The sequence below is a fragment of the Scyliorhinus canicula genome, chromosome 2 (genome assembly GCF_902713615.1).
Source record: "Scyliorhinus canicula chromosome 2, sScyCan1.1, whole genome shotgun sequence".
Classification (NCBI taxonomy): Eukaryota; Metazoa; Chordata; class Chondrichthyes; order Carcharhiniformes; family Scyliorhinidae; genus Scyliorhinus; species Scyliorhinus canicula.
The window spans coordinates 121,431,999-121,720,356 of NC_052147.1; the positions used below are offsets into that span (position 1 = coordinate 121,431,999).

General features: G+C 43.9%; 2 protein-coding genes across 4 annotated transcripts in view; one reads left to right on the forward strand and one right to left on the reverse strand.

Moving 5' to 3' along the window:
* Positions 1 to 73,635: 73,635 nt before the first annotated feature.
* On the forward strand, positions 73,636 to 212,480 carry meis2a (Meis homeobox 2a). The gene is given in 13 exon segments (XM_038785863.1): positions 73,636 to 73,942; positions 74,249 to 74,459; positions 74,462 to 74,477; positions 75,163 to 75,304; positions 75,641 to 75,691; positions 76,390 to 76,440; positions 77,339 to 77,488; positions 87,964 to 88,081; positions 128,856 to 129,001; positions 163,702 to 163,778; positions 205,803 to 205,861; positions 208,302 to 208,391; positions 211,099 to 212,480. Coding segments are annotated over 13 exon segments (1,410 nt in total). The 5' UTR covers positions 73,636 to 73,930; the 3' UTR covers positions 211,386 to 212,480.
* A 41,198-nt stretch (positions 212,481 to 253,678) lies between these two features.
* The window catches only part of cdin1 (CDAN1 interacting nuclease 1), a 183,463-nt gene continuing 148,783 nt past the window's right edge, over positions 253,679 to 288,358 (reverse strand). For all 3 annotated transcript variants that reach the window (XM_038785920.1, XM_038785939.1, XM_038785948.1), the window contains one exon: positions 253,679 to 256,622. In XM_038785920.1, the coding sequence (XP_038641848.1) occupies positions 256,478 to 256,622 (145 nt within the window). In that variant the 3' untranslated portion in view covers positions 253,679 to 256,477. The remainder of the gene's footprint in view (positions 256,623 to 288,358) is intronic.

Consider the following 288,358-nt stretch of genomic DNA (forward strand, 5'->3'; position numbering starts at 1 on the left):
TAATCAGCCCGCTTTAATACTCGTCCGCCTGTGTGGCATCTCCAACCTGCTTCTGGGGACAGCGGGTCCAGATTTATCCCGCCCCCATCTCCCCAGAGTGAAAATTGGCTCTGGTGGGGCACTTTGAACCTAGACGATTCTGCTGGGTCAGAACATTACCTGACTTGAGTTACTTGCCTCCGTGGTGAAAATAAAAACTTGTGTGCCAGACATGGAAGGGGACCCTTCCCCAGAGGTTTGCTTTTCAGGTTCTGTATGTAGCGACTTCCTGCCTGCCGCTTTTTGGAGACCAGTGGAGGCAGGATGAGGCCCGTAAATAGGCATCTATTGCCCACTTAATGGGCTTAATAGGCATTGGGGCAGGAAGGCCATCCACAAACATGGCTGCCTTGGATTTAATTGGGCAGAAGGCAGGAAGGCAATGGAGTCCCTACCCCTCCAGTGTGCCCCCTGTGTGTCGTATGTCATCCGCAGTCATGATGAGCACTGGCAGTAATAGGGTTAATTACCCCGACAAACAAAAATTCCCCAGCGAACGTCGGAATATTTTTAATGACTTCAAAAGTGCCCATGAAAAGACTGATCATGTGTCAAAAATATGCACATAAATTAAAAAAGGTCAATGGCATTAATAGTGATATAGTGAGGATTACAAAAGCTTTCTTAGTGCCAGTTACTTTTGTTGAATTTTGTCATATACTTTTTAATGGATTTGGGTGCACCAGCAGCTTTTGATGACTTATTTTAGGGAGACATACAAAATTACATAATGTACATCGCCACCCCCGCCACCGCCACCACCCACGCAAATGTATAAACCAAAGAAAAAATCTACTCTTGAATTAAAAAGAGCTCGTGCTCAACATAACTGATCTTCCCAGCAACATTCAAAAAGACCGATACAATCTTGTTTCGGTGTGATTGCTGCTAGTTACCAACTGTTACATGTGTTAAAGAAGCATTAATGTTGAAGAATCTGCCTATATTTTTGTAATTCCTTACGAGCTTTTGGTCACAGTGATAGTGAGAAATGAATGAATTGAAAATGATGTTTAATGTCAGAATACGTTGCATTTTATTTAACCCTTCTCTTTAACAAAACACACACTTTATCTAGTGTGTCTTTAGAAAATATATTTTTTAATGCTATATGTTACAAAGTTAAATTAAATATAATATGATACTGTAATTACTTTACTAAATTATCAATCCTTTCTGTCAGTACGATCATTCTTGCGCCAGTATTATATCCTAAATGAAAAGAGCGCACATTATTCCATTTCTCCAGCATTTCAGTTTTGAGCTGTTATAAAAGAGGTGTGGTTGGATTGTGTTCTGACTGTTTTATAAGAACTCACCATGTGAAGAGTCATGGGAGCAAATCCATGGTTAAACATCACACATCATTTTTAAGTTATAATGGATCCAGCACTGATGAATGGATTTTCTAGCTGATATTAGCATACTCACTTGCTGATGATACATAGAATTTACAGTGCAGAAGGAGGCCATTCAGCCCATCGAGTCTGCACCGGCCCTTGGAAAAAGCACCCCACTCAACCCACACCTCCACCCTATCCCTGTAACCAAGTAACCCCACTTAACCTTTTCTCGGACACTAAGGGAAATTTATTATGGCCAATCCACCTAACCTGCACATCTTTGGACTGTGGGAGTAAACCGGAGCACCCGGAGGAAACCCACGCACACACGGAGAGAATGTGTAGACTCCGCACAGACGGTGAACCAAGCCGGGAATTGAACCTGGGACCCTGGAGCTGTGAGCAACTGTGCTAACCACTGTGCTACCGTGCTGTCCTTGGTGTAGACCATTCAAATCTCCTCTTATATTAAACACTCTCATGAACTTCAGAAGCAGTCTCTGCATTACTCGTGTGGCATGTTAGCATTTTCCTTTTAAGCAGTTCTGGTGGTCAATATATTCTTTCTGAGTCACAGGCAGTGTTGCGTGATGTGTGGACTAACGCCCAACGATAAAGTTTTGACAGTCTAATTGTACTTAAAATGCAACATTCAGCTGAAAGTGGAAACGTCTTCATTTCAATGTGGGCTGATTTCTAATTTAGATCTTATGAGAGGACAATTTTCCAACACATTGCACCATCCAATCCCAAGTCTTATATTGTCTGATTTCCATTTATGGATGCCAGTAAATGTAATTAAACAGTTAAAATCCACTAACAAAGCAATGACCTCCCTTTAAGTCTAATTGAGAGCACCAAGATCATAATTTCACTGGGAAATTGCATTTCAATCCATTTATCAAGTTTAACCAAACATATTTACATCATTTAATATAGCTGATGTCCTCTGAGGGACTGTATATTTTCTCTAGATTCACTGTATTAAGTATTTCCTCTGTACTCTTTTAGCTTTGGGATATGTTGACATATAATTTTTAGAAAATAAAATTGAGAATACGTATATCAATAAAAGAGGTAGGAATTGTGTGAGTCAAAGACGCTTAAATGTACGCCATGAGTTGTTGGCTGCTGTGTAGGTTGCTACACAGCCTGTGTCTTCTAAAAATGAATATTCAGCCTTTTGTCAGGTTTTAATAGCATCACGTAATTAAACTTTGATGAAAGAGTAATTATTTTTGTGTGTGCTCATGGACAGAAGAGTCCACAGAGAAGACAATTTCACGTTATAAAATAATCTTGTACAGTAGGGACCAGTCTATCCTCATCAGAAAAAGGGGAAACCTGGGGAGCTTTAGAAATGAGACAATGGCAAATGTGGCTTGTAAATTGAATAACAGTATTCCTTTCATCTGTTTACATCCAATTATGTCTCTTGATACCCTTCAGTGCTTTGGTTTGTTTTGATCTGCAGTAAAGCTCAAAAGATTTCTGAATTAGATTCTCATACCAATGTCACATGCATGTTGTGTGCCATGTCAAGTAGGTGCACGGGGCCCCTCAAGGAATTGCCTGGATCAACATCAGGTCTCTAGTGACATACCACTATACTCGGTGACGATCATACTCATTGCAATTTATATTGTATTTCAACCTTGCCAGGTATTTTTGTTAAGATTCCTTTTGAAAGCAAAGATTTTAGACATTACTTGTCAAGTGACAGTTTATCACTCCTAGGCATTGCATGTCTCTCTGGTATTTTTATGTACATTGCCATAAAATCATCAAGTACAACTATCGAGCTGGCACACGATAGTTAATAGAACTAATTAAACCAGCTTGAAATTAGATTTGTGTGTTTTACTGTCATTGCTGTCTTTAACAAAAAACAAACAGGAAAATATTTGAAACAGACATCGCGCAAAAGTGGCACAAGAAAATAAATGTTTTGTCTCAACCTAACAGGTACAACAACAAACTGGCCAATTCTGCAGGAATTAGCATTTATTAGGCAGCTTTTCTTTGCAAGGTTATAGGGAAGTGGAAGTGTCAAACTGGGCTAATAAGTGCTCCTATTCCAGAGTTGTCGTTTAGTCATATATTGGAGCAGAAGAAAGGGAGACTTCTTTTCCTGATTTGGTTGTCCTGTATCTTACTGGAATCCTCAATGGAAAGCAATACTCCAAATATAACACGGCATAATGTATGTTCAACAGAAAAGGAAGTTACAGTGGGCATCAGTGCCTGCAGTAGAAAAGTTGGCTGGAGCTGTATCCAGATCATTCATCCCTAAAAGTATGAATATGTATAAGAGAGGCAGAGTGAGAGAGTGAGGGAGGGGATTAGGGAAAAAGTAAGAAAGAACTGAAGACATGATCTGGATCAATTAAGATGCCTCTATCGGTTGATTGGATTGCTAATGCTGAAAACTTAACCTCATATGTAAATTCTGCTTGTTTGGGAAAGGTCTCAGAGTTGAATGATGCCACAGCATGCAATAAATGCTTCCAAGGAACGAGTGAAAGGAAAACTGGCAAAGGAGGAAAAGAGACCAATGGATGGTTTAATGGCACAGGTCGCTGTGTACCTGCCTCAAACAACAACACCTCCTCCCCATTAGTCCTCAATACCAGGGCCCCGCAAGGCTGCGTACTTAGCCCCCTACTACACTCCCTGTATGCACACGAATGCGTGGCAAAATTTGATTCCAACTCTATCTGCAAGTTTGCTGACGATACAACCACAGTGGGCCGGATGTCGAATAACGACGAGTCAGAATGCAGGAGGGAGATAGAGAACCTAGTGGAGTGCTGCAGCCACAACAATCTCTCCCTCAATGCCAGCAAAACTAAAGAGCTGGACATTGACCTCAGGAATCAAAGTACTGTACTCACCCCTGTCAGCATCAACGGGGCCGAGGTGGAGATGGTTAGCAGTTTCAAATTCCTAGGGGTACGCATCTTCAAAAATCTGTCCTGGTCCACCGTTGTCGAAGCTACCACCAAGAAAGCACAACAACGCCTTTACTTCCTCAGGAAACTAAGGAAATTTGGCATGTCCACATTAACTCTTCCCAACTTTTACAGATGCACCATAGAAAGCATCCTATCTGGCTGCATCACAGCCTGGTATGGCAACTGCTCGACCCAAGACCGCAAGAAACTTCAGAGAGTCGTGAACACAGCCCAGTCCATCACACAAACCTGCCTCCAATCCATTGATTCTGTCTACACCTCCCGCTGCCTGAGGAAAGCGGGCAGCATAATCAAAGACCCCTCCCAGCCAGTTTATTCACTCTTGCAACATCTTCCATCGGGCAGGAGATACAGAGGTCTGAGAACACGCATGAACAGACTCAAAAGCTTCTTCTCCGCTGTTACCAGACTCCTAAATGACCCTCTTATGGACTGACCTCATTAACACTACACCCATGTACGCTTCACCCGATGCCGGTGTTTATGTAATTACATTGTGTATCTTGTGTTGCCCTATTATGTATTTATTTTATTTCCTTTTCTTTTCATGTACTTAATGATCTGTTGAGTTGCTCGCAGAAAAATACATTTCACGGTACATATGACAATAAACAAATCCAAAACCAAATCAAACCAGTGCTCTGTTGTTTGCAAATCCTGTGATTGCCAAATGCATTGAGTTTGCTGATATATTTGCAGCTGCAAAATATTCAACCCGACTCCAAGATGGCTTTTTACTGGACAGAAAAGCTCTATATCACAGCAATAAAAACTGTCACAGATTCATTCAAAATAGACCATCCTTATGTTCTGCAAATGGTCAAATTACTTTTTTTTTTGCAGAACGTTTCTCCATAACAAATTCAACAAAAAAACCTCTCTCACAGCTTTGTGGCTACATTGCATTTTGATCACTTCAACTGCATCTCCTACCAGTCAATCATGGAAGTTTGAAAAAACTTTCACCAATTGTTATGGGAAAGTTACGCTACGTTGAAAACCGCAGTAAATTTGCAAAGGCAAATATTCACTGGGTACCTTGGTCCAAATTGGCCATCATCCTAGTGTTGTGGTTGACTGATTTCATAATTCATATGTTTTAGGAAATGATTGTTTAGGAATTCAGTTCAAACTTAGATAAATGGAAACATCTGATTGGGAAGCTGGGAAACAAAGTCAGTGCAATTAAAACAGACCTGAGGTAATTACAGTTCAAAGGGTTTATTTAAACCGATTAGAGTTAGAAATGAGAAAGCGTTAACAAAGGATGACCCATATTTGAGTTGGTAGGTACAGGAGGTTTACATCATTTCAATAAAGGATATAATTTTTTTCAAGTTGTTCCCAGATCAAAGAAGTTAAAAGCATCTTTGTATACAAAGTAGTTTCTTTGTGGAACTAGAAATACTGCAGAGGACCATAAACTCCATTAGAGATTTTTTAAAATTCACATGGGTCCCAGAATCAAAGAATTGTTTTCAAGATAAAAATAATGAATTTCCATTTCCATTTGGGAACATCCCACTTATGCAGCATTGCTATAGAGAGAGGCCATAAAGCAAGGAACCCTTTTGTATTGTTTTTCAATGTTTCCTCACCAAAACAAGCATTTCAGCTTGGAACAGGCAGAGAGAAGGAGAGAGAATCTGCCAGGACCTGCAAAGCAGTTGTAGAACCACAGCTTGACAGGAACTACAGGAATAAGCTGAGAGAAAATGGTTTATGTCTGTCCAATGCCAGGACAAAATGTAGAATCCAGAAGTGCCCTGATTTTAAATCACTAGGGCAGGAATGCATTGAGGCCCAAGCTTGAGCTGAGAAGTTGATAGTCATGAGGCTTTAGAAGGAAAGTAAGAGGGTCGCTCATCAAAAAATTATTGGAAGGAACGACATGAAATCTCATTCCTCAGAGAATAGCCGGAGAATTGAGGAGAAATCAAGGTGAATTCGGGAGAGCAGTGGCAAATTAGATTTGGATTCCAGAAAGAGAATCAAAAAAATATATATTTTTATTAAAGTTTGCATTTTTACGCTGCACATGAAAATGAATGAGACGGTTGTCAGGTGGATGTACCGTTAAGAAATAGGTGTTTATCAAATAGCTACGGTGATGTCAATGTGTGGGTGGAGCTGAAAGCTGGTTTTGGCTCTGTGTTTAGTTTCGCTTTCAGTTGGAGGGCTGCATGTGAACCAAGCAGATGTGTGTATTGATCGTTCTCTCTACAAGCTAAAGAGTGTCTTCAGCTCATTGATGATTTCAAAGTAATACATGTTTCTGTAGAGAATTTAAACCTGCTGTCTTTGTTTAAAATGTTGTTAGGAAAGTTACTACGGGTTGCCTATAGAATATTGTATTTGGGAAAGTATCAGTGTTTGTAGTTGATAAGATGTTTACTGTGTGTTTATAAAATGTTAACTGGATTCATAGAATAAACATTGTTTTGTTTTTAAAATACTTTAGATCACTGTTGCATCACACCTGTAAAGTGGGCCCTTGTGCTCCCCATAACCAAACTCAATTAACAGTTGTGGGTCAGGTGAACCCCATGATATACTTTGGTGTTCTCTAAACCCTGCCCCCACCCCTCTATATGCCCTTTAGCCCCTCCTCCCTAATTCCCCTCTTCTGATGTTTATGGGTCTCATCCTTGGCACTTTCTTTCAGCGTATGTGGTTTTTTGGGGATTTTTCTTGTGGTTCTGTGCTGGGCTCTGATCCCTGGGCTAGTCCCTTTCTGGACTCCCCCTTGGTGTTTCCTCCAGTCTCCCTCCCTGCTGCCTCCTTTGTTCCTGCCTGCTTTCTGAAGTTCTGGTGGCTTCCGTGCATCCCCCCCCCCCCCCCATTCTATCCATTGTTGGCTTAAAACAGGTCTTGGAACAGGCTGATGAATGGCTTTGTGGAAGACATCTTCCGACCCTCGGATGATGTACTTGATCTTCTCCAGGTGGAGAAATTCAGATAGGTCCGGCAGCCAGTCTGCAGCTGTGGGTGGTGCTGCTGATCGCAGCTGGGCAGGATTCTCCAGCGGGCGATTGGGGAAGCAAATCTGCCTTCTTCCCCATATGAAGTTCAGGCTGGTCCTATATCCCAAAGACTGCCACTCTTGGGCACGGCTCCACCCTCACACACGCAACCTTGGACATTGCCTCAAAGAAGGCTGTGCAAAGCCCTACAAATCTAGGGAAGGCCCAGAACGTGTGGGTGTGGTTGGTCGGGCCTCCCTGGCACCGTTCTCATTTGTCTTCCACCTGCGGGAAGAACCTGCACATTCAGGTTCTTTTTGATGTGCTCTGTGCACCACTTTGAGCTGCATGAGACTCAACATCGCACAGGAGGAGGTGGGGTTGGCCCTGTTCAGTGCTTTGCTGCAGAGTTTCCACCCTACCTCCATCCCTAACTCTTCCTCCATTTCTCCCTTGTTCCGTCCAGTGGGCAGCCTGTCCTTCTTAAAAGTAATCCGTATATGTCCCTGCCATTCCCCCTTTCCTGGACTATCTGTGTCCAGTAGCTCCTCCAACATTGAGGCCCTTGAGTATCTTGTCTCCTCTGCGGAGAACGTTTTTGATTTATAAATGGAGGAGTTCCTGTCAGTTCAGCAGTTCCAGACACTCTGTCAGCTCTTCTATGGTCGCAAGTCTGTCCCCTTTGTAAAAGTCTCTGACTGCCAGTGTACCACCATCCTGTCTCTACCTCTTAAATGTGGCATCTAGCATGGCCGGTGGAAACCTGTGGTTGCCGCAGATGGGGGCCATGGTGGACATCTTGGTTAGACCGAAGTGCTGCTTTATCTGGTTCCACGTTCTTCATGTTGCTGCTACCGCTGGGATGGTTGAGTGCTTTGCTGGCGGGCATGGGAATGCTGTCGTGGCGAGGGCCCAGAGGGTCATTCCTGTGCAGGAGGACTCCTCCATCCTCACCATTCCGTGTTTGGTTCGTGCACCCATCCCCTTACTCTCTCGGCCGTGGCTGCCCAGTGGTAGTATTGCAGGTTCGGGAGGGCCAGGCCTCCCCTGCTTCTTCTCATTTGCAGTGGTTTTTTGGAGATTCGAAGATTATCCTCGCCCCCGCCCCGACACACACACATACACACACAAAAGTCATAAACATTTTGTCTATTGTTTGGAAAAAGGCCTTGGGGCTGAAGGCCATGATGGATCAGAACAGGAAGAGGAACCTGGGCAGTACGTCCATCTGGATCATCTGCACCCTCCCCGTCAGGGAACGCGGGAGTATATCCCACCTCTGTAGGTCCTTTTTACCTTCCTCCGCCAGACTGGTCAGATTCCATTTGTGCATCCGTATCCAGTCGTGGCCTATCTGGACCACAGGTAGCAAAGTTTGTTTCGGGCTATTTTAAATGATAGACCCTCCAGTTCTGCCTCTCTCCCTCTCGAGTTCACCTGGAAAACTGCACTTTTGCCCAGGTTGAGTTTGTAGCCGGGGAAGGCTCCAAACTCTCCGAGAAGCTTTGTTATTTTGTTCATGTCGCTTTGCGGGTCCGAGATGTAGAGAAGCAGATCACCCGCTTCGAGTGAGACTCTGTACTCTCCGTCTCCTCTTCAGATTCCCTTGCAGCACCTCATGTCTGGCAGGGCAATTGCCAGCGGCTCAATTGCCAGGGTGAGCAGCAGTGGGCAAGCGAGCATCCCTGCCTGGTGCCTCTGTACAACTGGACCTCTTTAGGGCTTCAGAACTGGTGGTTTTGGTCTGAATGCTTGCCTTAGGGGTGTTGTACAGGAGTTTCACCCATGAGGTGAACCTTGTCGCTCACCTAAACTGATCCAGTACCTCAATGAAGTACTTCCACTCAACTTTGTCGAAGGTCTTTTCTGCGTCCAGGGAGACGATCACCTCTGGTGTTCACTTCCTGGATGGAGTCAGTACCACATTCAGCAGCTGTCTGATGTTCACAGTTTGCTGTCTACACTTAACAAAGCTTGCCTAGTCCTCTGTGACCACCTCTGGTACACAGTTCTCCAGTCTCATGGCCAAGACTTTAGCAAGTATTTACACGTCCACACTGAGCAGCGAAGTGGGTCTGTCAGATCCGCATTCCGTTGGGTCTTGTCTTTTTTGGGTAACAGTGATATGGTGACCTGCTGTGTTAGCATCAGAGGCAGGGTACCCCTCGCTAGTGAATCTGCGAACATCTCCCGCAGGTGCGGGACGCGAGCTGGTGCAAATTCTTTGTAGAAGTCCGCCGGGAAACCGTCGGGTCCTGGTGCCTTCCCCACCTGCATGGTGTTGATGATTTCCTAGTTCTATTGGTGCTTCTGGCTTCCCCTTTCTGTCAGCCCTCAAGACTGGCATATCCAGTCCATCGAGGAACTGTTTCATCCCGAGTCCCCGCTCAGAGGTGTACTGTCCCCGTTAGAAGGCCTCAAATGCTTTGTTAACCTATTTTGGTTCAGCTACCAGTCCACCTCTGCTGTCCTTTACCTGGGCTATTTTCCTCGTGACTGCTTGCTTTACCAGCTTGTGAGTCAGCAGGCTGCTAGCCTTCTCTCCATGTTCATAGAAGGTCCCCCGTGTCTGGTGGAGTTGATGCACTGCTTTCCTGGTGGACAGCAGGTTAAAGTTCATTTGTAGCTTTCTCCTCTCCACCTGAAGCTCTACAGTCGGAGCCTCGGAGCCCTGTCGATGTCCAGAATGGAGTCAATCAATTTCTGCTTGGCCGCCCTTTCTTCCCTGTCTCTGCGGGCCTTATAGACTATAATTTCTCCCCTAATCACAGTCTTCAGTGCCTCCCAGAACGTGGAAGGTGAGACTCCCCATTCTGTCTGTTAGTGATGTACTCGCCTATGGCCTGTGATGCTTTCTGGCAGAAGACCTTGTCGGCCAAGAGGTCCGTGTCCAACCTCCATGTGGGGCGTTGGGCGCGGCCTGTCTCCAACCTCACATCCATGTAGTGTGGAGCGTGGTGGGAGATAACTATCACGGAGTATCCCCCTATGTCTATTTCTGGAAGCACCAAATTCCCCACTACAAAGAAATTGATGCAGGTATATACCTTGTGTTCTGGAAAGAAGAACGAGAATTCCTTCTCACCTAGTTGCAGGATTCGCCATGGGTCCACTGTCCCCATCTGCTGCATGAACGTTCCCAGGTCCATGGCCGTGCCTGTCATTTTCTCTGATCTGGGGTTTGATCGGTCGCTCAGTGGGTCCAATTAAGAACCCCCCCCCCCCCCCCATAATCAGTCAGTGCGTATCTGTGTCAGGGATTTCCACCATGGTTTTTTTTATAAGCTCCGTGTCGTCCCAGTTGGGTGTGTACATGTTGACCATGACGTACCGCCCCCCCCCCAGGGTCCCACAACATCTTTGTCGCCGTGAACACCGTCCCCTTACTTCTCAGAATTGCTACCCACCTTGTCCTTGTCCCGTAACAAGAATGGTGGGTCTGTCCCATCCAGCCCTTCCTTACCCGCAGTCAGTCCTTCTCCCTCAGGTGTATCTCTTGGAGGAAGACTATGTCGGCTTTCATACTTTTCAGGTGGGCAAAGACTCTGGATCTTTTCACTCGGTCGTTAAGTCCCCTCACGTTCCAGGTGATAATCTTCGTGGAGGGTTTCTGTCCCCTCCATTTTATGAGATCAACCACACTTACCTTGTGAATGCGCCTCTGCACTCCGGGGTTTCCCATTGTCCAGGGACCACCCAAAGTGGCTGCTTATGGTGCCATTTTGTTCCATAAATCTGAACCTGACCTGCTGAAGCCAGTCTAGAGCCTTTCCCTTCCTGATCAATATGTTTCCCCAGTGGTCTCGATTCCTCCCTCTATCCCCCTTTCTATGCCCCCCCCCCCCCCCCCCCCCCCACGGCCCTGCCAGTCAGGCACTCTCTCCCCTGGGAGATGCACCGCGGCCCCCCTCTCTCACTCATGCTTCCTAGCGCTAGCTTTCCCGGCTGGTGTGGTGGCCGTCCTCCCGGGGTTACTCTGAACCCCTCCTATGCCTACTCCATTGCTGTCCTCTCTATCTCCTCCACACCCTCTCCTGCACTCTGCTGCCCTCACCACTTCCTTCCTGTGAACTGGTGCTCCTACTCATAGCGAGGCAGTGAGATCCCATGCAAAAATTGAGGGAAATTAGGAAGTAAAAGGGAAACTAGATTTACGCACAATAAGGGGTAGATTCTCCATTGCCAATGCCAGTATCAGGATTCTCGATCAGGAAAAGAATGGAGAGTCAAGAGGAAAATGGCGCCAAACCCGTTGCGATTCTCCAATCACCAATGGCGGCTTCGGCGCACTACCCATCCCGTGCCAGTGAATTTGCATCCATTGATTAACAGTCTGGAAGTCTGAGTCTCCGCAACCACGCACCAACCCCCACAGTGGGAATTCCTCCGGGCGGGATTTGGTGCATGTCTGCCCAAGCATCGTCCTGAAACGATAGACCCCTCAGTGGATCACGGTGGCCAGTGCATAACTGAGGTGCCCCAAAGTCCACCAGAAGGCCCCCTTCCGCCCACAATACAAATCCTGCCCCCCCGCCCACTCCATTGACAAATAGGGGCATCCTCCTACCCCCACCACGGGAACAATGGGGTACCCCCACCCCACCTCCACAGCACACACTCATGAGGGTGACCTGATCCACCCCATCAGGGTCCTCCCATCAGAGATTCCCTCAGAGACCCTATCAGGGACCTCCCATCAGAAACCCCGCAGGATTCCAACAAAATTCAGTGAGCACTCCCCATGAATACATTAGCATGGTAAAGCAGAGGGACATGCACCTGGGCACTGCCCGTAGCACCAGCGGAAACCAGTATCGACCCTCCACTGCTGGGAGCACTTAGGCCTGGATTCTTTCTTCTGGAGACTTGACAAACTATAGTGAAAAGGATTCTCCAGTCCCCCAGCCGTGTGTTTCTCAGTGGGGCACCATTCCCTGGCAGTGGGATACTCTCTTCCTGTCGCTAATCAATTGGATTTCCCATTGAAGCTACCCCATGCCACCCGGAAATCCGTGGGCGAGGGTGCACTGCTGGCGGGCAAAGAGAATCCCAACAGCCAGAGATTTCCGGCCAGTGTTAAGTTGCTTTGTTTATTTATATGCAGGAAAGTTTGTTTACAAATTGGTTTACAAACGTGAAAACTTGCAGGCTTAATTTCTTGCAGTTAATCACTGGGTATCCAAATTTCTCTTTAAACATTAACAATCTCGAAGGAGATTGTGTTAAAACCGGCTGGCAAAGAATACAATAACAACTTGCATATATGAAGGGAGCTAATGTAGTAAAACAGCCCAAGCACTTCAGAGGAAAGGTTATCAGACAAAAATTGACACTAAGACACATATCAAGACTAGTAACCAAAAACTTAGTCAAAGAAGTAAGTTTTGAGGAGAATTTAAAAAGGAGAGAAAGAGACCAAGAGGTTTCGGGAGGAAATTCCAAACCCTGGGACTGGTGGGATATGGGTGCACAATAGGGCAGCATTTGAGGAACACAGAGTTCTCAGGGGATTTAGGGCTGGAGGAGGTTACAGAGATAAAGGTACAGGCCATGGAGATCATTGAACACACAGATGGAAATTTTTAATTGGAAGCATGACTGGACCAGGAGTCAATGTCGATCAGGAAAGGATATGAAGCCCAAGTTTAAAAATGGGCCGGAATTCTCCGGCCGTTGGGATTCTCTTTTCCCGCTGGCAGCACACCCGCACCCATGTGTTTCCCAGCAGTGGGTGTGGCTTCAATGGTAAATCCCATTGACAAGCAGCGGGAAGAGAGAATCCCGCCGCCAGCGAACGATGCGCCACCGAGCAACACATGGCGGGGGGACCGGAGAATCCTACCCATGATCTTATGGTTTACCTGAATTAGTTTTAATCATGTAATGTTTCCCTTTTTATGTTACTCCAGCAGTAGTTGCCACCATACAAAGTCATGCAAAAGGTCAACCAGGACAATCTCTGCTGAAGAGTACTCTTCGAGTAACATCACTACTGCTCAGGACACCAGAAGGGCCACTTACAACAGTAAAGATGCCTACAGCTTCCAACTAGATGGACCATTCTGTTCTTCCACGCTCCACCTAGTATCTCAGCTGTGAACTGATGAAATCCAATAAGAGGCAGATGGACTGTTCTGTCAGACAACTCGAGAATTCGAACCACCGCCACCACGGCCATCTGGCTGGGAAACTGCCATTCACAAGTTCCTTCCAAAAGAAACAGAATCCAAATGAATGCGCAATTGTTTATCTTGGAAGGCTGACGACATTAAAGTGCACTTGAGTTGGAAAAGAAAATGCATTTTGATACTTGTAAGTGCTAAATTTACTTGATGTAAGATCATTAATTCATGGACTAGTTGTATGCTCACAAATACTGTGGTCAAATAAGAAGTTAAAGTTTCAATGATTACTAGCATACAATGATTACAATGATCTGTAACTTAACTCTGCAGTGTAACAGCACGGTAGGATTTCAAGTGTATATTTTGGATAAGTTCCCTTCGAACAAAACATTCTCAGCAATTTACTCTCCTTAATTATCGTTAGCTGGCAAAATTTTAATTGAACCTTACCGATCCACTAAATATGTTGAACAAAGTTCCAATTGTTTTTCCCTTTTTTTATTAACTTTTTCTGCTTCGAGGCTTTCCCTTTCCAGCCTTGCATTTTCAGATTCCCGAAACCAAATTTCAGACCCACCAATTATCCCTGTTGTCAATATTTGTAACTATTACAACTTACTTCCTTCCATCCACCTTTTGCTACTCTACTGCTGCATTTTGATCACGTATTTGCTTTGCAAACATTTATTTTTACTTTAATACAAAAGCAAAATACTGCAGCTGTTGAAAATCTGAAATAAAACAAAGTGCTGGAAACATTGAGAGGTGAGGGAGTAGTTGCGGACGGAGAAGGAAATTTCTGGCTGATGACCTTTTATCTGACCTTCACTTAGCACATTATACTTGCAACTTTTTAAAATGTATTTATGGGATGTGGGCATTGCTGGCCAGACCAGCATTTATTACCCATCCCTTTTAAAAAAAAATTTTTTTTATAGTTTGCACATTCTCCCCGTGTTTGCGTGGGTTTCGCCCGCACAACCCAAAAAAATGTGCAGAGTAGGTGAATTGGCTACGCTAAATTGCCCCTTAATTGGAAAAAATAATTGGGTAATCTAAATTTAAAAAAAATATATATTTTTATTCAAATGTTTACATTTAACACTCACATTACAAAACAAAATAAACCCAAAACCAATCCCCCCACCCCCCCCTTGCACCCTCACTCTTTTTTTATAAATGTTTTTATTGGGTTTTTGAACAAGGTATAATTACCGTTATGTATACAGAATAAGAAACATATATCTATATATATATATATATTTAGAAGAGAAGGGCACACCCCAACATAGAATACAATAAACTATGAAATAGACTACCTGCTGGGGTACTGTGCACCAGCTCGACAGCGGAAGCTCTGTGCATCTGGCAGAATTATTTACACCATGTAAGTTCGCGACTGTTTGCGTTGGGGTGGGGTGGGGGGGGGGGGGGGGGGGGGGGCAGGGGTGGCGGGGACTCGGGGAGGCAAATATACATTTGGGTGCCGGGGAGATAACCACACTGTGCGACACCTGGCCGGGTCGCGTGCCGCTGTCGCCCGCCTCTCCCGGACGGTTCTCGCCGCCGTCCCCCGCTCGCCTCCATTGCTCCTCCCGTCCTCCATCCCCAACCTCCTCGTTCCCCGCTCCTGGAGATGTCATGCACGTTTTGGCACCCCGTGCCCTCCTTCCGGCTCCCGTTTCCCTGCCCCCTGCCCCATCCCGCTGGTTCTCCTCTCCTGTCCCCCCTCCCTCCACGGTTCGCCCCTCCCTCCTCAGGTTCAGCTGTCTCTCCCCCCCCCCCCGTGGTTCGCCTTTCTTTCCTCAGGTTTAGCCCCCCCCCGCCCCCTCTCCCTCACTCCCTCCCAGTCCCTCTCTCCCTTTCATGCCTTGGCTACCCTCCCCTGATTCTTGACTAAGTTCTCCTGATTCTTGGCTACCTGGCTACTCTTCCTCTTGTTCGTTGGCCACAAACAGGTCCCGGAACAGCCGCGTGAATGGCTCCCACGTTCTGTGGAAGCCATCATCCGACCCTCGGATAGAGAATTTGATTTTCTCCATTTGGAGAGATTCCGAGAGGTCGGACAGCCAGTCTGCAACTCTGGGTGGTGCTGCTGACCGCCAGCCAAACAGGATTCTACGGCGGGCGATCAGGGAGGCAAAGGCAAGGGCGTCCGCCCTCCTCCCCAGGAATAGATCTGGCTGGTTCGAGACCCCCCGAAGACCGCCACTTTCGGGCATGGCTCCACCCTCACTCCCTATTACCCATCCCTAATTGCCCTTGAGAAGGTGCTGGTGAGCTGCCTTCTTGAACCCCCTGCAGTCTCGGAGGTGTAGGTATACCCCCTGTGCTGTTGGAGAAGAGTTCCAGGATGTTGACCCAGCGACAGTGAAGGAATAGCCAATACACTTCCAAGTCAGGATAGTGAATGGCTTGGTGGGGGGACCCCCCAGGTTGTCGTGTCCCATGTATCAGCTGCGCTTGTTATTCTAGATGGTAGAAGCCATGGGTTTGGAAGGTGTTGCCGAAGGAACCTTGGTGAGTCCCTGCAGTGCATCTTGTAGATGGTACATACAGATGCTATTGTGCATTGGTGGTGGAGGGAGTGAATGCTTGTGGATGGAGTGCCAATCAAGCGGACTGCTTTGTCTTGGATGGTGCCGAGCTTCTTGAGTGTTGTTAGAGCTGCACTCATCCAGGCAAGTGGAGAGTATTCCATTACACTCCTGACTTGTGTCTTGTAGATAGTGGACAGGCTTTGTAGAGTCAGGAAATGAGTTAGTCGCCACAGGATTCCAACCTTTGACCTTCACTTGAAGCCACGGTATTAATGTGGCTAGTCCAGTTCAGTTTCTGGTCAATGGTATCCCATCGATGGCGGAGAATCCTGTTGCCCAGACATCTTGTTGGCCTGGTCCATGTCAAAGTTTATATAGTTTTATGCCCGGGCAATCAGAGCGTCCATGACTTCATGTGGGCTGTAGCTTGTGAGATGATACACAAGTCCCCGCTCGAGCCTTGGAATGATCCTGAGGTGTAGACGTTCAGGGCTACAATGACCTTCACGGCCACCAGCAGTAAGCATCCTACTCCTTCACCTGGTACCAAGTCCGCGAGGACATGGCATAGGGGTCACACCATCCCCTTGTTGAGGCGGAGCCTCCTGCGGTACCGCTGTCCATCACCTGTTTGAAAGACCTGTACACCTTGGGCCATTGCAGGCCTCCTCCTCTGGGTGTCTCTCTGGCCAGATGGGCAGCCTGGTCTTCAGGGTATGGGGTGGGCACTGCACATGGGTCACCGCCTCGAGCCTCTGTCAACGCTACTGCCATTATCTTCTCCGCGTCTGGCCTGCTAGCAGCACCATGAGGGCAAGCTCCACAGGGTCCAAGATATCATCCTTCCCGTGCAATGTCTGTAAGGGATTAGAGAGGGTGAGAGACTGACAACTTGCGATGTTTTCCACCCAGGACCCTCCAGTCCCCCCATTGCTCCTCCCCCATCCAACACACCCAGCTCATGCATACCCGGTCGCAGTGGGAACCCCTGCTCACCTGACCCCACATCCTGTACCCCCGACACCTGCTGGTAATGCTACCTGGACCTGGTGCTGGTTCCCTCCCCGGTGCACTTGCCCACCCTCTGGTCACGGAAATGTTCCCGGTGCTGGGACCCAGCCCAATTTTTCGGATGTTGGTCGCTGTGTCCTAGGTGTTGCCTCCTGCAGTGTTCCGTCACAGTGTCCAGGCATCATGGTCTTATTGGAATACTGGGCAATAACTCGCACGTTCGACATGGCCTGCCCACCCACAGGGATCCACTTGGGATCTGTGAAGTGCTCACTTAACTACAATTGGCAGTTCCCTATTAGTAATGTTGCACGTTTTACTATGGGCGTAAAACGCGTTTATTGGAGTGTATTAACACGCCTCCGAGTTCGACGTGTGCTTAACACTGCTAGGCTCTGTTCTATGTAATTATTTAGCTCTGGAGTCGCCAGTTGCCGTATAGGCAACGTCACAAGTATTCCAAGGTCAAATTCAAAGTAATAAAGACGATACACCGATCAGTCAAGTTCAAACGATCAATATTTATTATACAGTTAATAATAAATACTCATGCACACACTAAGAGACTAAGCTACAACTAAACATAAGCAAACAGAATACTTATCTAACAGGAACAGGCAAGGTCAGAGAACGAGGCCTTCGTCCTGGTTTTGTCTGCAGCCTTCAGCAAGCGTTCTGGCACTTGGGAGTCTAGCGGGCTTGGATCGCGTAGCGAGCGTTGAACTTACGGTTTCGGCGGCTGGTGCTCAACGGCTGGAGTCAGGATACCAGGTGTCAGTCGGGGCCGGAGCACGGGTTTAACAGACCGGGCAACACGAGGTCCCTATCTTTTATAGGGGTTCCGTTGTCCTTCCCTCTTCTCGGGCGGGCTCTACCTATTGGATCAATTTCTTATCGATACTGGATTAATTCCCCAATGCGAGGGGGTCTCCGTGATGGAGGGGGCGTTTCTTATGTCCTTTTGTTCGGAGGTTTCTGGTGCCTCGATGTCTGGGTCTTGATTGGAATGTGTCCATTCAGAACCAAATGTATCTATTGTGTGGGTGTTCAAGTCTGATGGCCTCATTAGCATGCAAAGCGTTTTGCCATTTGCACCTAGCTAAGGTCTTTTCACCTGAGCCCAAACTGGTTTCTGCTGCTGCAGAATGCAAACTGCTCTTTGCAGACTGCTGTTCTGGCTGAACTGTCTGTTTCCCAGCAGCCTTCCATTTTAGTTTGGCTCAGTGTCCATTTTGCGTGGCCAGCATGGCTACATTCCCTCCTTGTGATCCTCACAATCATACTATTGTGAAGGATCACCTATGTACTTTGCCTCCTTGTGTTCTGACCTCTTGCCAGTTCCTGTTCTACTCTGTTCTAAACTATGGGAAGAAGAGAAAAAAAATTTAACTAACATTTCTACTTGGCCCTATGTCAAAGGGACATGCATTACTACAACTGGGAACCTCTACCTATCACTATTAACCTTAACCTTAACTTAAACATTTAATCACTCTAAAATCTTAACCATTCACACCACAACATCACACTTCCCAACTCGGCAGTCGAGTATGGAACAATATAATACATGGCTGAATTTTTATTTACAGAGTGTTGTAATCAGTGAGGGGTTGAGGGGTTTGGTGGAATCCGAAGATGGGGGATTGCACTCTATAGATGGGTGAGGTGCTGGAACGAGAGGCTCTCCTCTTCCATTTCCTCAACCTGAGGGTCTGCACTAGGATGGTGAGGATCGCGATCACCAACAGTGATTCGATTATGTAGGACATGGAGTACCACGTCATGAATTTAGTACACCAGGTCTGAACCTCGCTGATCAGAGCTGAGCACTGGGGGTTTGTTGTACTAACATTTACGGTGGGGGTTGTGGGGGAAACGTGTCTTGTTTCCACACATATACATATGACATTAAATAGTAATAAGTGGGCTTCCATCATTTTGCTGTTCTTCTTCTTTCTCTTCCTTCTTCCTCCGGTATTGACAATCCTGGCTTCGACCTCTGTCTCGTCCTTTGAAACCTTTGGGATCAAGCACAGTATCTGTCAATACACAGTTTAAGACCTTTACTTGTTAGTGCATCTGTCTTTCAAAACCCAATTGACCCTTTAAAATGACTGGCTAAGTCACACCCTGTGACTCCCCTCATTTTTTTTTTCAAAAAGCGAATTCAAAGACCAGCATACACCTAACAATCCTTCCTTCTGCGAGCCGTCTCGCAGGCTTTGCTGATTTACCATCCGAATGTTCCCGGATGTAAATAGCATGTGGGATGGTGGCCGAAGGGCTACCTAACCTAAAATGAAAACAAACTTGGAAATAAACATCCGAATGAGTTGCGTATGGGCCGCTACGGGTACGAGTTGGATGGAATCCCCGGGTAGGGCGTGCTGTGCCATACCCGAGCTTGGCTGACCAAGGGTTGGTTCTCAGACAGGGCGGGTCCTCAGTGCCGTTTGTCCACTGCCTGAGTAACCTGGAAAGAAACGGGTACGAATGTGTTGACCATGACTTGCAGCCTCTATCTCGCCGAATAGAGGGGCACCTAAAAAACCAAGGGAGCCAAGATGCTCCAACTGAGGACATGAGCTGGTCTTCAGATATTTTAGACGATACGGTGAGCTGCTCACCAGGCTGTCACAAGTGTTACAACTTTGGAAAAGATCTCCAATCAAACCGAAGTTCTCAAAGGTATCTGCGGACAAACTAACGTGCATGTGAGGTGGTCACAATCTTTTCAGCTGAAAAGAAGATGTCCATCCTCCAACTGAAACATGTACAATCCTGAGACAAACAAACATGAAACGAAGACAAACATACGTGCAGGTTCCATCAGAAAGGACATCGTTTCCCTCAAACGATTCCTATCTTACATCATCTGGACACCTCACTTTGATTCTGCCTCTGTGAACAGGGTCACAAAGGGGTTGCCGTGTCGGGAGTCAGACACCGTGTCGTCCTGCTCTCCCGGATCCCACACCCTCGTGTGGATCAGGCATGCTATTTTGGAGTTGTGTGACCGGGGGTCACTTTCGTCATTGCGGACAAGTCTGTAGGAATTGTCCCTGTGCCATTGTGTAGTGTCGAGTGTGTTGTCGGGGTAGTCGGGGTCGGGTGGTGGTTCGGGGTTTTTGAGGTAAGTGACTTCCATGGGGTCACTGGAGTCGGGGTCGTAGTTGGTGCAGTGTGGGCTGTATGGCTGTGTGGTGTCGCTGTCTTCAGAGGCAGTGTCTGTCCTACTGTCTCTGCTGTGGCAGCTTGTGGGCGTGTCGGGGCGTGGTCTGTAGTGGTCTGTGGGCGGAGTCGTGGGCGAGTCCGTGGATGAACTGGTCTGTGAGGGGGATGGTGGAAAAGTGTCTCTGGTGGGCGGGGTGAAGTGTTCTGCTGCATCCAGCAGGACATGGTGAGCATGGTTGGCCTGTGTTCCATATGCCTTTAACTGGTTTATATGGAACCACGCGGTCTTCCCATTAGGATATTTGATCCTGTAAACGGAGGGGCTAATTTTGTCCGAAATTGAGTAGGGACCGGAATATTTTGGAGCCAAAAAACTGCTGGGGTTATAAACAGATAACATTACCTGTTGCCCAACCTGGAATTCTGTGGTGTGGACGGTCTTATTGAAACAGGCAGTACGTTGCTGTCGGCGTTTCCCTAGCTGGACTGCGGCTGCGAGCTGTGCAGACCTCACAGTCTCAACTAGTTCTTTAACTGCCTTTTCATGTGTGAGGGCCGTCACTTCGGGGCTTGTCATGTCCAGTCCTAAAAGGAATTCTGTACCTTTCATAGGGCGTCCGGTCATGAGTGTGTGTGGTGTGTATCCTGTCGATGTGGAGACAGTGTTCCTTATGAACATAAGTGCAAAGGGGAGCACTGAATCCCATGTGGAATTGTTCTGTTGAACCATTTTCCTAAGGGTAGTTTTTAGGGTCCGATTCATGCGCTCCACAATCCCGCTGGACTGTGGATGATACGCAATGTGGAAGTTCTGTTTGATTCCGAATATTGTCAGGACGTTCCTCATGACCCGTCCTGTAAAGTGAGATCCCTGGTCCGAATCGATACTTCGGGGTAAACCCCATCTCGTGAAGATGTGGTGGGTCAGGATCTTTGCAGCTGTCTTTGCTGTATTTGTTCGTGAGGGAAATGCCTCTACCCACTTGGTAAAGGTATCTATCACCACCAGAACGTATTTATAGCCATTCCGACAAGGGGGCAATGGACCTATAAAGTCGATCTGGAGGTTTGTCCAAGGGCCGTTAACTGGGCGAGTATGCCGAAGTTGTGCTTTCTTAGAATACCGCTCCGGGTTATTCTGAGCACAAATCAGGCAATTCTCTATGTAGTGCGTTACATCATTCCTGAGATTAGGCCACCAACAGAGTTGCCTGAGGTGCCTCGTTGTTGCATCAATTCCCTGATGCCCGTGTCCGTCATGGAACAAGGCAATCATCTGATTCCTGTCCTGCTGTGGGACCACATAAAGTCGGTCCTTAATGATCACACCCTCATGTGTGGTCAGTGCGTGTTTAAAGTGCTCGTAAGCAGGCACAAAGTTTCCCTTGAAAACCTCCCTGAGGTCTCCGTCCTGTTTTTGTGCTGCCACGAGATCTTTAATATCAGTCTGTGAGACTTGGACTGCGCTCACAGGGGCGCTAGCTGGTGCGCTAGCTGGGGGGGTCCATAAGTGTCCTCTCCTGGAACCTGCCTTAGCCAACGCGTCGGCCTTTACATTCCCAGGGGGTGATGACCTATGGTGGCTTCTTACTTTTATTATGCCGAAGGTCCTGTCCTTCGCTTTCTCTAGGATATGTTGGAGTAAGGGGGCTGATGGAAGGGGTTTTCCGTCTGCGGAGACAAAACCTCGTGTCCTCCACAGGGGCAGAAAATCTGTCAGGCTATTGCAGACATATAAGCTGTCTGAATATATGTCTGCTGGGCTGGGGAAAGAATCGGGGTGGTCCACTATGTACGCTATGGCTGCTAGCTCTGCTGCCTGCGCGCCTAAGTGACCTGGTAACTTAAGAGCTATCTCTTCGAGAGCACGCCCCTGCGCGTCCTCTACATAGATGCCGCATCCTGTGATACGCTCACCATTTAAAACTGTGGAGGAACCGTCTACATAAATCCTCAAGGGTCCACACGTGTCTGTGGGCTGGGGGCTTTGTTTCGGGTTCCCTATCTTCCTGGGGGGTGTTTTTGCTAAAAAGGGTCCTGTGTTATGCAGGGGAGCTACAATTTCACAGTCATGGGGCTGTCCGGGGTATTGGAGGTTGTCGGCTAAGTATGTGTGTGTGCGTGTCCGTTTCACTGTAATGTCCCGTCCTTGTAAAAGTAGGGTCCACCTAGCTGCCCTAATCTGGCTAACTGAACCGTCCTTCAGTCGACCGTCTAGTAGTAGCTGTGTGGGTGTGTGTTCGGTCAGAATAGTAATGGGGTTGAGTCCGGTGATGTATGAGAAATACTGCACTGCCCAGAAGACGGCAAGGAGGTGCCTCTCACAGGCCGAAAATCCTTGTTCTACTGGGTCTAACAGTCGGGAGGCATAAGCCACTGGTCTTAGCTGCTCGTGCCGTTCCTGAAGCAACACGGCCGAGAGGGTCAGATCGGTGCTCGCTACCTCTATTGCGTACGGTGAAAGTTGGTCGGGGACTAGCAGCGCGGGTGCTGCACTAAGGGCTCGTTTCAACTCTTCCACAGCGCCTGTATGCTGCGGAAGCCATTCCCAGGGGGCTCCTTTCTTAAGGAGGTCTGAAAGTGGGGCGGCTTTTGTCGCGAATCCGTCGATGTGGTTCCGACAATAGCCAACCAGTCCTAAAAACGACCGGAGGGCTGAAACATTCTGGGGAAGGGGCAATTTGACGATCGAATCAATTCTTTTGAATTCGATCTCGCGTTTGCCGTGCGTGATGACTGATCCCAAATACATCACTTTACTTTCCAATATTTGGGCCTTTTTCGGGTTAACTTTACAGCCAATTTCAGTTAAGAGTTCCAGGAGTTCGGCCAGAAGCGAAATGTGCTCTGCCTTTGTGTCTGTCTGCAGTAGTAGGTCGTCTACATACTGTACCAGACATTCGGGTCGGGAAAATTTTTCTAATCCACTTGCCAGCTGTCGGTGGAAAATGGAGGGTGAATTGTGGAATCCTTGTGGGAGGCATGTCCACGTGTACTGCTGTGTTTTAAAAGTGAATGCGAATTTGTATTGGCACGCTTTTGCCAATGGTATTGACCAGAATCCATTACTGATGTCCAATACCGTGAAGTACTTGGCGTTGAGACCCTGCTTGAGCATGGTCTCGGGACTAGTAGCTACCGTTGGGGCTACTGCGGGGGTTACTTTGTTGAGTTCCCGATAATCGATGGTCAGACGCCATGATCCATCGGGCTTCCTCACTGGCCAAATAGGGGCATTGTTGGTGGAGGCTACCGTTCTCAGTACACCTTGGTCCAACAAGCTGCCTATAACCTTTTCTATTTCCACCTCTGCCTCGAGGGGAAATCTGTACTGCTTTTGCGGTCGGGGGTCCTGTCCGGTAACATGAACTTGTCCAGTCATTCTGCCACAGTCATGACGGTGACTTGCAAATGCTGTCCTGTGTTTGTTTAGTAGGGCCTTAATTTGTCTGTCGGTGTGGAGCGTAGTCAGGTCGAATGAGTACTCTCCCACTGCGCTAATCCGATTAGCGTAGTCTCCTACTGTGAGGGTGGCTGGTGCTCTGTCTGATCTAGCCATTCGCCAGACACACTGGTTCACTGGGTCGAACGACAAGCTGTGAGCGTTCATAAAATCTATCCCCAGGATGTGCTCTGCTGTCCGGGGAAGATTTACTAGAACTACGGGGTGCCTTGTGCTAATGGTCCCTAGCTGAATTGCTACGGGTGCTGTGATATGTCCCTGCTGCGAGTGTCCGGTGAACCCGCTAAGTGTGATGGTGGAGGTGGTCGGCCACGTGTCTGCGTGTGCCGTGGTTGTGGAGTTAATGGTGGTGCGGGATCCTCCTGTGTCCCACAGTAACTCTATGGGCTTCCCTTTGACTTTTGCCGTGACTACGGGCCTCCCTGATGAGTCCCATAGTGTGTCACAGACCCAAGTGGGGGAGCCCGAACACCGTCAGTTCGTCTCGTCCACATTGGTGGGTCCTGACTGTACTGCTACATTGTGGATGGGTTTTGCTTTGTTGCGGTTCAGAGTGCCTGTCTGCTGGCCTCTCTGAGATAGCTGGGGTGCATTACACTCTTTTGCCCAATGCCCTAACTGTCCACAGTTATAGCATTCCTGTCCTTTCTGTTGAGGGCTGCTCTTGCCTTCGTTTACCCATGCGGGCTTCTGGTGCTCTCTGACTGCTTGGATATCTGCAGCAGCCTGAGCCTCTTCTGGGGATCTAACCTTTCCTTTTGCCTGAAGCGATTGCTCCCAAGCGCGGGACAATCTTTTCAGGACCCATTTTTCGTTATGGGCCTCTTCTGAGGGGTCGTAATTATTGCAAGCGCTCTGTCCTGCTTCTGTTGCGTGTGAGATAATTGTGCGCGTCCACTTAACCATGTTTTCGCGGGTTAAATGCGCTCTATCTAGCTGTCCGAAAACTGCGCTGAAGTGAATCCACAGCCTTCCTGCGAATGCTGTGGGGTGTTCGGATCTCTTCTGCCTGCACTTATTCAAGCCTTCTACGGGGTCACCTCTATTGTACCCGATGGCATCTAAAATGGCAGTGTGCATCTCCTCTAGGCTGCCTCCTGCCACGTTCTGTGGGTCGGGGAGGGCTGCCACTACACTCTGGTCTAAGCTCAGCACGGTGAGCTTAACCTGCTCTCTCTCATCCAGGCCGTACATGGTAGCCTGCTGTTTTACTTTAGCGAAGAACTGGTGGGGGTCTGCGGTGGGGAGGAACGGAGTGATCTTTTCACACGCGTCCCTTAGCTGGGTTACTGTTAAAGGGGTGGTGTAAGTTATGTCTGGGGCGCCTTCTGATTCGGCTTTCCTCTGTGTGGTTACGGGATTCATGGGTGCGGTTATGATCTGAGCTGTGGGGGGTTGGGGTGCCTGTCGTTTCTGCTGAGCTGCGGGCGCACATGTTCCCTGAACATAACGCTGCGCTGTCTCGCTTAATTCCTGCCAATCTGGGGCGTTTTCCCCATCTAACTGAGCTCCAAAGGTGCTTTGGAAGCCATTCTGCACCGAAAGCAGAGATTGCAATTCCGCAATCTGTTTCCTGCATTTCGCGTGGTCAACTGTGCTTTGTCTTTGTTCGGTCGTTGCAGCGTGGAGTGCTCTCAAAGCTGCTTTGAGATCGGAACATTGCCTCTGCAATGCCTCCACCTGCTTTTCCGATTCCTGTCTTATCAGAACGGCACGTTGCACGTCCTGATAGGCTTTCTCATACTGGGTCTGGGAACTGTTCAGATGAGCTAGACAAGACTGGTGAGCCCTCTTGGCATCATCCACCTCTCTACCCTTCTCTGCCAACTTCCCTTTTAATTCCAGGTTTTCTTTCTCGATGTCCCTGACATCGACCTTACTCATTCGGTTCCTTTCCTCTAAATCTGTCCGGAGCGTCCTGATGACCTCCTCTGCGCCTCGCAACTGTGCCAAGCAGGACACAATCGCCATCGGCTTGCGTGCTTTTCCTAAACTCTTTTTGTGTATTTGAGAGAGGTTCTCCCACCAAGTATGACCTATACTTCCGGGACCTGTCTCCTCATTTGCACAAAACTCTTTCCAAAGGGGCCATCCCTTTCCCTGCAGATATTTGCGGAGTTCCAGCTCCCACGTGGGACACTGGCCTACTCTGCTACTGCTGCTGGTCGCTGCGACCACAAACTTTGCTGGATCCATCAGACGTTCCATTGCCTGCATGGCCATTTCCTCTGACTCTCTTTTTTATAATTTGGAACAGGGGGTTGCTGGGGTGGTGTTTCGTGAAAAGGGTACGGCTTACGCTATTTTCCGATTACAAAACTACCGAAAGTTTGTCGCAACAAAAAGCTTTCAGTTTTACCTTACAGCCCTGTTAGTACGCATGCACTAAAACACACTTCCGAATTTCGCTTATTATTTTGAACACCTTGAATACTTGTGATTTCTTTCTTTCTCTGCAATTTGGAGTTCCAATTCAAATTTCAGGGTCCTGGACACTGTGGTGTTTCCACTTAAAACAGGGTCCCGGCGGAGTCGCCACTAAATGTTGCACGTTTTACTATGGGCGTAAAACGCGTTTATTGGAGTGTATTAACACGCCTCCGAGTTCGACGTGTGCTTAACACTGCTAGGCTCTGTTCTATGTAATTATTTAGCTCTGGAGTCGCCAGTTGCCGTATAGGCAACGTCACAAGTATTCCAAGGTCAAATTCAAAGTAATAAAGACGATACACCGATTAGTCAAGTTCAAACGATCAATATTTATTATACAGTTAATAATAAATACTCATGCACACACTAAGAGACTAAGCTACAACTAAACATAAGCAAACAGAATACTTATCTAACAGGAACAGGCAAGGTCAGAGAACGAGGCCTTCGTCCTGGTTTTGTCTGCAGCCTTCAGCAAGCGTTCTGGCACTTGGGAGTCTAGCGGGCTTGGATCGCGTAGCGAGCGTTGAACTTACGGTTTCGGCGGCTGGTGCTCAACGGCTGGAGTCAGGATACCAGGTGTCAGTCGGGGCCGGAGCACGGGTTTAACAGACCGGGCAACACGAGGTCCCTATCTTTTATAGGGGTTCCGTTGTCCTTCCCTCTTCCCGGGCGGGCTCTACCTATTGGATCAATTTCTTATCGATACTGGATTAATTCCCCAATGCGAGGGGGTCTCCGTGATGGAGGGGGCGTTTCTTATGTCCTTTTGTTCGGAGGTTTCTGGTGCCTCGATGTCTGGGTCTTGATTGGAATGTGTCCATTCAGAACCAAATGTATCTATTGTGTGGGTGTTCAAGTCTGATGGCCTCATTAGCATGCAAAGCGTTTTGCCATTTGCACCTAGCTAAGGTCTTTTCACCTGAGCCCAAACTGGTTTCTGCTGCTGCAGAATGCAAACTGCTCTTTGCAGACTGCTGTTCTGGCTGAACTGTCTGTTTCCCAGCAGCCTTCCATTTTAGTTTGGCTCAGTGTCCATTTTGCGTGGCCAGCATGGCTACAGTAATGGGCTTCAGCCACGTGGCCAGATGTCTCCAGGGTCAGTGGGAGTTATGTGTGGTCGGTGGCGCAGGCGGGCTTTGGCTGGGGTGCCCCCAGAATGGGATCTCATGGTCCAGGGGTTAGCATGGCGGACCTACGGGTGCTAAGACACCCATTCCATCCCCCCCCCCCCCCACCCAGCCTAGCCCAGACCATGGGAGCCCATCCCCCCAGACCTGGAACTCCACCCACACCCCCACCAATGGAGGCCCACCCCTACCGACGCTGGCCCTCTGGTGTCTCACCCACCCCCTCCAAACATCGGGGCAGCAACTCCAGTGCCCCCGACCTCTTTGCCTGAGGGCGAAGATGACTGCTCACCTCTTCGGGTCCCCGCAGTATCCCATACACCAGCTTCACATTTTTAAAATGGAGTATTAATTAGCGCCCACGTGACCACTTGCTGGGAGGCCGTTAGTTTATGGCGCACCGTTAGAAAGCGGGTTGCATCTGTTAATTGTATGGGGATTGTGCTTAAGTAGTGATTATAATAATAATAAACTTTATTGTCACAAGTAGGCTTACAGTAACATTGCAATGAAGTTACTGTGAAAAGCCCCTAGTCACCACATTCCAGCGTCTGCTCGGGTCCACAGAGGGAGAATTCAGAATATTCAACTCACCTAACAACACGTCTTTCGGGACTTGTGGGAGGAAACCAGAGCACCCGGAGGAAACCCACGCAGACACGGGGAGAATGTGCAGACTCAGCACAGACAGTGACCCAAGCCGGGAATCGAACCTGGGACCCTGGAGCTGTGAAGCAACACTGCTACCCACTGTGCTACCATGCCGCCTACCCCATGCAATGGCAGGATCCTGATTTCACCAAGGGGAGCTGGCCGGTTAGATTGCAAACAGGTCGGCACCCACCGCAGTTCTCAATTTTGTCCCCTCCCATGATTGAACAGCCTCGTCGTCGCGCTCTTGCTAAGCGCAACACAGCCATTAAATCGGGCCCATTGTGTTCGTGTGCATTTTCATGAATTTGTCTTGTATTGCTAGACTTGTGCGGGAGAAATTGGGTTCTGCAGCATCCAATTTATTTTTGAAAAAACATTTATAGAGTACCCAATTATTTCTTTCCATTTAAGGGGTAATTTAGCATGGCCAATCCACCTATCATGCACATCTTTATGGTGTGGGGTGAGACACACGCAGACACGGGGAGAATGGGCAAACTCCACACAGACAGTGACCCAGGGTCGGGATCGAACTCGGGCCCTCAGCGCCATAGGCAGCAGTGCGAGCCACTGCATCACCATGGCGCCCTGCCTCCAATTTCTTTAGTGTTAGCCACCCTAACACTAAAAAAATAAGGCCCGAGGAGCCTGTGCATAATGTTGACAGGAGGTGTGTTGGACATCACCTTTATAAAGGAGTTTGTACACAAGCATGAGAACAGCCAGCAGCATGCACAGCATGCAGGTTATGTCAACCAATGCTGATTTGATGCCAGTTCTATTTTCAAATACCACTTTTGTGTCAGCTGATGTCCTAACCTTGCACAGTTCAGCACACCCAAGGGCACAAAGTTAAGTATAGCCCCCAGGGGAGAGGCACCTGCCGGGGCCTTGCACTGCCCCTGACACAAGTTGCCACTGTCAGGTTGGCACTTCTGGATTGACACAGTTCCAACCCAGCAGTGCCAACCTGGTGCTGCCAACCTGTGCCAGAGGGCAGTGCCAGGGGTGGACCCTCTGTGTAGCCCCAGAGAAGGGGTTTGATGCGACCATCAATTCACACGAGATGATTCGTAGAAGTGAACAGTGGTTTTAGTAAGCTGGATCTGTGCCTGCCTGCGACTGCTCTGTACTGAGTGCCGCCTACAGGCTGCAGGTTTATATACCACCACCGAGGGGGCGGAGCCACAGGCGGAGCCCACAGGGGCATCAACATAATACAGTACAATACAGTGGTGAATTGTAGTAGCAATACGTTCACCACAGGGTTCGCCTTGTGTGTGTTGGGGATGACTGATGTCTGTGAGGGGGGAAGAGTGTACTTGAGACTGTACTGGTAAGGGCTTGTTGGGCAGTTGCCCCAGTGCCAGAAAGGGGTTTGGTGGTGAGGGGATGACTGTGGCAGGAGAGGGGCGTTTCCCTATGTTGCCATTGTTGGGGGGGGGGGGGGGGGGGGGGGGGAGTTGAGAGCCCATTATTTCTGTTTTTTTGGGGGGGGGCCTTTGATGCTTGTATGAGAGGCCTTAACATAGACGTATGGGGTCGGGGGGCATTCAGTTTGTGTGCTGATCGTGTGCCCTTTGAAGATGGCACTCTGATCTCTGCAGCTCTATCATGCCCCACCCCACCAGACTGACAGCACACATGCCACCCATTCGCTGTTTTTACTCGGAGTGGCTCAGGGTCTGGAGTGAAAACTGATCTGTGCAGCTGGAGAGCTAGACACCGCTTTTCAGCCTGAGCATAATTTAGAATCATAGAATTTACAGTGCCAGAAGGAGGCCATTCAGCCCATCGTGTCTGCACCAGCCCTTGGAAAGAGCACCCTACATCTCCACCCTATCCCCATAACCCAGTAACCCCACCTAACCTTTTTTGGACACTAAGGGCCAATTTAGCATGGACAATCCACCTAACCTGCACATCTTTGGACTGTGGGAGGAAACCGAAGCAACCGGTGGAAATCCCACGCAGACACGGGGAGAACATGCCGACTCCACACAGACGGTGACCCAAGCCGGGAATCGAACCTGGGACCCTGGAGCTGTGAGGCAACAATGCTGCCGTGCTGCCCACTTCGAAAAAAGATGTTAAGATTCCGCCCATAGTTTCAACGGTGTTGAAGGAGTCGTCAGGTTGAGGTTGGAGAACGCTTTGTTGGTTTAAACAGCTTGTTCTGAAACACAAGCATTCCAGGCTTGGGTGGCCAGCTTGGTCTTCCTCTTCCTCTTCCTCATGACTGGGGAGATTGAAGATAGGCCACTGAACAGAACAGGAAAAGCTGCTGTTTCATAACCTGACTCAGATGGCTCGAGTGACGACATTTCCCCCATTAGGGTGTGGATGCAAGATGGAGAGAAAACAACCGTGGCTCTCTGAAACTTCACCCCAGTAGGCCCTCTGACCATCATCATCCCCCCCCCCCCCCCCCCCCCGCCCCCCCGGATCACCACCACGCCAGCGGGCAGCAGAGAGTGAGTTCATCACAAACTTTCCCATGCAAATTTTCTGGGGAGGGGGAGGCATGGCCAATTTACCTCCGCAGCCATTTCCCTCAGTTAAGTTACTGGTCACCTTTTCTCTTCCCGAGGCTAGTGGCACATGAGACAGAACAAAAAACATTGGGTGGGATTCTCCTTCCTGCCGCACCCATTTTCTGGTGTGGCGCGCCCCCGCCGGCAGTGGCATTCTCGGTCCCGGCAGCCGGCCAATGGGGCTTCCCACTGTGGGCACCCTCATGCCATCGGGAAATTCGCGAGCGTGAGTGCGCTGCTGGCAAAACGGAGGACCCTGCCAGCAGAGAATCTAGCTGTTTATGTTTACCTCCGTTTCTAGAGCTAGATTTTCCCTGGAACTGGTCGCTAGCCTGTCGCCAGAGGTGATAGCTTGAGGGGCACCACTCCACATCAAACATGGCTGATCAGGAAACTCACCCACCACTGCCACCTGACGTAGGTGAATTGGGAAAAATTATGAGCTACACTCAACCCACTGGACCAGGTTATGAACACACTTTCCTTGACCATCAATTCCTGGAATGGGACATGAACCTGCAGCTTCTGGTTCAGAGGGACCCTACCCATTGCAAGATCTCTCATGGTCTGGCATTTATTCTTAAAACGTGTATTTTCCAAAATAAACAGCACACAAATAAAAGCAATTAAATGAAGTCCCAGGTGTACTTGTACCAGGCTTCCTCTGGATTAATGCTCCATATAGATTCTACCTTGGGAAGAAAAAAATAATAAGATGGTTGGAACATTTGAATGATGCTTACTAGCCATACATTTTGCTACATCTTGTTTACATTAAAAAACTACAGTGCAGCATCAATAGAGAGGGAGAAAAGTACAAATGTAACAGATAGAAAAAGAGGCATCCCATTTTTAAAAATTGATAATGGTATTAAAACCAGGAAACCCAGTTCCCCACTTACGGGTTTAGCTTTACAATAATTGCAGTTCCTTCATACTTCTTCCAAGACTAATCATTGCTATCACATAGTGTGATTCAGCAATTCCACAAGTATTAACTACTCCAACTAAATCCCATCGCTAAGTCCAAATGTTTGTGTCATGCCAAACAAGACTTTGTCTAGTGTTATGACACCCTCCATGGACTCCTGACAATGAAGGTACAGCGAACACCATCAGTGAGAGAAATAAACACCCACTCACTTGTCCTGGACAGGCAAAAATATGCTGCAGCCGACAGAGATTTATTATTACCTGTCCCCCAGGCACATATGTCAGATCCTTATTATTCAATTTATGATCACAAGACAAAGAACACGATAAAGACTACTGTAACAAAGTTTGACTCAACTGTGATTTGAGAAGGCAACAATTTTATCTGTTGTGAAAGCATTCCATGTGCCATTGTGTGCGACGCCCTTTTGGTTACATTTAGGCAGATAGAATTTAATTGCATCAAGTGATTGCTTTCTTGCCTGTCCCAGGTGTACTCTTCCAAATTATTTTATATGACTTAGCCTGTCAAGCTAGGTAACTCCAAGTGCCAGAAAAGTGGAGCTTAGATTTTGTGCAAAATATCAGGTAATCCTCAGTTGAATTACAATATTCTTATCTCCATATCGCCTTGTTCATTCTCCATCGCAGTACAAGCTCATAGTTCCAAATTTTCACTTGTCAATTTTTTTTCTTGTTAGTCACCTAGTTAATTTAATTGGCCTTTACTAAAATTGACATTATTTAAGGTTTAACCATTTTGAAGGAACAAAGTGGTATATTTACAGGAATGAGGGGCTTTTTACCACAAGGGGGTAGGAATGGAGATAAGTCACAGGTAGGCTTGATTGATCATTTACTTTTAGACGAGTAACAGCCTCCAACTGTTGAAATTTAATCTTCCAATTTCCTCTGTTATTGCTGAACATTGATTGAAACGTCTTAAGCCACAGTTATATTGCACCATTGGAACATCAATGTGAGTATAAACCTGCCTCATTGCTATTAAATGGTGGAAGGCACAGATCAAGATGCACATTGACTACTGCTCACAAGTGTCCTACTTCTGGTTACATTTCAATGGGAGAAAAAACAGGCACTGAGAAGTTAGAATACCTAATACACAATACAGACCACTACTTTCAATTCCACTTGCTACTGATAAACTATTGATTGCAACTATTTGTCCAATGTTGGTCCAAATATTTTCGTCATGCCAACAACAAATCTGCAATATATTTAATGCATTAGTCTTACTATCACTTACGGTAAATATGCTACTTAATCATCAGCACAATGCGTTAGGTTTCAGGCTAGCTCCAATTAAACCAAGCACAAACAATCTCAATCACGCTGGAGTTCACACTTGCAAATTACGAGTCTATGTAGGATACCTTGTTTACATGTCAGGGTGGACGGATGGAATAATGAAAGGAAAGGCTAGCCCAATGAACGGACATTAAAAAAAAAATTTAGAGTACCCAATTCATTTTCGTCAATCCACCTATCCTGCACATCTTTGGGTTGTGAGGTGAAACCCATGTAAACATGGGGAGAATGTGCAAACTTCACAGGGACAGGAACCCAGGGCCGGGATCGAACCTGGGACCTCGGCGCCGTGAGGCAGCAGTGCTAACCACTGTGCGACTGTGCTGCACACAATGAACGGAAATGTAATTTTCAGCAAGCCTAGATAGTGTAGTTACTGGATAATGCAAGACTGCATCTCTTTTTAACCAATCCAAACCAATTCAACAACACATCAATGGTGTGAACTTTACATTGCCCAATATCATGTTCCAATAAAAATAAAAGTAGAATTGTTTTGTCTCATTATTATTTCTTTAATCTCTTCAAGTGATCAGTCTGTGTTATCCCTCATATTGTAGTTCAAAGGGGCTGGTTTAGCACACTGGGCTAAATTGCTGGCTTTTAAAGCGGACCAAGGCAGGCCAGCAGCACGGTTCAATTCTCATACCAGCTTCCCTGAACAGGCGCCGGAATGTGGCAATTAGGGGCTTTTCACAGTAACTTCATTGAAGCCTACTTGTGACAATAAGCGATTTTCATTTCATTTTTCTTAGCCCAGCTCTTCAGGTTGGGCAAAACTGCTCCTTAAAGATCTATGGAGTGATTTGATTCCCAAAGATGTTCTCTAGTAACCATGGCACTACAGGACTGGCTGCAACTCTGCAATTGAAAACAAAACTGTGATTTTGGACCCACATAAACATGAAATACTGAAGCTATATATTGCCTTTATACCCTGCAATCAATATTTTAGTACTAAAGCTCTGTCACCAACATTTTAGTTCCTGATTTTCAAACTCTTGTTACTTTCTCCATGCATGCATGTAGCACATACCAAAGAACTAGAATATAATGACCTGTTAACATTTCTAGCCTATTCATTAATCTTAATTGCTTCATAAGAAAAAAAATGCACGTACCAAATTAAGTCTATAAGAACAAGTTGCCTTATGAATCTAGTTTCTTGTATTGTGCTATAATTTTGTTAACAGAAATGATGGACATATTTGTTTTAGTATTTTGAATGCAATCTTTTTTTAAATTAGCATTTTTGCTTTTGTCAGTCAATTCACAATGTGAATGCAAATATTACCATTTTGAAATACAATAGGGGATGGAAGAAGCCAAATCTGCAGAAAATTCAGGTAATTTCATCATTTGTTTCTCTTAAATTCACTCTCATCTTTTAAAAAGCCACCAAGTGGAATCTCGGAGGGAATTAAGGCTCTCTATACAGCAAACATGCAGACTCAGATGAAATTTGTTATTTTATATATGCCAACATGGTGTCTTAATAGATGGTACCCAATGGTGAGTTAAAGGGAATGACAGCCTGTGACTTCCTGGCTCCCCAGCGTCACATTTAGGGGGTACCCCAGAGATGCGCTGGGGAATCCCTCTTAGACACTCCCAGGTAAGGGTTTACCCGGAAATTGTCCACAGGGCAAACTTCCACTGGTCTGGGCTGGGAACCATCTGACAAAGCGACTTAAATCGCTAACTTCAGATCGTTCAGCCAGTTCTAACTTCAGCGTAACTCTTTTAAACACCCAGAACATGCCCCGCACTCGACACTGACCATACTCTGGAACCCCCAATCCCCAACTAATCACCCCCCCCCCAGGATATTCCCAACCCCCCCCTTTCCCCCAGCTCAATCCCCACCAATACCATTGTGCCTGTCCTGCCATAGAAGATTGCGCTAAAGCTCCAAGTGCATAATTAATTAGGTTGGAGCTGAAAGATTTGATGTGGTTTCCACCAGCCTCTGCAGTAGGAAACATTCCACATTCCCGCTCCCGCCACGAGACTTAGTCTCAGAGAGGAAAATCCTGCCTTTGCCACTTTACTTGTCCCGTTACTGCTCCTTTTAACTCTGCCCCACCAATTCTTTTGACAGTTAACTTATCCCGTTTTCCAATCTCTCACAGACCTTCCCTTTTGTTCTTTTTCCACTTTCCGTCACTTGACCTTCTTAAAATCCCAGTTCTGATGAGACTTCATTGAACTGAAAGGTGAACTCTGTTTCTCTCCACTGATGCTGCCTGGCCAGCTGAGAAGCAATTTCTCACTTTTATTACAGTAGATTATCGAACTGTCCTATGCCTTCTAAATCCATGGGTCAAATGCAGATTAAAATAACGAGGCAAAAATCTTCTAATCTGTATATGTTGTATGGGCCAACATAAAGTGAGTTGAGGCAGTCTCAATCCACATTTTAGTGCAGCATTATATCAGTGCCAAAATTGATAAGTGTTGAAACTGGAATTATTTTAAGTAGGCAACAGCAAGTATCAGATGAGGGGGAAGACATTTCATTAGATGGTGTGGCATGAGCTGTACTCTGCATTTGATCTGTGCAATACATTTGTGTAGGATAATGTAAATAATGTATGGAATAGAGTCAGAGACTTGGAGAGAGATAGGGTGCAGAATTTACCGGCTGGATTTAATGCTGCCTTTCGTATGAGATGTCATGGGTGGCATGGTGGCACAATGGTTCCTCAGTACTGCATTCAGGTGGACATGTAGGTTCATGTTTGTGTTTTCCAGTGGGACATGAGCACACAACTTTCTGATTCAGAGGTGAGATTACTGATGCAAGGTGGTGAAAGGGCAAGGGGATTAAGAAATATGTGAATCGAGTGACTACTTTGAATTCGGGCTTCTGCTTATGAGGAAGATAGATAGGAACATGGACTGAATGGCCTGAATGGCCTGTTTCCAAATTTAACTCTTTTTTTGTGGTAGCAACAAGAAGACACTATATAATATAAGTTTTTCTTCAACCCTTAGGGATTTGCCTGATATCCCTTAGTATCTTCGGAAGAAAATTGGCAAAACCCCCATCTCTGGGGTCCCCAGCCACTTTCCACCAATGTTACAGTGGGAAATTTGAGAGCCAGTACAGACATTCTAGCCCATGATCTCCTTGGTGTATTCCACAGCTCCACAATCCTGTGTGTAAAAAAAACAGTTCTCTGTTCTCGATCTTCTCCATTTAATTTTACATCCATGTGCCACACATCCAGAGTTCACTGCCACTAAATTTAAATCCTTTTCCATTAACCATGTCCCACTGATCCATAATTTAAATCACTCTATTAATCATTCACTTTTCTTCTCTTTCTGTTGCCACAACCTTCACTTAGGCAAGCCTATAAGCTGTTAGTACCAATATCACATTTCATGTTGTATTGTAAGAAATACATAATATTCAATCCCCACATGTACTTAAATCGTTGACAAACATGTTGTCATGTCTCTGGAACAGAATGGTGAATTCTGAAATTTGGAAGAAAAGGATGGAATGGAATATTGCAAAATAAATATGTCCATAGAGCAGAGCATACTCAGGAAATGAAGCAGCAATAACCTGCATTGAAAATAGATTTTTTTGTCAATGAACTTATAGCCAAGACAATTCACAATAGACCAAAGCACACTCAGCAGCTATTGCGAAAGCACGCTGGAAGAGATAGTTTTGAAGGTGGGGTGAAAAGTCACCAAGTGTGTCAGCTGAAGCACGGCTCACAGTGGCAGACTGGAGGATGCGGACCTGTCGTGGGTCACAGATGGAAGGGTAGAAGTGCAGGACATAAAACTAGAGATAGGGATGCCTCCCTTCCCAGATTGGCCTGTCGTCTCCAGGAACTGAAGATCACTCTCCTGGACGCTGCTGTGTGCAACCCTGAAGAAATGTGAAAGGGGCGGTAAAAAAATGTTTTTTTGTCATTGTCTTTAAACACCTCATTACCAGTTATAAAAATATTGAAAATGAGGCAAAAAGATTGTATGGCTGATAAGCATCAGCCAATGCTGATAAGCATTATCCAATTGGGTAATGAGTCTTTTAGCTTTCCCAATTGGTATAGGAAGGGACTGCATGACAAGGATGGATGTATTGGTTGGAGTGTGGGGACAAGCCATGTGATCAAACCTCCAGGAATACATTTTTTCCTCCTTTTTAAAAAATAAATTTAGAGAACCCAATTATTTTTCTTTCCAATTAAGGGGCAATTTAGCGTGGTAAATCCACCTAACCTGCACATCTTTGGGTTGTGGGGTTGAAGCGCACACAGACACGAGGAGAATGTGCAAACTCCACACAGACAGTGACCCAGGGCTGGGATTCAAACGCGGGTCATCAGTGCCGTAGGCAGCAGTCCTAACCACTGTGCCACCGTTCCGTCCACTCCAGGAACACATTTAATTGTAAAAGCAAATTACTGTGGATGGTGGAATCTGAAACAAAAACTAAAAATACTGGACAATCTCAGCATCTGTGGAGAGAGAAAGGAGGTTGTAGCAATTGAGGGAGCTTGCAGCAATACAGTTAATTGTTGTTGGTAACCCCAATAGGAAAAATGCAGAGGTGCAGTAAAATATGTGGATGTAAGATGAAATTAGGTCTAAATCAAGTTGAAATCAGCAAGACAAAATGGCAGAGTTTTAAAATATATCCTGATATCATTTCAGAGAAACAAGATAAATGTGTTTTAAAAACGGGCTTCAGCCAGCAGTAACTCTAGGCAAGATAGCCTTTTGTAATCAGATCAATATGAAGATACGAAGAGTTGCCTAATTAAAGCACTAGCTGTTTTGTAGGCAAATTGCCAATATTTATATGCAGCAAGGTCCCATAAACAGCAAATTAGATTATTGAACTTTGTAGCAATTGTTTACAACTGGGTGGTTTGCCAGCCTACTTCAGAAGGCAGGCAATGAGAGTCACTTCCTAACGTGGGACTCAAATCATGTAGGCCAAACAATTTAGGGGCAACAGGACTGCTGCCCTGAAGGACATTAGTGAGCTATTTATGTTTCTGTAACAATCCACGGCTTTGGTGATTATTGTTATGATCCACCGATTACATAGGAACAAGAAAAGACCATTTGAGTCCTCGATGCCACTCTGCAATTTAATAAAATTATGGCTTCTCTACACTTTAATTCCAGTTATCCACATTTCTTTCATATCTCCTGATATTGTTGCCTATCAACACAAGTCTTAAAATTTCAATTGGCCAAGCGTTGATAAAATTTTTGGGAGTGAGTTCCAGATTTCCGCTAAATTTACATGCAAAAGCGTTTCTAATTTTATGATTATGCCATGTCTCTACCTTATTTAATCCCTTAATCGTTTTCAACATCTCATACCAGCCTTCAGCACTCAAGGGAATACAACCTCCCATCATAATTTAAGTCCTGGGACTGAATTGTCATCTGGGCGTGGAATGCATTTTGGTGCAGGAATGGCCACATTTTGATTTTTTGTCAATGATATCCAATATTCCTCTGAATTAGCGAGTCTGCGCCATTTTCCTCTGGTCTTTTAGTGGGTTGTCAATGCCTAGGAACAGAATTTTCTGTTCCCCTGCTGGGAAGGATGGGCAGGGTGAGCACAATTCTCCTTGGATGGGCTTCCTGCTACATACCCACCTGCCCTGGCCCCTCGGCAAATTTATGCTGGGGCAGGTGAGGCCTCGGACAGCACCCCCCCCCCCCCCCCCCCCCCAACTGAGGCCCTAAAAGTAGTGGCCAATTGTTGACCACTTAAGGGTCATTTCCCACCCAGCCCTAATTATTAAGTTGGCGGGAGGAATTCTGGGGTCTGGGGGAAGGCAAAAACATAATTGGTGGGTAGGGGTGGGAGAACCATTTACAACAGCACCCAGTTTAACTTTGGGTACCCCCTCCACCCCCAATCAAGATCTGGTAACAGCAGGACCTCCCTTCCACTACCCACCCCAGCCTCTCTGCTGAAACGCCAATCTCCCTGAGACCCACCAAAACTTGCCTCTTTCTGGAATCCTGACTCCAGAGACTGCATGCAGTCCCAGTCCTGTTCTGACACTGCAGGGACTAGAGAGCTATTGACCAATAAGATTGGCCAGCAGTTCCCTAAGGCGGTACTTCGGCCTGAGTGATGGACAGAAATTCTGCCACCAGCCAATTAACGCTTCAGGCCTCGAGATAATCGAGCTTTATATTTCAGCCCAGGAGTGAGAAACAGTAGGCATGCCAGATTTCAGTGAAATGTTGAACTGAGTTCACCCCTGTTGGTTCAAGTGAGTGTAAAAGGTCCTTTGGGCCTATTTGAAAATGAGTAGGGAGATTTCGTATTTTGAACGAATGTGATATTGGTCCCTTAACCAACATCACCAAATCAGATGGATCAGTTATTTATTATTGAACTTTATTCTTAGTGGTGGGGAGAATTGCAGTAACAGTGTTACTGGGCTGGATTCTCTGGTTCCCCAGCTGCATGTTTCTCGGCGGCGTGCCATTCAATGGATTCCACTTCCCACTGTTGTCACTGGAATTTTGCATTGTAAATACCCCATGCTGCCAGGAAACTCACGGGCGAGTGCGTGATGGCCGGCAGAAAACGTGAATCGCAGCAATCGGGAAATCCCAGCCATTATCTCTCTTACAAGCACGATAATATTCAATGGTGATGTTTAAGATGTTAGTGGGAAGATATTTCCCTTGTTCGGGTAGTAAAAGTAGTTTTAAGGTATGTATATTTGTATTAGTAAACATTAGAGGTTCTCCGTTCCTGAGACTAATTATTGACGCCGGGACAGGATTCATGGATTTCCACCACAGCAAAACTGGAGCCGCACCTGGACTGATTAAGTGGCCGTGGAGGGGCTAGCACCAGCACCACGTGAAACACAATAGCTTCCAATGAGAGATGGTGCTGGATTCGCCAGAGTCGTGATTGACACTCGGGAAGCTGACCAGCTGCAGCCGCATATACACACTTCACTCCCCACACACACCATCCCAGAAAACAAGGTGCCACTTGTTGCGCTGGAGTACGCCCATCTCGCTGAAGGGTCCGCGGAGGCCAGAGGGCACCTGTGAGGGGGGCACCCATATGACCTGTGGCTCAAAGTTCACAGTGGGCAGTCAGCGACGTGCAGAGCTGCATGGCACCCTTGCAGGCTGTGGAGATGGTGTTCTGTTTCCATCCACCCCAACCCCACAGCTCACCTCCTAGCCACTCCCCGTTATCCCCCCCAGCCCTCACAGAAGCCCCCTGACCAGCCACACAACTGTCAGCAAACTATGGTGATGTTGGACACTTTCTGTCCCCCTTTCTCTCCCTCAGCAGGCACGGCACCTGTTTCACGATTTTAAAAGCACAAGTGAACCTCGCCGTCAGGAATTCGGCCCATTGGAAGCGGAGAATCGGGGAGGCCCCGGAGAATACAGGGTCGGGCCCGCTAATGATATAGCAACGGTGTTTATTGGATGTGCGTTCTGGAACGCATTGACGCTGCTGTCGATGCAATGGAGAATTGCGATTTCGGCGTCGGAATCGATTCTCTGGCCAATCGCATTTCACAATTCTGGTATCAGCCAATGGAGAATCCACCCGAGAAATAATGAATGATTTTTAAATGGGTCTAATTTAACGTTTCTGTGCCTGGAAGGGTAAAACCTATAGTTAGATTATATGCTGGACAAAGATGTTTGTCTGTTTGAATTTAAAGTACCCAATTCCTTTTTCCCAATTAAGGGGCAATTTCATGTGACTAATTCACCTACTCTGCACGTCATTTTGGGTTGTGAAGGTGAATATTTGTCAAGATGCCCCTTAAATGTCACTATCGTCCCCGCTTCCACCACCTCCTCCGGCAGCGAGTTCCAGGCACCCACTACCGTCTGTGTAAAAAACTTACCTTGTACATCTCCTCTAAACCTTGCCCCTCGCACCTTAACCCTATGTCCCCTAGTAATTGACCCTTCTACCCTGGGAAAAAGTCTCTGACTATCCACTCTGTCTATGCCCCTCATAATTTTGTAGACCTCTATCTGGTCGCCCCTCAACCTCCGTCGTTTCAGTGAGAACAAACCAAGTTTCTTCAACCTCTCATCATAGCTAATGCCCTCCACACCAGGCAACATCCTGGTAAATCTCTTCTGCACCCTCTCTAAAGCCTCCACATCCTTCTGGTAGTGTGGCGATCAGAATTGAATACTAATCCCAAGTGTGGCCTAACTAAGGTTCAATACAGCTGCAACATGACTTGCCAATTCTTCTACTCAATGCCCCGGCCAATGAAGGCAAGCATTCCGTATGCCTTCTTGACTACCTTCTCCACCTGTGTTGCCCCTTTCAGTGACCTGTGGACCTGTACACCTAGATCTCTCTGACTGTCAATACTCTTGAGGGTTCTACCATTCACTGTATAATCCCTACCTGTATTAGAACTTCCAAAATGCATTACCTCACATTTGTCTGGATTAAACACCATCTGCCATCTCTCCGCCCAAGTCTCCAAACGATCTAAATCCTGCTGTATCCTCTGACAGTCCTCATCGCTATCTTCAATTCCACCAACCTTTGTGTCATCCGCAAACTTACTCATCAGACCAGTTATATTTTCCTCCAAATCATTTATATATACTACGAACAGCAAAGGTCCCAGCACTGATCCCTGTGACACACCACTAGTCACAGCCCTCCAATCAGAAAAGCACCCTTCCATTGCTACTCTTTGCCTTCTATGGCCTAGCCAGTTCTGTATCCATCTTGCCAGCTCACCTCTGATCCCGTGTGACTTCACCTTTTGTACCAGTCTGCCATGAGGGACCTTGTCAACGGCCTTACTGAAGTCCATACAGACAACATCCACTGCCCTACCTGCATCAATCATCTTTGTGACCTCCTTGAAAAACTATCAAGTTAGTGAGACACGACCCCCCTTCACAAAATCTTGCTGCCTCTCACTAATACGTCCACTTGCTTCCAAATAGGAATACATCCTGTCTCGAAGAATTCTCTCCAGTAATTTCCCTACCACTGACGTAAGGCTCACCGGCCTGGATTATCTTTGCTACCCTGCTTAAAAAAAGGAACAACATTGGCTATTCTCCAGTCCTCCGGGACATCACTTGAAGACAGTGAGGATCCAAAGATTTTTGTCAAGGCCTCAGCAATTTCCTCTCTTGCCTCCTTCAGTATTCTGGGGTAGATCCCATCAGGCCCTGGGGACTTATCCACCATAATATTTTTCAAGACGCCCAACATCTCGTCTTTTTGGATCTCAATGTGAGCCAGGCTATCTACACACCCTTCTCCAGACTCAACATCCAATTCCTTCTCTTTGGTGAATACTGATGCAAAGTATTCATTTTGTACCTCGCTCATTTCCTCTGGCTCCAGACATAGATTCCCTTGCCTATCCTTCAGTGGGCCAACCCTTTCCCTGGCTACCCTCTTGCTTTTTATGTATGTGTAAAATGCCTTGGGATTTTCCTTAACCATATTTGCCAATGACTTTTCGTGACCTCTTCTAGCCCTCCTGACTCCTTGCTTAAGTTCCTTCCTACTTTCCTTATATTCCACACAGGCTTCGTCTGTTCCCAGCCTTCTAGCCCTGACAAATGCCTCCTTTTTCTTTTTGACGAGAGCTACAATATCTCTCGTTATCCAAGGTTCGCAAAATTTGCCATATTTATCCATCTTCCTCACAGGAACATTCCGGTCCTGAATTCCTTTCAATTGATATTTGAAAGCTTCCCACATCTTAGATGTTGAATTACCCTCAAACAACCGCCCCCCCTTACCTGTAAATATGTATGTTAATTTTTGCGTGTTGGTTTTTTTTTTTGTCTCTCCTAACAATTTGTAATTTGTTCAATATAAAATATGAAAACTGAATAAAAACATTTATAAAAAAAAAACAACCGCCCCCAATCTAGGTTCTTCAGTTCCCGCCTAATATTGTTATAATTAGCCTTTCCCCTAATTTAGCACATTCACCCTAGGACCACTCTTATCCTTGACCACCAGAGGGCAGCACGGTGGCCTAGTGGTTAGCACAACCGCCTCACGGCGCTGAGGTCCCAGGTTCGATCCCGGCTCTGGGTCACTGTCCGTGTGGAGTTTGCACGTTCTCCCCGTGTCTGCGTGGGTTCCGCCCCCACAACCCAAAAATGTGCAGAGTAGGTGGATTGGCCACGCTAAATTGCCCCTTAATTGGAAAAAATAATTGGCTAATCTAAATTTAAAAAAAAAAAAAAAATCCTTGACCACCAGCACTTTAAAACTTACTGAATTGTGGTCACTGTTCCCGAAATGCTCCCCTACTGAAACTTCGACCACCTGGCCGGGCTCATCCACAATACCAGGTCCAGTACAGCCCCTTCCCTAGATGCACTATCCACATATTGTTTTAAGAAGCCCTCCTGGATGCTCCTTACAAACTCTGCCCTGTTCAAGCCCCTAGCACTAAGTGAGTCCCAGCCAATATTGGGGAAGTTAAAAGTCTCCCATCGCAACAACTCTGTTGCTTTTACTCCTTTCCAAAATCGGTCTACTTATCTGCTCCTCTATCTCCCGCTGGCTGTAGTAAACCCCCAACATTGTGACTGCACCGTTCTTATTCCTGAGCTCTACCCATATCTGAGGTAGAGGTGCCTCTGAGGTGTCCTCCGGCAATACAGCTGTGATATTCTCCCTAACCAGTAGCCCAAATCCTCCACCCCTTTTACATCCCCCTCTATCCCGCCTGCAACATCTAAATCCTGGAACATTTAGCTGCCAATCCTGTCCTTCCCTCAACCAGGTCTCTGTAATGGCAACAACCTCATAGTTCCAAGTACTAATCCAAGCTCTAAGTTCATCTGCCTTACCTGTTATACTTCTTGCATTAAAACATATGCACTTCAGGCCACCAGTCCTGCTGTTTTCAGCGACATCTCCCTGGCTGCTCTTCCTCATAGCCATACTGGTCCTATTCCCTAGTTCTCCCTCAATTTTTTCTTCTGACCTATTGCTCAGGTACCCACCCCCTGCCATACTAGTTTAAACTCTCCCGTGTTTAACACGTATAAACATGGGTTGCAAAGTACATTTTAAGCCACGATAGTCTCATTAACTTACAAAATCTGTTTTAAGCACACAAGACGACTGTGGTAAGACACACTCCTCTCTGAATCCATGTGAATGTCTGTGGATTTCTCCTCAATAACTCCCCAGATGATTCTTATACTGTGATCTGCCTGATTTCGCTGAACTCCGTCTTCCACACGAGTGATTTCAAATTCTGTTTTCAAAAATCACACTTTCATACCTTCTTTTGAATTATGTTTTCCCATGGTTTTCGAAGTGACACTTTTAAACAAAGCTTCCAGTGCACTTTTAACAGAGAATCCAGTCAAGGATTTACAGCAGTCTCTTTTGGATTTCCGGGGCAGGATTCCCCGTTTGGGAGACCCACCGGAGAAGAATTGCTACTGATTTTGGGAGCACAGATCAGGAAGCAATTCAACGTCCCTTGCCATGCTAATTTATGCATGCCGAGGAGTACAAGAGATTCCCAAGGGAATTCCGTCATTGGGCCATGATTTTGAGTGGGCGGGCGGCCCGTTAACGAAGTCAGTCGGCTGGCACCCCCCCCCCCCCCCCTCCAACACCGTAGATCAGCCCCCCACCGCCCACCGGCCCCCCCTACATTGCGATGCATGCCCCCACCCCTGGATTATCTGGGTTCCCCTCTTCCCCAGGTACAGGAGTAACCCACCCCACCCCCCACCTGGATCCCCTAAATAGAGAGACCCCCACAGGGTCTCTCAAACTAAAGGGATTCTTCAGAGACCCCCTAACTAAAGGGACACCCACAGGACCCCTACCTAAATGTCCCCCCCCCCCCCCCCAGGGATCTGTAATTAAAGGGACCAGCCCACAGACCTCCCCACACCAAGAAAAGTGTTACCTGTCTGGAATCAAGAGAGCAGTCCAGTCAGGGGCAGTGAAAAAAAAATACAGTTATAATATTAACCTGGACGCACCACATGTCTATTCCTGGAAAGATAACAGTTGTGACCTCTGTTTAAAACTCCCAGATCCCTTCGCTACAAGCCATTCATTCACTTCTGCTCTTGGGCTGTGATTGACAACTGAGAGAAAACAGCTGTGAACCTTGCTTCATTAATTTTCTTCATGAATGAGTAACTCTAAGTGATGTAACCACAATGTTCACAAACTTCAACCACATCAAAGAGAGTTAAGTGCATTCCAATCAGAACCCTTCACTCTTGAGTAATTTTGAAATGCTGAGCTGGAAATTGACAGCACTTAACTCTCTTTGATTTGGTTCATGTTTGTAAACATGGGGTTACAACACTTACAGAGTGGAGAAGATGAATAAAGCAAGGATCACATCTGTTTTGTGGAAGCTGTCAACCACAGCCCACAAGGAGAAATGAATGAATGACTTGGGGCTAAGGAGTCTGAGGGGTTTAAATACAGGTTACAGCTGTTATTATTTCAGGAATTGGCAGGTTGTGCTTCCAGGTGAGTGTTGCAACTGTATTTTTTTTACTATCCTTGGCTGGACTGCTGTCTAACTTCCAGAAAAGGGTCTCTTCTCTGGGGAGAGGGTGCTATAGGGGTCAGGGGAGCAGAAGGCTCTCTCTATTTGGGGTCTCTGTGTTCCGTGTAGGGTCTTGTGGGGAGTTCTTTTAGTTAGGGGGTCCCTGTGGGGGTCTCCCTATTTAGAGGTCTCTCTGGGCGGGCGGGGGGGGGGGGGCTTTAGTCAGGAGGAATCTGTGGGGGGGGGGCCTTCAGTGATGGGGTCTTTGTTGGGGTTCCTTCAGTTTAAGGGGTTCTGGGGGTTCTCCCTAGTAAGGGGGTCCCTGGCAGGGCACCCTATTAAAGGGGTCTTTGGGGGCAGTGGTGGGAAATCTGGGCTGGAATTCTCCAAGCCTGTGCCAGGTTGGAGAATCGCCAGGGTGGGGGGGGGTGCAGGAATCCTGCCATTCCACTCCGATGCCAGGCCACCAATTCTCTGCCAACCGGAGAATCAGTGGCAATTGCGCCAGCGCGGTCGCTGCGGTGTCGGTCGGGGCCGTTGAAAGCGGCCTCCAAGGCAATTCTGTGCACTCAACGGGCCGAATGCCTGCCAAGTCCTGCCGGCATCATTTGCCTACCCAGGTCCTACCCAGCGGAACCTCGGCACTCTGTCTGCGGGAGCCGTCGTGGCGGGGGGGCAGGGGGAGCAACTCCGGGGATTGCTTCCACGGTGGCCAGGGCCACGATCAGGGGCAACCGATCAGCGGGCGCGCTAATTCCGGGGGGTCCTATGTTCCTCCATGCTGCAGGGCTCTGCCATGTTGGCTGCGGGCCGGTGCGGAGACGGCCATGGCGCCAATGTACGGACCCGTGCTGGTCGTGGCGAGCGCATGCGCGGACCCGCGCTGGCGTGTAGGGCCGGCTTTGGGCACCGGAGCAGTGCACAGCAGTCCCGCGCTGTCCTCGCCCCGAGGAAGGGGTGAATGACTGGGCCAGGAGGCCCATTGACATTAGCGTCGCTCGCGCTGGTTTTAACGCTGGCGTCAAACCTTGCCTGGGATTTCAGAGAATCCCGGTCCTGATTGAGGTGAGGTGGGCCAGTAGCATTGTGGGATGGGGAGCGTGACCCTTGGAAGGACTTTGGGGGCAACCCCTCTAAGGAGATCCCATCTTGGCCCACCACAAGATCCACCATGTCAGGGCCACGCTGGTAAATGCCCAGAGGACCAGAGAAACACAGAGGGCTGGAGAATAGGGCGCCAGGCCCGCTAAATGGATCCATTTACATTCATTTACACACTCACCTTGGTGCACGGTCATAAACTTCGATCCCGCCACCAGTGGGGGAGTCTGAGCATCACGTTTGGTTCAGTGCCTGGCACTGATCCCAATTTTCCCCCGACGCCGCATTCTCCGTCCCATTGGGAAACATGCTTTGGGCATCACTGGATGGAGAATCCTACCCAAAGTCTCCCAAATTGTAATAATTTCTCATAAACCTTCGCAGTACTGCAGATATAATTCTGGCCTCTCACAATCCAATGCTGCTTCAACTCTGTGACTTTACTGAACAGTAATCTGTTCTGGTTCCAAGTTTCCTCTGTTCCGTTAACTCCAGAAATCTGGAAAACTTCTTTTCATTTCTCTAGATTCCTTAACTAGCTGGACTTCATGGACGGGATTCTCCGCCGGCAGGATGCTCCATTTTGTTGGCGCCTGGGGGTTTCCTGATGGCGTGGGGCTGCCCCCAGTGGGAAACCCCATTGATCGACCGGTGTAACAGAGAATCCCGCTGTTGGGTCGGGGCAGAAATGTGACACGGCGGGCGGAGAATCCAACCCCATGTTTCTGGAATCTGTTTACTTAACCATTACTCCATATTGTGGCTTTTCATCTAGCAAGGCTGAGAGCGATATTCCCGTTTTAGCCTTCTAAAACCAATTGCTTCCAGCAGAGCTGCGAGGGCTGCCTTCTCTCTCACTACCTATCTCCAATGCAATCAAATTCAGCTAAACTAAAACCTAAAAGCTTCTCTCCATTACAAGGCCCAAGTTGCTCAGCAACCACTGCTAATTTATTTACTCTTCACACTGCAGCCCTCTCTAAACACAATAGAATCACAGTTGGAATTCACACCAACACCCACTCATACAAACACCTTTGTCCAGCTTGAATCTAACTCTAGGTTTTACCTTTTCAGGTTCAGAAACATTAAATTAAACCCACATAAAACTATACCTTATTTATAATGTTCACTAATACCAATATAGATTACCATAGAATTTACTGTGCAGAAGGAGGCCATTTGGCCCATCGGGTCTGCACCGGCTCTTGGAAAGAGCACCCTACTCAAGGTCAACACATCCACCCTATCCCCGTAACCTAGTAACCCCACCCAACACTAAGGGCAATTTTGGTCACTAAGGGCAATTTATCATGGCCAATCCACCTAACCTGCACATCTTTGGACTGTGGGAGGAAACCGGAGCACCCGGAGGAAACCCACGCACACACGGGGAGGATGTGCAGACTCCGCACAGCCAGTGACCCAAGCCGGAATCGAACCTGGGACCCCAGAGCTGTGAAGCAATTCTGCTATCCACAATGCTACCGTGCTGCCCATACCTTTGATTTCTTAACAAGGGAAATAGCTTCCCACTGACATCTTAAGCATTACCACTGAATGTTAGCTTGATTGCAAGAGAGTAACACTGTTACTGCAATTCTCCACACCTCAAGAATAAAGTTAAAAAATAAATAACTGATCCATCTGATTTGGTGATGTTGGTTAAGGGACCAATATCACATTCGTTCAAAATAGGAAATCTCCCTACTCGTTTTCAAATAGGCCCAAAGGGCCTTTTACACTCACGTGAACCAACAGGTGTGAACTCAGTTCAACATTTCACTGAAAACTGGCATGTCTACTGTTTCTCACTCCTGCACTGAAATATAAACCTAGATTATCTCAAAGCCTGAGGTGGAATTTAGACCAGTATCACCACCCTTCCCCCACCCTCGTCAAACATTCTGATTCAGAAGTCAGAGCACCATTAAATAGACCAAGCCGATAAACTAATTTATGAATGCTGCGTAGAGTGCAACTTTATGTGCATCCAATCAAATGCAATACATAATAGGTTCAGAAAGAGCAGTTTAAAAATATCACATTGCTTACATTGATTAAAATGTGTTGCAATTCCATCATACTAAATGACAAATAATCTTTATAGCTGTGTGGTTTATAACAACTTGATATTTAGTAGAAAATATATGAGGCAACGTAACAAAATATCAGCAGAATCACAGCGAGGGATAAACCTTGCCTCGAATGATGTTTACAATTCACAGGTATATCACTGCAGCAAAAGACTGCCTTAATAATTTGGTCAGCTGGTTCTCAGTCAACATGCACTAACCAGTCATGGCTAGGTTATGCCACATGAAAATGTAATAATTACTTTCAGTGTAATATTCCCATTATATATTGTAATCATTAAAATATACACCATGAACTTCCGGTTGCGGCTATGACTAGCTAAGCCGCACATTTGGAAGCTCCTGCAACAAAGGTGTTTTTGGGCCAATTGGAGGGCCCCAACGGCGCTGAAAAAACGAATCCCGGTGGGGGAAGGTCCCCTGAGGAGAACTAGACCGAGTTTATGGTCGGTACCCGGAGCGGAGCGGCAAGAAAAACGGCAGCAGCTCCCCAAAAAAAGCGGGGGAAGAAAATCAAAATGGCGGCCGGCGGTGCACCGGAGGAGTGGAAGAAATGGGCGGAGGAGCAGCAGGCCGCTCTCCTCCGTTTTTTCACGGAGATGAAAGTGGAACTCTTAGAGTCCATGAACGCGACGGCCACCAGGTTGGTGGGAGCCCAGGCGATCCAAGAGGCGTCGATTAAAGATCTGCAGCAGGAGATGGCCGCGAGGGAGGAGGAGGCCACAGTCATCGGGGCAAAGGTGGAGGCGCACGAGGCACTCCACACGAAGTGGCAGAGCCGCTTCGAGGAGCTGGACACTCGGATGAGGAGGAAAAATTTGAGGATCCTGGGCCTGGAAGAAGGCCTGGAGGGGTCGGATCTCCCGGGATATGTGGCGGAGATGTTGAGCTCCCTGATGGGGGAAGGGGCCGGTCCGGCGCCCCTGGAATTGGAAGAGGCATACCGGGTCATGGCCAGGAGGCCTAGGGCAAACGAGCCCCCGAGGGCGGTGCTGGTGCGGTTCCAGCGGCTAAGTGATCGAGAGAAAGTCCTGAGGTGGGCTAAAAGGGAGAAAAGCAGCAAGTGGCAGAACTCGACGGTAAGGGTGTACCAGGACTGGAGTGCGGAGGTGGCAAAGCGGCGGGCCCGGTACAACCGGACAAAGGCGGTGCTACACGCGAAAAAGATCAAATTTGGAATGTTGCAACCGGCGCGCTTGTGGGTCACCTACAAGGACCAACATCATTATTTCGAGTCCCCAGAGGAGGCCTGGACCTTTGTACAAGAGGAAAAGTTGGACACGAACTAAAACCTGGGAGCACCGGCGGTCGTAGCCGCCGGGGGACTCTTGATTGTGCAAGTGGCCCTTTTCTTTTTCAGGCCAGGTCGGAACTGGGTAACAGTTTCGTGGAGTGTTTGGGGTGTTTTTTCTCGAACGGTTGACTTTTCTGAATATTTTGAAGGTTTCGAGTTGTTGGGTGTTTCTGTATATTTGTACTGTTGAAATCTCTATTGTGGGTCGTTGGCTTCTTATGGGGTGTTTTTTCCCGTTTCCAATTTCCCTTAGTTATTTACCCCTCCTACCCTTTTCTTTGGGTGCTTGGGGGGGTTTTTTGGTTCTTTTTTTTTCTTTTCGGGTTATGGTTATCTGCGGTTATTTATACTGTTTGATGGAGGGTGATGGTTGGGCACGCGGTTAGTTGATAGTTAGTTAATTATTTTGTTATTTAAGTATGTAGTTAAGTATTTATGTATTTAGTTGCCATTGGGTATTTGTATTTATAGCGTTAAGTTGGGGAGACGGGACGGGGGGGAGCGGGTTGATTATGCGGGTCTTTCTCGGGGGTTTTAAGGGGATCTTTCACGGGCGCAGATGGGGTGAACCGGGAGGAGTCGGAATGTGGCAGGAGCAGCCGGGTCAGCGGAGACCAGCTGACTCTCGGGAGTACGATGTGGGGTACATCGCGGCTAGGAGGGGTCCTAGCCAGGGGGGGGGGGGGGGGGGGGGGGGGGGGGGGGAAGGGGAGGGGACTGGGGGGGGGACACCGGGTTGCTGCTAGAGAGACCAGGGACGAGAAGGGGAGAGCCGGGGGGGGTGGGGGGGGGGGGGGGGGGCATCGCTATGGGAAGCGGGTCAGAAAAGAAGGGATGACCCGGGGCGAGCAAGGGACAAGACATGGCTAATCGACAGGGAGTAGGGACGGGTCGCTCTGCGACCCGATTGATCACGTGGAACGTAAGGGGGCTGAATGGGCCGGTCAAAAGATCAAGGGTCTTCTCACACCTGAAGGGACTGAAGGCTGATGTAGCAATGCTGCAGGAGACTCATTTGAGGGTAGCAGATCAGGTCCGCCTGAGAAGGGGGTGGGTGGGACAGGTGTTCCACTCAGGCTTGGATATCAAGAACCGGGGGGGTGGCGATTTTGGTGGGAAAGAGAGTGTCGTTTGTGGCGGCAGAGGTGGTGGCAGACAAGGAGGGCAGGTACGTGATGGTGAGGGGTAGGCTGCAGGGAGAGAGTGTGGTACTGGTAAATGTGTATGCCCCGAACTGGGACGACGCGGGTTTTATGAGGCGCCTGCTGGGCCTCATCCCGGGACTGGAGGCAGGGGGCCTGATCATGGGAGGGGACTTTAATACGGTGTTAGACCCTGGGCTGGATAGATCGAGTTCCAGGACGAATAGGAGGCCGGCAGCGGCAGAGGTGTTAAGGGGGTTCATGGAGCAGATGGGAGGGGTAGACCCATGGAGATTTGGTAGGCCTAGGGCGAGGGAGTATTCTTTTTTCTCCCACGTCCACAGAGTGTACTCTAGGATCGATTTTTTCGTATTGAACAGGGGGCTGATACCGAGAGTGCAGGACACGGAGTACTCGGCCATTGCGATATCGGACCATGCACCACATTGGGTGGACGTGGACATGGGGGAGGCGCGGGACCAACGCCCGTTGTGGCGCCTGGATGTAGGGCTGTTGGCGGACGAAGAGGTGTGCAGAAGGGTGAGAACGGGCATTGAGAACTATCTGGGTACGAATGACACAGGTGAGGTGCAGGTGGGGACGGTCTGGGAGGCCTTGAAAGCAGTGATTAGAGGAGAGCTGATCTCCATAAGGGCACACAGAGAGAGGAAGGAGAGGCAGGAAAGGGAGAGGCTGGTGGGGGAGCTCCTAGAAGTAGATAGGAAATATGCGGCGGCGCCAGAGGAGGGGCTATTAAGGGAGCGGCGTAGCTTGCAGGCCAGGTTCGACCTACTGACCACTAGGAAGGCGGAAATGCAGTGGAGAAGGGCGCAGGGTGCGGCGTATGAGTACGGGGAAAAGGCGAGCAGGATGCTGGCACACCAGCTTCGTAAGCGAGATGCAGCCAGAGAGATTGGGGGAGTGAGAGAGAGGGGTGGGGATGTAGTGCAGAAGGGGCAAGAGGTGAATAGGGTCTTTAGGGACTTCTATAGGGAATTGTATAGGTCTGAACCGCCGAAGAGGAGAGGGGGAATGAAGAACTTTCTCGACAAATTGGGGTTCCCAAAGGTACAGGAGGAGCTGGTGGAAGGGTTGGGGGCGCCGATAGAGCTGCAGGAGCTAATTAAAGGGATAGGCCAGATGCAGGCGGGGAAGGCGCCGGGGCCGGATGGGTTCCCGGTGGAGTTTTACAGGAAATTTGTGGACTTGGTGGGTCCAGTGCTGGTGCGAGCCTTCAATGAGGCGCGCGAGGGGGGGGGTTCTGCCTCCAACAATGTCGCAGGCCCTGATCTCCTTGATTTTGAAGCGGGACAAGGACCCGGTCCAGTGCGGGTCCTACAGGCCTATCTCCCTCTTAAATGTAGATGCCAAGCTGTTAGCAAAGGTCCTGGCAACCAGGATAGAGGACTGTGTGCCAGGGGTAGTCCATGAAGACCAGACGGGGTTCGTGAAGGGACGCCAACTTAACACAAATGTTCGGAGATTGTTAAATGTGATTATGATGCCAGCAGTGGAAGGGGAGGCGGAGATAGTGGTAGCGCTGGACGCGGAGAAGGCATTTGACAGGGTGGAGTGGGAATACTTGTGGGAGACGTTGGAAAGGTTTGGGTTTGGGGAGGGATTTATCAAGTGGGTAAAACTGCTCTATTCAGCTCCGATGGCAAGTGTGGTAACAAACGGGAGGAGGTCAGAATATTTTGGGCTCCATCGAGGTACCAGGCAGGGATGTCCCCTATCTCCCTTACTCTTTGCATTAGCGATTGAGCCGTTGGCGATGGCACTGAGGGGTTCAGGGGGGTGGAGAGGACTGACAAGGGGAGGGGAGGAACATCGGGTCTCGCTCTATGCGGATGATTTGTTGTTGTATGTGGCAGACCCGGAGGGGGGAATGCCGGAGGTAATGGGGATACTAGCGGAGTTCGGGGACTTTTCGGGATATAAATTAAATCTGGGGAAAAGTGAGGTCTTTGTAATACACCCGGGAGACCAAGGGGAGGGAATTGGGAGGCTCCCCTTCAAAAGAGCAGTTAAAAGTTTTAGGTATTTGGGGGTGCAGGTGGCAAAGAACTGGGGGACCCTACACAAGTTGAACTTTTCCAGACTGGTGGAGCAGATGGAGGAGGAGTTTAAGAGGTGGGACATGGTGCCGCTGTCGCTAGCAGGGAGGGTGCAGTCAGTTAAAATGACGGTCCTCCCGAGGTTCTTGTTTTTGTTCCAGTGTCTGCCCATCTTCCTCCCCAGGGCCTTTTTCAAGAAGGTAACGAGTAGTATCATGGGGTATGTGTGGGCACATGGCACCCCGAGAGTTAGAAGGGTCTTTTTGGAGCGGAGTAGGGATAGTGGAGGGCTGGCGTTACCCAACCTTTCAGGATATTACTGGGCGGCAAATACATCGATGGTACGAAAGTGGATGATGGAAGGGGAGGGGGCAGCCTGGAAGCGCATGGAGAGGGCGTCCTGCGGCAACATAAGCTTAGGGGCACTGGTAACGGCACCATGGCCGCTCCCTCCCACGAGGTATACCACGAGCCCGGTGGTGGCGGCCACCCTCAAGATCTGGGGGCAGTGGAGGCGACACAGGGGGGAAGTGGGAGGTCTGATAGGGGCACCACTAAGAGGGAACCACAGATTTGCGCCGGGAAACACAGGAGGGGGATTCCAGAGCTGGCAGAGGGCGGGTATTAGACAACTGAGGGACTTGTTTATAGAGGGGAGGTTTGCGAGCCTGGGAGAGCTGGAGGAGAAATTTGGGCTCCCCCCGGGGAACACGTTCAGGTACCTCCAAGTGAAGGCATTTGCCAGACGACAGGTAGCGGGGTTCCCCGCGCTCCCCGACAGGGGGGTGAGTGATAGGGTGCTATCAGGGGTCTGGGTCGGGGAGGGGAAGATCTCGGACATCTATAAGATTATGCAGGAGGTGGAGGAGGTACCAGTAGAGGAGCTGAAAGATAAGTGGGAGTTAGAGCTGGGGGAACAGATAGAGGACGGGACATGGGCAGACGCCCTGGAGAGGGTTAACTCGTCGTCGTCATGTGCGCGACTAAGTCTCATTCAATTTAAGGTACTGCATAGAGCCCACATGACGGGGACAAGGATGAGTCGGTTTTTCGGGGGTGAAGACAGGTGTATTAGATGTTCGGGAAGCCCTGCGAATCATGCACATATGTTTTGGGCATGTCCGGCACTGGAGGAGTTCTGGAAGGGGGTGGCAGGGACGGTGTCGAGAGTGGTGGGGTCCAGGGTCAAGCCAGGATGGGGACTTGCGATCTTCGGGGTTGGGGTGGAACCGGGGGTACAGGAGGCGAGGGAGGCTGGAATATTAGCCTTTGCGTCCTTGGTGGCTCGGAGGAGGATCCTGATTCAGTGGAGGGACGAAAGGCCTCCGAGTGTTAACACCTGGTTAAACGACATGGCAAACTTTATCCAATTGGAAAGGATCAAATTCGCCCTGAGAGGGTCGGTGCAGGGGTTTTCCAGGCGATGGCAACCCTTCCTAGACCTCTTGGATCAGAGATAGAAACTGAGGCCATGACAGCAGCAACCCGGGAGGGGAGGGGAGGGCGGGAGGGGGGGAGGGGGGGGGGGGGGAGGGGGGAAAACGACGAAGGAAGTACGGTAGCGGCGGTGGCACGGGCAAGGACTGCCCGAGGACGCTGCTAGAAAGGATAAGTTGGTCTGACTGTCGGTTCGCCGGCGGGGGGGGGGGGGGGGGGGGATGCGCGGGGAGGGGGGGGGGGGGGGGATTCTTTTTCTCTTTCTTGTTAAGTGGGGGGGTTTGACTTTGTGTTGTTATAATTTAAATGTAAATGTAGGGGGGGTTAAAATGTTTGTATTTTGAAAAATTCAATAAAAATTATTTAAAAAAAAAAAATATACACCATGAGATATAGCTCCCAAATGGACAACTTTTATTCCATGCTAGTTTTTATTACTAAATCCAATATTTTGAAAGAGTAATAGGGTAGAACAGTTGTCAATCCTTAGAGACCTCACATTGCAAAAGCTATGTTTTTTAAAAATAAACATTTTCTTAAGATATTTTTGGTAAAGTAACAACAAAATAAACAATATACATGAAACTATAAACATGGTGCAAAAGCCATTTACCTCTTGTACACGTCCCACCCTTATTGACCCCCTACTCTAATCTAAACTACTCCCCCCCCCCCCCCCCCCCCCGGGTCTGCTGATGATTAATTTCCCGCAAAGAAGTCGACGAACGGTTGCCACCTCCAGACGAACCCTAACAGTGACCCTCTCAAGGCAAACTTGATTTTCTCCAAACAGAGAAAGCTAGCCATGTCCGATTGACAGGTCTTCGGGGGCTTTGAGTCCCTCCAAGCTAATAGTATCCGTCTCCGGGCTACCAGGGAAGCAAAGGCCAGAACGTCTGCCTCTTTCTCCTCCTGGATTCCTGGGCCTTCCGACACCCCAAAAATCGCCACCTCTGGAATCAGTGCCACCCTTGTTTTTAACACCGTGGACATGGCATCCGCAAACCCCTGCCAAAGTCCCCTAAGCTTCGGACATGTCCAGAATATGTGGACATGGTTCGCTGGTCCTCCCGCACATTTTGCACACCTGTCCTCCACCCCAAAGAACCTGCTCATCCGGCCCACTGTCATGTGAGCCCGGTGAATGACCTTAAATTGAATCAGGCTGAGCCTGGCACATGTTGCGGATGTGTTGACCCTACTCAACGCATCCGCTCAGAGACCATCCTCTATCTTTCCTCCCAGCTCCTCCTCCTTCGCTTCAGCTCCTCGGTCTACGTCTCCTCCGACCCCATAAGCTCCTTATAAATGTCCGAGATGCTCCCTTCTCCTACCCACCCTCTGGAAACTACCCTGTCCTGAATCCCCCTTAGCGGTAGGAGTGGGAAGGTTGACACCTGTTTACGAAGGAAGTCCCGCACCTGCTGATACCTGAATTTGTTTCCCCTTGCTAGCCCAAACTTTTTCTCCAATGCCCTCATGCTCTGAAAGCTCCCCTCTATAAACATATCCCCCATCCTCTCAATCCCCGCTCTCTGCCATAACCAGAATCCCCCTCCATACTCCCCAGGGCAAACCGGTGATTAACACAGATTGGGGACCAGACCGATGCTCCCACTGCTCCCACATGCCACCTCCACTGGCCCCAAACTCTCAGGGCCGCCACCACCACTGGACTGGTGGAGTACCGTGCTGGCAGGAACGGCAGAGGCGCAGTTACCAATCCCCCCAAACTGGTACCCTTACATGAAGCCACCACCATACGCACCCCTGCCAACCCCTCCCCCACCACCCACTTCCTGATCATGGCTATATTAGCCGCCCAGTAATGGTTGCTAAAATTTTGCAGCGCCAGCCCGTCCTCTCCCCAACTCCACTCAACCATTACCTTCCTTACTCGCAGGGTATTGCCTGCCCAGACGAAGCCCATGATCACTCTGATGACCCGTTTAAAAAAGGACCATGGAATAAAGATGGTTAGACACTGAAATACAAATAGGAATCTCGGAAGGACTGTCATCTTCACTGTTTGCACCCTCCCAGCCAGAGACAACGGAAGCGCGTCCCATCTCCGAAAACCGTCCTTCATTTAGTCCACCAGCCGGGCCATATTCAATTTATGCTGCCGGTCCCATTCCCGTGCGACCTGGATGCCTAGGTACCTAAAGCTTCCCTCTACTAACCTAAATGGCAGCTCTCCCATCCCCTCGCCTGGACCACAAACATTTCACTCTTTCCCATATTAAGCTTATACCCCGAAAACCGGCCAAATTCCCCTGGAGTCCTCGCGATTTCTTCCATCCCCTCTATTGGGTCCAAAATGTACAGAAGCAGGTCATTCGCACAGAGCGAAATCCTGTGCCCCCCCACCACCGGACCAGTCCTCTCCAGCCCCTCGAGGCTCTCAGAGAAATTGCCAACGGCTCAATAGCCAGCACAAACAACAGTGGGGAGAGGGGGATCCCTGTCTCGTCCCCCGGTGCAGTCTAAAGTAGTCCGATGTTGTCCCATTCATCCGTACACTTGCCACAGGAGCCTGATACAGTAACCTGACCCAGTCAATACAGCCCCGCCTGAATCCGAACCGTCCCAGCACCTCCCACAGATAATCCCATTCTACCCGATCAAAAGCCTTTTCTGCATCCATTGCGATCACTACCTCCACTTCCCTTCCTTCCGGGGCATCATGATCACATTTAACAGCCTTCTTACATTGGCCACCAACCGCCTGCCTTGAACAAACCCCGGCTGGTCTTCCCCAATAACGTCTGGAACACAATCCTCAATCCTGGAGGACAAGATTTTGGCCAGCAACTTGGCATCTACATTCAACAGGGAGATCAGCCTGTAGGACCCACACAGCTCCGTGTTCTTGTCCTGCTTAAAAATCAGCGAAATTTTAGCCTGTGACATCGTTGGGGGCAACACCCCTCTTTCCCTTGCCTCATTGAACATCCTCAACAACACTGGCCCCAATATCCCCAAGAACGTTTATAAAACTCCACTGTGTATCCGTCCATCCCCGGGGCCTTACCCACCTGCATGGCCTTCAAGCCCTCCACTATCTCTTCCAGCCCGATTGGGGCCTCCAGCCATTCTACTCATTCCCCGTCCACCTTTGGGAAATTCAGCCCCTCCAAGAAGTGCCTCATCCGCTCCGGCCTCTTCGGGGTTCCGACCTGTACAGCTTGCTATAGAAATTCCTAAACGCCTTATTCACCCCGACTGAATCACCAACCAGGTTCCCATCTCCGTTCTTTACTTTCCCTATCACCCTAGCTGCCTCCGTCTTCCTAAGCTGCTGTGCAAGCATTCTGCTGGCCTTCTCTCCATGTTCATAGATCGCCCCCCTCACCTTTCTCAGCTGCTCCACCGCCCTCCCTGTGGTCAGCAAGCTAAACTCCACCTGTAACCTCCGCCATTCTCTTAAAAGCCCTGCCTCTGGGGTCTCCGCACACCTCCTATCAATCTGTAGTATCTCCTTTACTAGTCGGTCCGTCACTGCCCAGTCCACCTTCTCCCTATGTGCCCAGATCGAGATCAGCTCCCCCCTGACCACAGCCTTCATTGCTTCCCACACCACCACTGCTGAAATTTCCCCCATGTCATTGACCTGCAGGCAGCTCTGAATACATTTCCTCAGCCGCTCGCACACCCCTTCATCCGCCAAAAGTCCCACATCCAACCTCCAGTGCGGGTGCTGGTTACTGTCTTTACTAACCTGCAACCCAGTGCAGAGCATGGTCTGAGATTGTAATCGCCGAGTATCCCATGTCCACCACCCCGGCCAGTAAGGCCCTGCTCAAAATAAAGAAATCAATTCGGGAATACATTTTATGCACGTGTGAGTAGAAGGAGAAATCCTTCACCCACGGCTTCCCAAATCTCCATGAATCCACACCCCACCCCCCCCCCCCCCCCCCCCCCACCCCCCACTCCATGAACCCTTTTAGTTCCTTTGCCATTGCTGGCATCCTGCCCGTTTTCGAGCTTGACCGGTCCAAGCCAGGGTCCATAACTGTGTTGAAGTCCCCTCCGATGACCAACCTGTGTGAGTCCAGGTCCGGTATCTTCCCCAGCATCCTCTTTATAAACTCCACATCGTCCCAATTTTGCGCATACACATTTACTAATACCACCTGCACCCCCTCCAGTTTCGCACTGACCATAATGTACCAACCTCCCACATCCGAGACTATTCTACCCGCCTCAAACACCACCCACTTATTGATCAGGATTGCGAACCTTCTAGACTTTGAATCTAGTCCCAAGTGAAAGACCTGACTAACCCAGCCTTTCCTCAGTCTAACCTGGTCCATTACACTAAGATGCGTCTCCTGCAGCAGCAAAAGCTATGTTAACCAAACTTAATTCCAAATCCAGTACCAGTCTTTCCGGATACAGATCTTTCTCTTAACTCCTTATGTCAATGGCAAAAATGATGATCAAATGTTTATGAGCCTTTAAATATGTGTTCATTACCTTCAAGAATTGTTGCATTATGCTTATAACAGAAGCCATGCCATGGCTGAATAATTTACACAGAAAACCAGAGAGAATTGCAATTATATTAATAAGTTTGACTGCATAGATGGTTTTACAGTGAGACTTCTTAATGCATGATTTTGTGTGCAAGAGTGAATATGTGAATAGTGCTAACTCACTATCCAACTTACTTATCAAAATCTAGCTCAAAATTAATAAACATTACACACTTCAATAATCCAAGTTATGACAGAAATTAGTCTATTTTTGTGGTTCTGCAGTTAATGTATCCTGCCAACTTATTGCACATTTCCCATTGTTGATTGTGAGCAATAATCTAATTTGAATATTAATATATGTAAAGTTGTTACACTCTCCTGTTTACAATTATTCTCCAGCTACCAAACTGAGCCCTTATTGGTCTGTATAATACAAGAATAGAACTGGCTGCAATTTTATTTCCTTTATTGCATATCTGTTATTTATTGCACAAATTTTAGTGGATTGGACTGTTAAAATTAAAAAGGAACTAGTGTGGAAAATCAGGTGTGTCCTTTCACCACTGGGATTTAGCTCAAAAACCAGTCAAGACTGGTGGGATTAAAGATTCCTCCCCCTCTCTCCTGCTGTGCCAGATACAAGTCTTCTCTGTGAAATACACCTAGCTCGTAATGGGAATGTGTCAAAAAAATGACTCATAATTCATTACATAATTGAGAATCCCACTCTCGAGAAGCCAAATGGATAGCTAGTGCAAACATCAAAGAAAGCACACTGGTTCAGTTGTGAACATCGTTCTGAGGCAAATTTGCAGCAGATTACTGGAGATTACTACAGCTTCTGAGAAGCTTGAATTCAGAGTTCTGCATGCTGGCAAAAGGTACAAAAATTGAGAAACTACGGCGGCTCCCGGCCATGATATATTTTATTTGAAGAGGCCAAACAATTCTTTATCAATTGCACTTTAACAAAAAGAGGGCAACAGTTCAATCCATCCTATTCTGAATGCAATTTATTTCAACCATTGTTCTCCACCATGTTATGGAGGCATTTTAGCCATTTTAAAAAATTTTTTAGAGTACCCAATTCATTTTTTTTTCCAACTAAGGGGCAATTTAGTGTGGCCAATCATCCTATCCTGCACATCTTTGGGTTGTGGGGGCAAAACCTACGCAAACACGGGGAGAATGTGAAGACTCCACATGGACAGTGACCTAGAGCCGAGATCGAACCTGGGACCTTGGCGCCATGAGCCAGCAGGGCTAACCCACTGTGCAACCATGCTGCAATTTTAGCCATTAGTTTGTCCATCAATTCCAATATCTATTGTTACATGAATCTGCCAATAAATGAATGCAAGTTAGGCTTCTAATCTTTGCACTAGTCTCTCCTATTTCACTCCTGCAATTACTGGGTATTCCACCCACCCACTCCACTGCCAATTTATAAATATGAACCAATATTTGTACAGCAAACAGACCAGGGAATCAACACAGTTAGGCGTTATGCCATCATATTCAAGTAATTAAACAATGATATCATACAGTATCTGAGCTTGCTGTACAACAATAGAACCTCAAATTTGTCTGTAAGCAAAATATACATTAAGCTAAATTTCTGCAAGCTACTTTATCATATTTGTCAAATAACATGATGTTTCACATGTTTTATTGAATATCCCTGCAAATGATCTGGGTAAATCCAAGTCTTTTCACACTCTTATCAAACGTTGGTTTTGATCTGCATTTGCCTAATAATGCAATGCCTTAGTCTGAAACTTTCTGGGAACACTTTATTTTAATTTTAGAGTACCCAATTCTTTTTTTGTTCCAATTATGAGGCAATTTTGTGTGGCAAATTGACCTACCCTGCACATCTTTTTGGGTTGTGGGGGGTGAGACCCACGCAGACACGGGGAGAATGTGCAAACTCCACAGGAATAGCGGCCCCGAGCTGGGATCAAACCCGGGACCTCGGTGTCATGAGGCAGCAGTGCTAACCACTGTGCCACCATGCTACCCACTTCCTGGGAACACTGATTGGAACAGAACCACCTTTTTGCTAGTGGAATTTGCTTACAGAAATCATTAAAAAGATTTATTAAGTGGGAGATATGTCTTCCTCACATCTGAGAGTAAAAATGTTTTATGAAAAATAAAAGATACAAAATGAAATATTTAAAGCACAGAAAAGCAAGCTAATGGCATTCAGTATCTGAAAAATTCTCTCTTTGATGAAGCAGTAATTCTATCCCAATGCTCACCAACAATCTGGATTTTAAACAAACCAAAATTATACACATAATTACAGTGTGATTTTTTGTAGTATTTTGCAGTAAAAACACAATACGAAGATCCATGGAGTAAAATCATTTAGATTAGGAAGTAAACCTCTCCAAAATTTACTTTGAACTGTAACAGTTTATTTATATTACCTCCACCAAAACTCAATCTTAATTCCAGGGTATAAGAGCTGTACAGACTATCGATGTTATTATGATGTGTGGAATGACATTACAACTTATGTGTATATGACAGTCAGTTACAATTGTGAGTAATAAACATTTTTTTTCTATTTTCTGAGGAAATGACAATCAACTTCCCAAAGATATTTCATCAAGTTTCTTTTCTTTTTGGGTGTTGTATAAGTTGCATCTGTACCCTTGCTATGATCTGCATTTCCCTGAGTTGTGATCAGGGCTCTTTATTTCAAATATAAAACTCCACTGTTTCTGGATTTTACTGGGGCAGATCCAGTGTGATCAGCTCAGATTGATAGCAAAAATCTATACTTTTATGTCATTCCAGTAGAAAACATGTTGCTGTTGCACAAAAGCTGATGTGCAAAGGCATAATTACACTAAAGGTACAGTACAAATCTGAAATATAAACAGCAAATGCTGGATACACTCAGCAGGTCTGGCAGCATCTGTGGAGAGAGAAACAGAGTTAACGTTTCTAGTCTGTGTGACTCTTCTTTGAAGTAGAGCCATACAGAATTATTTCTGATTTCCAACATCCTTGGTATTTTGCTTTTGTTTTAATATGAGTCTGCAATTAGCTTAACCTGGGTGTGAAGTGAAGAAGGATGAGGCTGCCCAGAGGAAGCATTGTGTTGGGGTTTGACTCATTAGGTTTAACTGCAGTACAATGTCAAATCCCTGGATCCTATTGAGGATTTTATTAAATCGACCTGGAATTCAATTAAATGGTTTGGAAGGGTTTCTGTCCACACTTTCCACTAAAGAAGTAGCTTCATGTACGTAACAATGCACATGTAAAGCTCTGTCCTACACAGTGCGAGTCAGACATTGTAATCATGGTAATACAGGCAATCATCAACTTTGCAACCTGTGAGCTATGACAAATGGCTCTTATGACATTTATAAATTTACACCCTGTTTCAACTTTCCACTGGATTTGTCTTTGCAGTGACACGCCAGTGAATTGTTGGTCTTTACCAACTGTTATGTTCCTTTATGGTCCACCTTTCACTGCCTCAGGAAGGACGAATTGCTTCTCAGATACAGGATAGAATTGTCTCTGAAAGTATAGGCAATATTATATCATGGGAAATTCACTACTATAAGGCAATTGTACTGAAGCAAAATCCTACAAACTTTTTATTATTCCATGAAAACAGGGTTTTCTTGCCTTGATTAGGAACCAAGCACCCATTTATAATGTTGTTCCTATGGGAAAACCAGTTCCGACCTATGACGTTTTGACTTATGACGCAGTTTTCAGGAACCAACTGCGTCATATATCCAAGGACAAGAATTTTTCCAGGGCTGGAGAATTTTAGCTATGAGGAGAGATTTGGGTTGTTTTCCTTGGAGCACAGGAGTGACATGATTGAGGTATATAAAATTGAGAGGTAGACATAGAGTAGACTGGAGGAACCTCTTTCCTTTGGCAGAGAGTTCAAAAACCAGGGCTCATGATTCAAGCTAAGTGGCAGAAGGATTAAAGGGGACATGAGGAAGAACTTTTTTATGCAGAGAGTGATGGGTGTCTGGAATTCACTGCCTGAATTGGTGGTGGAGGCAGAGACCCTTAACTCTTTTAAAAAGTATGTGGACCTGCAGCTTAAGTGCTGTAAGCTACAGGGCTATGGGCCATGTGCCGGAAGATAAGATTGGAAAGGGGCACTTGGGTGAATTTGGGTCAGCATGGATGTTCCACCTTTCGTGCTGTTTAATTTCTATGATTTAATGACTGCCTACCTGGCTGCAACCCATAAATGCAGCAAAAGGCATGCCGTGACAAGGTCCGCTATGAATGCAGGTTGAAGGAAGGAACACACAAAGTACTTAACATAAATAAATTGGAGCCAACACCCAGCAGTAACACAATACCAGATCAGGGGAATTGTTAAACTCTCATTATCGTACAATTCCTACATCTAGTAATTTAAACATAAATCGCATGTATGGCAATGTCTGTATTCCTCATGCCAAATCTATTCGATCCCTTAAAGATCCAGCATTCTATTTACCTGTCCAAACTGCTGCAGGTACAGTTGTGGGTAATTACCATTAGCAACTCCTGTTGCACAAATACACACACAAATATATATACAGAAACACACACACACACAAATACACACATGTACCACACAAGTACACACACGACACACAAATATACATACATAGATATACATACATGCACACAAATACACACATACAAAAATATACACATACATGCACACAAATACACACATACAAAAATATACACACAAATAAACGCAAACACAAATGCACACACAAATACACACAATTACACGAATACAGTACACATAATTACACACACAAATACACTCACACATTTATACACACTTAAAAGCATACACACTTATACATGCACAAATTATGTTACATATGTGCACATACTTATACACTCACTTACACACACCCACAATTACACAGACTGACATTTACACACACATGCATACACACGTACACTTACACACAATCACAAACACACATTCGTGCCAACATGCACACGTACACAGACACACGTGCATTCACATGTACACGCATGCATACTCACACATTTAAATATACATACATGCATACACTCACACTAACACACAAATGTTTACACATGGCGGGACCCGCCCACGCCCGATTTTCGGGCGGCTCTGACCCCTGGGTGCCCCTTTGCGGTGTTGGGGGGAGGGGGGTTGGCTGCGCGCGCGAGAGAGGTGCGGCGGCGGCGCGCGTGCCCAGTGGCGTGCACGAGCCTGTGCTCAGTCGCAGCTTGGAGAATTCCAGTGGGCAGCCAGTGGCTGGGGTCCGGACAGTGGCTTCTGCCAAAGGCACCATGCAGCCTCCCCACAACTAGAAAACAATTGAGCAAAATGTGGTGTAAAGTAGGGTCAGAGATCGGAGCAACAGCAACACAACAATAAATAATACATGGCAGCAACAACTTTAGACAGAAGTGGCTGGAAATGTGTAACAGCAAGCTGCAGTCCCTGGTGTCCGGGCGCTGGGATCGGCTTTTCTTCAGATAGAAATATCTCTTGTGGGTCAGACAATTCCGCTATAGCTCACCTACTATCAATGTATCTTGCACGCACTGAACACATTCAAATCCTTCACTTAATCTCACCCCCGCCTTATTTCATTGTTTTAAAAAAATTGCCCTCCTGGATTCAGGGCGATATTTATGGGCTACATTAGAGGTACAAACAGGTGGTTCAGGGAGTTTCGATTCCCAGGATTAAGGCATTTGGAGATATCCAGGATAAGGAGCATGTAAATATGACATCGGGACAGGAGAAGCCAGTCACTCTGTAGTAACCTATTCTCTACTCATCCTGCAAGCTGGACCGTAAAGCTAACCTCACACTGGCCCCACAAGGTGCAGAATTGCTTTGATATGGGATTGAGAGGATGGCTGACTACTCACACGTCCAAAGAGAACACATTTGAGCCAAAGCTGCCGCCTTTCCCATTAACAAATAAAACCCCAAACGATCTCGGTCCCTTTTCAACACGCCTGTCCCCTCATTATTTTGATATTAGCTGCTATTGGAAAATAATATGACCAGCTTACCTTATAATTTAAAATTCCCGTTTCATTTGTTACACTGGGCAGTGTGTCCAACTTCTTAATTGTAGAATAAAATGGCACAACGGCGTGTTTAATAATGCGTTATGTTTTTTCAATTATGGGCAGTGAGCGCCAATCGATGAAAATAGTTCCCTTCAATCTTTAAAACCTAATGAAGCCTATTGAACTTTACTGTAAGATACTTTAACCCCTTTGGTACCGAAGGACAATGTTTGAAGCATTGAAATATCGTCGGGCTATCTTCTGATGTGCGCTGCGATATTGAAAGGGGACCTTTTATAAAAAATGAAAATTGCGAAGTGCGGATAATATCCTTTGCAACGAATTCACGTTAAAGGGGGGCTTGTTTTACGAAAATGTCAGCAAATTTACTGCCTTCCGTTTCCCGTACTTATTGCACCTTTTATTGTTCACTTAACGAGATGAAACTCACATAAGTTCAGGGATGTCCAGCTCAGGGAGCGATCGATTGGTTAAGTTATTTTTATTCATTTAGTAATTAAATCAATATTGAATGTCAATCTGCATTTTTTTTTAAATGACGTTCAATCTATATGGTTCAAAGGACGCACACAGAATTCGAATAGCAAACACTTTACTCAGCAATGTATTTATTTTAAACATTTTAACTTTCGAGTGTGTGCTGCAATGAAGTACAATACACTTTGAAAACATGCACAGCAATCCAATGAATCAATATGTTAACCGCTGAAGCCTAGGTTTAATCTGATTGATTCACGCCGAAGACACAGATGAAATGTTATCTGCTTTGCTTACATAATATTAAAGAACAAACAAAAATGTGATGAGACTTTCCGGGACATCATTATTGAGTTTGTATTCTGCAATATCTCCGGCAAACTGGAGTAGGAATCGGTTTCAACCCGGCCTGGCAAAAAAAAATGAATAATGTGAGACAGGACAGCGGCGAGAAGGTCATTGTTATCAATTTAAGTACAGGCATCTCAAGTCCACCTAAACGTGGCCAATTACACCTAATGATCTGCGGGAGAAAAAACTCGCCCGTGACCTTCACAAAACAACAGTCCATCCACTGGCGTGTAGCTTACTCAACAACCGGGCATTCCTTTAGACATTTATGTCTTTTAACGATGTTTGCGTTGTCTCTGTCGCAAAGCCATGGGCCGCGTTCCGCTTCAAAGTGAGGGCATTCCAGGCTCTGTACGTGCTGCCTTGCTGCCGAGCGCTTCCCTTCAAACATGGGCTTGTTTCGCCATCGCCCTTTTTCACATCGTCTGTAGAAAAGTTGAGAATCAGTTTTAAAGAGATCGTTTGGAAATCCGGCGCACACAGAAAGATTATTTTGCAAGTTCGGCGCAGTGAAAGAATTATAGACCCCCCCCCCCCCCCCCACCCCCCAGGGCCCCGCGCCGCCTCAGGTCAAATTTGTCTCCTTGTAAAAGTTGTGATTGATTTTATTTGTTTGGATACCGTGGCTAATTAAATTTATTTAAATCATGCCGCACTTTCTAAAAACGCTGAAAGAAACAAAATCATCAAAAGTGCGCAAAATAATGTTTCACATTCACTCCCGTTTAGGTCAACAACCTCCATTCGGCCTCTTAAAATAAGTCATTTCCCCCTAATGTTTTGTGCATAGCAATTTAGTCAAGTGATATTTCCATTGTTCAAAGTCACATTAACCGCTAAATGGAAGTTAACAAGTGAATAATTATCATTAATGCAAAATTAATTTCCCATCAATGCCTCAAAAGATCAAGCACTTCCAATTGGAATCATCCTTTTAAGTTTAAATAATGGAAAGGTTCGGATCGTCCAAATGTGCCAGAAATGTACTGCCCGTAATAATGATGCCAAGATCGTGGCGAGGGTGTGCAGAGAGGGATAGAAAATGGGGCGAATTTCCTTCTCCCAGGATACTCCGACAGTATTCTACCTGGACAATATTTTTTTCTGATAGGTAATATGGTTAATTATTTGCTGGTCTTCATATGTTAAAAAATCCTTTCAAAACGGTGTCAATAATTAAGGTCTTACCTCCTCGGTGGCTATGAGGAGGGAAGAAACCCGAGGTTGGGGGGGGGGGGGGGGCACCGATTTATTTCTAAGCCCCAATTTAGTGACCAAATTGTAGCGTGAATCCAAAAAATCTCGCATAAGAAGTTAAATTTCATGGCGCTAAACCGCCTAGAACAAAATGGCTCAACATTGCTTTGTTAAAGATCAGGATCTATATACAAAGCCAGCAGAAAGGAACATCACCAAACTGCTGTTGGGACTGTCTCGGCGTTAACGTTGTGTGAAAAACATTAGCTTCCTTTTGGCGTGCGGTTCATGGGGCGAGATATATAAAATATCGAAGGGGTGAAATTTACCGCGATGCTGTTACAATAAGTCCATAAAGATTTACCCTTCTTTGTTGCAGCGCACACTAATTGCTTTTTTTCAAATTAACCTGGTTTGGTGCTTCTAATCCAGGGATAATTGCAATGGAAAACACGCTTTAATGACACTCATTAAATGATTCCACTACTTATAAACATGGCCAGCTTGTGTTTAAGGAGCAGAGAAGCATAGTCTATTAACATCTAAAATAAACTACCTAAATCGGTCTGATTTGTTGGGTGTTTTTTTTGTACCATTGTTCGGTCAATGTAAATAACATTTGCTTTTAAAAATCCAGCTTTCTCCGAAGAGAATAAATCAAACTAACTTGTGTGCGGAAGTATTAATGATTTAAAAGCCAGCGACCGCCGTTTCAAGTTTTTTCAGAAAAAAAATCAAGCTAAACATGTGAGCGAAAGGCAGATTCCTAAATTAGCACACATCTCCGAAAAAGTAACAGTTCTTCCAAATGCTTTCATGTGGAATTGGCGTGCGGGGAGATGTCTTGTGTGGGCGAGGTGTGATTGTGGTATTATCGTTTCCACAACAGAGCTGGTCATTCAGAAGTCCTCGGTTGCTGACCTCCCGAGTTCCCGGCCCTGTAGATGGTTCGCCCTCCCCGGCGCGGTCAAAATAAATAGGCAATCCGCGTGATAATCTTTTCAAAGGGCCGCACATCAGGAAGAAGGGACATGTGGACGATCCGTTGTCATAATTTAGCGATAGCCGCCCTTAGCCCGCGGAACAAAAAATATGTATTAGTTTTGAAATCAATCACATTGGAAACAGAGATAAAAGGATTTGGAATAACGAATAGGTGGTATCTCCGCATTGTCGGCAGGGTAACGTTAACGGCGATTGAAAAGTTTACTCTCTCCAGAATGAAATGAGATCATTGGTGTGTTGGACGCGGGGTTATCACATTGAGCTTTTGTTTGAAATAGATTCCATTGGTACCATTTAATGTGTTCATTTAAAACCAGATCACTGACCCGCTGCTGCTGGTAAATGAACTTTACGCGGCTGCGAGGATCTATTTTAGGAGGGGAATAAATACACTGTGGAGTATTTCCTCAGCAATTGGATTTCTGCTGTCAGCCCCGCCAGATAGCGCTAAAGGGCTGTCGAACAGAATAAACTCTCTTCCCCGGTCACGGCACAACATCTGCCTAAAGTTCACCGTCCGTTTGGGAATTTTTTTTCCGCTCTCTCTCTGGGTTGCGGCGAGATTGAGGTGGACGTCGAAGAGAATCCGATGAGTTTAATGTGCCGTGGTTTACAGGTAACGGTTAAACACCTCAGCGCGGAGTATTTCCTTAAGGTCAGCTTTCTATTTGGGGTCAGGAAAAGTTCAACATAATCGTCCTAAGTCTTCCTCCCACTCCGTTCGGGGGGGGGGATTTGGTCGGGGTGGGTGGGGTGGGGGGGATTGGGAATCCACGATTTCTAAAACAAATAGAGCAACCTGTAAATCTAATACTGAGCCGGTTTAGGGAATAGATTCTTGGAAAGAATTAATCGACTGGTGAAATGCATTGCAAAGTGTCAGTTTCAAACGCGCGCCTTACCTCGCTTCCCGAATAAGTAGATATTCAAAAACTTTTTGCAGTGAAGAAATGAAATTATTTTACACAAATTTGCACAATCGGGGAGGGGGGGGGGGGCAGACGCAAGCTTCGAAAGAAGAATTAAAGCAAACAGACACACAGGCTTAGATTAAAGAGCAGCCACAATCAAACCAAAACAGCGTTAACTGTGGTCAGAAGCGAGAGACATTCAAACAAATGCACTCTCTTTGAGCAAGCAGATCACGAAAATAACTGGGTGTCTCCAATGTTGTAGCCTCCCTTTATTCTCCGTATCATACTTTCCATCGTTCCATACAGGAACTGACACCGCAATTAAAGTAAATAATAATGTTAATTGTTTATAAATGTAACAGCAAACGAGTTTAGCCTAGTTAGCTTTTATGAGTCGGGGTGCCATTATTCTGGGGATACATTTATGTTTTTTTTATATGTACCAATAGAATTTTAGGCAGACAACTAAACGCGTGAATGCAATGTTACCCTAGAAGGAGTCTGTTTCTCTGATATTCACCTTTTGGTAAATACATCGCCAATTGGCCTTTAATTTGCACAGTGATTACCGGGTTAGTGCTTCGCTCAAGAAACTCAGTTTGCGTCAGTAAATCAGGATGTAACCTCAATGTTTAAAATTGCACTGTTAGATAAGGGGGACAGTGAGCGGGGTGGGGGGGGGGGGTCTGCCGCTTCTCGGGGTGAATGGAAAGTTCGGCTCCGTTTACCATTTTAGTGGGTGCAGCCATCGCACCAACAACAAGGGGATCCTTCGTCCTCTGATTGTCTTAGTGCTGTTTTTCTTGAAACAGATACTGAACTCTTAATGAATCTCAACACAGCTGGACTGCTCAGTCTGAACAGTGATAGCTCTAACCCCAAGTTGACCCCAATTTGACACCAGAAGATGAAATTTTACCAGCTGTTGAAGCAATCTTCGGCTATCCCCGACTATCTGCTTGTTGATGGAGATGCACTCCATAACCGGACCCAGATTTGCCTTATTCGAACGGCAACTACTTGATTCCCCTATTGAAATCCTACAGAAAATGCTGCATTCAGCCAGGGATTCTTACGGAGATAGTTGGGACGGGGTATTTCGCCTATAGTTTTCTCGATCACGAAAAACCGTAAACTTTTAAAAAAGCATACTTAATGAATTACACAAGTCAAATCAATCGTCTGTTAACCCGAAGTTTTGGCCGGGGGGGTGCGGGGGGGGGGGGGGGGGGGGTGCGCGCACACACTGGATACTGATACGGTTGTTGTATGTATTTTTTAAAAAGGTGAGCCAGAAATAGAGTTGTATCTTAGTGAAAACTAGGGATAGGCACTTGACAGAATTGTTCTTCAGGGTCTGATAATCTGCCTTTAGAAGTTCGGTTATTTTGTAGTTTAGCCCTGGGAAGCTTTATTGAACAGAATAACGTGTTTTACAGTAAAGTACGCCCGTCCTGCTCCAAAGAAGGACTTTGGCTATTCTATTACATAGGTTTCTATCAATAAAATACAAGGTGGCTACCATTTGGAACAGAAGTACTCGGTTTTTGCAGCCTGCCGCCCGGTTTAAATGCCGCTTTGTTCTCTAATTATATTGGCGAGAAGTGTAAGAGATTATTTTAAAACTTTTTTTGATCACTGAAAATCCGAACGGGCACTTTTCTTTATATTATAAAATAAACTCTAATGAATTCGACACATGTAATACACGCGGCTTATTATTTGAGTGATTCTGAATAGAATATACGATATTCTGAGTGAAATGCCTGTTATATGGTTAGAATATTTAATCTGCGCGATATTGGAGGATGCAGCAATATTCTGACACACAAGCACACTTCACGGGGGTTCATGGTAACGGTACAAATACCGCAGTCAACCCCATTTACAAAAAATGAGTCGGAACAAATGCATTTTCAATAGTCACCGATGACTGTCATACAAGATTTACTTTTATTTATCACTTTAGAAAGTCACTGCTCGGTCGCTGCTGCCAACTCGCCGCTTTGGTGCTTCAGAGGGGGGTTGCCAATTTGCACCGCGCCTGGCTTCCAAATGTCGGCTTTCCCCGAACACAAGGGCTTATTGCGGCTATCGACGAGGTGAAAATTGGCGGGCGGGCTGTCGCTCGGGTTAAAAAGGGGCTGTTCGGCGCAGTGCAGCAAGGCTGCACCTTCAGCCTCGATCCATCGGAAACAAATTCAGAGGCAGCAATCCGAAATGGGGGGTTGCATGGGGAGGCAGAACCGAGGCAGAACCATGGCAACGTTGCCGTTTGTATACTGTTTGGGAATAAATGCCCATTAGTGAAAGACACACTTACTTGATAGGAAGGACACTCGGCTGCACTTATCATTCTGTGTAGAAGGGCAGAGTCGCCAGTGGGCTCTACCAGAAGAATACTTATTTTGTCAACCGGCTCGGGAAGGCGGCAGGATCTTCGGTAGCTGCACATCTCAGTGGGGGTGGGGGTGATAAAAAGAGGGGGAACAATGCGTAACAATATTTTGAGAGCGAATTTTCGATGCTGTCCTACATTGTCAGCAGTCCTTTGGTACACAGGCGGGAGCATGTTGGAGATGCCCACTGGCGTTTAGCAACCGCGGCGCTATCTTACTTCTTGTGTGAGGGGTGTTCCCCAAACATCATTGTTGTTATGATGCCTCATTTAATCAAACTGTTTAATTGCAGTGGTTATCACTATCATCATCATCCTCTTAATCATTCATTTTTTGTTTTGCTTTATTGACCTCTGAAGTTGCATTGTTATGTCCATGTGTCCGCGGGAGAGGTGGGGGGGGGGGGGGTTGGAGGGGTGGGGAGGCAAGTGTACACATTCTGTCTGGCCTGCCTTGACAAAGTCCCGATTCATGTTTAATTTTGGAAATCAAATATCCGTAGACAATGTGTTTTGCAGTTGGGTGGAAGCATCGATATGTGATGTCACATGTACAAAGGCTGGATGTCAATTGATGAGGCCAATATTAAAAGGATGGTCCGTCCGGCCTTTGTGCGCAGGGCACCGTGAAGATGAAGGTTGGGGGGGGGGGGCAAAACTACTGCAATCGATGGGTTGACCAGTGCTACGCCTCTTAACTTCTAGCACCCCCCACCCCCCCCCCTGTAATTGATGATCAGATGAAGCTATGATAATTGACTGCCATGATGTACGGCGGGTGTGTGTGTGGTGGATGTGGGTGAAGGGGGGGGGGGGGGGGGGCATGAATTGGCTCCAGTGAAGGGATTGGACGAATGCACAAATTACTTTCCCTGCAAAGGTCTTTTTTTTTTCGTTGGAAAAGTTCATTTGTGCTCAAGGGGGTGCAGGGACCGCACTTATTCTCCAAATAAACCATGCAATTAGGGACACATTATCAGGAATTACTGCGATAAATATCTCAGCGTTACCCTGCAGACCACAACAAGAAGAGGAAAAATAAACCGGGGAAACACGAGCGCACATGCTGATAGCTGGCAAGAAAAATCATTCGAAGCCTGTTGAACTTCGTAATCAAATTAAACCGATAGTGCCTTTCTGGGGAATTCTCTCCAACACACACACACATATATTAGACAGAGATCAGTTGTAATGTTGACTAGAAACGGCTCCCCACAATAGGAGAAATCTGACTATTTCCAGTTCTCTCCAGCTTTGAGCGAGTCATCCAGACCCGAAACGTTTAGCTCCCTTCTCTCTCCACAGATGCTGTCAGACCTGCTGAGATTGTCCAGCCATTTCCTGGCTTTGTTTTCTCCTTTATCTATTTGTTAAGTGTAGCAACTCAGAAAATTCTCCACCGCCTGAACCCCCTCTTACCCCCCCCCCCCCCCCCCCGCCCCCGCAGATCGTTTCTGAGAATTGCAAGTAGGTTGATGGGAGCAGCGCGTTCTATAACAGACCTAGTTTGGCAAGTTCTGAAATAACTTCAACCGTACCAACAACTTTCTTTTTCACTGTTGTGACAGGAAAGACAGGGCGAGCGAGAAAGATTCCCTCTGTATTTAAACAGACATAGGAATAGAGAGTGAATCTTTCTGGGGAAACATAATGGTGATTGATTTAGAGATCTTGTTTTATAAGTTTATTATTATTATGGAGGATGGGGAGGTGGGTGTGTTCAGGGGGCGGGGGTGGGGGAGGGGGGGGGGTGTTTGAGTGATTTCTTTTCTGGCTCCCCCCATGACTTGCAGCAGTCCAGATTGCATACTCTACATATCAGAGAGTGCTTGGCGTGCGAGTGGCTGTGGTCACCACTACTTCCGGGTTCCGTCATTCTCCCGCCGCCGCCGCTCAGCGCTGCCTGTGCATTATTACTGACAACACATTCACTGTGTAAGCAAGCAACCTGCCACCTCCTCAATACTTACTGACAGCCACTTATTCAAACAAACAACCAACAAAATAAGCTACGAAAAAGGAGCCGAAGCCCTTTCCTCCCTCGTTTTTATTTTATTTTGATTTTTTTTTTCTCTTTTTGGTGTGGTTTAAACTCCTCGTCGACCTTCTCGTCGTTTTTTTTTTTCCTCTTCCACCCCTCTCCTTCCACAGTAAAGATAGCGGGTCCAAAGGCGAGCCGGAGTTGTTGCAACGGCAGAACATCATTCATTCAATACCTTGACAACCCTGCTTTGATTGACAGCTGCAGTGGCAAAAAGCCATGAGAGACGACAGTTCTGTTCCAAGCGGGCTCTTGAAGGGCCGATAGTCACCTTCAGTACGACAACATTTTTTTGTTTTTTTTTGGCGTGGCAATTTTTTTCTCTTTTTTCCCCCCCCCCACCCCCCCCTCCTCTCCTCCTCCCACCCATCACCCACCACGGCTGAAAGAAACAAGAGGGAGAAACAGAGAGAGAGAGAGAGACAGACAGACAGAACAGCAACAAAAAAAAAGGCAAAGTTCCCCTCTTTTTTTTTCTCCTCCCTCCTTGGGCTGTTTTTTTCTCTCAAAAACTGCGATAGTGGAGGATAAAGCAGAAGTCGGAGACTGGATTGGGGACACACACACACACACATACACACACCAAAAAGAGGGATCTCGGTGTGAATCACAGCTAAAGCGGAACTGGGGGATTACCGAGACGGCTCATCCAGGAGTGTGGGAGCGCAGACTGATGGCGCAAAGGGTAGGTTTTTTTTTTCAATCTGCAAACACTCACCTATCGGATAATCCTGTGTCGATGGGGCCTGTCCGGCTCCCCTTCATCTGCTGGCGATGGCGGCCCGGTTTGCAGCAAGAGCATCAAAAGAAAAGCGGTTTGATAGCAAAACTATAATATGCACCAGCATGTGTTGTGCTTCTTGCAGGTCTGCTGTTTTTTTTTAACGCGATTCTGTTACAATTTCTCTCTCTCTCTCTTTCCCCATCCCCCCCCCCCCCCCCCCTCTCTCTCCCTCTCTCCCCATCTCCTCTATTGATTTCTTCGATGCAGTACGATGAACTTCCTCATTACGCCGGGATGGATGGAGTCGGGGTCCCGGCGTCCATGTACGGAGACCCTCACGCCCCCCGGCCGATCCCTCCTGTGCACCATCTCAACCACGGACCGCCGCTACACAGCCAGCATTACGGGCCACATACACCTCATCCTAATGTCATGCCCACGAGCATGGGTTCTGCTGTCAACGATGCCCTAAAGAGAGATAAGATGCAATTTATGGGTAGGTAATAAAATAGAAAAGAACAACTGGACACGCTTCGCGGAGAGAGTGAGTGAGGGAGAGAGAGAGAGTGGAAAAAACAGTTCATAAGTAACTCAATAGAAAGGCAAATAAGACTGGCGATTTCGGCAAGGGGGAAAGCAAGTATCTCTGGTGTATTTGCAAAGTTTAGTCTGCACAGCCACAGGGCTCTGAACTTTGTGTCACTTGTCTTTGTGCACACGCAGTGGCATCTCGCGTGTTGTTTCATTTTGTTAGAATGCAAAGTGAGATTTCTTTGTTGTTGTTGCCATCCACAAACGTTAATGATTACAGCTCTGTGAAGTGACCGGAAGCAGCAAGTTTTTTCCTTGCAGTGTTTCTGTTAAGTTATGTTTTACTTCAAAATGGCTGCTGCCTTGTTGCTCAACTTAGTGGGGGTGAATAACTGTGGAATTGTTAAAATATCAATCTCCATTTTAATCACTACCTGGGAATGAATGTGTTGGTAACAGTCCAGTTCTACAGCTGTAACTTGTCAATTGCTGGGACAACTATAAGAATTCAATAGTCATATACATATATAGAGAGAGTGAGGGGGGGGGGGCAGACTGTCTTCATTACTAGAAGAAATCAGGCATAGTTTCAAGGGTTTCGTCTACTTAAGGACTAAAAGTAATTGACCGAAATCCTCCTTGTCTTGCAGGCATCCTTTATTTCCTCTGTTAGCGCTGGTTTTTGAAAAATGTGAGTTAGCGACCTGCACTCCCCGAGAACCAGGCGTAGCAGGCGGCGATGTCTGTTCCTCTGACTCCTTTAACGAAGACATTGCAGTATTCGCCAAGCAGGTCTCCAGTTCATCTTCTTCTCTACAATATGCTGGGAGGAAATAAAACGACAGGCTAGCAGTTGTGACCATAGTGTTGCGAGCAGTCATGTTTTCTTAAATGCAATCAGTAAATAGTCTGTAAAGGCGTACATCCGTGAAACACACAAGCATTTTAATAAATGTGTCACATTACAAGTAATTACATATTATTTATGTACTAATTGTGTTCCACATGCTGTTTATTTAGTAAGCACACCTTCCCTTTGAGACAGTGAGACTTTTGCAAGTGTTTAAAGATAGTTTTCAAACTCTTACTTGCATTGCATTCAGCTTGTTTCTTTCACATGTTGTTTAGGTCCGTGCAGAAAAGCCACTATTCTCTTCAAATCCAGAATTGGATAACTTGGTAAGCCGTCCAACATTTTGTGATCTTTCTCCCCGCGTTTCAGATTTCTTGTGCCTTACACGTGGTTTTGCTGTTTGCACAGAAAACGTTGGCCATTGTAACTCTTCGGACTAAGATCACCTTTTCTGCGTTGCTTTTTAATCAGTGCTGCTCTTAAAATAACTGCCGTCCACTTCTGCGCCGTTTCACACGAGGTTTAGAAACGCTTCCCGGTGGGAAAAAAACTTGCATTTGCAAACCCGCTCCTTCCAGCCGCAGGAGGCTGGGGGAGTGGAGGGTCAGAAAATAACCCCTTAGCACGAAAGAGCCACTTCAGCACTTTCCGCACGACGTTTTTGCAAATGCCCAGTGATTTGGGTTTGAAAAGATCCGAAAATCGCTCTCAAACGCGGTTTGAGATTCGGTGCTCCCGGCTAACATCCCTCCCAAGTGTATTTTACAGAATCATTTTCTGGAACCTTTAACACCCCCACCCGCGTCAATATAACGTGAAGAGTAAAATACGTTCGAAGAGCACTAAATATTTACAACGCCGGTTTAAAGAACAGTGTAAATAAACAGTTGGCGTTTACTTGATTATAACGTGTGTAAAGTTTGTCATTTGCCATGTTCTCTGGTGTGAGCTTTCACTAAGAATTTGGGGGAAAGGTGATTGGAATTCTCTTTGGTCCGTCTAACATTGTGTAATACATTTGCAGATGATTCAAGCAATACAAGTATTAAGGTTCCACCTCTTGGAGTTAGAAAAGGTAAAAAAAACTTTTTTGCTGTCTATGTCAATCTCGCTGCGTTCCGAACCGAGTTCTGTACAACATATCCTTCACTGCAGATCAGATTTATGAACAGAAAAGTCTAATTTGTTGAATTATTGGAAGACACATTGCAACAATAGAAAGTGACAGTGTTGTTAAAGCAGAGCAGAGTCTGTATTTAGCTGGCCGCGGCTCCTACCGACAGGTTGGCAAGGTTGCTTCCTGCTTGCACCCACTTGCCTTCTTAATATTAAAAAAAAAGGCGTTTGGTTTTAAGTGTTTGGCTTCAGGTTGCAGATTGCAGTGTTTTCTTTGATGTGGCTTTGAGTTAGACTGTAACAATCATTTTGCAGCGTTGCAAAGTCATTTCACAGTCGGAACTGAAGTATTGAACTCACTGGATTAAATCGCACACCCAGACCTGAGCGCAAATACTGTGCAACTGTTACTGTTTATGGTTCAAGGATGCATATGCTATTAAGGAAGCGTAGATTATTTTGAAAACAATCAGATTAAACACTGTGAACAAATACGAGTGGTTTTAGGCCGTTACAGCAGCCGCGCTAATGTAGAGATAGGTGCCTCGTTTTAACACAACTCAGATATGTGGAAGATTTCATTTAGAATGAAGATATGGTGCAGTAGTAAAGTGATATGGGGCCTTTCACCCGGAGAGTTATTTGCTGATGTTAACTGCATATTTCTGTCCTCTTTCAAATATTTGTTGCTGCGGTCTCTGGAGAATAATAAGTGCAGGAACAATTTCACTATTGTTTCCTTGGCTTGATAATACCTACAAACCACAGCGTCCCCACACGCACACAGCCCCGTCTCTCTACTTTCTCAAATCTTGCAATCTGACGGGCTTTTTAATTGTTGCTATCTTTGTTCTCAGGTTCACGAACTGTGTGATAACTTCTGCCATCGGTACATTAGTTGTTTAAAAGGAAAAATGCCAATAGATTTAGTCATTGACGAGCGGGATGGAAGTTCAAAATCTGACCACGAAGAGTTATCCGGATCATCGACCAATCTGGCGGAACATGTGAGTGAAGTTTTTATGCCCCCATTTGTTCCCAGCAGAGCTGGGCTGTTGGAGTTTGATTTGGTTGTTGTAGCGGCAGCTTTACCTGTGTTGGACACTACCCGTGTTTTGCCCCGTCCCTTGTCGTGGTACATTTGGGCAAGTGTTTCTGTTTGAGGGTTTAAAAAAAAACTTAATGCAAAATGGCTTTAAGGCCTATTGAAGTGAGGGCTGTTGTTACCGTTTCCATTCCAAGATCTCTCTCCCAGATGCAGTGGGTTGCGTGTTGAGCACTGCCCAGGATTTCTGGTGGGTCAGAAACCTAAAACTGATGCCCCTGGCTGGAGGGACTCTCAATTTCGTACGCTGGGTTTGACAAGGGGCAGTTTGGCACAGGCGGTGTGGCACAATCTCTGTTATTATGGAGGCTTTGGCAGGCATTAAATCACTTGCAGTGTTTCTGGTGCAGATTCTGTTCGGCTGCGGTTTGAGCAAAGGAGTATTTTGAAGCATTTACACATGCATTGAAATACCTCCCGTGTCCATTTATTCAAACCGATCGATAGCTGGCCAATGTCTTTAGGATGTTGTGATTAAAGTGACACAGTCACCGCAGAAGGGGTTGTCAGCGATCCGCTTTAAGGGCGCTGTGAAGTTAACTGTAGCAGGATACTTTGGTTTGACATTTGTTTTGTTACATGGACAAGCTGGCTCTTTTGTGCCGGAGTTTAGTGATTGAGGAGTTTGCAAGGGACGGTTCTGGGCTTTGGGGGAGAAAAGGGGCGGCGGTTTATTTTTTGAAACAATCACATTCCAGTGCGTGTTTGGAGGCAAATACTACAGAGGTATAAGCAAATATTTATGTGGAATATCTCGCGTGAGATTGACAACTGGACACACACTGATAGGTCCATTCGACCTAGTCAAGCAGAGGCACACTCCCCAGAGAATGGGAACGTGCAGCAATTTTCGGAAATCTCGCTGTCTCCAAACTGCATTTGAAAGACTACCTGGGGAAAGCTATAGGTGTGGAAATCGCATTATTGTACTTAGCAAACCTCTTTGGTCACAGGGGAGACCGCAGTCTAGGATCCGCTTCTCAAACTCACCAGTATCTTGTAACCCAGCAAAGCATTGCGGTGATATGTTAAATAACCGCAGTAGGTATTTCTTATTGTGAGGCCTGAAATGGATTTTTGAAGCGGAGAAGATAGAAACTGATACGAAAGTCTGAGAAACAATTAGAGTAAATTTTTTAAAAAACAGTTTCTATTCTTTTATCATGATCTATTTTACCAAACTTGAGCAGACTATTGAACAGTTTTTCTTGCATCTCAATCGCAATTCTGATTTGATGTCAATGGGAAATGATTATCGTTTTCCCCCAATCCGGAATGATTGAGAAGGAAGTGATATTTGGCTTCCCAAAATGGAATTAGCTGTGTCTTCAATGGGGATGTACCTCATTTCATGTTGATGTGTAGAAATGAAGCACGCTAGTGTTTATATTGAGGAGATTAGATAAACTAGCCTGTTTAAGTTACTGGCAGATGGCAGATGCTATAGCCAATTTACTGTGTTCCATTAAAAAATTCTAATTTACACACTATAATGGGATGAGGTTGGGAGGTTAACATTTTGATAATATGATAACTGCAGTTTTAGTTACAGTAGTGCAACATTCTGAACACAAAACAGACCAAATATAACAACCCATTTATCTTGCACCCGTTAGGGTTTACCACTTCATTAAGTATTATAATTTAGAGCCTTTATTTCCTGGTGATTTCAACTATGAACATTTTTACATCAAACCCCCTGCCATTTGTTTTCAAAGGGGCACTAATTTGAGCAACCAGAACACCAGCAGAGAGATGAAAAGCTCTATGAAAAATTATTCACAACTAGCTTTGGCAAAATGCATTTCCTGTGCATTGCTCATTTGACTCCATTTCATTAGAGTTCTGCCTATCTGCTCTCATATATTTAAGTATTTGGATGCAGACCTTTTTTAATAACCTAGTGTCAAGGTGATGGTCATACCACTTCTCCATAAATTGTTTTTACATTTTTCCTAATAGCCTGCTTTACATTAATTCCTGGGACTTTCCTGAGAGATCAGGGGAAATGAGGAGGGGGGTGGGGGGCACAGCAGATAAACCAATAAAGAAGATAGAGATCAAGGCACATAAAGAATAGAAATCTCTCAACCCCTTTGTTACTAATTTTTGTGCCTTCTCAGTCACAGGAAGGGGCACTGCTCGTTCTAAGCGATAGTTGCAGATGCTAATTTATTTTGTTTGACTCCTCTTTTGCTTTGATATGGATTTTCACTACATAACCCTAGGCTAGATCTCAATTGGTGAAAGTTGGTGCATTGATGGTGATGAAGTATTTCAAAGGATTTGAGGCAGCCTGTTTACCTGGGGTGTAGCCATTCTCATCCATACATGTACTGTATTATTTTATTTGCACATGAAATGGTTAGAGTGTTTGAACTGATTTAGGTCTTGAATAGCACCGATTGAAAGAAAATGTGTTTTAATTTGTTGTGAGCCAGTATTGCCTTCATTATAGAAGTGACAGATCTGTGACAGCTGCTTGACACCCCGAAAGCACACACCTCTCCTTGCCTATTCAGTGGTGTCAATCTGCCACATGGGGAGAAAGATATAAACTGCTTGATGACTACTAAACCCTATGAAGATATTTTGTGATGGGATAGGGATAGCTACAAGCGAGCATATACATACAGTATTATTGCACAGTTGTGAAGCAATGGATTGTGCGTCTGTGCCCTTCGGAATCTGTAAAATTGTATTTAGCATTCATTCTCAGTTCAAGTGTCAAGATTTTGTTTTTTTGTTACTTTTTACTAGATCTGAAAGTGTAAACTTTTCAATTTGCTATTCACCAATTTCATCTTTAATATCTTTGTCTGCCTTTGCTGCATTTTAGGTGATAAAAAATATTTTCTGAAAGACTTGTAGCAACTCAGGCAGACTTTTAATGTGTTGGCCATAGTTTGCATTTTGTTCTATTTTATTTGATTTTATTTAAATTGAGCTTTGATTTTCACTTTTTAGGTAGAAGTATTGACCTATAACCACAAAGATGCAGTACGTTTACAGATTGATTTAAATCAGTTCATAATCAATCCATTCTTGAGAGGCAGTTCAAATATATTATTGACAAATTCCCATTATTGCAAACTCCTAAATGTCCGGGTTTTTGTCTTTTGCAATCAAGAATAAAGTGGACACACAAACTACAACTGCTGGGTGTTATTGACTGCATTACTCTCAGCACAGATGTGTTTAAGAATGATTCTGTGCACCGTGGTTAAGACATGATCCACCTAGTATTTTGCAAATGCATTCCTGAAGTAACTGCTTGTAATTCTAATTCCCTGCACATTGTGTGTACAGTCATCCATGAACTTCCTGATAAAAGGCAGAGAATTGGGCATTTCTGCATCTTTTTAAGCTAGAACAGTGAAGCAAAGCTTTTTTCCAAGTATCCTTTCCCCAACTTACCACTAAGTAATGTGTGTCAAAATCCAAAATACCTTTTAGGAGCACTTCCTTCATGCTGAAATTCACCTTTGCTTACTATTTCTTTAAACAAAGGCTTCCTTTGCATTTTGCAGTCACCATTTGGTATTTAACCAGCCTCCGAGTTACATGTGTGAAATACTGTGGAACTCAGTTGAATGGAGCATGATGAATAATATTGGTACTAGAATTGATCACACAAAATGTTCAATAACTGTGGACACTGATATTGTATACTGGTAAATTAACTTTACTTATCTTTAATATTTTAACAATTCATTTAGTAGATGTAGCATTTTAAAATCTGATGATTTCTAGTCTGCAGCTACAGTAGATTATGCATAAATGTAATTTCTTGATATTGCATTCACCTGTAATTTTAACTGCACACAAATATATTTTACAATTGCCTGAGTATAAATACGCAATATCTGTACAATTATTTCACTTTTTCTACCAAATATCTCTGCTCCCCACCTTAGTAGAAGTCATTGAATCGGTGCAGGATTATGATTCCATTGTCACTAGAAACCCTTTGGCACCTCTGATATGCATGCCTAGATATTGCATAATGGTAGGCTACCTGGCTATGGTAGGCATCAGAGCTGAGACCATTTCTGTCATCCTCAAAGTCCAGACATAGGCATTGCCAAATAAATCCGCTGGTTGGAGATCAAGCACTTGAACCCTAGGCAATTCTTCTTCACCTAACACACATTTTTGCAGTAAGCTAATTGTCACTGGCCAGAGGTAAAATTTGGGGTCTTCCAGGGTGGCATGGTGGCACAGTGGTTAGCACTGGGGGTCTCACAGCGCCAGTGATTCGGGTTTGATTCCAGCCTTGGGTGATTGTCTGTGTGGAGTTTGCACGTTCTCCCCGTGCCTGTGTGTGTTTCTTCCTCCGGGTGCTTCAGTTTCCTCCCACAGTCCAAAGATGTGCAGGTTGGGTCGATTGGCAATGCTACATTACCCCATAGAGTTCAAAGATGTGTAGGTTAGGTGGGGTTACAGGGATAGGCTGGGGGATTGGGCCTACGTAGGGTGCTCTTTCAGATGGTTGCTGCACACTCAATAGGCTAAATGGCCTGTAGGAATTCTATGGAACTGTATGGCTCAGCTTCTGACCATCTTAACTAGCTGAACTAATGCGGGAACAATATCTTCAATATTTAGCAAAGTGTTGTTTACCGGTCTGTTCAGCACTATGTGTCCTCAGTTGAGAAGGTGAGATGCTTTGTGGGGTACTGACTCAGCCATAACCATTCTCAGTGCTAAACCATTATTATGTGGCAGATTATGTGATTGAGGTGGACTGCACCAAGACTGAAGCAATGTTTTCCCTTTGATTAAATAAATTGTTGATTTATGTAGCGCCCAATCTCGTGGGTTGCCTAAAGAGTAACAAAAATCACCCAAAAGAGGTGGAGTTTAAATAATAATAATGATAATCGCTTATTGGCACAAGTAGGCTTCAATTAAGTTACTGTGATGAGCCCCTAGTCGCCACATTGCAGCGCCTGTTCGGGGAGGCCGGTACGGGAATTGAACCCGCGCTGCTGGCATTGATCTGCATTATAAGCCAGCTGTTTAGCCCACTGTGCTTCCCTGATACTTGAACTTGTAACCTTTTGATTGGACATCAAATACTGGGTAGTGCTGTTATTAAAATGCCAATTTATATTTTGTTGACAGTATAGTTTAAAACAAAAGAGTGGACCTAGGCATCACAACATATTTTAAATACTGGAGAACTGCACAATAAAATTGATCCTTAAATCTTTCCTAGAAATGCAACTTCTACCTGTGGGAAAAATGTAGGTCTTAATCTAATTTGGGCAATCTAGCAGGCATCTCACTTGTCACTTTACAATTATCAAAGCAAGGAAAAATGAGTAGTAAAATTCCAATTTGTTTAACACTTTTATGTGCATGTTCAAATAATATGAACATGTAATCGAATGAGAAATTTGTTTTTCACCGTAAGTAAAGAGCATCGAAAGACCCAGTTTCGCTAACTTTATCCTTCTAGCAAACTTGCTAATCATTAGTTCTAGAAACTGTTTTTAAAAAGTGAAAAACTGATGAAAATCTCTTGTGAGATAGATGATGATCATGCATATCTTGACGCACTTAATCTGTTTTGCATGAAATCATCTGTTGCATGGTAGCATTCCTTTGAACGTTTGCCAATGCATATTCTTCCCAAGTTGCTTACACTGTTGACAGAGATACCATTGGTATAGATAGAAATAGCAAACTTGCCCGGCTGTTTGTCGCTTGTGAAATGACAGAATGAAGAAAAATAGTTGCCGAGCCTTGTTCAAGGAAACCATGTTGCTTCGGCTATTAGTGTCCTATGGCAGCAGCTGCCTATATTGTGTCGGAATTGGAGCTAACTTTGGTTTTAAGCAGTGGGAGTTCAGTTTAGGCTATGCTTAAACCATTGCTGCTGCTCTCACTGTAGACAGAAGTGAAGCAAATGGTTTTTCCCTGAGCGCTTTAACTGTGAATGTAATAGTTTTCACTGCCGAGCATGATCATGAGTTCCACACTATTCAGCTCATGAATGCTTATTGTAGCGCTGATAAATAGGGAGACATATAATGAATCACCTGTAAAGGAAAGTTTGTTCCATGGTTACTTGTAAAAGAAAGATGTAGGTTTATAATTTTGTATCTGCATTTCAATTCCTGAGCTTTTTAGAGTATACTATTGCCAAAGGGTTCAGGCTGAATGCAATGGATAATGCAGAATTTGTAATAATGTAGTTTAACTTTCCCTGTGCAAAACTCCAAACCAATCAAGTTGCAGTTCAGTTTTGTTGCTATGGCTTTGAGTAAGGTAAAACAGGTTTGCATTCAAGGGCTGAAGCAGAAATATTTAACAGTCAGCAAATAGTGCTCTGTAGGAGGGGTAGCTGCAAGTTCAGGAGACCATTTTCAAGTCCAGCTAGGTTCAAAATGCCCAATATTATATAATTTATTGGGGGAGTGTGGCAGTGTAATATACTGTCAAAAAGAAAAATTATTTAATGTTTTTTTTCAGTTATAAAACTGCGAGCTAGATTTCATTCATAACTTTTTTAACTTTCTTTAAACCGTAGATACTAACAACTATAAAAGCTAAGTGCTTATTGGGCAAGGCGAATATTGCTATTTATTGTTGTATGTTGTTCAAATCGGAACTGATCTATACAGCAAAACTTTTACCTGCTTTGCTCTTGATAAGTTAGAAGTGTCAGTCGGTTAAATTAGGATAAAGTAGTTGAAGAGAATTTTGAAAGAATTTCAACTACCCTTGATTTTTGCCAATCTATTAATTTTGGTAACATTTTAAATAATGAATGAAGCTGAGAGGAAAGAATTGTTATTTGCGAATAACCATTCTCCCTCATCCCCAAAATAAAATACAGATGGTAATAAATGGCTGGCATAGTGATATATGGCAGTAATTCTATCACATAGTTATGATGACATCATAAACACCAGAGCAAAGCTTGAACAGTTCATGAGTATTGGGAGAATCCCGAGATTGAATTACTGTCTTAAAATCATTGCCAGCTAATCGTTCTTTGTAATATATTGTGCATACCAAAGATCACTTTTAACTTTCCTTACCATTATTAATGGGTTTCTGGGCACTGCACTGGCATTATGTTTCAAGTGAAAAGGCAACATAGATAACATTTGTAAGCTTGAATGTTTGTGCCGTAGATGATTGTACTATAGTACTGCACTACCAATATTTTATTGGCTGGAGATTATTGTTGTTAGATATAAACTACATATATAATTTAGGGACAAGTTGTTAATAGCACTATGTGTATTATGCTAATTTATTATCAAATAATTCACATGAGATTGAAAATGATTTACAGACTGATGTATTTTCCTTTTGTCAGTTTCTGTATATCAACTGTTGCCTCATAGTTAGATATTTGATGAAAATACAATGCACGGCATAGTCTTGCTTTATAGTTTAGGACCTCATTTCTTTTTATCTTGTGTTTTGAAGTTGATTTTTATTTTGGAAGGATTGCCAGCCGTTAATAAAAGAAATCACTGTATGCTTTCTGCAGTGTATATGTTATATTGTACAGTTAAACATGGGGTTAATATTTTTCCAATGCATCCTTTGAATTGTCCAGTAGTTTGATAAAAACAATATGCTTTCCAAAAACAGCGTTAAATAAGAATTTACCAAATATGGAGTTTAAATAGTCAGACAGAATTCCTGATTGTACTATATCAGTATTAGAAAGGAAATATATATTGGAAAGTGTAGGCTCCAATATCAGAGTAAAGGAAACACAGTCTGATAAAATGTGGATGAGTCTGGTTCTGTCCCATTAAGAAAATTGGCAAATGATGCAGACACATTGACAGAGATAGAAAGTGCAGCAGCTACAAGTCTTTATGATTTTCACTGAGATGCATACGCTGCACTGACAAAGGCCCAACAGGAATTTTTAAAAGAATTTGGCCTGAAACTTTGTCACTCCTCTCTCTCTCTCTCTATCACTCTCTCTCTCTTTCAATCTCTGCCTTGTTTCCTCTCTCTCATGTATCCTCCCCTTCCTTTCCCATTTTCCTTCAGAAAAATTCAATGACAGTACTGAACCAATATCTGGTTCTGAAGAAAACAAATAGTGGCAAAACTGTATTTGCCATGGAAGATAACGTGTGTAAATGAGAGAGACTGTATAGTGGCAAAGTGTTCTCCTGTGGCCCAGCTAGTACAAGCTTTGTCCATATTGTCTCCTGCTTTTATATTAATTACAACTTGCATTATCAGCTGTGAGTCTGTAGACCAGCAAATAGAAAATACTGCCCCTGGAGACCTAGCTTCTTGTATCTATTTTTGTGCTCCTATTATTGTGCTGCACTCACTCTTTGGCAAGGCTTTCTCTATTTAACTCTACTTTTTAACTCAATTAGGAATGAGTTGGGGGTGTCATTTTTGTCTGCTATTTGTTAATGCTGCATGTGAACTGTACACCTTTAGATTATATGTTGTATGTTGTATCACGGCAACTATTTCTCCCATGTATTGAAGCAAAAGGGAATGGGTGCTGATTGATAGTAAGGATGCAGCTCAGACTTATGTGTGGAGTTACCTATTCTGAAATGAGCATTTCTCATTATAAGAGGAAATTGAACTATTTTTCTTCCCTTGCATCCAGTAACCTAATCCAGGAAAATAACTATATTAATTTAAAAAAAACAGTATGATGGGCTTTTGCTGACATTTTGCCATGAAACATAGAAGAGGTGTTACTGGGTAATTAATATAAATTTTATATATGGAGAGGGGAACTCTCGTAATGGACAACTTAAAAGAGCTTGTAGTGCATAAAATTAACCAGACTTTGTGTGTCCTTTAAATCATCACCTAGGTAAACGTGTTGCATTTGTCTTGTTTCTGTAGGAAGGTTCTAGCTCTGCATTGTTAGTGGACAAATTTCACGTGGAGCTATTGTTTCTCCTCTTTTTCATTTAATTCTTTTAGCTCTTTATCTGGTTACCATCCGGCAAACAGCTGACGCTAAGAGGCTGCAGCGGGTTGAAGAGCCTTTGCCTACTGTTTACCTTCAGCTTGAAGCTATTTGAGTGGTTTCCCAGCTTAGAGATAAAAGGGACACTCGTAGGCACCAACTCAGAACCCAGGCAGAGGTTGCCGCATCTCTGTGTGGCGGTGGTTCTGCTTTTATTTTAGTCTCTACTAATTTGTTATTGCAGTAGAGGTGTTCTGTGTCTAGTCAACATTTATCCTTCGCAAATTCATCTGGTTTATATTGCTTCAATCAACTACACAATGGTAAAACTGTAAATTTGTCTTCTGTTTCTGTACTTGGTTTGGTGTTGTTAATATCTCTTACAGTGTCTTGATTTTGTTAAAGTTAAATGTTTATATTTTTATAATTTGAATTGGTTTGCTGATTTATTTTAATTTTCCAACCCAATATTGTTATGAGTTGACACACTGGGCGCCTCGCAAGCCAAACTGTCTGTTTGGCAGCAATGATAGCATGCAGGTGTCGAGTATTATAAATCTAGCCCAAAGGTTGATCTGTTTCACGTGTCCCTTTTCTTTTTTTTCCTCTGTGAGAGGAAATTCCATCTCTTCCCTGCCTTCATGTGGTGCTGATAAAGCCTTTCCTGTACAGTAGAAATCCTGTTTTCCCTTAAGTAGCGGCAGGGTATTGGGAACGATCAGGAAAGGGGAGGGGAACCAGGAGGAGAAAACATTCTGCATTGCAGCCACAATCTTATGCATTTATTGGTTTGACGACAAACTTTATAACTTCCTTTCTCAAAGGAGAAAAGAACTGCAGTAAAACAGGCAGTACGGTGGCACAGTGGTTAACATTGCTGCCTCACGGCGCCGAGGTCCCAGGTTCGATCCCGGCTCTGGGTCATTGTCTGTGTGGAGTTTGAACATTCTCCCTGTGTTTGCGTGGGTTTCGCCCCCATAACCCAAAGATGTGTAGGGTAGGTGGATTGGCCACGCTAAATTGCCCCTTAATTGGAAAAAATGATTGGGTATTCTAAAATTCTTTTTTAAAAGAACTGCAGTAAAACAAGCAAACATAAACATGTATGTGCCTTCACTGGAGACCCTAATATTATCCATGCCTTTTTATTGAGCAGTAAAGATTGGATAACTTATGGTGAATTTTTATAACCAAATATTGTTCCTTACAGAGTTTGGACCTTAAAGGCCGGGTCTAACTTTCAGCGCAGGACTCTTTTCAATATTCTTTGAGCACCTATTGCTAAGCGTCTCGGAAGATATTGAGAAAATAAATGCCACTTGGGAATTAATTGCTTCCCCATATAATTTTGTGTTAATTTATTTCCCTTTCTTGTTTTCTGTGTTCTTCATTCGGTTTGGAAATACTAACTGGAAAAAAATCCTTGGGGGCACGAATCTTCATATCAGAATCCATCATCTTGGAACAGAGACCATGATGATGCAACGTCAACGCACTCTGCCGGCACACCAGGACCCTCCAGTGGTGGCCATGCTTCCCAAAGTGGGGATAACAGCAGCGAGCAAGGTAAGAGGTTAATTCTTTCCTCACTCAAAGGCAGGCATGACTGAACAAACCCCACCTTTCCCTGATCTGACTGCAAATGCCATAAAGCAAATACATGTCAGCGGGTGGTTGCAGAATCACAGAAAAAGCTGTCAGTGAAAACAACTCTTTTAAACAAAAAGTCAGTGACATAGGTTGCATGAAGAAAATGTTATAGTAGTTAAATTGAATGCAGTGGTAACTGATTACGTAACAAGTGGTGCAGACTTTTGCCTTTTAATATGAATAATATTTTCCCAAACCATAAATCCAGTACATTTGGGTGATAGAAACCAGTGTATTATATGTTTTGCGACATTTATCGATTTTTCAGAGATGTCCAGATTGCTTTTGGCAGTGATTACAGTTTGTTACACAAATTATTGTAGTATTAGGTGATATAATTGTGATGTTGAAACTCATGAATACTGTACAACTATACCACCATCATAAAGTAAAACCATGCTTTTAATTGAATTAAGTTTGAAAGCTGGGATTTTAAAAAATCCAATCGTGTTGGTATTTATGGGTGCTATACATTTGTTTCCTCTGTCATTTTTGAAGATCCTGAAAACCTAATCTTTGAGAAGTATTGATTATTTTATATGCATAAGTTCAACTGACCTGCAATCTGCTGAGCACTTATTGACTGTCTTCTGGGCTGAGTGCAGTGCATTTCATAGATGCCACAGATCATATTTTAACATGGAAAGCTAGTGAATGTCACTTATCGAAGACAGAGTGTATTTTTAAAAAATTAAGTGCAGTTTTTTTAATACGTTAAAAAATTATAGAGACAACAGAGAATAGGGTTGATTAAATAGTGAAAGGAGGCCATCTTCTCCAGAGCTGTTTTGTGCGAGGCTCGGCTTTGACCTTCTGCTTTGCTCAGGAGCCTGATGCTTCATTTTTCACATTCTTGCAATTATGTTAACGCTTGAAGCATTTTGACTCCGAGTCTGCTTGCAACACCAGGCATAACTCAACACTGTGAGTTTTTACCCTTCTGCAGTTTCATTAACAGGTCGCTCGGGTCCTAACTGAAATTCAAAACTGTCTGGTTGCAGTGGGTTTGATGTGAGTTATGGTGGCAAAATGCAGGCTGGACCATAGAGGAGGTAGCCCATGACAGGGTGGGGGTGGGGGTGGAATGGTTCTATACTGTGTGCATGTGTCTAGGTCTGTGTGCGTGATCCGTTGCTCATGTTCAAAGGTGTTCAGCTTTAAAAATCACAATACTTTCTCACAACTTTCCTCTTAAATAAACAAAATATGCTTTACAAAGTTTATTTTGTGAGGCAAAGTGAACATCAGAGTTTTGTGCCTATTTGAAGAACACCTTAAACGTCGAACATTCCAATTGTCAATGGGTTTAAGAGATAAACAAATTCATGTCAGCTTAAAAGCAGGAATAGTTTTCAAAAGCATATTTCATGTCTACTTTGTTTGAGAGTCAAAGCAAAAACCAAAGTTTTGGACCACTATTGTTTCAATTGTTGCAAATTTATGGTGAATCACAAACCATGCTGGATTCGAATATAAACAAGTCTTATCGCTTGTCAAATTCTGTAGTAATCATTTGGATCCCCCAGACTTATTTCACAGAATGTAACTTGCATATTATGTGCTTGAAGGCAAAACGTTGCACACAGATTGAGTGATAAAGAGTTGTCAAGTTCAAGACAGACTTAAAAAAAGAAGTCAAAAGAAACCAATTTTAAATTTGAAAAAGTTATACATTTAGTGCTGGCTTTATACTCCTCTAGACGTCGGAGTTTCTGTACCGAGATGTGTGGAATAATATATGGGCCACTGTTTCATATTTTTTTCAAAACATTGTTTTAGTGCAAGCCATAAATCAAATAATTCCCACAAGGCATTTGCAGTATCTTGGGACTCCAGCATGGTGCACCTTCATTCAAAGTTAGATACAGTGTGAAATTCATGAAACACGCAAAAGTATTGAACATGCATTACGTTTTGGCATTATAGAACAATGACATGACATGATTCACATCTTTTTATTCTATAATTTCTCTTTTCTGAGACATGAAATGTTCTCTGTGTAAAGTTTAATGATAAACATAGTAATGAACAGTAGGGCAAGGATGATATCAAAGACATAGACAAATAAAATAGTATATGGTTCTTTCACATGGTATTCCCTACCTCTCCTGTACCCATCACGTAAATCTTAACCATTTCCTTCAAAAATTATATCTCCTTTTTAAGTTAGGGACACTTTTATTTCATGATTCATAAACTTTTAATGCAACAATATTGGGGAGAAAGGGATGATGTTTCATCTTAAACATTTTATTAGCATAATCCATTCATGGAGCTATTTCCTTCAGCTAATCTCCCTCCTGCCAAGTTCACAAATGCATTCTTCCACTCTCACCCTCAATTTAGAGACACACCTCCCCTTCCAAATGGGCATAGATAAAGGTAAAGTAAAGTTGTCATAGTCCCAGATGACCATAGGCTGCTTTTCCTTTGTGGGGAGAGCTGATTGGTGGTGATTTAAACTGAGGATCAGGTTGAGAAGGCAGGGCAAGAATTGCACCGGCACGATTGGCCTCACTCTGCATCACAGCCAACTGAGCTAAACGTAGATACTGTCGTAGGCACTCCATCTCTCTCGATAGCATTTAGACCAGATGTGAGAAATTAACAGAAGTGCATAGTTCAGGGAAGTGGAAAGTAACAAAAATAGATATGGATTTAATCCTCACTCCCACCCTGCTTTTAGGCATCAATTTGGTAGTGACATTTTTGAGTACAACATTGTCAACACCACGGAGATCGAGCTGTCCAATTTCTCAGTGGCCCTTTATCTAGTCAGTCGGTGTTCTTGCCCCGTATGAATGTCTGTTCTCTTACAGCAAGCTCATGTGTGGACTGCTAGGATGGTCTTTTCATTGAAGTGACTGCAAATTCCATGAATGACTACAGAGTCTCAATGCCATGTCAGAACCCCACACATGTTCTCCATGTTCTCCATTGTACTGCCAAAATGTCCTGGCAGGGGACCCAATGTATTGGGAAAGTGGTGGTTCACAGAAAGCATCCTGGGTGGGATTCTCCATCGGCCAACAATAGAATCATGAAACTGATTGGGGGAAGAATTGGTTTTGATGCCAAAATCGTGCGGGGCGCTGGGTTAACGCCAAATCGCAATTGTCCTGTTCCTCGACAGCAGCATCAATGCGTTCCACTCCGCAAGTACAGTAAATGCCGTTGGCATATCATTAGCGGGCCTGACTCGGTAGTCTCCAGAGTCAATGCGATCCTCGTTCTCCACTGGAGGGTGTTGTGTTCCCGATGGTGAGGTTCACTTGCGCTTTTAAAGATCATGAAACAGGCGCCATAGCTGTTGACGAAGAGAGAGGAGGTACTGAAAGTGTCCAGCATCGCCATTGTGTGCTGAGAGTTGTGCAGCTGGCCGGAGGGCTTCTGCCAGGGCCGAGGGGAGTAGCGGGGGGTGGCCAGGCATGGAACCCCTCTGCTGAAGCCTGCCAGGCAGACATGCACTGCACACACTGCTGACTGCCCACTGTGAACTCAGTGTCATGGGTTGTATGGGTGCCCCCCTGGGCCACCACCCTAGGTACCCTCTGGCCTCAGCTAACCCATCAATGGGATGGGCGTGCTCCAGAGCAACCAGTGCCACCTTGTTGGCTGGGATGAGTGTATGTGAGGATTGGAATGCTAATATACAGCTGCAACTTGTCAGCCTCTTGAGTGCCAATCCCCACCCTGACAAATTGAACAACCTTTTCCATTGGAATCGATTGTGTTCCACGTGGCGTCAGTGCGAGCCCCTCAACGGTCGGTGAATTAATCCAGGTGTGGCATCACTTTTGCTTTTGTAGAGTCTCCACTAATCCTGCTCCGGTGTCAACACTTATCTCAGGAATGGAGAATCTGGCCACCTGTCTTTTAAAGGTCTCACTCTCCAACTGTAGCATTAGTCAGGAAATCAGAGGTGCGTGTGATACAGGAACATCTGTGATTATGGGTGATATTAATCTGCATATAGTTTGGGTGAGTCAAATTAGTCCCAGTACATTAGAGGAGGAACTTCTGGAGTGTATACGGGATGGTTTTCAGGACCAATACATTCAGGAACCCACAAGGGAACAGGCTATCACAATTTTGTCTGCATGAGAAAGGAATAGTTGGCAATCTGGTTGTGAGAGAACCCTTGGGGATGAGTGACCATAATATGATAGAATTCTTTATCAAGGTGAATAGTTAGGTAGTTGATTCTAAGGTCTGAACCTCAATAAAGGTAACTATGATGGTATGAGGTATGAGCTGGCTTTGCCGGACTGGGAAATATTACTAAAAGGAAGGGCAGTGGACAGGCAATGGCAGGTATTCAAGGAACGAATAGGTGAACTCCAAGAGTTGTTTATTCCTATTTGGTGCAAGAACAGAAAGGAAACTCTGGCCAAACCATGGCATACAAGCAAAATTAGAGGTAATATTAGATTCAAAGAAGAGGCATACAAATTAGCAAGACAAAGCAATAGAGTTGAGGATTGGGAACAGTTTGAAACTCAGCAAAGGTGGTCCACGGTATTGATTAAGAAGGGGAAAATACAATATCAAAGTAAGCTAGCAGGGAACATAAAAACTGATTGTAAAAGTTTCTACAGGTATGTTAAGAGAAATAGATTGCCAAAAATGAATTTAGTCCCCTTACAGTCAGAATCAAGGGAATATATAATCGGGAACAAAGAAATGGCTGAGGAACTAAAATTGTACTTTGTTTCTGTCTTCACAAAGGAAGGCATCAGCAAAGTACCTGACGTTCTGAGAAACACAAGTTCCAATGAGGAGCTGAAGGAAATTAATAGTAGCAAAGAAATGGATTTGGGGAAATTACTGAGATTGAAGGTCTAATAATCTTCAACCCAGAGTTCTTAAGGACGTGGCCCGAGAAATAGTAGATCCATTGGAGGTGATTTTCCAAAATTCTTTAGACTCTGGAATAGTTCCCACAGATTGGAGGGTCACTAATATAAAATTGGGCGGGTATCTCTCACCCCGGGGCTGGGCCGGAGAATCGGCGGGACGGGCGCGAATCGTGGCATGCCGCCCCGACACCGGTCCGCTGATTCTCCGGAGAGTGGTCGACGTGGCGCCGGTCGGGGGTCGCTCGGCCCGGGATTGGCCGAGCGGCCACACAAAAAAAGCCAGGTCCCGCCGGCGCCTTTCACACCGGCTCTTACCTGGCGGGACGTCGGCATGGATGCATCCGGGGGCGGCCTGGTTCGGGGGGGGGGGGGGGGGGGGCTCCATTGTGACCTGGCCCCCGCGATTGGGGCCTACTGATCGGCGTGCCGGCCTCTTGGGCTGGGGGCCTCTTTTGTTCCGCGCCAGCCCCGACGCAACATGACGTAGGGCCACAGGAGCCAAAGAGAAGAAAGGAGCCACTGCACATGTGCTCGTTGCCGCCGATCCCACTGCGCATTCACGCATTGCGCCAGCCCCACTGCGCATGCGCAGACCCGCAGCGCCCGTTTGACGCCGGTGATCGGCAGCTGGAGCGGCTTGGGTCACTCCAGTTCCTTGCTGGGCCCCTGTAGGGGCCAGAATTGCTGCTCCTAAGGCCATGTTGACGCCGTCGAGCAACGTTGTTTATGTCACCGTCAACACTTAGCCTCAAGGGCAGCACGGTGGCCTAGTGGTTAGCACAACCGCCTCACGGCGCTGAGGTCCCAGGTTCGATCCCGGCTCTGGGTCACTGTCCTGTGTGGAGTTTGCACATTCTCCCCGTGTCTGCGTGGGTTTCGCCCCCACAACCCAAAAATGTGTAGAGTAGGTGGATTGGCCATGCTAAATTGCCCCTTAATTGGAAAAAATAATTGGGTAATCTAAATTTATAAAAAAAAAACACTTAGCCTCAGGATCAGAGAATCCCGCCCCTTGCTTTTCAAAGCGGAGGTAAAGAGAAAACAGGGAACTATAGACCAGTGAGCCGAACGTCGGTAGCAGGGAAGTTACAGGAGTCCATTATCAAGAATTGCATAGCACCGCATTTGCAAAGCAGTGGTGTAATCAGACAAAGTCAGCATGGATTTATAGAAAGGAAAATCATGCTTGACAGATCTACTAGAATACTTTGAAGATGTAACAAGTAGTGTTGACCAGGGAAAACCAGTGGATGTGGTTTATTTAGACTTTTAGAAGGCTTTTGAGAAGGTCTCACAAAGCTAATCACTATGTAAAGTTAAAGCCCATGGAATTGCAGGTAGTGTCTTGAGATGGATAGAAAGCTGGTCAGCAGATAGGAAGGAAAATTTGGAATAAATGGATCTTTTTCTGATTGGCGGGCAGTGACTAGTGTGATACCGCAGAGATCTGTGCTGGACCCCAACTGCTCACATATATTAATGATTTGGACGAGGGAACTAAATGTATGATTTCCAAATTTGCATATGATACAAAGTTGTGTAGAAGGGTGAGCTGTGAGGAGGATGCAGAGATGCTTCCGTATAATTTGGACAGGCTGAGTAAGTAGGCATTTGCATGGCAGATGCAGGATAATGTGGATAAATGTAAGATTATCCACTTTGGTAGTAAAAATAGGAAGGCAGATTATTATGAATGGGTATAATTTGAGAGAGGTGGATACTCAGTGAGACCTTGGTGTCCTTGTGCATTAGTCACTGAAAGTAAGCGCGCAGGTACAGCAGACAGTAATGAAGGCAAATGGAATGTTGGCCTTCATAGCGAGAGGATTTGAGTCTCGGAAGAGAGTTTTACTGCAATTGTACAGGGTATTGGTGAGGCCACACCTTGAGTATGGTGTGTAGTTTTGGTGTCCTTATCTAAGGAAGGATGTTTTTGCTATGGAGGGAGTGCAGCAATGGTTTACCAGGATGATTCCTGGGAAGATGGGACTGTCATATGAGGAAAGACTAAGTTGATTAGGATCATATTCATTGGAGTCAACTGAGTGAGAGGGGATCTCATAGAAACTTATGAAATTCTAACAGGATTAGACAGGGTAGATTTAGAAAGAATGTTCCTGATGGTGGGGGAGTCCAGAACCCGGTGATCATTTGACTTATTTTTAATTCCATATTGTTATTGAATTCAAATTCTGTCATGGAATTCGAACCTCAGAGCATTTGTGGATTACCATAAACATTCATCTGGTTCTGCTCCCCTTACCTGGTCTGGTCTACATGTGACCCACAGACCTACAGCAATGGGGTTGACTCTTAACTCTGAAATGGTCGCTAAGGCCATTCAGTTCAAGGGTGATTAGGGATGGGCAACAAAAGCTTGGCCATGCCCATATTCTATGAAATAATTTTAAAAAACATTAATAATGGTAATTCTCTAGGACAGCACGGTGGCGCGGTGGGTTAGCCCTGCTGCCTCACGGCGCTGAGATCCCAGGTTCGATCCCGGCTCTGGGTTACTGTCCATGTGGAATTTGCACATTCTCCCCATGTTTGCGTGGGTTTCGCCCCCACAACCCAAAGATGTGCCGGCTATGTGGATTGGCCACGCTAAATTGCCCCTTAGTTGGAAAAACTGAACTGGGTGCACTAAATTAAAAACAAAAAAATAATGGTAGTTCTCTTACAAATGAATATCAATAAATAGCTACGTAAAATAAACTAAATGGAACGCAGTTAATTTTAATGTAATTTCCCAACTTGCCAAATCGATAAAGATAATTCAAAAACAAAAATGAATTTCCTATGGAATTGCTTGCCACACCTGATAGCGAGACCTTCTCAGTACCATCTGTATAATACGTCCATTGTGTGAAAGGTTAATTGTCCTTTGCAATGTGGTGACCATTGTTCTGTGCCCTGTTGGCAGAGTTCATGAGTTCATGCCTTGTGCAGTTCAGTCACTTGCCTTCCATTTAAGGCTAAATTTATGTGTAACAGGATGACTGCACCTGGCTATGGACTAAAATCAAATTCTATGCAGGCAGAGAAACATCTACCAGAGATTGAAAAGTCATTCATGATCTCATTCTATTGATAATTTGTTTTTCTAAATATGAGCCGTTGAAGATGATTAGATATGAATGCATTCTGAATCTATTATTCATCAGTAAAAACATCTATGAGTACTTATTATAGCTAATTAAAAATTATATCCCAGGTGCTGACTTAATCCACTTAATCTTTTGATTATTGTGTGATATGCTAAGAGTAATAAGTTCTAAGACAGAAAGAAAATACATTGAAGGACATTAAAACTGGTACTTGAACACAAATAGTTATCGCATTGTCGCAGATGCAAACCAACCCTAAAATGCTGGATGTTTCTGAACCCCGAAAAGAAACCAGCAAGCACGACCTGCAAAATTTGCTGGCCAAATAACATTTGAACTGTGTTGATCCATAACAGACCAACATCAACACAGATCCACTTTGGTAAGCAGAATATTATGGGTGGGATTCTCCGACCCCCCGCCGGGTCGGAGAATCGCTGGGGGCCAGCATCAATCCCGCCCCGCCGTGTCCCGAATTCTCTGCCACCAGAGATTTGGCGGGGATGGGAATTGCTCCGCGCCGGTCGGCGGACCCCCCCTCCCCGGCGATTCTCCGGCCCGCAATGGGCCGAAGTCCCGCCGCTGTCAAGCCTCTCCCGCCGGCATGGATCAAGCCACCTACCTTACCGGCGGGAGCAGGCGGCGCGGGCCGGCTCCGGGATCCTGGGGGTGGGCGCAGGGCGATCTGGCCCCGGGATGCCCCCACGGTGGCCTGGCCCTCGATCGGGGCCCACCGATCGGTGAGCGGGCCTGCGCCGTGGGGGCACTCATGGCGGAGACGGAAGTGACCCCCTCCTCTGCGCATGCGTGGGGATGACGTCAGCAGCCGCATGTGTGGCGCCAAAGGCCTTCCACGCCAGCTGGCGGGATGGGAACCACTCCGGCGTGGGCCTAGCCCCTCAAGGTGAAGGCTTGTCCCCTAAAGGTGCGGAGACTTCCCCCGCCCCGCCGGGTAGGGGAGAATCCCGGCCTAAATTCTGAATTTCATGGTATAATACCCTTGAGCATTAAAACATTTTTAGTATTCAACTTAATTTGAACACTGCAATGGGTGATAAATTAGTCTTCAAAAAAATGTGCAAGAATATTTTTCCAACTTTAACATTATCCAGATAACTTTAAAAAAAATTTAGAGCTCCCAATTCATTTTTTCCAATTAAGGGCCAATTTAGCGAGGCCAATCCACCTACCCTGCACATCTTTGGGTTGTGGAGGTGAAACCCACGTGAACACGGGGAGAATGTGCAAACTCCACACGGACAGTGACCCAGAGCCAGAATCAAACCTGGGACCTCGGCGCTGTGAGGCAGCAATGCTAACCACTGCGCCACCGTGCTGCCCATTGTCCTGATAACTTATTAAATAACTACAACACTCAGTTGCATATTTTCAAATGTTAATTTTACATGCTATTATAACATAATGAGGACTTTTGCAATTCATCAGAACCCAATGATTCCTTATGCTCAGTACTAGTGAAATGGAGAATAGAGAAGCCGACTATAACTGTTGTGTTATGTGTACCATTTGTGGTTTGAGTGTTTATACTTGCTCAGTTATAAGTGAGTTGAAGGTGGTGCAAATAATAGTGTTTTTTATAAATATATAGAATGATAGTAAAATAATATTTGCAATAATTACAATGCCATAAGTGGTTCAAGATGTGGCTTGATCTGGTTTACTTAAATTGAAAAATTGAACGTCACCGTTCTATTTGTAATCTTACCCTTCTAATCGCTCTCCTGAGATTACCTTCTCCTTAAAAGCTTAAGGATCCCAACGCCATTGATCAGATAATAGTAAACTCATGACATTTGCAGCTGTACATTTGAAGTTATTAAACAACTATAATATGTGGAGTTTTCAGCGATTGACAAGTGCTGCCCAAGGAATAGCTTTTTAAACTCCGAGAGTCAGAAATGTAGCCCTGTAGACAAATCAGCATTTAAAAAAAAATTGCACATTGCACCATTGGACAAACAAAATATTTGTAATTTATACCAGTTAAAATTCCAGTAAGGATCTTTGAGAAATGTTAAACAGGATTATTATAAATGCTTGATTTCGTTTTTGTCCTGTAACGGATTCTTATTGCACTATATTTCTCATTATCTTACTGTGAAGCTGTTTAAATAAATTAATATTTAAGTCATGAAATGAGGAAAAATTGGTTTAAGTATGTTTCTTTTATTTAGACCTCCTCTGCGGAGCAGGGTGCTTTAAAAATTACTCCTTTCTGGAGTTGAGCATTTTTTTAAAATTTAGAGTACCCAATTATTTTTTTTCCAATTAAGGGGCAATTTAGCGTGGCCAATCCGCCTACCCTGCACATCTTTGGGTTGTGGGAGTGAGACGCACGCAGACACAGGGAGAATGTGCAAACTCCACACGGACAGTGACCAGGGGCCGGGATCGAACCTGGGAGTTGAGTATTTATGAATAGTAATATTTTACATCTACTCAGATCCCACAGTGTGTATACATTTATATGTAAACACCTCAGACTTAAATTCAATAGAGCCCTGGAGATGTGCAGTGTAGATATTTTAGATAGCCGTAGGCTGGTTTAGCGAAATCTTTTCATGTGTTATTTTAGTGGCCAAATGCACTACACTGTCAGTAAAAGGTTAAATTGTTATACTGGAGTCTGGCTAAAGGTTGTCCTTTTATACCAAGTTCAGTAGACAAATTTGGAATCAAGATGCTTAGCCAAAATGTAAAATAAAAAGAGCTAGTTAGTCATTAGCTATGCATGGGAGAACAATTGATGTTTCCAGGAATGGTGTATGATTGTTGTAAAGGGACATTTTTACAAATCGTTTTTGTTAGGTCATTTTGTACTCTGCAGCAATTGAGTAACCCTCATACTAAGAATTGGCAGAAATTAGTGTAATAATCTTTGTTAGTGTCATTCCGGCGCCTGACCGGGTACACAGGGAAAATTCAGAATGTCCAATTCACCTAACAAGCACATCTTTTGGGACTTGTGGGAGGAAACCAGAGCACCCTGAGGAAACACATGCAGACATGGGGAGAATGTGCAGACTCTGCACAGACAGTGACCCAAGTGGGAATCGAACCCGGGTCCCTGGTGCTGTGAAGTAACGGTGCTAACACCTGTGCTACCGTGCCGCCCTAAAATTAGGGTACCCAGTTATTATTTTCAAATTCAGGAGCAATTTAGCATTGCCAATCCACTTACCCTGCACATTTTTTTTATATTGTGGGGGTGAGACCCACGCAGACACGGGGAGAAGGTACAAACTCCACAAGGACATTGACCTGGGGCTGGGATCGAACCCGGGTGCTCAGCGCCATGAGGCAGTAGTACCACAGCGCCACCATGCCGCCTGGTCAGGCAGAATACATCACGTAAAAAGCTGATAATCCAGTTTTCAACTATCACACAGTAAAATGACCCGTCCTATTAAGATTCATTTTAGATGCACTGAGTAGCAAGCAATAAGATTTTCTGTAGTTATAGCAGAGATGTAATTAATCCTAAATGCTGCTTCCCCGGGGGAATGAAAAAACATTTTACATTTGCGACTATTTTATAATTTCCTTTATCATTCATGTTTTATTAATCAAACTTACAAGTGAATAAGGTAGTATTTCTCTGATGACATCAAGAGTTATATTAGGACAACAAATGAGATTGAGACCATCCGTACAACTAATTCTACTGCCATATTGTTTTCCACTTCCCCTCTCCCCACCTCCTAATTGCTCCCCAGCCTTCCATCTACTCAAACCCTCATTCCTATCACTCTGTAGTCTGTTACCATGCATATTCATCATTGATTTCTCCCGTGAGATGGGCCTCCGTTCTCCTGGTTCCCTCCTCCCACTCACTCTAGCTCCCTAAATGCATGGAGAAAGGAAGCACCATTTTCAGATCACTGTCATTAGCCCCACCCTCAACTTCTAGCCCCCCATCCCAGGGGGCAGCACGGTGGCACAGTGGTTAGCACTGCTGCCCCATGGCGGCGAGGACCCAGGTTCGATCATAGCCTGGGTCACTGTCCGTGTGGTGTTTGCACATTCTCCCCTTGCCTCTGTGGGTCTCATCCCCACAATCCAAAAAGATGTGCAGATTGGTGGATTGGCCATGTTAAATTGCTCCTTAATTGGAATAAAAGAATTGGGTACTCTAAATTTACATATATGAAAAAAGACTTATAGGCCTCCATATTTTCCAACATTCAGCCCATCTCTAACTTTCATTCCAATTCTCAGGTTCTGAAAGAACCCATTGCCTCTCAACTTCAAATCCAACTTTCTCAAAGTTCTCTGTGTGAAGCTTTCCAGTCCTACTTCATCCTGCTAATAACACCAAGGTGACCAAAGTCGCAAATTATTTCCTCAGTAGGGGTATGATGGCCATGCCACTCTCCTCTATTACCTCGTCTGTCTTGTCAAGCTCTGTGGTTTAGCTCAGTGGGTTAGACAGCTGGTTTGTGATGCAGAACAAGGCCAGCAGCGCGGGTTCAATTCCCATACCGGCCTCCCCGAACAGGCGGCGGAATGTGGCGACTGGGGGATTTTCACAGTAACTTCATTGAAGCCTACTTGTGACAATAAGCAATTGTTGTTGTTGTTACAAGATTCCATCCCATCTTAAAAAACAACGGTAATTGTGTATCTCTCGTGATAATTTCTCTTCTCACTCCACGCAGTCACATTTTAAAGTCTCAAAGGATCTCTTGGTTGTCCCCTCCTGTCCCTCCTCTACACACTAGCAGTCAGTGATGCCATCAACAGACCTGGGAACAATTAACAATGTGCTACCCACCCCTACCTAGGACCTATTTTTCTCAACTCCAAAACCAGCTCCATCAGCTTCAAACCCTGCACCCATCAGCAGACATGTTTATTGCCTCTGGTGCAATATGACATGCGGTTGCCTTCTCTGTTGTTAAAGGCCTAACTGATGCCTTTATTATCTCTAAAGCCAATTATTCCAACACCCTCCTTCCTGGCCTTCCATTCGCTACAGAAATCAACTTGCTAAATAATGGACCGATTTTGCACATTCTCTCCGTGTTTGCGTGGGTTTCGCCCCCACAGCCCAATGATGTGCAGGCTAGGTGGATTGGCCACACTAAATTGCGCCTTAATTGGAAAAAAATAATTAGGTACTCTAAATTTAAAAGAAAAAATAATCGACTGATTTACACGATAGTGCGACCAAAATATATTTTATACACAGAAAGTAAGGTGTTGTACATTGGAACTACATAGACATTTTGCTACATCTATCTCTTCGGGTTACCAATCAATTACAGAAGACTTTTGTGACTAGCATTTAATTTTATTGGCAATTCATTTTTGAATATATGTTAATGGTGGAAGTTACAAATTGAAGAATTTTCTTCTTTTTAAAAAAATATTTTTACTCTCCTCCTTTTTCACATTTTCTCCCAAATTTGCACCCATAAACAATAAGCAGTAATGAATATAATGTCAATCCCCATATCAACAACAACAATCCCATCCTCTCACCAACCCCCAAACAACTGCCCGCATGTTAACTTAAACAAATACCAAAAAGGAATCAGGAATCACCATAGTCACCATGAACACATCCAGCAACCCCCCACCACCTAATATTCAATGTTATCCAATTCTTGAAAGTGCTTAATGAATAATGCCCATGAATTGTAGAACCCCTCCATCCTTCCCCTCAGTTAAAACTTAATCTTCTCAAGAGTCAAGAATTCCAACAGGTCTCCCCACCACGCCAGAGCACAGGGTGGAGAGATTGCTCTCCATCCCAACAGGATCCACCTTCAGGCATTCAATGAGGCAAAGGCTACAACATCTGCCTCCCCACCCATTTCCAACCCCGGATAGTCCGACACCCCGAATATGGCCTCCCGTGGGCCTGGGTCCAGTTTCACATGCACCACTTTAGAGATTACCCTAAACACCTCCTTCCAGGAATCATCCAGCTTTGGACAGGACCAAAACATATGAACGTGATTTTCGGGGCCCTCCCCTCAACGTTCACACACATCGTCTACCTGCTCAAAGAACCAACTCATCCTCGCCCTTGTGAGGTATGCTCTAACTACCACCTTCAGCTGTGTCAGCCCCAACCTGGTGCACAAGGTGGAGGTGTTCACTCTCCAGAGCACCTCATACCAGAACCCCTCCTCCATACACTCTCCCAGCTCTTGAAGAATTTTCTTCTTTGAAGACAAAAGCTCTGTTTTCTGAAAACCTTTGCCCTCCCATTACTTGCCCATTTGCGAATACTAACCAATTAGATTGGAAAGGGATCTGCGCTCCAGCTAAAATCATTCTGAAGGGAATGAGAGCAAATCTATTGAAACAAAAATACTCAGGAGGTCAGGCAGCATTTGTGGAGAGTAAAACTGAGTTAATAGGGGCAATTATCCGGCACCGTTACGCCATGGCTCAAATCCCGTTATGGGCGGGAACTCTCCCAAGAGGGCCATAACGAGGGCATGAACCTGGTTCACATAATTTTAATATATTTGAATATTCAAAATCGGCTTAATGCTCAATCATCCGGGAATGTTGGATGTTTCCACCTGCCCGCATGATGTAATGCCAGTGGGAATCACTACTGGTTTCCAAAAACCGAGACCAGGCGTGATGACCATGCTGGGGGTGCGAAGGCCAGTGTAGCCCCCAGGTGGTCAGGAACATGGCAGGACAGTGCCGGTTGGGACGGCCAAGGAACAAGGCCTGTTTGGGGTAGGCCTATAGGGAGACCCAATGAGGGGGCCCCAATGCCAGTGAGTGGGAGGGGGGGTGTGGGGAGAGGGGAATTGATGACGGCGTCCATTGATAGGGGAGGGGGAATTTGTCCGATGCCCATGGGGGGGGAGTGGATGGGGGGCATGCCCTTTAACAAGGGCACCCCGATCTCTGTGGAGGTGGGCTTGCCAGTGTCTTTGGGTCCCTCCCCTCATAATAATAGTGCAAATCGTGACCCACTGGCAACATGTGGGAAGATCTGGTTGGTAAACCTGCCTGTTTCTCTGGGGAGAAAGTCGCTGGTTTTCAGTCTTTGCTATTTTTTGGGATGGCCAGCTGTAATGTAATGTTGTCAACATGAATCATCTCATTCTCTCTCCACAGATGCTGCCTAAACTGCTGAGTATTTCCAGCAGTGTCTGCTTTTATTTCAGATTTTGGTTTTGCATTAGGTCTGCCGGTGGCTTCTTTTCACATTTCCCCTCACTCTGGCATGGCACTTCCATAAGTTCTTAATTGAGTTTAGAAACTAGTTTTTGGAGAGGGATTTACACTTCTGAGTCTGTGATCGATGGTTCTTTGTGCCACCTGGAGAGGCATTATGTCCTTTAAGAGGCATGGGCAGAATCTTCCATCGCCCGGACAGCAGGTTTAATGGTGGTCGGGGGGAATTAGGGGGGAGAGCAAAAGCTAGTTTCACACCGGTGTGAATTTCCCATGGGATCCTCTGCTGCAAACCCACTGGAGGCTGCCATGAAACTGATTTGCATCCTGCTAATGGGCTGCAGGTGAACATCCGATCAGAATCTTCCACCATGCCCAAATCTCCGCAATGTCAGCGGGACAACACACTGGTGCAAATCACATCTGGAGCAATGTGACGTAAAGAACGTCGGGACTCACCTGAACGATGTGTGGGGCTGCCTCTGGAATTCAGAATGGAGGCTGCCAGTGACCTACAACGCTGGAACACCACAGCAGTGGGGGGGAGGGTGGGGGGGGGGGGGGGGGGGGGGATGTATCGATCCTCCAGTTTCAGTGTCATCGAGGAGGTCTATCTTCCAGCCGCAGAGTGTCCCTGGAGATCCATCTTCATTTTCACACGGTCCATCTTCTTTCTTCCATTGTGGGCACATTTACAATATCGCACCTAGATAGAATGGCGGACTAAACACCATCAGGTCCACCCTGCCAGGGAATACAGCAAATACACCAGGTTGCATAGTTAATTCGGTCAGGCCAGAACAAATGGTGTGTTTTCCCTCTGGCCTCCACAGGCCTCCTACATTCACGTCTGCTGTGTGCTAATCATTGGCACCACCATATTTGCAAACAGCAAATGTCAAGGCCTCACTAAAATTAACTTTCAACTCGTTATGTGCCATGAAGTTACACCTTTCATTTGCCGTTGGTAGGATATGGATTTCAGGGCGGGGATTCTCCCGCAATTGACGGGGCAGCCCGTACCGGCGCCAAGAGCGGCGCAAACCACCCTGGCGTCGGGCCGCCCGGAAGTTGCGAAATCCTCCGCACTTCCAAGGTTTAGGCCAGCGCTGGGGGGTTGGCGGCGCGCCAACCGGCGCTGAAGGGGCACCGTCAGCCTGCATGAGTTGGCACATGCGCAGGACTGCCAGCGTGTTCTGGCGTATGCACAGAACCGCTGGCGTGTTTCCTGCGCATGCGCAGGGGGTTTCTTCTCCACGCCGGCCATCGCGGAGCCTTACAGAGGCCGGCACGGAGGGAAAGAGTGCCGCCATGGTACAGGCCCGCCCGCAGATCGGTGGGCCCCAATCGCGGGGCAGGCCACCATGGGGGCCCCTCCCGAAGCCAGGTCCCTCCGCGATGCACCATGTCCATTTCACGCATGATCCCCGCCCCCGCTCGAAAACTGGCGCCGGAGCGGCAGGACGGGATTCACACCCCCCCATCCCGGCGATTCTCCGACCCGGCGGGGGGTCGGAGAATCCCACCCCAGGTCTCTTTGATTGAAAGTTATAAATTCTCATGCTTCACCACACTGTCAGAGGGTGGTGCATTGGCATGGACAAACCAACAGTGTTTCATGCCAACCGTCCTCATCTGGTGTCAACTGTCATAAACCGACACAGGATTGAAACTTCCCCATCGCTCCTACCTGAGGATCCCCTCAGAATACGACCGAAGAGAACTCTTGCATGTCACTTGCTGGTGACGATGTTGATGTTTCGCTGTTTATTGGCGATGGTGTCGATGTTGTCTCGCTGATAAGTGATGCTGATGTTGTTGATGACCTTTTCTGCTTTTCCAACATCGGGTGTAGGTCAAGTGCGGACTGTGTTCCCTTTCACATGCTTCACGGGTTTCATTCTGAATGATGTATGACCTTGGAGCCGCGGCTTAAACAACTACTTTTGCTGAGTTCCAAGTTTCCATAATTGGATTCTGTACATGTACAGTTTGTCCTTTCAACAACTCAGGCAGGGATTTTGGCATGCTTGTTGAAGTGTTGACCTCCTTCTACCTGTGAGTCAGCGAGTTGTCTTACTTTCTTCTAGTTCCTGGGGAGGGTGTTTCTTGCTTGGCAGAGTGCTTTACACTTGCTACCATTGAACAGCTCGACAGGTGATTTTATGTCAGCCTTGAGAGGTGTAGCTCAGAGTTACAATAGGCAAGATTTGGGCCTTCCTTTGTCTCCCGGCATGTCATGAGGGCTTTCTGTAATCTCATGTCTCCTTGGGTAATGTGGTGATGAAGTGAAGATGCCAAACACATTCTGTTCAGTGAATTCCTTCCATTCTGTGGAGGTGAATTGGGTTCCAGTGTCTCATATTATTAGTAATGCTGAGATGAATGTTGCAGCTCTCAAATCTTTCACCTTTCGGATAAATGGGAACTTTGAGTGGCAGTCTGCAACTATGAGGTGCCATTCTTGATTATGTGTGAAAGATCAGCTCCCAGAGAATGCCATGGTCTGGGTGGTACTTCAGTAGCTGTCATCTCCTTTTTCTACTGTGTATTTCTGTACTTCTGGCATACACAGCATGCAGACACTATTCTTTTGAAGTCTGTATGTATGCCTCTCCAATAGACAGCTGATCTGGCTCTGTCTTTACACTTCCCCATTCCCATGTGACCGTCTTGCATTTTTGGGAAAGGTTTTTCCTGCATAGTTTTGATATGATTAATCTGGATAGCAGAACACCAAGTTCCAATGAGATGTCATCTCTGATAGAACAGTACTGCTCTATCGCTGGCTGTGTTTGCTGTACCTTGTCAGGCCATCCCTGGATCACTTACTGCAAGACCATCTGGAACTCTTTGGCTTTGCTGCTCTCATTTCTAATCTGACTAAGTTTCGGTGATGTTACACTCACTCAGTGATGGATCTTCATACCTAGATTTTTTATCTCATGTTTATGATGGTGCTAGCACAATCGTTCCTCCTGGGTTGTTTTTCAGAGTGAAATCAGAGCTCTGGAGCCTTAAGCGCCACAGTCTTGCTGGATCTCCACACAGATTTCCTTTTGTAGATTTGCTCCAGATGATCACTCTCCACTATGAGTTTTTTCCCAGAGATATATACCAAAGTTTTCATGTCCACAGCGACTGTCAAAAACTCTCTTTCTATGTTGGCACATATGGGCCGAGATTCTCCGATCTGTGTTCACCGTGCCACCGCTGCCAGTGAAAATGGAGAATTTGGTGCTCAGTCAGAACTCTATTCACTGCAGAGGGGCCAGAGGATCTCAGTCACGGGGGGGAGGTCAGAGAGTTCAGGCCCTGAAGTCAGCTGATGGCAGGATTTTCATTCTGACATATTACAACACCACTAGTCGCCTTACAGTCTACTTCTTTGAGTTTGTTGAAATTCCTCTCATGTGACTCGGACCACTGGTACAAAGCTTTTGTCATCAGCTCTTGTAGGTCTGCCGTGTTTTCTTTCATGTGTGGTGTGAGAGAACCTACGCACTGGTTCAACCCAAAGGAAATTCTTAGCCCTTTTGAGTCTTTTGGAGCTTCCATCTCAGCGATAGACTTTTTCAGTTTGTCTCCGTCAGGTGTGCACACTTTTCCAAACAACTGGCATTCTGTTGCCTTCATGATGCATTTGTCTGTGTTTACCTTGATCCCAGTTTTCCTGGTTCTCTCCATGACTTCAAGTAAATGGTGGTTATGATCTTTTCTATCAATACTATAGCTCTGGATATCATCAGTTGCGCCGACTGCTCCTTTACCTCTGTGGCATGTCTCATCGACTTTCTACTTGAACACACCCTGGCTCACTTTAAGATCAAAAGGGACATACAGGAATTTGTACTGACCAAACGGTCTGTTCAGTGTTGTCAACAGCAAAAATTCTTCGTCAGGTTTCATAGCAACCATTTTTGACATAAATTCAGCGGAAAATTTTTGCCCCTGTCGGCACCGGCATCATCTCTGCCAGTGTTGGAATCCCAGGTTAAAGTCCAACATGTTCGTTTCAAACACTGGCTTTCGGAGCACTGCTACTTCAGGAGCAGTACTCCGAAAGCTAGTGTTTGAAACGAACATGTTGGACTTTAACCTGGTGTTGTAAGACGTCTTACTGTGCTCACCCCAGTCCAACGCCGGCATCTCCACATCAGTGTTGGAATCGGTAATGATTCTTTTTTATGGCTTGATTAAAATCTTTCGGATCCAGGCGAATTCGTAGCCCACCAATTATCTTTTGTCTCACCACAATGGGACTTACCCGATTCATAGGCTCAGTGACTCTAGAGATCACTTTCTTTTCTTCCATCTCCTGGAGTTCTCCTTCAAGCGTTTCTTTCAGTTCTTTTGGTACTCTACGTGGAACTGTCACATCCAGCCATTTTATGCAGCTGAACCGTTTCTATGGGCAGGATTCTCTGGACATGACCATGGCAGGACCCATTGCAAGTGAGAATGGAAAATTTGGCGTTCCGGCAAAAACTGCATTAAACTTTCAGAGACACCGGAAAATCCCACCTGCGAATGAGGACAAAAGATTTCTGCCCATGTCTATCGCTTCTTGTAACATACAGTAGCATCCACCAGCGCATATGGAGGCCATTCTGCACCAATCCTCCAAAAGAGCACCCTAACTAGGCCCATTCTCCATCCCCACAACCCTACCCAACCTGCTATGGGCCAATCCAGAATGGTCAATCCACCAAACTTGCAAGTCTTTGGACTGTGGGAGGAAACTGGAGCACCTGGGGGAAGCACACGCAGACACGGGGAGAAAGTACAAACTCCACACAGTCACCCCAGGTCAGAATTGACCCCCGGGTCCCTGGTGCTGTGAGACAGCAGTGCTAATCACTGTGCCACCAAGTTTCTTCAAACATCATTGTCATCGTCCAGGGTATGCATGCTTTGGTTTCTTTCCTTCTCATTTGTCCTGTTACCCTGTCTCTGATAACTCCTTTACCGTCGTCTCTCTTTGTTCTGCGCATCTTTTCCAAGTGATTTGGCTTTCCAAGCTTTGCAGTTTGATCCATATGTGGGTCATTTTATTCTGCCTGTGAACTGATATGATCATCCACAGTTCTTGCACATCCATCTCTCTCTTTGGTGTGCATTTTCTTGTTGTTGTTTCACTGCACCAATCTGCTACTTTTCACTTCACTTAACTGAAAGTTATCAGTATCTTCAACTGTCAACTTGTGGCTTCATGTTCTCTGACAATGTCTTCAGCTTGCAATATTGTGTACTTGTCCATCCCAATTAATCCTTTTTGCAGTTAAGTATGTGCAGAGCCCCAAATGAGTTAATCTGGCACCTTTTCATTTGTGTCCTTAAATCTACATTTTCTGGCCACATTTTTTCAATGCGGTTATGAAATTGTCAACAGGCTCACCTGATTCCTGTCTCAAGCCATGAAATTTGTATTGGTAGATCCAATGATTTGGTTTTGACTGGTGATGTGCGCTGAATTTCTCAAAATTTTGCCTGCGTTTCTGCTGTCATCCTTACTCAGCTCCCAGATATTTAAAAAATGTAACCTTTTCCTGCCCACAAACAATGTAGCTGACCCTTTTCCTGTTCACTAGTCACTTTTAGAAAACTACTGACTATCTTCCTGCATTTTCTGTTTAAAATTTTCAAATGCCTGTGCAAGATTACTATTCATCAGGGGCTGGAGCTGTGAGTTTATTGCTTTGGTGGCAGCCATTTTGTTTTTTGCACAATTTACTTTCTCACTCTTTCTTGTACTAATTTGGGTTGCTTTCTGAACCTAATTCAGCATTAAATGTTTTTAAAATGTTTGTTTTTTTACTCACAAACAACCCCTGTTACCAGGCTATGTCTTTTGGTTCCCATTGGTTAGATTCAAAATTCTGGAGATCATTGAGCGTATTTCATGCTGCTGTCCGTAGGATACATGATACATTGTTTCTGAACACATGACTGTAATGCGACATTAAAGGTGGCACCCTGGGAAATATATTCACATGACAATTACTTACTAACTCTTTATGAATAATATAACACTATAACGTAGACTGTTCCCGCTGTTCAGTATTGCAGAAAGTATTTTGTTTAGTGCCAATCTCATTCCCTCCCTTCCCGCGGGCATTGATTCCCATTGGTATGGCAGCCCTCTGCTATCTTGCCGAAGTGAGCATTCTTTATGTGTAAAGTAATGCTGTCATTCACAGCCAGCAACTCCATCATGGAGGCCGCCATGACCAAGACTAATGCTACCCTCAGTCATAGTCCACTTTCCCATTAATATTTTTTATCCCTCAACAAGCATTTGTAAAAGAAAAACAGATTATCTGGTCATTGTCACATTTTTGTTTGTGGGAGTTGATGTGTGCATACTGGCTTCTATGCTTCTTCCCCTACAACAGCGACTACACTAGAAAAGTATTTATTTGGCTGTAAAGTAAGTTGGGACACCCTGACATCATGAAAGGTGCTTTGCAAATGCAAGTTCTATTGCTCTTTCTTTTTTTAAGTTCCAGTTTGGAAGATTTACATAAAGTACCCTTACTACTCGCCTGATCCAGGTGAGCTGTCTTGTAGTCCAAAAGAAAAACGCAGATCAGGGCATTTTCCACTCTGAAATTTGATCAGAGTAAACAACTGCTCACTGTTCAAACTGCCCCTGTTGCTGTAATTGTGCTGGGAATGTACCAAAAAAAAGTCCATGTTCTGAATAAACAAGCTGTGAGACTGCTGAGTTCTATAGTTGAAATCCATTGCAGAGCCCCTCTGAGCAGTGATGCCGCGCCACTGGTATTTCCTAATATGCAAGCCAGTATCTTAAGAAATGTATTTCACATAAAAGAGTTCTACTTTGTGTCAAGGCGCTGGCTTTTCTAGTAAGAAAAATGGCTTGGCGGTGGGGCAGGGGGTTTCTGGTGAATGCCGTGTGGTGACTCTGAAGGGAAGGATACTTTCATGATCCCATTAGCATAAGAGAAGTTAAATTATTCATGACGTGATCCTATGGGGAGAAGTAAAGTTAATGCATATAGTTTTTAACTCTCTTCCTCTCTGCTGTGAGAATGAACTCCTGCTGCATTCAGTACTCAGCCGCTTACTGAAAGCTCCTGTGGCATGTTAGAAATCAGTGGTGCTGTGAACACTGAGATTCATCTGACTAGTGCAGCTCTCAACAGAGACCATCTGGACGAGTTCCAAAAGGTGATTAAACAAATTGATCAGCATTAGTTGCCATGTCACATGTCCAAAATTCGGGATTAAAAGAAAAACACATTTGACTTGGGGCCAAGGCGCTAACGTCATCCTTTTTGCACTATTCAGATGGCCCAAAAGCGTCTGTGCCATCTTTGTATCCGTATGGTCTGTAATCATGAACAGGTTGTGTAAATGGCCTCTCAGTAGCAGTGTCTGTTCCCATAGAACAGTGCAGTTCATATTAACTAGGTCAGCCTTGTGCTGCATGAGACAGAAGGAAAAATATCAGAATTGTTCTTACAACAAGCATGGGCAATCTAGACTGTGAGTGGTGTGGCTAGAGTTTGTTCTTGAAGCTCAAAAGGAAATAATTTGGTTGCAGACAAATTAATTTGACAGAAAACTCTTGGTGATAAAATATTGGAAGCCTTGGTTATAGTGAACGGCAAGCTAAATTAATACTATTTGGCTCAGTTATACAGAACGGTGCTTAATGGAAACATTTGATAATATATTCAAATATTTCTTTTGAGAAGTATTTAGCGGAGTACAAGTATGGTTGAAAGTAACATGAAAAAGCTTCTTGGCTGCTTGGGAAAAAAATATCTCGCAGTAGAGCCAGTAATTTGGAAGTAGGGCTGATATCACAGTGTGATACGAGTAAATTTAGGGCCGAATGCAACTTGCGTCCCTTTAGATAACAGTTGAGCAAACAAAACTTACTTCATAATTCGACTTTCATTATATGCTAATCTTGGGCAACCTGCCTTCTAATGTCTTGATGAGGCATCATTAGCCCTTGTTAGGCATGAGAAGCCCAATTCATTCAAGGAAACACCTACAGGCTGACGTTAAGCCGAGCCTGCCCATTCCACAACAGTCTTTGTGGAGTGTGTTTTTGGGAATTATCACTGGCAGCAAAGCCCACTGTGCCTTTTTAGTATTTTTGTACAGAATAATGCAAAGTGGCAGTAAGTCAGCACATAATGCAATTTTTGAGGAAATAAACTGAGGTCATTTAACATCAAAATGATCAGGCGATTTATTTTTATTGCTAGAAAATTAACAAATAGGATGAGTTCCAATACAATGTTTTTTTTTGGTTGCTTGATAGATAAATTCGGCCTTCTGCAAAGGAAAAGCCATCTTTGCCATCTTCTACTAGGTCAGTTGTTTTATACCCAACAGTGTGATAATAATGCATGTAACAATCCAAAATAAATGTGTAGCATATTTCTAGTTATTAAAGATATATATATTTATATATATCTGTGAAAAAATTGATTGCTATTTTTAAGTAATACAATTGTCTGCTGCATGCTCTACCTGATGGTCTTTTTCATTTGACTTTTAGCTATACTTCAAAAGTCTAAATAATAATATATTGATTTCAAAATGTGCTTAGTCTTGTGTAGAATTGTGTTTGCATGTGTTCATAGTGAAGAAATTGCATGCATCAATGAGAGGAGTGAATCAGGGCCACAATAAATGCAATTAATGATCCCATATTTACCAGTTTAAAACTTTGTAATGCCTGAATCGCTTTTAAATTTGTGGAGGTGCGTTTAACCTTGGCGACAGTTCTGAATTCTGGATGTTTCAAATGTTCACAAGTAGGCAAAATGAGAGAGGCAGTGCTTTTGACCAAAACCAAAACTTGAGATGTGCACTCTGTTTTATTTTCTCATGTCTATCCTGATCACTTCTTACAGCAAGAGCTTCTTCCTGCGACACTTTATAACCTCTTACATAGTCTTCAGTTATATTACAAATTGTGTATTTTTTTCTTTTCGCTCTCAAGTTATCTCTTTTTCTGGGCTCCTTTTCACTGCAACTTGGTGAATGACAGGAAGGCACGGTTTTCCTGCTTGAGAATACAGTTATTAGAATCTGATTCTCACCTGGGGAGGTAGATGTTTCTGATTCCCAGCTAGCAACTGAAAACAACCCTAACATGAGGCAACCCTAACTGCTTACTTTACCAAATGCTGTCGCCTCCCCTTCTCTCATTGAGAACAGCACACTGCTGAGCTGATGTAGATCCATCCCTTTGGCACAGCCAAACGTAAACACATTTGACTTCAGTCCAGTTAATATGCCCAAACAATTTCTGCTTCAGTAATTTTTATGACTATGTGATGCAAGTACTTCAAAGCCTGAATGGAACCAGATCACACACCCACCTTTCCTTCTTTCTAACATTAGAAACTTTTCAAAGGATAGGCTTTATTCTTGAGTGTCAGGAAGAATTGCAAATTTACACTGTTATAATTGCCAGTCAGAATAACAGAAGTATAATAATGTTGTTTGCTCGGAAAAAAATATTGCATTGAGATAATACTTTAACCTGAAATAAAATGATTAATAAATTCACTGGATGTTCCTCACAAATGAAAATAGGACTGGTACAATTGGTGCTCATTTATTCAGATCAATAAGAGTATAATTGGCATTCTGAAAAGATACTAAACCTAATTACATGGGACTGATAAAGTTTTTATGTTCTTGCAAATTCAGCATTTTCACTGTCACTATCAGTCTAGGAGGTTTTACTCAATGCAGTTGGTATTGGTGACATATGTGAGTGAGGCACTTGTATTCACTGTAAAACTAACTGGTGTGTGCTAACAGCCCTGATTCAACCCCTTTTTTTGTATGATCACCACCGTTATAATGATCCACAAACAAATGGCAGTGTCACAGCCAAGGAGGGTATTTCTCAAAGGAACAAATATTTATTTTGAAATGATTACCGGCCATTCTTTTGGAGGCAAAATATATTTAATACAACAAGCTCAAACGTTTCAGTGTAAAAATGCAACAGCCTCCAAGAAGAAATGTGCTGGAATTTGTATTATTCAATATAGATATTGATAATTTTAAATCATTACTGTACATAAGCGAATAAAATAGAACAATTTATTTGCTTAGCTGCAGAAGTGTGGATTAATCGTATTTGCATTGTTCGAGGTATTCAAAATCATGAAGGCTTTTGATAGAGTAAATAAGGAGAAATTGTTTCCGGTGGCAGAAATGTCGGTAACCAGAGGACACAAATTTATGGTGATTAGCAAGAGAGTCAGAAGCGACACGAGGAAACATTTGTTTAAACAGTGAGTAGTGATCTGGAATGCGCTGCCTAAAGAGTGGTGGAAGCAGATTCAGTAGTAACTTTGGAAAGCGGATTGGATAAATACGGGGGGGGGGAACATTTTCAGGGCTGTGGAGAAGAGCAAAGGTGTGGGACTAATTGGATAACTCTACCAAAGGGACACACATAAGGGGCAGAATGGCCTCCTCCTGTGTTGTAATATTCTATAGTTCTGTGATTATTTGGACCTAGTTTGCTGGCTGGAATAGTGTGTACACTTTGTTTTACCCAGTGAAGCAATTGGCTTTATATTTCTTTGCATGAAAAGTGAAAAATTATACAATTATTATGAAAGGAAAATAAGCCAACAAGCCAATCTGCTTGGTGCTCATAAAATTATTCAGTTGAAAACTTAAAACATATTTTTAATTAGTTAGTAAAATAATATGTTGGATCACCACAACTTGCTGCAAATTCCTATTCTCTGTTGGCACAAGTTAAGCCCGAGGTTGAAATACCTTACACACCACTACACTGACAGTCTTTTAACCATGAATGTAGACATTAATTCATATTGACATAAACCTTTATGTTAATAATGGCTAACATATAACTTAAAAACAAACTTTTTGATTACGGTTTACTGAGAATCACCTATTACATATGCGAAGCAACCCTCCAGCATTAGTTGTATATTAAGAAACACTTATCAATAAACCAATATCTAGTTATCTGTAAGCATACAAGTATTTTGAATCAAACCTCCACATTTTTATAACAATGTAGTACGTGTTTATGACACAATCTGAGGTAAATTTGTGTTCAGAAGTTATCAGCAAGATTCAGACATAACAAAAGGAAAAAAAATGATATTGTTGCATTTTAAATTATTGAGGTTCAATTAATATATGAATTTACTTTTTTTTAAACCATTACCACTGTCTTGTTTCAACTATGAAACAGTGACATTCAAGTCTCTAGAAATTTAGGGGCAGCACGATGGCGCAGTGGATCTAGTGTATCACAGCGCTGAGGTCCCTGGTTCGACCCCGGGCTCTGGGTCACTGTCCGTGTGGAGTTTGCACATTCTCCCCGTGTTTGCATGGGTTTCACCCCCACAACCCAAAGATGTGCAGGCTAGGTGGATTGGTCACGCTAAATTGCCCCTTAATTGGAAAAACTGAATTGGGTACTCAAAATTTTAAAAAAAAAGTCTCTAGAAATTTTAAGAAAAAATATTTGAAAGACCTCATTAATAGCAGTGCAACATTTATGAGTGCCAACTGTGTTCATTTTCGAGATAGAAACTATGAAATATTCTACTCAATGATACGCACAGGAGAACTATGAATGGAATTTTCTCTTTATTCATGATGTACTGGGGCAAAATTCCAGTCATTCAGCCTTTGTGGTTAACCATTTGATGTTGAGAAGGTATAAAAGAAACACAAACCCTGTTGGGTTTGGTTTACATTTTCAAAAGTCGGAGCTTAACTTTCTCTAAAGCTTAAAACACATAAGATCCCACAAGAAAATCAAACGAGAATCAAAAATGGAAATACTTGTTTCCATAACCAAATGATTAACTGACAGCAAAATGTACAGATTAAGCTCTTAAACACTTACACCTGGTTAAGTTTAGATGATTACAATAATTAGAGTAAGTTCAACTGTCCTTTTAGAAATTAAATAAGGATTGCAGAATATTAATTGTGAAAAAACATTGCGAGATTTTACATGTTTAGATCAGGGTATTCAAAGCGACGTCTGCGGAGGATACTCCATGGGTTAGAGTAGTTACACGTATCCTGGGGTACAGTCTGTAGACAATTGGGTGCCTGCTGGAGACATCTGTGAATGTTGACCTTTTGACCTGCAAAGAATGCTCTGGAGGTGGGGGAATTTAAGTACTTTTTATGGCCTAGAGGAGATTGAAAAATATACAGGAGGAAACTACTAAAATTCTCAAACAGCGAAACACTGAATGGATTTTTCAAATGAGGTTTGTCTGTACCTGGTGCTGCGTTTATTTCCAAGTTAATCCTGTCTGTATGAATTGAAAGTCTTCTTTAAGTGAAAGGTTAAAGTTCAGAAGATGGCTAGGGTGAGAGGTGAACCATGTCACAAGGTTTACTACAAATTTGGGCACCTGCTTTTTAGTCTGAATTGTTTTTCTCTCTCAGTCGAATGCGCAGTCTTTTCGGTTACTATTATAGAATATATGCAGGTTAAAACACGTACACATTTACACTAAATAGTTCCTGTTCTTTAGGGAATTTGCATTCCTGCCGAACATTACTTAAGTCATTACCAACCGTGCTCAAGGTTATTTTCTTGGAGCTACTGGGAGTATTTTAGGAACTCTTAGGGGCAATGTCCTTTGACACAGACAGGGACCATTAAGACAAAATATTTGGCTGTCAGTCAGTGTTGCATGGCACTTGCCCTGCTGTTTGATGGTGATGTGGGATGTAGAAAGTAGAAAGCCACTCTTCCTAAATGATATTTTAAGTTTAAAGCAGAACGTAAGAAGAAATAGAGCACCAGGTATTCTTTCCCACCACGGGCATGAAAGGGAGATGATAGGTGAAGGGCTTTAACAAGGCACGTGCAACTCACTGTTTTGTGATGTTGTAAGTGCCCTTGCATTGCTTGAGCACTGATTCTGGCCCTAGTTGAGTCCCCTGGGGTCCTTTTGAGTTCTGAGGTTTTTTTTGGAGGGGGGGGGGGGGGGGGGGGGGGGAGGTTGTTGGGGGAAATGCAGCTATATAAGATAAAATGTGGTTTGTATGAAACGTTCTTCATGTTGGTTCCGACTCGCAGAAGCAGCTGCACACTGACTTTGTATCTGACAGCACAAAGGACAGTGATACAGAAAAGCAAGTAGGCAAAGCAAAGAGACAAAAGCAGTGATCAGCTAACACAGCTCCACACAGCCTGACTAATTTATGAGAAAAAAACTGTGCTGTTCACTCGATCAGCAGTCTAAGGAGGCAGGTGGAATGGGAGGAAGTTTTCATTGACTCTCTCGAGCAACTGGGGAAGCCACTGGAGATACTTCGCAGTTTGAACTTTATCAGGGTCTACGCTTAATCAATACTGTATTGGAAAAAGAATTAATTACTAAAGCAGAATAAAACAGCTGCATTTTAAACCAAGGAGCCGTCAATTCCGTAATCTTTCAGTTACAGCTTAGGTGCTGTGAGGATCATTTTGGCTTCACGTAATGAGGAACTGAGGGAGTCTCCTCATGAATGGTTTGGGAATTTGCATTAGTCTGTTTCAATCTGTTTATTATCGCTGTGAGTGGTTTTAACCTTTCTGCATTCACCAATTTCATCTGATAAATTATCGAAGCTGTACCATTTCCACAAAATTCCACCATTCACTGCCGGGGAAAGAATGAATACTCCAGTCGTCAGTGCCATGAGAAAAAGTCTTAACCTTCTTCCACTCCTTTTCACTGGGCTTAGGACTGATTGGTTTCAAGCCGGACAAACCTCTATTGTACAATTCTAGGGTCAGGGACCTGCCTGTTAAAGAAACAGTAATTTGAACACAGTCTGTAAACGTTTCATCTGTAATTTCCATAATGGTGAATTTCAAGGCGGGTTGAGGGGGTTATGGGAGATGAATTAGGTTTTTAGTGAGCTCATTAGGAAGCCAAACAGAGTTTAGACAGCAAGGCAGTGAACATAGCTGTAATCAGTTCTGCTCGCTTTGTTCCTGCCTTCAGGACATTTTTGAAAACTTCATGGCAGGAACTGATGAGAATATGCTGAGAGAGGCTGGAATCTGGAATCTGATGGTTGACTTGTTGATTTGTAAACCCGTAATTCATTATTTCTCCACGTTAATCCTTTATTTCTTCAAGGAAATTACACGATTAATAAGCCTTCGTATCTACTTACACCAGTGGCCTATAAATCTACTCCGGAGTGACCTCAGTCATTTGGAAGTGATAACTTGTTCAAAGAAGCCAGGGAGAGGACCGATTATTAACCATTTTAAAAACAAAACTGTACTTCATAATTTGCAGAACTGATTGGCATTTAACTGGGCTGTTATGGTTAAAACTGCATGCTGATTCCTAGCTGGCACCGTAGATAGAGAGCAATTTGAGCTGACAATGTGTTGCTTTTTAATATTTCTCAGAATGCCCATTTTATTTTCTGGCTTGTAGGGACCAAGAGTGCTTTCCAGAAAATTGAGGCATTTTGCTCTGCTAATTTTCATGCTCATTTCAATTAATTTAACATGACCCAGATTTCCTTCCTCAGGCTCGGTCTGACTAATTAGGAGAGTAACACCTAGAATCAGCCATATTTAAAGAAAACACTGGAGAAATGTAGATCTAAGTGGGTTATGAACTAAAGCAGTGTATCAAGTGACAAAACCAATATTAGACGGTAGTACTTGATGCCACAAGTATCTACTCAGGAGAGTAACTGCTCTTAAGGGCCGTTGGCCAGATTTGGAATATTGGGATTCCAGCTGAATGCCTTAGAAACAATGCTGTCTTTGAGACACAGCACCTAGATAACCTCTGGGGCCAATTAGTGTAATTTCTGTAGAATTGGCAGGATTGTTCACTCCTCTCTCAGAATGGAATGGGGTGGAGTTGTTAAAGAATCACAAACTGCAAAAATCCCTGTTTTTGGACTAAGGTACTGATTAGGGACTGATCTACGTCAAAGGAACATTTTAGACATCAAGAGCTATTATTGTGCAGAGACCCCTCCCCTGTAATTTTGAACTGACACAACGCACACGCAGCATTACCAATTCATTCATTCTGTAACTGCCATCACAAAATGAAGAAAACCCATTGCAGTGTAAACAGAGCACAGTGTAAGTGACATGTCGCAATGTCTTCAAATTCCTCTGGCTAAGGATTAAACATTGTTCATGTTCCCATTTCTCACTGGATTTATTTGCAGTTCCAGGATTAATAATGTGCCATGCCACCAACTGATATTAGTTGGATAGCCTTCTTTTCCATGTCTCAGAGCACCATGGTGTACGGTCATATATAAACTTTGAAGGTCAAGCATTGTATACCTGTGTGGGGTGGGCAAATGGATTAGTCACAAAATTCAATTTCAGACAACATCAGAGTTTAAGGAATCACCTGCATTCAAGTCAATCTGGCCAGATAGGCAGGTGACTCTGATAGTAACATTGATACAGGTCACAATATTATAACCTGTCTTCTGGAGGTTTCTATTTTGTGATTCAGAAGAACTGATATGATGCTGTTTACTCTATACTGAGAATTTGGAGCCGCAGTTATGGCATGGATGTTACACTTGAATCTAAAACCTCAGTCTTAATCCACCTGGTGGGAACAGCAGGTCGAACAGGGGTAACATGGCAACTGGACAGAAGCCACTACATCCCACAATGCTCCTGCCACCGCCTCCGCTATTTTATTGCCACGATTCCAGCATCACGGTGGCTGCACGCCGTAGTTGGCAGGTGGGGTCTTAATAAAAATGTCGCAGGCTGATGACGTCGTTGACACTGCAACATGTTTTTAACCTAAGATTATGGATGACCCACGTATGGGAGCAAACCCAATACCAGGGCCTGATAGCAGTTCGTAGAGAGACTTGAAAGGGCCATGGTGGTGTAGGAAGAGGACAAAAGGCCTTGATGCGCGATCAATGAACACAGAAACGAAGGAGTAGTCCGAATCGAAGGCGTTAATCTACAAGAAGTGTGCCCAGCAGCAGGAGTACAGAAAGAACGATGGATGCTCGGAAACACGGGTTCTTATACTCTGCCTCGTAGGTGGAGCTACCTTCCTCACAACCAATGAGAAGACAACACTTGAGCCAATGGGCAGCGAGCCTTCTACACCAATAGCAGCTCACACTTCCAGGTACCGTAGTACCTCTAGTCATACTACCACAGGCCTCCCTGGCTCCAGCCTTGCCATTCCCTTCCAGAACTAACATTAGACACCACCCATTTACCCCAGTCACTAAACCTCAAGGCAGAAACTGTTTGCTAGGAAGCCTGATACCCTCCGGAACCCAAACCCAATTTCTACTCCTGCCCGCTGATCCTGATATCAGACATAAAGGCACAGGGCGAGACATTGCAGGATTTAAGGGAGGTCCAGTGGAGGGGAAGGGGGGGTTTAAAAAACACTTATGCTGGAGTTTCTGCCGATGTTTTCTTCCTGCTCCAAACCTTGTCCACTCTGAGTTAAAGTCAGCCCTCAAATAAAACAGGGAGTTGAGAACCTGAATCAAAATGGTGACTTAGTGGAACTAACTACTTAGGGTTAACTTTTCAAGATTGCAATACAAGACTCAGTTTTTGTAATGTAGAGAAATAGGGGCCGGAATTCTCCATCCTTTAGGATTCCCTGTTCCCACCCCTTCAGTTCACACTGCCCATGGGTTTCCTGTGGTGTGGGGTGGCGTCAGTGGGAAATCCCATTGACAAATAGCGAGAGAGGACAGCACAGCGGCGCAGTGGCTAGCACTGCTACCTCACAGTGCCGAGGACCTGGGTTCGATCCCTGTCCCGTGTCACTGTCCGTATGGAGTTTGCACATTCTCCCCGTGTCTGTGTGGGTCTCACCCCCACAACCCAAAGATGTGCAAGGTAGGTAAATTGACCATGCTAAATTACCCTTTAATTGGAAAAAAACAATTGGATACTCTAAATTTATTTTTAAAAACGGAAAATAGCGGGAAGAGACAATCCCGCTGCCAGTGATTGGCGTACCGCCAAGAAAAACGTGGCCGGGGGAGGGGGACGATGACCAGAAGATCCTATGCACACCAGAGCTGGAAAATGTTAATTCAGTTCCAGACAGGGGGCACAGGCTAATAAATCTGGGTTGGCCAGAACCGTTGGACTTCAAATTAAAGTTAGACTATTCGGGGACAATATCAGGAAATGTTAATGTGGGCACCCCACGCCGTCGTGAAATCCGCAGGTGTGAGTGTGCTGCCGGCGAAGCGGAGTATCCCGCTGATGGAGAATCCAGCCCAACGACCGGCAGGAATCCCACAAGAGGGCTCTCCCAGGATCTAACGTCCGTGTTCCATCCCGATTCCAGTGGGCCCGGTCTAGGATCAGGTAAGTATGGGATCTCAGGGAGGGGTGGGGAGATGAGGTCCACTGGGGTGGGCAAAGTCGGTGGGGATGTTGGTGGAATAGCCAAGGGAGGGTGTGAACCTACAGGGGCCACACCATTTGGCGGGTGGGGGGGCCCAATATTTAAAGGAGGCTGCTAATGGAGGAGCTCCATCCCTTCCCACCTGAGTTAATTTTGGGCTCCCCTGCAGCACCTGAACTCCTCTTGACATCCTTAAAATTGAGCCTGGGTGGGAAATGGCCCTTAAGTGGATCAAGAACAGACGGGCCCACCTCGGCCTCACCTGTCCCTGTGTAAAATTGCAGAGGGGTTAGGGTAGGTGGGAGTCTGGTTGGAAGGCCCCTGGCAACCGTCGCTAGTAAAACTATGCGCATAGAAATATTCACAGCACAGAAGAAGACCTTTGGATCCATCGCTGGCTGACAAAGAGCAAACCAATATATTCCTATCTTCCGGCTCTTGATCCATAGTTATATAGGTTGCGGTGCCATAAGACCATATCCAAGTGTTATGTTTTGAAATCTGATGAGGGTTTATCAATCTTTCAAGTAAATTCTAGGGCAGCACGGTGGCACAGTGGTTAGCATTGCTGCCTCATGGCGCTGAGGTCCCAGGTTCAATCCCATCTCTTGGTCACTGTCCATGTGGAGTTTGCACATTCTCACCATGTTTGCGTGGGTTTTGCCCCCATAACCCAAAAGATGTGCAAGGTAGGTGGATTGGCCACGCTAAATTGCCCCTTAATTGGAAAAGAAAATTAATTGGGTACTCTAAATTTAAAAAAAAGTTATTTCTGGATGCCCAGCAACCTCTCTAGATGACAAAATTGACCTTCAAAGTTCCTCTAATCCTTCCAGCAATTAGTTTAATGCTATTCCTCTTAGTTATTGACCTCTCTGCTAACGGAAATACATTCCTCCTACCTGCTCAATTATTCTTCCAATTATATCACCTTCCACTCTCCTCTGAAAGAAAATTAACCTTGCTGATCCAATAATTTCTGTCCATAAAACGCCTCAATCCTAGCAATGTAGTTGTAAATCTCTTCTGCACCCTCTCTAAAATGAGCACATCCTTCCTGTAATATAGTGACACAACTATGTGAACTGTCATAGCTACGCTCTACCTAGTGGGCAGAATTTAATGTTCAACCAAAGACAGGTTTGTAAGCATGGGGTGGCCGTAACATGTTTTGGATGACCTTCCTGCCAGGCTCGCATCTGCACTGACCTCTGTGCAATTTTACGCTGGGATGGGTGATGCCTAGGCCAGCCCACCTGCCCTTGCCTCAATTAAAGCCCCTTAAATGACATTTTCTGATCATATAAGGGCCGTTTCCCACCCAGCCTCAATTTTCAGACTGGCGAGAGGAGTTCAGAGGAAGGGGGGAGGCCCAAAAAGTAGCCCTGCTCAGGCAGTGGGCAGGAAGGGTTGGGGGTGCCTCCATCACCAACCTCAATGGCACACCACTCTCCAAGTGATCTGGGCCCTGCAGGTGCTTTGTCTCCCTCTGTCTTCTCCACCAAGACCCCCAACCCTCTCGACCCATGTCCCCAAGAGTCTCAACTCCCCTTTTCGTCCTGAGAGCCCCCCCACACATATCTGGTCCTGGACAATTGGGGACTGAGAGCCATTGAGGTCTACAGAAAAGACCCTTCGGCCCATCCCGTCTATGCTAGTCAAGAACAACCACCTAAGTATTCTGATCTCATATTCCCGCACTCGACCCAGGACATAGACTGCGGGGACCACATGCAGTCCCAGTCCTGTCCACTGCAGCCGATTGGCTGGCAGCTTTCTGAGGCAGGACATTCCCAAGTGAGAGGGAAAGGTTCCGCCTCCAGCCAATTAACATTTGTTGGAGCGTTAAATGGCTGCGGTACAGGCAGTAACGGCAGTAATGTGCTTTCCGCCAACTCCTCGGATGGCAGGAAAGGAAACCCTGGCCATCCAAAAAATCCTGGCCAGCGTTTTATACAATTCGAGCAATCCCTCACTCTTCTTATACACCATTCCTTCATTAATAAAGCAAAATATATTATCAGAAAGGAGGTTGCAGAGATGGGGTGGGCAAAGTTGTGCAGGAATTCAGTGAAGTTCAGGAAGGAGGAATGATGGGCAGGTGCGGGATGGGATATGGGCCGCTATGCTCTGGACAAGTTGGCGATTATGAATAGTAGAGTATGGGAGGTCAGCAACAAGCACTTTGGAGAAAAGTCTAGAAGTAACCAAGGCATTGATTAAGAGGTCAGCAACAGAAAGGCTGAGATACTGACAGACATGGTCAGTGTTGCAGAGATGTCTTATGTTGGGGATTGAAACTCAGTTCTAAGTCAACCACGACATGGTTTTGCTCATTCTGGTTCAGCCTGAACTAAGCAGGGAGTAGGATGGAGACAGTGGCTTTGATTTTCCTGATATTTATTGGGAAGTATTTGTGACCCATGCATGACTTGATGACATACTTGCATTCTGATTTTACAGAATTGGGCATGGCATCAAGTGACTTGGTGGAACACTTTGACCAGGTATTTTCAGTATATATATGGAATGTGACCACAGCCCCATTGAGTGTTAGTTATTTTATATTGAAAAGAGAAACTTTTCTTATCCTCCAACTTTACAAATAGGCATTAAAATGCAGGTCTCCTTGCTCATAATGGCTACAAGGCATCTGTGAATTGTCTGATCTTTGACCTGGCACTATTGAATACTCATGCACGTCTGTGGAAACTATCATTAACACAGTGATACTGCAAAAGTGAAGTGGAAAAAATGATTTTGAATTATCTATATTTGCAACTTAAATATAATTAATAGAATCCCTACAGTGCAGAAGGAGGCCATTCAGCCCATCGAGTTTGTACTGACCCTCTGAAAAAGCACAAAGTCCACTGCCTCACCTCACCCTATCCCCAAAACTCCGTACCCTAACCTGTACATCCCTGGAGACTAAGGGACAATTTAGCATGGCTAATCCACCTAACCTGCACATCTTTGGACTGTGGAGGAAACTGGAGCCCCCAGAGGAAACCCAATACAAACACGGGAGAAAATGCAAACTCCACAAAGACAGTTACCCGAGGCCAGAATTGAACCCGGGTCCATGGTGCTGTGAGGCAGCAGTGCTAACCACTGTGTGGGGGAAGAAGCATTGAGCACAGAAAAATGTTTTGCAACTGAATAGGCGAGCACAACGCAATAATACAAAAGTGAAATACAGCAGAAATGTGAAATAGAAACCACTGATAATATTCAGCAAGTCAACCAGCCTGTGTGGAGAGAAAAATAAACATTAGCGTTTCAAATGATTGACCTTGGAAGAAGTTAGGAACGTAAAAGGTTTTAAGCAAATACAAAGCAAGAAACGAGGGGAGGACAGAAAGGGAAGGTGTGTGATAGGGTAGGAGGTAGGAGAGATTAAATGACAAAGGGATGATGCAAGGCAAAAGGAGATGATAATGGGACAAGTAAAAGATGGGTTTAGAGGAGGCGTAAATGGGAATAACAGAATCATCACCAACAAAATGTCTGTCAGATAGAAATGGGGCCCGAGGTTATGATGTGAAATTGTTGAACTACGTGTTGATTCTTGAAGTCTATAAAATATCCAGTTGAAGAATGCAGTTCTGCTCCTCTTGAGTTTATGCTGAGCTCCATTGGTACAGTATCAGCGGCCAAGGACAGAGAGGTCAGAGTGGGGGAATTGAATTAAGACGACAGGCGAGCAGAATCTCGGGGTCATGTTTGCAGACTGAATAAAGGTGTTCAGCAAATCAGGTGCTCAATCTGCATTTTGTCTCCCACTGTAAAGGAGATTGTATCATGGGCCATGAATAAAGTTGACTAACTTGAAATAAGTACAAGCAGATCACAGTTTCACCTGGAAGGAGTGTTTAGGGCCTTGGATTGGGAGAGGAGAGGAGGTAAAAGGACAGGTGTTGCATTCCCTACACTTGCATGGAATGGTGTTGTGGGGAGAGGAGGGGCTATTACAGGTGATTGAGGAGTGGACCAGTGTGTCGTGAAGGGAATGGGCTCTTTGGTATGCTGATAGGAAGAGGGAAAGAGAAGATAGTGGGCGAGATTCTCTGGTATCGACCGTGGCGAGATCCGTTGTGAGTGAGAATGGAAAGTTCGCCATTCCAGCGAAAGCTCGGTTCACTCAGTGGCAGGGCAAATCCCAGCCGTGAATCAGGACGGAGGATCTCGGCCATGCTTTGTGGAGGCATCAAACTAGAGGTGGCAGAACTAGTGGAGGTTGAGGTTGGTGGGGGTGAAAGGTGAGCCCATCATTATTTTGGGAGTGAGGGAAGGGGCAAGAGCAGAATTGATGGAGGTGGAACAGTTGAGAACCACATCAAGGAGCAGAATCCTCAGCTGAGGAAAAGGGGAGAGTTTTAAAAACATTCTTTGGGAGGATATGGGCTTCATGGCAAGGCCAGCATTGTTGTCCATCTCTAATCAATGATAATTTCATGGTCTGAGCCCAGCTTTCAATCCCAGATTTATTAATTGAATTAAATTCCACCAGTGCCATTGGGGTATTTGAACCCATGTCCCCAGAGTCTTAGCATTGCTAATACCAGTGACATTGCCACCACATCATTGTCTCTACCTAGGAAATGCTGGTTTGGAAGGTGCCATTGTCGGAACTGATGCAACAGAGCTGGAGAAACTAGGAGAATGGAGTGGAATCTTTACAGGGAGTGAGGTGGCAGGGGTTAAGCTTAGTCCGGTTAGCTGAGGGAGTCAGTGGGTGATAATATTGGTTATATCTGTTACTTGTCTTGTTTTCTTCACTGGACAAATGAGAACATTTGATGTATTTCAAGGACATCTCTAATGTAGCAGATTTTAGTGTCATTGAGGCTGCAGTTCTGACTCTTTTGAGATATAAATAAGCCGTGGGAAGACAGTCAGAAAGAAATTTGCATAAATAAGTAGGTGAGGTGTGCTGCATTGCTTCATTGCAAGCTGAAGGTGAAGCTTAAAGATGGATGTAAAACCTTAATCTACTTTTTTTTAGCGCTCGCCTGTTTATATTATGATCTATGTCTGCCTAATTTGGTTTAAGTAGTAGCCGGTACATTTTGTTTACCATTTAGCAAGAGTCTTTAGGCTCAGTGTTACTGGAGTCTTAATCCTGCCTAAGCACGAAGCAGCAATGGCTACAGCCCCGTTGTCTGATGTGTTGTGAATGAAGCCGCTTTCTGTCAGTAACATGTGGTCTCTTCACTGGAGAGCCCTGTGTAAATCCTGAGTAAATAGAAGGAGCCTAACAAAAGATGAGCCCCTGCAGCTCAGAGCATTTGGAGCCATTTGGGGGTTGAATGTGCTAAATGCTGCTTATACCGCCTGAAAAGTTGAGGAGAAAGGAACATAAAATCCCTTTTTTTTTTCTCTCTCTGCTTTTGCTCAGAGGGAGGGGGGTTGCAGGGAGAGGGAGGTTGTTCTGGGCCAGGGAAGCCTGAGGTAAGCCTGTGAGGAGTGTTTTTTAGTGCTCCTTTGAGTGTAAAGAAGGTGGTATGGGTCACTGTCTCCTCTTTAACGTAGGAAAACCCCACGCAGTTCGTAAATGTTGCATGCAACAAAAGAAAGTGCAGCTGTTACACAGTACTCCAGCTCGGCAGGCCATGCCCTGCTGAATATCTGGTCACTTAAAAATAAATCTTACAAAAATTCAATTTTAACGTATGAGAGCATGTAGCACAGCAGGATAGAAAGAGACCCCTGTAATTAGAGGTTCAGGTATGGATTGTTCCAGGCAAATTAAGAGAATTGTAATGCATTTTATGCAACAGCACTTTGATAGATTTTAACCCGAGTGCTGCAAATGAAGCATGCCAAGAAAATAACTTGATCTTATAGGCAAAAATATCATGTTACAAAATGTAACAGTAAAATGCCCATATTTTTTACCTTTAACGCGTAGTTAAAATTAAGATTTAATATATTTCTACTTCTATTAAATTGAAGCCTTATTACAAAGGTTTCATTTGAGATAAAGGTTCAGATAGCTAACAATTTTGGCAAATACTAAATCGTAGCAACACTTCTTTTTATTAGCTCATTTTCCTTTCTTCCTCATCTTATTTTCTAATATGCACACATACTTCTGATGCCAGCTTTTTTTTAGGCATAGATTTTCCTCTCCCCAGGCACAGCTTTCCAAAACTGCCGTAGGCTATAGCGCAGCACCTCAGATCCCCAAGGCCCAGTGCCTGCCTCCTAATAGCCACTCTCCATCTGTGTCACATGGATAGATGATAAGACATTTCCAGTTTCTGTTTTGGAGTGTACATCCGCACAGGTTGAAATGCCATAGTTGCCAAGGAACAGTCAGAAGCCATTAGCATTTGGGAAAATTTGCCCTGCAGCATTCCTTCCTGGCATCGTGGAAGCAGGGTGTTACTCACCAGCACTCTGTACTCGGCAATTGTAATGAGGCTGTGTGAATGTTTCTGGTCCAGCATCATTTTTATGATTATTTCCACCTTTTTGGCTCCCCGTCATGTTTCACGTTCGAGGAGAGGTAGCAAAAGTTAGTGGTTGATGAAGGGTTGTGCAGATGGAGGGAGCTGCGCTGCCTTGGGGCTGGGTGGCTATAATGAAGTGGCTTGTCAGTCTGTAAATACTGGGGTCGCCTCTTCGACGTGATGGAGGGTATCACATTGCAGTGAAAATGGAAACGTCAATAAAATTAATCTGCCAACTCTTTGCTGTGGGTTTTTTTTTCATCTTCTGTGGCCAGAAAGGTAAAAAAAATAACTTGCATAAAAGTTGCCAAGGAGAGAGCTCTTGTTTAATGTAATTGCTCAGTGCCACCAACCCCCTGGTAATCATATAACTAGAAGACAGTAGTAGAATTAGCTTCTGCGTTTGTTGCATTCCTCAGGAAGCTATGTGGCTCTGGCTATGCTGAGTCCTAAGTTTATTGTTTTAGGCTTTCCTGAACAAGGTTTTTACTTAGCATGGGATTTATGGCATTTACTGCTAATGAATGTCTATTCTTAAATTACAAAACCCACAGTCTCAGCGCAATTTCCAGATGTTCTTCCAGGACCTCGGCTTCTTAAACATCAGCAGGGAGCATAAACTCTACACTTCTCTGTTTTCTTCTTTCGTGTGGCTTTAGGCTAATGATGTGCAAGAGAAAAACATAGCCGTTGAATAAAAAAAAAGCCTGATGCTGTTTCAGTATCCTTCATTTATTTTGCATTTGAATATACTTTGGGTCCTTTCTTTCTTCTTTCTTTTTAATGTTATTGGTTCAAATATTAATGGGGAAATATGGTATATATAGGTGCTCTGATTGATGCCTCTCAAAAACAGGAGGACAAGCACGTATGAATTTTAAGAAAGTACGAGTCCAGGATTGCCTTGGTGCAGAGTTTTTTTAGATACATAATTTAGATGCCCTCTAGGCAGGCTTTCAAGGCATTTTCGCCTGAGGGTAAAGAAAAATAACTATGACTGTTAAAAGTAAATGATTTTTGCTAATGCACAATTAATGCAAGGAAAGACAGAACAGTAGTGAGAGTGGATGAAGGTAACTCCTGATTTAAAGAAAGCGCCTTACCTTGATATGTACCTAATTCTCGTAAATATGAGAGTCGGAAGCAGTGATGCAGGAAGACAGGGTGTCATCCCATGCAAATGCATTGGGGGAGGGGTGCAATGATGAACTGTGGTCTGTTCTGTGCAACGAGCCATGACATAGTTACTTACACCTTATGCAAAATCCATGTAATGTTCAGGTTTTATTTTTAAGTAGCCATCTATGGTGAGTTAGAAAATCTCCTAAGCCGTCCCATATACTTAGCAATAAAAAAAAGATCAAAACAAAATTATCATTGCAGCTTTGAAACCAAATATAAATTTAGTTGACAGAAGGCTACTTCTCTCTGTCAAAAGCACAGCAATAATTGCATTAATGATACATGTGTGTTCATGTGAAGTTTATCAAAACAGGATTGGGAAATGCCTTGAGTTAAATATTATTCACATAACAATCCAGTATTTTAATGAGAAATCTTATCAGTTTGCATTATTCCCAATCACTGCAGATCAAATTTGATTAATTTTGTTTGTTATTTGCAGAGTGCTCAAAATGTGTAATCTTTTGCCTTTCTTTGTTCTGTGATCTCAGGTGATGGCTTAGACAACAGTGTTGCCTCACCAGGCACAGGTGATGATGATGATCCAGATAAGGATAAAAAGCGACAGAAAAAGCGAGGCATTTTCCCCAAAGTAGCTACAAATATTATGAGGGCCTGGCTCTTCCAGCACCTCACGGTATGTACAGAGGAAAGTGATCCTGTGCTGGTTAGCGTTGCTTCTTTGATATTGATTTAAATGGTGTCTAAAGTCCATGAGAAAGTGTTTCTTTAATCTGTGAGCAGTGCACTCCATTTTGTTCACAGTTCAACTCATTTTGGTGAGCTCAACAATATATATGAAAGATCACCTTAATAAACAAAGGAGTAGGCCATTTGGCCTTTGAGCCTGCTTTGCCATTCAAGAAAATCGTGTCTGACCTGGTTGTGGTGTCACTCCACTTTCCTGCTTGTCCCCCCATAACCTTTGACTCCCTTGCCTATCAGAAACCTGCGTAACTCTGCCTTGAATAAATCCAATGACGCATCCTCCACTACTACCTGGGGAAGGGAATTCCACAGATTAATGACCTCCGAGAGAAAAATAAATTTGCTGTGCTTCTGTCTTAAAAGAAGGAGACGTCTTACTTTTAAATGGTGGGTTTGTGGTATTGAACTGGAATAGTAGTCCAGAGGCGCAGGCAGATGAAATGAAAATTGCTTATTGTCACAAGTCGGCTTCAAATGAAGTTACTGTGAAAAGCCCCTAGTCACCACATTCCGGCGCCTGTTCGGGGAGGCTGTTACGGGAATCGAACCGTGCTGCTGGCCTGCTTTCAAAGCCAGCGATTTAGCCCTGTGCTAAACAGCCCCTAGAAGGTCAGATGCTGAAATGATGTGGGTTCAAATCCTATCACCGCCATTGGGCAGCACTGCCTCACAGCACCAGGGACCCGGGTTCAATCTGGCCTTGGGTGACTGTCTGTGTAGAGTTTGTACGTTCTCCCTCTATCTACATGGGTTTCCTCCGGGTGCTCCAGTTTGTTCCCACAGTCTAAAGATGTGCAGGTTTGGTGGATTTGCCATGATTTTTTAAAAATAGAAATTTAGAGTACCCAGTTCATTTTTCCAATTAAGGGGCAGTTTAGTGTGGCCAATTCACCTACCCTGCACATTTTTTGGGTTGTGGGGGCGAAACCCACGCAAGCATGGGGAAAATGGGCAAACTCACACGGACAGTGACCCAGAGCCAGGATCGAACCTGGGACCTCAGCGCCGTGAGGCAGCAGCACTAACCACTGCGCCACAGTGCTGCCCAGATTGGCCATGATAAAGTTGCCCCCTAGTGTCCAGGAATGCACAAGCGGGGCTGGGCAGGGGATTGGGTGGGATGCTTTTTCAGAGGGTCAGTGAAGACCCAAAGGGCTGAATGGCCTCCTTCTGCACTGTAGCAATCCTATGATTCTATGAAAGCTGCTGGTGTAATTTAAATATAATTTTCTTTTAAATTGGCATCTCTCATTGATTGTTGCAAGAACCCATTTTGTTCACTCATGGCCTTTAGGGAACGAAATCTGCTGTCCGTACTTGGTCTGGCCTCATTGTGCGAGAAGCTGCCATGTACCTATCGTGGTGGTGTGAACACTGGCCACCCAGTGAAGGAACTGCTCCTCCATCACCATGGCCAGGCATACAGGGCTTTTTTGAAGCATTCAATTCTTATATCTCTCTCTCTGGCCAGAACCTTCTGGCCATTATCACCAGTGGGCTCTTCTGCCCCTGCCGACGGCGCTCCACTGTGTGCGTTTCCCAGCGGTGAGGGGTGCATTCAACGAAACCAGAAGTTCCGGCTACCGACCAATAGCGGGCTGCCTACCGCTGCCACAAAACATGCAGCAGGCTGGGCAGTAGATCCTGTCTCTCTCTCTCTTGTTCCCTGCCACTTTAAATGGCAGGACTGCAACCTCAGAAACATGTCCACCATCCGCTAATTGGTCAGCCCAGTTAAAATTATATATCAAGTTATTGCTCCCAACACGATACGGGGAGTGGACCCACATCTAACCCGGACCTTGAGGTCCTACTCCCAAAGAAGAAAATCCTGCCCCATGTCTTTGAATGAAAGGGCCAGAAATGGACTCTGTGACAACATGCTGTGTGTATGTGTATATATATTGGTCTTCAAAGCATTGCACTTAATCCTGGCTATTGATATACAGTTTAAATGTGAACACTAATTTCTGTTTTGGTTTTGTGGTTATTTCATTACATCTTTACATCTTAACTGTGGCCATTGTGATAGAAGACTCTCAGATCTTAAACTGCCGTATGTTATTCAACCAAAATGGAAATACAGATATCACCTCCTACATAGAACATACAGTGCAGAAGGAGGCCATTTGGCCCATCGAGTCTTCACCGGCCCCACTTAAGCCCTCACTTCCACCCTATCCCCAGAATCCAATAACCCCTCCTAACCTTTTTGGACACTAAGGGCAATTTAGCACAGCCAATCCACCTAACCTGCACATCTTTGGACTGTGGGAGGAAACCGGAGCAGCCGGAGGAAGCCCTCACAGACATGGGGAGAACGTGCAGACTCTGCACAGACAGTGACCCGGCGGGGAATCGAACCTGGGACCCTGGCGCTGCGAAGCCACAGTGCTATCCACTTGTGCTACCGTGCTGCCCAAAGTCTAGACTTAATTTTTATCCCACGTTTAAAAGAGTGAGGGGGACAGCACGGTGGCGCAGTGGGTTAGCACTGTGGCCTCACGACGCCGAGGTCCCAGGTTCGATCCCGGCTCTGGGTTACTGTCCGTGTGGAGTTTGCACATTCTCCCCGTGTTTGCGTGGGTTTCACCCCCACAACCCAAAAATGTGCCAGCTAGGTGGATTGGCCACGCTAAATTGCCCCTTAATTGGAAAAAATGAATTGGGTACTCTAAATTTAAAAAAAGAGTGAGGAACTGTGTTTTAAATTGTGTTTCACAGAACCTCCTACAGACAGCACTTTAGAAATTATTGAACTGCAAGAACTCCCCCTTTTATGTGTAATATCGCTGTTGAAACCCTCTGAAAAGTTATGCATTGTTATTGAAATGTAACTAGGTTTTTACTGATATACTGTCATAATTACTTCTGAACAACACCTCTGACCCCGAAAAACTAATTTTATCTTTGTGTAATGTCAACAATTTTCCAATATTATAATTCTATATTCTTTTAAGCTACAAAAGAAATTTTACTTTCTATAAAGTATGAAGAATAATTAGGGCACTTTACTTTCCAGTTTTCTGTCTATGAGAATTTGGTGTCCTACCTATGTGGTGACATCACTGTTGCTGGGGGTCCCCTTGACTTGGCCCCAGACTCAAATTAATGTTGGGAAACGTGAAATTCAAGTCACAGAAACGGTTGGTCTTTTTGGGTAGCTTTAGTCAAGGTCAGCCTCGAGCACTATTGCAGGCTGCACAATCTAGGCTTATATCACAAATTAAAGCTTCACCTGTAGCTGAGATGCAATTGCCTCTGTCAAATGAGTTCCATCTTAAGAACGGTAAATGTAGGGGTGGTATTAACTGGATGGAGGAAGAACCGACTGACTTTATTCAATATTCCCTGGTAAATTTTGATTTCTTGCTGGACAGTTTTGGAAATACTTTCCTTGATTGATTCATTGTAATATGATGTTCGTTCAACTTGCTCAGCTCAAAGGGTGGGGGGGGGGGGGGGGGGGGGGGGGCGCAAATCACTCTTTAAAATGGAAAAGTACATTAAATAGGAACAGGACATAAGTAAATGTTCTGCACGTGAAAGAATTAATTGGTGTAAATTAGTAGATACTGTGCAACATGTCTTCATCTAGGTTGCCAATATCTTTGTTGAAAGACTGTGTCTTCTGCAGAATACTCCTGTTCTATTTCAATGAGCCTATTCTATATTTTAATTTTTGCTATTTAGTTTTAATACTTTCAAAAAGTATCAATTTCTAAAGATTTAGAAGATGTTTTGGAAACTGTAAATTCATAATCTTGACAAATGTGTTCATGACTTGGCTGTTAAAGAGTTAACCAAAGAAAAAATCTTTCCTGCTGAAATCACAGCAGACATAACGTTTATATATATTAAAAATTGTTCCCATCTGATAACCCCTCGTTCTGACACATTTGTTTAGCCACATTGATGGGTTTAGAAGCAAACTAAGAGGCATTTGTTGAGCTGCTGCAATGTCTTTGTGTGTACTTTAAGTTGGGAGATGTTTTGTACAGTATGTGAGTCCAGTACTACAGCTGGGAAGCAGCTGCTTCATGTGCACTGAAGTGCGCAGCCCCTGTCATCACCTGAATACCTTTAATCAAAAAAAAAATATTTCATTCCTACAGCGACCAAACTTTGCCAAAAGTATTTTCCACCTGCAAAATCAAACACATTTTATCGTGGTTTGGTAGATAAACCTTTGGCAAAGCTACAGCTCCATAAGAAAATGCTAGTGAACCAATACAAATATGAATAGTGGATAAGACCAGTACTTAATAAAAATATTCCATCTAAGATGAAATAGAATGTACATAAATGTGTCTCATCTGCGGGTTCTTAAAGCTAAGCTGCTAAAAGTTCTGGCCTCCAATTTGATTATTTCTTCCAAAATTATGTTTAATGTTTCTGCACTCAAGCAATTAATTCATGACCAAGGTACCAATATGAAAATGAAAATCGCTTATTGTCACGAGTAGGCTTCAAATGAAGTTACTGTGAAAAGTCCCTAGTCGCCACATTCCGGCGCCTGTTCGGGGAGGCTGTTACGGGAATCGAACCGTGCTGCCAGCTTTTGCCTTGATCTGCCTTCAAAGCCAGCGATTAGCCCAGTGAGCTAAACAGCCCCAATATTTGTGCGATTGTTAAAGAATGATAAAGCAGGGAATTCTAAGAATGGAGTGGGTTAATACATGCGCTTGTGACACTGAGGCTTCAATGACCAAAAAGGTCCCAGATTTAACCTGCAGGCTGTACTGCATTTGTTTTATCTCAGCCAAGCTGGTGTTCAGGGCACCGCAATTGACTTCAGCATCCGCAGGCTTTCGTGGGGAGGGAGAAACATGCCAGGGATTCCTCTCCTGATTACTGATCCAGTAACCCCTGCTGGATAGAGCACATGTGGAGACGTTCAGTGAGGACAGAATCAGCTGCAATTCCCTCCCACCACAACGGCGCCCCCCCCGTTTCCACACTTCCCACACATGAACAACAGCCAGTCTAGATGAGGTACTGGGGGTGGTTGGGAGGGGGGCTTCCAGTCATTGATGCAAAACTCAAGCAATCAAGTCAGAGCTTCAGCAGAGAAAAAAGAAAGTAGAGCAAATATTTCCATGCATCAGTCAGTCTAAAATACATTTGTGCTAAGTTTTAGAATCTGTACTTAAATTATCGGCATGCACACAATTAATACAATCACATGATGTCTGCATGGCAATAAAAATCCACATCAACCTATTCCGACAAGATTTTACAGTTACACAGTTGGTGTGAAGTAAAATACTTTCATTGAAATGGTCTCCAGGCACAGTTTGCACATGCACTAATGACGGTGCCATGTAGACTTAGCACTGTACTTTCCCCCATTAAGTCAGAAACTTGCACTTGTTTTAGCAACGAATGTAACTGTTTAGTAACAACCTTTTGTTTTAAATACCAGCTGTAATTTGTCAGTATTTTGTGCAGGAGATTTTATAGATTTAAAATAAGAAGCTACAAAATCGGAAACGAGAAACAAATCAATCCTGATTAGGATGCAGAAAGAGATTTATAGCAATAATCTGTGTTGTCTTTATCTTGCATTCTGGATGCAAACTATAGTTGTGGCATAAGGGCGAGGGCAAAAAGGACCAGCAGACAGGTGAGGGGTGGAGCACCACAACTTGCAGTGACCTTGAGTGGGTGGGAGAGAGAAGTCAATGTGCAGGATTTTCGGGACCCATATGTGAGGACCGAATGTGGGTCCCTAACATTAGGCGACAATGGGACTGGCTCATCAATTTTCCCAAAGTTGGTTTGCTTATTGGTCATCACCCGGACCGCAATCCAATTAAGGATCTTCAAGTGTGTGCCGATCCTGCCAGAAAATCAGAGGAATGTACATACTAGGCTGTCAGTTCTGTTACCTCAGTAATCCAACCTGGAGGGGTAGACACTGCTGAGGAAGGTCCGGGATCAGGAGAGGGCAAATCAGCCCCTTTTGAGAGGTGAATAGAGGTATTTCAGATCATAGTGGCCAAACAGGAAGGCTGATCTGGATGGGTGAGGGTAAGAACCTTCGCTGCCTATACCCACTTGGGGCAGGGAGCCACCTGCTCCAGTAGCCCCGAAGACAGCCACAGGGAAGCTGCTTCCATGAAGTTGGCACCATTCCCATATGGTGGGGGTGAGAGTGGTGGCCTGGAATAATCACTATTAAATCAGCTATTAATTATTCAAATTGGCTGCCCATCTCCTTTTGTCGAACAGCTGATTTACATCTCGACCTGTCGCTGAGAACCTTTTCCATTGGTGGATCTGCATTGGGGCATCGTTCTCACTTCAGCTTAAAAATAAATTTGGGACATAAATTGCCCACGGACAATTTTTTGGAGCAAATAGCCAACAACATGCAACCAGGAGTGCTCACTTGAAACTGGGACATGCAACAACTTGTGGCTCCAGGTGCAGCTTGCCCATTGTTAATGGGTTTATTTCAGGAAGGTTATCCTTCCGATATCAGACCTTTAATAAGTCTCAAGGGTGCCTGGTGAAGTGGTGGGGGAACAATGGGAGGAGGCCAGATCATGAATTGGCAGGGGCTCAGTTGGCAGCTTACTTGCCTCTGAGTCAGCAGGTTGTGGGTTCAAGTCCCACTCCCAAGAGTTGAGTGCAGACTCAAGCTGACTCTCCAGTGCAGTATGGAGGGAGTGCTGTGCTGTTAAAGGTGGTGTTTTTTTGGATGTGATATTAAAGTGAAGCCCTGTCACTCTCTCGCATGAATGTAAAGGATCCCACGGCACTAATTTGAAGAAGAGCAGGGGAGTTATATCTGTACATGTCCAATATTTATGTGCAACATGCCTCACAACGCTATAGACCTGGGTTCGGTCTGTGTGGAGTTTGCACTTTCTCCCCGTGTCTGCGTAGGTTTCCTCCGGTTTCCTCCCACAATCCAAAGATGTGCAGGTTAGGTGCAGTTACAGGAGTGGACCTAAGTGAAATGCTGGATTAGAACATTGGTGTTGGCTCAATTGGCTAAATAGCCTCCTTAACTATAGGAACTCTGTTCTATAGTTCTAATATTTATCCCTCAATCAATATCACAGAAGAACAGATTATCTGGTCCTTTTTGGATTGCTGTTTGATGAAGCTTGTGCAGGGTTCCCTGAAGTACAGCAATGGCTATACTTCAAAAGTATTTCATTGGTTGTCAAGCTCTTTGGGAAATCCTGAACTTATAAAAGGCACTATACAATTGCAAGTCTATTTTTCTTCAAGGGAACAAATGTCCTCTTCCCCCAGCAACAACCCGAAACATGGCCCAACCCAGTATCAGATTCAACGGGCGAAATTCTCCGCCCCCCACGACGGGTGGGAGAATAGCGGGAGGGCCTTCCCGACATTTTTCCCGCCCTCCCGCTATTCTCCCACCCCCCCGCCGAAGTCCCGACCCGAATCGCTGCCGCCGTTTTTTTACGGCCGGCAGCGATTCACAGCTGTTAGATGGGCCGAAGTCCCAGCCCTTTCCGCCGTTTTCACGAACGGCAAACACACCTGGTCTTGCCGTTCGTAAAAACGGCGTCACCAACTCGCTTTTTATAACCATGGCACCAATTGGCACGGCAGTACCACGGCCGTGCCAAGGGTGCCATGGGCCCGCGATCGGTGGGCACCGATCGCGGGCAGCGGGCCCGATGCCCGCGCACTACTTGTCCTTCCGCCGCCCCGCAGTATCCATTCGCGGGGCGGCTGAGGGGCAACCCGGCCCGCGCATGCGCGGGTTTCGCGCAAAAACGCGATGACGTCACCCGCGCATGCGCGGGTTGGAGTCTTCCAAACTGCGCATGCGCGGCTGACGTCATATGACGCGTCAGCCGGCGCTAACTCCGGTAAGCGGGCTTAACGATTTTCGTTAAGCCCGTCTTGCCGGAGCCTACGGCGTCGGGCTGCTAGCCCCGACCGGGGACCAGAATCGGTCCCCCGTCGGGAAGGGGCGCGCTGCCGTAAAACCAGCCCGGGTTTTACGGCAGCTTTACGATTTCTCCCGTTTTGGGAGAATCTCGCCCAACATCTTTCAGACGTCCCTGAGATAACCTGGGTGCGATTCTCCGCTCCCACGCCGGGTGGGAGAATCGCGAGAGGGCCACTCTGGCACCCCCCGCGATTCTCCCACCCCCCCCAAAATCGCGTGTCGCATTTTGCGACACGCCGCTCGGAGAATCGCGGGCCGCCGTTTTTCACGGCGAACCGCAATTCTCCCACCTGGATGGGCCGAGCGGCCGGCCGTTCCCAACCGGTTCACGCCGGCGGCAACCACACCTGGTCGCTGCCGGCGTGAACATGGTGCCAGCAGTTGTTTTGTGGCTTGTGGGGGGCAGAGAGGAGAGTGAGCACCACGGCCGTGCTCGGGAGGGGACTGGCCCGCGATCGGTACCCATCGATCGTTGGGCCGGCATCTCAACGGGACGCACTCTTTCCCCTCCGCCGCCCCGCAAGATCAAGCCGCCACGTCTTGCGGGGCAGCGGAGGGGAAGACGGCAACCGCGCATGCGCGGGTTTGAGCCGTCATCCGTCGTGACGTCAGCCGTGCATGCGTGGGTTGGAGCCGGCCAACCCGCGCATGCGCGGCTGACATCATTAGGCGCACCGGCCGCGTCATTCTCGGCGCGCCGGGCCTTGACGCCAACGACAAGGCCCGGCGGCCGAGATTTACGGCACGGCCCTCCTAGCCCCCCGGGGGGGGGGGGGGGGGGAATAGGGGGCCAGGAGCGGCCTCCGACGCCGTCGTGAACCTCTCCGGGTTTCACGACGGCGTCGGACCTTGCGGAGAATTCCGCCCCAATGGTCTCCAAAATTCACTGGCACAACAAGATCCAATTTTTTTGTTTCCCCCTTTCTGCCCCTTGTACACACATTTGCTTTGAGGTTAGGAGTCGTAGTGGCCAGAGAACAGCCACCATGACAAAGAGAAGAAAATAACAAATTGGTTGAACAATTCGTGATAATCTCTGTATTACATGCACGGTAGCACAGTGGTTAGCACAGTTGCTTCACAGCTCCAGGGTCCCAGGTTCAATCACAGCTTGGCTGTGCGGAGTCTCCACATTCTCCCCATGGGTTTCCTCCAGTTTCCTCCCACAGTCCAAAGATGTGTAGGTTAGGTGGATTGGCCATGATAAATTTATCCTTAGTGTCCAAAAAGGTTAGGTGGGGTTACGGGAATAGGGTGGAGGCGTGGGCTTAAGTAGGATGCTCTTTTCAAGGGCCGGTACAGACTCAATGGGCTGAATGGCCCCTTCTGCACTGTAAATTTTCTGAATCTATGATTATAGTGGTACTGGCTTCCCTATTAATCACCGAAGATATGCGAGAGTGTTGGGGGGTTGAAAAATGTTAAAATGGGGATCATGTTCTCACTTTCCGCCAGATTTATGATCACTAGTTTCACAGCACATGACAACATATTTAAAGCAGCCTCTCGTGGTGCAATTGGTTAATTTAAATGTAACCGTTGTTGCCTGGGTTGTCCGTAGCTTGGGAAATGCAACAATGAAATGGAGGTGGGAGCTGCTGGCTCATGAAGGTAGGTGCCTTTACAAGCAGTCCAGAAGGAGCAGGAATGGCCGATCCAAGAAGACTTTGAACTCCCCTTATCCTAGTGTAGCCATTCTCCTCACATGCCATAGTCGCAGATCTCCAAACTCCCTGCCTTCCCCATAAACATTGACACCCATACTAAGTTGCAATTGTGTTCAATCCCCACGTCCCATACCCCTCATCCTCCAGATCACGACCTCTGCCCTTGCACTTTCCCAATTGCTCTCTTTTCCTTCATCATCTCCTCCACCAGGTTCAGCTCTCCAGCATTCCCCTAATCCTGAATGCCTCTTTCTTCTCACCTCCTCTAACCTCAGTCATGTGTGTCTGGCTTTTTTCTTATTCACTTGTCTTTCTTCTACTACCTCCCTTGCTACCCCACTCCCAGCCCTCCTCTCTAGCATTTTTACTTCCCAGTTGCTTCTCTCTCTCTCTCTCCCTCTCAGCACCCACCTCCATGCCGCTTTCTCTCTTAAGTGCCATGAGCTGTCCCTGAGTACCCCTGGCTGCATCGTTCTGTCACTGATTTTCCTTGCCCAACAAGCCTATCTATCCAACCAGCTACTAAGTGGAAGGAAAAAACAAAGAAGTTACAATGAGATCCTGCCGTTAAGTTTTTTCAGAATAATACGATAATACGAACAGAAGAAATAGGAGCAGGAGTAGGCCATTCAGCCCATCGAGCCTGATCCGCCATTCAATAAGATCACGGCAGATCTGATTATGGCCATAATGCCACTTTCTTGCCCATCCTCCATAACCCAGGAATCGCATGTCAATCAAAAATCTGTCTACCTCTGTGCCCTTAGCCTGGACACACACCCTGCTCAATTTTCCCTGCCAATACCTGGCTTCCCAGTAAATATTGTGACCACTATCTGTTTGGTGCACACTTTACCCACCTGCTTATTTCACAACGCCTTAAAGGAAGCACTGATCTCACTGTGCAAGGGAGCCATGCACTGGGTATGTAGGTGCACTGATGCATATCATTGGTGAATTAAATATTTCTGAGACATTTATGTTCTTATTTATTGTCTTACATGCAAATCTTAATCCATATTTTGTACTAATTGGCCCATAACCCTAAATGATCAAACGGGGAGTAATTATGTTCCACTCGTCTCTTGTTATCCTGTTTTATACTTTAACACTGTTGGTTAGAAAAAGTCTGGGAACAGACTGGAACTTCCCTCTCTCACGGCATACAATCCAGCAGCATCATGGATTTCAGTAGCTTAGATTATTGATAGCATTATCCATTCATAATGTCACTAGAGTGAATGGTCGTGACATCACATGAGAGAGATAGATACACACTAACTGAACTGCCTCTAATCAACAATTCTAAAGGGGGCTATAGAGTAATGGAGAGACACTCGTAGGCCTACAGATATTTCCCTTATTAACACTGGACTATGTGATAGCTCAGCACAGTGCCCCTTCCCCTTTACGAATGTTTGTTCTTTCAGGAGACCTTTTGAAAGGAGAGGACAAGTAACTCATAGTATTTGTTTACCACCCCCCTCAGCAGTAAGGTTGTGAGTTCAATCCTTTCAACACACGTACTGACCAAGGCCGAGCCACAACTCTTTGAAAGGGTAAAAATGCTTTCCGGTTTCAACGAAAGTTAGAATATGACCCTTTAAAAGCCTTACTGGTGCTTGAGACTTCTAAACCTTAAGTCAGAAAGATAGTGAAAGAAAGGTGAATATTGGATCCTCATTTCTAAACTGTCACTTTGATGTAAAGACATTATTAGTAAATGAAGGTATATTGATTGTGGCTCCAGGGTCAGGATTAACCAGAATGGTCACTGCTCCGTTGAAGCAGTGGGTATTCTGCCTTGCAGCTATGGCCTTTTTGGAGGTCAGGTGCCCTGTGCCCGTTTGCACAGAGGAATTAGACAGAACATGCGTCTGTAGGCTGATTACTTAACCAAAGACAAAATAATGAGTCCTAAGCAAATACTAACTAATTGAAAGGGCTGTAAATCCATTACATATTGGTCAGGGATAATCAGGAGTATTTAATCACTTTTATCTATTCAGGAGCACTGAAGCTGCAAGAGCAAAGCCCTGAACCTTGCCATGTGCTTATTATTCTCATCATTATCAAAATTACTTCACAGCTGTTCTTTGCTACATCACCTCAGCTGGAGATTTAGTAACCTGTAAAATGTTTTTAATTTGGAGTCGAGTGAATATTGCTGTAGAAATGACTGGGAGGTTTTCGTTTCCCCGTCCTGTAGGGCATGGCTGTCTTTTAGTGCAAAAAGCTTGGCAGAAGCACCCACCCAGAGCACTCCTTCTACACGCAAGTCAAAAGTTTCACTTTGGTTGGCTCTTACTCAGCCTTGACATTTCCCAGTTTATTGACGAATGATTACGATTCCCTACGACTGAAGTAATGTGAGAATTTTCCCATCTGGCTATGCTAATTCAAACAAGTATACAACTAAAACACTGCAGAATTCAATGCAAGTTCTCTTCATTGTCCTCCCATTTTTTAATAACATTGTTTTAAAGCGTTTTTTTCTGCTTCCCTCTTTGTGAAGGCCAACCTGTTCTTGTACTACAGTAATCCCTTCCTTAAGCAGTATTGTTTTTCACATCAAAAAGACTAATTGAATTATCTCATTAATTTAATTTGTTAAGCAAATGTATTTCACCATCGCAGGATGTGCTCTTGCAGGGAGGATCCTAAGACTTCGCTTCTGAATGGGTCATTGCTGCATTCTAGCATTCATGCATTCATTAGCTTTGTCGGAAGAAAGGAACATTGGTTGTTTTTTTTTAAACAACCAAGCAGCATGGAGCAACTTTTTCACCGACCGCAGGGGTCTTTCTACATATGTTCTCAACTCTGAGCCATTGTCACCTCCTCTGAACAACTCTGAGGGACAAAAACAACAAAGGCTGGCCACAGTAATTCCCAGCAGTTAGTTTAATGCTGCAAAAGGGGGCAAAAAAGTAAAGTATAGTTTCCACTCATTATCGGTTTGTGTTCATTTTTTTAAATAGTTCTTTTGTTGCTGTGGAGAAAGTTTTTAGTGTTGCGGTTTATAATGGGGGAGGGGTAATGATATGCAGAAGGTGTGTTTCTTTTAGCATGCAGATATTTAATTATTCAGGTTTCTGAACTTTAAACATTGAAATGTATAAGACTTGAGTTTTGGCCTATTGTGTGAATAGAGCAGATCACGTAACAATGCTTAACGCTAGATGCCGGGCGCTTGGGGATGCTGGAATTTTACACTAACATTTCCTTGTAGTTATTTTATGCAAATGAAAGCAGAATTAAACATCATTGAAGCTGTTGCATTCTTTTTCGATTTTGCCCAGCAACATTACCATTGAGTTAAACAAAAACCCCTATTGATTTGGTATGGTTTTAAAAATACTCAAAGCCAAGCAGTAAAGATATCTTGCTCAGACTGACCCAGGAATGATTTTCATTGACTGCAGAGGAAGGATCCTTAAACTAGATATATTGAAAAGCCCTCAGATCACTCAATTAGCCCCTTGGCTTCCTTTGCCTTTCCTCTCAAGGACTCTCCTGTATGCTCTGCAAAGAATATATTTGATCACAGAATGAAAACAGGAAGTGCTCAGACACAAAGACCTCCCCCCTATAAATGTTCTCATCAATTTTCAGAGAGATGTCCTTATCTTTGCTACAACAACCACATGGAGGCTGCTTTTATTTCAGCATAGAGGCTTTCAGACCTTCGTTAGAATGTGACAGCCGTTGATGGAATAAAAACATACCTTTTCTGGTTTTTCTTTTTAAAAGCCTTCTGAAATGAAATACCGCAATCTTTTCTGAAAAAGCCACAAGTTTATATTTAAGGTCACAATACAATTGCTCATTTCACTCGCCTGCACATAGAGGTTAGCCAGAAGATCACTGGAATGCAAAATAATAATTCTGGAAGAGAAAAATAATTGACGTTTTTGAACTTAAATTATGACAAATTTTGGTCATTGGCACAATTTCATTTCTGTCACCATGGCAACACTCTGGTGATGAAAATTATCATCAAGTCTGATACAACACACATGGCCTTTGAGCTGTTAGGCTAACAGTTAACCATGTTACACATGGCTACAGGCAATCTTATCCTCAGAGAGGATGTTTGCTTGACACAAAGACTAGTCCACCCATTATAGTATGGACCTAGGTGTGAGCACACCCTGTTTGAGAGACTGCCCTTTTTTCCAGCAAGAGTTCAGCAGGGCCTCTTTTACATTCTGTCTTGTTGCAGTAGAATGCACTGCCGCTCAACTGGCAGAGTTTCTATGGCCTCGATAGCCAAAACACATCTGCTCATTGTTTGCTTTAATAATTGCCAAAGTTATGTTTTACACTGTCATCAGGCTTTCAGTGAAGGAAAATAATATATAAAAATAGCATTATTGACGAGGTATTCTGGGCCAGTTCTTTAAAAACAGTAGTATTTTGAGTTATTCTTAATGTATGTTTTTAATACAAATTCCAATACTCTTTTAAATTTTGAACTGAATTTACTGTCTCAGTTTAACCCATTCTGGCTCTTTGGGCTGTCTTTTTTTTAAAACCTAGCTTGGGGGGGGGGGGGGGGGGGGCACGGGGAGGTGGTCACTGAGATTCAAAACTGATTGAGGCTCCTAGCCTCATTTGTCATATGCTTGTTTGCTGTAGGGACTCGATGTCAGCACTTTGGTCACCCATAGCAACCTAGGGACAGTTCACTTGTCACAGACTGTGCCTATAGAAAACTAAATGTTCCAGAGCTCATCAGTCACAGAGCTATCAGATAATTATGGCAAAGGCCACCAAAGCCTCTGCTTTTATCAAACAAGGTTCTCTGCAGCCTTTTTTGCACAATGGAAAGGACAGAAGTCAACACTGTCTGCCATCTGTTGTCTTTGTCCTGTTTTCTCACATGAGGTAATGAAGCTATGAGATGGGGATATTAACCCCTCCAGGATTGTAATAACTAACCATTTTTTAAGTCAGGTATAAAAAAAATTCTTTACAGCAAGACAGATATGTTCTCTAAATTACAGGTTTGAATCCAGTTACATTTGTTTGAAATCCTCCAGCTCAGCCACTATTACAGAAGAGAATTAAGGCTATATTTTGTCAGGGCAAATGGAGCCAACAATCAGGTGACATTTAGCCCCTCTTCAATCTGCACCACAGAAAACAGTTTTTGTCAATTGTTTTGTGCTCTGTGAATATTTAGGTGATGATAGAATACCTTTTCCGCCAAATTGTCATGCCAGCACTATTTAATGTTTTTTTTTCTCTCAGTAGTGCTGGGAGGATTTCTTTATCTCAAGAGATGGCAAGTCAGAATGATAGCAGCCATCCCCCAGTCCACAATATTTTTCTGCTTAACCAACAGGTTAAGTTTGCCTGAAAACAAACGATTACAACCCCAAGCTAATGTTGTCAAAAATATAGCATTACTGTAGTTTTTCCAAGACTGAAGTATGAAAGGATTTTGTTTCCTCACTGGGATGCTTATTATACCCTGACATTTTCATTTTGCTTTTCCTAAAGTGTCCAGTCGCATGTTTATGACACCCGTAAAATGCACCTTTTGCCTCTTTAATTGACATAGAGGATGTTGAGCCTAAACACAAAACAAAATTTGGCCCTGTCTTACATCTTCTCAGTATTAATTCTAAACCTAATCCTAATGTTCAGAAATAGACCACAATAAAAGTATAAATATGCACTCTTGGAGGACAAGCTGGTTCCTGGCAGATTTAGAGATGTATTTGAAACAGCTAAAGCTTTAGCCTTATTTCAAATGCACAGAATACAGTGCATGATTCATTTGGACAGTGACTAGTAGAAAAGATTGTCAGAAGCTTGAATTATAATGCTGCTGGAAATATTAGCATGTTTTGAACACTTCTTTCTCATCTAATAGTAAGATGTTAAGATGTTTTCATGCCTTACAGATCACCTTCTTTATAAAGTGCTACTGTAGGTAAATCCCAAATCCAGCTTAGCTACACTTCAAAGGGCATAAATATTTTTGAACTAGCAGAACTCAAACACAGTGCTTATTGATGACTTTATCTGGAAAACACAAAAGATGACTGGAACAGTTCAAGCAATTGGTTTTTCTTCAGGAATATTTTTGGAGCTAAGGCGTGCGGTCGCCTTTATTGCTGTAGAGTGCTTTAGAAGTGAAGAGTAATCTTCACTTTTTGTGTTTGGTGCTCTATTTCTCTCAAAGAAGCAGACAAGTGTCTGGAAATGTATGGGGCGGATTATTTTAATCTCAGATTTTCACATACTTAATATTTTTAACCATCTATTGGAATTAATCACTGTTCTTGGGGGTACCACTTTAATCCCAGCTAAAAATGTTCTGAAAAATATTTTGCAAAGAGCTTTGTAAACTTTAACCGAACCATGATTCTGTACCAGTAAGTATTTCCCCAAGATTAGATTTTCACTTAGCGCCCAAATGAGCGTTTATTTTTGTAAGCCCTCAGTATCTTCCTGCTAACACCCGCCATTTAATATTCCTACGTTGCAAGATCAAAATTAAAGGATTGATGAAGTGAACTCACCTGCCCTCCTATAAATAACTCGGAAATTACCTTACCATGAAGGCCTTCCATTTATCAGCATTGAGAATCCAGACTCTTAAATCTATACTAATTTTTTAGTCATGTGCTTCCTATCAAAATTGCTTATTTGCAATATAATGCGCAGATAAAAGGGATGTAATCCCAAGGAGATTGTGAAAAGTACTTATATAAGGAATGATTTGATAGGGTGTTTTATGTCAGTATTCCACACAATCCAGCTTCTTTGGCAGCACCAACGTTCGCAAAGCAGGATTGCGTACTTTTTTTTTGCAAGCGCTGCTGGAGGGCGTTGTTGATGAGCTGCTGCTTTCAATGTAGTTGCCATTAATCATAGGCTGCCATGTTGTGACGCAGGTTCTAAAAATGTACCATTGAGATGTTGTTATGTGCTGGAGGCCCACAAACAGCCCAGGTCTTTGATATTCGTCTCACACCAGGGTAAAGAAAATCCAGAGCAAAAGTGCAAACAGACAAAGAACTGGAAGGGTCGTGGAGAGGCGAGGGGGTGGGGGGGGGGGGGGGGGGGGGGGGGGGGGGGTGTTGCGGCTGTGGAGGGGAAGAAAGTAATAAAATCAAAAACAGACACCGGGACTCTTAAAGTTTGGTTTGCCAGGGCTGCAATAAATCTTTACCGTTTGACTTCAAAATTAAACTCAGCGCCATTGCATTGACACAATTTTTGATTAGGATACATTCCATATCGTTTGTGGTAATGTCATTCGAGTTGCCTTAAAGAATGTACCTCAGACTTTGCATTTGTTTTAATGGTTTTGTTTTTGACAGTAATAATTTTTGATATCTAAGCATGGAATACATTGCAACCGCTAAACCACTCCTTTGTATGTCCAGAATTGTGAGCGGGTTTACTTTGCCAATAAAATAGGAAGCAAGGCAACTACAGAGGTGGCTGCTTATGAATATTCATGCTGCCAACCCCTCCTTTCTTAGGGGCTCTTGAGATTTTCTGATGTCAAAAGCAAGCTTGCACAGGCTGTTATGACACCGTTCACAGCCACCTCAGCAACCCTTTGCCAGCAAAGAGAAAAAAAGCCTGTAATTATCCACACTTTTCTGAATCCCCCCCCTTAATGTTCATTATTTAAACCAGCAGCAATTACAAGTTCAAAGGGGTTTAGGAGGCTAGTAACCTGCATAATCACTGCCAAATTAAGCAGGACTCATTCGTCACAGAACAGTACACTCTGAGCAGTGAATCATGCATGCAGTGACAGGCACTGATTTACATGAAGACAGAAAGCCATGGCCTGTGAGGTAGGGTTGAGCAATTCTCTATCCTCCAGTATCCTGGCGTGTACCCTATTCAGTTTGTTTTGGGGGGTGGGGAGGGTAGAAATCACAGCTATCGCTCGCATGCAGGTAAACCCATTAAGCAATTGTAATTTATACTTTTAGCTCCTGGTTTGCTTGCTGTGTTAGCTGCACAGTAATCGAGTGACATGCCGAGTACTTTGGCTGATGGGCACAAACTGAACATTGCGTGCCCTTAACTTAGCTTCCTGCAGCTAGAGAGATACTGAGCAGTGTCTATAGAATTGCCTTTCAGGTGGGGATTGAGCATTCCAGGGGAGAATCTCAGTGAGATCCTATTACAACACTGAGTGACCAGGGTCATACAAAAGAATATGGCAAAGAGAAAAATGAAAAAAAAAGACAGATCTTGGTTTCAACCGGCCCAGGTGCTTCTTTTTCTTCAGTCCAAATTTGACAATTTGCATCAACGAGCCTTCTCTAATGTCTGGAGCCCGGTGAAAATCTTTCTGACTGAAATTTCTTCTTCTGAAATCTGCCCTGCTCTGTAACACATTGTATGATTTGTGCAAACTGTGTAGCATCTATTTGTGTGTGCAGAAAGCAATTTTTCAACTGATAATTTTTTTTTAAAATAAGAAAGAAAAGCTATTTTCTGCTGACTGCACAGCCCCCCCACACACCCTACCCAACACCACAACCACACACAGTCAGGAGGATGAAATGGGGCAGACATTATCAGCATCTCTCCTTGGTTGATTTACTAGGAGGCACATGGTAAAGTGAGAAGGAATTCCCTGCCCAAGCAGTTTTATGTTCCTTTTATGGACTAATGGCCAAGACTTGGCAAACCTGCCCCTTAGGAAAGCCCCAAGTTCAACTGAGAGTCAATTGCTGATATCCTACTTGATGCCCCAGTGTTGTGGCATAGTAGCTGTCTTGCCCCATTCCTAGACTACCCGAAGATTTTCTTTGATAGGCACCAGTTCCTTAACTCAGCTTTTACCTTCGTGCACTTTAAAACTCCTACTGACCACAACAATTAACAGCACTCCATTACTGAAAGAAAATCTAAGTATTCTTTGCATAGTATCATCACTTCCGGCTTGTAAATAAGATTAACATGGGATTTTGACGATATATGCTTAGGAATCATTCTTAATAGTATGAAAGTATGCCGTAGAAGATATATTTTGCATACAAATTTAAAATCTTTAAATGAATGATGCGGCTACCTATTGCTGCGAGTTTTCAATTCACTATACTTTTGAAAATAGCTTTTGTTGGATGTGGAGAGTTGAATAACAACCACCTTTATGTTAATTGGGGAGCAGGAAGATGCTTTCTGAGAGAACTAGGCATGGCTATTAAACACAACCAGGTCTGACTGTGGCTCAGACCAAGATGAACAGAAATCAAAATGCTGCAAATCCCGTCTAGTCACCTCAGAATCTTGTACTGTACAGTAACTGCTCACAGTTATATAGGCAATAAATGCTGCTCGACACAGCAGGCAGACAGTAAAGAAAACAGGAATAACAGTTTGAGACAATTGAGTTTCCGTTATGCACACCTACTCTCTTACGTCAAAAAAAGGTTATCCTGAGGGGCCATTGCAACTGGTGCCTGCTTTGAAGGTATTAGTTAAGCCAGTGTCTGCTGACCATAGTCTGCAGTTTGATTGCTTGATTACTTCATTAATTATTCCGTCAAGTAAAAAACAACAGCTGTCTTCTACTTTTAGTCAACTGCAATTCAGCATATGCTGTCTAAGCTATTTGGGCTACTTCTGTTGGCAGTTTTGTTCCTTTCTTCCTATATGATTCTGAAAGTTGTTGAAAAGAATTGAGACACTTGTCAACAGGAAAGAACTTGAGGTTTATCAAATCTGTTTCAGACCTATTATATAGCCAGCTCAAAGGCTAATGACCTGCTGGTGTGCTCAACAATTTAGTCAGCATTACTGGAGTTGGTAATGATCACAATGGTTGAACATCAGTATTGTCATGCTAATAACAAAGAAACATAAATGACCAGCAGCTTTAGCTAGGATATGGAAGGACAGTTGCTCTTTTATTATCTTTTGTAATAAAGGATAATTTGATAGAAACCAAAGGGTCAGAGCTCTTGTGTGTTACCATTTTTTCATTGCTGTAATCTGAACTAGCTGATGAGCAGTCTCTAGGGAGGAGTCAGGATCACTTTAGACTTCCTGTTAGACCAGACTGGGAAAACAGTTAATGAAAGAAAACAAGCAAATGCTGGTAGTTCAGGCAAAAGGTAATTGGTAAGACCTCAAATATATGTCATGCATGTATGCCCAAAGAATCTTTGATGCTGATAGTCTGCCTTAATGCTCCATTTTTATTGTGGCTAGCATGATAGTGTGCAATTTTTGTTTTTAACTATTAAATTACACGATAAAGAAATGAGCTGTATACAACATTGTTTCAGATACATATAATCCCCATTTATATTTATAAATCCACAGAGACCACAGTTAGTATGGTTCATCCAAAGTAAATTTCTTTCCCAAGAGTTGATCATAGCATTTCCCTAAGTCAATTCACAGGAGGAAGGAGGGTGTTAAGTATTTTCTCCAGTATGTGTGCTGATTTTTCATTTCCAACTGATAACAGCAATAGATGAAGATGTGTGATACTAATCTTCTGTTTCACAGCTACAGAGAGCTATGTGGTGGAAGTTATTTTTTTTAAAGCAATAGGGCTTGCTTCAGTCTAGGCCTTTTAAACCTTGGAATCCAAAATTGAATCTCTGAAATGTAAGTCTTGGACTAGGCATCACCTTCATGGGTCTCCCAAGGATCAGAGCTCCACTACACAAGACCACAGACCTACATTCCAGAATACCACGTAACTCCCCTCACCCTCCACTGCAGTCAGGTATCAGCTCCCTACCCACCACCAGAACAAATACAGCCCTTCCTTGACTGACTGGCATCAGACTTAAAAACCACAAACCAGTAGGTATGGGGCTCTCTGCCTCATTCCCCTTCACAAAACTAATTGTGGTACACCAACAATGACATCTTGCATGGTTTACCATCTCAGATTTTTATTGTGATGGTAGGAATTTGAGACTAAGGACCCGATCTTCACAAAAGGCAACACAGTTCCGAGTGTGGTAGTCACCACTGATTGTATAATAGTTGATATTAGAGGTAATACGGTAAGGCTCCTGTACTACAGGTACGGGAGTAAAACCCTGCCCAAAACCCTGCCTGCTGGGTCCGCCCAGTAGGCGGAGTATAAATATGTGTGCACACCGAGCTGCTCCCATTCTGGTAGCAGCTGCAGGAGGCCACACATCTCTGCTTAATAAAGCCTCAATTACTCTCTACTCTCATCTGTTCGTAATTGATAGTGCATCATCGAGCGAGCGCGTTTAGCCACGTGCTTCCTGGAACTCACAGAAACGGCTACTCAACGTGACCCGCTTTAAATCAGGGACCTAAACGGGGAAACGGCACGACTGAGGCTGCACATGGCCCTGTTTTTTACAATGGGGAGCTCTGCTCGCCATTTGCCCCCAATCGCGGGCCTGGCCGTCGTGGTGGCCCCCCCGGTGTCTGATCCCCCTGACCCCCACCCTCCCCACCCACCACCAGGATGGCCACCGTGGCTGTGGATGGAAACATGTTAGAACCATGCCGGCGGGAACTCGGCTGGTCGACTGCGGAGAATCGCCGCGGGGCCTCTTTCAACGGGCCCCGGTCGCCGGAGAATTGCGTCCCGGCATTGGACCAGCGACGGGGGCCGTCTCGGCGTCAACTCCGATTCTCCTAGCCGGCGTGAGTCCGAACAAAGTCGAGGAATCCTGGCCTTTGTTCCTTTTTAGGAGAATCACACCCTCAGTCTCAAAATGGGAAAATGCCAGTCTATATTTACAAAATGTAGGGCGCAATCGTGCAGCCAAGCTGCACCCAAAAAGCAGCTTGCTGTTGCACAGCATGACCGGTGAAAGCCGGGAGACCCCGCTCCTGGGATCTACCCAGCTTGCAACGCCTTGCAATATTCAGTGCAATCTCGAGAGACTTTGCGATATGAATCCCGCCCATAAAGGGCAGATTCACTTTTTCTCGAAACTGCATATTAGAGCAAGGCAGTAAGCCTCACTCTAGTATGCAGATTCCCAAGGTATCTGAGACCCCTTCATCTCAGAGACCTTGGGTGAGTGCTATTCAGTACTGGTGCTCACACATGAGGACCAGATTAAATGACACTCGGAGTCTCCCAGGGGATCGGAAGCCACCAGCTGCATGCCCTTTGGGCAAGATGGTGCCCTGGCACTGCCAAGCTGCCCAGGTGGTGCTGCCAGCTAGCATGGGCGGTTGCAGGTTGCCAGGGTGCCAAGCTGCCATTTTTTGCACACACGTAATTGGGCCAGGGATGCCAGGTGTGGCTATTGCGGGGTGAGTTTGGGCTTTTGAGGGGGGGGGGAGGGGGGGTTGGGGATATTTTTCAGGGGCCTCAGAGATCGGCATCATTTAAAAATGGCGTCCCGATCCTGCTGCAATGGGGAGTTCCGGCGAGCATTGCTCCCGGCTGTATAAAACGGGGCTATGTGCAGCCATGGACGCGCGTTCCTTATTCAGGTGCCTTATTCATTGCGAGTCTTGTTGAATAGCCATATGTTGCTCGGCACTCCGGCTTCGGCAGGGGCTGGGGGAGTGGTGGGGCGTGGTCTTGGGGGGGGGGGGGGGGGGGGAGATACAGTCAGTTACGATCTGGTAGACCGGGTCAACGCACAGCCAGCGCCATGTTGTACGGCGCGATCGCCGCCATGCGCATGCACGGACACGGACCTGGCATTTCTCCATCTGTATCTGCAGGTAAAGTCAGGGGATTTACATGGCGCAGCTGCTAGTCCCCACCAGGCGGAGTATCGGTGCTACGACAACGCCGACGTTTTGGTCGTAAGACCAGACACATGTTCGGGACATAGTCTCAAAATCGGAGAATCCAGCCCGGAGTGTTCCCGCTGCGGAGACCAGCAGAAAAACACGCCAAATCTTTCGGCCCCAACCTCATTAATTATGCAACTGGGTGTCTTACACCGTATTCCGTGACAAGGCAGGCCTGGATGGCGTGTAGTCTGCCGCCGTGCCCCTGTGCCATATTGAAACCGTGCCCAACATCACTGACCAACTGTCGAAGAGAGAAGATGGATCTCCTGAGAATAGAAATGGATCTCCGGGAACATTCTGAGGCTGGAAGATGGACCTCCACCAGGACACCAAACCTTGAAGATTCACCGCAGATGCTCCCCCGACCCACTGCTGTCAGTTGCAGGTTTGCAGGCGGCCTCCATCCTGAACACCCAGGCATTGGTCAGATGAGTTCCGGCATCTGCACACCAGTTTGTACGAATGTGTTTCACATTGGTTTGTTTTCCTGCAAGCATCACTGAGAATCTGGCGTTATTGGGGTGGGGGGGGGGGGGGGGGGGCAGGCCTTCATCTGCATACCATTAATGTTATGTAAATGAGGTTCATCCAGTCTCTAGTACTTTTTCCAACCCGCCATGGCAGGCAACAGCAGTAGAACCCGTTGTAAATTCATACAGGCGTGAAAACGACTTTTGACCCTCCCGCCATCAAAAACACCGGTGAGAGTTTGGGAGAAACCCACCCACAGCGACTGGAATTGTTTTGTTGCTGATTTCTGACTACTTTAATGTCAACAAACTTCAGATTAATTACCAGAGAGAAGTACCACAGCTTATTCTTTCCAGCTAGCGTTATGTGCCAAGTACTTAAAACAGTTGCTGTAATAATTTGCCTCTTGATCTCCTGAAGTTTACAGTGAGCATTATACTGCCCTGGTTCCTGGCCGCAGTCACCTGTGACTCTAAGGCTTTCAATTTCTGGTTCCTCCATTATATTTTCCACATTCACCAACAATTCTGTCGACAAATTTTTAATGTTGTACCAAGGCGTCTCTCAGTTGTTCCTGTCTCACAGTAGGCGGAATTTTTCACTTGGAGCCATTGAATTCCTACAGGGCAGAAGGAGGCCATTCAGGCGAGTCTGCACCAATCCTCGGAAAGAGCACCTTAACAAGGCCCACTCCCCTACCCTATCCCCGTAACCCCACCTAACCTGCACATCTTTGGACTGTGGGAGGAAACCGGAGCACCCGGAGGGAACCCACTCAGACACAGGGGGCGGGATTCTGTGATCCTGAGGCAAAGTGTTGGTGCCGTCGGAAACGCCGTCGCGTTTCTCGAAGGCATCAACACGACCTCAGGATCAGCAATTCTGGCCCCTACAGGGGGCCAGCATGGCACTGGAGCAGACCATGCCGCTCCAGCTGCTGATCCTGGCATGAACTGGGCGCCACAGGGTCCGTACATGCGCAGTGGCATCGGCGCACTGGCTCCCTTATCCGCACCGGCCCCGACGCAACATTGTGCAGGACTACAGGGGCCGGCGCGGAAGAAAGGAAGCCCCCAGCCAGGGAGGTTGGCCCACCGATCGGTGGGCCCTGATCGCAGGCCAGGCCACATTCCGGAGGCCCCGCCCGGGGTCGGATCCACCCCCCACAGGCCGCCCCCAGACCCTTCCACGCCGAGGTCCTGCCGGCTGAGAGCAGGTGTGAACGACGCCGGCGGAACTCGGGTTTTTTTTACGACGGCCGCTCGGCCTATCCCGTTGGGGCAGCATGGCGCAATTTGCGTCGGTTGCAGGGATTTTCCGGCCCGGCCCCGGGCTGAGAGAATCCCGAGCCTTGTGAACGTGCAAACTCCACACAGGTAGTCACCCAAGGCAGGAATTGAACGCATTTCTCTGGTGCTGTGAGGCAGCAGTTCTAATCGCTGTGCCACCATGCCGCCCATAGTGTTGGCTGAGGCGAGAAAACTGATGTGTAGCTCTCCAGCTGCACAGGCAAGATTTCTCTCCAGGTTCTATGGCATTCTGTGCATAAAGAAATCGGGGACGTAGTTTTTGCCACTATGCACTGAAAATAATACTCCCCCCCCCCCCCCCCCCCCCACCCCTGAGATACAGGATGCCCTGCCCCCCCACCCGACAAGAACCAGGTCAAGCCCCCACACACATATAAGGGGAACCTTCCACTCCCAACTCCCCATCCCATGGAGCTACTTCAGGTTAGCACTGTCAGGGACCACTGTCAGGGCACTGCCCAGGCGTGTCCCTCTCCCCTCAAAGGTTATAGTGGACTGGTCAGTATTTTAAAACTCTGCGACCAGCCTGAACGAGTACGCCACTACAGTAACTGACTACATTACTAAGTGTGTAGAAGACTATGTGCCAAAGAAGCAAATCCGCGTGTTCCCCAACCGGAAACCCTGGATGAACAGGGATATCCACTGCTTGCTGAAGTCTAGGTCTGAGGCATTTAAGTCAGGCAACCCTGACATATATAAGAAAGCCAGATATGATCTAAGGAAATCCAAAGATGCCAAAAGCCAAGCTCGAGTCCCAGGATAGCCACACGGACCCCCGCCGTCTATGGCAGGGTCTGCAAGACATAATGGGCTACAAGATGAAGGCATGTAAAATCACCGGCTCCAAAACACCCCTCCCTGAGGAACTCAATGCATTTTATGCCCGTTTTGAGCAAGAGGTCAGCGAGAGCGCGCCCTCCACCCTGGAGGCCTCGGATGAACTTGTATCCAAGGTCTTCATTGCAGATGTCAGAGCAGCCTTCTCGAAGGTCAACCCACAGAAAGCCACTGGCCCGGGTGAGGTACCCAGATGAGCACTCGGGTCTTGCGCGGATCAGCTGGCGGGGGTATTCGCCGACATCTTCAACCTCTCTTTACAACTATCTGAGGTCCCTATCTGCTTCAAGAAGACGACCACCATCCCTGTACCAAAGAAAAGCCAAGCAGCGTGCCTTAATGACTATTATCCAGTGGTTCTGACATCCATCATCATAAAGTGCTTCGAAATGTTAGTCTTGGCACGAATCAACTTCAGCCTCCCGGATTGCCTTGATCCACTACAGTTCGCCTACCGCTGCAACAGGTCCACAGCAGACGCCATCTCCCTGGCCCTGCACTCAACACTGGAACACCTAGATAACAAAGACACCTATGTCAAACTCCTATTTATTGATTACAGCTCAGCCTTCAACACTATTATTCCGACGAAACTCAACTCCAACCTCCGTGGCCCCTCCCTCTGTGACTGGATCCTGAACTTCCTAACCCATAGACCATAATCAGTAAGGATAGGCAACAACACTTCCTCCACGATCATCCTGAACACCGGTGCCCCACAAGGCTGTATCCTCAGCCCCCTACTATACTCCTTATACACATATGACTGTGTGGCTAAATGCCCCTCCAACTCAATTTTCAAATTTGCTGATGACATCACAGTAGTGGATTGGACCTCAAACAATGACGAGACAGAGGACAGAAATGAGGGGCGAGATTCTCCGCAAATGCGGAGAATCGTAAAGGCTGCTGTGGGACAGGCCATGACCCACGGCAGCCTTCATGCCCACCTCCGGGGCCGATTTTCCCCCAGGCGGGGCTAGGAGCGCAGCCCCGGGCGGCGCGGCCTTGATGCCGGTCATCAAGGCCACACGTCAAGCGACACGCGGCTGACGCTGCCGATGACGTCAGCCGCGCATGCGCAGGTTGGACAACGCCAACCCGCGCATGCGCAGTTGGCGTCTTTTCCCTCAGCCGCCCCGCAAGACGTGGCGGCTTGATCTTGCGGGGCGGCGGAGGGAAAAGAGTGCGTCCGTTATGGACGCACGGCCCGCGATCGGTGGGCACCGACCGCGGGCCTATGCCCCCCTTGGCATGGCCGTGGTACTGCCGTGCCAATCGGGCCCCCAGATGCCCCAAACAGGCATCTGGCGCCCGTTTCACGACGGCAGCGAGCAGGTGTGTTTGCTGCTGTGTTGAAACGGGCGTGAAGGCCCGGCCGCTCGGCCCATCGGCCTCGGAGAATCGTCGCTCGCCGTAAAAAACGGTGAGCGGCAATTCGTGGCGTGGGTCGGGCGTGTGGGGCGGGAGAATAGCGGGAGGGCGTGAAAAATGTCGGGAAGCCTTCCCGCTATTCTCCCACCCGGCGTGGGTGGGCGGAGAATCGCGCCCGAGATAGAGGATCTGGTGAACTGGTGCAACGACAATAATCTCTCCCTCAATGTCAACAAAACAAAGGAGATTGTCATTGACTTCAGGAAGCGTAGAGGAGAACATGCCCCTGTCTACATCAATGGAACAAAGTAGAAAGGGTCGAGAGCTTCAAGTTTTTAGGTGTACAGATCACCAACAGCCTGTCCTGGTCTCCCCATGCCAACAATATGGTTAAGAAAGCCCACCAATTACTCTACTTTCTCAGAAGACAAAGGAAATTTGGCATGTCAGCTATGACCCTCACCAACTTTTACAGATGCACCTTTGAAAGCATTCTTTCTGGTTGTATCACAGCTTGGTATGGTTCCTGCTCTGCCCAAGACCGCAGGAAACTATAAAAGGTCGTGAATGTAGCCCAGTCCACCATGCAAACCAGCCTCTCATCCATTGACTCTGTCTATAATTCCCGCTGCCTCGGAAAGGCAACCAGCATAATTAAGGACCCCACGCAGGCCGGACACACTCTCTTCCAACTTCTTCCGTCAGGAAAAAGATACAAAAGTCTGAGGTCACATACCAATCAAGTCAGGAACAACTTCTTCCCTGCTGCCATCAGACTTTTGAATGGACCTACCTGGCATGAAGTTGATCTTTTCTCTACACTCCAGCTATGACTGTAACATTACATTCTGCAGACTCTCCATCCTTCCCTCTGTTCAGTATGCGTTGTCTGTGTAGCCTGCAAGAAACAATGGGCGCGATTCTACGCAGCCCACGACGGGTCGGAGAATAGCGGGAGGGCCATCCCGACAATTTTCACAGCCTCCTGCTATTCTCCCCCCCCCCCCCCCCCCCCCCCCCCCTCCGGCCGCCCCCCGACACGAATCGCTGCTCGCTGTTTTTTACGGCGAACAGCGATTCTCCGCAGGCCGATGGGCCGAATACCGCGGAGTTTACGGCCGTTTTCACGGCCGCGGTCACACCTGCTTTCAGCGTTCATGCAAACGGCCGCAAAGTGCCCGTCCCAGACAACCATGGCACCGATTGGCACGGCCGTGCCAAGGGTGGCATGGGCCTGCGATCGGTGGGCACCGGCAGCGGGTCCGATACCCGCGCATTATTTGTTCTTCCGCCGCCCCGCAGGATCAGTCCGCGGGGCAGCTGAGGGGCATGACGGCCCGCGCATGCATGGGTTTGACGTGTCTGCGTGATGACATCATCCGCGCATGTGCGGGTTGGAGCCGTCCAACCAGCGCATTTGCGGCTGACGTCATCGTGCGCGTCAGCCGTCGTGACTCTTGGCGGGCGGAGATAGCGACGTTCGCTAACTCCGCGTCGCCGTGATTCCCCCGGCCCCGATACTAGCCCCGCCCGGGGGGGAGAATCGGGTCCCGGGACGGAGCTCCGAGGCTGGCGTGAAACACGGCCAGTTTCACGCCAGCCTTCACGGCATACCAGATTTGCGGAGAATCGCGCCCCATACTTCTCATTCTCGTTTCAGCGGTCTTGAGACATTGTCTGTCGGCAGGGCCATTTTCACCCACAGTGGAAGCCAACAAAAAATCTCGGCCAGTCTTTCTGAACTGATCTCTTTCACTTTCTCTCTCTTTCTATCTTTTATCCCAAATTCTTCTCCTTACCCACAGCTCTCTCCTTCTGGCCCCAATCTAATCCACCCACTCCTAAACCAATTAAACAACACATCAAGTCAGTGCTATTCCCAGCAATTGGGTAAAATTCATTTTTGCCACCTTGACACCTCTGAAATTGCAGGATTTTTGGATTGTACATTCCAGGGCTCGAGACTAATGGTTGGAAATTATATTGTCAATACATGAGTAGTTTATCTGCAAATTCCTGTTGGATTTCACTTATTTCAAAGAGACAGAAATATTTCCAAATTGGAATGGTCCACCTTTGGCAAATAGTTTTCGAGCTCAAATTAGATTGAACACCGATCCCCATCCTTTATTATTTCAATGAGGCTACTTGCTACAAATTTATTGTAAATATTTAGCAAATTGATCCTTGTTGATTGGCTTGTAAATATTTATGCAAACATTACCAAAATGGGTTTTGTTACCATTGTTCAAGTCAGTGGTATAGATATTAATGCAATTATGTCACGAACTAGAGATTCCAGTTAAACCAGCGGTGGCACGACCCAACTGGGTTCTGAATGTGGCCTCCAAGACATTTTGTTGACTGTTACCCATGCACAGGGTTGCGATATCCCACTGATCTCAGTCCACGCAGTTTTTTTCCTACCGGTATGACTGAAGTGATCCGCACATAAAATGAGAGCAAGTGAGGTGTGCACTGATCGCTCACAATGTTGACTGTGCACTCCATCTGAAGTGTAAATATTTATTTTCTTTTTACCTTTTGAAGTTGATGATAGTTCTATTAATGTATTTCGCTGGGACCGCAACATGTTTTTTGGGGAAACACGGTGGGTAACACTGTTGCTTCACAGCTCCAGGGTTACAGGTTCGATTCCCAGTCTAGGTCACTGTCTGTGCAGAGTCTGCATGTTCTCCCTGTGTCTGCGTGGGCTTCCTACGGGTGCTCCGGTTTTTTCCCACAATTTCTGAAGGACATGAGCCGCGATTCTCCGATCGCGGGACAGAGTGTCCACGCCGCTGCGCCACAGGGGGCCAGCACGGGGCTGGAGTAGTTCACGCCGCTCCAGCCATACTTCCTGGCGCACACTGGTGGAAGCGCCAACCCGTGCATGCGCAGTGGCGCCGCACCAACCTGCGCATGCGGGGTGGCTTTACGGAATGCGCCGCAACATGGCGCGGGGGTTCTGGGGCCGAGGGCGCAGCAAAGTAGGCCGGTGGGGGGGGGGGGGGGGAGAGAGGCCGGCCTACCAATTGGTGGGCCCCGATCGTGGGCCAGACCCCATCGGAGGCCCCCCCACCGAGGACGGAGCCGGAGCCCTCCTCCCCCACAGGCCACCCCCGACCCTTCGCGCAAAGTTCCTGCCGGCAGCGACCAGGTGTGGACAGCGCCGGCGGGACTGTGCTTTGTCCACGCGGCCTCTTGGCCCATCCAGGCCAGAGAATCGGCGGCCCGGCCTCGTACAGCGGCCCATGCCAGCGCAAATGGCGCCAATACTCCGCACCTCGGAGAATCGCGCGCCGGCGTGGGGGGGTGGGGGGGTGGGGGCGTGGTGCGGTTGCGGCGATTCTCCGGCCCGGCGCGGGGCTGGGAGAATCGCGCCCATCCTTTTAGGTGAATTGGCTATTCTGAATTCTTCCTCCGTGTACCCGAACAGGTGCCGGGATGTGACAACTGGGGGCTTTTCACAGTAACTTCATTGCAGTGTTCATGTAAACCTACTTGTGACAATATAGATTATTATTAGAATTGATTAAGCATTTTCTGTAACACCTTCTGTAATATTTGGTGTGTATTAAATATATTCGATCTTATTCATGGGGTCATGGTTAGTGAACAAGTCTGATTTCAGTCTTGTGGCACTGAAATGAAGGAAGGCCGCGCTCACTAGCCTAGGTTGCCCATTACTTAATTAGACTCTCTTAAATTACATAAAAGAAAAACAGAACATTCAGCCCAAGTATTCTATTCCAGTATTTATGCTCAATATGTTACATGTTGTTGCCATAACCAACAACAATTTACACTGACATAGCACCTTTGATGTAGAAAAATGATCCAAGGGCAGCATGGTGGCGCAGTGGTTTGCACTGGTGGTGAGGTCCCAGGTTCGATCCTGGACCCGGGTCACCGTCTGTGTGGAGTTTGCATGTTCTCCCCATTTCGGCATGGGTCTCACCCCCACAACTCAAAAGATGTGCAGGTTAGGTGGATTGGCCACACTAAATTGCCGCGTAATTGGAAAAGAAAATTGGATACTCTAAATTTATTTAAAAAAAGAAAAATGATCCGAAGTACATCACAGATTTAAAATTTTGCCAATATTCATGGGTTTCACCTCCTTCTCCCGCCCCATCAGCCCACCAATGATTTAATCACTTGCACTTCATGTATTTCTTCAATAAGAAGGATGTGCTCTATATAAAGTGCTGGGTGGCACGGTGGCGCCGTGGTTGGTACTGCTGCCTCACGGCGTCGAAGACCCGGGTTCGATCCCAGCCCGGGTCACTGTCCGTGTGGAGTTTGCACATTCTCCCTATGTCTGCGTGGGTCTCACCCCCACAACCCAAAGATGTGCAGGGTAGGTGGATTGCCATGCTAAATTGCCCCTTAGTTGGAAAATAAGAATTGGGTACTCTAAATTTAAGAAAACAAAATAAAAAAATAAATGCTGGTATGCTACCATACGAGAGGCCCAACCTTGCAAAGGGTAAGAGGCAAGAGTGCAGGTTTTGCGTGAAGTTGAATACTCCCGATTATGCCTCAGGCCAATACCTGATTAAAAAATAAATCCAAAATTTGTGAGTTGCAGTCAGATGTTGGGATATAATCTTATAGTCATCTAGTTTAGAAAACAGGGCTATTCCTTCACTAGTTTCCATAATTAGTCAAGCAGTTGGCTAGGTGGAACATTATACTTGGATTCAGTAGGTGTTTTTAGAAGGGTCATTTTGTTTTCTTTCAATAAGTTGAGAGAAAGTTGAGAACGGCTTTACTGCAAGATAGTCTGTTGTTCGGAATTTGACATTCTTCACCCAAGATGCCATCATAATGATGCATAATGATTTTGATCCTTTATGTTGACAATCCATTGTTCTGCTGTGCTCTGTATTTGATGTGCTGTAAGCAGAGGTTTCTGCTGAACCGCCTTGTAACCACTGACTTGAGATAATTCATGTGGAAACCACTCCTCTATTTGTGGTTACTGCAGGTTTTTCTATGAAATTAAGATAAGTGGATTCCTTGTGTGCATGACTTGTAAACAAAAATAATGAACCCACTTTCTAGGAAAAGGCTTGATCTACAGTCGGTATGAAAACAAATCAAGCTGCAACACAGGAGTAAAATGGCCTTCTCTAGATAAAGTTTGCTGTGTCAGTGTTTATCCTGTTTTACTGTCTGTGCAGTAGGAATGCTGAAATCACATCTCCATTCACAGCCAGGAACCAGTGTTTGCTGTGTTCTGCTGGCATGTAATAACTCGATCTGCTCCATGCAGACAAAATATATTAAAAGTATGGAAGAGTGAAGTTTGTGCCCCAGGGAGAAGGAGAGATAATGCATTGAAATTGTTCAGAGGTAGTTAGATGCCTAATGGTCTAATATGTGAGCTATGTGAGGTCCACTGTCTGACTCTCATAAATTCTGGCTACACTGATCCAGTAATTTAGGGTACAGGATGGAACTGTCATCTCCAGTCATCAGTGCTTGGGAGCTATGATGCTCGTTCTTTCTGTTGAGTGTTTTTTTAAATCAGTTTTGTTTAAAGTGAGGAGCAGTAGGTGGTTTAAACTTTTCTTTGCTCCTGTGGATAATATTCACCACAGCAACTTTTTTCAGATTGGCGCGAGGCAGTTTTTTAATACAGAGAGTTTTTGGGGAGCCACATAAAAAGGGCACAAAATGGTGCAGCATTTTAATCATGATTATAATGGACAGTTAAAGTTACACCCTCCATTTGTACTGTGGTTGCCCTGGTGAATTTGCTACTTATGCTGAATTGGCAGTTTCTGAAAAATTGGCAGAGTTCCACCACACATTTGGTATTGGTGTGGTACACCACATGAACATCAAACATGCAGAATAACTAGGGCACAAGGTATGTGGTTGGAATCGTTTATGTAGATCATCTCCAACTATGTTTACATTTGACGGTATTGCTAAATATAACATGTTGTCCTGTACAATAAAACACATTTCAATATTGCCTGTTAAAACTGTAACTGATAAAGTTCTGCGTTCTGTAAACCTCCAAAATCAGAAAAGTCCAGCATTTAATTAATGCTTTGTGTGCACTTTTCAAATTCTTACAGCAAAAAGTTTCAACTGTTTTTGGAAATAAAGGAAACCTCAGTGCAAGAGCTTTGTTAGAAACTATGCTTTCCTGTGTGTGCTGGGGTTTGTTTGATTTATCTGATTTGCACTGTTGAAATTCTCTAGTTTACAATGTGTGCACGAGCCATTAAATTGATGTTGATGTTTATTCAGAGGACTTGCTGATTGAGTGCACGATGCAATTTCTACAAATTTATGACAGGGTAGTACAAGTAATTTAGAGAATGTTACCAAGATTCAGTGAAAATTTCACTTGCGTTGAAGCTACACATTAAGACAATAACTGGGCACTTGAATCTCCCCATATTATACATGCATGAATACACTAGGAAATGACAAAACTTCACCTTAACCTCACACATCGGTATTGATAGATTTCAGCATGAGGCCTGAGACGTTACATTGCAAAATATGCCAGGCTACCGGCTCAACTTGGAAGGCAACTTGATAATAACGTTTCTCTAGAACCATGCACCAATTGAGTGAACATAAATTAATGGTGTAGCAAACAGGCGCCTGGCTGGAATCCAGGCAAAAACAGGAGAGAAGCCAGCTATTGTTGAGGGGGCAGCACTGTATTCTATGGGGGAGCCCTGTTCACAATAGCACTACATAGCTCCTGGGTTTTGAACGTGGCCTTTGAAGTGTATGAAATGATAACTGTTTTATTTCTCCAGAAACAATCATGAAGGCCTTTCACTGGAGCTTCCATAATTGTTATTCTGTAGCCTGTAAGCACTGTTGAGGCAGCAAAGCAAGTGAAGCCATTTGCTGCAATCTGAATGCCTGTACTCACTCTCCATGTTTAGTAGTACAAGTCTGTGAGGCTAAGTGAGTCATACAGCATTCCTGCCTGTTTTGGCTGTTGTCAGGAAATAGTACCACTTAGATCCTCATACAGTGCAGCATACTAAGCCAGTTGAGAGTTAAAATAATTAAGCTTATACAGTAGAATGTATTCATTATTAAATCTTTGGCAGTTATTATTGAGAGGCAGAGTGTTAAGTTTGTAGTAGGTAAGATGAAAATTAATATCTAGTGAAAATGTACATACTGTGTAGCTACCATTTCACACCTCTGAGAGCTTCATCAGTGCAGAGTGGTTTCAGGACAGCCAAACCTATGACCTGTGTCCTTAATTCACCACAGTCTGGTTCCACAGTGATGAAGTGATCCATCATCATTGTTACTATATTCTAGCATGTATTCCACTGGGAAACCTCAATTGCTACAGGATGGCTGTGCCAGAAAATGAATGAGTTAGAGATTTCAAATGGCCATGTACATAGCATAACTTCATCACCTGAAGGCGTGTTGTTTTTTTCCTACAATAGTTAGTTTTGGTTTTACACTGACATCTTATTGTCATCTTTACTGAAATATTGGCTTCAACCCAGATGCAGCTAATATTGACAGCCAACGTAGAAAAAGTAAATACATATCTTGGTGATATATGGGAAATAATATGTTTGGGGCGACAGTGCTGAGCCACTTGAAATACACTGAGAAATTATTCTACAACGTGTATATAAGCCATTTAAAATGATCATTTAGGCCTTTTGATTTCACCCACTGCTCTTCCTGATGAAACATCCTTTTTGTTTGCCTAAACCATTAATTATCTTCATTACTGAGTAGAAAATAAAGGACAATTACATTGTTTGGATGAATTCTGGTGTTAGGAAGCGTATTTATCACAGTGGCGTAGTGCAGCACCTGACAGCAGACGATTGATGACCAAGTGTAGTCCAAGTGGATAAGGCAGCCTTATACAATGCAAATTACCAACTGTGAATTCAGATTCATCCCTATTCATTTCTTTTGCCTCTGCTGAAAACTATTAATGGTTTAGTAGTAGCAAGGGGTCATTACTAATATGGACAGGGTAAGATGAGGAAAGCCTCCTGCAATTACAGAGCTTTCAAAGGGCTAGAGGCCATTCCAAAAAAGTGTCAACACCCAGCAATCAAAATAACTTATTTTGTTTTTCAGGAACAAAAATCCATATTATGTTGGCATTACTTTATTTTTCCTTGTTGAAGGTATTTTTTTTTAAAATGAAGCAGCAGTCTTCTATCATTAGACTGAATTTAATCACTGTCAACTCTTGTTTCATGGCTCTCAACATCTCTTGATTGATATTTATGTTTTTGTGCAGCATCCGTACCCTTCAGAAGAGCAGAAGAAACAGTTAGCTCAAGACACGGGACTCACAATCCTACAAGTGAACAACTGGTGAGTGAATTATCTCTGCCTTTTATTACCCTGGTACCTCTCTTTGATTTGTAACTAACCCCATCTTTTTTGAGATGACAAACTATTTCAAACGCAAACATACAACTTCAGCTCTATGCTGGACACGTGCTCTTGTCTCGGTTAAAAATGCAGTCGCGTTTGGAATAGGATATTGATGTTCATTTTTGATTATTTTAAAAAAAAACATATACTTTTCCCCCATTTTACACGTGTAATGTAATGGATTACCGCCACCGAGTCGTACTAGCTGTCCCTTTGTAGATGGCTTAGTGCATAACTTTGAATGATGGAGGGGCTGGGGGTAGCAAGGGGAATGTGGAGGTTGGATTAAATAAAATGATCACAGTACCAAAGAAATGATACAGGAATTACTTATCAAAATACTGGCCCGAGCTTTATCTGCAGCTTAATTTTGTTCAGTACATTCTCGGGTGATGTTCAGATTAATTGAACTGACAGTTTCCTTTCAAAATTCAGGGAAGGTATTTGCACGGATTTCAGGTCTTATACAAACTTAATTACATGGAACCCCATTTTATCATTATAATTCCATGTAGCAGAGGTTGTATTTACAAATGAGAAGACTTTCCTTTTATTCGCAGCTTTCCTTAATATATTTATCAAAGCAGGTTCATTTACAAAGTGCTCTATCTGTGGGATACAGGCAGGCAGACATTAACGAAGCTTTTAGGTTTATCGGACTCTGCGCCTGATGAGCAAACCTGAGGGTCAATTGATTTTGTGGTTCTGTGATTCATTTTTTTTCTCATTTTTCTAGGATCACAATGAGAGACATGCCTGGAGAATTAGCCAGTTTGTCTGCCTTATCTGTCAGGCAATTTTTTTTTCCTAGGGAAGTCAAGCTACTTAAATTGGCCACAGGAACTGCTGTTATCTGACTTTAATGCACCCTATAGTGTGGATAGCATTTCAATTACACTAGTAACCAAAGCTTAGCCACGGCCTTTTCATGCTAGTACTATGTAGAGGCAATGTGCCTAGCTACAGAGCAGAAAATTGAGTTGCTTAGCTTCTGACAGGGTGACTTATGCAGAAATAAACTGCTGTGCTGAAGATCAAAAAAAATTACAGAATTGTTTTACATTAAAAAAAAATCATCTTTCATAAAATCCAACAATTATGTTTGAAATGGTTTCATGAATGCACTGTTCAAGAGCATGGTTGGTTCCATTAAGTGTTTTAATTTTGCCAGTTTATATTATGTTAGATATGATACATTTTGTACTAAATTAATAATTCAGTATATCCTAAAGAACTGGCAATGTTAAGAGCTCAGCTACTCAAACATTAAAGGTTCCGTGTTTATCAGCTGACTTTGTCATTTGTGAACAGAAACCTGGACATACAGCAATTTGTATTGGTTGGCAAGCTGAAGGTCAAAGGTGATGCAAAGGTCTACACTGTAAACATTGGACAGGTTATTTCATGTACTTGACCGTATTCTGAATAGATGCCACAGAAGTATAGGGAGCACACACTTTCTTTAAAAACAATTAGAAAGGCTGCTAAATAATACACGTGAATTAAATTCATGTTTACCAAGCTGAAGGGTATTTTGCAGAAGTGCTGTAATCAATTTGAACAGCTTCCTTTTTTCATATCAGCAAATTAATGGCCAGTGACAGTGGACTAAAGCAGTCACTTCTAGTTTCCAGCCGCCACATGAAAGGAGGTGCTGAATCATTCCTTTGTTTCCACAGTACAATCAAGGCTTGGAGAAGCCACAAGGATGCTGTGTTTTTGATATTAGTAAGTGGCGCATCATTCTCACACAGCTGAACACTAGCTTCAGGATTCCTCGGAGTTTACCTAATGTTCAGTTGTTAGATGCAATGAAAGGATAGCGAGTAATGTTTAGACTGTGCTGGATAAAATGAAGTGAGCAATGTTGTGGAGACTTCTGTGCAAAAATACAGAGGTAAAAGATTGCACTTTACATATAATGAGATGCAGTTTTACCGTATTTATCTTCTGTTTCAGTTCTCAGTTTGGAAAGAAAGATTTACTTAATTCTGTATGGTGTGCTCACTTAGGGGAATTCTAGTACTGTATGGGATCTTAAATCACATGATACCTGGATACTGAGGTTTTACTCTATAGTGTCAAATTACTGTTTCTTTTTGAGTTTATCTGATTGTTGTGAAAACATCTTTAGATTCAATTATGACTCATGGGAAAATATTGCAGTGGTTATATCCAGACTTTTGGCAAGAATCAGTGTTTAATGGCAATATGGTGTCAAATTTATCTTATCCTTATATATGATGAATGATGACAGATACCAAATTTTGCATGCCTGTACAGATTCAGTTTGTCTGTACTTAGTGCATAGTCTAAACAGCAAACCATGCAATTGAATTTTTTAAAAAAGCTGGTAATTTAATTTGTCTTCGTTAATGTTAACAGAACTGCTAATGCTCTAAATTGGGCTGTGCAGCATGGCTGCATATGGTGCAATGAGATTGGTCCTTCCTGCTAATGCGCATTATGATCGTTTATTTTATGTGTTTACCTGTCAGTAGAATGTGCCTTTTAATTACCTAATATTTGATTTTTTTTTCAAACACTGCACAAGGTGGCAATGAAGGGGCTTAGATATTTATAATAAACCATAATTTTAAGATTTAATATGATAATTAATCAACAGTTTTATTTTGAGAGTTAATATATTAAGGACCAGGTTATTAGAAAGCACTTAATATCATCATAAATGTAAAAAGTCCCATTTTATCTCCACAACATATTGCAATAGGGGGTAAGAATTAATAACCATTTTTTTCTAAATCTTTTTTATTCTGTCCCGACAACGGATTGTTCCCATTTTTTCACTAGAATTACATTATCAATTATATAAAAATGAACGATGATTGTTATTACCCAATCATTGTTAAAATATGGCTACCTCTTCAATATTAATAGATTGTTACCAAAAGGATATATCAAATAATTAGCATTGAAAGACGGTAATAAGTAGCTTATTAAAATCCATGGAAAGAATTTCTGACCTTATCGCTCTGAAGAATACATATCACATGACAGAGAAGTCATCTTGCAATATAAGCACCCTCCTTGTGCTCCCTGTTGGATCACCTGCCTATGACATTTAATAAGCTATATGTATGATTTATTGTGTGCCCTTTTGACAAGATCTGAAAACTGAAATGTTATAGTCCTTGCTGGCATCTAGTACTGCTTTCATTATACACTCATCTAATGGAAGTGTTACATTTAGTCAAATGGATTATATGTAGAGCTGTGCAGATCTTGCACATTCCCTGTAGTCATTGTTCAGAGCTTAATAAAATTATTCTATCAATTTGCTATGAGGGGAACACTAGAGTTCAGTGACTTATACCCCAGTGTGTTTAGACTACAATCTGCTCCATCTCCAACTTGTGATGATGCAAACAGCACATGGATTCCATTTACTGACGTCTTAGCAGTAACTATAGCCAAGTGGGAAGCCAATATATATATACGTATAGAGAGAGAGGGATCGGCTACGAAAGGTTGTAACAATTGCCTTAACTCTGCACTAGTGACTTATGTGACCTAAAGTCACTCAGTGAAATTGAAACATTGTGCAGATGAAATGATCGGCCTCATTTTAATAATGTTAATTGACAGCTAATTAGGGGATTGTGTTGTTGTTGGCTTGTTATGCTGAGTCCTCCGGTTAACTCAGTCCTTTCACCATGAAACTGTAGCACTGTTACGAATACCACTTCTAATATTACAGTAATCATTACTTTGAAAAATGGAGTCTTAACAGTAAATTACAAAAAACGGTCCAGAAATAGCTGCCAATTACTGTTATAATTTCCACCTGAATTGATGTAATTAAAGTGTCATTATTCAGAACCTGAAACACCATATCTTAGCCAGGCCAGATGATTAGTATGTTAGTCTGTTTCCCTGCACCCCTTGTCAAGCATTGTTGGTCCCAAAATCTTTGCTATATCCTGACAACTGACTGCTCAAGCGCTATCATGTACTCTGTAATTTGATCCATTTGCCATCCATGGTAAAGCTTCCTCCAATAATTTAGCTTTCCATCCATAAAGCTCAGACTCTGCATGCGTGTGCGCACATATATACACACAATACACAATAAATATATCAGCACAAGAATCAAAGGTTAAGTACCACCTTATGCTGTATACAAAGGGGCGCAATTCAACCAAAACATTTCTATGTCCAGTTTCGGGTGCGTTTAGCAGGATGTTTCTGTGCCTGTAGCGCCAAGAAGGACCTCGCTATCCAACGGCACTTTGATGTTTCGTTTGACCTCAGGGAGCAATGCTCTGTCGAGGCCACACTTTGGGGCGCCATTTTTAAAGGCAGGCCTGATCATTCCACCCACCTCAGCGACCCCACCGCAACCTCAGAAACCCCCCACTGCACCCAACTTACCTCTTCCAGAGTCTCAAGGCCCCCTCACCCCACCTCTTGTGGGCAAGGCACCCCTGGGCCTGACCACAACACAGGCAACCTGGCATTTTGGCATAAGCAGCCTGGCAATGCCACCCAGGCACCCTGGCAGTGCCAGAGTGATAGTGCCAGGGTGGCGAAAGTATGGTGCCAAGGTGTCCAGATGCCAATAGGAGTGCCCGGGTACCACCTGCCCAATGGGGGTCTCTGATGACCTGAGAGAGCCCCCCCCCCTCCCCCCCCCCCCCCCCCGCCCAGTGCCGTTACAACTGGTCCATGTTTGTGTAGACCAGTATTGATTGACGCCCTGGCGAGGTCTCCCAGGCACAGCCGGTGAATTCCTGCTCCCAGGAGAATCCCATGAATGTATATTTAAATCTGCCTAATAGCTCATTTAAATATGCGTATCTGGACCTCGCCCAGCGGGAACAAGATCCAAATCGCAATTTCTCACGAGACTCCGTTAAATCTCACGAGACTTTTTGAGCGTCACAAATCTCACGACAGGCCTCTTGCGAGATTCAACGGCCTGGTCCCGACATCAAGCCAGGCGCAATGAGGCTGTTTGATCATGCCCCAGCAACTGGAGGACAGGTAAGTGGCAGGGTCTCAAAGTGTGGAAGTAGGGAATCCTGGGGGCTGTGCGGGGTTGATCCAGGCGGTAGGGGATAGGGGGAGGGAAGTCCGGCCACCTGACCTTTAGGGGAGCCTGCCCCACAGTCAGAAGGCAGCCACCTATGTTCGATTCTGAGTTTCCTCTTCCGAGCTGTCATTCGCCTGCCTGCCTGAACCCAGAGGGAATCCATTCCATGCAATTTCATGCTCCACTTCCCATCACATTACGTGCCGGGGTGGGGGACGGGGGGAAGCATAAATTTCTGGCCATGTTGTTGACACTGGACTTCTCCATGAACTGGATTTGATGGCTGCAAATCAGGTGGTCTGCCAACCCACCCCATGCACGGACGTGATGACAGTGTGCCAGCTGTCCAAAATTATGGAGAGTGGGTTGGAAAATCAAAAGCCCAACTATCATTTTGAAATAACGAATTAACAAGCGATTGAGCGTGTAAAAGTGCCAGATGTACTCAATTTTTCGCTGCCCACTCCACCTGATTGGTGCAGGATTGGAAGAGGTTTGGAAGAGTCTTACAGCTGGTATGAGGAGGTGGTACAAGGGTGGAGAAAAAAGGCTTTCGAATTGCACCATGGCTGCATATAGCAGCAAAGTCTGGTGCTGAAGGTGGCAGTGTTTCAATGCCTTTTGACTTCATTTTTTTTGACTTTGTTCTGAGTTCTTCATAAGAAATAAACACAGGTTGTGAGAGGGAAGGGGGTCTTTAAATTGATGGCCGTGAGTCACTTTGAGTTCATGTCCTAACCCCTGTCCCGCATGATTTCTGCCTAAGATGCCTGATTGGACATGAAGCTCCCATTGGCACCAATCCAGCACTTGATTTGTCACGCTGAGATGGCATGGGCAAGTGGATCACTCAATTTCTGTTCTGTCTTCCTCACTCTGTTGGAGAGGGTACAATCCAGCTTCATGTTTCTTTTCCCATGATATAGTACGATGAACAATCAAGAGGCATCATTCAGGTAGGAAAAGACTGGCTGCGGGATTCACCTCAGGCGGGATCCTCCGCTTCGTCGGCAGCGCACCCACACAGGCGGGTTTCTCGATGGCATGGGAGAGGACACAATGGGAAGCCCCCTTGGCTGGCTGTGGGAGTGGAGAATCCCACTGCCGGCGGGGGCAGGCCGCTCCGGAAAACGGGGCTGGCGGGACGGAGAATCCCGTCCAGGAAATCTCAGTATTTTTTTATTTTAGAGTATCCAATTCATTTTTTCTAATTAAGGGGCAATTTAGTGTGGCCAATCCACCTAGCCTGCACATCTTTTGGGTTGTGGGGGTGAAACCCACGCAATCACGGGGAGAATATGCAAACTCCTCACGGACAGTGACCCAGGGCCGAGATCGGACCTGGGACCTCGGCCCGTGAGGCAGCAGTGCTAACCACTGTGCCACCGTGCTGCCCTCATCTCAGTATTTCTTGCCCTCGAGAGAGAGGCTGGAAGTGTCTACTGTGCTGCAGTACATCCAATCCAGAAGAGTAAAACCTGCCAAAAGAAAATGCAGAGAGCAATGAGAAAACAAAGAGAGTTCAAAGGTACAGGAACCCTCCCACTGAAGTCGGTGCATTTCTGGGTTGCAACAAGTGGCATTTATTTAATATATTTTTAATTGAAAGTTGTACCAGGGTGCTTTACAGAGGTACAAGAAAATAAAAGAGCTTGCATTTCAAAATCTGAAAACATCCCATAGCATTTTGCAGTTAATGAGTTACTCCTGACACTTTATGATGCAGGAAATTGTGGTAGTCAATTTGAGATAGTTGACCAGATAATCTGTTTCAAGATATTGATTGATGGATAAATTGTGGCCAAGTTTAACAGGAGAAGTCCCCTAGCCATCTTTGGATGGTGACATGAGCGTCTTGAGACGATTATGTGCCCAAATCTTTGGAATGGGACACAAACCCATGGCTGCTGTTTCAACTGCCTGCCTGAAGTTAAGATTTCGATGAGGCAAACTTTTTTCCAGTCTAGTTCAGTATCAATAAACCAGAATTTATAGCCTTTAGATGTTGCCTATGGGTGCACACGCGTGGCCTTCAATCTTTCGGGCTGCTGCGTTGGGATAATTGCAGAGGTGTGGAACCCAGGTCACTATTCAAATCGGAACTGAGCTCCCTTTCTCACAAATATTACGCTTTCCACTTCTATAAGAATACAGAGCTCTACTGTTGAAAAAACCCTGTGCCGCGATTCTCCCGAAAGGAAACAAAGTCCCCGAGCGAGCGCGTTTAGCCATGTGTTTCCCAGCACTTGCAGTGCCAAGAAACACAAGGCTGTTCAACGCGACTCACATTGAATAAGGGCCCAAATGCGATACGTGCGGCCAAGGCCACATATAGCCCCATTTTGTGCAGTGTAGCAAGAGATCAGGACGCCATTTTGGGGCCCGATTTCTGAAGCCCCAGAAACAATTCCCAATCACCCCCCAGCCCGTACGCAATATGGAAGAACCCCCCTATGCTCTGCAGTGTAGGAATTTATGGACAATGAATAGTTTAAAAGAAAAACATTTTGAGTACCGAATTTATTTTTCCAATTAACGGGCAATGTAGCATGGTCAATTCACCAACTCGGCACATCTTTGGGTTGTGGGGGTGAGGCCCACGCAACACAGGAAGAACATGCAAACTCCACATAGACAGTGATCCGGGGCTGGGATCGAACCCGGGTCCTCAGCGCTGAGAGGCAGCAGTGCTAACCACTGCGCCACTGTGCAGTCCGGAAAATCACCAGTTAATCAGTTTTTAGAGTGATGTCAGCTGAGTGATAAATATTGGGCGGGACACCAGGAGATGTCCATAAATTAATTTCTTTGGATCGTTTACATTCACCTGAAAGGGCAAAAAGGGCCCTGATTTAACATCCCATTTAAATAATGGCACCCGTGACAGTGCGGCACTTCTTCAGAACTGCACTGGGAGTGTAAGCCTGGGTTATGGGTGCAAATCTCTGTCGTGGTCGCTGCTGCCTCATGGTGCCGAGGTGTCAGGTTCGATCCCAGCTCTGGGTCACTGTCCGGGTGGAGTTTGCACATTCTCCCCGTGTTTGCGTGGGTTTCGCCCCCACAACCCAAATATGTGCAGGCTAGGTGGATTGGCCACGCTAAATTGCCCTTTAATTGGAATAAAATGAATGGGGTACTCTAAAACAATTTTTTTTTTAAATCATCTCTTTAGTGGGGATTGAACATGCAATATACTGACTCAGAGACAAGAGTAACAACAAATGCCATTCCCCAGAAATTAGTTCTTTCAGAATGTCTGAACTCCTGCCCTTATCTGCCCAAAATTCCACTTTCCCATTGCTCGTCTGTGCCAAACTCCATTGGTTGGCTCTTTTCAAGAGAAGTGAATGCAAAATCCTGACCCATTCTTGCAAACAACATACAATGCTCCCACCAGCCTCAGCGACCCCCTACTGCCATATATTCTGCATCCCCATGCCTCCCCATTCTCTCACCCCAACCATTGGTAGCCACGCCTTCAATGACCACCCCTACGCTGTTTGGAACACTCTCCCCATATCACTCCATCTTGCCCTCTCTAGATTTGCTTCTAAAATTCTAAAAATGCTCCTAGAAGATCTAGCACTAACCCGCCCAGCACCCCCCCCCCCCCCCCCCCCCCCCCCCAATACCCCATCCACCCTGACCCATTCCCCTCTTGCTCAATGCCTGGTATGTTGCATCCTGCGGTAATGGAAGACTATTCTTCCTGTACATGAGGAGCACTGTTTCAAATGCAAGGCACTCCTACAAGAAAGGCAAAAAAGCTTATTTTCTGAAAGCCCAAAGTACTTACAGTGCTTTTTACGTCACAGCAATAAAAATGTTGACTGCTTATAATTAGCAGGAATTACCCACCTGTTACATAGCTGTGTTGTTATTTCACTGGTGTCCAAGAACAGTAAATCACGGGGAGGTTGTGGCCTCCAGAAATGGTAACCAAGTACTTTTAGAAATGGGCACCCGTTATGAAAAACAGGTGGCAGCAAAACAGCTTTGTAGGTATGCGTGCATCTTGTATTAATAAAATGTTCAAATAGCCCAAGCAGAAAGGCAAGCAGATATTTAAAGGAGCAGTATCGTCTCGTGGAAAGCGGGAAGGTGATATGCTCGGGTTAGCTTATATCAGGCTCTTCCTTTCCCAAACCACAGGATTCCGTGGCAGTATCTATAGGGCAACAGTCTTACTGCTTTGATATGAACTTGCTCTTGAAAAGAAAATTGTTTGAAATTCTTTACTGCAAGCTATACGACACATTACGATTTATATAGATTTTACTAAATCCTATTGAACAGTAGCATTGTCAATGTGGCAATATCAATGTTCTGTACACCAGAATTGATGACTCGCAAACCTGGAATATCTCAATACATTGGCCCTTTAATACTTGTGAGCAATAATATTAAAAATAGTGAACCTAGAAAAATTATTCAGTTGCTTAAAGGCTGGTCAAAATTATGAGCTAATGTAGCAATATTGTTGTATCTGAAAGGGAATTGTATATTAAAACTAGACCCCCCCATCCCCTGTTTGAGGTACCACAAGCCTTTTCTTATTAATATCTAGTAGCGGCATTTGTGTGATGTAGCACACTGAGTCAATGTGGCACAGGTTGTATGCATAAATCACCTTTAATTTTAAGGTGGGTGGCAGCAAGGAAACAGTATTGAATATAGACAGAGAAAAATAGACTAAAACAGAGTGAAGGATACAGTGTACACAAATAAGCAGCTTAATGCATCTTGGCACACAGTGTAAGCCTTGTAGGAGCTCGAAGAGCCTCAGGCAATCTGTGAGTTGAATAGCAATTTTATTACTTTGTCATTAAACCAATTTCACAGCAGTATTGTTTGTTAATGAGTAGCAGCAAACGAGTGAAGATGTCACATAGTGGAATAGCAGTGAGATTTGTGACCAAGGGCTGCATCACTCACATGCAAAGGCCATCGAAGGCTATAAAAAGGAACAATTTAGGGGGGAAAAGGCAGTCAGTCTGATATTTTTGAGCTAACAGCTGTAGCGATAATGTCAAAATAAAACTTGCTAAACCAGATACGGAGAACAGCGTAGCAGGTTGTGCTTTTACATTGTTAGGTGAGGGGAAAGAGCATCTGTTTAACTTGCCTATGTTATCTAGTACATTTTGTAAAATAAAATATTCTCTTGTTTAATGACACTTGCATTACCAGACGTCTTTGTGGAATGTAGCACAGGAGCTTGGGAAATGCTTTATTGAATAAATAAATAGTCCTGCCCTCACTAGCTGCTATCTTTTCTTTGTAGAATACAGAGCATAGATGTCTCTCCAGCTCCCCATCCTCTGAGATTTGTGGTTCAAACTATGAAGTTTGCTTCAGCACAAAGAGGTTTTAGCTTTGTGTCAACACAAATTGCAACTGGTGTCTAACCAATATACAACTACTCAGCAACGTGCACTAACCTCTAGAGGGCAAGCTCACATCACTTAGGCAGTATAACTGCTGTATAGGATGGTACTTTCTGCAGAGTATACTATGTGGAATATAGTGCTGAATACATTAAACCCTGAATCTCACACAAATCTTGAACAGACTTGTGTAAAGAAGGACTTTAACTTTAAAAGTCAAATTTGCATAGGATGGTTGTGAATTATCTTCAGTGAAACTTTTATTTTTAAGATGTACTTAAATAGCCTCAAAATGAGGATGGCTCACAGAAACTTAGCTTGCATTTCCGTGAGTACAGAAGATTGAGGGCTGTTCTGATTGAAATGTTAAAATGATTTGAGAGGCTAGATATGGTGGAAATATTTCCCTTGCAGGTATCAAGAATGCAAGAACATAATAATCTTTCTTATTGTCACAAGTAGGCTTACATTAACACTGCAATGAAGTTACCGTGAAAAGCCCCTAGTCGCCACATTTTGGCGCCTGTTCGGTTACACGGAGAATTCAGAATGTCCAAATTATCTAACAGCACGTCTTTTGGGACATTTGGGAGGAAACCGGAGGAAACCCAGGCAGACACGGGGAGAACATGCAGACTCCGCACAGACCCAAGCCAAGAATTGTACTTGGGACCCTAGCGCTGTGAAGCAATAATGCTAACCACTTTGCTGCCGTGCCACCCTAACATTAGAAGTAGAACATTTAGTAATGTAATAAAATAATTGATTACATAAAGAGCATTTGAAATCTGGAATTTTCCCTCTCCCACCTAAAGACTGTGAATTCTACCTCAATTGGACCTGTGAAAATAGGGTTGTTAGATTTTTGATGGGTTCGGGTATCAAAGGATTTGGAGCTACAGTGGGTAAAGGATATTGAGGTATGGTTGGCTGTGTGGTCAAATTTAATAATAGAGCAAGCTCGAGGGGGTAAATGGTCTGACTCCTGTTCTTAATGCTCCTATTCCAAACCACGCCAGAATTGAGATAAAACTTATTGCTGCTATCATGAGTTTGGGGTGTTGAAAGAATATGATCTTGTGGGTTAATGTACCCATGTGATTAAAATCTCTTCTGAGCCAGTACTCATCCTCACAACCCTGGAAGTTCAGCAAGGCTTTTTTATGCCTGGCAGGCCAGAAGCAACTGACTGACCTGTTCTAGTTGGCAACTTTTCAAGCATATTTTCCTCCTGGGGTACTATTGGATAGAATTGCCAATCAGATCAAGTCCTGCCATTATATATTTTCACTACTCTTAAGATAATACTCCATAGCAATTGCATAAAATGTTGTATTTTAGAAGGAAAATAATCAGCCCTGCTGATGCTGGAAAGAAAAGGGAGTACAGAGTATAAAAGGAATTTGAAATACTTGCATTTGTTTACCAGAGCACCTGCTGGTTTCACAAGTGAGAGTACATTTCGAAGTAATTGGTAAAGCCAGTGATATTCAGCTTGTAACATACAGACATTTAAGCTGGGAAGCGGTATTTGGCAAAAGGTGAAGATAGATTGAATTAAAGAGGATTCCACAAAAGGTCTGATGTTATCAAACCTGATCAGACACTCTGATAGGGGTAGAGGTTTGTGAATGTGTTAATTAAACTCCTCCAGAGATTGAGTGCTGCCTGTAGATTTTCAGCAGTAAGGTAGGATAACTATGTATGTTGATGAAATCAGCTCAGTTTTGGTTACGGTTACTTTTATTTTTTGTTGCTAAGTTACAGCAGTAAGCTTTTTGTTTTGATATCCTCACAAAAATGAAGCTGTGCGCTATTGTTCTGATTGAGTTTAAATTGGCCAGTATTGTTGATAGAGCAGCGAGAAGAAAATATGCAAATATTAATGATGAGTCGCAGGATAGTTAGTGAACGGGCTGCCACCATGGGGACGAGGACTAATAGTCACCTGTCTTAAGTGGTTAGGTCTAGACATCAGGTTCTGATCCCTTGCATGTGAAACTTTGGTCTCTGATAATGTTGAACCAATAGTCTACAAAGGAGAAAGAAACAACTTAATGTTCAAAATTAAGAGTGACTTGTCCAGTGCAAGAAAAAAGGCGTAAACCATTCAAATTATAATCCGATTTAGTTTGTCTCCTGATGTTTAACTCCAGTTTAGATATAGTTCTAAAAAGTGCTAGCCAGAAATGCCATTATAGCCAGATCCCTTCTTTGGGAAAAAAATCATAAGATATTGAGAAATTTAGAACTTCAGTACTTCAAGGTTGTCCAGTATCTTTTATCTTTTACTTGGATTTGAGGGTTTTATTAAAGTAGGTCAAATTCTTCAGTTTCTTTCTAAATGCTGAAAGAGAAATCAATTCATTGATAGTCACAGCTATATGCTGCTGATGAAGCTTATCGAAAAATTTGTGGTGAGATTGACAAGACTAAAATATCGCCCCCTTTAGGATATTTCAACCATTATCACTTTATGCATATACTGGAAGGAATTATCAATGGATTTTTTTCTTTTTCTAGAAAAAGCTACTGCATTCACATAATTTGATGGCACTGAGATGCATGTGCCCATATTATTATCTCGATATCCTGTGCTGTTGTGTAAATCCACTGCATGTGACTTCAGCAAGTGGGGAAGAGGCCAATTTGAATGGTGCACATCAGTCAAGTTAGTGAGTCTGTGATGGCTCATTACATCACATTTATTCTTCTGCTCTGAAACCATGATGGCTGGGCAGATCAATTCAGACAAACAGCAAGGAAGCTTTCTCTCTCAATTTCAAAACCTAGTTTCTAATGACAGAAGCTGGAGAACAAGAGGTGAGTGGAAGTCATTTGGGGCAAACTTTGTTTCATATGAGCTAACACCATCTCCAGGATGATGGGTGCTTCCTGTTTTTGAGAAATGACTCATCAAAAGAACATATTTTATTTTTAAAATGTTTTCTCCGATGTTCTTTTTAAAGTGTAGCTGCTGCTAATTCTTTAATTTCGATATGAATTAAAACAAGTTAGCACCTGGAGATGAGTAGTTTTCACACAAACATATTTGAGATGAAACAGGAATGAAAAATAGAGAAAGCACCGTACACCACCAGTGTTGTAAGACTCAGAAAACTTGATTCAGTGGCCTTCGGAACGAACCTGACACACCAGCTCTGCAACCAGTATCTTCTTTCATTTGCACTTTCTTGACAGTTAGGCTTTGTGGCTTTTGCCTTGGGATTTGTGAAAAGTATGACTGGTCTGTTGTTTCAAACCAGTGATCTACCAGCAGGTACAAATACAGCTCCTGATCCCACTTCCATGTTGAATGTTTGTATTTAATTCTGCATTTGGCTCCTCTGCAAGTGTGAGCCGTGTACATATGAATAAATTAAGCTTTAATTCTGACACAGCCCCAATTTCACTTCTACGGTTGCAGCTTTTGATTTGATTGTTGAAGATCAGTGCTTGCTAGCTGTGCAGATGTGTTGTGTAGATGGTACTTACAGAGGCTCCGGCAAACTGAAATGGGTGTTTAAAATGGAGTTTGAGTAGGGACTGTTGGGCATGGGAATGATTTTGGGTGTTATTGATCAAACAATTATCACTTTACCCTTGTCTTGTATAGAATTGCCCTGCTGCTGTCGCTGAGCAAATAATAATTTTAAACTCTGCCAACGCACAGAGCAGGCTGCTTGCTGCCTGCTGTAATGACAGAGCAACAACTCTCTGTGGAGTCAATCAGTCCCATAATTGAGATATTTTCCACTCTGCTCCTGATTCACTGCTCTTATTCTGAATGACACTTGCAGGAGTACTTGGAGGTCAGGCACTTCAGTTTATTGACCTGAACTGGTGGTTTTAAAGATTTGTAAGGTAGGCCAAGCTGCTGACTACAAAAGAAAAACAAATATATTATTTACTTTTGCTAAAATAATCTTGTGCTGCTATTGTTCATATCTCAAAATAAATCATGCATATCTGAAAATTATATTGAATTAAATATAAAAATTGAGAGCCATTCCAAAAAATCTTGAATTCCGGGTTTGGTGTATTTAAATCCATTAATATAATCTCCAATCCAATCAAGTAACTTAACACGACTGAATGAAAGTAGGGTATTGATTATATTTAGCATTTATTATCATGGATGATTAATAGCAAAGTATCATAACCACATCAGATTTATCTATAAAGAAAAGATATCCATTGAGTCATCCAAAATTCTTTCATGGAAACATCTATTGATACTGTACTCTGGAAACTACAAGCTAAAGTGAGAGATGTGCATGGTAACATCTGGTAATAGTGAAGAGGTGATTTTACTTCAGCAATATACATGTCAAGATATCAAATGTCAACGTTTTTGGACTTGGGTTAATGGAGCATCTCCCAGAAAGGGATATTCATTCTGATTTGTTCTAGGGATCCTGAGAGATTTTTTTTTGCTGACTGACAGACAGACAAATATAAAGTAACCTCTTTAATCCACATTCTTTAGGTCTTATAGCCTTAATAAATAAAAAAGGAAAAATGTTCTTGAATGCGAATAAGGCTTTAGAGGTCAGCAGAAAAATGAAGTATACTTCAGGCAAAATTTGCCATTGGGGAGAATGAAGCATTCTTGGTATTGAAATGGGTAGTGTGTGTGTGCAGGTTGGACGAGATGGTTGCCACAATAAGGCTCCTTTCATACAGGTGTGTTTATGCCCCGGGCATGTTGGCCACAGTCCATTCAATGTACAGAAGTTAAATTGAACAATAACAACTGAATCTCGAAAGGTGAGCATCAGAAGAGATGCCTGAGAGCTGTCTCTGAGCCAACGAAAGCCTGTTGCAGTTGTCAGAGCTTGTTGATGTTGCAGTGAACAGAGCAGTTTTGCACCAGATTTTGTGGTTCTGCCTTAGGAAAGAAAGTAAAATAGAACAGAAGAACAAAGTCCTTGTACATAAATCAGCAGCTGCTCTTTGCCAGATCAAAGGAGTGACATTCTTGCTCCTGGTCTGCATGTCCACTTCAGGTGGTTGATAGACAGCTAGCAGCTGGCCGACTGTTGATGATAACTGAGCCATGTTTTCTTTTGTGGAATTAATAAGAAAATTCATCACAATTGAAATGGAAAAAGGCTGAAGGAAATGTGAAAGTATTAAATTATGCAAACATCTTTACTTAGAGACCAAACCTTGGAGGAATTAATTTTCCTCGTCTCGCTAATTATTACCGAACTACCTCGAAACTTTACCCGCTAATTTGTGCTATTTATGTTATTAAGTCAAGATATAAATGTTGTCACGTCAAATTCACCTCTGGAGCAAACCAGGATGTTCAGGTGTTACGGTTTAAATTATTTTATTTTTGTTCATTTCTCTCGGTCAAGACGTCATTTAATTTGTTGTATCACTTACAACTGTAATTACTTATGTCTCATCCTTGTTTATCTATGTTAAGGTTTGAAAAAGATATACTTCCCCGCACAAATGGTTATGTTTAAACATTAATAAGCTAAAGCTGACTATTCTGCAACCATTCCTTTCAAACGATTTGCTAGATCATATCACAATTTACTTTAAGTGCTGTATTTGCAATTTCTGAATGTTTTGTTAATTTTGAAAACACGTAAATAATTAACACAAACAACTGTGACAACAATTTAATTAACTGTACTGCTGTGGTGTTATACATCATGATATTACATTATTCCGAGTAGTTTTTGGAGCACCAAATGTTTGTTAAATATAAGTCTGATTAATGCATTAGAACTGTAATCATCTAGAAATTAAAATGCAACTACATTAAAATCAAAGTAATGGAAAATTTCAAAAGACATAAAAAGTAATTAATGCATTTAATTAAAGGACCAATGAAATAACACTTTTTTAAGAAACGAAGGCACTTCTGTAAGGCAAGGTGCATTCAGTTGATTTAATTTAAATTATGAATATTACTTCTGGGAGGTTGAAAATTACTTTATGAATGAATTGTTATCCTTGAAGTTGAAGATAGTAGAATATAGCTCCCATGCAATGAGTCTCAGTTGATGAATTGCCAATTTATTAAATGAAACATGTTTTTTCACAAACTCATATAACAGTATAGAAAAGTAGAATTTACAGTGCAGAAGGAGGTCATTCGGCCCATCGAGTCCGCACAGGTCCTTGCAAAGAGCACCTACCCAAGCCCACACCTCCACCCTATCTCTGTAACCCAGTAACCCCGCCCCACCTTTTTTTGAACACTAAGGGCAATTTAGCATGCCCAATCCACCTAACCTCGCACATCTTTGGACTGTGGGAGGAAACCGGAGCACCCAGAGGAAGCTCACGCAGACACTGGGAGAATGTGCAGACTCTGCACAGACAGCGTGGTAGCACAAGTGGATAGCACTGTGGCTTCACAGTGCCAGGTTCGATTTCCTGCTGGGTCACTGTCTGTGCGGAGTCTGTACGTTCTCCCCGTGTCTGCATGGGTTTCCATCGGGTGCTCCAGTTTCCTCCCACAGTCCAAAGACGTGCAGGTTAGGTGGATTGGCCATGATAAAATTGCCCTTAGTGAGCAAAAAGGTTAGGAGGGGTTATTGAGTTACAGGGATAGGGTGGAAGTGAGGGCTTAAGTGGGTTGATGGGCCGAAGGGCCTCCTTGTGCACTGTATGTTCTATGTTCTAACAGTGACCCAAGCCGGGAATTGAACCTGGGACCCTATAGCTGTGAAGCAACTGTGCTAACCACTGTGCCATCGTGCTGCTGTTTATAAATATTGGGTGGGATTTAACTAATTGAGAGTAAAGTCCCATAGTGAACGCATTTAGCCACTGTTTCCCAGAGCTCATAGCGGCAAGAAACACAATGCTATAAAATGGCATGCACATTAGATAGGGGGGACTCAGCGGGGAACGCATGGCCGAACCAGATATAGGCAATGTACTTCCTGGAACTCCTCAGTGTAGTGAGAGATCTCTGAAGCCCCCAATACGACCCTCCCAAGCCCAAACAAACCAGGGCAGGCAAAGGAATTGCATGCCTCACTTCGTAACTCTCCATCCCCCTGTCTCCAGCACCACCAGAGCGATTTGCCTTCTTCTGTAAAGGAAGCAGCAGCCGAGCGGAATCAGGCCATTTTCCGATCTCTGGCAGCATGACATTGAAAGTTGAAACCATTGCCAGGTTCGATCCCGGCCCTGGGTCACTGTCTGTGTGGAGTTTGCACATTCTCCCGGTGTCTGCGTGGGTTTCGCCCCCTCAACCCAAAGAAGTGCGTCGTAGGTGAATTGGCCACGCTAAATTGCCCCTTAATTGGAAAAGAATAATTGGGTACTCTAAATTTATAAAAAAAGAAAAAAAAAAGTTGATCATTTATTTGAAGACTGAAGACATTCAATCAGATTCTATTTTGTTTAATATTCATATTTGTAACAGTGATTTGCTATGCTATTATTAAAACTTGTTGGGCGCGATCTAACGGAAATGTTTCTAAGTGTCATTTGTGGCGGGTTTTGCTGGGAGTCTCCCACCGGCTCTGTCAGCGAGATCCCCACCGCGATCTAATCCCACGTAGTCACTTTTTTGGGCACTGGGCTTTGGCACCGGTTTAGCACGTTCATTTGGGAGTTGAACTCGCTGGCCCGACCAGTTCCTTAGAGATTGGTCCGCCATTTTGCAAGTGTGCATTTCTCTTCTCCCCCCCCTTTCATCCACCCTCCCTCCATCCTCCTTTCATGGGCATGCCCCCCCCCCGGCCTCCGGTGCTGACCCTTGGCAGAGCCACCCTGTCACTGCCACCCTGGGGAATACTCCTGCTGGCTTTGCAGTGCCAAGGCGCCAGCATTCTGGGGGAGGACCAGGGGCCACCCTGCACAATCCCTGGCCACATAGGGACCTCCAATGGCCTGGGAGACCCCTTGGGTGCCGGTCCGCCTGGTTCACGTTTGTGTGGGCCAGAACTGAATGGTGCCCGACTGGGAATTCCCTTGGGGAGGCCATTAGATGCCGGAGGCAGGTAGATCCTGGGTGAGTAAGCCTTAGTAGGTTTAAAACTTACTTAAGAGTGGGTGGTTTGTGAGCTGGATTCTGGCCTTGCCGCCTCGTAAAACGTGGGTAGAACCTGCGAGGCATAGTGGTTGCTGTGAAGCCCACAGAGGCCTCATCCGGTCGGGAACGACTTGGCTGGTAGAGCGCGGCCATCATAATGCTATTCTACAGCACAAGGATGAATTTCCCATCTTCCTAATGAAATTTAAATGCTTTAAGTACTTAGTTGGAAACATCTGGGGCAGGATTCTCCGCGAACCGGCGGGGCGGGCAACTCCGGCGCGAAGGAGTGGCGTGAACCACTCCGGCATCGGGCTGCCCTGAAGGTGCGGGAACCTTTAATTTATTATTATCAATATTATTTTTATTAATCAGGTACCATTATTTCAAAATCTGTTTGTAAGCTTTTGAAATATAGTAAATTCACATTACACACCATGCATACAACAGACAGGAAATATTGCTTAATTGTAGATTTGCTTTAAACAGGAATGACTGTACCAGCAACAAGCTAGGACCTGACCAAAATGTGCCCGTCATCTTCATTCCTGACTTAACATACACCATGGGTCTATGAAGAAAGAGCTTGCATTAATATTGCACCTTATTGCATTTCTTGGGTTTTCCCATTATGCACTCATAATGGATTACTTTGAAATGCAGTCACTATTACTAAATACAGCAGCAATCATTGGGAACATTAAGGGGCAATTTAGCATGGCCAATCCACCTGCCTCCATATATGTTTGGGCTGTGGGGGTGGGACATTGACAGATTCTGATTGTTGCTCTATATACATATTTCCTCACAAAGTAGACACGGTGTCATTTTCTTGTATTCCCATGATATACTCCCAAGAGTAATTTTTCAAAGCAACTTACATTATGAAAATTATTACTGCAAACAACTTCATGATGGATAACAGCCCTTGGCTATAATTCTGTCAACCTGGTGCCTGGAATCCTACCTCGAGGATTCTGTGAGATGATAGCAGCCCATCATAATCTTCTGAAGGAAAACTTGAAGATTGCCACTTGAATACAGTGGTCACACAGACATGACACTTATCAAGGGAGATGAGTCATGACACAGTCACAGGAGCAGAAAAGTGTCCAACATCCCTGGGGTCAGGTTCTTGCACCAAGCATGAGTATGGCAGCGATCAGGGGAGCGATTCAGTGGCTGAGTTGAGCCTGGCACTGATCCAGGCATGCCGGGTGAATCGCGCAAGAGCCCTAAAGAAGGCTCCGTGCCACCGTGCCGGGCCAATCGCGAGTCAACGCACTCACTCCACCCACCCTCATTGGGCGAGATCCAGATCTGCACATTTAACTGAGCCATTAGGCTTCCCCATTAGGTTACACCCAGTGCCCGGCAGTTAATGGCTGCATGTGCGAGAACTCGACTGAGCACCGTTTTGCGATGGTTTCCACAAATGTGGACCAGTGTGGACTTGGGGGGGGTTGTCTCCAGGTCATTAGAGAATCCTGGGTGGTTGGGAACAGGGAAGGGTGGCACCCTTGCAATGCCCCTGGCAGGGCACCTTGGCCAGATGGCACTGCCATGATGCCCAGCCAGCACTTCCTGGTTGCCAGGGGCACTGCGAGGGTGCCAAACTGGCAGTGAAAGGGTGTCAGGTTGCCAAATTGGCACTGCCAGGGGTCAGGCTCAGGAGGGGGCCTTTCCCACTGGAGGGGAGGTTCTAGGGGTTGATCCTGGCTCTGGGTCACTGTCTGTGTGGAGTTTGCACATTCTCCCCGTGTTTGCATGGGTTTCGCCCCCACAACCCAAAGATGTGCAGGGTAGTTGGATTGGCCATGCTAAATTGTCCCTTGATTGGAAAAAATGAATTGGGTACTCTAAATTTTTTTTAAAAATTAAATTATAGGTATTTAAAGGTTCATTTGGCAGTCTGCAAAAATGATATTTAAGTCTTATTTTGCTTAATCGAGTGTATAACAACATACTGCATTTATATAGCATCAAATATGTTGAGGAGTTTCACAGAAAGTTGGGAGAGCTGCCTCACAGACTAGTTAAGCAACAGCCTGACATAGATACTCACAGAATCATACCTTACAGACAATGTCCTAGACACCACTATCACCATTCCTGGGTATGTCCTGTCTCACGGGCAGGACAGAACCAGGAGAGGTTGCGGCACAGTGGCATACAGTTGGGAGGGAGTTGCCTTGGGAGTACTCAACATTGACTCGGACCCCATGAAGTCTCATGGCTTCAGGTTAAACATGGGCAAGGAAACCTCCTACCAGCCACCAATAGCTGATGAATCAGTACTCCTCCATGTTGAACACCACTTGGAGAAAGCACTGAGAGTTGCAAGGGCACAGAATATGCTCTGTGTGGGGGACTTCAATGTCCAGCACCAAGAGTGGCTTAGTAGTGCCACCACAGACCAAGCTGGCCGGGTCCTAAAGGACACAGCTGCTAGACTGGGACCAGCAGGTGGTGAGGGAACCAACAAGAGGGTAAAACATACTTGACCTAAGTATCGGTAGAAATGACCACCACACGGTCCTTGTGGAGACAAAGTCCCATCTTCACATTGAGGATACCCTCCATCGTGTTATGTGGGACTACCATTGTGCTAAATGGGATAGACTGAGAACAGGTATAGCAACTCAAGACTGCGCATCAATGAGGTGCCGTGGGCCATCAGCAGCAGCAGAATTGTATTCAACCACAATCTGCAGCCTCATGGCCCGGCATATCCCCCACTCTACCATTAACACCCAGCCAGGGGATCAACCCTGGTTCAATGAAAAATGCAGGAGAGCATGTCAGGAGCAACATCAGGCATACCGAAAAAAGAGGTGAGGACCAGGTAAAGCTACAACACAGGACTACTCGTGTGCCAAACAGCATAAGCAGCACGGTAGCAATGGGCAGCACGGTAGCATTGTGGATAGCACAATCGCTTCACAGCTCCAGGCTCCCAGGTTCGATTCTGGCTTGGGTCACTGTCTGTGCGGAGTCTGCACATCCTCCCCGTGTGTGCGTGGGTTTCCTCCGGGTGCTCCGGTTTCCTCCCACAGTCCAAAGATGTGCGGGTTAGGTGGATTGGCCATGATAAAAATTGCCCTTAGTGTCCAAAATTGCCCTTAGTGTTGGGTGGGGTTACTGAGTTATGGGGATAGGGTGGAGGTGTTGACCTTGGGTAGGGGGTAGGGTGCTCTTTCCAAGAGCCGGTGCAGACTCGATGGGCCGAATGGCCTCCTTCTGCACTGTAAATTCTATGATATCTATGATAATAGAGTCATAGATATTTACAGCGTGAAATAATAGGCAAAGCTAGGCGATTCCACAAAGAACACATCAGGTCTTATCTCTGCAGACCTGCCACATCCAGCCGTGAATGGTGGTGGACAATTAACTCTCTGGAGGAGGAGGCTCCACAAATATCGCCATCCTCAATGATGGAGGAGCCCAGCACATATGTGCAAAAGACAAGGCTGAGGCATTCGCAACAATCTTTAGCCAGACATGCCGAGTGGATGATCCCTCTCGGTCTCTTCCGGAAGTCTCCAGCGTCTTCAGCTCACTCCATTCCACGTGATATCAAGAAACGGCTGAAAACACTGGATAGTGCAAAGGCTATGGGTCCTGATAATATTCCCGGCAATAGTACTGAAGAATCGTGCTCCAGAACTTTCCGCACCCCTAGCCAAGCTGTTCCAGTGCAGCTACAGCACTGGCATCTACCCGGCTATATGGAAAATGGCCTAGGTTTGTCAAGTACACAAAAAAACAGGACAAATACAACCCTTCCCTATCGGTTTATTCTCCATCATCAGCAAAGTGATGGACGGAGTCAGCAACAATGCTATCAAGCAACGGCGGCCCAGTGGGTAGCACCTCTGCCTCACAGCACCGAGGACCCGGGTTCGATCCCAACCCCGGGTCACTGTATATGAGTTCCAGGCCTCGTTAGCCATTCCTGATTCTGTCCTGCTTAACATTGACAGGGAAGATGGATTGGCCATACTAATTGCACCTTAATTGGAAGAAAGGAATTGGATACTCTAAATTTATTTTTTTTAAGGGAAAAAAACAAACAAAAAAAAAACAATGCTATCAAGCGGCACTTAGTCAGCAATAAGCTGCTCATGGATGCTCAGTTTGGGTTCCGCCAGGGTCACCAACTCCTGACCTCATTACAGCCTTGGTTTAAACATGGACAAAAGAACTGAATGCTAGAGGTGAGGTGAGAGTGACTACTCTTGACATCAAGGCAGCATTTGGCCGAGTAAGGCATCAAGGAGCCCTCGCTAAACTGGAGTCAATGGGAATCAGTGGGAAAAATCTATGCTTGTTGGAGTCATACCTGGCACAAAGGGAGATGGTTGTAGTGGTTGGAGTTCAATTATCTAAACTTCAGGACATCACTGCATGAGTTCCTCAGGATAGTGTCCTAGGCCTAACCATCTTCAGCTGCTTCATCAATGATCTCCCTTCCATCATAAGGTCAGAAGTGGGGATGTTTGCGGATGACTGCACAATGTTCAGCACCATTTGCGAATCCTCAGTTAATGAAGTAGTCCATGTATAAATGCAGCAAGACCTGGAAAATATCCAGGTTTGGGCTGACAAGTGGCAAGTTACATTTGTGCCAAACAAATGCCAGGCAATGACCATCTTCTATAAGAAAGGATCTAACCACCATCCCTTGACATTCAATGGCATTACCATCGCAGAATCCCCCACAATCAACATCCATTGATCAGAAACTGAACTGGACTAGTCACATTAATTCTGTAGCTATCAGGGCAGGTCAAAGGCTAGGAATCCTATGGCGAGTAACTCACCTCCTGACCCCCCCAAAGCCTGTCCACCATCTACAAAACACAGGTCAGGAGTGTGATGGAATACTCTCCACTTGCCTGGATGAGTGCAGCTCCTCGCTAAATTGCCCCTTAATTGGAAAAAAAAAATTGGGTACTTTAAATTTAAAAAAAAATAAAAATAAAAGGAAGGGATCGAATAAAATTTGACAAGTGACATGGTTGGTCACAGAGGGGATGGGGGGTTTCATCAAACGCGATTGGGCGGAGAATAGGTTCCGACACCAAAATCGCAGCTGGTGCCGATTTGACGCCAAATCGCAATTCTCCATTACCTCGACAGCAGCGTCAATGCAATGTGGAATGCACGTGCAGTAAACACCGTTAGCATATCATTAACAGGCCTGACCAGGTATTCTCGGGGCCTCCGCGATTATCCGCCTCCAACGGGCCGAGTTCCCGACGGCGCGGTTCACTTGTGCTTTTCAAAATCGTGAAATCGACGTGGTGGCTGCTGAGGGAGAGAGGTACGGAAAGTGTCCAACATTGCCATAATTTCCTGACAGTTGTACCGCTGGCCTGGGAGCTTCTACCAGGGCCAGGGGGACTAGTGGGGTGTGGTCAGGAGGTGGGTTTTGGGGTCTGCATGGACGGGCATGGAACACCATTGCCACGGCCGACAAGGCAGCCATGCAGCTGCGCAAGCTGCTGACTTCCCGCTGTGAACTTTGGACCACGGGTTGTGTGGGTGTCGTCTGAGGCCACCCCCCATTGGTGTCCTCTGGCCCCAGCTGACTCATCAGCTGTATGGGCGAGCTTCAGCACAACCAGTGCCATCTTGTTGGCTGGGATGAGCATGTGTGGAGATTGTAATGTGGATATATGGCTGCAGCTTGTCAGCCTCACGAGTGTCAGTCACAAACCCACCTTATCCCGCATCGTTTTTCATTGGAATCGATTGTGTTCCTTGTGGTGCCGGTGCTAGCCACTCAACTGTAGCTGAATTGATCCAGGTCAGTTTTTCTTCTGTGAAAGTCCATGCATTCTGCCCTGGCGTCAACACTTAGTCTCATAAACGGCGAACCCCTCCCATAGCTTTTAAAGCAGGTCTTAAATGAAGAGAGAAGAGTAGACAGGCAGAGAGGTTTAAACAAACAGGTCCAGAAGCTAGGGCCTTGGCAGCTAAAGGTGCAACCACCAATAATGGAAAAACTAACACCAGTACATGTTCCAAACACCAGAATTGTTCCAAACGCCAGAGATCTCGAAAGCTTGAAGGGCCGGAGGACATTACAAAGATATGGCAAGACAAGACCATGGAGAGATTTGTAAACAAGGATAGGAATATTACAATTGAGGCCATGCTGGATTGTAAGTGAGTGTAGATCAGTGAGCACAGAGGAAACATGTTGAACGTGATTTGATGGAAATTAAGATACAGGCAGCAGAGGTTTGAATGATCTGAAGTTTATACAGAGTGGATGATGGGAGGTTGGCAGGAGAACATTGGAATTGGGCGGCTAAGGGTGATGGTCTGTGTGTTGTTTTTGCACGTTCTCCCTGTATCTGCATGGGTTTCCTCCCACAGTCCAAAGAATGTGTGGGTTATGGGAATGGGGCGGGGTGTGGGCCGAGGTAGAGAGCTCTTTCGGAGGGTTGGTTCAGACTCCATGGGCCGAATGGCCTCCTTCTGCACTGTAGGGATTCTATAGTAAATGTCTCGAGGTAAAACAGGCACCAGTGACGGCTTTGGTTAACAATGAACTAATGCAGGAATAGAGTCGGGCTATGGTAGGAACAACCATTGCTGGATTTGGTCCCAGGAAATCAGGGTGGTCAAGAAATTCAAATATCAGTAGGGGAACACATACGGGACAATGACTATTGTATCAAAATAGTTAGGTTGACTATGGAAAAGGACACAAGCCATCAAGAGCAAAAATAATTAATTAGGGGAAGGTCAATTTCAATAGGGTGAGAATGGAACTGGCCATGGTAAAAAGGAGAATTGCAATGTTACACTCTTGGTCAAAAAGGTAGAAGGATAAACCTGGTGATGACACCACTTTTATCTCAGTGGTGGGAAAATTCTTCAAAACAATAATCCAGGACAAAATTAAGTCACTTGGATTGATATGGATTGATTAAGAATTCCAACATGAATTAATTAAAGTATGCTTAACTAACTTGGTTGAGATTTCTGATGGAGTAACAAAGAGGGTTGATGAGGGTGATGCGGTTGATGTGCTGTACATTGACTTCCAAAAGGCATTCGATGAAGTGCCATATCACAGGCTATTCAGCAAAGTTAAAGCCCATGGAATCAAAGGGGCAGTACAAAACTGGCTGAGAAACAGGGAACACAGAGTGGTGGTAAACATTTTTTTTTCTGACCAATGAGTTGTATATAGTGGAAATACTCCAGCAGTCGCTATTACAATCACTGCTTTTCTTGATCTATATTAATGACCTAGACTTTGGTATGCAGGATATCATTTGAAAATTTGTGGGTGTCACAAAACTTGGAAGTATTGTGAATTATGAAGTGATAGATTTCAAGAGGGTGTAGAAAGGTTGATAGAATAAGCTACATGTGGAATATTAAACTTATTGCAGAAAAATGTGAAATGACACAATTGGTAGGAAAAGGGTGAAACAATGTAAAATAATGGATATATTTATGAGAGGGGATTCAGGAGCAGAGGGACCAGTGAAGAAATATTTGAAGGTGACAAAGGCAGGTTGAGAAAGAGCATATATGATTCTGGGCTTTATCAATAAAGGCATAGAGTACAAAAGGAAGTTATAGTGAACCTTTGCAAAACACATGTCTGGGCACCACACTTTAGGAAAGATGTGAATTCAGTCGAGGGGGCTCAGAAAATATTTGCAAGAATGACTCTGGGGATGAGAGACTCCGGTTACGCTGATGGATTGGAGAAGCTGGGACTGTTATCCTTGGTGAAGAGAAGGATCAGAGTGTATTTGACAAAGCAGAGAGGGAGAAATTGTCACCATTGGTGGAAAGGTCGAGAACCAGGCCATGCCTATTTAAGATGAATGGCACCAAAGGCAACATGAGAAAAATCCTCTTTTAGTAACTAATGGTTAGTATCTGGAATGCACTGCCTGAGAATGTAGAGAAGGTCGATTCAATCACCTCGTTTGTCGTAAAGTGTTGGGTGTAGTTTGGTAGGTCTTATTTAAGGCATTTATAATCTTAGGTAGTTCAACAGTAAGTATTTATTAACTATTAGAAATTATATACAAAGGTACAGTAAAGGTCCAAGCAAGGAACTGTCGCCACGCTTGCTTCTACACATGGCTCTGTCCAACACTACACTGAACCATAGGCGTGGGTCATGTGTTCGCTTACATCACTGTGTGGGAGATACTGTACTCAGTCCCATGTTAACTCATCGTGTGCTAGACGTTAGCACAGTTGATTCACAGCGCCAGGCTCCCAGGTTTGATTCCCGGCTTGGGTCACTATCTGTGCGGAGTCTGCACATTCTCCCCATGTCTTTGTGGCTTTCCTCCAGGTGCTCCGGTTTCCTCCCACGGTCCAAAGTTGTGCAGGTTAGGTGGATTGGCCTTGATAAATTACCCTTAGTGTCCAAAAAGGTTTATGTGGGGTTACTGGGTTACGGGGCTAGGATGGAGGCATGGGCTTAAGTGGGGTGCTCTTTCCAAGAGCCGGGCTGCTGGGCTGAATGACCTCCTCCTATAAATTCTATGATTCCTATACAACACCAAATCTTTATCCAATGTATTTAGATTTTTCCAGTTTACCCCATATATTTACGCCACCATTATTGCCACATCTCCCCCCTCAAAACTCTGAGTTAACTGGTTCAGGTGGTCTGGAGGCCTTATAACTCTTCCATATCTCTTCTCACTACTGTCAGAGGAATGGTAGATTTTGTTGTTGCAGGTAAATGTTGTACTCAAGGTTGTTCTGGCATCTTTTTGTCCTCTTTTTCCATTCTGTAGCATTTTAATTGCAGATTCTGGCATCTTAACAAAAGTGGACAAACCAGCTCTGCAAAGAGAGAAGACAATTCAGAGCTGAAATCTCAGTCAAGAGAATCTGTCTGGTTTGAGCTCTCAGGAACTTGCAATTCTGTATAATTTATAACAGTAGTTGTCTTGACATCTTCTGTTGTTTTGGAGGGGGGGGGTGGGGGTTCAGGGCTGAATAGACATCTCAGCTCAAGAAGGAAAAAGGGCGGAATCTAACCATATTTTTTCAAAGTGCCAGGCTCAGACTGAAAACCGGCATGTTGCTCTCAGCTGTAAAGCCCAGTTCACAGATCTTGAGAATCTCCGAGTAAAAAAAAAATCAGTGGGTGTGGTTTGCGCCATCACTCTGGTGGAGTGACGTCTGACAGAGCCGCCAAGGCCAGCTCCACAGCGATCAAGGTGCCATCAGCGCCACCTGGCAGTGCAAACTTGTGCTCAGGGGCAGTGGGGAATGTCCCTCTCCCTCCCCTCGGAGGCAGATCCCTCGACTGATTCACATCTTCAAATGGCTGTTATGAACCTCGCCATCGTGATGTCACATCGGCGATGTTTGACTATTCAGTGAGTGGAGATCATGTGGCGGGGGGGGACTAATTACATTCAAATGTATTCATAAACATTAAAATTTGGTTCTCACCCTTTGTGGGCGTGAACTTGGTGACATTACCGGCAAGGGAGGTGGAAATTTGGGGAACTCAACCAATTTGGTGTGAATTGTGTTTCCCGATTCTTCATGGAATCCCTATCGTGACTGAAGGAGGCCATTTGGTCCACCAAATCTGCATCAACCCTCTGAAAGAGCACCCTACCTAGGCCCATTCCCCGCCATAACCTGCACATCTTTGGACTGTGGGAAGAAACCAGAGAACCCGGAGGAAACCCACGCAGTACTGGAGAATGTGCAAACTCCACAGTCACCCAAGGCCAGAATTGAACCCGGGCCCCTAGCGCTGTGAGGCAGCAGCGTTAGCATTGTGCCACCACGCCACCCTGGATTCTCTCCAGGCCTCAAATCACCCCCAAAGATTGGTTATGGATGACCTACATCAGCTCAAAAGATGTGCTTTCTACCATACCTTAGTGGATTCGGAATCATGCCTATGACTGGACGTCAGATTCCAATGGGCCCGTAGACTGGTGCGTCTGTTGTTTGGAGCTCGAGTCTCTCAGACACTTTGTCCCATTGAAGCGTAATCCCGGCTCCTGAGTCCAATTTAAAGTTTGTGAGATGGCCATTAACCAAGAGATAAAGCCTGGATCTTTGACTTCACTGTGTGTCCTCTTGGTGTGCAGGCTCGACCTCGTGAATCCTCTTGGCATCTTCTGTGCTTTTTGACGTTTTAGCTTTGTACATCTTCCCAAAGCTTCCATAGTTACATAGAAAGAATTATCTGACATAGGTAACAGCTGTGGGGGCACTTTGCTCCACACGGTCTCTTTATTGGTTGGTTACATTAATACTTCCCTTGGATTGGAGTGTTCCTGTATCTGTACTGTTTCATTGGCCGCTCAGTTGGGTCTATTTTGTACCACTTTTGCTTTCTCTCCTTAATTTGGATCTGTGCTGCAAACCGATTAAAGATTGCCTGACAATCAGGGTGGCTCTCTAGAGGGTTTGAAGCATGCCTGGGTGAGTGTCATCCACCGCTCCTACAACGATTCTACCCTGATTAGCTCAGATTTCAGGTCACCATAATCACAGCCTTCAGCCGTTCCATGCAGATCATTAATGAAAGAGTTTACTGATTCTCCTGGCTGCCAGGCATGTTTATTAAATTTAACCCTTTCAGTAATTTTGTTACTTCCCAGGTTAAATTATGCATCATATTATTTTAAAACTTCATCAAATTTTGCAGATGATTCATTGATTCTAGCTATTATATCACTGGCCCACTAAATAACGCAATGTGGTAACTTCTTCAGCCTCTGAAGCAATCATGTATCTAAGGAATAGGGCAGCATGGTGGCGCAGTGGGTTAGCCCTGCAGCCTCACGGCGCCGAGGTCCCAGGTTCGATCCTGGCTCTGGGTCACTGTGGAGTTTGCACATTCTCCCCGTGTTTGAGTGGGTTTCACCCCTACAACCCAAAGATGTGCAGGCTAGGTGGATTGGCCACGCTAAATTGCCCCTTAATTGGAAAAAATGAATTGGGTACACTAAATTTATTTTAAAAATTGTATCTAGGAAATGGGGCAGCACGGTAGCACAGTGGTTAGCACTGTTGCTTCACAATTCTAGGGTCCCAGGTTCGATTCCCGGCTTGGGTCACTGTCTGTGAGGAGTGTGCACATCTCCCCGCGTCTTCGTGGATTTCCTCCAGGTGCTCCCACAAGTCCTGAAAGACGTGCTGTTCGGTAAATTGGATATTCTGAATTCTCCCTCTGTGAACCCGACTAGGGGCTTTTCACAGTAACTTCATTGCAATGTTAATGTAAGCCTACTTGGGACAATAAAGATTATTATTATTAATTCCTTTCCCCAGAGTCCACAATCTTGTGACTGATCTGAGCCTTGGATATGTCCAAATTGATCTGGAAGTGTGGATTTCTGGCCCATGGTTAAAATGCTTAGAGTGCAGTTTCAGCTTTAAGAGGTGTCCAGAATTCCAAGATGGCGCCATTGACACTTCTGCACAAAGGATTTTACCACGCTTGTCGGTTTTGGCAGGCTCTCACAGTGATGGCATTTGCAATCTCTGCATTTTATTTTTTTCAATCACATGTGCCTGGATTGAGTGGTTCAGTCTTTCCTGCTTTACTGCAATGCTGTCAGGTCTTGGAAGCTTCAAATACCATTTTTTTCCTTGAGTGTTTTAAATCTGTCTACTCAGTCACAATTAACTTTTCATTAACATTTTTAAAAATCTTTGTTCGGCCACCAGGTGTTCAGGTCGCCAACTTGGGGAATCCGGTTTCTCGGCCTGTGATTTAAAAAGCAATTTCTGACCATTGCTGTATTTAACTATTGTTCAGGACAAGTGTTGTCCAGGAATTAAATTTTTTAGCTCACCCCTGCTAGATCTGCACATTCTAGGTATTGAAGCTGGACTCCCATGTGATTTGATGGAGTCTTCTGCCGCAGTGAGAATTTTAATTTCTGCCTTCAGCTTCCCAGTCTTTCTTTGGAGATTTTCTCAGGTGATTTTCTTCTATGCCTTCTTGTCTTGAACTTTTCTCCAGGTTATATTGCTTCTATGATTTTTCTTCCAATTTTCCAAGATTTGAATTTTCTTCTGCAGTCTCTTTGAGGTTTTGAATTTTCCCAAAAACTGCCATCATGTTGTCAGGTGCTGGGTGGGTTTTATTAAGCTATTCGTAGTCTTGGGTAGATCAACAATTGGGGCAGCACGGTAGCATGGTGGTTAGCATAAATGCTTCACAGCTCCAGGGTCCCAGGTTCGATTCCCGGCTGGGTCACTGTCTGTGTGGAGTCTGCACGTCCTCCCCGTGTGTGCGTGGGTTTCCTCCGGGTGCTCCAGTTTCCTCCCACAGTCCAAAGATGTGCGGGTTAGGTGGATTGGCCATGCTAAATTGCCCGTAGTGTCCTAATAGTAAGGTTAAGGGGGGGGAGTTGTTGGGTTACGGGTATAGGGTGGATACGTGGGTTTGAGTAGGGCACAACATCGAGGGCCGAAGGGCCTGTTCTGTGCTGTACTGTTCTATGTTCTATGTTCTAACAATAAGTATTTATTGTTAGAACATAGTATTTATTGACCACTGGAAACTATATGTATTGATACAGTTCAAGCAAGGAGCTGACTCCATACATGCTTGTGCACATGGCTCTATCCAACACTATTCTGACCCCTAGGTGCAGGTCATGTGTTCTCTTACATCACCGTGCAGTCAGTCACATGTTAGCCCATTATGTGCCAGACTCTTATACCACAGCTATTGAAATATAATTGGCTAATAATTAAAGGGATAAAGTTGCAGGGCTTCAGAGAAAGGAAAGGGGATTCAGATGAGCAGAGCTGTTATTGTAGAGTGTCAGCATCAAGACTACAGGCCAAATGGCCAGCTTTGCTACTGTTACCATTCTGTGATTCAAGATGGAAGCAGGTGGTTTTGGTGATGGAGAGGATTATCTGGTCAAAAGTTCATCTGAGTGTAAAATGTGACACCAAGGCTGCAAACAGTTTGAAGCTGAAGCTTAATTTAAATTAAAAGATAAGGCCAGCTGTTCCTGCAGCAGATTTCTGGAGGAAGATTTGGGAAAATGGGAACTTCTGCCTGTGCCATTGATACACCCGCAGCCTATTTCAATTGAGCATATATTAGGCAGGTACCCGTGCCATTTCTGCTGGAAAGGGGATGAGATGGGAGTGATATTATTGCAACAGCAAATTGTCTTTTTTCCGAATGGCCGTCAGTCACTCTGTCAACAGTTGACAAGAGAGGAATCAGTAGACCACACCATCTCCAAGTACAGGCATTGGCTCCCCTCATGCCCTACTTCATATATTGTATTAAGATAACAGCGACAGAAATTGTAATATATCTAGATCATGTCATTGACGGTTTTTTTTATTTAAATTTTTTTTCCAATTAAGGGGCAATTTAGCATGGCCAATCCACCTACCCTGCACATCTTTGGGTTATAGGGGTGAGACCCACACAAACACGAGGAGAACATGCAAACGCCACACGGACATTGACCCGGGGCTGGGATCGAACCCAGGTCCTTGGCGCCATGAGGCATCCGTGCTAACCACTGCGTCACCGTGCCACCATTAGTTCCAATTATTATTGTGAGGTCTGCACAGTATAAAAAACAAAATGGCATAATTCATACTTGTAGTAGAATCAATAAGAATGGCGTAAGAGCACAATGTGACCAAGTCCTGTGCAAATTCCATTACTGCCCAAATTATGAAAGCGATTCACACCTTTAGCCCCAGAATTTTCACCCTCATTATGTCTAATAGCAATAGCAGAATGGGGAAGGCAGTGGCACAGTGGTATTGTCGCTGGACTAGTAATCCAGAAACCCTGGCTAATGCTTTGGGAGCCCAGGTTGAATCCCACCATGTCAGTTAGTGAACTTTGAATTCATTATAAAAATGTATTTTAGGGCGGCACGGTGGCGCAGTGGTTAGCACTGCTGCCTCATGGTACCAAGGACCCTGGTTTCGTCTCGGCCCAGGTTCACTGTCCATGTGGAGTTTGCACATTCTCCGCGTATCTGCATGGGTCTCATCCCCACAACCCAAAGATGTGCAGGGTAGGTGGATTGGCCACGATAAATTGCCCCTGAATTGGAAAAAACTATAAGAAATAAATATGATTTGATTTGATTTATTGTTACATGTACCGAAGTACAGTGAAAAGTATTTTTCTGCGGCCGAGGGAAACGTATACAGTACGTACATAGTAGACAAAAGAATAATCAACAGAGAACATTGACAAATGGTACATCGACAAACAGTGATTGGTTACAGTGCGGAACAAGGGTCCAAACAAAGCAAATACATGAGCAAGAGCAGCATAGGGCGTCGTGAATAGTGTTCTTACAGGGAATAGATCAGTCCGAGGGGGAGTCGCTGTGGAGTCTTGTAGCTGTGGGGAAGAAGCTGCTCCTATGTCTAGATGTGCGGGTCTTCAGACTTCTGAACCTTCTGCCTGATGGAAGGGTCTGGAAGAAGGCAATGCCTGGGTGGGAGGGGTCCTTGATAATGCTGTCTGCCTTTCTGAGGCAGAATCAATATGGGGTTGTATGTATTTTAATTATGACCGTGAAACCATTGTCGATTGTTGTAAAAACCCATCTTGTTCCCTAATGTCCTTCAGGGAAGGAAATCTGTTGTCCTTACCTGGTCTGGCCTACATGTGACTCCAGATCCACAGAAAAGTGCTCGACTCTTAACTGCCCTCTGAAACGGCCCAGCAAGCCACTCAGTTCAAGGGCAATTAAGGATGGGGAATAAATGCTGGCCCAGCCAGCGATGCCCACATCCCATGAAAGAATAGAAGAAATTGTGAAAAGGTATATTAATCACTCCAGTCTTACCTCAGCAAAGATGGGGAAATAATTCTTCATCCTAATTTTTCACCATTGTGATTACAAATGCTGATTTTAATAGTATTAACATGCAACCAATGTTTTCCTTAAGGTTAGATTAATATACTGCAATTTAGCAAAATTATGTCTAGGGAAACGTTTTACAAAAAGCTTGGCTAAGTTACATGCTCTGAAGGGAACAGTTTTGTTGGATTGCATGCACTTCACTCATCCTATATTTTCTGTTCCTGGGTTCTCAAGAATAGATCATAGATCATAGAATTTGCAGTGCAGAAGGAGGCCATTCGGCCCTTCGAGTCTGCACCGGCTCTTGGAAAGAGCACCCCACTCAAGCCCATAACTCCACCCTATCCCCATAACCCAGCAACCCGGCTTAACCTAAGGGCAATTTAGCATGGCCAATCCACCTAACCCTGCATATCTTTGGACTGTGGGAGGAAACCGGAGCACCCGGAGGAAACCCACGTAGACACATGTCTACATGTAGACTCCGCACAGACAGTGACCCAAGCCGGGAATCGAACCTAGGACCCTGGTGCCGTGAAGCAACTGTGCTAACCACTATGCTACCGTGCTGCCCACTTTTTTTCTTCTTTTTTTCTTCTTATAAATTTAGAGTACCCAATTCCTTTTTTCCAATCAAGGGGCAATTTAACATGGCCAATCCACCTACCCTGCACATCTCCTGCACATCTTTGGGTTGTAGAGACGAAACCCACTCAAACACGGGGAGAATGTGCAAACTCCACACGGACAGTGACCCAGAGCCGGGATCGAACCTGGGACCTCGGCGCCGTAAGGCAGCAATGCTAACCACTGTTCCACCGTGCTGCTTAAGTGTGCAATTCTCTCAGCCTAACTAGACAGATCTTCCCTTTTCATAAAATGGATGTTACTTTGATAAATAGTATATAAGTGAGAAGGTTAACAAAAAAGATCATTCACTCTTTGTTATGAATTCCGTAGAGACCACTAACTTTAAAAAAGAAATTTGAACTTCTAGTTAATCACAAAGGATGACATGACAAGATTTCAGGTTTAAAGACATTTATCGTGACAAAACCACCATTGCCAAAATGCTGGCTGGGATTCTCCGAAATCCCGACCAAGTGTTGACGCCAGCATAAACACCGAAGTGGTGTACACCGGCGTCAATGGTCCTCCTGGCCCAGCAATTCACCGCTCTTCAGAGGGCTAGCACAGGGCTGGAGTGCGGTGCGCTGCACCAGTGCCGAAAAGTGGCCGCCACGGGTCTGTGCGACGGCCGTCTCCACGCCGGCGCATGCACGTGGTTGCCGTCTCTTCGGCGGTGCAGATCAACATGTCGGGGAACTTACAGCGGGCCACGCAGAAGGAGATAGGCCCCTTCCAGATCGCGGCCGCGCGCCCCTGATCGCGATTTTGTCATGTCATCCTTTGTGATTAACTAGAAGTTCAAATTTCTTTTTTAAAGTTATTGGTCTCTGCGGAATTCATAACAAAAAGTGAATGATCTTTTTTGTTAACCTTCTCACATATCATATACTATTTATCAAAGCAACATCCATTTTATGAAAAGGGAAGATCTGTCTAGTTTGGCTGAGAGAATTGCACACTTAAGCAGCACGGTGGCACAGTGGTTAGCATTGCTGCCTCACGGCGCCGAGGTCCCAGAATCCCCTGATCGCGGGCCTGAACCTCTCCCCCAGAGTCAGATTCCCGCCATCAGGATGTCCACCATGGCCACGGGTCCAACCCCCCGCTGGGTGGTACCAGGCTGGAACCACACCAGCGGGACTCGGCTGGAGTTCAGCCTGTCGCCCGCGGAGAATCGCCGTGGGAGCCTATTTCAGCGGCCCCCGACCGGTGCTGTGACAACCGCACGGCGCGATTGGCGCCAATTCTCCGGTCGCTAAAGAATCGTGTCCCGCCGTCGGAGCGGCATGGCGAGAATTTCCCGCGCCTCCAGCGATTCTTCAACCCAGCGCGCTCTCAGAGAATCCCGCTTACTATCTTTGGAGGCAACTAATACTTTAAAGTACAGAACATACCTCCCATTTTATTTCTAGCACAACCAAAAAACACACTTTACAGGTTTACATTGCACTGTTCTTTGAGTAGACATTCGGTTCTCCTGAGATCAGGCCAAAATTATTCTTAGCTCCTGAGGGTTAATTTCTGTTCTTTTTCTTTCTCAGTCTGGTAACTCCTAACCCTAGAACAGTACTTGATGGTGAGAGTATTCCTGGAGGTAATCCCTCTAGCGCAAGCTAGATGAATCTTCCAACCTTGTATTACCTCCGCACAAATGTGGTCTTTTCAGTCTCAAGCATGAACTTACATCCACGGTAAACCAAAGAGAATGTTGGCCTCTTGCTGCTCTGTCTCTCTCTCAGACCCTGTATGGCTGTGTCTGTCTTTTTGGGGCATATTATAGAAACCATACACATCACAAAGTCAATTCCCATGGCAACATGAATCACATGGGCCCCGTATCCGTAGAAATGCTGATTAGCTATCCTTGAGAGCCCAACTCTCTTTCATCTTGGAACTAAGTATAATGTACAACTGTTTACAACTTGACATTCCCAATACTTTTCTGGGATTTTGGAGACTCACAGTATATACATTGGTAGCACATAGGCAGCTGCCGTTGTCTCGGAGTGTAATGAATCGCTTTATCCTTTCTTCCCAGTAAAACCGTCTCGTCTTTCCTTTTGTTTTCATCAGTAAGACCTGTTGTCAGGCAAACCTCGGTATTGTCACATGACCTTAATTTAACCTAAATTTAAAGACACAGTCCAAAAACATGAAAAATCTACAAACCTCATACTCGTAACACTTTGAAAAGAAGTAGAATTAAATTACATTTTAATTGCTGAATATTCTCCACACCAAGGTGTGCAGAGAATGGGTTGCTACATTACTTCTTGATATTTATTATGTTAAATTGAAATCTGAATTTTATGTGCAAAGGGTTAATAATTTCCTGAATGTTAATGCAAGTGTTCGGAAAATTGTTTTCTTTTTTGGCAAACAGGAAAAAACAAATCCACATTTTAAAATGTTTTACATAACTTCATACTACCTATGTCAGAATAACTAAAGGGAAGCTACATGAGGGTGTTACAGCCTGAGAAAAAGAAGCTATATAGTGCAAGGCTAAGAAAACCTCTTAAAGGGATAGACATCCCTCATGGCTTCCTCATTGGATTATCTGGAAGGTGATGGAAAAGATTATACCAAGCTACCAACTAGGGCACAATCTATTTTCTTCATCATTTTATTAAACTCAATCAGATCATTCTTAACCTAAGTCTATACTTCACTAAAGTGGAGAGTCCTAACTCTGAACCTATTTTGATAACTAAGATACTTACTTTAGCAGCCTTTCTAAACTACGAGGGTAGACTGGAAATTTACAATGAGATTAATGATAAGGCTAATGGGACCATTGTTACGTAGATACGGCAAATCCAGGAAAACCAGAGATCAGGAGCATTCTATCCAAATACAGTTGTCCAAATTTCTATTTGTTAATTTACAGGCAAGTAGCTTTATATGCAGCCCTCCTTCCTAATCAATATTCTTGTACAAAGGGGATCCAATAGTCCTGGGAACAGAAACCGGAAAATCAGGCCCATAAGTTTGCACGAGCTTGTCTCTCTAGTAGCTGAACTGGTCATACATTTTTCCAATGATAAATTATTAATTACATGTTATTTCAGTTTGAACTGTATTTGTTACGACCTACTCAATAGAAGATTCGACAGAGGTTATTAATCCTTGCTGCTTGCTTAAGCTTCAAAGATTTATATTTCTATATAGGGAGATATGAAATCACGCTGCATCCAAGCTTGCCAAAGGAAATGCATTTCTGCTTCCCATATGAATACATTTTTACTCTTTTAAAATGTTAAAGTTCATCAGCATGTTCTTAATAAGCCTTTATATCAGTGACAGGACCTAATAGGTATGCTGTTCAGTCTATAGGCTAGATCCCAGTTATCAGCTACAAGGTTTCAACAAACCGGTTCATCAACTAGTTTTAGGGGATAGTTTGCTTAAGTAGAAGTGACGATCTAAATTGGGCTGCGTTCCAGAATAAATAGGATTTGGCATTAAGATTTCTCATGGCAAGAATAAGAGGACGTTGCCAGGTGTGGTTTTGAATCAGTGAAGCAGAAAACAGGGTGATATACATAAAGGACAACAAAGTTCCATAAAACTTGGACATAGACACAGGCACTGCGCAAAGTCATGTGTTTTCTAAAGGTGAATGCAGAGGAATTACAACTGATTTTGTTGGAATCAGTTAGTGAGTGCCTTTAAACTTAAGTATATTCAACTTTCAGGATTATTTATTTGGACGTTTATGTTACTGTTTTGAGGTAGTGTTTTAAAGAGCCCATTTCCCATTTTTAAAACCGTGGAAACACTTTAAAACCTCTGCATGTTAAATGAGCCACTGTTCATACTAATGTAAACATTCTGATGAGTATCCAAAGATATGACCTCTATGTGACCCCTTAACCTTGCCTGTAATTATTTGTTTGAAGACAGTATGGAGTTCCCATGCTGAGAAGGACTATAATGGTTTGCAGCTCCGTGCAGCTCTATGTGCAAATGTGTATGAGAGGAGCGAGAGACTTTATAATAAGGAGACTACCAGATGTAAATAATAAAAATGGTTGGGGGTAAAAAGAGAAACCTAGTAATTTAGTCCAGCCCATTATTTGGAGAGCGCAGGGTGAAATGAATGGGGGAAGGGAAAAAGGATGGTGCATTACTCTGTGATGTGATACTAGAGCACATGAAGTCTCCTTCTCATCTCTGGAGTTTTTTTTGTGTGTCATGTGCACACACCATTAGCGACTCTTGGGAGGAGAGAAAACAGTCTTATCTGCTTGGTCTGATAATCTCAATTGGCCGTATTCTGATTGATAAAAGGGAGTGTAGCTACAGAGCTTTGAATCAACTCCCAAAGGGACACAACACATTAGTCTGCCAGTGAGTCTAGTATGAAGAAGGTTACAGTGCTCAAAATGAGCAAGTATGGACACCGAGAGATCTGAAGCATAATTTGCACACCTAGCAAATCCTTTTTCCAGCTGACAACTGGAAAAGTAACCCACAAATTTTAAATGTTAAATATAATCTTAAAAACAAAAAGGAAATGAAAGGACAATGCTTTAGATGCAGCAATCATGTTGTGTTTTACACCATTTGTACTAGGCTTCAACTAGTTACATTTGGATGTGCTTTCCTATTGCTGTTGATACAAATTAAAATGTTAAGTGCAGGCAATGTAAATGAATGTACTACAATGTTAGATCATTGTTAGTCACCTTTTAATGTCACTTTAAGCTCAGTTTGTAGGGAAGCTGAGGAGGTGGTATTATATTGAGAACACGATAGATTAGTCTGAGAAGTTAGCATTACCATGGGACAGTATTAGCTGAGTAAAATCAAAAAGGTAGCTTAAATGATGCAAAGTTTATAATAATAATTGCTTATCGTCACAAGTAGGCTTCAATGAAGTTACTGTGAAAAGCCCCTACTCGCCACATTCCGGCGCCTATTCAGGGAGGCTGTACAGGAATTGAACCCGCGCTGCTGGCCTTGTTCTGCATTACAAGCCAGCTGCTTAGCCCACTGTGCTAAACCAGCAGTATCTGGTGCTGGTGAGTATTCATAAAACAGATTTAATCCCCAATTTCTCGAAGTCATTCTGCAAGAACTGGCATCAGCAATCAAGGAGCAAGTGATACACCCTTCCCACTTGGGCACAGTAAACACATAGTCTGGGGTTACTTGTAAAGAGAGAAATTGGGAAGGGAATAAAAGGAATAAAAACAGACTGCCAGGAACAGATACAGATCCTTAAAAAAAATCGAGATACCTACTGACATTTAACACTAAAAGTTATTCCTGAAACTTTTTTCTTGTAAAATAAATCAGTCACAAATCAGAGGAGGCCATTCAGCCCATCATGACTGCCAGACCTTTGAAAGAGTTCTCCAGTAGTTCCGTTGGTTATAACTGCAAATTGTTCCTCTTTAAATATCTGTCAGATTCACTGTTCATTATGCTTGCACCACCCTTTCAGACAGTACATTCCAGATAAAGGTGTTTTATGCCATGTTGTGGCATGGAAAAGGGCCCATTTTGTTATGTCCACGTGGTCTTTAAACCCCGCTGAGAAAGTGGATGTGTTGATTTACACCTACAATATTATCATCCCTCCTTGCAGCCAATCCGCAGCAAATGCTTCAACTGGACAGCGGACCCTCCGTTCTTCTTCCCTCCCCCCAGCAGGGAGACGCAGCAGCTTCTGCTTAAGTGTTTCACAGCTCAGGAAGTTAGAATCAAACCCACAATTAATCTCCTGCATGACACTGAACACAAGTGTCTGCCTATCTTTTCCCATTTTAGTGTGGTACTGTTTGCCACCTGTGTGACACTTCCTCCATTAGCCAAGAGCTCAGGGCACTGAAATGCAGAGTTATACACTACTGCCATGATAGTTGATCTGTGATTGGACAATAGGAGACACGATTTAGTGGGTGGGACCTGTCCAGCTAGTTTTCTTTTCGCAAATGGGTGAATAAATCCTGCTCTTGCAAAGTACCCCACCTACTGGCCTGTCTGAAAATTGACAGCCACTTAGGTATCATTTAAAGACAGGTTTCAGACTTGGGAACTCCACTTAGAAGTCCGCCGTCAAACTGCGGGAGTGACATATCTCTTATTGGGGGGGGGGGGGGGGAGGGGAGGGGAATAAAAGCTTTTATTTGAAAATTACGGTTTCAAAGTATCTTAAAAACTGAAATGGGTGTGCTTTATGACCATTCTGATTGCACATGATTTTCATTCAGATTTGACTTCAAAAGTCCATTGCATGGAATCAAAAATATATCCTGTAGCACGCCGTACACTGTGCCTCACTGCAATTCAGCATGGTGGCAAGTCTGAACATGGGATAAATTGAATTCAGTTTGGATCTCGTAATCATAACTGAACTGGCTCTCATTCCGAACAGGGTCACTATGTGTAGTCTGACTGTGGAACAGACGTTTGTTTACTGACGATTTGATTTAATGATATCTGTGCTGCTTGTTATAAAGAAGCCTCACCATTTCCCTGAAGAACATTTCTTTCTTCGGTTGCTTAGCTAGTTTTCATGCCCGAAGCAGCTTTTGAACTGAAGCTTAGGCAAGGCATGTAATTGTGTTGGGTGACATTTTGTTGACAACAGATAGAATGCAAATCTTTGGAGGATTCCCCTTCAATAATCTGTACATAGATGGAAAATAATTAATAATGCATTTGCTAAAGAACTGACAAAATTATTACAGTCCTCTTAGAAGGTGCATTCCGAATAAAAATGCTTACTTTAGAGTAAAAAGTGATTTGATCAAAGCTATTTTGCATCAGAAATCTGTCAAGGGCCAGTTTTTTGGGGTCTCCTGCTTCACGTTCGTTCTCCCCATCCCCCAATATCACAGCCATGAGACATTTGTTACATGCCATTCGAATGAGTTGTCTTTCTTGCACTTACTTGGACATAGAAGACAGTGGAGGGGTTTGGCTCCATTTCAAACGCAAACATTTGGCCTCCGCGTAAAGATTGCTAACATGTCAGTCAGTAAAAATTGTGAAGGGTTTATTTTTTGGATGGAGGTTTGGTTTGGCTGGGTTGGACTGTGCGGATAAATTAAAGACAGACTTGCAGTGATTAATTTTGCAGCTTCTATGAAGTGATTTTATTATCTGGCTGTTTTGGGAAGACCAGGAAAGTGGCATTTTCTCTAATAATGAAGGTGCATCATAACTCAACAAAACTAACTGAGCTCTAAGGTTAACTGGAGCATTTTAGTGGCGTTCCGGAAGGACAATTTTTTTTTTAAAAGAAGCATAAACTTCCAGGTTTCCCAGAAAAGTGTTAATGTTAAAAAAGGACCTTAATGCATTCGCGCTGCCATTTTTGAGTTTTGTCCGCTACTTGTTTCTCAGAATGGCAAAATATTAAAGTGCCCAAGTGCAAACGTATCGACAATCTGCAAAACAAAGTGTTCTGTTTCGACCTGTAGAAAGAAGTCATTTATTTTCAAATGTGTTAGCACCCACATTGCTGATGGGCATTTGACTTTTTTCCCCCCTGCCCTGGGTGTGGAAACCTTGGTTGAAAAGGTCACCGTTGCCAGTCGCTAACCTCTAAACGACCCCCTTGACTTTACAGTCTAAAACTGCAGGAGCTGCGAATGAGCAGGAGCCTTTCTGTACCAGCACTTAGTTGCTGCTGTGGTGATAAAACTTCAGACAGCCTAATTGATGGGCTTGCTGACATAACAATACCTTGTGAAAGCAGAGAGTGGCAAACGCCTGGTCTTCATTTAAGGACAGCTGGAACAGGAGTTGCACCCCACTATGAGGAGAAAGCAACCTATTTAAGGCAATGAACTTTTACTATGTTTGCGACTCTTGCACAGGCAGACATTCCATCTTATAAACACTAACATTTAAAATAGCTGATGTAAGAAGCCTTTAAATCAACATGTGCTCGTGCACAGGTGTCTTTTTTTGCACCCTCCACAAATTAAAGTTGTGCAACAGTGTGGGTTCTAAAATTGAGTTTGCCAACTAAGAAATTAAAATCTACCCTTTTCCTCTTTGTTTCAGGTTCATTAATGCCAGGAGAAGAATAGTACAACCCATGATCGACCAATCAAATCGAGCAGGCAAGTACCAAGTAGTAACTACATTCTGGTCCTGTGGCACTGGTCCTATTCTTTCGGAGTTCCTTCAGCTGGTAAACAAAGCTGACAGCCTAGCATTCTGAAAGAGCTTTCACTTCCAAATCCCAATGCAAGGAGCAATCTCACTAAGTTGCTGCCAACTCAACTTCCCCACCCTCACTGTCCGGAATCTACCATTTTTCCACTGGGAATGGTAATTGGGTTAATATCCTTATGCCACAGATAGCTAGCTGAGTGGGTACTGCTACTGACGACCTGGTTGTCTTCCTCGGCTACAATTGCTTTCCCATTGCCCTTGGTGAATGTGCTTACTTATTTCACCAATGTTGCTGTTTATCATCACTAATGATAGCTGTGGATTGCTCACAAAAAACATTAAATGCCCTCACTCTTTACCAGCTGGTTGGATGAAACATCAAGAGACATATTTTGCTCGATTCAATAATTCTCCCAGAAAACGTAGGTATGAAGCAATGTTCACGGCTGTGCTTCCTTGTCTGCCTAGACCTTTCCCAAAGTGCATGAATGGAGGAAGATAGTCCCAAGTTGTTACATTTCTTTTAATGTAAAATTATACTGGTATGACATTATTTCAAATTTATCCCCATTGCAAAAATGCTGAAAATCAATTTGATTTCTTACAAATATGGCTCACTCACAATATTTAATCAAAACGCATGTTGTGCTGACCATGGAGTTCTGTCCTCCTGCATTGGTTTGCGAAAAGCTTTATTGAAGTTTTGATTCTCACTCACACTGCTTTGATTTGATGTTGATTTGCACCCGCTGCTTTCCTTCAATTTATAAAATGTTATTTATTCATGGGAATTGTGCGCGGCTTGCCGAACATGCTTCTCTGTTGGGATCAGGGATGGTACTATGGTGTGAAACGGAACAGGGAAACCCAGAGCACTTGCCTTAAGTGCTGTGATAGTCAGAGAGAGTTCTGATTTTATTTTGCAGGTTAAAAAATAATCTCAAAAGATGTACAATAAAAATCAGTGAATTCTAAATAATGCAAGAACATTTTCTGCCCTCCCTCTGATGAGAGCACTAACTTTAGCTGGGGCTTAGATCCACAAGTGTCTTCTGAGTACTTTGCCCAAGTGACTTTTTTCAAGCATAAGTCTGTACAGATGGTGTTGTCAGGTGTGTGAGACACATCATAGTCAAACCTACTGCTTTAATTCCCCCAAATCCACATATATAAATAAGAACATATATTGCAAAGAAACTCAGACTGGGAAGCTTGGCTTAATTTTTACAAATTTTCCCTTTCTCTCTCGCTCATTTGTAGTGACTCTTACTTGCCTCAGAGCACCTCGGCCAACACAGGCCAATGGTTGAATCCTTAACAGACATTAAAAGGGAGGTGTTTAAATATATTTTTTAAAGTTTATTTTATTAGATATAGAATAGGGTCAGAGAGCTGGCACGTGTGTAATACGTCAAATAGCTACTCATTGTGCTGTAATTTCATGATTGTATGAACCTGGGACGCTCAAGTTCAATCCCATACGAGAGAATGCACTTAACAACTGAAAGAGTTGAGGAACTCCCAGAATTACTTATTTTTGATCATTATAATGTTAAATTGTTGCCCAGAAATTATAGGCATTGTACATCACAGGTTTGTGTAACTTGATACTTTAATAAATACATTAACCATTACGCTGGATGCCTTCATGCTTAGAATGCAATTAAAGGAAGTCTTTAAATTAGCCGTGGTAATTTATTAATAAAAATATGGGCGCAATGCCCAGCTTTGTAATCTTTGAATAAAAAAATATGCACTCCAGGAGCACAATAAATGTGTTATTCTTTTTAAAATAAATTTAAAGCACCCAATTCATTTTTTTCCCAAATAAAGGGGCAATTTAGCATGTCCAATCCACTTACCCTGCACACCTTTGGGTTGTGGGGGTGAGATCTATGCAGACACTGGGGAAATTTCCGAACACCACAAGGCCAGTGACCGTGGGCTGGGATCAAACGTGGGTCCTCTGCACCGTGAGGCAGGAGTGCTAACTACTGCGCCACCATACCGCCCCTAGAAATGCCTCATTCCTGTAAACGTTTCCCCATCTTCTCGGCTTTGGGAAGGGAACTTTGTTTTGAAACATTACATTTTACACTGTTTGTACTTTTGCAATATAAAGCTTTTCACCAGTCAGGGTTTGCCAAGATGGGGATCTTTGTGTTTTGAGGGGAGGGGTGGGGGGGGGGGGGGGTTGCACTAGTAGGGGGTAATTGGGTGCTAAACTTATTTATTTAATTATGGTATTTGCCATGTAAGTTTCTGGTGTTTGACAACGTATTGTGTTTGCTGTTTCAGGAGTAACTGCTGATTGTTTGGTATGTCTTTTCTTTCTCCTCTGTGTCCACGTTTGACTACAATCAGGTTTTCTTCTTGATCCTTCAGTAAGCCAAGGAGCAGCGTACAGTCCAGAGGGCCAACCAATGGGAAGTTTTGTATTGGATGGTCAGCAACATATGGGAATTCGGCCTGCTGGTAAGCTAAGCAATGTCCTTCACTCCCTCAGTGTAACGTCATTACTTTCTCTATCCTTCCTATCCACTTCCCCTGTCATGCCCCACCATCACAGGGTTTTCCTTTCTGCCTGCTGCCTGCCTTGCCTGTCTTCTTTGCACCCACGGGGAAACAAATCCTTCAGACAAGAGATTTGTGAGGAATTTATCCACCCCACGGATCCTAAAATACAAAAAAAAAATTATAAGGGATCTTTTTCACTATCGAGTAGTCGACCTTGCTGATTTTCTGGCATCTTCTTGGATTTTATCTCCCTTCTAGGACCTATGAGTGGAATGGGCATGAATATGGGCATGGATGGGCAATGGCACTACATGTAACCTTCATCTAGTTAACCAATCGCAAAGCACGGGGGAAGTAAGTACGATCGGGCTGTTTATTCTGTCTATTACTGTAGTGCAATTTTTTTTAATTCCCACCCCCCCAATCCAATTTTTTTCTCCTTGCCCGTATTTGCATGCTATTCCAATAAAGGGCCAGTTGTAATGATTTATCTCGTGACATTTGACACCATTTCGCAAGCTGCAAAAGGTCAGCTAACTAATTTACAGTATACAGAGCAAATTAGGTCTGGAGTAATTCTGTTTAATTATGAAGCCCAGAGAATCAAACTCAAGCAGCGAATGAACAATTGGGACATTTAAGGGAAAAGAAACATCTTCAGGGCAGCAATTGACTTGAGAGAAATTAACCAGGCTTCATGAAGCGATAAAAACGAGAAGTGAGACTGTCCTTTGAGTGACATAAATCTGTCAGGAAACGATTGATGCATGAATTATCTTATATGCAAAAATGAAATGTTGCAGTTCGTAATCTGTATTCAAGATATATGGCAGTATATGGTGATACAACACATTCCTCACTGGGAGCATTCCCCCCTCCCCAAACCTCACCCCACGCCTGAAAGTATATCCATCGCCTCCTGTCTGAGATGAAAATTTAAAAAAATTAAATGTAAAACTAAACAGTGACAGACATTAAGAGATGACTGAAAGTGAAGGAATGGAATCAGCAGAGAAGCTGATTGGCTACAGTCTAAATAATCCATCAGTTGGAGTGTGTCCAATGTATGCGATGTTTCAGGAATACAGATACAGCAAACAGCAATACATCACATCACTAAGGCATCAGAGCATGAGGTTTTATTTAATAACTGAAACTCTTTGCTACCATCGAGCTTAATGCTTACATTTGAGAAAGAATGGCAGACTATTTCATTATTAAATCATCTTCAATCCTTTTGAACTCAAAGTTGTATATCCTACCCACAAAAAATGACTTACTCGGCAGTCATTTAATGCCACTGGATTGTTTCAGATTATTTAAAATGATGGTTATAGTTTTGTGCAAGATCTTTGAGGGGAGTTACCGTAGCACATTAGTAATGGACTCTATATCCTGCCTTCCTCTCTATACTAATGCACTCAAAAAAATGTTAAAAGCAGTGTTCCCTAAAAAAGCCATTGAGCCAACATTTTCTCAGCTTGGATAATTCTTAATATAGGCCATATAATTTCTGGCCTATTTAATTACATAACATATTTTATGCTTCATAACCAATTACATTAATGGCTTAATACAGATAATATTATCCTCCTTTTATTTGATTATGGAGCTACACAATATGGTATATTTGGTACTTAATTATCATCATCCAGTGAGCTTGCCGCTGTGCTAGAATAAACAGAGCTGAGTTAGACTTATTACACAGTGCCGACAGTATTATTGTCTCAGTATGGTTTTACCACTGTGGTTACTAATGTACTGCTGATCTACTTAAAACAATGACAACAGCTTACAGGTCTTTAGATTACTAGCTTATAGTGTCACTAAAAACTATTCAGCAATTAGGTTAGTAAGTGCTAGTGGATGAATAGAGGTAAAAATTAATTCCCTCTAATTTAGCTCTGCATTGTATACTATATTGATAGTTATTTTGTATTGAAATTAGTTCTAGTTAAATGGATGGAATCAATGATCTGATTAATATTTACTGGCAGGCCTTTCCCAATAAAAGCCCACATCCCACTCCCTCAGAGCAACAGGTTTGACCCCCTTTTTTTTCCCTTTTCTGCTTCGCGTTTCAGTTTTGTATTAAGGAGAGCCCAATCCAAACTGTCCCACAAAAGTTGTAAAAAAAAATTCATAAACGGCTTGAGAAGCATTCTCCCGTTTTACCTGAGAAGACTATTAATTTTATGCGCTTTTCATTATTTGGATAAACTGTGTGAAAGGAAGAGATCTTATTGCATCAGATTTCTTGCACATAGATGTCTTCTTGGTCCTTTGCCATATTTCTTTTAACAATATCTTCTCTGGTTCTGCTTAATCTTCAGTTTTTTTCTATCGGGCCCTGTGTTCTTTAAGCCTGAAACTTGATCTTTTTTCTTTCATGAACCAATGTATCTCCTGTGACCTATGAGTAAGATTGAACGCATGGTTATTGAATTAATCATTGTGACTAGTGCCTTTGATTTATAATTATAAAATATCTGCAAATATGTAATAGCACATATACATCAATAATACTGTAACTCTATATGCACAGAGATTAATGTGCCGACCATATAAGAAAACCACTAATGAGACATAAGAATAAGCTTTTAAGGAATGCATTTTCTTTAGAAAATATTAACACATTGTAATAGTTTTGTTCTTGTCTTTTCAGGTTTACAAGGCATGCCAGGGGACTATGTATCTCAGGGTGGTCCTATGGGTATGAGTATGGCACAGCCAAGTTACACTCCTCCCCAGATGACCCCACACCCTGCCCAGTTAAGACACGGACCCCCAATGCATTCCTATCTCCCGAGTCACCCACATCACCCAGCCATGATGATGCATGGAGGACCCGCGCCTCACCCTGGAATGCCAATGTCAGCACAAAGCCCCACAATGTTAAATCCTGTAGACCCCAGTGTAGGGGGACAGGTTATGGACATCCACGCCCAATAATATAAGGGAAAAAAAATGAGAAAAATTGTAAGACTTTAAACTTTGAACAGATGTTGATACTTAATGGAATTCCAGATGAGCTGTGATTTTGTTTTCACTCAACGCCAGCAGAGGACCAATGGCAAGGCCAGGCTAACATGAAGCCAAAAGCTTTCTTCACCTGAAATTAACTCCAATGTAAAGTTCCTCTGGAAAAAGACTGAAAGATTTATTACTACTGTAGCATAAATATAGGAACTAAGTTAACTTGTACATTTCTGTTGATCACTCTATTTCTGTTGCTTCCAATAGTTTTTAGAAAGAAAGTTATCCTTTTTCCACACTATGTGTGTTGTTCTCAAAATGGTTGTCCTCGTACAGCAAATGGAGCCACGTTTCAGATTGCCCAAGTCCAGCCAACTTGCCATAGAGGAAGATGCTAAGATGAAGAACCGTGAGACATTTTTGGATACGGCCACAGGCGAAAGGTTTAAAGAATGCACTAACATACCTGATTTTTCTGGAACAAATGCAGCCTGTAGTGACAACGCCTGCTTGGTCCGACTGAAGGGCCTATGTCTGATCATGTTCTGGATTGACCCTTCTTCAAAGAGCTTGTTGATGGGAACCTGAAGATGAATTAGCAGCTTCCTGCTATGCCTGTGGGCCACAGCATTGAGAAAATGTTGTCACACAAACAACTCAGAATGCTCTTGGGTAGACTTTTCTTAATGAAATTTCCTTTTTGCTGGTCTTGCACCAAAACAGAGACCTTTTTAAATGAACTCAAACTGCTTGGAACAAGCAACGACAAAACAAATCCTGTAACATACTTGGTACAGAGAGTTCAGTATATTAATTGTTACATGTTAGATATCTATGTGTTTACCTCAATGAGAAATAACGAATGTTTTGCTAGTATCAAATCTGCTGTGGAATTGGTATTGTATGTCAATGAATTCCTTACTTTTATCAGCACGTTGTCACTAGAAGAAAATGCTGTTTCCCCTTGCGAGCTTTGTCAGATTACATAGATACTTGTATGAGGACTGTGACGTATGTTTAAAAGGTGTTCAGTCACAAAATGCCGTAATAAATATTTCATTTTTAGATTTTTTTCTGTTTGATAACACACCTGTAATCGCTTCAACTTTCTTGGGATTTTAAAACAGACTCCTCCAGAGTGTCTGCAGCTAAAGTTTTTGTTTTTGTTGTTGGTTCGTTCAGTCCTGTACGGTTCACATTTAATCCATTGATGTGAAGTTTAATATTTGATCCCGGACACCGAAGGATATTTGGAAGATGTGGCTGTTTGTCACTTCTTCAGATCTGGTCATTGATTTAAGCAAAAGCAGGAGACTTTTATCTTCCTTTCTGTAACATGAGCAGAAAAGCACCTGGAAACTATAAGCTCAAAGGAAGGGAAGCGTGTGGAAGCGTTAGAAAAACAGGGTAACTTCTCTACAAAAACAACAAATCTACATGTTGTACAGTGTTTTCAACACCTACACTTACCCGGAGAGTAAGAAATCCGGCCTTTCGAGTAAACAACTTTATCAGTAGGTATTGAGTTTAAACAAATTTGGAAAATATGAGCCACCATATCCAACTTTACAAAATCTTTCTATATCTGCGTCTTGCGATGTTTCCATCTCTCTCAATCCCCAGAATTGTGCTTTTACTGGTTTTGAAGCCATGGCAGTTGATTTTAAACAGGCCAAGTCTCATACATCTCTATCCATTTCTACCTGTCTACAGGGCTCCTACCAAAACCAGCCTGTCAAGTGACAACTGATTTCAAACATGGGTTACTGATCTTTAAATCAAGCGGCCTGAATTGTCCCAGAGTTTTTGCAAAGTCAGTGTGGTGGCAAGGATGGGGGAAATAAACCTATTTATAGAAATGTGGAAAATCAGTTTGGGCAGCATTTGAAGTGAGTTATATTGTATTTAAAATCCTGGAGGTTTCTCCTTTTTGTTTACAGAACTTCTTAATAAAAGTTTATTTAAAAAAAAGAGCCTGGGTTGATACCATTAAACTGTGTTATGTACAGTGAGTAATGGCTGAAGGTTTTTTTTAGGCATGTCTCAATATGTTGAATCATTTGAATGTGGGCTATGTTCTGTGAGGATTGGAGGGTTACAATACACCAACCCTCTGACTATCTGATGCGTTTATTAGGAACGTGTTTGGAAACTGTTCCATCCATAGATGCCTTTTTTCCGCATTTCAGGAAATAACCTAATTTTCGGCGTCTGCTGTAACGTTGTGAAAGGCGCTCGCTGCAATAGCGGGGCGGTGGGGGTGGAGTGGTCGTTAAACTATTCAAACTTAATATTCGCCTCGTTTTTTTCATCTTTGCTGGTCTTTTCCCGAAGCTTGAGGAATTTCAGCTGATTCCCACCCCAGCTCCCCAATCCAAACCCTATCGACCCTTCTTATAAGGGGGCTGGTGTCCCCCCCCCCCCCCCCGTTCTGTTCGCCCCTCACTTCGGCGTTTGAGAAATTGTAGCCGCGCATTTATTTTGGGCTGGGCATGTTGAACTTTGTAACGTTTTCTTGTGCTTGTGCCTGGGTGCAGCGGCAGCCGCGGTGTGAGTTCCTATTTAATAAATGGTTCCTGTGACCATTCAATACCAGATACTTGCGTTTCTTTAAAAGTTTGAAAACTGGGGGGGGGGGGGGAGAAACACTTGCCGTTTTCTTACCGTTAACTGGACTGGAATCCATGTGAAATGATCTGATTTTTAAAATTGACAACCGTAGACCTCAATCAGAAGATTAAAGGATTGTGGGGGGGGGGGGGGGGGGATTAAATTCTTGCTATTAAATTAAATTAAATTAAAACAATACATTGTATTTTGTTTTTGCCCGTGTCTTCTTTAAGGGAGATGGGAAATTATCCGCCTAATAAATTGTTACATTCAGATCGCTCTGCAGGATTGTTAGTTTTAAAGAATGATGCGGTTGCAAAATGAGCAACTGGGTTGCAGTTTAAAACTGAAAAGGTTTCTTGACCCGTTGCTTTGGAATAAAACGACAAAGAATGATGAATTAAGTCTAGTGAGTTTGGTCCCGTCCCTCCTCTCTCTCCAGCCCCCCCCCCCCCCCCCCCCCCGCGCGCTTTTTGTCTCCCTTTCAACCTCCTAAACCTGATATAAATGTTTATTTTTACAATCTTTTTACCCGACCCTTTTCTTCCCCACTCCCCTCCCAAGTGCAGAATTAATTTGCGCATTTTGAACACCCAAGTTCATATTTTCTGAGCAAAGAAAGGCCACATTAACGAGAAAGGTATTTTTGTGCCGAGCGCTGTAATATCTATCGTTGCCTTTGTGAAGGTGCAAAGTTTCGTGCAGGTTTGGTATGGACTCCCTCCCCTGTTAAATGTATTCTCGGGGAAATTGATTGGAATGAAACGAACAGTTCCACTAAAGTAATTTAAGGGCGGAAATCTATAAAAATCAAAGTCCAACAACAATTTCATTTGCATAATTGACAACTGCGGATGCAAAACTATATTTTTATCGCAGTAAATAAGGAAAAAAAATCAAGGCAAGTCATCACATTTCTTTAGATTTGATTATTGGAGCCCGTCCTAGATAAATTACTCCTGAAATGAATGACAAGGCGGCTCATTTACTGCAAAACTCCTTTCCACTGAAGAATGTGCTCAAACCAGCGGAGGAAAAGGCAGTAACATTTGAATAGTCTGTTTTTCTGCATGTATACATTTTGGAATTTTTAACCAACCATTTTAGTTGTAAACATGTTACTATGGAGACTGCCTGTATCCCAACCCCTAGAGCCCAGTGTGGGTCAGAGAAAACGCCGCTATTTCTGGAGATCATTTATCACTGTCAGAAGGATAATGATTCTCGCAGCAACCTCCTATTGCTGTTTATAATTGCATTATCTCATATGGAATGATCAATGAAAACGGGAGCCAGGCAATGGGATAATCAGAAAACGTTTCCAAACAAAAAAAACACAAAACTTCTTGGCCCCTTTCAAAAAAAAAGATAGTTAAAAGAAACCTTTTTACAAACTCGATTCAGCTCCTGCTTTTTAGCGTCGGCCAGGTTTGATTTTCGAAACCCGGGAAGGGTCACTGTTCGGACGCCTGAACAGTCCTCAAATAAGCAATATGATCAGGAGGAGAGGAATCAATTCGGATTGTGTTACTGCCCCTCACGGAAGTTAGGACAAATTACTTGTGAACGCTTTCGGAAGATCCTTGGCTTTTAGCTCATCGCCAAGTAGATCAATGCAATAAAAATGGGCGGACTGCAATCTGTACACAAATATCTCAAACATATTCAGGGGGGGGGGGGGGGGGGGTCAGATCTGCCAGGTTTGATTTGCTTATTTGTCTGTGCTTTTTGTCTATTTTTTTTAGAAGGTTTATTGTCCAGCTTGTATAACCCTCCATAAAATATTAACCAACTAAAAACGAAGGCAAATATCTTTCGAGAACAATTTACAGAGATGGACCAGTTTGACTTGGTGATTTATGCTGCAAAACCCGGCGCTATTAGGATTGTGATTCAAAGCGCAGACAGATGTGTTTAACATTATATTTGGGAACACTTTTTGGCTGTGGAATGATATCGCTGTACAAAAACTGTATGAAATCTCAGCAGCCCACACGTTTGCTAAATGTTGCCTCTATTTATGTGTAGCTGTGCCCTGGATCCCATGGAAGGAAGATTCGCCTTGTTGTCTTTTTCGAAGTTTTGCAACTGTTGTGCGGTCACATTTAGCACAGCTTTGTGACCATTCAGAAGCCGTTAGATCAAAAATTGGCATCGGGAGAATTGGGAAGGTCGATATCATTTTTTTCCCGTCAAATCCAAATTTCGACATCTTTGATGTACTTAAAAAATATATTGCTCCGATCTGTCGATAGATTGATATTTGTCCAGGTTGGGCGGTGAAGATTTATGGCTTCGGGTTTTGTCTTCTGATTGTTTCCCCCAATGTCGGCCTATCTTTTACACCCGCCTTATGCGCAATTCACTCCTTCCTCAACCTGGACATTGTGCATCAGTTTGGAAAATCAGCCGACAGCAATGTCCTGCTTCCAACTTCGATCCTTCCGATCTTATTGAGCAAAACGGTGGGCGCGTTAATGTGGGGACATTGTAGATGGGCACACCATCGTCACAGTACAGTGAATGATGAAGGAGGAAGTCTTAGAGTGATAAAATGTAATATTATTAAATATATAAATACAAGTGACGTCAATTTATATTAGTCTATAAAGACGTCACATTTTTCTCTATATAGACTACAGTAACACCAGAAAACATGTCCAGTGTTCAGTGCAGGCTTGTAGAGAGCGGCTCTGATTCTAATCATGTCTTTATCTCTCCTGTATTGGAGAAAGCTTGAGTGATTTTTACCTAACGGATTATATATGAAGACATTATACATAATCTTGCAATACGGATATATACAATATGAAGCAGGATGCCGGGGTTTGTAATTGCAATTCGCTATCACAACGGAAAGGTTAGTTTCAGGATGAGGGACAAATGATGGGAAGATTAAGAGAATCTGTATTCCTCGTTGTATAAACAATCGGTGTTTCATCAGAACATCTGATTTTGTTCTTGGCGCGGCACAAATGGGATTGCTGCGTCTCAATTCTCATCCGAAACAACCTTTTTTTTATAAATACAGATATACAAAAAAAAAGCGTCAACACATTATTTCCCGCAGGAGGCTCCCGAGAATCTTTGTGCATAATTATCCCCAATGCAAAACTGCCAACTCCTATCTGCTTGTGAAGATCAATGCCGGGGGAAGGGGAGAGGTGAATCGTGAAATGAATCTATTTATTATTTAATATTTTCCACCTTTAAACGTAAGATTTGCAGTTCTGTGATTTGAAAGCAAACTCGGGCAAGGAATAAAAAGGCAGAACGAGTGCCATCGAAACCCTCCTGTCAGAGAGAGTCTACAAACTCCCTTGTTATTTAGAAATGTCTCAGAGTTCCGCTTTTCTTGTTGGGGATGGTTTTATCAAGAAATGCAAATAAATTTTAAAACGCGCATCATTTTCCCATTAGCAGCTTGATTTATAAATACCCACGGCCAATCGAAAAAAAAAGTCTGAAGCTTGATTTGCAGAATACTTACTATCAATATAACATGGACGAATGCAAAAATAAAATTAAACTCTGCTGTAACAAGGAAACCAACGAGCTATTAGAAGCCCTGATTAATAACTAGCTGGATAATGTTCACGGCCCTCTGTGCCTGGCTGCGTTTTGAATTAGAGACGGTTCCACTCTCTCCAGAGTGCCTATCTTCTAGAAGAATGAGTGACTGATACCCCCCCTCTCTCCTCGAATTTAATGATGTAAATATTCTAATTAGTAAATCACATTTGCTAAAGGCAAGACCATGAGATGGAATCTGCTTCTTTCTAAAAGGCAGCTGAGTTGAGCATTGCATCCAACTTAGAGGGAAAATTTCTGGGTTTTTTTTTTATAAAGAGAAACATTATAAAAACTTGAGATAAAGTTATGTCTGGAGCTTTGGACTATTTTCAATCTGCTAATATTTAATTAGGAGCCCCAGGCGCGACGCGCGAATGAAGACCCTTTTTTGTCTCATTAGTTCCTCTTCACTAATCTTGGGTGTTAGGTTTGACTTAAAGGTCGTCAACATTTGACCAATTCCGTTAAAGAAAAATAAGAAAATACACCATCGCTCCGGGAGCCGCAGAGCACGGCAGATAAATCGTGCGCGAACCAGCGGAACTAACAGGCGCAAAAACGTTGATAATTTATGGTTGCAGATTGTGGCTGTTTTCCACCAAGCATTAATATTTTACTCCCCTCTTTAGGAAAACAGGTTATAAATATCCCGCGGGTAGTTCAGGGCTAATGTGGGGTATTAATTGCATAAAGAGTTCATGATAGGTGTAAATAATAGTGTTGGATTGAGAGCTGGGTTTTGTCTACAGGCTGGACCAGGGACCGGGTTGGGGGGGGAGGTTTGGTTTCAGTCACTGACTCCTGGTCAGAGGATGGAGGCAGCGACATCCGAGCGCCCCCAACAGGACAGTACGGGGACACCTGAAACTGACCGGCAGCCCCCAACACGTGGGGGGCGAGTCCCAGACATCAACAATGCCTTCCTGCATAATGTTTGTAATCAGGACAGCTTTAATCATCAATTATGTACAAACACACACACACAGCAATATGCACACAAGCGGCAAGACATCTGAGTCTCCAATCTGATCAGATTACAGATCACACCACCCTATCTCCGCAGGTATGTTTCTGCGGAAAGACAATCCCAACCATTCGCTTCCTCGCCCTCGAAACTGCGACGGTGCAAGTATTTTTTTAAAAAAACAGGGCAGAAAATGAGAATGCGATTGCATTGGAGCTCAATCACCGTTCCTTTCTTTTTAAAAAAAAATTGGGAGCCCGCTGCTCCCCCGATAGGGAAACAAAAGCTTCGGCTGGAAAAGGGAGTGCACGATCTATTTACCGTACCTCCGTGAAACCTTTGCTGGAGGAATGGAAAAGTTACTGACATCCTACACCCCGTGGCATCGTAGACGAAAGTTAATATTCTGGAACATTAGACAGCCAGAGTGCAGCCCAGTCTCCTGGGACGACCTGTTTACCTGCGCAATTAATTCAAATATAGTTTATCAATTAAAAAAAAGACATCTGACAGAAAACTGACCGACGCTTTTTTAATATCACACACGAGGCGGTCTTGAGTGCTCAGTCCTATTTAGATTTTAAAACTATATATTTTTTTCAAAAAGGGGGAATTCCATGACCCATCAGGCACTAAGGGGGAAATGAATGATCAAATCACACATTCAGTTAAATTCATGAAAAATACAAAGGACCCATCTAATTCTGTACTAAAGACAATCAGAAAGCAGGTGCTTGCAACATAAGGAGAAAAGGGCGTTAGCCCCTTTTCTGATATAGAAAAATGAGTAATCTTTGAGCAGGATGCAAATAGCATTATCAGAATTCTATCGTTTAAATATTAACCCAATTGCGACAGTTCTGATCACTTAACACCATCTTCACTCAGGTTAAGGTTGAATGGATCTCAGTGCAGCTCTAACATGTCTTAAAACGGCCAGGAAATTCTATTGTTACCGTTTACGCCCTGGTAACTGTAGAGGCTTGTCGGAGAATACATATTCGGGAAATGATCCGCATTAAGCAGATTGCAAGAAGTAGCGAGATGGCAGGATATTTAAACAGCAAACATGCTGCATTTATTTGTTTGCATTGAACCAGCGTCTCCCCCAACCACTCAGCATAAGCAAGCATTTCAAGTAGTATTAAACATTGTTCTGTAAAATGTTATGCCAACCTTTGACTTTGTCCCCGAGATGTTTTGCCAGGACCAAGTTAAATCGTCGTCTTTTGCAGATACGGTGGAAGAATTCTACAATCGAATCTTATGTCAGGATTGTTCTAAAATTATTAACTTATCAGTCACGCATCAGATGAGACAGAACCCAGAGCAAACATTAAGTATGTTACCCAAATCGGAGAAAGAATTAAACAGGGGAGAAAGTCAAAGGAAGGAATGATTTCAAAGAATTGATTACACAAGAATCGGAACAACTAAAATTATTAGGGGAAAATGGTTTGAGGGGAAAAAAACAAGTGTAATGTTTAAAATCTTACTGTGATGCTAATAATATAATTAGAAATAAATGTTGAGTAAAATAGTCATATTGTAAATTATATGAGACACTGGGATTACAAAGAGGAGGAACCAAGAGCCTTTTAGTGGAAAATGCGATTCAGAGTAACTATACTATTTGGCATATCTGAATTCCACAGAGTCATCTTTTATCTGTTTGAGGTTTATCCTGTGTAAGCAATTTACAAGTTGGAGCTAACACATAAACTCGGGGAAGAGAAATTTAAACAATGCACTGGAAGCCTTGTTGGCACCTTAAGGAAAGGAGAAATCTATCTGGCTGCTCACATATCAAGATATGAACCATAAACAGCATGAGCGTTGAGAATATTTCATTCACAAAACAAAAATGCTTTAAAGTTTTTTTAATGATGAAAATAAATCTGTGTCATTTGGGGTTAATGGTGAGCCATTAAGAATTGGCTCAAATGTTTAAGTATCAATGACAGTTTATGCAAGAAAAGCGCAAAGTAAAATATGTTTTACAAATAAAGGCTTGAGTAGCAATGCTAAGTACCAAACCCTCAGTATCAATAGCAAGAGATATTAATTAATACACTGGAAATAGTTGTGAGAAAGAAGATTTTTTAAAAGGGAAGCCACGTTTGGCAATGAAGAGTACCAATTAGCAGCCGGAAGCATTGGTGCTGAAAAGCAATAGCTGGTGACAGGAACTTTTTAAAGCTTCAGAGTTGCAGCTGACAGCAGTATATACTTTTATAATAACTGTTAGTGACAGAGGATAGCTTACCATTCATGAAAAGCAATGCTGTCCATAGCTCCATTAATTTTGGTATTACAGTAAGTTAATCTTAAATGACTGTCGTAAGGATATACGAGAACTGACGAGAAATTGGAAAAAAAGGCACAAAATTACCTGCATGCATTTAATAGGGGTGTCAGCTAAATGACCACTGGTGCTCAATACTTTCATTCTGCCTTGTTTATGATCCAAATTATTATGCAACCTTGCTCTGGATCACATCCCAGTTAACAATTATATTTTTGATTTGCCAATGGATAATACAAAAGTTAAAATTCAGAAATATTTAATTGAAAACCAAAGATAATTGCCATTACCATTGCACGTACACCTGCAAATGCCCATCAAGTAATGTTCCTCAGGGAGAAAAATTGCATCAGCGTTTAAAAACAATCTGCAGATATATTTTCTCTCCCAAATGTTTAACATTTTGTTTCACTACCACTCCCAGTTGGAAGGAGAGGTGTGATCGAGCTACAGATTTCCCAGGCTGCCAGACTACTTCATTGGCAGCTAACAGGAAATATGAATTTAACGGGATAAGATTTAGAATGCTGCTCCTTTTCTACCATCCTCGTTCTCAAAGCAAATGAAATCCTTTCCTTTATGTGCCTCTTACAACCTTGTGAAAAAAGCAAGGTGAGAATAGATAAGAGCTGGAAAACACAATCTATCCAATTGTTCAATCTCTTGCACCAGCCACCTCAATCACTCGCTCCTGGGGAGGGGAAGCAGTACTCCAGAGAAACCTCATCTGGCCATCAGGCAGAAAACTAACCAAAGCCACTTCCTGAGGTGAGCACCTATGAGTGACAGGCTGGCTGTGATTTGAACTTTTGACTTTCTGTTCGGGAGCATGAAGTCCAACTGCTGGAGGAACTGGCCAGTGATTTTCTTACATAAGCCACCCATTGAACCATGGTGAGGGTTGGATTGGTAAACAAACAGGAGACAAAAGAAACAAGCAGAATGATTTATCAAAAATCTGGACACCCTTGCATTCGTACCTCTCATTGCACAACACAACTTCCAAAACATCTGCCTTTGATATTCATTTCGCAATTAATGCTGAATGCCTAATTATTTTAGTTAAAATGAAAGTCCAAACAACTCTTATTGATGCACATTCGTCACCCAGCAATTGAATTTCATTTTCCTAACTCATATACGTGATTTCACCTCAGGAATGCTGTGCTCACTTTGAGTACTACACTTGTAGAGGCATGGATGGGGGACAGAAAATGCAAGCAGGAATGTTGAAAAACCAGCTCAGGCCTTACCTTTTCACTCAAGGTCACCAACCAATCTGCGAATGACCTTTAGTTTCGCAAATATAATCCAGCTTGATCCACGCTGAACATTTCTTGCCCACTGCAACTTAATCTGGTCACTACAGAACTAGCTGGTATTCAGGAAGTAAGAGTATGTTTCCTTGCTGCATTTTCTAGCTCAGATCACTGTCATCGCTTCATAGTCACTCATCACTTTGCTGTTTGCCTGTTCTTCCCTCTTTGATCCAGCCCTTCTTGTCATCTGAACACAAGTATAATTAATAATACTGCAAATACCACTTTATACCTCCTCCCAAAAACATAATTAAATTACTTGCAATTATCTACTCATTCAAATCCCTTTGTGGGAAGGTGCTTAAGTGCTAAACAATTTCTTTTTTAGGTTTATATTTGTTTGGATTAGCCCTTCCATTGTACTAAAACTTTATTGTATAATTTGAAACTATATTTATGAAAACTTGGGTTGAACAAATTCTCAAAACAAATATGCAATGTTTGCAGAATGGAAATTTGAGTCCTTTTAAAAAAATCCCCTTCTCAGTTAAGCTCTGGTTTTCATGAGGCTTCACTCTGGCAGTATGTCATTAGCACACGTCTGACCATTAGCGTGCTGACCCAGCCTCTATTTCCAGGGTCAGCCTAATTTACATTCTATTGGCATTAATAATGCTTCTCTTTGGGAGCTTTCCTTTTAGCAGGAATCCCACCATAACCTTATATTAAACATACATGCCAATTAATACATTCACAACAAATAGAAAACAACAAATGTAATTCCCTTAAAACTCCAATGGGAAAAGTGTCACAACTGTGGCAAACCAGAGAATTTAAAAATAGTATTAGATTGAAGGGCGAGGATTATAATTTTTGCCAAAAAGAGGAGTAAATATAAGTAGGAGGGTTTTAGAATTATATAAAGGACAACCAAAAGTAGATTTTTAAATAGGAGAAAATAGAAAATGAGGGTAAACTAGCAAGAGACATAAAAGTAGATCAAAAGCCAACAAATCCATGGGACCTGATGGCCCACAACCCAGGTGATTTAAAAGAGGTAAGTGGATGGATTGGCTTTGATCTTTGCGAATTCCCAAGATTCGAGAACAGTTCCTATGGATTGGGAGGAAACAAAAGATAACTCTGCTATTGAAGAAAGGAATGAGAGAACACAGGAATCCATAGGCTAGTTAGTCAGTAGTTGGAAAAATGTGGTAAGAGGACGTTTAGAAAACTATATGATTGGACAAAGTCAACATGGATTCATGAAAGGGAAATGGGGTTTGAAAGAGCAGATTGATTTTAAAGTTTGAAATAAGTAGGGATTGTACTACAAGCAGAAATTGAATAGACCACACCTATATTCCCAAAAAATTAGAAGAATGAGAATGATCTCATTGAAGCATATAACATTCTAAAAGGGCTTGCTAGGGTAGATGCTGGGAGAATGTTTTCCTGGCTAGGGAATCTAGAATTAGGAGTCACAGATTCAAAGCAATGGGTCATTTAGAACTGAGAGGATACATTTCTTCACTAGGAGGGTAATGTATCTTTGGAATGCTCGAACAGAGTTAGGGATAATCCAATGCTGAGTATATTCAAAACAGGTCAATATAAATTTTGGGGGCAGCATGGTGGCGCAGTGGTTAGCACTGCTGTCTCACAGCGCCGAGGTCCCAGTTCGACCCCGGCTCTGGGCAACTGTCCGTGTGGAGTTTGCACATTCTCCCCGTGTTTGTGTGGGTTTTGCCCCCACAGTCCAAAGATATGCAGGGTCGGTGGATTGGCAATGCTAAATTGCCCCTTAATTGGGAAAAAATGAATTAGGTACTTTAAATTTATTTTAAAAATATAAATTTTGGATACTAAGGGAATTAAAGAATATGGTGATAGTGTGGGAAGATGGAACTACGGTGGAAGGTCAGCCATAATCTTGTTGAATATTGCTGAAAAGAGAGACATGTTGCTGAAGTTTTTCATCTTGCACTCATCAGGACAAACACAAGAATTTCAAAAACTCACAACAATTTACCACAGGAGAAAAAGGTGCTGATTGGTTAACAAATCAACCGATTGGCTGAGGCAGTGTCATGGAGAAAGAAAAGGGAACCATAGTCTCCCCAAGCTCTCGGGTAATTCTAAAATGGCACAAGCTTGGACGCATTTCTTTTCTTTGCAGAGAACGGAATTCTTTGTATAAATGTATGTCACTCTAGCAGACATGTGCTATTAGCACACTCAGGATTGTTCAGCAAGTGGTTTGGCAACATGTCTCTCTTTTCAACAATATTCAAGTTCGGTACTACCAAGTGACTGATCTTCTTGAATGACAGCGCAGGACTGAATGACCTACCGCTGCTCCTATTTTTAATGTTCTTCTGTATAGTTACACTCTATAAGAAATCATAAATAGGAGAAGGTCCGTGAACCCTCATCTTATTCTATGCTTTGAGGAGGTGACTCAGCTGAGAGACTATTGAGGTTGAAAAGGATCAGAGCTTTCACTAGATTTCTCATTGTCCTTTTTGTCCTCTCTTATTGACACCAAAAGATCCACTGAACTTCAGTTCCAGGATTCTCATTCTGCTAACTAGTCAAGAAGTTCTTATGCAGGTAACATTGATCTTCTGCTGCTGTGACAATTGGCCTTTGATAACCACATCAATCTTACTGTGACTTGAATGTTCCAATGCTCACTTGACTGGCCAGCAAGCAAGTTAATTGGTGAACAAGCATTACTTGATGCTGTGTTAGCTGTGGCTCAGTGATAGCATCATCATCTAAGTCACAAGGTTGTTGATTCAAGTCCCTCTCCAGAACCTATGTACAAAACCAAGGTTCTTGCTGTACAGCAGTACTGAGGCAGTGCTACGCTGTTGAAAATGCCACCTTTCAAATGAGACCTTAAACTGAGACCCTACCTGCCTCTCAGGAGGACATAAAATACTCCATGGCACTATCTTGAAGAAGAACAGGGGAGTTATCTTCCATATCCTGGCCAATGTGTATCCTTCAATCAACATACAAAATAAACCAGGATTACCTGGTCACTACATTGCTGTTTGTGGGAGCTGGCTCTGTACAAATTGGCTTCTGCATTTTCTACATTACAACATTGACTACACTTCAAAAATATATAATTGACCACAAAGCACTTTGGGATATCCATTAGTCAGGAAAGGTATTATATAAATGCAAGTCTTTCTTGATGGCACTAGTTATTGAAGACTTCTTCCATTACTTTAACAGTAAGCGAATTGGACAGAAAATGGACAAAAAAGCAGCTCACATACACCTGTCACTGGAGGATCATGTAGAAGAAATACATAACTGGGCTATAGGACACACTTCACCAAAGGGAACAAAACAATAACAATGATGCACAGATCACATTTAGGGAAATAATGTCTATTTGCACTGGAGTTGTACTGTGTCTAGATGTTGGATACTGTAAAAGTTGGCAGCAGGATTTGCATTTGTAGCAGCTTATTAAGAGGTTAGTATGTGGATGAAGACATATTCATATGGATATGGTCAAATATAGAGAACCCTTCGTACAATGGGTCAATAGGTACTTAGAATGTGAGTACCTCAATGAGACCATGACAAACAGCTCCAAAAAATGTCAAATATGCTCCAGCTGCATCTTCAACATACTGCCTCTCCTGGAAGTTATTCCGTGCTGTTCATTGTCTTCTTCCTCGGTCTGCATCAAGACACCTTGTTGAAGGTGAAGTTGTGTAGCAGATATTGATGAGGCAAGAAACCTTGGCTAGTTTGTATTGCAGGATGTTATCTGACCTGTCTAGGTCTTCACACATCTGTAGCATGTTTGATAGCAACTTGGGTTAATGCATGCACCATATAAATAACCAAGCCTGATTTGCTATAGAGGTATGGCAGCTGAGACTATAGAGGGTAGAACTGGTCTCTTAGGAACCAAGATGTAGTGATATCATGGTTGTGTTGTAATTCTCTGACTCACCACTAGCAGTCTCACTTGCATGTAAGTGAATGTTAAAGTCAGCTGACCCCTCAGACTGGTCAGAGGAAGTCAAAGAGAGTCTGCTTGTGCATGATTTTACTGCTTTTTCATCTGTTCTCTTGTATATAGATTACCCACATTTAATGTTAATAAATCGTTTATAGCTTTAATTATAAGTGTTCTTGCAATAAATAAGGCCATCTGACAAGAGCATTAGACAAGAACTCTTCTTTCTGGGGCAAATAATAGTGGCATGATTGATTAGCTTAAAATAAAGACATCAGGATAGCTGTGTGGGCAGCATTCACCCACCTGTATGATCCCGTGCAGCTGGTAACACAATAACGGAGGGGTTATCCCTTGTAGTCATGAATGAACAACTGGAGCACACAGGACCATTTGGGTGCCATCAATAACACCCCTGACCTTGAGTTACCTTGCTACTTGAAAAACTGATGTCCCTCCTCAGACTATTGCCAGTTGTCTGCAGGGAATGTGAAATGCTACCTCTGACAAACAAAGCATAATTCGCCAACTTGATACATTGTGCACTGCATATTAACTGATGTCCCCAGTGGCAGCCTGCATTGAGCCAGGGATATAAAAAATTAGGTCTGAAGTGGACATGATGGTGGATTTCAATCACCACTCAGATCACTAAATACGATCATCTCTGTCACAGGCTCCTGGTGAAATGGACAAGCCCAGGCAAGATCAATAAAATCAAAATATGGCGGATGTTGGAGATCTGAAACAAAAACAAAATGCTGGGAAAAAACATGTCTGGCAGCAACTGTGGAGGGAGAAAAAGAGGGTTAGGGTTTTGAGTCCAATATGACTCTTCTTCGGAACTGAAGATGAGAGATAGTCAATTCTGAGGAAGAGTCACATGGAAGATTTCAAATGTGACGCTGTTGTTTAAGAAAGGGGCAAGAGATTTCCAAGGAAACTACAGACCTGCCAGCTCGTCATCAATAGTGGGAAAACTGATGGAGGCCATAGTAAGGGATGAGATAAATATACACTTAGAGAAAAATAAGTTAATATGAGACAGTCAACATGGCTTTGTCAAGGGCAGGTCATGTCTGACAAATTTAATTGAGTTCTTTACGAAGTGACACAGGCAGTAGATGAAGGCAGTGCCATGGATGTTGTATATTTGGACTTTCAGAAAGCATTTGATACAGTGCCACATGGCAGGTTGGTTAGCAAATTAAAAATGTTGGGATTGATGGGTCCTTGGCAGCACGTATTAGAAATTGGCAAATAAATAGGAAACAGAGGTCACATGGTAACCGTCAGTGCTCTGTTTAAATGTAATTTTTGTGCATCCCGCAGAGAAATTAGTTGCGGAACCTGTCAGTCAATACAGTGCCGCACTCACAACTTCGGCAATATTCCAAAAGTGCAGCTGAAAACTTGTTAATGGACTCCCCGATGGACCACTCCGCTGCATTGAACCAGTATCGCGAAACCATGATGGTCGGAGACGGATGAAAACATTGCGGCCCCATCATAAGAAGTCCGTCAAATGATACCACATCCAGTACTGCCAGATGTGCAAGGCCCCAGACATTTCCAAATGTACGTGTTCCACAGGCCAGCAGCAAAACCTTGGCCCAGCGCCCATTTTCTATGTCATTACAGGCTCCAAAAAAGCACTGCAGATACTCTGCACACCGAATCCAGAAGTCCATATGAGGGTCAAAAACATCCAAATGCCCGAACAGCAACACCGGAAATCAACAAACCTTAGTCCAAAAAACAAAATTTGGGGAGGTGGCTCAAGCCTGACAGGTTGCACACCGACAGCTCCAGTTTTACCCTTATCGCCTGTTTAATAAGGCACAGGGAGTCCACAGCGAGTGGTAGTAAAGACATTATCTACATGAGGCCCAGTTACACCTCACTGGGTCCTCTTTTCTTTCTGGTCGGCTCTACGCTGGCCTACCTTTTATACCAGTGCTGGCAAGCTACCCTCCCAATGAGCACAGGAAAAGAATCATTTACAGATGGCATGTCCCATACCGGTTATCACAGTTTACAAACAGAGAGACTCCGTAGTGTCACCCAATATTCTATTTTGTAGGTGGCATGATTACCAACAAATTGTGAACTTAACAGTACTCTTCAGCCACTGTGCTGAACCAAGTAAACCAAGGAATACCAAAAACCAACTGGGCAGAAAATATTGTCCTTGTAAATATTAAAAGATGACCAAATTGGATGGATAGAATTAAGAGTACTTCTCACGTAAATGTTATAAAACAGTACTCAGGTCCCAGAAACATCGCTTGCATAATTCAATAAAATTCCCAACTAATTCTGGTGGGAGGTTCCTACATTTCACACAAAGTCAGAAACACATATTAGTTGACACTGAGCAAAGTAATCCCAGTCCATACTTACGGTTCATTAGCCATGATTGCATTTTGTTATAGGGCACTAGGGAAATAAAATTTGAGACTTGTGTGAAGCATTTTGAGTCACAACAAACCAAGAAACTATGGAACAATATCATTCAGCCTCCCTAGCTTGCTCCTTCTAATGGATGTTCCAAACTGTCATTTATTCACCCCAAAATATTTAATTTCTTTAAGGATTCCAATAAATTAGCTTAGTAACTACTTTTTAATGGGTCTCGATTTTGTATTGTCTTCCAACAAATGTCTTCCAATTTCTAAACTTTACCAATGGCATATTCATGTTTCTCAGTTCCCTCATCATGATTTCAGTTCAACAACTCTGCTTGTAACCACACTACCCACTTCCTTCAGTGCTGTAAAGATCTATAATCACGTCACCCCAATAATTTTTTTCTTCTGTAGAAACAAGTTTGATTCTGTCAGCTTCCAGAGCTCAGAATCCTAGAAATTCCCTTGTGAACATTCTCAAAAATATCAATATTCCTTTGAAGGTCGGTAAGCAAACACAGCATAAGAACATCACAAAAGTTGCCTCAAGTTTAATTCACAGGACTCTCAACCAGAATTGTTTTAGGACAATAATCACTTTCACAGTAACTTCATTGCAGTGTTTTTAAAAAATGTTTTTATTCTCCTCCTTTGGCAGCCCCCCCCCCCGGCAATTTTCTCCCAAATTGACACCCAACAAGAAACAATAATCAGTAACGAGTGCAATGTCAATCCCCATATCAATAACAACAATCCCATTCTCCCACCAAACCCCCCAACATTAGCCCGCATGTTAACATAAACAAATGACAAAAAGGAATCAGGAATCACCCATAGTCACCATTAACACATACAGTCCCCTTCCCCCCAACTGTCCCAACACCCCCCCCCCCCCCCCACTTAATGTTCGATGTAATACAATTCTCTAAAGTGCATAATGAATAACTCCCATGAATTGTAGAACCCCTCCACCCTTCCCCTCAGTTCAAATTTGACCTTGCCAAGAGTCAAGAATTCCAGCACGTCCCCCGGCCATGCCAGGGCACAGGGTGGAGAGGTTGATCTCCATCCAAACAGGATCCGTCTTCGGGCAATCAATGAGGCAGTGTTGGGTGGGGTTACTGGGTTATGGGGATAAGGTGGAGTTGTGGGCATGGGTAGGGTGCTCTTTCCAAGAGTCAGTGCAGACTCGATCAGCCGAATGGCCTCCTTCTGCACTGCAAATTCTATGATTCTGTAAATTCTATGATTCTATGAGGCGAAGGCTACAACATTTGCCTCCACACCCGTTTCCAACCCCGGCTGGTCCGACACCCCGAATATGGCCTCCCGGGGGCCTGGGTCCAGTTTCACATGCACCACTTTAGAGATTACCCTAAACACCTCCTTCCAGTAATCCTCCAGCTTTGGACAGGACGAAAACAAATGAACGTGGTTGGCAGCCCCCCCCCCCGGCAACGTTAACATACATCTTCTACCCCCTCAAAGAGCCGGTTCATCCTTGCCCCTGCACCTCGCGCACGAGGTGGAGGCATTCCGCCTCTGGAGCACCTCACACCAGAACCCCTCCTCCATACCCTCCCCCAACTCTTCCTCCCACTTTACCTTGATCCCTTCCAACGGTGCCTTCTCCTCTTCCAAAACATCCCATAAACCGCCGACACTACCCTCTTCTCCAGTCCCCCTGTCGTCAGCACCTCCTCCAGCAATGTGGAAGCCGGCTCTACCAGGAAGCTCTCTATCTCCTTGCTGGCAAAGTCTCGAACCTGTATGTATCTAAATATTTCCCCCTGCTCCAGCCCATACTTCGCTCTCAGTTCCTTCAATCCTGCAAAACGATACCAAAGAAACAAATCTTTTAGTGTCCTAATTTCTTTCTCCTCACGTCTCAGAAAATTTCCATCCCACTTCCCTGGCTAAAATCTATGGGTCCCCCGAATTGGCATTTCCCTTGACCCTGCCCTCAACCCGAAGGGCTGGCGAAACTGCCTCCAAATTCTCAACAAAGCGATTGTTTGTATTTCCCTGGGATCGTCGAGAGTGGCGCTGTCGCTAGCGCCTTCAATCCCGACCCCCTACCCAAACACTCCTCCATTCTGACCCATTGGGAGTCAACCCCTCTGACCCAGCTCCGCAACTTCCCCACGTTCGCCGCCCAGTAGTAATACATCAGGTTCAGAAGGCCCAAACCCCCTGCCTACCTTCCTCTCTGTAGTAGCACCTTTTTAATTCTGGCCACCTTCCCTCTCCATATGAACTAGGTAATCATCCCTTCAATCTCACTAAAAAATGCTTTTGGCAGGAAAATCGACAGACATTGGAAAATAAACAGAAATCAGGTCAAAAGTTCATTTTAACTGCCTGTACCCGACCTGCCAGTGACAGAGGGAGACCATCCCACCTTGATAGATCAGCTTTCACCCTCCACACCAAACTAGAAATGTTGTACCTACGGAGTGCCCCCCCCCCCCCCTCCAATCCCGAGCTACCTACACCCCCAGGTACCTAAAGTGAGTCCCTGCCCTATGGAATGGCAGCCCCCCCTCCCCAACCCCCACCCCTGCCCCTACCCCAGCTGAGATAAAATATTCACTCGTCTAGATTTAATTTGTACCTCGAGAAAGATCCAAACGCCCGAAGCAGCTTCAGTATTCCCCCTACTGACACTCGGCTCCGACACGTATAATATAACATCGGCATATAAGGACGTCCTATGCTCTATCCCCCCCTGCACTATCCCTTTCCATACCCCCAAACCTAACTTCAGTGTTAATGTAAGCTTGCTTGTGACAATAATAAAGATTATTACTACGGTGCTAATGGACTTAGCGAGGAGAAAACTACCAGAGTTTCTGCTTGTGCTGGAAGTGTGCATGAGGTCAGATGCCAGGTGGGAAACTGCAGTGAGGCTGACTGTGATTACCTTCTATTTGACTAACTTGCTGGTGCGCCTTGGGACTACGTTAAAGGTGCTAAGTAAATGCAAGTTGTTGTAGTGATTGTAAAGGCTGATGAGGAATTGCCATTCAGATAAGCTACTGCAGATTGACTGGTGCCATAGAACAATAACGGCAGTAAATAAAAACCATGAAGACTCAAGGGAAAATAAAACAAATACAGATAAAAACAAATACAAGCTGACTGATTGAGGAATTCATGGTTAATGTAACTTGTCTTGATTTGCGATTAATTTAAATATTATGAGCCAAGGGTTGAGTATAGCGATGGATTAGTACAATATTCTTGTACCTTTGGGACATTTGAATCTACTCAAGACTAATAAAGTGCAAATAAATTCTCTCTCCCAACCTGCATATGAAGATTGAATCTCCCCAATACATATCAGCAGCAAGGAACCTTGGCAGCTGCCCATATATTGGAATACGATGACTGTACTGGCAATGATTTTCTGATCACTGGAATCGTTACCTTCATGGAAGCCTGATGGGCATTACCCCTCACCATCAGCACATACTCAAAGCTCAGGACCAGGAGGCAAAATGTTAAATACCCCAGTGCTAGCATACTTTGATCACTAAGTGGGAACCATCAAGACACATTTTATTACTTATTGACAAAGGCCCTGTACCCTGACATTGTGACACTTTTCCCCAATAATCACACTTAACTCTTACAAATAAACACCAGCCAGTTACAGTTCCTGAATCAATATGCCTGTGTCAATATTACATTAAATATCACATCTAATCTGGAATAGCAATCTCACTCACTCCCCCCCCCCCCCCGATCAACTCGAAAAACTCAACGAATGATTGTAGTCTTTATAAAGTTTTAGCGGTCTATGACTGTCGTCATCTGTGGAGAGAGAAACAGAGTCAATGTTTCAGGCCTATGTTTCAGGCCTATGACCTGTCAGCAGAACTGGGAAAAGTTAGAAATGTAACAGGTTTCAAGCAAGTGAAAAGGGGCATGTGGAAAAAGAAAAATAAGGAAGGTCCGTGATTGGGTGGAAAACAGGAGCGATTAAGTGACAAAGGAAGGGTTGGTGGTGCACGGCCAAAGGGGCACCATCAAATAAAGAAACAAAAGATGCATCCAGAGGTGATGTGAGTGGCAGAATGATGAACAGTTGCTGTTGAGAAGCAAGAGAAACCCAGAGTAAGACCAGAACCTATAAAAAAAAGCCCAAAATGGGGCGGAGATTACAATCTGAAATTGTTGAACTCAATGTTGAGCCTGGAACGCAACAAAGAGCCTAATCAATGGCTGAGTTGCTGCTTCTTGAGCTAATGTTGAGATTCATCGCCACTGCCATCTGCTGAGCTTCTATAAATGCTCCATGTAGAACTAAATGTAAAGAGCACGGGATTGAACAGTCCAATGGACCAATGATCTCTTTCTGTGCTCTATGCTTCCATGATAATACATGTGTGTGTCTTTGGCTATGACTCCACTTTAAAGATTTGTTCCTCTCTATGAAATTAAAGAATACTTTGTAAATTAATTCTCTGTGTTGAATAATTAAACCTATTTGTAGTTCACTAAATATAGACAAAGGTGCCATGACACAAAAGGAACAATACCACCAGCCTGTATTTATAGAAAACCGTTAACGTCATCATATGTCCCAAGGCATTTAAAAATAAATAAATAAATTTAGAGTACCCAATTTTTTTTTCCAATTAAGGGGCAATTTAGCATGGCCACCCATCCTACGATGTACATCTTTGGGTTGTGGGGGCGAAACCCACGCAAACACGGGGATTTTGTGCAAACTCCACACGGACAGTGACCCTTTTCCCTTTTGACCCTGGACAATCCCAGAGCCGGGATTGAATCTGGGACCTCGGCGCCATGCTACCCTGTCCCAAGGCATTTTACTGGAGTGGTACAAAGCAATGTTTGACACTGAACCACAGAAGGAGACATTAGGGCAGATGACCAAAGGCTTGGTCAAGAGGTACTTTAGTTTGAATTTTGGAGGAGGAAAGGGAGGTGGAGAGGAGGCGAGATTGAGGAAGTGGATTCCAGAGGTTAGGGGCGAGGCAGCTGAAAGCACGGACACCAATGTTGGAGCATTTAAAACCTAGGATGTTAAAGGGCCAGTGTTAGATGAACTCCAACATCTTGGAGGACTGTGGGGCTGGTGATGAGAGAGATAGGGAGGGGTGAGGCCATGGAGGGATTTGAAAACAAAGAATGAGAACTTTAAAATTGAGGCAGAGTTTCGAAGACTATCTCAGTACTGCGGTAAGTAAATAGATTCCATTTTGTGTGTATCAATATGATTCATTGAGGATGCTGGAGAGACACGTGTTGAGGAAAAGCAGTTATGCTCCTTGTAACTGCTATCTGCTGAACTTGATCCCAGCAAGTAAGATCTGAATGAGCTTCTGTGATGTGCAAAGGGTAGAGCAAGACGGGGTTTGCCAGCATTTTGTGTTGGGAGGTGATATATTACTCAATCTTGTATTATGGGTTCTTATTTGTGGCCTGATTAAAGGGGCTTTGATCTTTGGATGTTGGACTGGCTCCTGCTCGTGCAGACTGTGATAGTTTTATGTCTTAAACTCTGTTTAAACTTAAATTCTTGTGTGGGAGATGAGAACTAGGCGATACAGTTGAAAAGCAAGAGGTCTCCCTTTTCGGACAGAAATGAGGAGAATTTATTTCTCTCTCAGAGGGTTGTTAGTCTGTGGAATTCTCTTTCCCAGAGAACAGTCAAGGCTGTGTTATTGAACTTATTCAATGCAGAGTTAGATAGATTTTTGATAGATAAGGAAGACAAAGTTTCCAGGTTGAGGGGGTGGGCACACAAGTGTGTGCAAGAAAGCAGAGTTAACACCACAATCACATCAGCTTTTATCTAAATGAATGGCAAAGCAGACTCGAAGGGCCAAATGGTCTAATCTTGCTCCGAAGACTAATGTTCCTATATTTTGTTGTGTATAGAACAAAATTCATAGTGAATGTCGCTTATAGATTCATACAAAGAACTGAGGATTGCTATGTCCACTGTATATAGTCTATAGCAAACTCCTTGTATCTTGATGTACAATTACTTTGAAGAATCCAAAATGATTGAGATAACAGGGCTTGGCAGAAAGCCCAGTGGTTAAATATTTCCATTCAAGTCCTTCAAGGTGCCTGAAGTATATGTGGGAGGATACCTCAGAGGGCAACGAGGTTATATGGGTAGAGATCAGGAATAAGAAGGGTGCAGTCACAATGTTGGGGGTTTACTACAGGCCTCCCAACAGCCAGAGGGAGATAGAGGAGCAGATATAGACAGAGATTTTGGAAAGGAGTAAAAGCAACAGGGTTGTGATGGGAGACTTCAACTTCCCCAATATTGACTGGGACTCACTTAGTGCTAGGGGCTTGGACAGGGCAGAGTTTGTAAGGAGCATCCAGGAGGGCTTCTTAAAACAATATGTAGATAGTCCAACTAGGGAAGGGGCTATAATGGACCTGGTATTGGGGAATGAGCCCGGCCAGGTGGTAGAAGTTTCAGTAGGGGAGCATTTCGTGAACAGTGACCACAATTCAGTCAGTTTTAGAGTGCTGGTGGACAAGGATAAGAGTGGTCCTAGGGTGAATGTGCTAAATTGGGGGAAAGGCTAATTATAACAATATTAGGCAGGAACTGAAGAACCTAGATCGGGGGAGGATGTTTGAGGGTAAATCAACATCTGATATGTGGGAGGCTTTCAAATGTCAGTTGAAAGGAATTCAGGACCGGCATGTTCCTGTGAGGAAGAAGGATAAATATGGCAAATTTCGGGAACCTTGGATAATGAGAGCTATTGGAGGCATTTGTCAGGGCTAGAAGGCTGGGAACAGACGAAGCCTGTGTGGAATATAAGGAAAGTAGGAAGGAACTTAAGCAAGGAGTCAGGAGGGCTAGAAGGGGGTCACGAAAAGTCATTGGCAAATAGGGTTAAGAAAAATCCCAAGGCTTTTTACACATACATAAAAAGCAAGAGGGTAGTCAGGGAAAGGGTTGGTCCACTGAAGGACAGGCGAGGGAATCTATGTGTGGAGCCAGAGGAAATGGGCGAGGTACTAAATGAATACTTTACATCAGTATTCACCAAAGAGAAGGAATTGGTGGATGTTGAGACTGGAGAAGGGTATGTAGATAGCCTGGGTCACATTGAGATCCAAAAAGACGAGGTATTGGGCGTCTTGAAAAATATTAAGGTGGATAAGTCCCCAGGTCCTGATGGGATCTACCCCAGAATACTGAAGGAGGCTAGAGAGGAAATTGCTGAGGCCTTGACAAAAATCTTTGGATCCTCACTGTCTTCCGGAGGACTGGAGAATAGCCAATGTTATTCCTTTGTTTAAGAAGGGTAAGTAAGGATAATCGAGGGAACGACAGGCCGGTGAGCCTTATGTCAGTGGTAGGGAACTTACTGGAGAGAATTATTCGAGACAGGATCTACTCCCATTTGGAAGCAAATGGACGTATTAGCGAGAGGCAACACAGTTTTGTGAAGGAGAGGTCATGTCTCACTAACTTGATAGAGTTTTTCGAGGAAGTCACAAAGATGATTGATGCAGGTTGGGCAGTGGATGTTGTCTATATGGACTTCAGTAAGGCCTTTGACAAGGTCCCTCATGGCAGGCTGGTACAAAAGGTGAAGTCACATGGGATCAGGGGTGAGCTGACAAGATGGATACAGAACTGGCTAGGTCATAGAAGGCAGAGAGTAGCAATGGAAGGGTGCTTTTCTGATTGGAGGGCTGTGACTAGTTCTGCAGGGATCAGTGCTGGGACCTTTGCTGTTCGTAGTATATATAAATAATGTGTAGGAAAATGTAACTGATCTGATCAGTAAGTTTGCAGACGACACAAAGGTTGGTGGAATTGCAGATAGCGATGAGGAGTCAGAGGGTACAGCAGGATTTAGATCGTTTGGAGACTTGGGCGGTGAAATGGCAGATGGAGTTTAATCCGGACAAATGTGAGGTAATGCATTTTAGAAGGTCTAATGCAGGTAGGGAATGCACAGTGAATGGTAGAACCCTCAAGAGTATTGACAGTCAGAGAGATCTAGGTGTACAGGCCCACAGGTCACTGAAAGGGGCAACACAGGTGGAGAAGGTAGTCAAGGAGACGTACGGCATGCTTACCTTCATTGGCCAGGGCATTGAGTATAAAAATTGGCAAGTCATGTTGCAGCTGTATAGAACCTTAGTTAGGCCACACCTGGAATACAGTGTTCAATTCTGGTCGCCACACTACCAGAAGGATGTGGAGGCTTTAGAGAGGGTGCAGAAGAGATTTACCAGGATGTTGCCTGGTATGGAGGGCATTAGCTATGAGGAGAGGTTGAATAAACTCGGTTTGTTCGCACTGGAACGACAGTGGTTGAGGGGCGACCTGATAAGAGGTCTACAAAATTATGAGGGGCATAGACAGAGTGGATAGTCAGAGGCTTTTTCCCAGGGTAGAGGGGTCAATTACTAGGGGGCATAGGTTTAAGGTGAGAGGGGCAAGGTTAGGAGGAGATGTACGAGGCAAGTGTTTTTACACAGAGGGTAGTGGGTGCCTGGAACCCGTTGCCGAAGGAGGTGGTGGAAGCAGGGACGATAGTGACATTTAAGGGGCATCTTGACAAATACATGAATAGGATGGGAATAGAGGGATACGGACCCTGGAAGTGTAGAAGATTTTAGTTTAGACGGGCAGCATGGTCTGCGCCGGCTTGGAGGGCCACAGGGCCTGCTCCTGTGCTGTACTTTTCTTTGTTCTTTGTTCATTGGTGCTGCCACAAGTTTTACATTACTTTAGGAAACCATTTCTAACGTTTATTTACAAATCCCATTGCAGAGGCGGTGAATTCTTAGTCAAGTAACACAAATGTTCTGTATATCATGGTAACCAGTTGGAAATATAGAGCTTGTAGTAACAAAAGTGATGGGGCCATACTTTACAGCTTGAGATCCATTAGCTGGACCTTAATAATAAGATCAACTTGCATTGTGAAATGGTACCTTTAACCGAAAAATGTCCCTCACATTTTGGCACTAATAGAATTGGACACTAAGTCTCGAAGAAATGAGGAAAAGTGAGCAAAGACAAGGGGGAAGAGAGGATATAAGGATGAAGACATTGTTGCAAAAGGGTGAGGGGAAGCCATGGAGAAATTTACAGGCATGGAGAAGCATTTTGAATTGATCATCCTCAGGGGCAAGGAGTCGATACGGGTCAGAAAGTGTGCTGGACAAGTGTGATTGAGAGGCAAAGCATTTGCAGTCAAAGTTTGGGTAAGTTGGAGCTGGAAGTTGGGAAGCCAGCATTGAGATTTCATCCTGAATACATGGACAGAAAGACACCAAAGTGTTTCTTAACTTCCAAAGGCTTTTGATAATATCTGATTCCTTTACACATCAAGACCTGTACATAGAAAGATAGAAAATAGGAGCAGGAGGAGTCCATTCACCCTTAGAGCCTGCTCCTCCATTCGTTATGATCATAGCTGATCATCCAACTCAATAGCCTAATCCCGCTTTCCCCACATATCCTTTGATCCCCTTCACCACAAATGCTATATCCAACTGTTCCTTAAAAACATACAAAGTTTGGGCCTCAACTACTTTCTGTCATAATAGGTTAGTAATTGTCAAAAGAGAAGAAAGCTGACGGGAATGATAGAGGAGCTGGTTGCAATGGGAGAATAATGTGAAGGGGATGATTTTGTGGTCTCTGCTGGCCACCTCTTATGACGGAATGGAATCACACTCACAATACCAAATTATTGCATTCATCGAGATAATACAGTAGCTACAGCAAAGTAGTAATAAAATTAAGATAGGAGAGCAATGATGCTGATGGTTGGTGTCAAAGGAATGCGGAACTTGTTAGGCTAGGGCAGCTCACCTTTGTAAGCAGACCTCTTAGATATTGTTCCATAGAAGGTGTAGTGAGAAATTAAATCTGAAACAACATTTTCAAATACACCAGGTCTAGCAGGTGCATGCATGGTGTTGGGAAGAGAGACAACAGGAACAGATAGATGATCATCAATCCCAGGAATGGAGTTGCTAGGAAAAGGGGCTGAAATATTTAAAGCAACAGCTCAAGTGCACAAGACTATTAAAAAAGAATGAAAAACTGGGGTCAAGGTTTGGTATGTAACAATGAAGATGTAATTTTGAATATATTAAAAACCCCAACAGTTCTGTATTGTGTGCATCTTGGGTTCCACACTATAGGGAGGATGAATAGGCAATAGCGAAGGCATAGAACAGATTTACTATGTGCTGTCTAGTATAAGACAACATGGATATGACTTGGAAAAATTGTACTATTTTTATTAAAACCTAAGATTGTTTTTAAAAAAAAGTGTTTGGGGGATTATTGTCCATCCCTAGTTGCCCATGAGAAGGTGGTGGTGAGTTGCCTTCTTGAACCACTGCAGTGCATGTGGTGTAGGTACATCCACAGTGCTGTTAAGGAGGGGGCTCCATGATTTTGACCCAGGAACGGTGATATATTTCCAAGTCGGGATGGTGCATGGCTTGGAGAGGAACTTGCAGCTGGTGGTCTGTCCCATGTGTCTGCTGCCTTTATTCTTTTTGGTGGTAGAGGTCGCTGGTTTGGAAGGTGCTGTCGAAGGAGCCTTAGAGATGCTGGAGCCCATTTTGTAAATGGTACAAACTGCTGCTATTGCTTGCTAGAGATGGAGGGAGTGCATGTTGAAGGTGATGGATGGGGTGCCAATCAAGCTGGCTAACCTGTCCCCAATGGTGTTGAGCTTAAGTGTCGTTGGAGCTGCACTCATCCAGGTAAGTGGACATTTTTTCATCACATTCCTGACTTGTGTCTTGTAGATGGTGGAAGTCAAGGCAGGAAAGGAATAGAATTCCCAGCCTCTGGCCCCCTTTTGTAGTTACAGCATTTATATGGCTCGTCCAGGTCAGTGTCTGGTCAATGGTAACCCTTAGGATGTCGATATTGGGGGATTCAGTGATGATGATGCCAATTAATGGCATGGGACGGTGGTCAGATTTTCTCCTGTCGGTGATCGTCACTGCTCGGCATTTGTGTGACCACCCTTGAGTCATTTGACAGAGGTATTTAAAACAATTAAGGAATGGGACAGGGTGTGCAGAAAAACATGTTTTCAGTGAGCTTTGACTCAGGAATGAGGGGTCATAGATAAAAAATCAAAGACAATAAATTTAGAAAATAGAGCAAGATAGCTTTTTATGATACACAGAGGGTTGAGAGGCTGTGGAATGCACGGCCAGAGTTAGCGATTGAAGCAGAGATAATATCAACATTTAAGCACAGGTTAGCTCAGTGAAGGAGAATAAAGGGATATGGAAACAGAGTGGGCACAAGAGAGTAAGATTTCGCTTTTGGGGTCGGCATGGTGGCACGGTGGTTAGCACTGCTGCCACACAGCGCCAGGGACTGGGTTCAATTCCAGCCTCGGGTAACTGTCTGTGTGGAGTTTGCACTTTCTCCCAGTGTCTGCGTGGGTTTCTTCCGACAATCCAAATATGCGCAGGTTAGGTGAATTGGCCATTTTAAATTGCCCCTTAGTGTCCAGGGATGAGTAGGTTAGGTTAAAGGGTTATAGAAATAGGGTAGGGAAGTGTGCTTGAGTGGAATGCTCTTTCAGAGGGTCGATGCAGACTCGATGGGCCGAATGGCCTTCTTCTGCACTGTAGGGATGCTATGATCCTATGACATGAATTGGTTGTGTTAAGTTTCAGTGTCGCAATTTGTACAGAATTCTAAGTGGGCTCATTCTTCAACTGTATGCAAGTAAATCAGTTCTCACATTTATGCTGTAGGCATCACGCTTCTAGCTCTCCTTTACTCAACGTTAACCTCTACTTCTCTGCTGGGTTCCTCAGCACTTGAGCTGCGTATATGAATTATGACAATCACTGGATCGGTTTTAGGTTCTAAAATATGCATTTGATCAAATATTATTACTCCTGTTTATCGTTACCTACTTTTTAACAAAAAAATCATTTACCTTCAAAAGAAATCTCAAGGATCATAACTTTACATACAGAAGAAATGAGAGATTATGGATTCAAACCATTCCATTTCCTTTAGTAGAATAATTAGTAGGATAATTTCAATATGCACTGTGAAAGTGCATATTATGGTTAAATATTTTTCAAAATATAACCTAAAATTGTAACCCAAAGTATTTCAGAGCAGATCTTCTATATATCAGCTATGTCCAAGGCACATTAAAATTACCATCAAAGATCAACCAATATATGCTAAATGTGAATATAGATTATGGAAACACAAATTACATTCAATAGGAATGTATGGAATGTGGTTTGGTACGTTAGATTTCTCTGTTTGGAACGTATTTGCCAGAAGACAACTTTGTTTCATCATTTTTCGCAGCAATCACAGTTGTTCCCATCTTTTTTTAAAGTAAATTTAGAATACCCAGTTCTTTTTTTCCAATTAAGAGGCTATTTATTGTAGCCAATCCACCTACCCTGCATATCTTTGGGTTGTGGGGATGAGACCCATGTAGACACGGGGAGAACGTGCAAGCTCCACACGGACAATGACCTGGGGCTGGGATAGAACCCAGGTCCTCGGCACCGTGAGGCAGCAGTACTAACCACTCCACCGCAACAGTTGTTCCCATCTTGAAGGATAAGTAATCAGATTACAAAAGCCTCTTAGATGAATGAAAGGGTAAGATCGCAATGTGATACTCCAACTAGTAATGACTTTGAAAGTTTGCAGCAATTTAACGGTTATAGGTCCGATGTTTGGTTGCATTCTATAGGTTTTGAGGGGACGATCATATGAAATAATTTGATGATATTTCGCAACATCAAGTCACTTTCCAAATCCCGTTTTCCAAATAAACTTAAGTTTGACCATTTCACTGCTGCTTCTGTCATCCAACACTTGTTTAAAAATCATGACGTACATAACTTTGAAATCTGCTTTGAAATGACAAGACCATCGACATTTTCCAGAATGTTTCAGCAAACCTGAATATCTACATGCGTATGCCCCAGAGAAAGAAACAACACAAAATCATATTCAACTTGCCCCAGTTTTGGAAAAACTAACAGTAGTTAATCTGCAATTTGTACTTGTGATGATCATGTCAGAAGTTTGCATAGACACATAAAAACAAAAAAAAAGGATGTATTAAATGTGAAGACTCCTAAGCAGCAAGGTTTGCTTAGTGAGATAGTCGGAGCAGCGTGAGGTTACACAATTATGCATCGAAGAATTCAACATGATCCTATTCTCCAGCTGTGAGGGCAGCCAGCCAACTGTTCCCGGCCTTTGTCAATGTCATCCTGTAATATCATTTTAATTAGGGAGGTTTCCTATCTTTTCATGTCTGTATGGATTATTTTCCCTCCCTTCACCCAACCGAGAAACTAGCAAGGAAGGAACTCGTAGTTTCTCAGAACATGTGTGCAGTATCGAGGTAATTGAGTTGGACCAGTGGATAATCGCAATACAATTGAACGTATGACATTATGTTTTAAAGCCATTTACCCTGCATTAGTCATGAAATAATACTTCCAAACATTGCTTCATCATTACTTGATCTAGACTATCTTATTTTGTGAGGGTTGCACTGTGAAATGGAAGCCCAACAACTTCAATATATTGACTCCATTATACCACAGTAGCCTTGTGTGGTGTGTTTTGCGAGTTAGATATTTTCCTCTCACTCTTCAGCTCAAATTGCTGGAAATGCAAACTGATTGCAGCTCAGTGAGGGTAACAGGGCATCTGGAACATCAACGAACGGCAGAACCAGCTGACATTCTTCTTACCCTATGAGATTTGAAGATAAAGGGAAAAAAAAGAGAAACAGCCGAGGCGGAATAGGGGTGAACTGGAGCCAAATCAATTATAGAAAGAGAAACAAGAAGTGGAAAAGAAAGTGTGGATCGATAGAGGGAGAAAAAGAAAGAGAAAAATTAGAATTTAAGAATGGTTTCCAACAATTTACTAACTGTGGAAATGAGGCATCACGGGTGGGATTCTCTGTTGGACAACGGGGAAATCGCGAAACGCGATTGGGCGGAGAATCGGTTCTGACGCTAAAGTCTCAGTGAGTGCCGAATTGATGCCAAAATCACAATTTTCCGACACCTCTTCAGTGGCCTAAATGCGTTCTGGAACGCACGTACAGTAAACACCGTTTGCATATCATTAGCGGACCCGACCCGGTATTCTCTGGAGCGATCCCCCACGGAGCTGGGGCGGTGCCCAGGCATGGACTGCCATTACTGCATCCATCTTACTGCACATCACGCTGACTGCTCACCTAGGCCCCTGGTTCTGTAGAGGACACTGGCTGTTTGGATGCTCCCACCCACCACCCCCACACCCGGCCGACACCCACCGGCAGCCCACCCAGGGCAACATCCACAGCAGCCGCTAATGGGCAGTGCCAGCCGATGGTACCCTTGGCATCAGGAACAGGCGCCAGGGCCAGAGACCCCCCAACAGTGCCGGCCATCGACGGGTCAGGGGTGTGGGGATGGGGGGGGGGGGGCCGCAGGGGCAGAGCCCATGGTGCCATCATGTAGCCCGGTTGACCTGGTTGGGGACAGGGATATGCACCATCGGCCTTTCACCCCCTGCAATCAATATTGCAATTCAACCAGCAATGGTGGCCTTCCCGCTGGTTGCCGCAGCCTGGGGGATGTCCTGCGGCTGTACGAGCTGCAGCAGTTCGAGGAGGAGGAGGAGGAAGCTGCAACAGCAGAGCGTGCAGCAAAGGGGCAGGTGGCAGCCCCCCAGGATGGGGAGCGATCTGCCCAACAGGCCGAGGAGGAGGAGGAAGAGGTGCCAAGGAGGCGCCAAATGAGGCCTCATGAGTACCGGCACCACCTGTTATTCAAGGACCTGCTGGACTGGCATGCACAAGGCTCCGGCTGAGCAGAGAGAGAGACAGTGTGACATATCTGCCAGATGATGGCACACCTGGGACCAGGGGGTATGGGGCAGGACACCTGTTCTCGGTGGCCATCAAGGTGATGTTTGCCTTAAACGTTTACGCGACGGGGTCCTTCCACGTGCCAAGTGGAGACCTGTCCGTGATCTCACAGACCCCTGTGCCGTCATGGAGGCTCTATATATGTATAGGTGGCTCAATACATCCATTTCAATGTGGGCCGAGCCCACAAGGCTGCCCGGGTAACGGGGTTTATTGCCAACGCCGACATGCCCGGGTCCAGTGGTGATCAATGGGATGCATGTCCCCCTTCGAGCACCTGCAGATGACAGACTGCTCTACACCAACTGAAAGGGGTACCATTCGCTGCACAGCTGATATGTGACAATCAGCTGCGCACCATGCACATCTGCGCCCAATACCCGGGCAATGTGCACGGCACCTTCATTCTGGCACTCAACGATTCCTGACATGTTGGCGATGCCCCCCCCCCCCCCCCCCCCCCCCCGGCTGAGCGACAGGGGTTATCCACTGTGGTCATGGCCGATGACACCTATCCGAAGGCTCGCTACAATGACACCCATGTAGCAACCAGGAGTGTGATCGAGCAGTGCCACGGGCTCTTAAGATGCAGTTCAGTTGCCTGGATGGCTGTGGAGGGGCCCTCCAGAATGACGCTGGGAGGGTCGCCTGCATCATGATGGCCTGCTGCGTCCTCCACAACATCACGCAGCAGAGGCATGACGTGCTGGAGAACACCAGGTCACGTCCGACGAAGAGGATGCGTGGGAGGGCGAGGTTGGGCAGGACATGGGGCCCAGGCAGGCACGTGAAGCTACGCGATGTGTGCACTAGGGCCAACATGCCCATAATGCTCTGATCGCCTCCATGATCACCAACTCCGGGGGGGGGGGGGGGGGGGGACTGCATCCCTGTTCCAAACCCCCCGGACATCCCCCCACACCTGCAACTCCCTCCGTGATAAATACGGCACAGTAGCACAGTGGGTAACTGATGCACGATCACTAACTCTCGAAGCAAGATTGGAGTACAATTGAAGGCTTTATTGGACAGATGTTTCCCCCAGCAGCGCAGGTACAGAATGCAGCAGCTAGGGAGACACAGATTCTTATACTCCACCTTATTGGGCGGAACCAGCAGGCAGGCTTCACCAATGGTCTTATAATATCAGGTACCTCCAACACCAATGGTCTTACAGCATTGGGTACCTCCAACCTAGGTACCGTAATACACCTAAAGCCGACTACCACAGTAACACTGTTGCTTCACAGCTCCAGGGTCCCAGGTTCGATTCCCAGCTTGAGTCACTGTCTGTGTGGAGTCTGCAAGTTCTCCCAGTGTCTGCGTGGGTTTCCTCCGGGTGCTCCGGTTTCCTTCCCACAAGTCCTGAAAGACGTACTTGTTAGGTAATTTGGACATTCAGAATTCTCCCTCAATGTACCCGAACAGGCGCCGGAATGTGGCAAATAAGGGATTTTCACAGTAATTTCACTGCAGTGTTAATCTAAGCCGATTTGTGACAATAAAGATTATTATTATTATTATACCTGCCACACTACAGGGTGTGGGTCCTAGGTTGGCAGTAACAGTGGGTCTGGTCTATGTAGTGGAGGATGATGACAATGCACTCTGTGATGAGCTCTTGCATCGTAAGCCAATGACTGACTCCTGGCCACAGGAGCACTTTCCACCGTTCACCTGGGCGATCCCGGCATGCGAGCTGGGCTGTCAATCACATGGTGCCATCAAATCCCTGGGATGGCGATGGTTGGGGGGAGGGGGGTGAGGGGGGGCGGGTGTGGAGCACATCCCATCCACAACGTCTGCCCATTCCCCCTCCCGGACCAGCCAACCCCTCACACCCATCTGAGAGAGTACTGAGGCAGATTGTAACAGTGGTAACGGGTGTTTAATGTGAACAAATATTTACAGATTTGGGCCCTAGCCCCTATAACTGAACTGTGTCCTGCAGCTGTGCCAACTTAACTGGTGTCTAGCTTTCGGGCCTGAACGCTACATCTTGGTGATTCCCCAGACAGTACATCTTGGTGATTCCCCAGACGGTACAGCGGCCTGCTGTGATTCCGGTTCTGTGACCTTGGCCCCCTGTTGGTGGGAATCATCTGCGGTAACCAGACCTGGATGAGCCCGGCTGTTGCTCGAGTGTCCCAGGTGGCGTGGTGTTGCCCCATTCTGCCAGCTGCCCACCAGATGCACCAAGGACCGGGCCGGGGGCGGGGTTAAAGGTGCTGCGGTGTTCCGGCACTTCCCCTGCGGGAGTCCCGGCACGGGTCCCATAACCTTCTCCTCCCTCAGGGTGCACCTGATGTGCAATCCTTGGCATGGGGGTGCAAGGAGGCTATCCCCTAATGCTCCCCTGCCACCTGGCGCTGTCAGTCCTGGAGGCCCGTTCTGATCCTGACCAGGGTCCACACGCTCACGGCCTTGGAGCATCGGGAGTGGACCACCTTCGTCTGGGACTGCATCACATCACCCATTGACTGTGCTATCACCTTCTGGGTTTGTATCGCATCAGCCAGTGACTCCGCCACCTCCCTCTGTGTCTGCGTCACGTTGGCCAGCACCTAGGCAATGCCGCCAAAGTTCTCAGCCTTGGCCTGCTGTGAGCAGGCCACGCTCAGGAGCCCATTGTGATTTCCAGGTAGCTCTGGCACATGGTGCCCTGTGAGACGCCAACCCTGCCCTGGGCCTGAGACTGCACAGAATGCCCCAGGCCTTGGACATGCTGATCCAGAGCCCAAACATGGTCGGCACCATCTCCTGCTCCTGCACATGATTGGACTCCCCCAACTGCATCTGCAGGTACTGGTTGCTCGCCGACAACCCTTCGTGTAGTCCCTGGCTCTGCGACTGCATCTCCATGATTGATGGGACTGTCCGTTCCAGAATTCAAAACACGTCTGGACAGCAGTTTGTTCCGCGGGTCGGCCTGTCATCCAACCGTCTGCCTCATTAGGTGTCCCTACCTGCACCTGCTGTAGCGGTTCAGTTGTGTGGTGCGCACCAGATAGTATCCCAGGAGCCTCTTCACTAAAGTGCCCAACCAAGCTGAGTGTCTGAGGGATGGTGGAGGGTGTTGGATACAGCTAGATGGGAAAGCAGTGTCATCCTGCGACTCGAGCTCCGGGGTCTCCTGAGTCTCGGGCTGGAGTCTGAGCTGCTCCCATTACTGTTCAGCTCACAGGAGATCTCCAGCTCTGGCTGGGTGCAGGGGATGCCAGATGGACCCAGCCCATCACCAGCGAGTCCTATAAGACACAAGACTAGATGCATGATTAGAACGCAGGCCAGGTGGGGGGAGGAGTGGGGAGTGAGGCTGGTGCGGGGGCGAGGGTGGCGTTGACACGTGTCATGGGGAACTGCAATTCAGCACGGTCTCAGTTCCTTGCCCGTGGCAACTCCATCGCGACCTTCTCCTGGGGAGGGAGGGGGAAAACAAACAACAAGACTGTTGGACAATCCGACGCATGCAGCCCAGGGGTGGGTAGCTAGTGGTCTCAGTTCACTTGGCCATGTGGACTGGTATCAGCATGTTCCACAGGGTGGGGGAGTTGGTGCTCGGGGCACAGTGCTGCCGATTCACCCTGACCACCGAGGAGGTAGTGCAGTTTCTCCGGCACTGCTGGCCGGTCAAGACGGTGTTGCCCACAGCGCTGATGGCCTCTGCCACCTTCCCCCAAGCACAGTGAATGGTGGTGGGTGGCAGCCTGCTTCCCGGGCTGGGTCTCCAGTTCAGCATGGGTAAATCTTGGGGCTGCCATTTTGCTAGCTCGGATGGCATGTGGGGTGTGAAGTGTGTGTATATGCACAGCTGCAGCTTGTCAGCCTCCCGAGTGTCAGTCTCGGAACTGGTGAATCCGGCACAGTTTCTCATTGGAATCGATTGTGTTCCACGTGGCTCCAATAGCAGAATTGGTCCAGGTGCACTGCCAGTTTTGCTGTTGTGAAACTCCACAAATTCAGCGTCGGCCCCACAGTTTTTTTGTTGGGAGAGGATGAGTGGCAAGATGGGAACATATATGTCCGAATGAAAAAAAAGTTACTGTTAAATACTAATCCTAACTTTCTGCAGCAAGTTTAATTGTGATTAATGTGCAAGTGCAGTAATTTCACGAAACTACAGTGAGGTTGAGGGCAAGTTATCACAATGGTGATGTTGACTGTAGAGTGGTACAAATTGACCAGTAAATTTGTGGGGATTGACAATTCGTGGACCATCACTTACCACAGATTTCTGGATGATTTCACTTGAGTAGCAGCATGCATATTAATCTCAATATTATTTTGGTACAGACACTCGGGCTGCGCTAGTGTGGACATTTCTTTCCATTCTGTTAACTAGTGCTAAATTAATGTTCAGTTTGTGCTGTAGGTGTGTCCATTGTGAACAGCACTAAGAGTGTATCAACACAGTCCAATATAGATCTCTTACAGAGAAGATGTGAACATTGATGGTGCTGTCTTAAAAATATTTACAGCACTGACATTTCCCTCCCTCAACGAAAAAAATAAAAATAATCTATATCAAATAATGACAGGGTCATTAATTAATGTTAATTAATCACCTAATCATGGTAAATGATCTTCAGACTTCCAGCGTCATGTTGAATTAGTTTGTGAGTTTTCACTGTTCCAAAATCAGTGTGTCTATCTTCGTACCACACAATCTAAGCTGAAATTCTTGATTCCAAGCATTGTAAATAGAAACATAAAATTGCAAAGAAATAATAAGATGATTAATGAACAGGCAAAACTGTTGCAAAAGTCTTTGAATGTAGGCAAGAGTGAGGTTGCCCTATTTGGACTCAAAGATTGGTACTTCTGGAGAGTGGGACACATTGCAGGTCCAACGAAGTTTGGGGTCCATCTACCATGATCATTAAAATGTCACAAACAGGGACAGAAATTAATTAAAAGGTTAATATAATGCCAGCTTTTAAATCCTGAGGGCTAGAATGTAAGAGGGTGCAATTTAAGCTATTGTGAGACAAACCTCTTGTTAAACCTTGTCTGGAGTACTGTCGGTTCTGGGCACTTACACCTTGGGAAGGATAAAGTGGTCTTCAAAGGATTGTAGCATAGGTTTATCAGAATAATACCTGGAATTCAAGGGTCAAATCACAAGGAGAGATTACAGAAAATAGGGCTGCATCAATGAATCCGAAGTGGAGATGGTCGATAGCTTTAAGTTCCTGGAGGTCACCATCATCAACAGTTTGTCCTGGTCCACTCACGTTGATGCAACAGTCAAGAAAGCCCAAAAACGCCTCTACTTCCTACGGAAGCTAAAGAAATTTGGCATGTCTGCATCAACTCTCACAAACTTCTACAGATGTGCGATAGAGAGCATCCTATCCGGCTGCATCACAGCTTGGTATGGCAACTGCTCGGTCCAAGATCGCAAGAAACTGCAGAATGTGGTGAACTCAGCAGAAGCATCACACAAGCTTGCCACCCTCACATCGATTCTGTATACACATCCCACTGCCTCAGGAAGGCAGACAGCATTATCAGAGACCCCTCCCACCCAGGCATTGCCTTCTTCCAGACCCTTCCATTGGGCAGAAGGTACAGAAGTCTGAAGACCCGCACATCCAGACATAGGAACAGCTTTCTCCCCACAGGTACAAGACTCCTCAACAACCCCCCCTCGGGCTGATCTGTTCCCTGTAAGAACACTATTCACGACGCCCTATGCTGCTCTTGTATTTGCTTTGTTTGGCCCCTTGTCCCGCACTGTAACCAATCACTATTTGTCAATGTTCTCTGTTGATTACTCTTTTTGTCTATGTACGTACTGTGTATGTTCCTACAGCCACAGAAAAATACTTTTCACTGTACTTGAGTACATGTGACAATAAATCAAATCAAATCAAATCATTGCCTAGAATTTCGAAGAGTAAGGCATAAGTTGATTTACATTTCACACTGTTAAGGGGAAGAGATAGGATCAAGAGTTTACGACTAGGACATTAGAACAAGATCTTTAAACATGCAACGGTGACTGAGGTTTGGAACTCTTTTTTTTATTACTTTATCAGAGTCACAAAGACAGACCTCAGAGTATGGACAGGGGCAAACCCCTAATCAATCACCTTGCCTGCTCCAAAAACCAATTCATATTGAATCCAATTCATGGTCCTCACAAGAGAGACATACCAGATCCAGGCATTACACCAGACCTCATGCTCATCTTAGCCAAAAGGCCACTGAAGTTGATGCTAAGTCAATTGCCAATTAAGTCTGAGATAAATAGATTTTTGCCGAAGGCATTAAGGGAATGAAGAAAAGGCAAGTATATGGAATTAGATTGCATTAGCCATAATCTCACTGGATGGCAGAACAGGATTGAAGAGTTAAATTATCTGTTCCAAGACCCAGAGGTAAAATGCTTTCATTTACCTCACTGTGGAACTCAGTTCCCGAGTTATACTTCAATAAATACATTGAAAACATCTATTCCAGTACATCTTATATTTAAAAAATGTCTAATTCATTTTTAAAAACATGCAACTGGCAGAAATGTAACCAGCTCGTCTTTACATCCAACTGACAGATGAAAATCTGTGGGACTTCACCAGGCAGAGTATCATTTCAAGCTAAGGGCAGCAGGGTAGCATGGTGGTTAGCATAAATGCTTCACAGCTCCAGGGTCCCAGGTTCGATTCCCGGCTGGGTCACTGTCTGTGTGGAGTCTGCACGTCCTCCCCGTGTGCGTGGGTTTCCTCCGGGTGCTCCGGTTTCCTCCCACAGTCCAAAGATGTGCGGGTTAGGTGGATTGGCCATGCTAAATTGCCCGTAGTGTCCTAATAAAAAAAGTAAGGTTAAGGGGTGGGGTTGTTGGGTTACAGGTATAGGGTGGATACGTGGGTTTGAGTAGGGTGATCATGGCTCGGCACAACATTGAGGGCCGAAGGGCCTGTTCTGTGCTGTACTGTTCTATGTTCTATAATTCAAAGTTTCACCCATGTGTAATGTAAACCAACAGAATGGAATTGGGAGAAAGGCAGAGCCTAATAGTGGGAACCTTATGCTGTTAGTATGTGAAAAATGCATGGATTATTGGAAAAATACACCATCTCCTTCAAAATAATTCACATTTGTTTTCTCAATTACATTCTTAAAACAGAAAAGAAGATTGGAAAGAATTTTATTTTTCAATATTTCCATACCGAAGGATAGTGAATTGCTTCCTGATGTGCTCCAGTTGCAATTCACCTCTGGCTGAGGAACAGTCTCCCAAATGGAGAATTTCGCCCAGTCTATTTCAATGGATTTACTATAAGTTTTGGGCACCGGTCCTTTAAACACCATACAGGGGTAGTTTCCCCTGCTCCCTGTTAGTTTTCAACTCTTACTCAGATTTTTATTATTTTCCACCAAGGTTCTTTTTTTAAAGTCTCCAATGACTCAATGTATTTATCTATTCAATGTCGGAGCTAGATCAACCACATTTGATGCCAATCTATACCAAATGTCAGGTGGATGTACCTTTAAGAAATGGGTGTTTATCAAATAGCTTCAGTGATGTCAGTGTATGGCTGGAGCTGGGCTGTCTGTCTGGCTTTTACTTTCGTTTTGAGCTGGCAGCTGCAGTGTGTTTAGTTTCGTTTTCAGAGTTGGAGGGCTGCATGTGAACCAAGCAGATGTGCGTCTTGATCTTTCTCTCTACAATCTAAAGAATGTCATCAGCTCATTGATGATTTCAAAGTAGTACCTGTTTCTGTAGAGAATTTAATCCTGCTGTCTTCGTTAAAAAGTGTTTGGGGCTTATGGATGTTGTTAGGAAAGTTACTAAGGGTTACCTATAGAATATTGCATTTGGGAAAGTATCAGTGTTTGTAGTTGATAAGATGTTTACTCTGTGTTTATAAAATGTTAACTGGATTCATAGAATAAACATTGTTTTTGTTTAAAAATACTTTTAGTTATCTGTTGCATCACCTGTAAAGTGGGCCCTTGTGCTCCCCATAACCAAAATCTATTTAAAGTTGTGGGTCAGGTGAACTCTATGATATACTTTGGTGTTCTCTAAACCCTGGCCCATAATACTACAACCAACAGATGATAGGATTCCTGGATTGAAGGTTAGAAGAAATCACCCATGGTTTCCACTACTGGACAAGTGATCCTTTTCTGCAAGTCAGTCAGGACAGGTTGTGTAGAGTTCTCCCAGTGTCAGCGTGGGTTTCCTCTGGGTGTACCGGTTTGCTCCCACAGTCCAAAGGTGTGCAGGTTAGGTGAGGTTATGGGGATAGGGCAGGTGAGTGGGCCGAGGTAGAGTGCTCTTTCAGACGGTCATGCCGTCTCAGTGGCCTCCTTCTGCACTGTTGGGATTCTATGGACTTTAATATGGTGCAATCAGCTGGAACACATACTGTTGAGGCTAAATAAGGACGAATACTCACTTGAGTGAGGCAGTGGAGGGCATGAGGTGCCCACAAAATGATACCCAATGTCTTCAAGCGAAACAAAGGATGAAGACTGACGAATAAAAACATTGCAAAACAGAGATGCTTTATTATTGCATTAAGGTTTAATGACGACCTGGTCTCCTAGGCCCAACCATCTTCACCTGTTTCATCACTGACCTTCCCTTGCTGATGATTGCACAATGTTCAGTACCATTTATGACTTCTCGGATACTGAAGCAGTCCATGTCCGTTTGCAGCAAGATGTGGATAATGTTCAGGCTTGGGCTAATAACTGGCAAGTAACTTTCACACCACACAAGCGCCAAGCAATGATCATCACCAACAAGAGAATCTAACTATCTCCCTATGACATTCAATGGCGTTACCATAGTTGAATTCCCCACTATCAACATCTTTGAAGTTACCATTTACCAGAAACTGAACTGGACTAGCCACATAAATACTGTGGCGACAGGAGCAGAGACTTGGAATTATGCACAGAGTAACTCACCTCCTGACTCCCCAAAGGCTGTCCACCATCTACAATGCACACATCAGGAGTGTGACGGAATACTCCCCATTGCCTGGATGAGTGCAGCTCCAACAATACTCTCAAAGCTGAACAACATTTAGAATGAAGTAGTCCATTTGATTGGCACACCATCCGATACCTTAAGCATCCACTCCCTCAAGTACTGACAAACAGTGGCAGCAGTGTGTACCATCTTCAAGATGCACAACAGGAACTCACCAAGGTTCCTTCAATGGTACATTCAAACCCACACTCTACCACCTAGAAGGCCAAGGGCAGCATGTGGGAACACCATCGCTGGCAAGTTCCTCTCCAAGCCACACACCATCCTGACTTGGAAATATATGGCCGTGCCTTCACAATCACTGGGTCAAAATCCTGTAACTCCCTTCCTAACAGCACGGTGGGTGCATATGCACCACATGGACTGCAGCAGTTCTAGAAACCAAGGGCAGTTAGGGATGGGCAATAAATGCTGATTTAGCCAGTGATGCCCACGTCCCTTGAACAAATTTTAAAAATGACCTGAACTGCTGTTTATATTAAATTTATCCTTAAACAAGAGGAGGAAAGGCAGAAACCAAGCAAACTGAGCTGCCTTCTTAAATGTGTTTAGACACAAACTATTATGTATAGTTACTATTTAAAAGATTTGAGTCTTAAGAGTACTTTCTCATCATGATGAATCTATTGAATGGACATATTCATAACAGCTCTAAATAAAGCCACTACAGAAAACTATATAATGTATCAGAAAGGGTTAAATTGCCTTGAATTCTGGGTTTAAAATGAATCATTGTCTACAGAGGAGACAGATTGCCTCTTAGGTTATCTTAATCCAGTTACAAGGTTTCAAACCAACTGCTATTGTGGAAGATAAGTGATTTCATGTTGAAAAGTTGTGGCAAGTTACACTGTTTCAAAAGACAGATTGTTCAGGTTAAAAAAACAGCAATATCCAAAATGACTCTTCCGAGACTTTATTCTTCACAATGGATAGTCATGGGTTGGAGGAACGCTTCAACACCAGTCCCTCAACTATACATGAGCTGATTTTCAGTACTAGCAACCCAATATAATCATATCTATTTACTAAACAGACACGTATTTCCTATTTTGGACAAGTCAACATAGAATGGAAAACTGCATTGTGCATTCTGCAGATTGGTGTTTTCTGACATGCCATTCATTCCATTAGCAGTACCCATACACAGATGTAGTTCTAGGCTACAAATTAGATTGAATTGAACATTCAAAGGCAAAGGCAATGGATTGGTTTTCTAAGGAACGTTTTAATGATTATATAATTGCTTATGCAACGGAGTTAGGACAATATTTTTCAGGTTTGAGTTTTTACTACCAATAAACTCCCAATTCTCAGTAAGCATCACTTCTGTATAAAACAGTAATGACTTGCCAGAGTTGAAGTCTGGATTCAGTTTTGTCTCAAAGTATGGAACATTTAAGTGCATTATTTGTAGAACGCAGGACTTGCACTTAATTCTATTTATAAAACAGCTTTATAGACAAGTAAAAAGGCAGAGCAGACAACAATTGGGGAAGTATGTGATACTTAGTCCTAATAGACCACAGCATCTATAAAACCATTTATAGTGTAGAAAAAAGAGCCGTCACTATCACCAGTTGGCAAGGAACTGGAGTGTATAATTTAAGATAACTTCTGCATCAAATACTAAAAAGCACTAAAGATTTCAGAATATTTACCTCAAAAAGTCACTCTAAATTTGATAACTGCAACTAGCTCAATGGCACAGTGCCAACTGTTTGATACTGTAGAACAAGGAAAGTGCAAGTCTAATTTCCTCCACTTTGGTGAGATTTGTCATCCTAATGAGAAGACTGAAGATATTTTTCTCACTGTGGGGAGGAGAAACAGGCGGGAAAGAGAAAGAGTGAAAAACATGATGACTTACACCAATGATGTGTAACTCCTGGTGCTGCTGCATTGCAAACACAAGTTAAAGCCTGGCAGAAAGTCTCTGCAGGAGGATCAGTGCCCAGTGGGAACTGGAGGGAGGGTAAGATGTTACCATCTCTGCAATGACCGATAACTTTAAAAAAGATTTGAACTTCCAATTAATAGCTGAAAAGAATGACACACTAAGATTTCATGTTTTAACACTTTTACTGTACCGAACGACTTAAAACACTTAACTAAACACAATTTTTGTAGTAGTTTATACTTCACATTACTCTTTTATATTTATATCACGTTCTCCACAGAATTACAGTCCTTATAACAAACAGTCCACAATTGTTTCCAGTTTCCAACACATCCGTATTTCCCAGTTACACCTAGTAGTAACTTCAAGTGACTGCCTTCAGGCACTTTAATTAGTTTTCAGATTTTCCTAAATCCACCACCAAAATTAATACCTGTCCCAACGATTCTTCCCCTCTGGTCATGCCCAAATGAATCTCCCAGAATTCTTAGGTGGCTGCAGGATGCATTTCTTCAATTAGAGATCACCTCTCTTCTGCATCTGGCTGAGGTAATTGGCAAAGCCATGTAGTCTGTCCTCTATGCCTACCACAAAGTAAAACTGCTGGCTGGCTATGATATTCATTGATTTGCAGGGAAGCCTGATCTCAAGAATCGTTTCTTCTATATTGTTCCCCATGGCAATTTGGAACATATTAGCCTTACATCCAGGTAGAAATACTGCTCTGCAATTCTGGAGAACCCAACTCTTATTCATCTTGGAACAAAATTGACTGTTTTAAGTACAACTGTTTACAAACTAACATTCTCAAAATGTTTGAGAATTTGGAGAGACTCTCAGTCTCCACTGTTAATACACAGGCTGCTGCCCTGGTCTTCAAGTATAAATATGTTGCAGCTCCCTCTCAGTACAACAATTGAGGCCTTCCTTGGGATCTCTAACAATCAAGCTACCCAGACTTTGTCAGGCAGACTTCAGGACAGATCACATGACTCCATTGTATTTTGCCTTAAATTGAATGACAGTCCCAAAACGTTACAATCTTATAAATCTCATAATTCTAACAAAGGGTAGAAAGATTGAAAATGATAAAATAATGTTCCAAGAAAAATCAATAAATTTGAAATCAAATCATTGTTAAAATTAATTTGATATATTTCCAAAAATTATTGAATAATGAATCTATTTATTAAGATTAAGACCATAGTTATATACTGATTAGGGACCAATTTGTTTCTCAGTTCACAGCAGTTGCTGAGAGCGGAGTTATATCGCTTAGCAGGTTTATTGATTTTTTTTCAGCAATTCCAAATCTGGATCCATGAGTATACAATGTGCATCAGTTCAATATGGACAGATGCAAGCATCATATCTAAAACAAATTGTGAAATTCAAGAAAGGTTTGCTTAATCTATGGAGCAAACAGACACAAAAAGACTGCTTCTCATACATTAATTGTTGAGCAGTTGCATTATTGAGATTCACCCAAAATCTCATCGCACACGTGAGCTCACAAAGCAAAAGTTGCATTGAAGTCTACGATTTGGAAAACATGTTTGAAGCGTAATTGCTAGAAACTTAATCTGCTCTATTTTAAAGCATTACCCATTCAGATTGCTGATCTGATAAGTTATATTGCCATTTCGCCATGATGCAACATTGTCATTATAACTGCAGCCGTTGTAAATCAATTTGCATGGAATTAAAGAATTTGAGGCCATTTTAAAATTGTACAATACATCATAAAAGCAGTTCTCCCCTACATTAACAGCACAGTAATAACAACAGCAAATAACTTTACAACCAGTGAATTGCAACTTCCAGCATCAGAATTTTCGCCGTTTCCAGATTTGGAGAAAAGAATTCGGAAGTTGGGAAGATTAAGACTATCTACAAAGTATTGACACAGACGGGGATACTGATAATGAGTGGTATGTGTCTGTAGTTCCTGGCTGCTCGCAGAAGTGTGTTGCTGAAATAAAGCAGAAACACTAAATGTGTTTTTCTAAAGAGGCATTATGGTGACCCAGGGCAGCAGGGGTTCAACTAAAGTTCAGGACAGACCTTGCCAGTAATTTGCAATGCAGAAAGGCAAAATCACTTCCGGATTCACCTCTTCTTTTCACTGTCCATGATGCAGTGCAAGGTTATGATGTCTTCAGGGAAGCAATCTTTTAGTAAGATTCCACGGCCACGATGACAGTCCAACTCCTCAATAAATCCACACCAGTAGATCACTAATCCAGGCCCAAATCTGAAAATCAGATATAAAAAATGCTTTAAAAAAAAATAGATTGCAGAAAAAAATCAACACAGCATAGCTGTATTCATTAATCAGGCCCTAAATTTTGCACAAGAATATTCTGAAATTGAAGATTAAAGTTGTGCAAAAAAATCACCCAAAAATCTACTGATACATCTTGTGACATTGCTAATATCTCTAATGGTATCTGGCAAGCAATGCTAGTGGCACCTAATGCTGCCAAGTGGAAGCCGTGGCCATGCCGGTGTTTGTTTTTCCCCATGTGGAGCCTCTAGAATAACATTATACTTGAATGCAAGGCCAACATAAGCACTTAAAATTCAATCCCTGATTTCACTCAGAATAAAGGGATATGGATTTTTCATTATGACAAGAGAGCCCCATTCATGGAACTAAACAAAAGGACAAATGTTTTTATCATACATTTTTGAAAAGTCTTTGGGGCATATTCACAGGATGCTTTCAGTTTACTTAAAGTAATCGAGGATGGCACATCAACTTCGCACCAGAAGGCCATACATTGAGAATCCAAGTGGGAACAATAAAGACCAACATTGCCATGAGTCCCACCATGGGATGGCAACACGGTTAGTCACACACAATCAGCAGATTAATCAAAAGTCTGTCACCATCACTGATGGCGCTAAGCAATGGAAGCAGCTAAATATGGACTGCATGGCAGCATAGTGGTTAGCACTATGGCTTCACAGTGCCAGGGGCCCAGGTTCGATTCCCGGCTTGGGCCACTGTCTGCACGGAGTCTGCATGCTCTACTTGTGTCTGCGTGGGTTTCCTCCGGGTTCCTCCCACAAGTCCTGAAAGACGTGCTATCAGGTAATTTGTCTATCAGGTAATTTGTCTGAATTCTCTCTGAGTACCCTAACAGGCGCCGGAATGTGGCAACTCGGGGCTTTTCACAGTAACTTAATTGCAGTGTTAATGCAAACCTACTTGTGACAATAAATATTATTATTAAGTGTCTTATGTTAGATCAAAAATCTCACCTCCTTCAAAGAAAATTACATCTTTTAAAAAAAATTTAGAGCACTCAATTCTTTTTTCCAATTAAGGGGCAATTTAGGGTGGCCAATCTACCTAACCAACACATCTTTGGGTTGTGGGGGTGAGACCTATGCTGACATGGGGAGAATGTGCAAACTCCACACAGACAGTGACCTAGGGCCGGGATTGAACCCGGGTCCTCAGCGCCATAGGCAACAGTGCTAAATATTGCCCCACCGTGCTGTCCTCAAAATCAAATCTTAACCTTGTTTCACTCAGGGCGAGATGCCAGTGGCTACCAACATATGCCAGATAGTGTTATTCTGAAGTCACTGTCAACACCGCAATGCTTAGGATAGGTCTTGTGTTACGTTGCAGTATGTAGTATTGCCCATTGTACTGAATCTCCTGGAAACAATTTCACTCCTCTTGTGCAGTTAGTACACCAAGAAAATGAATAGGCCCTGTGTGCCTTTTACCCGAGGATACAGAAATCTGCATTGCTCCTCTGACATCACACTTTGCATAGTTGTGAAGTGACGGACTGTCACTTCACAACTATTGGGAGATTGTGCCAAAACACAACAGTTGCAACCACAGGACTTCTGTGGCAATGTTGTAGCTTTGTCCAGGTGAAAGGAGAAGTGATAAAAGTAAAGATAACAGCTTGCATGTTTACGGTGCTCTCCAGCACATGAACTGTATTATCAGCTTTGTGAAAGGAGTTACTGACAGCTTAGGGTTCATTTTACCTCCACTGGTTGAGAAAATTAAAAACAAATCAATGTAAAATGATGCATTTTATTCTTCCAGTGCACAAAACAAATATATTTTTGGACCAAGGAAGTACAAATATGCTAACAATACTTGCATGCTTCCAAATGTTTCAAAGTTAGGATATAGGCAGTGCTATTTCAATATTTAACAATTTTACTTTGGTCCTGCAAAAACGTATAATTTGTCTTAATTAAAACATTGACAAACAGTTGTTCTAATGCACAGTGCTAGAAAAAAAAGTTCAAAATTCAGGAAATGTGCCATAGCCTTTAAATGGATATGCTGAGCCCACCAGGCAAACTCAGGAAGTAGCCCTGTGGAATAGTTGACCCATCAGGAAGTTAGGACCTTCAGCCAGAGTTCATAAAGATGTAATCACTATCAATCAGAATGTGTCACTGCTGGCTATACACATCAGAATCTCGTTTTTTCTTACTGCAGGCGTCTAAACAAGTTGCTGGATTCTCAATATTATTGTGCAAGATTGCAATTAAAACTGCCAAATCATCAGAACATGCTCAGTCGCAGGAGGTCGAGCAGAAATTCTCTTCCCATATCCAACTATCTTTCAGTGTTATATATAAAAGCAAACTAATGCCAAAAGGTATAGTGCAACACAAGATGATCAAATGTACATGTAAGCACAGTAAATCTGGTGAGGAAACACATTTTCATGCAAGTCACTATTCACACATTATGGAACAGCTCAATGATGGATACAAGGGCATTAATGATAAGGACGTACTGGGCCTACTAATAATTCAGTACATATAAAATATAGATAGTGGAAAACATACATAACTATTGTTATAGATGTTTCGTTGTAATTTATTTTAGCTTAAATTAACAGGCGAGTCATCAATTAACAATAAAAACATTTTGAACTACACATATCGCTCCTCTGACATCACACTTTGCGTAGAACACCTACAAATCCTAACTAAATATTCTTCATTAAAAAAAGGAAATAAAAATAACATTTAAATTAGGACCCAAGCGATCACAGAATGCGTCCAACAGTAATTAGTCTGCAACTGATCTCAGGAGCTGTCTTCTTTTGAGCCAATTGGACCTTGTGTCTTTAAAAGCAAGCCAGATTAAATGCCATCTGCCTGACTACATGCATACACGATTGTACATTCTCTTCTTATAGATTGCACACACCAATTTACATAACAGAATGTCAAATTTGACTTTTCTTACTTCCGTGTAGTAAACATGTGTGCTATGTCTGACAGAGGTGCAGTGCAAATAAAATGCTTGTAAAATTAAGTGACTAAAGATGTCCATGTGAGATGCCAGGTGACAGGCCTGCTGATACGAGGATTATTCTTTTAAAGTTTTGGGTCACTGGAAAATGATATTGCCCTAACACATTAATGTTGAAAATGTCAGATTTTCAGCTGCCTGGATATATAGCCCTATCTTTCCCATTTGAGAAATTAACTTTCCTGGAAGCAAAACTAATCAACTTAAATTGGTATAATGGAAAGTTGGCAAATAAACCAGGGCCACCACTTTAAAAAAAAGTATACATATTTTTAAAAAAGAGAATACAATTGTTTTTTCTTTCCAACGAAGTGGCAATTTTAGCGTGGCCAATCCACCTATCTTGAACATCTTTGGGTTGTGGGGATGAAACCCACGCAAACACGGGGAGAATATGCAAAATCCTCACGGACAGTGACCCAGAGCCGGGAGCGAACCTGGGACCTCGGCGCCGTGAGGCACCAATGCTATGAGGCAGCAATGCTGCGGCCACCACTTTTAAAGTATTTCAGTCTTGTGAAAAAGCAGGAGACAACAGAATTAGCAAAAAAAGCACTTTTAGAATGTATATTACCTCAGTTGGCTTTCTACATCACTTTTTCAAACAATTAAGCATTTAAATAATAGTTATGAAGGCACGCACATTTGAAATCACTGTATTGTGTGCGCCCAATGATTGTTAGCCTCAACTAAATGTCAAATTGCTCAACTTCATGCCAGGGCCCAGAAATTAAAAGTAGATTGAGGAGTCCCTCTTGTATGCTGAGCATGACTCAACATAAAAAACAGTTCTCCTCCATCACCCGTTTTTGTCTATGTTCTTTAAGGTTTTCCTCAAAACTGGCAAAATCAACGTACCAGTAATTAAAATGAAATGACATTTCAGTACCATAAGACTCACCTTTTTAAGCAATTATACACTTGGAAGGACAAATTCGACTCACAGCTTTAACTGTACACAGTACTTCAGTATTGTTCCTTACGACATTATATTTTGTGGTCTTCGTGTCATGAATATTATTTTTGTCTAATTTGCAACAAATGGCTTGATGATACTCTTCACTTTGGAGGCCCTAAGAAGCATATCAATGCGGTTTCTTAGAGTACTTTGTACAGCTTAGATTAGTGAATAGTGATCCAAACAATTTCTGCCAAAAGTGCACCTGAACGGATTTCTCATTTTTTTCCCCAGCCACACTCCTGTACTTTTATTTTGTAGAATCTTTAAACATACTGTTGGTTGCATGAATTGTGCCTCAGGTATTGGATCGTTACAATTTTGTGTATCAATTTATTGCCCTCTGTTGCTAAATGGAGTGCCTCTGTTCTTTATTTTGGCTTAAATTCCTCCTTTTACATTTACATATTTGCTTGGCTTTTCTTATCCTCAAATGTTATAATTATTGGTATTCAATTCAGAAAATACAGTTAAGGAAGTTATTAACGGGGAATTTCTGTGCACAACTGTGTGAATAAAATTGCACTGGATAGGTTTGAGTCAAAGGGCCCAAGGGGATCATCTGCTAAGTGTGTGGTTGGTACTGAGCGATATGTATGGTGTGCTTACACTTGGTGCAAATTGCTTGTTTCCAGCATCAACTTATTTGCATAACCACAACTCTATATTCTGAACGGCGTTTGGAGTTTTTTTGTGTAAATTTAAAGTGCCCAATTCTTTTTTTCCTCCCAATTAAGGGACAATTTAGCGTGGTCAATCCACCTATCTTTGGATTGTGTGGGTTAGACCTACGCAGACACAGGAAAAATATGCAAACTCCACCCAGGGCCGAGATTGAACCCGGGTCCTCGGTGCTGTGAGGCAGCAGTGCTAACCACTGCACCGCCCTATTTTGAACAGTGTTTACTCAGCATTTGGGTTTCTTTTTTTTTTTCTTTTTTTTTTATAATTTAGAGTGCCCAATTTTTTCCAATTGAGGGGCAATTTAGCGTGGCCAATCCACTTATCCTGCACATCTTTGGGTTGTGGGGGTGAAACCCACGCAAACACGGGGAGAATGTGCAAACTCCACACGGACAGTGACCCAGGGCCGGGATTCGAACCTGGGACCTCGGCGCCGTAGGCAGCAATGCTAACCACTGTGCCACCGTGCTGCCCAGCATTTGGGTTTCTTAACTATTTTGTACATTTAATACAATTCCAAGTTGATTGAGATTTCATTAAGGTGCAAAAATTTGGAGTTTGATGAGCATCAGAACATGTTAGCCTCTGAATGTGGCACTTTAGTAAAACACTTCTCTCAATATCGATTTAGACAGCTGAAGAAACAGCTACTTCACTTTTCTCGACACCAAAAATAGAGAAAAGGAGGCCATTCAGCTCACTATTCGAGTTTCTAGTACATTTCAAAAATAATCCCACTGCTCTCCTCCACAGCCTTGTGTCATATTTTATTACATTCTTTAAATAGGGTTGCCAATGCTCAAGGATTGGCCTGGAGTCTCCAGGAATTGAAAAGCAATCTCCAGGATACTGCTTTGAGCAGCCCTTGATAAAAAAAAAAATCAGGACGTTAAAAAGGTTATCTTTAATGGACATAATATTGAAAATTTTAAAAAGGATGTTTGGCTGATAGTTGAATATCATCCTAGTGAGTCTTTTTGCGTTCCAATTGGTTTTGGAAGGAAACTATTTGTTGGCCGATTAATGGCTGAAGCGTGGGGACAAGTCATGTGATAAAACCTCTGGGCGTACATTTCATCGGTTGACAACCCTACTTTTAGGAGATCAGCAAATGTTTGAACAGTTTCCATCTCAACCACTCACAATGGTAATTCCATATCAACTCTCCTGGTAACCTTTTTCCACACTCCCTTAGTGGCTTCAAAGTAATGGCCCATCACCACTAATTCCACAACCAGAGGGAATAATATTTTCCTCTTCATTTCATCAAAACCCTTCATAATTAAAGAAAACTGAAAACATTATGCTTCAGTGTAGTCTCAATATCTGGTCTATTCTAAGTCATTTTTCTTCTCTGGTATAGTTCTTGTGAAACAACAGCATATGCTCTCCGTTCTTGTCTCTTCTACAACTAAGTGCCCAAAACTGCAGACAGCACTCTATTTCACCTGTTGCTCAATGATTCTGGTCATTTTGCTAACCTACCAATGTCTTCTGCAGACCTCCTTGTTGGTTGTTCAATCTTTGACATTGGTGTTGGCAGTAAAATATCATGCTTGTTGCATCAAAGTCCAAACCACATTAAAAAAAAAATCAGTTGTAGGGGCCGCACGGTGGCGCAGTGGTTAGCACTGCTGCCTGACGGCGCTGAGATCCCAGGTTCGATCCCGGCTCTGGGTTACTGTCCGTGTGGAGTTTGCACATTCTCCCTGTGTTTGCATGGGTTTCACTCCCACAACCCAAAAGATGTGCAGGGTAGGTGAATTGGCCACGCTAAATTGCCCCTTAATTGGAATAAATGAATTGGGCACGCTAATAAATTTTCTTTAAAAAAAGTTGTACATTACATGCAACCCCTTTACCAAATTGCCCAGGAGCTTTTAACCATGGCCTTTCACGAACTAACTTTCTATATATTCCACTACATATTCCCAATTTATTTTTTAAAGCCTCTTGAGATGCTTAATTGAGTGCTTTAAATGCATATACTACAGTGGATCTTTCGAATGGGCAACAAATTGATCTAAAATTATGGAGGTGAAATTGGTCTGGCGTATTGTGTAAAATGTGCAATTATGAATCAAATGCCTGGTATGTTTGGAAAAAGGCTTTGAGAAGTCCCTTTCAAAGTCTGTTTGAAAAATAAATTTCCAGGGTTGAGGGGACAGACCCTGGGAAACTGCGCCTCATCATAAATGCACAGATGCTGTTGAAAGCTCTTGTCAACTGTTGGGGTAAATATTCAACTGAACGAAGGCTTTTGAAGTAATAACTTTAATGAAAGTACAAGTGGTTTGTAAATGTAATTATTTTGTTGTTAGTAAAAATTGCTTTGTTTGAACCCATATTTTGGACAATTGAAATTTCAGTTACTACGGTTCGGAAAAAGCCAGATTTGTCCCCCCCCCAATGCATTTTGGGTGATTTTATAGGCTCGATGCAATATAGAATGGAAAATGTTACATTTTGACATTAAAAAGCATAATTCAAAATTCTGACGGTGCAAAGTTTGTAAACAGGAATCACCAAATGCAACGTTTTTAAAGCAAAGATGATTTAATTCCACTACGTATTTGTTTTAAAATATACTGAGGGAGTGTGGGGCACATCCAAGTCTCAGCTGTGGATACCTCAACTGAAGCAGGCAGTTTGCCTTTGGGGTAAAATTTTAAAAAAAGGGCAAGGCACTCTAATATCCTGCGAACCAATTTAAAGAACTAGGAATGGAAGTTGAAATTAAAATTAACTTAAAAGCAAAATTAGCAATAAAACAAGTCCAATGCATTTTGGCTATTTTTTGGAGGTGGTAGGGGAAGTTTCCAATGGGTTTTAGAAAAAAAATTCTTCTAACAGCTGGAGGATAACCAGATAAGTACTTTTGACTACTTTCTGAACAGGGCTCACTGCCAGAACATTACTCAAATTTGGAGACTAGCAACAAGTCCTGCAATAAAAATCAAGCATGAACTTTAACTAAATAAAATCTGGGGAGCAAGCAAGAGTTGTGCAATTTTTGTTCCTAAAACATGCATCATAAGTGATACATTTTAGTGTCATTTATTTTCTTCATTAACAAAATATGGGTGGAAAATCCTTTTAAGTTGAGTAAAACTCCTCCCCTATCACATTAAGTTACTGCATGAATTTATTGTTTCTTATAGGATGCAAGAGATATTGCAAAAGTTGGTATCTGTAGCATACTCCCCAAGAATTTTTCAGTAGCATTATTTATGCCCTCCTTTAAATGGAGAACGTCTGGACAATTTACATGCTGAAGTGCAATATAATCAAGATGGAATTTTGTTTGGTCTGTTCATAATTTGCAAAATGCTCACATGGATCCTGTATGCTTTTAAATATGGAATGTTGGTACGTGGCTTCCAATCCAGGAACTGACAAGGCACATTTCACAAGAATTACAATAAAATAATGTACAATCATTTCCTTAGCTGCTTTAAAGGGGAACTCACCTCAAGATACCTGGTAAACATTTATTTAATTTTCAAAAGAACCAAATATTTAATCATAATGACATAACACAATTGCCATGATTTAGTTCACGGTTAGAGTGCAAAAGAAAAGTGCCAAGGGCCTTGTCTATAAATATTTGGAAGTGGAATTAAAATTGAAAAAATTCCTCCGAATTTTAGATATTATCTTCTCTCAGTCTCGTCAGGTTACATACTTTTCTTTGGAAGGGAGGGTAGACTGGAAATCTTATTTTATCTCACCCTCTTTTAACTGGCTAGTTGGCACGCATGAATGGTCCATGGTCAATATTTCTCTTTGGTTTCACAATAATATGACCCAGATCCTGATCATGGAACAGTTCCATGAAATAATGTGCCCCACCATGCTGGGACATAGTGCATAGTAGCAGTACCAAAAATTCATTTCTCTCAACACTGTAGCATTACCAAAATATTTCCCTCAACACCAGAGCACCGCTAAAAATTTATTGCCATCAATATCATAGCACTATTAAAAAACATTTATCCAACTTGGTTAACACTGATGGAATTGGAAGACTGAGAATACACCTGTTTCATGATTTTAAATTATTTGCAGGTTTTTAAATAACGTTAGGTTTTCAGCGGGCTTTATTGTCATTAGTGAGTATTCAATGTAAAAGAGTTGCATAGTGACACACACAACCACTAATTACAATAATGTCAACACAAGAAAAATGGGACTGAAATACCACCCAAGTCAAACATGCTCTTTATAAAAAGGAAAAAAAGAAATCAATCATAAACATACTTAAGAGGGGATAAAAAAGCACAGCGTGTTTTCCAAACACAAAAGCTATTTATTTTCAGGACTGAGCATGGTTTCTGTGGTTAGAAAAAAACCCACAAACTGTTACCCTCTTACACATGACAAACACTGATTTGGGTTCTTTTAGAATTTTACTGCTAAGTTTGGATAGTACAAAGCTCTTTCTTGGCTATTTTCTCCCCAAAGACTTTGGACAAAGCTTGCATTGTGCAATATCCAAGACTTTGAGTCATATATCAGTGTAGGGGCCAGTTAGAGATTGCTGAAAACAACCAGTTAAAGCTGGTCTCTTTATATAAAAAAAATTGCCAGGCAAACTGCTTCTTATCCTGGGTGACAGAGTACGTGAGACCAGCTATTGTAGGAAGCTGTGTTTGGGTTTCCACACTTAAAAGCAATGGTCAAAGAATGTTACCATTAGGTGATTAATAGGTGTTTATTTTTAGGGCTTGAACTGGAAGGCCATTTCAAGGCCACTGCAAGATGATATCTACATAATCGGAGGGTGTCTTGCACGTTTACAACCTTTTCCCTGACATCTGGGACCTTGCTGCTGTCCTCACAGGCAGTTAAAAAGTGCCAGATAAATTCACAAACAGGATATACAGACCTGTTTGTACAAAGAAGCAAAAAAAGGGAAATTTGAGGAAGTTATGTCCTCTGCAGTATCACCTGAAAACATTGAACCTTCGTCCATCATATATTTTAAAATGCCTATATTGAAAAGTGCTACGCTAGAGTCCAGGGGCAATCTGCAGCCTTCACTGCCCCGAGCATTGTGCTGTCAGAATTAAAGAAGGATTAAAGCATTGCCACGGAAAACATGAAATACCTTACAAAAGAAACCAAGAGGCTCGCTCAGTCCTCTGGATATATCAGCTGAGTCAACTCGCTGTATAATGTTGTCATACATTGCTATTTAGCACCAAGAATTCCACAGAGGAATGGCCTTGGATTCTATCAGGATGTTGAGTAGGACACTTCTCACTCACTTCCTGGAGCTTGGTTAGTACACACTGCAAACATTAATCCTGAGCCACTCTTTATCATTTGTACTATGTTTGTACATCCTTTAATCTGTTATAATACTGTTGTAATATGTTAGAAAGAAATAGCAAATGTCTTTTTTTACTATTTTTAAAATTAAAACAAAATGCATAATTGAACTGGATAACTAATTAGCAGCCTTGGTTTTTCTGGATACCAACATAACTCATTATTTTAAGAGTATTAATGTACTTTAATTGAAATTTACAATAGCAATCATTACAAAGCCAACATTTCTCTACCAACTCATACCACAAACTTCCAGAAAATATGAAAAGGACCAAATAAGAAAAGTGTAACTTCAGTCAAATAATAGGAACAGGAGTGGGCCATTCAGCCACTTGAACGTTTTTCAACATTCCATACAATCATGGTTGACCAGCATTATTGCTTCATTCACCCACCTTAGTTCAATGTCCTTTAAGTCCCTCCTCTAACAGAATTTACCAATCTCAATTTTCAAATCTTCAACTGTTCAGCCTCAACAGCTTTTTGAGGAAAGAGTACTCTAAAAGGTGGCTAAAGAGATTATGTAACTAGCATGGCTTCGATCCTCTGGCATTCCAGCATCCTTGAGAAAAAAAGGTCAACATTCCATTAGCCTTTTAAATTATTTTCGGTGCTTTAGCGATTTTTGTATTTGAACTCCTAAATCTATCCACTCCTCCACAGTTCCTAGTTTCTCACCATTTATGACAACACCATAATGAAGAACCACACTCTGATCAAATCTAGGGTTACTACCCGTTCCCAGACCTTTGTGTATGCTCCAGGTAACAAAATAAAAGGAAACACTATCCCATAAAATTGGTGGTACAACAATTACCGATCCCAGATTTACAAGTCTACCTCCAAACATTACAATTCCTTCTGAAAAAGGAACATTCACAGCATTATGGAACACTTTCTGAAACATTGCTACCATAATCGTGGGAAGATCCATTAGCAGATTCTAATGCAGATTTTGGAATTGTATCAATTAAAAAAAGGTCTTGCTAATTTTGAACAAGAGCTGGTCTCAATGATTCAAAGTTGACCCAGGACCACAACAGTTCTCTGACAGTTAAGCTGGTGTAGAGGATATTTATAAATAAATAAAAATTAAAATAAATTGGATAGCTAAGTTAGATGATCGTCAAATATATCCCCAAGGAAATAATCTGTGCAAAAATTATCCTGAGGCAGAAGACAGAAACACAATCCCTTTCCTTCTGGATTGGCTTGACGAGAAACAAGAGCTGCATTGCGATGTGGCACTCTAATAAGAATGAGCTCATTGGGTGCCAAGCGGGAATCCTGGAGGTCAGAAAAGTTGCATTCTAATTATGAACAACCTCTGCTTTCAACAAGAGGTTATCCTATGAAATGCAACGCAATTAGAGGGATATATTTGGCAGAATAAAGCAAGTTTCCATCTTCCTAGATTTGTCTTTGGTGTTTTTGAAGCGGTGGCAGATAATCATGCCAATTCAGGCGAGTTACAACATTCAGTCTGCCCGAGTGTCCAAAAAATAAAAATAATGGGTTTTCCAACAGGTGAATTGCCAAATTATGAGATATTTAAAAAAAACACATTGACAGGATCATTCTGCATGATAAATGTTGGACCCTAATTATTTTGTCGAACTAGAAAAATTGAATGACCCTTAGAAAAAAAAATCTTGCTGTGCAGAATATTGACAGAGGTGATTTGTGAAAATACTTCAAAATGCAGCCAAAAGTGGGTTAGATCGGCAAAGTCCATATAAACAAAGTCTAATGCATATTTTTGTGCACCATTATTTTCTTTTCAGAATAAAGAATAGTCCCAAAATAAAACTAGAGTAGATCTCAGAAACGTGAAAGAAAATAATTCTAATTTAAAACCATAAAATTTTGGTGTGCACATTTAAGAGGGCCGGAAGCAATTAATAATGAAAATTATAGATGAAGACAGATTAGAAGACAGTAGATAGAAACATGAGGATTCAAAAATGAAGAGATTTAGATACTAGAATAAGTGTAAGAGATTTAGGACAAATGAGCAAGATAACCCTTTTTTATTTAGAAGATTCAAAGTCTGTGAAATACACAACCTTAATTACACCATTCATAGGACCTGAAGTTAATCATTTAGTGTGTAAGCTGTTCTGCCATTCAATGAGATCATGGCTATTCTGCAACCCTGGTCCATATACATACCATTTCCCCATATCCCTTAATTCCTTTGGATAACATTTATGATCATGCCAGAAGACATTAGATCCATAAATAGTTTATGACTGAAATTGTCCAACTTCCAGAAACCGTGAGACATTTCATCAGATGACCTTAGACCAAATGACTTTCAAACATCCAAACAAATCTACTTTTGAAGATCTCAAGTTCAATTTAGAAATTAATCAGGAACCTTCTGTTCACCAGAGAACATTCTGAAAATATTCTTTGCATACTCACAAGGGAACAATTGGGTGAGCCAACTGTCTAAGTTGAGGTCCATCAATGGAGGAAGGCTGCCAATCCTTATTCTTCAAAAACAATGGTAACTGAAGAAAATTGTTCAGAGATTCATCCTGTATTAAATATCACGTACTTCCAACCTAGATTTATGCACTACCTGAGTAAGTGGAGATAATATTTCCATTCAAAACTCTTCTTTTTGGGTAATTTGTTGCAGGCACGTACGATAGTTATGGTTTTAAAACCTGCCTTTCCAGCTACTCTGTTTACTCAGCTGTACAGACCAGGTAACTCACAGGTTTAATCATTATCCACTGCAGAGACAGGTGTAATTGGCATCAGTGCCCCAGATCAGGACAGGGAAAAACCATAAGAGATCTTGATCACTCCAGGGGGCTTTTGGTTGGAGGGAGAAAATCTGCCAGTATGTTTGAAATTTTGAAAAAGCACACAAATTAGCTGAATCACAGTAGGTTCCATGGATTTCCTATGAAAGAAAGCAAACTGATAAACATTTTCAATGTACAGCAGTAAAAACTGATCAGTAACAGAATAAAAACAAATGAGGGAAGTCAATAAGAGTTAAGGGTGTCGGCCTGGTCTCAGTGGTAGCAATCCCATCATGGAAGGTCTGGGATTCAAGCCTAACCCCAGAGACTTGAGCGTGCAATCTATGTTGACCCGTCAGTGTAATATTGAAGGAGTAGGGCACTATCACAGAGATACAGCTTCAGATGACAGGTTAAAGCTGGGAGTTTACGCTACTATTCAAAGAGCTGGGATGATTTCTGGTGTTTCTGACCAAATGTATTCCTCAAACAACATTACTATAACAAATGATCTAGTCACCAATCTCATTAATGATTGTGAAACCCGGCTGGCTACCATGTTTCACTGCAGTGCAACAATGACCAAATTTCAAAAGACTTAATTGGCTATGAAGCATCTTCAAACATCGAGGTCATGAACATTCTATATAAATACAAGTTTGTTCTTTATTCATTTGACTATAGGATAGTGCAGAGTCGCAGAGAGCTGTAATTTTTGAAGGTACAGCATTTAGGGATTTTCTTTTCTATTTTTTTTTTTTTTTATTTTTTTTTATAAATTTAGATTACCCAATTATTTTTTCCAATTAAGGGGCAATTTAACGTGGCCAATCCACCTTCTCTGCACATTTTTGGGTTGTGGGGGCGAAACCCACGCAGACACGGGGAGAATGTGCAAACTCCACACAGATAGTGACCCAGAGCCGGGATCGAACCTGGGACCTCAGCGCCGTGAGGCGGTTGTGCTAACCACTAGGCCACCGTGCTGCCCTTCTTTTCTATTTTTAAGGCAACATCCTATTTGGATGGAGGTGGTATTTTATAACCAAATATTTTAATCCAGGAATAGCAACAGGTTCAATAAAGTTGTGTTCTTGGGAAAACATAGCTCCATACATAGTAGACAAATTATGGTCAATGTACATACGAACTACTCAGTGCTTCCCAGTTTTTCTGAAGCTAAAAATGTCACAAGTATATCCCAGTGCTTGAATGGTCCATCTATCACTAAGAGTTTATGGTCTAAATTATGTCGTGCAGTGTGCTTAAACATTGTCCTTCCACATAATGGAGCTAGGTTTGTATCCTGCTCATTCTGGAAATCAACCTCTCCTTTCTCTGCTGCCTTCCAACAGCTCAATGTGAAACCAGCATGAGCAGATACAGCCCAATCACTCATTGGTACATGTCTACAATCAGCACAAACTGGGAATCTCATTCACAAAACTCACCATGTTGGCTGGCTTGGGAAAAATCTACTGGACGAGTAGGCCCGTTTTTTTTAGAGATTCAAATTAGAGCCAAAACTGGATCAGAAGACACCTTTACTTAGCTCATTGACATGCCATTTCCAAACTACAAGGGTTTGATGCTGACTGCCTTGACTTCACTTACTTTGAGAACAACTTGCATTTATAAAGCACCTTCGACAGAAAAATGCCCCAAAATGTTTCACAGAAGCGTTATCAGGTAAAAACAAAATGATGCTGAACCAAAGGAGGAGATATTGGTAGAGATAACTAAAAGTTCTGAGGATCTTGAAGGAGAAAGGATTTGAGATCAAAGAGGGAAGGCCAAAGCATAAGTCCTAGATAGTTTGGCATAGATGGTGAGGCAGGGGGTGGAGGAAATGGGTGCAGATTTCATGCTTCCTGTCGATACAAATCTGGTGGGAAAAAAAGCTGCAAGGAGAATCCAAAGAGGCATAGACAGGTGAAGCAATTGGGTAAGAGAGTGGCAGATAGAGCACAATATGGGTGAGGTCAGAGTTGTTCTTGAGAAAACTGTTGGGCTGAAGGTGTGGACCGAAATAAGCAGAGGCAAAGCCATGAAGGAATTTAAATACAATGATGAGAACTTTAAGTCACTGGGGTAACAAGAGCCAATGTATGCCCACAAGAATAGGGCTGATAAGCACCCAAAAAGAAAAATGATAAATAAAGCACACAGAATGATCTTAGCCTGATAATGAACAGTAAGATTTAATTCCACAAAGCACATTGAGCTGCATGTGTTAATGTGAAAAACTGAAGAATCCAAATCAGTTCCTCAAGATTCATCAGCAGCTGAGCATACTATTGTCAAATGATTTGGGTTAGCTTGGAAAACATAACCTTCTATTTCAGGGATAGACCTGCCTTCCAGGGAAGTGGGTACTCAGGTAATATTGTGGGTTTAAAAAAAGCTCCTAGGAATCTGATGGAAGGAATTCAATTTGGATTTTCATAACAATGGCAATTGCCATATATGATTTACAGGGATAGTTACCAGGATTGTCTGCATCCAATAAAATATCAAATTAAATTAAATCATTAAAAGGTATTATCAAGTATTCAGCTAAGAATTTACTGGTCCTTAAACTGACGGAGAGACATGACCAAGAATCAGAGTTTCACAATTGTCTTGTAACATACTAATTCTTGAAATCTGATGGTACATTATAAAACGTTCATTATCAAGACCTTTAACTGTTCACATTGTGAGGAAGTGAACTAACTGTTTTCGGCATACAACCACAAGAAAAATTTCTTTTAATTGGACAAAAATATGTGAAGTAAAATAAGTGAAACCTTTCATATATAACTGTGAAAAGCAAAATGGTGATAATGCTCAATTTATAAAGTACAGTACGACAGTTGGCCAGGCCAAAAGCAACTAATTTAAATAATAAAGCAACATTGGATTGGATGTAGTCAAACATTGATAAGTTTTGTTTAAAAAGAACTTGCAGAAACAGGAGATTTACTATTTTAGTGCAGGAGAGAGAATCCTATACAAAACAAACCATTTTTGAAGAAATTGGCTTTCATTACAGCTGTTACATGGTAATAACAGTGATTATTGCTCAGACCGAATTCAGTCACCATTCAAATTGTGGTCAAAACAGCTTACAGCCAGTTTACCTTTCCACGATCACATATTCCTTCTGGTTTCAATTATGTGTCATAAAAAGAATAAAAACATTTTTCACTAACGCCACCTCCTTGCCCAAATGAAAATAGTCTGACTGTGATCTGAACAGTGGTTCTAAGCTGCAATCTTTCTGTAGCCAGTAACCACTTGTCTCTAATGTGCAACTCTAAAAAAAAACATCACTGTTGAAGAAGTAATTTGTAAAATTACCTGGTGCTGGCAAGCAGGACTATGGGATGGGTCTGGGCTGGTTGGCTGCTGGCATCAGGGGCTTCCTCCGCCTATTACTCTGATTTGTGTGAATCAACTGCTTCAGCTACAATTATTGATCCATTAAAGGACGACAGTAGCTCTCTAATACACACTTTGTCATTTCCTTCTTCTGGGACAGGTCAAAACATCACTAGTCATATGAATTCCCTTTAAATCTGGCTTCAATTTATTTTGTGGTCTTTTCTAACCTTTGATTTAATCAACACCAGTGCTTATACAGCATTCAACAAATAGCAGTAAATACAGATTTTGACTTCAGAAACAGTCGAACATGAGAGTAACGTAGGTCAAGCACTAGTCTCTGTTTAGTTGATAAATGCTTTGCTAATCCAATCACTGGCTGAGAAAACTACACGCCATCAGCCAAGTGACCTGACCTATGCTATACTAGATTTCACATGGGTAAGATTTAGAAAGATGTTTATCCCAAGTGTTGACCTAGCCAAGACCTTGTTCGTGCCAGGCTGGCATTCTGGTAAACTGGAGTGAAAACGCTTGGCTCAAATCAGTAACACGTGCATCTAACTAACACAAACCATCATTTGGAAGCAAAGTGCACAGCAAAGATCAGTTATTCAGCAGCGCTCCAGGATATTATTACAACAAACCAAGGGAGATGTTAGCCAGATATTATCAGCATTTGTGGATGTATTTCACGTGTGCAGTTAACATTTTTAGCTGTTGCTAAATAAATGCAATTTCAGTGTATTTTTAGGAATTTGCTGTGGAAACAAATGTTCAATTATCCATTTCATGGCTGATTGAGCATTTTTAGAAAAGATGCTGTAGGTCTCTTAAAGACATATGTAATTTATTACAACTGGGGAGGGGAAGGGGATGTACAGTATTTGAAACAATGGACCAGAAATAAATTAACAAGGTTTTATGTTACAAGTTAAAAGCTTCGAAATAAAATAAAAATGGAATGTAAAGCAGATCATTAATAAATATTGCAATCTTTTGTTATATTTTATATTGGTGCAAATAGAAATGTTCATATCAGGCACAAAAGCATTTTCACAAAATATTAATAAAAATACTAAACTTAAGATTGATTTGAGGATGTCACTATGTTGGAAGGATACATATATATCCTTTTACATCTCCCACTACATTTATAAACCATTTCTAAATTCTGAATGGCCTATTAAGTGTAACTGCTACAGTTTTACTGTTGATTAACTGTGAAGTGCAATATCCAGGCTCCTGCAAGGCTGCTTGCGTGCACAACTTAGCAGGAACATTGGTTCCAACAAAGGCAGTTGACTGAGTTTGGGTCCAATTGGGCTTCCATGGTAGGATACCGTACAACTTACATGTGTGAATGTGGATTTATATCACTCACTGGAATTAAGTCAAAGTATCAGCAGTGCCTTTGTAAGGAAAATTACTTACCAAGCAAACTATCGTCCCCCATGCAAATCCTCGAACAACTTCAACTGTCACAAAAATGACATATTGTACTAAAAGGCATTGGTTAATTTGTAGATGTGCATTATATGTACATTTTGTACAATATTTGTAAATTGAAGGGTTAAACAATTAACTTGTATGTTGATAGGGGTCTGCAGGTAGGTGGTAACTCAGGAAGGAAGGCATTTAGTAAAGTTTAAAATCTTTGTTACCTGAAAATAGCAGATATTTGGCAGAGATTGAAAAACAGAAACTAAATGCATGGGTTACAGCATTCATCTGGACTTGTGTAACTGGATTCTTGCTTTGCTTTGATTTGCAGGTACCCAGTGCTGTGATTCATACAGATCTTTAACATTTGTAATTGTTTCAATTTTATTGGAAATTTTAGTTATTTTCCTCCTAGCTTTCATCTGCCATTGTTTTCCATGACAGTGGTATGACAGTCGCAATATAGTATTAAAAAGATTGTATTCTTGTTCCATTTGTTCATATTTTCATATACCTAGTTAACAAGTATATATGTCAAATATCTTAGATTAAACATAAAGTACCAGACCATTAACATTCAGCAGTTGTCCACTTAGTAATGAATCATTACCAGTAACTTAAATTAAACAAAGAAACAAAATATCTTATGGCAAGACCGCAAAACCACAATTGATGGTAATTTATTACAAAAATTACTATCTGACTAGCACGTTAACTAAAGTTACACATCGCTTCTTCTGGCTCTTTCGAACCTTAGCCATTACCCCTGCTGTGTAAAACTGTGCATGAGTGCAAGATCACAGTGTCTGGTCAGGGGTGAAGCACTGCACCAAAGTGGAAGCTTTGGAAGTGGGGCAGTCATTATGATGTAACTGACCTATATGAAACTGCTACCACAGTTCAGATATATTGTCAGGTTCCAGCCTCTAGCTGTTGTCTGATGGCCCTAAATACTTGACAAACTGAAGGCCTTTCACTTTATGTTCAAATTGCCTCATCTCCCTGTCAGAGCACCATGGGGGACTCCATTAGTTTTCCAACTCCTTTTCCCCCACTGACAGTCATTTAGTTGGCTTCTTGTTGTGAAGGCTGTCCATGTCAAATTATCCAGGCCCCTATTGTCCTTATTACCACTAGAGAAGCCATCATGAGTAATGCTATGGGTCCCTCAGTTGTCACCATTTGTCAGAGGGGAAAGGAGTGTGCTTACATACAACTGACAGGTAATTTCAATGTCTAAAATTACCCCAATTACTCTTGTCATAAACAATTCGATAAATGCATGCCAATAAAAACAGATAAATACACTAAGGTCTTTTTGTATTAATGACTACAGTAATGAGTAAATCATTGATATGATGCTCCTTCTCTTCTAACTATGCTCAGCTGTGTGCTGGCAGTTGGTACCTGGTCAGCACAAATTGCGCCTTCTACTTTCATTATCCCATCAGTGAAAGAGAGTTTGAAAGGCCGTGACAAAATTAATTTAAGGGGAAAAAAAAACTGGAGTGCCTAAAGCAGGTGTTAAAATAAAGATTTTCATTTGCCAGGTCAGGACTATGCAGAGATGAAAGAAAACTATGACCACTGCTGGTGAATTTCACAGATGTCAGAAAGATGAGGTCTCCTTGCTTGTATTTCTTTGTTACGTTCAAATGAGAGGGAAGAATAAAGCCAGCACGTTAACATTATTGGCCACAAAACAGCCATTAGCGCTTTGCATTTTTTCCATAAACCATATAACAATGCACTGTCATTCAAGCTTACAAAAAAATAACATAACTGCATCATTGCCATTCCTTAACACAACCCATCCTCTGGTAGCAAGTCTGAAAAAAATGAATGCGAGCACTGTTACAGCTGGAATTAAATCTGCAAGTTGGATCCTTTTTAAAAAACCTTCTCTATTTGCTGCTGTTTTGACTTTTAGTCATGATCGCCAGCACCAATTGCACCCTGTCTCTTTGCTGACCGCAGTACGAAGTGATGGCTGAAAAACCCATCCGAGGGAAGTTGTTACAGGAAATTGCTCTTGGCAACTATTTGTTCAAGAACCAGAATTATTTTTTTAAACTAACACTGGGAACAGAGTGGAAAACAGGACAGGTTTCCTTAATGAGTAATCTATTTTGGTGCATTCCTGTCTGGACATGACAGTTAACCGAGAGCCCTGAAAAACTTGTAATTACCAGCGTTACAGGGCAATTAATGCATATTACACTGCACTACTCATGGCAGCAACTGTCATTTTCTCAATAAAAATGAATAGTCTTCAGCAAAAGGTGACATTAATTGGTCCTTTAATGAGTATGCAGCAAAGCCAAAGCCAAATATGAACAAAACAGCAATTCAATGAGCGACTTCTGGCACTAGAAAATTGCAATAAATGAGACTAATTGCTGTTTAGAAAAAAAAACTTTAAAAAGCTATTAAATGCAAGATTTGAATGCTGAAGTCTAAAGAGATGGTTATGATGTTAATCCAGGGTTCTCCAAGCAGAGAAAAATATTCAGCGAATTCCAAGCTTCTGACAGCAGGAGATGTTCCACAAATCATGTATGCACACCATATCCATCAAAAGCTATATTCCTGCTTTTATCAGTTTTCAGAATACTTTGGCAATTGCAGAAATCATTGCTCAGTTTCTGGGCTGTCATCTATGTAAATGTGAATACTGTCAATATTTCAGCAAAAAAAGCCTTGCTTCAAAAGGGGCAAGGAAGTACTAATATAGATCATAGTGAACTGCATTAGCATTGCAGAATGTGCACAGTAATATAAAGACACTGCAAAGAACTAACATTTAAGTGTTTCGCCAATGGGGAGTTTGAAAAAGTTGTTGGCAGCACATTTGATTAGGTTATCCAAATAAAAATTAAATTTCAGAAGAACTTTCTTTAGTTCTTAAAATGGGGGATGGATTGTCCTCACACCACAAATATTTAAGGCATTAAAGATGCTCCCGGTTAAATTGCTGTTATTAAAATGCTAGTGATTTATACAATTTCACACAAAAAAACTTCTAAATACATCTTTTCACTCCAGTTTATATTGATTTCTATTATTCCTAAACAATGGAAACACTTCCAAAGTCAAAAATGGCCATTTGAAACAGTATTTATAACTTAATTTTTAAAGTTCAATAAATTAAGATATCAGCTGGCATATATTAAATGTTAATATTCACATTGTGCTATTATTTCACGGCCCATAACTTCCTGGTTCTCCAGCATCGCATGTAGGGGGTACCCGAATGATGCACTGGTGAATCCCTCTAGGAAGTTCTCACGTAAGGGTTTACCCGGCAACTGCCCAAAAGTGCTAACTTCCACTGAACAATTGCACTGGGCTAGGAACCATCGAACAGAAGTGATGAAAATCACTAACAGCGGATAGTTCTGCCACTTTTACCTTAATAGTTACTAAATGTCAGAAGGAAAAAAATCACCAACTCCAGAGCAACTATTTAAACACCCAAGCCAGCCTTGCAAGGACCCACCCCTCCCACCACCCCCAACCCGACGCCCGTAACTTATCGTCTCCTTTGAAATAGTCCCTTTAAACACCTCGTTTACAGCAGCTAGTGCCATAAAAAGGGCGTTCCTTTCTTCCCTGTGCCCAAGTTACTCCTCACGGATGCAGCCTTGGGAGCGCTTTCTTGCCTCTGTCTCTCCCAGCCTGAGTGAGGGAAGGTTGGGTGAGATGGGCTTTAGAGTCTCAGGATTGGTACATCCATCGACAGTTTCAATCTGAGGGAGATTGCCACTCGGAGGAAGTTAGATATCGCTTATTGTCACGAGTACGCTTCAATGAAGTTACTGTGAAAAGCCCCTAGTCGCCACATTCCGGCGCCTGTTCGGGGAGGCTGGTACGGGAATTGAACCGTGCTGCTGGCCTGCCTTGGTCTGCTTTAAAAGTCAGCGATTTAGCCCAGTGTGCTAAACCAACCACTGGTTTTAGGCAGGAAGTTATGGGCCAATGTTACTAAAATTTCAAATATAATATGGACCGGTGTAGTTTGCGTATTTTGAGAAACAAACACTGTGCATTTCTATTAATTTAGCTTTCTCCCACATGCCATTAGCTCAAGATTCTTTGATCCTCAGCAAGTATATATATATATATATATATATATATATATATAATATATATATATATGCTCGTGGCAACAGTACGGAATAGAACTAAATGAAACCTAAGCCTTTGAAATTCCATATCACAAGGCATAATTCAATCATTGAATTACTCTTCTGTCATTTTATGCAACAGATAATCTTAACATTTTAATGATCCCGTGCTCCCAACACACAAACACATTCTTTTTTTTTTAGGCAGGAAGTTGCATCCAAAAACTGACCAACACGAACTATTAACTTTTACAGTGAACTCCCATTGCATGAGTGTGCTGACAATGCAAAAGTAAATCTTCAAACAAAAGAACTGTTAACATGCTTCGAGCAGTAACTTACTCCAGGCTAGTATAGAAAATCACACTGGAAATGCAGCAAAATTAATGGCACTTTTAAAATGCCCTAATTAGTTTCCTGATGGGCCTTTGCCAACATGTCATATCTTTCACCTAGAGGGCAGGGAGGTTAGTTGCACACTTCTAGACGATGAGTACCATGTTGCTGCTGCATGTTGAACACAAGTCACGTTTTGTTTGTCGGCAGGCAGACTATGCAATGGTTCCTTCACCTGAGTTTCTGCTTTATTACTTCTATATACTTTATGGGCTAGTTGATAACTGGTGTAAATGGTTTGTTATCATTCAGATCGGCTCAGAAACCAGTATTTTTACAGCCTTTGGGGCTTGTTGTGCAAAATTGCAGTACTCAAGCAGCAAATTGTACTCATGTGGTAAGTGTAGAAATTTGAGGATCTGTTGCATCATGCAAAATCACTTGTCCTATTGTATAGGTGACAAAACCTTTTAGAAGCGCGGCTGTCTCATTCTACCTGGAATGCACACGTAGAAGTCTAGTGCTGTGAACAAAGCATGAGATTGATAAGCACAAGAGCACCACTGCAACAAAATCCACTAGCCCAGACATAAATCCATCATAACTTAAATAAAAAAGGAAAAATAACAACAAAGTGAACAATAACAAGATTTTATGCATACATGTTAAAACTGGAAGATTGAAATAGAATCTTCAAATTTAGCTAAAGAAATTCATGTGTAGATCTTTGCACACTGGCCTGGTGATTTTATATCCTCTTGTCAAACCTCTGCAGTTTTATTTGTAGTGATACATGAATGAGAAGGTTGGAGGTTAAAGTTGATATTCGGGCCAACAGGAAAGCAGACAAACCAGATTCAGGAGGTTACAATGATTAGTACATTAAGACTTGTCCGCAACCGTTACTAACTATGAAAGTCCACATTTTGTGCAGCAGGCAATTTATATTACAATACTGAATGATCCAATCGAAAGTTGCAATTAGCTGACCTCTTGTTTCAACAAAGTCAACCGTTTAACCTTCTGAGCACCAAGACATTTTCATGCTTTTATTTAAAATGACAACTTCTTGACAAGGTAATGAAACAAAACTAGTTGAAGAAAGATATAGTTAAATATGTTTTGTTTATGCTATTTAATCATGTTTGATGGTGCATTGCTGTTAAGCAGAATACAGTGTGCTTTATTAGATAGAAAGTTATTTCAATTAAACAAGATTGAACTGCTTAAAAATGAAACCAAATGTGTTAAAAATCTTTGTTCATAAGAAACTGCATTTTTTCCCCTGGCAGTACGCCACCTTTAATAAAAGGGGTTTATTATAAAAAGAGGACCGTCTCGGAAGACCTTGCAGTTTGTGTATTTCACCACGACAACTAACTGGCCGGTGTAATTGATTGCTGTGCACTGAGGTGAAGGCAAACAGTGCTAACAAATCTACACAGGAAAGGACAAGGTTGTGGAAGGGACATTGGGCTCTAAAACAAGAATAAGTCAGGGTTATTTATAAACAACAGACTGTGCTGTCTACAAGCTTGCCAACAGCAATACCATTCAAACCACACCAAAGCAGTTGCCTATCAATTAGCCTGACTTGAAGGTGCTCCATAGCTAAGAGCAATAAAGAAAAAAAGCACATCTTTGACTTTTTATTGAATTATTTATAAGAAATAAAAACAAAAGGTGTTGCAGATCAGATTTCTATCATTAACGGCTGCAATAGGAAGACATGGGGCTATTGTGGTACCATTTGCAGAACCTTAATACCATACCTATTCTGCAAGATTTTATTCCTTTAACAGAATTCTGGACAAAGTTCAATATAAAGGCATTCCTGGGCTTATCTACAGAACAGAGCATGGATTAAACTTTAATTAAATATATTTTACTGTAAAGCCTTCAAAGACCCAAAATGGAGCATCGCATTATATTACTCCTGGCAGTTCTTTGAATCACGCATGAATGCTCATTTTTAACCTTCAGTGTACCATTGAAGGATCATCTGCTGAGAGACTTGCACTTTCTCTCTCCCCTTGCCCTGTAATTAAGGCTTTTAATGCATTTCACTGTCACTTACTACAAAGCTAGCTGTGTGTGTGTACATAAAATGAACCACTTAAGAGTTTTACTTGAGAAATCTTTTTAAAATGTGTAAGAATACCATTTCTTTTCACCAAAAAAATCCTAGGTGATTTAAAATCAAAAAGCGGGTGGTGGGTGAGAATTGTCTCTGGAGTTGAAGAAAGATTTTATTTTGACTATCCAACAACAAATAAACCAAAACTATCTGAATAGTGTAATAAAAGTAGCTAATTTAGCTACTGATTTCTAACCACCATTTAATGTTTATGTTTACCTCAAATACATCAAATAAAAGTGCATTCACTCAGTTTTTGGACAACTTACGAAGAAACAGGCATTTTATTGACACTTTAATTTCTAAAAACTGGCATTAAAATTGTGATTTTTGAATCCATAATTATGTCTAACAACCAAAAAATGACAAGAATGCATTTTTAATACAAAATGTTTATATATGAAAAATTAAGACAAATTATATTATGTCTCTGAATTCAAGCATGGGTTTGGTTGCAGTTCACTTCGTTGAATTTTTCAAAAAAACCTTAATTTGACAGACAGACCAGTTTATTTGGCTTGGCTTCACTAAGGGCTACACTGCTTATCTGTGAGGTGATTTGCCTTGAAAACAATCTTTGTAACAACTAATTAATTAAGAGATCAGTTTATTTTTATGCCAAGTTTTACTTTCATTGGATTAAATTCGCAGTCCATTATCCCTTTGGAGACAGCGGGAGCATTTCTGTACCAACATGAAAAATGTAAAGTTCAAAATGTATATGTTTATAATAAATCAAGCAAAGTTCTTTAGTTCTTTCCATGTTTATAATTCTGCTATAAAAATCTACTGTAGTTTAAATGCTTAATAGATCATTTTTGTAGATGCTACGTTAACCTAGGCATCATCTAAAAACTGAAGATATTAACTTAACAAAGGAGCGTAGTCAGTCAGTTAAATAATCCTCAAAGTACATGAAATCTAAATTCAGACTCAAGATCTTTAGCTGCACCATCAAATTCCTTTTATGTGAAAGGATGAGGGTTTGTATATATTTATGTTCAAGCAGCAGTGACACCTAATATTCCACAATTCTCTGTATTTGGTTAATATGCTGACATCTGTCAGACATTACCCCAAAATTATTTAGATTCAACACAATAAGGATTTATGCAAGTACTCATATTTGTCGAGAGACACCATCACTAAATGCACCAGAAAAATATAAATATTTCACTGCAGTTCAAAAATTACATCTTCAGCTCCTTCAACATAATGAGGCATTAAAACCTTTCCCATAAGCGCAAGTATTACAGGACACACTTCATCTTTACTCTCCTCTCTCCCCCCCCCCCCCCCCCCCCCCCCCCCCAAACCATACATTTAGGTTTTAAAATTGTGTTTTTTCTTTTATCTGGGCAAAATTCAATTCATAACCTATTCAGATAGCCAAGTCTTACCACATGAGTTACTTGTAGACAGAACCCAGCAATGATAAATACAGTTGACCGCTTCATCAAATTAGTCAAAAAGGCACCATTGAACAAACTGGACACTATGCACAGAACATCATGAATTTCTAAAAGCTGACACCAAACAACACTGTACGTTAACTCTTCAGTTATCAGAATGAAAAACAAATCATACAATTTGCACTTTTTTCTTGCAGCAAGAAACAATGATGCATGGATTCACATGTGTGGTGATTTGCTGCCCAACTAAAGCAATACAAATTTCACAGCTACACCTAGTGACATTCTAGCCAGATATATGGCCCAAAGTGCCCGATTTTGGCATTCATCTTACTGAAAGCTTCCTGATCAAACTCCAACATTCAAAACCAGTTTGAAATCTAAATGCTATTTCAGAACACTGAAGATATTAGAGAGTTCATGAAGTGCAATATCTACAATAAGCATGCAAGAAAAGAGAAATAATCTTTGCAATAGGTCTATAAACACTTTGTTCCACCTTCAATATCCATCTACCACTGCGAGGAAAACTTGCTGTGATGGATAGTAATAACTTCCAACAGGGCTTTATGCAATAATTTTAATAACTGCCACCTCTTGAGAAACATCAACTATTTTTAATGGCAGCTACACAAACCTTTGATGTAATGGAATAGCATGCACTTTCTGGTGTTTACTTCAGCTGTTGTGCACCTATGCAGAGGGAAGTACATAATCCTCCCCAACATTAATGCTGATGTTTATGGTTTGTTTATATCTATAACCCATGCCCAGTTATAGAGCTGAGAAAAGGTTAAGTTACAAGGCCCTGGAGAGAAAAACTCTTCATTTTGTGCTTGGATTGGAAAGGGAGCAGGGCAGTCCACTGAAATTCTCTGTCCAAGTGACCATTCTCCATTTTTCAGCCTAAAAATATTATTGGGTGCACAATTGGCAGCTTCACCCAGTCACCTCGGTAGTGAGTATGCAAAATTGGTTCCTCCACTTCATCGGTTTTCAACATGGAAGCTGCCAGCACTACTCATTGGCAGCTTGCCTAATTAGGGGTGGGTTGGATCAGGAATCTCAGGTGCCCGCAACACCATTTAAAGACAGTTGCAGGGGAGTGCACTGTGGCTGTAACCAGAGAACTGTATACATGGCAGCAGCAGAGAAGCCGTTTGGGACAATTAGAACACTATTTTGGAGGTGTTGATAGAGGAGGTTGGCAAGAGATGGCCTCTTTTTAACTGGTGGAAGGACGACATACAAGCAAAATTCACACCTGTTGGGAGAGCAGACGAGTCCCAAAAACATTTCACCAAGGACATGCTACAATCCATTAAAATGCTTACTGACCTGATGAGCGTTCCACAAGCTCATAACTCTCAGATTCTTAGTCCTGCACTACCTGTAGCCCCCTAGCCCTCACGTTACCCCTCTCCTGCTTCTCATCACTTCTTTCTAATGACTGCAGCACATCTGACACCAGCTCCTTTTGTTGCCACAATACACAGGACCTGCAAGTTACTTACCTCACCTGTTTACACTTTTACCTCCTTTTACACAAACTTGACTTCGATCCTGATATGCACATCCTCAAAACAGCTCATGGGATTACCAAGAAACCATAAAATACTGGTACGCATCACAAGGATGGAGGCAAAGCAAGGAGCAAGGTTATTTTCCATTCAAGCACTGTCATGGACAGGGCACGAGTCAGGAGTGTAACACTGGCAAGGCTGAAAGATTTATTCTGCAATTTTTTATTTTCTTTTTAGAAATTTAGAATACCCAATTAATTTTTTTTCCAATTAAGGGGCAATTTAGCATGGCCAATCCATCTATCTGCACATCTTTTGGGTTGTGAGGGTGCGACCCACGCAGACATGGGGAGAATGTGCAACCTCCACACGGACAGTGACTCGGGGCCAGAATCGAACCTGGGACCTCGGCGCTGTGAGGCCGCAGTGCTAACCACTGCACCACTGTGCTGCCTCTGATTCTGCAATGTTATTGATCATCTTGCCCTCTATCTCTTTTCATTGAAATCGCATGCTCAAACTTTATGCATGACAAAGTGCTGCAGCTTTGATCTGCCACTTCATCCTTCTGTGTCTCTTTCCTTCCTTTCGGATCTAGCAGGACACAGTGGAAGCAGAAACGCAGGACAGCCCTCTAAAAGAATATCACTTTAAAATTGTTTTTCCAATGAAGGGGCAATTTAGCGTCGCCAATCCACCTACCCAGCACATCTTTGAGCTGTTGGGGTGAGACTCACGTAGACACGGGGAGAATGTGCAAGTGAAAGTTAGTGACCCGGGGCAGAGATCGAACCCAGATCTTATGCGCCATGAGGTAGCAGTGCTAATCACTTAGCCACCGTGCAGCCCTAAAGAAACATCACTTGACCTAAACGTAGAAATGACCAACACAGAGACTTTGCAGGGTCCTTTGTACTTCAGAGTCAGTTAAAGGGATGTGCACTAGAAGTAGCCATCATATCAGGACATGACAACAGACTGTGAGATAAGATAGCCTAGCAAGAAGTTCTCAAAGGATAGGCTCACATCTTAAACCTGCCCAGTTGAGGGCCCAGATGACTCACGATGACTGATGACTATATACTAGTACTTTCCAAGCGCACTGGCCTGCCTGATAACAAGCTTGCACACAACATTGGAGAACATGGGCCCCCGGGGGGGGGGGGGGAAGAGTCTGGTTCCAATGTGTGTGAGGTCTTTGCACCCAATATCGAGATAATGCAGTCAATCATAGAGTAGCTGGTCCACTGTATGAATAATCAATGACAGAGCCACAGGTAGCAGCTCTGACAGCTTCGACGAGAACTGGTAAGATCTCAACTGCTGTTACTGCTGGGGAGTCAGGTTTGTGAGCAGAACCACGGGATCGTAACTTCCACTTTTTTGTGAGTCACAGGACTGTGAATTAACGTTTCACAAAATAATAAAACATTTATTTGATAAGGTTAACAATAAACAATACACCGTCACCCCACATACATCTTTATATGGTATACATAGGTTTATAAGGATTACACAAGTTCCCAAAATGTGTTTTTGGTAAGTACATAATCTATGTAAAACAATGGGTGAAATGCTGTCAGACAATACACTCTGAAACCAAGTGACAGGTGCCACTCAATACAATGTCTGTGAATTTATCATCAAATCCCGACAGATGTGTGTTACACTGTGAGCCTGTAGGTCTTATTGGGATACAAAAACATGCCTTGGAATCTTCTCTCAACTCATACTTTCTCATGGGTGTGTTCACCAAAAATCCATTCCCAGGATTTCAATCTCTTCTTTCTATATTCCTCTGACTTTGTTACGTGCATTCAAGCTTCCACACAATCTCTTAGGTACCCAGACATGCCAATAGAACACTACTACTTCACAGGCAGCATGAAGATGACAACAAACTTTTGACTTACGTCAGATCTCTTGCTTCTCACTTATACACCTGGTTTTTGCATCGGTCTACTTAATTCAGAGCACTTCTTTGCTTTTCACTTCAACTTCACCCAAAAGGATCTTGTTCAACTTCTTGTTTTTTGTTCTTTTAACTTAACTTCCTGAGACATGTCGCTGGTTTCTGGACTTTTCCTAGCCCCTTGGTCGTATCTAACTCCTCCTGGGTCCAGCTTAAAATTAAACTCAAAGTTCTTTCTAATCTTGATGACCCCTGGTTGCTGCGCAACAACCTAGTTTTTCTTTACACCCTGTTGACTTTCACATCATAAACCCTTTAACTACAATGCAGGTACAGTTTAAAGAGACCAAAACTCACTGTCATGCAGACACCTTTGTTTACCATGAAGTTAACTAAAGCTTTCACCCTTTCTTAGGCAGAAACACAAAATTAAACTTAGTTAAGCCTATACCATATTTCTAATGCCCACCAATACAAACATAGATTATTTAAAACTACCTCTGTTTCCTGACAGAGATTAGACTGTTGCCATATTGGCTCTGTATTCCAGCACTTTGTGGCTTTCAGGGTCAGAATGAAAGCACGTAAGCTGCAGCTCAGTGGGAAGCAATCCGAGCTGAGTGGAAAGGTTGTGAGGCCAAGTCCCTTCAGAAGCCCGAGCAGATAATCATGTTTGACTTACAGTATTGTTGGAATGCTGCACTGTTGAAGGTGTCAGCCTTCAGATAGATCATTAAACTGAGACCCTGCCTGGGCCCAAAAAAATCCCATGTCTTTATTTCAAAGGACAGCAGGGGCGCTCCATCCCACATCACTTAAAAATACAAGGGCTTGCTCTGCTCTCTATCATATTCCAATCATTACATCAAAGACAAAGAACAAAGAAAAGTACAGCACAGGAACAGGCCCTTCAGTCCTCCAAGCCAGCACTGACCATCTAAACTAAAATCTTCTACACTTCCAGGGTATCCCTCTATTCCCATCCTATTCATGTATTTGTCAAGATGCCCCTTAAAATCACGATCGTCCCTGCTCCACCACCTCCTCCGGCAGTGGGTTCCAGGAACCCACTACCCTCTGTGTAAAAAAACTTGCCTTGCACATCTCCCCTAAACCTATGCCCCCTAGTAATTGACCCCTCTATCCTGGGAAAAAGTATCTTACTATCCACTCTGTCAATGCCCCTCATAATTTTGTAGACCTCTATCATGGCGCCCCTCAACCTCCTTCGCTCCAGTGAGAGCAAACCAAGTTTATTCAATATCTCCTCATAGCTAATGCCCTCCATACCAGGCAACGTCCTGGTAAACCTCTTCTGCACCCTCTCTAAAGCTTCCACATCCTTCTGGTAGTATGGCAACCAGAATTGAACACTATACTCCCTGAATGAAGTTCCTATAAAACGTTTTGGGCGGTCCTGGAAAGGCACCAATGTCAGATGAATGGAGAGAGTTACATCATTTATGCACCCTATTCTCCTTCAGAACAGTGGGATGGTTGAAGCTTAGCCCCATCAGAATGCTAATGGCACCAAAGTAAAGGTATATGCTTTTCTCTTTCAATCTTGTTGGCTCCAGGCAGTCAGCCGAGTTATGGGGGGTGGTGAGGTTCATGCAGAAGTCCTCAGCAATTCTTGGTGGGTTCCAGATAGGTGTCACAAGCGTTGTGGTGAGGGGGTGCCCCTCATTGTTCTCATACAGTGACATATCGTATGACCTGATAATATGGGTGGCAGAGTGGACGGTATTAATGACGAATGCACAAAACAGACATCGTAACTACTGCCAGGGAACCAGTTGCCAAGCATTATGGGCGCGATTCTCTGCTCCCCACGCCGCGTGGGAGAATCATGGGATGGCCGGGCAACTCACGACACGCCGCCCTGGCACCCCCCGCTCGGAGAATCGGCCCTCGCCGTTTTTCACGGCGACCGCCGATTCTCCGGCCCGGATGGGCTGAGCGGCCTGACGTTCCCGACCTGTTCACGCCGGCGGCAATCACACCTGGTCGCTGCCGTCGTGAACATGGCGCCAAAGGTTCGTTTGTGGCTTGTGGGGGAGTGAGCACCACGGCCGTGCTCGGGAGGGGACTGGCCCGCGAGCGGTGCCCACCGATTGTCGGGCTGGCGTCTCCAAGAGACGCACTCTTTCCCCTCCGCCGCCCCGCAAGATCAAGCCGCCACGTCTTGCGGGGCAGCGGAGGGGAAGACGGCAACCGCGCATGCGCGGGTTGGAGCTGGCAAACCTGTGCATGCGCGGCTGACGTCACTTAGGCGTCGCCGACGTGTCATTCTCAGAGCGCCGCCCTTAGCCCCCTGGTGTGAAACTCGGTCGAGTTCACAACGGCCATTCCGATGCCGCGTGGGAGCGGAGAATTCCACCCTATATGTTTTCTGTCAAGGTGGCTAGCACAACTGCTTTACAGGTTATAGGGATGGGGTGGAGGGGTGGGCTTGGGTGGGGTGCTCTTTCCAAGAGCCGGTGCAGACTCGATGGGCCGAATGGCCTCCTTCTGCACTGTTAATACTATTCTATGAAAATGGACATTAAGGAGGGGAACCCTCTTTGAATTCAGAAATATCTTTTGTGGCGGTTGCAAAACAAGGCACATGCTGCATCTGTTACTGTCATGGGATGCCTCCATACTGTGACACTTTGTATCCTCACTTCTCTGCATGCCCAACCTAAA